The 278,129-nt window shown below is 51.5% G+C and overlaps 10 protein-coding genes and 1 long non-coding RNA gene across 23 annotated transcripts; 5 read left to right on the forward strand and 6 right to left on the reverse strand.

Moving 5' to 3' along the window:
* The first annotated feature begins 7,843 nt into the window (after window positions 1–7,843).
* On the forward strand, window positions 7,844–24,431 carry SDHB (succinate dehydrogenase complex iron sulfur subunit B). Of its 2 annotated transcripts, XM_087820206.1 has the most exons (9): window positions 7,844–8,084; window positions 9,873–9,998; window positions 13,939–14,066; window positions 16,216–16,301; window positions 18,694–18,830; window positions 19,382–19,498; window positions 22,184–22,285; window positions 23,551–23,673; window positions 24,239–24,431. In XM_087820206.1, the coding sequence occupies exons 1-9, from the start codon at window positions 8,013–8,015 to the stop codon at window positions 24,314–24,316; spliced, it is 969 nt and encodes a 322-aa protein (XP_087676332.1). In that variant the 5' UTR covers window positions 7,844–8,012; the 3' UTR covers window positions 24,317–24,431. The 2 variants fall into 2 exon arrangements, with proteins under 2 accessions (XP_087676332.1, XP_016071594.2); XM_016216108.2 differs by lacking the exon at window positions 9,873–9,998 and having other exon boundaries at window positions 7,847–8,084.
* Window positions 24,432–30,163: 5,732 nt separating this feature from the next.
* ATP13A2 (ATPase cation transporting 13A2) lies at window positions 30,164–48,750 on the forward strand. The gene is made up of 29 exons (XM_087820207.1): window positions 30,164–30,245; window positions 36,011–36,105; window positions 36,202–36,384; window positions 36,695–36,753; window positions 36,895–37,021; window positions 37,259–37,335; window positions 38,352–38,429; window positions 38,621–38,690; window positions 39,543–39,677; window positions 39,765–39,831; window positions 39,915–40,046; window positions 40,648–40,803; window positions 41,698–41,808; window positions 41,891–41,937; window positions 42,024–42,212; window positions 43,313–43,519; window positions 44,005–44,100; window positions 44,180–44,339; window positions 44,460–44,580; window positions 44,688–44,812; window positions 45,513–45,673; window positions 45,782–45,898; window positions 46,025–46,104; window positions 46,422–46,574; window positions 46,656–46,752; window positions 47,518–47,741; window positions 47,827–47,978; window positions 48,104–48,273; window positions 48,363–48,750. Exons 1-29 carry the CDS (start codon window positions 30,236–30,238, stop codon window positions 48,495–48,497), a joined length of 3,534 nt encoding a protein of 1,177 aa, XP_087676333.1. The 5' UTR covers window positions 30,164–30,235; the 3' UTR covers window positions 48,498–48,750.
* Window positions 48,751–52,008: 3,258 nt separating this feature from the next.
* On the forward strand, window positions 52,009–57,528 carry MFAP2 (microfibril associated protein 2). 3 transcript variants are annotated; one of them, XM_087820208.1, is made up of 9 exons: window positions 52,009–52,027; window positions 54,117–54,187; window positions 55,196–55,285; window positions 55,475–55,501; window positions 55,573–55,659; window positions 55,782–55,826; window positions 56,510–56,597; window positions 56,779–56,852; window positions 57,025–57,528. In XM_087820208.1, the coding sequence occupies exons 2-9, from the start codon at window positions 54,151–54,153 to the stop codon at window positions 57,126–57,128; spliced, it is 552 nt and encodes a 183-aa protein (XP_087676334.1). In that variant the 5' UTR covers window positions 52,009–52,027; window positions 54,117–54,150; the 3' UTR covers window positions 57,129–57,528. The 3 variants fall into 3 exon arrangements, with proteins under 3 accessions (XP_087676334.1, XP_016071616.1, XP_016071607.1); XM_016216130.2 differs by lacking the exon at window positions 52,009–52,027 and having other exon boundaries at window positions 53,857–54,187; window positions 55,199–55,285; XM_016216121.2 differs by lacking the exon at window positions 52,009–52,027 and having other exon boundaries at window positions 53,864–54,187.
* A 1,128-nt stretch (window positions 57,529–58,656) lies between these two features.
* CROCC (ciliary rootlet coiled-coil, rootletin) lies at window positions 58,657–93,583 on the reverse strand. Its single transcript, XM_016216138.2, has 37 exons — window positions 93,312–93,583; window positions 92,637–92,778; window positions 91,316–91,470; window positions 86,620–86,805; window positions 86,440–86,523; window positions 86,305–86,366; window positions 86,057–86,222; window positions 85,409–85,515; window positions 82,126–82,362; window positions 81,609–81,705; window positions 80,859–80,942; window positions 80,218–80,451; window positions 79,383–79,582; window positions 77,864–78,046; window positions 76,936–77,080; window positions 76,341–76,487; window positions 75,687–75,917; window positions 74,862–75,055; window positions 74,460–74,587; window positions 73,203–73,372; window positions 71,548–71,727; window positions 70,751–70,885; window positions 70,330–70,473; window positions 69,706–69,944; window positions 69,056–69,215; window positions 67,193–67,360; window positions 65,657–66,029; window positions 65,064–65,233; window positions 64,839–64,959; window positions 64,370–64,533; window positions 63,084–63,299; window positions 62,189–62,413; window positions 61,618–61,767; window positions 61,069–61,269; window positions 60,724–60,855; window positions 59,973–60,149; window positions 58,657–59,289 (listed from the first exon to the last, which is right to left on the reverse strand). The coding sequence occupies exons 1-37, from the start codon at window positions 93,369–93,371 to the stop codon at window positions 59,203–59,205; spliced, it is 6,054 nt and encodes a 2,017-aa protein (XP_016071624.2). The 5' UTR covers window positions 93,372–93,583; the 3' UTR covers window positions 58,657–59,202.
* Window positions 93,584–102,951: 9,368 nt separating this feature from the next.
* On the reverse strand, window positions 102,952–114,611 carry NECAP2 (NECAP endocytosis associated 2). Of its 2 annotated transcripts, none has more exons than XM_016216155.2 (8): window positions 114,508–114,611; window positions 111,861–111,961; window positions 109,500–109,604; window positions 109,336–109,417; window positions 108,327–108,435; window positions 105,758–105,935; window positions 103,830–103,914; window positions 102,952–103,103 (listed from the first exon to the last, which is right to left on the reverse strand). In XM_016216155.2, the coding sequence occupies exons 1-8, from the start codon at window positions 114,597–114,599 to the stop codon at window positions 103,055–103,057; spliced, it is 801 nt and encodes a 266-aa protein (XP_016071641.1). In that variant the 5' UTR covers window positions 114,600–114,611; the 3' UTR covers window positions 102,952–103,054. The 2 variants fall into 2 exon arrangements, with proteins under 2 accessions (XP_016071641.1, XP_016071632.1); XM_016216146.2 differs by having other exon boundaries at window positions 103,830–103,917.
* Window positions 114,612–120,469: 5,858 nt separating this feature from the next.
* SPATA21 (spermatogenesis associated 21) lies at window positions 120,470–148,609 on the forward strand. Its single transcript, XM_016219011.2, has 13 exons — window positions 120,470–120,598; window positions 122,536–122,687; window positions 124,086–124,305; window positions 126,963–127,261; window positions 127,628–127,676; window positions 130,942–131,414; window positions 131,851–131,939; window positions 132,773–132,910; window positions 135,234–135,305; window positions 135,420–135,537; window positions 146,795–146,970; window positions 147,844–148,021; window positions 148,552–148,609. The coding sequence occupies exons 1-13, from the start codon at window positions 120,470–120,472 to the stop codon at window positions 148,607–148,609; spliced, it is 2,151 nt and encodes a 716-aa protein (XP_016074497.2).
* Window positions 148,610–149,366: 757 nt separating this feature from the next.
* SZRD1 (SUZ RNA binding domain containing 1) lies at window positions 149,367–173,556 on the reverse strand. Of its 6 annotated transcripts, none has more exons than XM_016216185.2 (4): window positions 172,812–173,022; window positions 155,669–155,718; window positions 153,690–153,944; window positions 149,367–152,453 (listed from the first exon to the last, which is right to left on the reverse strand). In XM_016216185.2, exons 1-4 carry the CDS (start codon window positions 172,857–172,859, stop codon window positions 152,351–152,353), a joined length of 456 nt encoding a protein of 151 aa, XP_016071671.1. In that variant the 5' UTR covers window positions 172,860–173,022; the 3' UTR covers window positions 149,367–152,350. The 6 variants fall into 6 exon arrangements, 3 of the variants coding, with proteins under 3 accessions (XP_016071671.1, XP_016071652.2, XP_087676335.1); XM_016216166.2 differs by lacking the exon at window positions 172,812–173,022 and adding an exon at window positions 159,970–160,821 and having other exon boundaries at window positions 153,690–153,941; XM_087820209.1 differs by lacking the exon at window positions 172,812–173,022 and adding an exon at window positions 159,970–160,820.
* A 2,632-nt stretch (window positions 173,557–176,188) lies between these two features.
* MYOM3 (myomesin 3) lies at window positions 176,189–221,418 on the reverse strand. The gene is made up of 37 exons (XM_087820210.1): window positions 221,346–221,418; window positions 218,103–218,281; window positions 217,784–217,864; window positions 216,911–217,070; window positions 216,017–216,174; window positions 211,996–212,091; window positions 210,275–210,363; window positions 208,391–208,435; window positions 207,786–207,926; window positions 206,145–206,306; window positions 205,364–205,505; window positions 203,991–204,190; window positions 203,195–203,248; window positions 202,736–202,863; window positions 202,057–202,240; window positions 199,043–199,217; window positions 196,390–196,511; window positions 195,841–196,028; window positions 195,468–195,594; window positions 194,278–194,456; window positions 192,370–192,484; window positions 191,291–191,447; window positions 190,435–190,544; window positions 188,976–189,020; window positions 188,206–188,342; window positions 186,563–186,707; window positions 186,367–186,426; window positions 185,966–186,033; window positions 184,789–184,899; window positions 183,086–183,173; window positions 182,498–182,536; window positions 182,137–182,245; window positions 180,854–181,017; window positions 180,613–180,649; window positions 180,404–180,426; window positions 178,654–178,709; window positions 176,189–177,756 (listed from the first exon to the last, which is right to left on the reverse strand). Exons 2-37 carry the CDS (start codon window positions 218,261–218,263, stop codon window positions 177,493–177,495), a joined length of 4,320 nt encoding a protein of 1,439 aa, XP_087676336.1. The 5' UTR covers window positions 218,264–218,281; window positions 221,346–221,418; the 3' UTR covers window positions 176,189–177,492.
* A 5,496-nt stretch (window positions 221,419–226,914) lies between these two features.
* Window positions 226,915–240,740, reverse strand: IL22RA1 (interleukin 22 receptor subunit alpha 1). Its single transcript, XM_016219471.2, has 7 exons — window positions 240,698–240,740; window positions 237,908–238,040; window positions 236,862–237,040; window positions 234,728–234,903; window positions 232,108–232,246; window positions 228,368–228,489; window positions 226,915–227,971 (listed from the first exon to the last, which is right to left on the reverse strand). The coding sequence occupies exons 1-7, from the start codon at window positions 240,738–240,740 to the stop codon at window positions 227,036–227,038; spliced, it is 1,728 nt and encodes a 575-aa protein (XP_016074957.2). The 3' UTR covers window positions 226,915–227,035.
* A 5,895-nt stretch (window positions 240,741–246,635) lies between these two features.
* On the reverse strand, window positions 246,636–265,718 carry IFNLR1 (interferon lambda receptor 1). Of its 2 annotated transcripts, XR_015715011.1 has the most exons (8): window positions 265,655–265,718; window positions 262,031–262,154; window positions 255,774–255,961; window positions 254,299–254,441; window positions 252,466–252,625; window positions 252,022–252,155; window positions 249,851–250,818; window positions 246,636–246,718 (listed from the first exon to the last, which is right to left on the reverse strand). XR_015715011.1 is itself a non-coding variant. In XM_087820211.1 (7 exons), exons 1-7 carry the CDS (start codon window positions 265,710–265,712, stop codon window positions 250,129–250,131), a joined length of 1,497 nt encoding a protein of 498 aa, XP_087676337.1. In that variant the 5' UTR covers window positions 265,713–265,718; the 3' UTR covers window positions 248,102–250,128. The 2 variants fall into 2 exon arrangements, 1 of the variants encoding a protein (XP_087676337.1); XM_087820211.1 differs by lacking the exon at window positions 246,636–246,718 and having other exon boundaries at window positions 248,102–250,818.
* Window positions 265,719–266,708: 990 nt separating this feature from the next.
* On the forward strand, window positions 266,709–270,208 carry LOC107542220 (uncharacterized). Of its 3 annotated transcripts, XR_001603694.2 has the most exons (4): window positions 266,709–266,861; window positions 268,197–268,293; window positions 268,932–269,014; window positions 269,905–270,208. It is a non-coding gene; the product is annotated as an uncharacterized LOC107542220 (long non-coding RNA). The 3 variants fall into 3 exon arrangements; XR_001603693.2 differs by lacking the exon at window positions 268,932–269,014; XR_015715063.1 differs by lacking the exon at window positions 269,905–270,208 and having other exon boundaries at window positions 268,932–269,370.
* The last annotated feature ends 7,921 nt before the right edge of the window (window positions 270,209–278,129 follow it).

The following is a 278,129-nucleotide window of genomic DNA, read 5'->3' on the forward strand; positions in this document are numbered from 1 at the left end:
ATAGCCAAAAGCCTGTGGAAGTGGGGTTCTCCCCCCGCCAACAAAAGAGCAACCAGAGATGAATTCTGCCTGCCCAGTGGGACTTACCCAGGATCCTCACCCAAGTGGCATTCAGTCCAGGGGGCTAATGGCAATGTTATTTGTAACTAGATACAGGGAGTGACACCAAATGGCAGCTTGTGGAATCTCTTCTCCAGCTGGACAACCAGAGAAAGGACATGTTCAGGCAGAAAACAGCTCTGCAGCCTTGTCCCCGGCCTGGCTGATGGAAGAAGTCACCCCCCGACCAGGGGGGCTCCTTTTCAGCCCTCATCTCTGAGAAAGCATAGGGCTGGTCTACTCTAGCTGGTCACGAAGCAAACTAACTGGTTCAAGTCAAGCCTGCTTTGCCTCAGCCCCTCACACTCTGCAAGCTGAGGCCCACTTTCTCACAGTCATGGCATACCCGAAGCTGCCTCTCTAAGAACAGTGCCTGACCAGCATTCCAGGGCCCTGGCCACAGGCTACTGATGTGTTGAAGAGATACGTTTAACTCTGATGGCAATTCCTGGCTCATCGGCGGTGCTCGGCAAATATGTTTTAGATGAAAGAATGAAACATCTGTTCACCCAGACAACAGAAGCAGAAACATCAGCCCAACCAGATGTGAAGTAATAGTAGCCACTATTTTTTAAACACTGACTACATGCCAGGCACTTGCCAGGTTAAAATATATGAAATGTCATTTTTGAAGGTCAAAATGGTCAAATAGAGTGGATTTCACATAGTTCAACCTAATATTTTACATTCATCATCTCATCTAATTCTCACAACAAAGCTGTGAGGTTATTATCCCCACTTCACAGATGATGAAACTGAGGCTCAGAAAAGAAGTGACTTGCTCAAGATTACATACATAGCAGGAAGTACAGAATTCACACCCAGGTGGTCTGGCTCCAGAACCCACCTGCTAACCCCCTGCTCCTGCTGACCTCAACTTGGAAATAACTTCCTAACCAAAGTTCAATGTCATCACTCTTTTATTTATAAATGTTGCCTTTGCACCAGTCATTTTTTAACATACTAGATAGATGTCCTATTAGAGCCATACAGTAAGAAAACCCCACTACCTGTAAGCAAGATGTCTGGAGATTATAGGGTTCCTATAAACCCTCAAAGGCAAGAGAGCCCAGATAGCAGTGACCCCTACATAGCACAGGATGTGCTCTCGAGGCTTTAGCTCAGAGTAAGATGGCAGCTCTAAATCCTGAAAACGAAATAATATTCATTCATTTACCCATTCATTTTTTTTTCCATTAACATTTACTATAAGCATCTATTGTAGGCAAAACTAGAGCGATCACATAATTTTTTACCTAAACCACAGTAAAAGGGGGCACTATAAGTAATTCCACCAGGATAGCAGGTGAAAACCAGAACCTTGCTGGGCAAACCAGGATGTCTGTTCTCCCTGGAATGAGACACGATCTCTGCCCCCCAAGAAAATGACAGTTGCATCAGGGAGACAGGCAGGAGAGAGCGGAGAGGTAGACTGATGGAGTAGGCACTTGATAAATATTTGCTGAATGGAGAAATTAATAAGGCACAAAAAGCTGTGGGTACACACACCACACACACACACACACACATATTATTTCCAGCTGGGAGAGAGTGTCCTTTTGGGCTAGGGTGAGTGACTGTTGAATGAATGTAGGGACGAATGACTGGGGAGCGGAGGGAGGAAGGGCTGCCAAGCTGAGTACAGATATAAAGGGGGGTGTGTGTGACGTGTTTGGGAAATTACGGTCACAGAGTGGCTAAGATACAAACTGAAGTCATGCTGGAAACACTAGGGTTTGAGCAATGAGAACCCCCTAAAGCAGGAACCTTTATTCTGCCAAGGGAATGATGATATTTATAACATCACTTGAGGGCCATACAAAATTATCAACTTGAAAATTAGCTATGGAAAAAACTCTCCTAGATTTATTAAATTTTGAGTCCCGCCTGCGGTTTGCCTTGGCAGGGCCAGAGTAAGTGATTTCGGGCCTGTAAACGTCCTGAGGGCCAGATGTTCCCTCGCCCCTGCCCTAAAGATTTGGAGCAGCTGCAGCCACTTGACCAATCCTGTACTTTAGAAAGAGGACAGTAATATATATTTCTGTGTTGCTAGTAAGCCAATAGGACAAACATTTTTCAAAAACTCCCTGAGGAGTGATCAAACTGTGGTACATCCCTACGTTTAAATATTTTGCAGCACATAAAATGAACTAGATCTGCATGTACTGACAAGGGAAGAGCCCCAAGACAGAACACTTGATGTTGGTATTAAAAAAAGAAAGAAATCAAGCAAAGCCATGGATTTCTGTAGAAACATACACATGTATATGTAAATACACGCAGAGAAAAAGATATGGAAGCAAGCCCTTGAAACTGACAATAATAATCACTCCTGAGACAAGAAGTGTGACTGAAGGGATTTAAAACTTTATCTATGTTGCTTGAAATTTTTACATAGCAGGAATTTAATTACATATGTACTTTTAAATAATTGCTTAAAGCTGCCTAAAACCCTTGGCATCTTATTTTTTGCTGAAGTCGCCCCATCCTGATTAGGATCATCTCTTCCCCCTAATAATTCACACTTCTTTTAACCTTTCTACCTCCAGCTGGGCTTCCTACCACCAGTTTAAGATTGATAGCTCCTCACAGCTACTAATTCATTTACTCCTCCCTGTGAGGTGACTATGATTTTTGCTTTTAATCATCACCCGAGGATATTTTTTCCATTGCTTTTCAGAGAGAGTGGAAGGGGAAGAGAGAGAGAGAGAAACATCGATGGGAGAGAGACACATGGATTGGTTGCCTCCCGCACAAACCTGCAGCCGAGGTACATGCCCTTGACCAGAATCAAACCCAGGACCCTTCAGTCCGTGGGCCGGCGCTCTAACCACTGAGCCAGACCAGCTAGGGCGACTATGATTCTTTCTCTGTACTTTAGCCAACAGGAAACTAATGCACAGAGAGGTTAAGTAATTTGCTCAAGGTCACACAGTAAATGACTGGTAAAATAGGACTTGAACTCCCAAAGGCCCGCACACTCAACCACTCCACCCCCCTGCCCCACTAGAAGGTTGACTTGCTTTTTAACGTTCTGCATCCCTCTGACTTGTTTTTTGCCTGTGAGCGGAGATTACACTGCTACAGATGAATATTTAGCACTATTCCTTTTCTGGGTGGTTCTGTCTCTGATAGAAAGGGGTGCTCAAAATTCAGGTTCAGCCCTAAAGGGAGTTTTATGACGGACTGTGTTTCCAAAGCGCACTCACACACACCCAGAGGACCAAATTCACAGCTGCTTTGACAGCATGCTGCTGGTGTGGCAAGCAGATGGGAGTGACACAGAGGTCAGCAGGGTGGGTGAGCTCTAGTGTGTGAGCGTGTGAGCGTGTGTGTGTGCGTGTGTGTGTGTTGCTATAGGGGCCAGCAACGTGACAGTCCCCAGAAGGCCTTGGGCCGCTTGCTAAGTCCCAGCAGCTGAGCTGACCTCAGCTGCGTGAAACGCAGCCCCATCTGGAGTGGGGGTGGCTCGTGACTTTTGCTCCGGGAGTTCCACAGAGTCTGCTCGTGAAATTGGAGAAGCCTGGAGCGTATGATTGTCCCTGTCCCACCCAGAGAGAATATTTTGAGAAGTCTAATTATATGGAGGGGTTTAGAGGGAAGAGGGTTCTAAGGGCAGGTTGGAAAGGGATCTTAGGGAGCCCTGGCAGTTCCGTGGGGCGCAGGCACCCTCTGCAGGTGGAGCCGAGTGACTGCAACCACTGTGTTCCCATTAACTTGGGCACGTGCCACAGCGCAGCGGTGTCCCTAACTGAAGATGCTGACCTCCTAGCTATGTGACTTGCTTAGGGGGAGTTGTGACCCTCCTGAGTCTCAGTTGCCTCAAATATAAATCCCTACGTTGTGGGGGTTGTAATAATTAAAGAGGGAAGATGTACCCAAAGTCTCTTTGGAGGGCCCGGTAGGCACTAAGTCCTCCGAAGGTGGCAGCTGTGAGCAGCAACAGCAGCAGCCCCGTCATCACTGTCACCAGCATCTTGAACAATAATAGCAAAGATGACCCCCAAGTGCCTTTACCAGGGCAAAACGGAACCAGGTGATTGCTCCAAGTTCCCGTGACTGACTGTTCTCTGGTTTTTCTTGGAGAACAGTCTTTACTTAAAATTTTGGCATTTTTATTCATCATGAATTTTTGTATTTTTACTTCTTTTTTAAAAATATGTTTTTATTGATTTTAGAGGGAGAGGGAGAAAGAGAAATAAACATTGATGAGAGAGAAAAGCATGGGTCGGCTCCCTCCTGCACGCCCCCTACTGGGGATGGAGCCCGAAACCCGGGCATGTGCCCTGACCGGGAACTGACCCGTCAACCTCTCAGTGCATGGGACGAAGCTCAACCAACTAAGCCATACTGGCCAAAGCCATTTTTACTTTTTTTTAAATATTGCATTAAAATATTACTTATCTTAATGACCAAGTTTTTAGACACTCTTAAATTTTGTGCACTCTCCTTGCACTAGTCCTGACCCATATATTAAAGTTGCACGAATCTCCACTGGGCTCCCTGCTCCCCTAACCAAACACTCCCAAGTCTCTCCTTTCACCTTTTACAAGGAACAGGGACAGCGCATCCTCTGTTGTTATTTATTCCTTCATTCAACCAACAAACATCAATGCATAGCTACTATGTACTAAGTCCCAAGCCACCTTTGGAAACGAACATGAGTTTGTTCATTCATTGAGCATTTATTGGTCACCTGCTGTGTGTCAGGCTCTGGGAACACAACAGTAAACAAGACAGACATAGTTCTTGACCTCGGGTGTGGGAGATTCAGACAAAAGAATATATTCATAAGGAACTAAAAGTAAACTTGCAGATAGCAATAAGTTCTATGAAGAAAATAAAGTGAATGGGCCATGCCCTTAAAATGCCACAGTCTGGGAAGACTGACATATAAATGGATAATTGTTAAACCAGGGGTATGCACATTGATGGCAGATGCAGAGGATGTATGGGTGAGGGGGGCAAAGGGGTGATTTCTTAGGGAAGAGAAAACTGGAGCTGAATTCCAAATGATGAGGAATTGGCCCTGTGGAAAGGGAGGAAAGGGCACGCCCGATCCTACACGTGGGAATGAGCCAAGACATGGAGGTGAGGGACAAGGGGGAAAACAGAACAGGTTTCATCACAAGAAAAGATGAGACTGGAAGGGCCAGTGGGTGGGCCAGTCCTGGAAACCTTGGAGGCTATGCTGGTAATTGGTGGTTGATTGGATGTGGCAGGGGACAAGTCAAGGACCACACTGGGTTTCTGGTTCAACACCAGATAGATGGCGGTGCCAACAAGAGGCAAGCTAAGAAGTCCCTAGGTGATAAGTACAGTAGGAGGCAGGTTGAGTTTCCGAGGCCGTTGGGACACCCAGGTGGAGCTGCTCAGAAGACAGCTAGACCAAGGAAAAGGTCAGCCAGAGAGATGGAACAGAAAGCAACAGTGAGTTCATTGGTCAAAGGCAAATGAAATCCTGAATTTTGGATGGAAAGACCCCTGAGTCCCACCAGCAGGGTTAATTGGAGTGAGGTGGATTTTTCTCAGAGGCAAATAAATCACCCAGGCAATAAAATCATCTGATATTTCCCCCCTAAACCCAGCCCTCCTTAGCCCTCTGGCTGCAGGGAATCCAGCTGTGTTGCCCTAAATCACAAGACACTAGAAATATAGTTGATTGTATAAACGGCAATGCTTTTTGGTTTTAATTTTTAATTCTGGACTTGATTCCCAGGCCTGTTAGGGAAGAAAAAGCTCCTAAAGCAAAATTCCTGCCCAAGATTGCTCAGCTTTCTCATTATCAAAGACTAAGAAAGTCTGTAAAATGAAAACAGTTTTTCCAACCCAAAAGGGTTGTTACAAGGACTAAAGTAGACAGTTTATATAAACACATTTGCAAATGATGAGGTTCAGCATAAACTTAAAGCATCTAGCAGACTGGTGAAAAGCAATACTTCATTTGCTAGACAAGTGGAAACAAACAAACAAAAAACTTTGGGTCTTATCACGAGGACACTTTGGGAAGATATGTCAGGAGCAGGCCGTGAAAACCTCTAAGTCCTTCTGCAGCTGTGCCTTCCTGGAATCCCAAAGTTCAGGGCGGAGGTACAGCCGCCCAGGAATTTATTCCTCCAGAACTTTGAGCTTCCCAAATCCCCATGAAGCCCAGGAATGATGTGACTGGAGGGTGTGTGGGCCCATTGGCACCAAGAGCCCATCATAAATCAAGGTCTCAATTCTGCTGGCCTCAGACTGTTTTTTTCCAAGGTGACCTAGGCAAAGATAAAGGGTAGTCACTTATCCAGGAGTGGCATCTGACTTTGGGATGAAAGAACCCTGAAAATGCCAAGAGGACCAATTCTCCAGAAGCATGTCCCTTGGAGAAAGAAGACAGTCTTCGTTCATCTCAGAAGACAATTCAGCCAGGAGAAGGTAGAGGGAAAGTGACAGTGTTCCCATGATTTCCGCCAATTTGGGTGTCCAAGAGGCCCCTTGGCGAAGACTCAGAGGAGCCCCATTCCAATGCTGGGTCAGCCCCAGTGAAAAGTCAAGATGACCTCAGCCCTGTGACCAGTCCACACCCCCAAGGCAGCCATGTGAATCACAGAATCTTAAATCAGCTGATACAGACAAGGTAACTACAGGGGGAGGGACTTGTCCAAGAGGGACCAGCTTTGAGGGGAAGATTCAAGGTTAGACCCAGGGCACCAGGCTATTTCTCATGGCCTCCTACACACCTCCTTCATGAGGCCCCATGGCAATGTAGCCAGATTCCAGCCCAAGACCTCAGAAACTTAAACCCCATCCAACCAATTTGTCTGGCTATTTTAATTTCTCCAGTAGCATCTAAATGAGCAGTGAGTGTGGAAACCAAAGAATGTAACATAGGACATGTAACATATGTCAGTGGACAGAGAAGGAAAAACATCATTCTTGGGAAACACAGGTACCTGTAAAGTTAACTACCTACATAAATGCCCGAGGACACCGAAGAGACCAAGGGACTTGGGGGACTGAGGCCACACCCTGCCCAAGGGAATCAAGCGGAAGAGTGAGGCAAGCTCCACCAAAACCCATAGACGGGCTTGAAAAAAGCCGCAGAGATGGAGACTCTCACCAGACTGTTGTGGGATTGAGTAAGATGATGGATCGTAATGTTTTACATACAGTAAGCGTTCAAGAAACGGTTTCTGACGCTAAAGGGCTAACTAAGCCACCAGGGGCTGGGTTCCCTTCCTACCCCTGCCTCACAGAGCGGAGCTTAGCGCAGTGTGATTGGTAACTTGCCTATCAGTAAATCCAGTGAGGGCGGTCACTGTAGCATCCCAGCACCCCGCACATAGCAATGTCCCATACCTATTGTTGAATGAATGAATGACACCTTTGTCTGTCATCTTTGAAATCCCCTGGGTTCGTTCCCCAGCCCTCCTAGCTCATCTGGGAATGAGGGGTATCTCGGGACTCTCGGTGCTGAAACCTGGACAGTCTCGGGCAAACCGTGCTGTGTCTGACAGTGTCTGACTAAAGCCACTAAGCGACAGAGATGAGCGACAAGGCCGACGAATTTTCAGAAAGAGAGGGCTTAAAATCGGGGCAGGGCTCGGACCGGACGGCCCCGCCCCTTAGGATCTTAGCCCCACCCCTCTGCCGCCCTCTCCCCTGGCCCCGCCCCCTTCTGGGAAGGTCACCTTAGAAACGCGGGAGGCCAAGTGGGCATGCGCCGGGCCCTCCGCCACTGCGCACGCTCGCGTGGGCTTTCTCCGCCTTTCCTCCTCCCACCCGGGAAACCGGAAGCCGCCTCCGTCTCCGTCGCTCCTAGAGGCTAGCGGATCGCGGGTGGACTTTGGCTCGGCGCCGCGGTGCTCAGCGGGACGCCGGCGGAGGGCGACCTCGGGGCTGAGGGGTGGCGCTCGCCGTCAGAAGCTAAGATGGCGGCGGTGGCCAGAGTGTCCTTGAGGCGCCGGTTCCCGGCCACAGCCCTCGGCGGAGCCTGCCTGCAGGTGAGCTCCGGGGTCGCGGGGAGAGGGCGGGCGCGAAGGGCACGGAGGCGGCCTGCGGGCGAGGGGGCCGCGGAGGCGGATGAGGGAGCACGGGGCTCGGCCTCAGGGAGCCGGCGGGACCGCTCCTGCACCTTGTCGCAGCCCGTGAGGCGTCGCGGGCGAAGACGAAGTTTAGGAAAATAAGGAAAACAGAAAAATTCAGAGAGAGAGACTTGAATTGCCCAAGGTCCGTGGCAAGTGAGGGGCTGGTGGGAGCAGACCTCGATTCCAAACGTTTGGTCTCCAAGCCCTTTTTCTGTCACCGAACTGTCGCGTCTGCGGGCGTGTGAGGCGGGGTCGGAAGCAGACGCGAGGGCACGTCTTCAGGATGCGAGGTTCAGGGCTCGGGAACGAGGGACTGGACCGGGGTCGGTCGGGAAAGGGCAAGTGACTCCTCGGGGACCGAGCAGGGCAAGGGAGAAACAAGAGGGAAGGCCAGCCCCGTGAAGGATCCGAACCCCTTGCTGCTGGGGCCTGCGGGAAAGAGTCGGGTCCTTCCAGCAGCGTCATCCTCTCAGTGTCCCCGTCTGTAAAGGGCGTGTGACACTACCAGCCTCACGAGGTTTGGGCATGGGTCTCACACAGGCACAGAGCTTGGCACTGCTCTCACGTATTTTGTTCAGTGTGCAGCCATAGGTTGCATCCTTCTTTCTGGTCTGCATTCTAAATGGGGGTATTTAGAAGGGGAGGGGGGACTGCCATTGCATGCATAAGGGACTAAGAGTTTGCTAGTCCTTTTCAAGTCTGCTCCCTCCTCTGGGCTCCTCAACCACCTCAGCAAGGTGGGCGAGCAGGAATTCTCACCCCCCTTAGAGTGATGTGAAAACGGAGGGCTTCACAGAGAAAATTTTTTTTACTTGCTCGAAATATCATGGCCCAGAACTGTGGTAGAGCCCAGATCTAAACCCAGTTGTTGTTGTTTTTTAACGTAATATGTGAGAAACTCCTAGCACAAATCTGGGCACGTGGTAGGTGTAGGGAAAGTATTAGTTCCTCTGCCTTTCTTGCACTTTAATGAGAAGAGCTCTCATTTTTAAGTACCTGCTCTGGCCGCATAATACAGTGTATATGGCCTTGTCTTCATAATGCCGGCTCTTTTCAATAAGCTGTATGTGAACTTGGATGAGTTCATTTTATAGTCTTTCCAACAAGGGGAAATAGGGGAAGAGGACTGCCTACCAGAGCCTCAAGCTGGTGTCTTCAGAGCATTAAAGTGATTATAGGTAATGACCTTGTTTACCAGTTCCTTTTATGGTTGTTGTGCAAGCAGTTAAGTTGTGAGAGCCCCACCAATGAGAGTGAGTTCTAAAGCTCAGGTCCCTCTTCCAAGAACGAATTGTAGAGAAGGCTAGTTTCACAGGTCAGTGTTGTAATTCCGGGTGAGGCCATTGTAGGGCCTCCTGAGGGCAGAAAAATAGAAGAGTCCCTACCCCCACCCCCATGTAGGAATGTGCATTCATATCCACAAAAGCCACTGCAAAAGAATTCAGTAATGAGCTTGGTGTGTTACCTGTGGGTAGTATTCAGGTTCCTAGGACTCCAGGACATAATAGGATTTCTCATCTGAATTCCTTTTATGAATTAGTCTTCACCACTGAACCCCACAGTTCTCCCAGTTGTCCCTCTCCTCCTTGCACCTACCTCAGCACAATGACCACCCACTCTGGAAACAGTTTGGCAGTTTCTTAAAAAACTAAACATGCAACTACCATATAGCCCTACAATTACATTCCTGGGCATTTGTTCCAGAGAAATAGAGACTTATGTTCACACAGAAACCTATTCAAAAGTGTTCATTACAGCTTTATTCATGACAGACAAAAACTAGAGACAGTCAAGATGTCCTTCAGTGGATGGGTGACTAAACAAACTGTGGTTCGTCATACTGTGGAACACTACTCAGTAATAAAATGAAACAACTATTGAGGCACACAACAGATTGGCTGAATTTCCAGAGGATTAAGCTGAATGAAAAACTAATCCCAAAAAGTTGCATACTAGATGATTGCTAGGGTTCAAGAGTAAGGGTAGGAGGCATGAGGGGCGTGGGTGTAGCTGTAAAAGCAACACTAGGGATCTTTGTGGTGATGGAAATGTTCTGTGTCTTGACTGTATCAGTGTCAATATTCTGGTTGTGATATTGTACTATAGCTTTGTACAATGTTACCATCGGGGGAAACTGAGTAAAGGGTATGTGGGATCTCAGCATTATTTCTTATAAATTCATGTGATTCTACAATTATTTCAAAATGAAAATTTTACTTTCATTAAAGCAACAGACTGGATATACCCAACAACGTGAATGAACCTCAGAAGCATTATGTTAAGTGAAAGAAGCTAGACGCAGATGTACTCTCTGATCACATTTATATGAAAATTTTGTATAAATCTATAGCGATAAAAAGCAGATGACTTGCAAGGGGAAAGGAAAGGCACTGATTGTAAAGGAACCTAGAGGACTTTCTGGGTGGAAATGTTCTGTCACAACTGTGGTAGTAGTTATTCCACTTTACCAAAACTCATCAAATTAGTCATGTGCTCACATAACATTTCAGTCAGTGACAGAGAGCATATATGACAGTGGTCCCATGAGATTATAATGGAGCTGAATTTCTTGTAAGAAATGAAGGATGTGTGGTTCATGGAGGATTTTTTTCTCTGACAGGAGTAGTATGTTTGGGGCTTGGCAAAAATTCCCTCCCACTCACAGCACCACAATCCTGAGTGCACAGATTACTCCCCAGTCCATCAGCCACTGACCTGTTTCAGCACAGAGGAGCAGCACCCCCCCTCCCCCCCCCAGCGCTACATAGTCAGAGGGCTCTACAGCCTCCCAGGCCTGGCTGATGGGCTTCAGAGAACACTGCTGTAAATTCTTGATTGAGGACCTAAGGTCCTGTACAAGGAGACAGGTCCCCAGGAGCTACCCTAACAAGTATTCAGTGCCACTGCCACTTTAGTAAAAGTTTTCTGTGGTCATGTGGTACCAGCGTGTCCCTGGACTTTGGAAACATTGTCAGGTTGTAATGGTGTAAAGCATAGATAAGTTTTATTTCTTCTATCAGCCCAATACCAGAGAGAGCCTTTTATGCCAGATAGGGCCAATGGAACTAGAAACAAATTTCCCAAGTCAAAATAGTGAGCCCCCAGTTCTACACTCTCCATGTTAAACACCCTCTTTTTTTCTGAACATACCTTAATCTGACCACGGCTCCCACAGGCAATAGCCAAACCCTCAGCCATGGCAGTCCCTATGTTCCTTATCCTTCTGTCTTGATTTCTCATTCCTGCTGATCCTCAGGCCACCTTTCACTCCCTCCCGACAGTCACTGTTACGGTGATCTATGTCTCACCCAGCCAGTTTCTCCTCAATATTTCCAGTCAGTCCAGCCCACATCCCTGTTCATGGAGCAGCGTTGACAGCTCTGTGTTCTATCTCTGACCCTGTCAAAAGGAAGCTGGGAGAAGGCTTGTGGGACAGTGTTTTTAAAGTCTATAGTAGTGTTCTAGGCCTTCAAACTCACTCACTTCCCAGGGCAACTTCCAGTCCTGTAGGCTCCATTCATAGTCAGTGCCCTATACAGGTATACCATTTTTTATCTTTTATACCATTTTTTACTGTACCTTTTCCTGTTTAGAGATGTTTAGGTACACAAATACCATTGTTATATTGCCTGCAGTATTCAGCACAGTAACATGCTGTACAGGTCTGTAGCCTAGGAGCAATAAGCTGTAACATACACCCCAGGTGTGTAGTGGACTGTACCATTTAGGTTTGCATAAGTGCCTCTGATGTTCACACAAAGATGCATTTTTGCCTAACAATGCATTTCTCAGAATGTACTCCATCATAAAGTGGCGCAGGACTGTATGTAATGAATTATGCTTCATTAAATCTCACCAAAACAAAAAGGGGGCGCTAAGCAAGCAAAAGGCTGCTGGAGCTAGCTTCAGGAATCTTTTCTTTTCACTTCCTCTTAAATACCACAAGGTGGCACTAGCCAAATGCTCCTGTCAGGCTACAAAATGGAGTCCCTCATGGAAATGTTCATTTGTAAAAACGACTTTCCTTTTATTAATGATCTTAGCCAGCTTGGTAATAAGGTAAAATAGAGGTTTCATCTTCACTTTCATTTCCTTCATTCATTTTCTTTCATACTGAGAGCTGATGTTTATATTTTCAGCTTCACTTAAAAAAAGTGGGGCACTTTTCACCAGCAAGTAACAAACACATTACTTTCTTGTAATTACTCAGTTAACATTCAGAGTTTTTACTTTTCTTAACAGTTTATAAGAGAATTAGCCTGGAATATAGTCTGAATTTTTCTATATAAAAATTGAGGGTTCGACTTATAATTGCTATTTGGACTGATAGGATCCCCCTCCTCCATCACCATAGGAGAAGCTTAGAGGACTTGATGTGGTCTCTGCCTAAATGGAAAAGTGCCACAAGAACTATGGGATGGGGGCGGCTTAGCAGTTGACTTAGGGGTGTTCTTGTTTTATTTTTAATGGCTTGATATAGGTTGCACTATTCAGCCTTTTAAGGTCCATTTAAAATAAACCACATTTTTACATTAGTATAACGGTCAATTTTTGCTCTTCAATTTTTCCTAACCATGGATTGAGCTGCTATATGGAAAGGCCTGGACCACGCACGCTGGGAGATATAAAACATAACCTGTCCCATGCTGTGACAGTTCATTTTATGTGTCAACTTGACTGAGCCAATGATGTGTACATATATATATATATATATACACACACATATACATATACATGTGTGCATATATATAGTTATAAAAAATAGGGGTGCCCAGTTAGTTGGTCGAAATTATTCTGGGTGTTCCTGTGAGAGTGTTTCTAGATGAGTTTAACATTTACATCGAAAAACAGTAATTCAGATTGCCTGCCCTAATGTGGGTGACCCTTATCCAATCACTTGAAGGGCTAACTAGAACAAATTCCCTCTTATTTCTTCAAATAAGAGGGAATTCCTCCTGTCTGACTGCTGTCAAACTGTGACATCGGGGTTTTTCCTGTTTTTGGACTCAAACTGAAACTTCAACTCTTCTTGGGCCTTAAGCCTGCTGGCCTTTGGACTAGAACTGTATCATCCACTCTCCTGGTTCACAGGCCTGTAGGCTTGGACTGGATTTACATCATTGGCTCTCCTAGGTCTCCAACTTGCCAACTAAAGATCTTAGGACTTGTTGCCTCCATAATTATGTGAACCAATTCCTTGTTATAAACCTATTTTTTATATCTGTATGTGTGCATCCATGTATATGTATATGTGTGTGTGTATATATATGTACACACCATTGGTTCTGTTTCTCTGGAGAACACTAATACACATGCCCTTGAGGAGTTTAGGACATAAAGAGAAGACAGCACCAGAAGAGACGGAAATACAGTGTTTGGGAACATGGGTTCTGGAGTCAAACAGACCTGGATTTCAGTTCTGGCTCTACTCCTCAGCTCTGTAATCTTGGGCCCATAACTTGATCTCTGAGCCTTGTTTTTCTCATCTTTAAAATGCAGATTCAGTGGAACACTTCATATAAAACATTTAATACAGTACCTGGCAATAATAAATAGTGGTTTTAAAAATGAGTATGAATTGGCATGTCTGGCATATGAGATAGATGCTTAGTATTCGTTGAATATTGAATGGCTGCCTTTCCCAAGAAGACTGTGTCAACAATGCATGGGTTTGTATCCAGTATTGCAGTTTATAGTGCAGCTAAGTAGAAGGATTTATCTTGCATTTTAAATAATTTTTTTTCCTTCTTGTGAACTTTTTAAACTTTAGGTCTGCCGAGGGGCCCAAACAGCTGCAGCTACAGCTCCCCGAATCAAGAAATTTGCAATCTACCGATGGGATCCAGACAAAACTGGAGATAAACCTCATATGCAGACTTATGAAGTTGATTTGAATAAGTGAGTATCTCTGTGAAAGCTGGGTATTTGATAAATGCAGGTGAGCCCGTCATCTGATTCAGGGACATGCTTTTCACACTAAGGTTTAAACTAAGATCATCCAGTGGCTTTGGAATTTATCATCTCTTTTTAAAACAAGAATGGGAAGGGAAAAAAAGAATCAAAAAGACAAAACATAGAAAAACAAAAACAAAAAAAAGAACTAAATAAATAAATAAAACAAAAATGAGGTAGGCGCCTAATTCAAAAAGACAATACCAAGAAGAAAACCTTTTGTAAAATTCTTTTTCTTCCCCCAAATCAAAGTATGACTAGTTTCTAGGGATCATGGTAGAGTTGGCTTTATGCATAGTATTTGAAGCCATTTAACACATTATCAATTTTAGGATACTGAATATTCTCATGTTAATTTTATGTACCTGGACCTATATATTATATAATAATGATAAACACCATAAACCTGGCTGGAATGGTGATATTGAGTGACATGGTGGGACACCCAGCTGGTATTGCAGAATTGCTTAATATGGGAAAAACACCCATTTGTTTGGTGACCAGAAGTGAAGAGTGAGTAATAATAGAGAGAAGTGGAAGAGTTTTTCCTTTATAAGATGATAAGCTCAGATCTTTAAAAAAAAAAATTTCCAGAACCTCAGTAGACAGAGTCAAAGAACATGCACAGTCTGAGTCCACTAGAGTTAGTCCACTAGAATGAACCCTCCATGGGGCAGGAATTTTCATCTGTTTTGTTCTCTGGTGTATCTCTAGCACCTAGAACGGAACCTGGCACAGAGAAGACTTGCAATGAATAATTGGTGAGTGAAGAAAAATTAATGTATTTATGACAAATACTCCAACCATTGTAGTTAGTATTCAGAGCTCTCCAAACACCGATCATAATAATACCTTCATGCAGAGAATAGCAGAGGTTTTTAAAGGTTCCATTTCCAAGTGTTGGCAAAGGTACAGTGGAAAGAGTGTGTGCATGTTGCTGATGAAAATGTGTTAACTAACCTTATTGCACTGATCATTTCACAGTACATGCATATATCAAACTATCACGGTGGACACCTTAAATTGACATAGCATTATTTGTCAATTTTATCTCTATAAAACTGTGGAAAAAGAAATACAGACAATGCTAAAGGATATTTAGGGAGGGGGCATATTTTTTAAATCCCATGCATAGAAAAATACTGAGAGGAATTGGGTGGCAACCAGGAAATAAGATTTGTTGAGCACTTCTGTGTACTCAACACAAAAATTACATGTTTTTATTTCATCTTCATTATAATCTTGTGATACAGTATTAACTCCGTTTTACAGATTTAAAAAACTGAGGCTCAGAGATAGGAAGCCATTTTCATAGAATCGCAGTCTCTACATGAGGATTCATTGTTAAACTAAATGCATGTGGCAGTCAATGCTCTCATTGTTTCGTTTCCTCGTGTGTTCATTCACCGGCAACAGTCCTGTGAGATATAGGTGTTGCTCGCTGTGCTTTATAGTTGGGAAGCTGATTAAGTGATTTGCCGGTAACCTAGTAAGTGTCCAAGGCAGGATTCAGACCAGGCTGTCGGATGCCAGGCCTGCCCTCTGGGTTCCAAGGCCATGGCTGCTGCCCTCACACCTTATCACTTCCCCCTATGCAGGCAGCACTCGCGGCTTTGGATTAGGGGACTGTGGGTGATTTCTCTTCTTTTATTCTCTGTACCATGTTTCTGTTATGGTTGTGCATTATTATTAACAAACCACTTAAAGCTACTTATTGTTTGGATTCTAAAGTTTTAATGTGAAGTAAACTGGGGAAGCTTTGCAGGGAGCTTTAGAAGAAAAAACAAAAACTGCCAGTATGTGGAAGTTGTTTTCTAATCTAAATACTTTTCTACTTCTTTAGCTTTCCATTTCCTAGAAATGTATATTCAGTGTGATCACCAAAATAGAACTCTGCAGTACTCAAAATGTGTAAGAATGCACAAAAATAAACCTCGGGGGTGGGGGAGATTCAGAATGTGCCCTGAGAGGGCCAAATGGATAATAAAAGCAGCTAATATAGGCAGATGTCTCGTCATATTATGATAAAAGTGTAGAGACTCAACTTCACATAAATACAACTGGGTTCTTTTGTTCTTGTTTTGATTTTGGTCAGATGTGGCCCTATGGTGCTGGATGCTTTAATCAAGATTAAGAATGAAATGGATTCTACCTTGACCTTCCGAAGATCTTGCAGAGAAGGTAAGCACTTTCTTCCCTGTGAGGTTCCAGACACTTATGTTGGTTCCCAAAAGAGGCCTGGGCTCGCCAGAACTGACAGAAATACCTAGAGAACAGCTGCAGGGCTCTGCCAGCTGACCTTGCTGTATATTGCACTTCCTTTTCTTGGGTAAATGTGTCAAAAATTTTAACTGTGGTACAAGTTCTGGTTTCTGAGTTTGCTTCCCTTCAGGAGCTTTCTGTCATGTGTAGCTGCATCTGGTGGTCCTGAGAGCTGCTGGCCGCCTCTGCTCTGCTGAGCTCACGTATTAGTGGGATAGTGGAGAGTGTGTAGCTGGTGCTTATGCACACTTAACATTTGTCCAACAGGGAGGCATGAGTGCCCCTCCAGCTCCCAGCATTACATGTGCAGAATAGGTGCTTGGTAGAAATGTTCTGGGTGGGAACAGCCTGTCCCACCTCATGCAGGCTAATAGCTTTGTATTTATTTACATATTAGAAAAATGTAATTACTGTTGACGGTATAGCAGTGATATAAGTGGTTGCTTAATATGAATTTAAGTAAAAATTATTTGATTTAAAGGAAACACCTAAGTAATCATTCAAGTGGTACTCAGATGTGGCAAAAATCACACGGACGTGCTGTGAAGGCTGGCTGGTCCTGATGGCCTTGGAGCACAGTGTGTGCCAGGCTCCATTCTATGCATTTCACGTGAGATAGACAGGTGCTGTTATTATTTACACTCAGTGTACATATGAAGAAGCTGAGGCCCAGGGAGGTTAGGGACTCCCAAAAAGACTCATAGCTAGTGAGTTGGGAAGCCAGGAGTCTGCCAGAGTTGTCAGATTCCAGAACTGCAGTTTCAGGCAGTACAGAAGTCTGGGCTTGGAGAACCCAGGATAGAACCAAAACAGTGTAGCCTGGGCCAAGACCAAGGGCTGGGATTGAACTTTCTTCCTAAAATAACCTTCCAAAAAGGAAAAGTCACTATAAATATTGGCCCATCACTTTTTGTTTGTTCGGTTGTGCATTTCAAGCATTTAAAGTCCTATTTCTAAGACATCTGTTTTGATTCAGCTAATCTTGCAGGATTGGATTTAATGTAGCAAATGCTGACAGATATTATGATAGTTTGGCTGAGTCCTGCTGTTCAGGGAACATTCTGCTGTAATTAAACACCAACCTTCCCCATAAATCCTTAAAACACAGGAAATAGAGATGCTTTTCAGTAACCTTTCCCCGTAAGACTTTCAGAGCCAAGAATATAAGGTGTAGCCCATTTGGACTAAAATATATGGGGCAGAATAATATCAATTGCCACTTCTTTTTACTCCCTTATTGTTTGTTAAGAGAATTTCCAGGATAGCCTTTTTGAGAGAAGATTCATTGGATTTATTTTTTAAATTATATACCATTTTTATAAAAACATACTGCTCCAGTTGAATGGCAGGCATACAAAAATATATTGATAATATTCAATCTCTTGAGGAGTATTTGCTTAAGATTTTAGGAGTCAAAAAGATCTGTGTGTTCTCTTATGCTCTTACTAAGGTTTACAGAGAGGGAGAGTAGTCATATGAAAGTGATAACCCAGTGCAAGTTTCATGAGTAATCCCGTTTCTCTGGCCTGATGATCAAAATACAGCTCCAGAGAAGTGGTGCCAGGGGTTTAAATTTCATGGTCTTTTTAAAACTCTGAAATACCTAGTAAATTTCCATATATGGGAAGTGAGTCTAGACTGAGAAAATTCTCATTTCAGGGCCCCTTGGTTAGCACTTTATTTTTGCTTGGTTTGCTTTGCTTTGGTTTCACATTAGTTCTTCTTGGAAAGTCAGTGCTCAGGCAGCTTTTGTGAGTTTCATATCCCCGGGGCAACCACTGATGCTTGTCTTGTGGAGACAATTGAATTAGAGCTTCCTCTGGAAAATCTGTATCCAGGCCTCAGCCTTAAGATGACCAAGACAACATTGATTTGTTTTGGGGTACTGCATCTGTTAGAGTTTGAGTTCAACTAACAGTGGCTTTGGAGATCAGAGGAGATCAGGCATATGGCCAGAGATGGTGCCTTCAAAAAAACACAATGCTTTTTCTTTCAAAATACGTGAAGCTTGGAGCTAGGACTGCTGTCGGGAACTTGTGGTGCCAGCTGGATCCCAGACTCGTTCTCTCCTTCTCCAGTGCCAACCAACCTCAAGGTTGCCTCATGGTCACAAAATGTTTTTGGAAACACAGCCATTAGATCTACATACTAGATAAGGGGAGGAAAAGGGGAAAAGGCAACAGGCACCTCTGCCGGAGGTCTGTTGCCTGTCAGTACTGCTCCCAGTGGTGGAATAACTGGTGACAGTGCAGAGGAGAGAATTGGAAGCTGAATCTGGGTAAGGAAGCATTAAACGTATTTTGTCTCACAGGTATCTGTGGCTCTTGTGCAATGAACATCAATGGAGGCAACACTCTAGCTTGCACCCGAAGGATTGACACCAACCTCAACAAAGTCTCAAAAATCTACCCTCTTCCACATATGTATGTGATAAAGGATCTTGTTCCTGTGAGTTTCTGCATTCCCCCCTTTTTTTTGCAGGGAGAGGGGGAGAGGTGTGTTTGGGTTATGCTGTTAGTTCCTTCGGGCAGCTTTTTTCCTGTCTGAGTTTAATTAAGCAGTTCGAATGCTGGAAGATAAACCTGCTTGGAAGATCTTCCAGCAGCTCATTTGGTGAAGATTTTTTGGGAATAAAGGCCATAAAATTGGAACAGTCCCAGAAATGAAGAATTTGGCCATAACTACAAAGAATTCATGTAGAAAATACCAACTGAGAAGCAACAGCTGATACACATTTTACTTTCATTCCTACCTCCCTGTACTTGACCACCTTCACTGATGGTGTTTTCAAGGGCACGTGGGATTAGAAGGTTTCCCAGGGCATGAAGCAGAGATTTGCTAACCACACTTAACACTGTGACCACTTCTCCCTTCTGAATCTTTGCCCATGGCCCTGCGAGAGGAAGAGAGTCTGACTTACAAGTAGGCGGGGAAATGGGGTCAAGAGAAAGCTAAGCGGTGATGGCGGAGCCTTACCTTTTTCTTCCCCTTCGCCTCAGGACCTAAGCAACTTCTATGCTCAGTACAAGTCCATTGAGCCTTATCTGAAGAAGAAGGATGAGTCCCAGGAAGGCAAACAGCAGTATCTGCAGTCCATAGAAGATCGAGAGAAACTGGTATTGTCTTGATTTGAGGAATTTCGTTGCAAAGATGTTTTCCGGGAAGTGTATCTTGAAGGAGTGGGGGTGGGGCAGCAGCATGAGGTGATGCAGAGCATTTACTGTATTCTGGAAGGAACTTCAAAGCACCTGTCCAAGGGTTGGATACCTATCCTCTCAGGGTCAGGTGGGTAATGTGAACCTACAAAGGGCCAAGAGCAGGCCAAGGAGCTGGAGTGCCTGTGCCCTGCCCAACCCACGAGGAGCAGATTGTTACCATGTGGCAGATGTTTGTATTTTTCTAAAGAAACTAGTAAAAGTTGACAGCTAAGTCAGAGTAGCACTTTAACTTGTGGGCAAACAAAACACATGACGCTGTTTGCAATCTGCCACCACCCTGTATAGGTGGGAATGGAATAGTTAATGAGTAAGCTGGAACTAGAACCTCGGTGTTCTTTCCTAACACCACAGGTCTGGTGAATATCTTCTCCCTCTCTTGGAGTTGCTGTTCTTGTGTACAGGCTAGGAAGTCTTTAAAAGTGAAGGAGTTATTATCAAGTTTTTAGTCTCCTTTTCTTGTACTACTTTTACCTTCTCTAAGAAGCGTCTGATTTGCACACTCACCCCTTGCCCACTTGGTGTCCTTGTGGAGAGGAAGAGGTGGGAAGGGGACCGAATGAAGATGGTTCCCAACAGTGTGCCTGCATGGGGCCAAGGACCTGTGCTGTCTGACGGTCACTACTTTGTATGCCCCTCCCATGCAGCACTTAGCCTAAGGAAGTTATTCCTAAGGAAGTTATTTACATTTCGGTCTGTTAGGAGACTGAGCACATCGTAGGGACTGTCCTACTTCTGGACCCCAAGGCCTTGGCACATGTTATTTTATCAATAAATATTGCTTGTGTGAATGAATAAGTGAATTCTACCTTTTAGGTCTAGGGGACTATTTAGCCCTTCTCTTCCCCATAAAAATATTTAAAAAGGAGAGTCCTACTAAGACTGCCCAGCTCTGACATGAAGACGATGAGGGTCAGCACGGTGATGTTAGTCAAAGCAGTCCCCCATTTTTAACTCCCGAGGAGTCTGACACATCCCAGGGCCCAGGTTGGAACTGGCCACTGTGGCTCAACTAGTCATCTCTCATACTCGGGTGGCGTGTAGCTGGTAAACATCTCCTTGATGTGGTGTTACTAGGGAATGAAGGGTTCCCCTGAGCGCCTTTTCTGGATAATCAAAATTTACTCATTTAAATGCCAAACATTTGTTTACTTAGCATTTTTCGCTCCCTTAAATTAATACGCTGAACATAACTTTTTTCGTGATTTTTAAAAGCCATCATGCTCATTGTAGATAATGAAAGTGGAGACATACAGAGAAATAATTTTTAAATAGTCTATGACTCCACCACCCAAAAATAACTTCTGCTGACAGCTACCTTTGTTCTTTTTATATTATGTTTCATTTCGCTGTAGCTGGGGTCAAAACATAAATATTCTTCTGTGTCTGCTTTATGTTATTTCTCCTTTATGTTATTGTGAGCATCTTCCCGTGTTCTTAAAAGATTTCATAAGCATCGGTTTACACTTGACTTTCTATTACTTCAGGTGTGCGCATCATGTGTTCTTTAGCTGTTCCTACTGCTGTTGAACAATGAGAGTATTTCTAATTTTTTTATTACAAATAAGGCTAGATAAACATCTTTATCCTTCAAGTTCTAAGAAATTCTAATTTCTTGTTAGATTTTTCTACAAGTAGATTAAAGAATATGACTATAATTAAGGCTCTTAATCCTGTTAACTTATGCTCTCTAGACCAGTGGGGCCAGTTTACACTCTTACCAGCTGCCTGAACAGAAAGTAGATTTTGTTGAAGACTCATAAGTTTACAGTTAGGACCTACGACTCTGTGTCATCAGTCATCTGCTGTCACTTCACATGGCAGCGTGTCCTTCTGTTTTGCTGCTTTTAATCAGTTTCTGTTCCCCAAATCTGCAAGTCGAATGTGGTGGAACTGGTTGAGCAGATGGAGTCAGTGTGGCAGGTGTTAAGGAGCAGGGCTTCCAGAGTCAGGCCTGAGGTCCTGTCCCAGCTCTGCTGCTTACAGCTGTGTGAGCCTGGGCAAACGACCTAACCTCTCTGAGCCTCAGTTCCTTACCTATAAAATGGGACTGTAATAGGATTATTGTGATCATCAAAGGAGGTAAAATCAATCAAGCACAGGATGTGCGGTGCAGGTTGGCTATTATTTAGAATGATGTTGGTTCCCATTGAAACTTGACACCTCCTGTGCTGAGCCTGGCAGAGGCTGGTGTAGACCACCAGAGGCCTCCACACCCAGGGCCTCTTAGTTTCTCCTAGACTGCATTCTAGGTGATACGTTTTGGTTTTAGGTTTTTTGTTTTGTTTTGTTTTTCATGGGTTTGGTTTTTTGCATGTTTTTTCTTTAGATAAGAGAAGGGTTATTAGTGTACTTGAACTTAACTCTGGGCTGAAATCCAGCAAATGTTTACATTTCAGTTACAAGCTCTTTTTTATGACTCTGGTAAATCTCTGCAAACCACTCCTAGGGTTTTTCCAAGAAAACTCACATGCAAGTGGGTGCTTTGTTCATGCTCTGACCCCAGACGCCACATTTAGTCAACTAAGGACGTGACAGGCTCTTCAGTCACTGCTCCTGACTGTGCTGCCTTCCCTCCCTGCACAGGACGGGCTGTACGAGTGCATCCTCTGTGCCTGCTGCAGCACCAGCTGCCCCAGCTACTGGTGGAATGGAGACAAATATTTGGGGCCTGCAGTTCTTATGCAGGTAAGGTTCTCCAATATTGCTTTAAGAAAAACTGAAACTCAAGCATTCAGAAATCCAAGCCCATAATATGTTGTTGGAAACCAGACATTCTGAGGAGCGAGGGCTTCCTTCATTTGCATCCATTCCAAATAGGTCATAGATTGCATTGTCTTCACTTGGCTTTCAGTAAATACAGGGCTTTGACTGCAAAATGCCTTTGTTTCAGTGTGGCCAGGGTCTGACCCTGGGTGGTAGCATGCTGGTTGGCAAACCATGCCTTGCAGATATTTAAAATGTGCTTCCTGTGCCACTGGCTCTTACCTGCCCACTTGCTCGCTTTCCCCAGACCACATCTGTCATGGCTCCCTCTCACAGGGATTTTTCACATGCGAGCAGTGGAGAGCAAAGTGTTGTTGAGAAGCCACTGCCCAGCTCTTGGGTTGGAAATTGTTTCCATGCTAATGGAAGCCTGAGTACTGGGTTTAGGGGTTACTCAGAAGAGAAAGTAGTATTGCTTTTCATTGCCTTTCACTGTATGAATAGTTCACTGCAAAGAAAGTCAGTGTCTTTGTTTCTAGACAGTTTAGACTTTAGATTTGTGGTCAGTGCTTTCCACAGACTCTTAACTCACAAAAACTTCTCGTTTCTCATTTTCCCATAAAAAGAGAAGCTATGTGGTTGTGTGACCATGTGGCAGTATTGATTCTCAGCCATGGAAGAGATTGATAATGAGGTACATTCATAGTTGGCCCTTGAGCCAGTGACCCAAGTTGTCAGAAATGTAGAAGTCCTCCCAGTAACACTGCCAGAGCAGGCCCGGTGATGGGGAGGTTAGTCAGCTGGCTGGTCTCAGGCTTCCTGGATGGATACACTAATTAAAAGAAGCAAAAATTATCTCTAGACAGGGCAGTTACTCAAAGACAGTGAGTAGGTGCTGTGAAGACAGATGAAAAGTCATATGACACAGTCCCTGCCTTCACTGATTCATAATCTGGGTAGGAAGCTAATGAGCAACTTAATAATTAGAAGACGATGCCTGATTGCATATACTTAAGCACCAGGGTACCGGGTGCACTGTGGTTCAAAGGTTTGTGGGGGGTCATTATCAAGAGGAGTTCCAAAAGAGTTGGGAGCCTTGAAAGATGGCAAGAATCAAAGAATGTAGAGGTAGGGTGTCAAAGCTGAGAGAATTCCCTTTCTTTTGCGATCTTGAAACTTTGAGGTGAACCAGAGGGCTGCTAGGCCCGTTAAGTTGATGGCTCAGCTAATCAGTCCCTGGTTCCCAGGCCTATCGCTGGATGATCGACTCCAGAGATGATTTCACAGAGGAGCGCCTGGCCAAGCTGCAGGACCCCTTCTCTCTGTATCGCTGCCACACCATCATGAACTGCACAAGGACCTGTCCTAAGGTATGCAGGGCTGGTGACCCTGAGCTCTGCCTCAAAACTGTGATGACAGGAGTGGCGTCTGCTCATGAAGAGGCAGTTGGCAGAGGGCAAACTTGGTCATTCAAGCAGGAGAGGGACCAGGGCTGCTTCCACGCACCTTTGAGAGCTTGAATGTGCTGGTTTCTGATGATGAGTTAAAGATTGTGGTAATGTGTAAAACCTTTAGAGATGTCTGGCTAATTTTGACACCAGCTACAGTCATAGAAAAGACCTTCTTTCTTAGGTATCTTTGAGCATTCAGAGAAAATGGCTCTGCCCTGGGCTCGTTTGCCTTCTACAGTGAGCCACACCTGTCTTCCTACAGTGAGTGGGAATAAAATAAGACAGGGCCCTTGCCAGAGAGCAAGAACTGTCTGAAAGCAGAGCCCAAGAGAGCTCTTAGCCCAAGCCCCTGGGTTGTAAAAGGCCTGATTTGCGTTCACTTTGCTTGGACACTTACCAGCCAGGGGAGGAGTTCCTCTCAGGGTCATGGACTTCCGTTCCATTTCACTGTCATTTGGTATTGATTCTCTTCTCTTTTTTCAAGGGGCTGAATCCAGGGAAAGCTATTGCTGAAATCAAGAAACTGATGGCCACCTACAAAGAAAAGAAAGCATCAGCTTGACTGTTCTCAGCTGATCATAATTATATCTAATCGGAGTTCCTTCGAGGTCTTGATTTTCCATGAGCACAGCATGTATAATATAAAATGTTAAGAAAGAAATAAATGTTATTCTACTTTATTAACAAAAAAAGCAAGCCTGTTCCTTTTCCTCACTGCAGAGGAATGTGAAGGTACCAGGAGGAGGAGCCCTTGTCCTGGAAGAGGGGGCCATGGCTCCAGAATGGAGCCACTGGGGATGGGCTGTGGCGGGGTGCAGTGGCTCCAAGCATGAAGCTGATGTCATGCAGAACCTGGGGCTTGTTCCCAGCTTTGCCGTTCACCAGCTGGACAACCTAGGGCAAGTTCCTTCTTTTTGCTACTCCGTGTACCCATCTGTAAAATGGGAGTCATAACTGCCTACCTCACCCTCCTGGGACTTACTCTGAGTGCTCAGTAAATGTCAGCTTATTATTATACAGCATCCCAGATTCTACTTTCAGTATTAGAATTATTTAAACCCAAATCTTGAGTCTCTTTTGAGGCAAAGTTTGAGATTTCCTTCAGGAGCAGTGACCAAGGTCAGTTATGAACTGAAGTTAGTCCCATAAATGGCCTCAAGAGACCTCTCACTGCAGCACGAATTCCCACCATTGCTGCCTGGGCTCTGACACTACAAAAGTAGTAGCGCTCACTGGAAAAACAGTGCAGAAGTATGTCAAGGAAAAAGTAGAAACCCCCCCCAAGCTCCCCGAGTCCCACATCCGCTGCTGACAGTTTATAATTTCCTTCCAGACCTCTGTGTCATTACACTTGCGGCATACATAAAACTCTTCAAAAACAGTGCGATACAATCTGTTAGCAGCTTTCTATTTTTCCATTTTTTATTGTAAAACATAAAATTTACCATCTTAACCATTTTAAGTGCACAGTTCAGTGGCATTAAATACATTGAAACTGTTGTGCAACCATCACCACCACACATTCCCAGAACTCTTCATCTTGCAAAACTGAAACTGTCCCAATAAACACTAACTCCCCATTCCCCTCCCCCAGCCCCTGGCAACCACCATTCTACTTTCTGTTTCTGTGACTGACTACCTCACATAACTAGAATCATATAGTATTTGACTCTTTGTGACAAGTTATTTTCAGTTAGCATAAAATTCTCAAGGTTCATTCATGTAGCATGTGTCAGAATTCCCTTTGTGGACGAAAAGGCGCTCTATGGAAAGTAACCACACAGGGTGATCTGATCACTAGTTCCTAACTGGGCAGATCGTGGTGGGTAGTCACGCCCCGGGCATGTAACTTTCTTTGCCTTAAACAAGCCCTGACCATAGTTTCTGTGCATCTAGGCTAACACACCTTTGAAATGCCCCCTTTCAGACCCCTCTTTCTAGAGCATGACCACCCTCTGGAGGGCACATAACCTGAACTACCCTGTCATTTGATACCCATCTTGTTCTCTCCCACCTTCAACTTATCTTCCTTACCTTCCTCCTGTTAGTCTCTGAAGCATTTATCTGTTGAGAGCTTGCTTCCAGGCATATCTTCGCTTTGACTCAAAATTTTTAAAAAATTCTCTACAGGTTTGGACACGCTTACATGGACACCTTCCTTTTTAAGGCTAAATAATATCCCATTGTATGTATCTATCACATTTTGTTGTTTTTATCACATTGATGGGGGGGTGTGTGTATAAAATGCATTTTCTGCCTTAGCCTTTTTAACCACCTGTTAAGTGCTCTGTGGCGTAGATGCACCATAACTTATTTAACCATTTCCCCTGCAATTTAACATCGGACAGCCCCTATTTTCATTCTTAGGAACGTCCCAAATCCACTTTTAAATTGTAGCAGTGAGGTCATCCAAGCAGGAGGCTAAGAATAATGTCTGACTTACTGAGAATGACCCTTAGTGAGCATTTCTGGCTTTTAGCTTTGCGCATCAGGCGCCTTCAGGGTGGTATGGCCTAACGGGCTGGTGTTGGCTGCATTGCTGGCTTTTTAAAGGGACGGTTCAAAAGCGCTACTCTCCAGCCTCCCCAGAGGTGAAATGCTCGTGTAAAGATGAACAAGATTTGTTCCATGCCACCTAGGAGCCAAGGTCACTGAGAAAAGGAACAAGCATTGAATTAGAATTTTAGAGGACAGGGTCTCTGCCCTTATGTATAGCATCTCAGAATTCCTGGCCACCTCAGTAAGGCCACACAGTACACAATCCTCCCATGTTTAAGCTCAAGTTTCAGAGGAGAACTGAAAAAACCTCAGGCAGACCGCGTGCCATGTGCATGGAGGGCAGTAGGGCTAAAGGTGCACCTTACTGATTTCTGTCCACCTTGGAAGGTCCCATTCCTTGGATTCAGGGAAAATGTGGCTTTGCTTCTAACCTGCTGATCTGTAGGGAAGGATGGGTTTTTCTCATGAATAACTCAATGGCCTGTAAAGAGTTCTGCAACCCCAGCTCCTGGCAAGAGGCAGGGTGTAGTGGGGAGTTGCCACTCAAATCAGCTACATCGGACATCAAGTTTGCAACTGTAATTCACTCTCACCCTACTTAAGCTCCAGCTAAACTGAACTATGTTATCAACTGAGAGTTTCATTTACTGCTTATTTAATCTTTCACTGGATGGCAGGCAGATGTTCTATTTCAGCAGTCAGACTCCTAATAAAACTTCGGACCTGACCAGGGAAGGAGAGTATCTTATCCTTGATGCTACTTCTGTATCCTGACAATCTACCTTTTCTCAAAAATAATAATGTGGGATGCTTTGAGCTTCCCTCAGACTAAAGTCAGACATCTCTTCTTAACTGGCCTTTGGGCAAGTTATTGAACCTCGGTGCCTCTTTTCCCATAAAATAGGGATTAACAGCATTCACCGCTCAGAATTGTGGCTGTAGTCTAAGAATAAATGTGGCCCTGGCCGGGTAGCTCAGTTGGTTAGAGCGTCCTCCTCATACACCAAGGTTGTAGGTTCAATCCCCAAGTCAGGGCTCATACAAGAATCAACCAATGTATGCATAAATAAGTGGAACAGCAAATCAATGTTTCTCTCCCTCTCTTCCTTTCTCTCTCGCAAATTAATTTTTTTTTTAATCGTTAAAGAATAAATGCAAATTCCCATAAACCAAACCAAAAGTAATTATGTGAGGTGTTGGACATGTTAACTTGATGGGGGGAGTTCTTTCAAGTGTGTAGGTATATCAAATAATCATGCCATACACTTTAAATAGCTTACAATTTTGTCAGTTGTACCTCAGTAAAGCTGAACATTTGTTTAAATAAATATATACTTAACATATATTAATTTTCAAAAAAATGTGAGCAGCGTCTAACTTGCAGTAGAGCAAATGCCCCAAAAACTCAATTGAACCAATTTGTCTCTAATACCTACTGTGTGAAAGACCTTCTGCTGGAGGCTGCAGGGACTAGAAAGGTGATTCATTCTCATCCCTCTGGACTTGACAGTTTGTTATGTTTCTGCCATGACTGGCCAGAGTTTGAGAATGTCCTGTTCAGAGGATGGTTCTGCTGTGCAAGGATAACGATGCTCGCTTTTCAGCTCTCACGTTGCATGGACTTCCCAGTGCAGGGAGGAAGTGCCACCAACTGACCCCCAGATTCTCTTCTGGCCCCTTCTCCTTGCCCAGGAAACTCTTAGACAAACTGCTGAAACTCCACTTTGTGTGTCTAGACAGCCAGAATCTTGTGATGGGGTTTGTCACTAGGTAAGAAAATCCCTTTTGTTGCAAAAACCCAGTGAAATCTCAAAAAATAGAGAAGTGAGGCCATGCTCTAGAATAAACCAGTCCGAACTAGTGACTTCTCAAGTCTTTTGCCAGGCATATTATGCTTCCTGTGGACCCCCAAGAGAGGAGCAGCCCCAGAAGGAAAGCTGCTCCATCGGTCCTGGCCCACAGGTGACAGGAGCCCAGCCCGCAGACCACCCAATGACAGCACAGTGAGAGCCACTTCCCCAAAGGTAAACTTGGATAGACAGCAGGGCCTCCCACATCCTCTGTGGTTTGGAAGGAAGCTTCCTCTGGCTTCTTGCCCCATCAAGGTATTGGGCCAAGGGGCAGATCCTTCCCAGATGGCTCAGAGGATGGAACCTCTTCAGTGCCAAGCTGGGTTAACAATACAAAGAATGGGGGGCCTGTCTTTCAATAGGTCCCATGCCCCCTCTTTATGACGCTTCTGGCCCGCTGCCAGGATCTAGGGAAAGGATCTAGGGGAGGAAATGGGGACTCTGAGAAGGTAAGTAGTCTGCCCCAACTGGACATGCCATCTGCAGGTCTTCTCACCTGAACTGAGGACAGTTTAGACCATTCCCCTGGTGGTCAACCTGCTCCATGAGCAGCCTGACCCAGCTCAGTAAATGGCTCCACTGTTCCCAGGCTACTCAGGCCCAACCCCTGGGGGCACCTTTGACTCCACACATTCCTGTACCTCCACACCCCATCCATCAGCAAGTCCTGCCAACATTTACTCCTTTACCAAATGTATTTACTGAGTCCTTGATATGTATCAGGTACGGTCAAGGATTTCCCTGCTTCCCTTTCTGCAGTCTGTCCCCCACCATAACTCTCTGTCACAGCTCTGTCTCCTTCCAGCTCTTTCCACAATAGGTTATTGGGAAGTTTTCTTCTGCTTGCCTTTGGCTGCTCCCACGTGTTTTGTTCACCCTCATGTTCCCAGTTCCTAGAACAGTGCCCAGCACTCCAGAAGTTCATACTGGATGAATGACGATGGATCTGTCCCAGTCCTATCCTTGGCCCTAACCTGATCCTTCCCTGGTTTGCCCCAGAGCCTGGGGACTCTGATCCACCCTCCACCTTTGGAGGTCCTTAGTCCAGAGGCCACTGACCCCAGGGTTAGGACACCGTTTGTATATGTGCCTGTCACCGTGGGACAAGAAGATGAATGCTGTGAGGCTTCTAGGGTCTGGCTTATGCCTTTACTATTTCTCTGGCATTTTAGAGGCCTCCTGTGCATCACTGCAGTCTCCCTGTATCCACATGTATCTCTGTGAGGCATATCTGACCATGTTGCTCTGGGCAGGTGTATCTTTCTTTGACATATACTGAACAGTGCCACCCACTGTCCCAAGTGTTCTACATGCTTTCTCTCATGTGATCCTCGTGACTCTATATAAAATCGGCATTGCTAATGTCATCCACACCCCATAGGTTAAGAAATGAGCCCCCCCACCTTAAAAAAAAAAAAGAGGCCCAGAGAGGTTAAATGACTTGCCCAAGGTCACACAGCCTAGAAGAGATTGACGCCACCTTGAACCACATGCATAGTCCATAACCACTACGATGCAGTGGGGCTGATTCCAAGTGTGCAGTGCATGGTGGGTGGGTGGGGGTTGCTGTATCTGTTTCTTCGTGTCACACATGTGTATGTCAGTGTCACCTGTGTGAATCTGTGCGTCGTGTCTGTGTCTTGGGAGTCTGTGTGTGTGTCTGAGGGTTATGTCAATATCTCCTAAGTGCCACACCTCTTGTTTGTGAATTTGTATGGGCTGGGAGGGGTGTTATGTACTCGTGTTTGTTTGCCTGAGGTTTTCTCTGAGTGTGTCCGTGTGTTCACCTACCTGAGGGTTGACCTCTCTGATTCCCTGAGAGCCCCTGCTCCGGAGTGTGTGTCCGAGGGCTGTCGCGTCTCTGCCTCTGCGCGTGGGTCGGAGACGGCTCGGACTACAAGTCCCGGCAGCCCCTGCGGCGCGGCGGGCGGATGTGCGGCCGCGGTGGGTGGGGCGGGGCTTGGCGGCCCTCAGAACCCGACTGCGGCACGGTCCCGAGCGCCGACAGCTGCGAGCGCCCAGGCGTCGCGCGGCGCTCCCGGGTCACCTCGCGCCCCCCGCGGGCATCGCGACGCCCAGGCCCAGGCCGCGGGCCGCAGCGCCGGGGCCGGCGATGAGCGCTAGGAACCAGCATGAGCGCAGGTGAGTGCGCTGCAGGGGCCAACCGGGCGCGGTGCCCGGGCCGCCCGGCGTCAGTTGTCAGGAGGCGACTACTCCCCCGCGGCGTCCCCAGCCAGCGGAGCGAGCCCGGGGGCGTCCCCGCGCCGGTCCCCTCCCCGTCACGGGCACTCAGCCCGGAGAGGCCAGGAGCCCGGGGATGGCGCCGCGCAGATCGTCCCCTCCCCGCCGCCCTGCAGCCCTGGGGCGGGAAGCTCCAGGTGCCGGTGCTGAGGTAATGGGGGCCCGCGGTGGCCCGCGCAGGGAAACGCCCCGCTCCCACTGGACTCGCCCCCGCGAGGGTGACGGCCGTCCAGGTGGGGCAGCAGGCGTGGAAGCCGCAGCATCCGGGGCCTCTGAGCAGTTTTTCCTCTTGGCTGAAGTAGTGAATGGGTTTGGCGAAGTCAGGGCACCCGAATCCCCGGGTCCGAGTGCCCTGCGGCACCAAACAGCCTCCCTCCCCCCCCTCAGGCCCCCAGCCGAAGCCTATGGACATCCTGTCCAAGGACCACACCTTCCATGTTACCCATCAGGAGCATCCCAGGCCCATTTTTTTTGGAATCTAATTTAAATCCCACCTGCTGAGAATGAGGCCAATAGACCTTTTATATCTAGGGGAGTCTCATCTCCATGTGAGTCTCTCAGATCCCAGACCTTCAAAGCTTTGTTCCTCAGCAAAGGGCCCACCAGGGCTGGAGCATCCTCTCTGCAGCTGCAGAACCCTCCATTCAGGTCTCCTTCCCCATCTGTCCCCTCAGTCCCCACCCCCGAAGTCTAGAGTGCAGCCAGGGTGAGGAAGGGGAAAGGCTAGGGAAAGATGGGCCCTGGACTCCAGATCCAGGGATTTGGGTGCTACTGGCAGATTGTCCCTCACCCCGTAGCCTGGCAGAGGAGAGGAGTCCCTGGCCACAGCGCAGCCACAGCGAGGTAGGAGGCAGCACTGCCTCCCTGGGCAGCTGCCAGGTCACCAGCAGGAAGCAGGGGCTTCCGCAGGAAACCAGAGTTTCCCAGATGGCTTTGACTCCAGCCCCTCTGTTCTGCAGTGCCCCTAGCATTGCCTCGGGGCTGCGCAGTCAGGCTGGCTTTAATCTTAGCCACACTGAGCTGTGTGGCTTTGGAAGTGTTAATCAGCCTGTTTGTGCCACATTTTAAATGGGGATCGTAATCCACGCTTTTCATGATGGGTGTGACTGTGAGGAATGTGTTCATTCAGCCCATTCATTTCTGCTTCTCCCCTTTCAAGTGGGACCCTGGACAAGGGACTTCAAAGCTTTGTTCCTCAGTTTCCTCAGCTGTAAAATGAGGATAATAGTCCCTCCCTCAGAGGGTTATGCATGAAGATCAGTTATTTTTATTCAGAAGAGCAATACAACCATCGTGAAAGTACTGTTGTTGCACACAGCCTGCATGTGCCTGCTCTAGGCTGGCCTGAGCTGGTGGTACAGAGATCAGACACTTCCCTGCCCTTCCTATGACATCCCTGGGGAGACTGAGATGTGATAGAGATAAATAAGCACATCAGAGTGTTTGTGTCCTCTAGGAGAGAGTGCCCTGGGCTTGACCTTGCCAGGAGTTTTTCACAGATGTGACTTCCTCCTACAAGCTCCTCTCTCTCTCTTTCTTCCGAAGGTTGACATAAAAAGACAATGACTGCTGTGTGCTAGATCCTGGGGGAAGTGAGCAGGGCCCTTCAAGAGGGGGCTCGCACCTCTGTACCTCACAGCTAACTGACCCAGAGACAGGAGATGGACATAGTGACGCCTAGCACCATCACCTCCATGCTGTTATGTCAGCTGAGATGTGCAGGCATTTATTCATTCATCCAATAAGTGGTTCCTGAGTCCCAGCCATATGTCAGGCACTGTGAGCAGGATGGTTGATGACACCGGTGCAAGCCTGATGTCATGATGGGTGTTGGTGGGTAGGGTGAAATGGGCAGAGAGGACTTTGGAGTAAGATAGGCCCTTTCCAGCTGTGAGACAAGTCCATGGGCAAACTGTGCTCCGAGGCTTAGTTTTCTCAGTTGTAAAAGGAGAGTAGGTGCAGGATTGATGCAGGATTAATTAGATCAGATCAGCACCAGCAAAGTGACGGCTGGGGTTGGCCGAGCATTAAGCAGGCTTCTTTCCCATTCCCAGCAAGCTGTCTGCCTGAGGGCTTTAAGGCACCAGGAGAAGCTGTTGGGTGCACATGGGAACAGTGGCACAGCTGTGAGTTTTCAGGCCGTGTGACAGGAAAAGTGGAGGGGAGCCTGAGAAATGGGTCAGAGCAGAGCCACGCCTCCCTGGCAGGGGAGCCAGAGGCCACTGGCGTGTGCAAGCCCAGGCTTCCGAACCTCAGACACCCTGGGTGGTGGGTGGCTCATGCTTCCTCCTGTGCCAGCTGCTTCGGGGTTATGATCCTACATTTAGGAAGTGGAAACCCAGAGAGGCTAAGGCACGTGCCTTGTAAAAAAAAATTTTGCTTGCTTGTAAGAGGGCCAGGAACACAATTTTATTATTTTTTTTTAAATTTTAATTGATTTCAGAGAGAGGAAGGGAGGAGAGAGAGATAGAAACATCAGTGAGAGAGAAACATCAATGGGCTGCCTCCTGCACACCCCCTACTGGGGATCGAGCCTGCAACTCAGGCATGTGCCCTGACTGGGAATCAAACTATGACCGTCTGGTTCATGGGTTGATGAGCCACGCTGACTGGGCAAGAATACAATTGTTATGGAGATGACGACAGTGCTGGAGGGGCCCTATTTTGTGTGTGTATGTGTGTTTTGTTTGTTTGTTTTTAATCCTTGCACCAAGAATGTTTTTCCCATTGCTTTTTCAGAGAGAGTGGAAGGGAGAGAAGTGGGGGGCCAGGAGGTTATGGAACATCGATGTGAGAGAGAAACGATTGGTTGCCTCCTGCACCCACCCTGACCAGGGCTGGGGATCCAGCCTGCAACCCTTGTACGTACCCTTGGCCGGAATTAAACCCAGGACCCTTCAGCCTGCGGGCCGACACTCTAACCACTGAGCCAAACTGGCTAGGGCAAGAGGCCCTGGTTTTAAGAGCATGAACCTAGAGTCACACTGCCTAGGTCCAAATCCCACCACTCTCTGGCTGTGTGGCCTTTGGGCCACTTAATGCACCTCTCTGGGCCTTAGTTCCCTAATTTGTAAAATAGGGATAAAATTAGTACCTGTTTCATGGGAATAAAAGAATTAACGGATATAAAACCCTTTGAGCAGGGCCTGGGCTGTGTCAGCCCCTTATATCTGGAGGTACTCTTTCCCTTTATACTACAGGAATATCCAGAGAGCAGCTGTAAGGCACGAGAAACTACCCATCCTACCCCATTCAGAGAGCTGGTCTCCAGGGCTGGTGGGGGGCTCTGGCACAAAACGCAGAAAGGGCTCCAGGCGCAACTGGGACTGTGGCCTTTTGACGTGGAGTGAGAAAAGGGCTATGGCTTGTTGGTGGCCAGTTACCTGAGAACCTAGCATTGCCGGACAGAATGTGTCAGTTGTCCTGAAGGTCCACTCCTTCTGCCCCCCAGGCCAGGAGCCTGCCCCAGTTTCCCCAGGGTTACACAAGAGCCGAGGGGCCTCAGCTGTTTGTTCCTCAGGAAAGGAAAGAAATAAAGCCTCTACAAACCTCACTCACAAGCTGGATGTGGCCAGGCCTACAGATTGAAGGGACCCGGGCTGGGGTCCCTGTGAGCTCCAGGAAAGAAGAGCTCCTGGCCTTCTGCCCCCCTGGCCTTGAGTAGACTCCTGGCCAGAGCCCCCAGTGGTTGAGGGCTACAGGCCTCGTGTGTGTGTGTGTGTGTGTGTGTGTGTGTGTGTGTGTTCATGTGTGTGTCTGGCTTCCTGGAGGGCTACAGGCCTCGTGTGTGTGTGTGTGTGTGTGTGTGTGTGTGTTCATGTGTGTGTCTGGCTTCCTGGAGGGCTACAGGCCTCGTGTGTGTGTGTGTGTGTGTGTGTGTGTGTGTTCATGTGTGTGTCTGGCTTCCTGGAGCTGGTGGCTCCATTTGATTTCAGAGTCTCCTAAGTGTATAGAGGAGCGATTGGCTGTAGGTGGGGGGCTTGTGCTAATTTGGTTTTTGAGTCATCAGGGTGAGAGGCTTCAGGAGGTGAAGGGCATGTGCCCTGTTCTCTGAAAGCGCCCACATGGGTCTCAAAAGCACAGGACCTGGGCTCTGAGTTCCTGGTTCCACCGTTTACTGGGGCTATGTTGCTGGAGAGTTAAATGAGTTAATTTGTTTAGAGGCTTAGAGCAGCTCTCGTCACCTGGAAAGTGCTTAATGGACGCCGGCTGCTCTTATTATGGTTATTACCATAGTAATTATTATCCTCCTCACCAGGCAAGGAGATGGGGGGCTGGGATAGGAGACAGACTGCCTGGTCTGGGGGGACACATGGCCTCAATCCTCAGGGTATCCCAGGTGGTAAAGCAGGGGTATTAAAACCCACCCTGGACTCTGCCTACCTGGGCTTGCATCCCTGCACCACCGTGTACTTGTGTGACCTTGGGCAAGTGACTCAACCTCTCTGAGCCTCATTTTCTTCTGTAAAAGAGGCATAATCATTGTGCTTACAGGGCAGGGTTATTGTGTTAACTCTGGAAAAAGAGCCAGGAACAGAGCTTGCACACAGTGAGCCCTCAGGAAAGGTTGACTATTATAGGTTGCCGTGGGCTCAGGGAAGCTGCAGAAACCCAAGTGTTTGGGGACAGAGCAGCTGAGGGGCTGGGATGTTGTGACAGTGGCAGGTGCCTGGGACACCCTGGGCTGGGTGAGTGGAAACTTTTAAGTCAGGCCTCTGCAGGGCTCTGTTTGGGGAGGGGGAGGAAGGGAACCCAGAAAATCAGCAGGCTGCCCCCTACCCAGTCCCCCCCCCCTTAGTGGACTTTTCCAGAGGCTCTCATGAGACATGCAGCACCTCAGCCATTGCTCCAGCTCATCTGGGGAGGGGCCCGGGAACCCTTATGTGTAGCAGGTGCTCAAATGGTCCAGGGATCACAATTAGAGGAACCCCAACAAAAGCTGCCCAAGGGTTGGAGCAGTCAGCCCCATTCTCTTCAGGACCCCAGTACACCCACTGCTAGGACCACAGCTCCACAAGAGGGGAGGCAGGAGAAAAAGAATTTCTGCAACAGCCTGGTGCTGTTCCCCGACCCTCAGTTTACCTGTCTGTAAAGTGGGGGTGATAGTAGGGCCCTCCTCACAGAAGGAACCCTGGTAACTGTTCAGCTGGACCCTGGCACGCAGCAGCTTCTCTCCACAGTCCTGGGGCTCACCCTGCTCTCCCGCCTACCCCCAGTGGCTGGGTCCCTCTCGCCCCCTCCCCTTCCACCTTTGGAGTGAGGCTGCCCTGAAAGGCAGGCCTGACATTTTATCAGTCCAGATGGGACTTCTCAGCATCTCCTCACTGCCAGGCCTGTGCTGGGCTCAAACAAGGATAAGCCACCGATCCTGCCCTCAGGGTGGGGACCAGAGGGAAAGGTGGGACACAGCTCACAGGAGGTTAACAGCAGGATGTGTGAGTGCTGTGGAAGCTCAGGGCGCTCTCCAGGCTCCCCCCAGTGATGGGCCCACAGCCAGTGAGAAGTCACCAAACACACTGGAAATGACAGGGCAGCCAGATAACAGGCCCAGGAAGACTTGAGCTATTGGCTCTGTCACACCAGCTGATAAAATGACGATGCTTATTATGTTTAAAGAAGTAGAAAAAGCCTTCTGCCCTCAAATGACTTTTTTTTTCTGTCCACAGACAGCAGCCCTCTGGTGGGCAGCACGGCCACCAATTATGGGACCCTGACGATAGAGCCGTCTCTAGATCCCCTCAGCTCCTCAGTTTCATCCGTGGTATGTGGGCAAGAGAGGGGCAGGTGGGACTGACCCCGGGCTTCCTCCCCCAGCCCCCACCCCGCCCCCACCAGACCTTCTCTCCTGTGTCCACAGAGGCTCAGCGGCTACTGTGGGAGTCCATGGAGGGTTATAGGCTATCACGTCGTGGTCTGGATGATGGCAGGGATCCCTTTGCTGCTCTTCCGGTGGAAGCCGGCATGGGGGGTGCGGCTGCGATTCCAGCCATGCCACCTGGCCCGCGCCGAAACACTCGTTATCGAAATAAGAGACAAAGAGGTGAGAGGCCGAGCAGGGACAGCCTAGAGCTGGAGAAAGGTGGCATTGGGTCAGGGTGGAGCATGCTCAGGTTCTCAGCCCAACCTGGCCACTAATTTTCCGTGTACCTTGGGCAGCTTGTTCTCTCTGGACTGCAGCTTTCCCATCTGAGCAGTGGGCAGAAGGGGCAGGTTGGATGCTTCCTGAGGAGGTCATCTATATTCTTGATCCCTGCTTCCTCCAGCAGGAGCCACTTGGCTGGGGGGAAGGGTGATCAGGGAGGGGAGGGCGTCTCTTCCTCCAGTACTGAGTCCACACCTCCATGTTCCAGGATAGTTCGTGGCAGCTCTACACTGTCCGGGTGCAGACTGAGGCCATTGGTGAGGGCAGGTAAGGCAGCCCCTGTTCCCTGGCCCCCCACCCGCAAAGGCTCTGACCCTGGTGCCTCTTATCCCAGGGAAGGAGGGTGGCTCTGGGGGGATGGCAAGGTGCTGGGGCAGCTCCCAGAGTAAGCCCCACACCCCTCCCCAGCCTGGAGCTGCCCCCACGGGCCCAGGCAGAGGACGGCCGGAGCCAGGCTGCTGTGGGGGCAGAACCAGAGGGTACATGGAAGGACACAGCCCAGCTCCACGGGAGTGAAGAGGCAGTGAGTGGACTGGTGGGTTCTGGACAAGTCCTTGCCCCTCTCTGGGCCTTACTTTCACATTCTGTGCAGGGGGCGGAGGGGTGGACTCCATGTTCTCCAGGCACCTTTGGTTCTGTTGTCCCAAACATCCGGGATGCTGACTGACCACCTTTACACTCCTCTCCTGCCGCTCTCCTGTGACACTGGTCCCTGCCCCACCCCACACACAAGCCTCCTGGAGCCCAGCCTCTCCTCTCTCCCACCCAGCAGCAGGTGCTGAGGTACTACCTCTTCCGGGGCCAGCGCTACGTCTGGATAGAGACCCAGCAGGCCTTCTGCCAAGCCAGGTAGGCGCCGTGACTCACACCGGTGGTGCTGCTTTGTGCTGAGGAGGTGGCAGGAAGTGGCCCGGCCTGGGCTCCCTTCCAGCTCTGTGCCTTGGCCTCAGCAATCATGGGCATGTCACTGAGCCTCCCTGGGCCTCAAGGGTCTCTGTAAACAGGGCATGAAGCGAATCCCTGCCTCTTGGGCTTATTTCGAGGGTGAAGTCTGGCCAAGGTGGGGACACTGCTATGAGGCAGACCCAGAGACAGGGATTCAAGTGCAGAGTTTGCCTGGAAGGTGTTCCCAGGAAGCACCTGGAAGTGAGGTGGGACGAGCAGGGTGCCAGGGGAGTGGTTATCATGGGCACCTGGAGCTCAGTCCACTTGGGGATCTCTTTGGGCCCATGTAGAGCAACACCTGGGGGTGCCCTCACCCACAGAGTAAGGGGGCTGGGGTACCTGTCCATCACCTCCCTACCATTGTGGGTTGTGGGCTGCTCCCGGGGATGTGAGCTCTTCTGCACTCTGCCTGGAGAAACCATCAGGTAGAGACAGGTGTCTGCACTAAGGTTCTGCATCGTGCAGGGTGAGTGCCAAGGGCATGTTGGGTTGGCACCAACAGCCTCTGCTACATAAGAAGAGCAGCAAAAATCGCTGACAGGTTTGTCACTCAGTAAGTGCCAGGCGCTGTCCAAGCACTTGGCATGGTTTACCTCATTTAATCCACCCGTAGCCCTATGAGGCAGGTGCTATCACTGTTCCCATGTTGCAGATGAGAAAACTGAGGCACAGAGAGGTTGAGTGACTTACCTAAGGCGTCATTGCTCTTGTTGCTATTGAATATGATCATCTCTCATTGCTTTCTTTCCTTACTGAGATGGTTTGGGCCCAACCAGAGGAACCGGAGAAAGTTAAGCCCAGAGTTAGTGAGGGTCTTGCTTCTTCCGGGAGCTCAGTGTGGCAGAAGCGGGCCAAAAGGGGTGGGGGGTGCAGAGCTCAGGCCCCATCACCTGCATCCCCACCCTGTCCACCCTTCCCAGCCTGCTGGACCACGGCCGCACGTGTGACGACATCCACCACTCCCGCTCGGGCCTCAGCCTCCAAGACCAAACTGTGAGGTGTGTGCTGCCCTGGAGCAGAGAGCTGGGGACACCTATCCTGCCCCCCACCCTGGGTGTTGCCTTCTTCCAGTCACCTGCCTTCTCTGGGCCTTGGTTTCCCCAGCTGTAAAATGGGGAGCTCTGTCACCTTCAGAGGGTCCAGCTGCCACAGCCCTCTTCATCTGATGGCTTTGCCCCTCCTCTTACAGGAAGGCCATCTACGGCCCCAACGTGATCAGTGTACCGGTCAAGTCTTATCCGCAGCTGCTGGTGGACGAGGTAGGGCTGTCCCTGGGTTGTATCCCAGCTCTGGCCTGGACTGGCTCTGTCACCTTGGCCAGGGGCTTTCCTCTCTGGGCCACTTTACAGTGGCAGACTAGACTTGCTGTCCCCTTCGCCACAGTAGAATCATTTCAGATCCAGTCCTAGTCAGCTCAGGGCGAGGGATTGGAGGTTCTGGTCCAGACTGGGGACAAGAGGCCGAGGAGAACCCATTCGAGTTGGGCTCCTGCTCTGTGCCCTGCTGGGCTCCTGAGTCCGGGTCCTGTCTGCGCTGTCTTCTCTGCTCTCCTACAGCCCCATGAGTAGGGACTAGGATTGGGTGGGACACTGTTCACATGTAAGGAACTGGAGCTTAAGAGGGGGTATGTGGCAGGCCAAGGTCACACAAGAACAAAGGGAAGCCAGTGACCCTGACACAGCGGAGTACACTGTTACCATCCCACCCTCAGAGCCAGGGACAGACGCCCATGACAGGCAGAGGGGTCTTGGAGTCTGGTCTGATGTGCACCCTGGTCAGCCACTTGGGAACTCTGTGGTTTTAGGGAAAATGATTTAACCCTCCTATGCCTCAGTTTCCTCATCTGTAAAATGGAGCTGATGGTAGCATCCACCTGGTGGAATTGTCATCACCATTGTGTCACACTTAGATGAAGTGCTTCGCAGGGGCCTGGCATGTAGCGCCCGTGTCCTCTTTGGAATGAAGAAGCTGGGGCTCGAGGGGCGCCTGGATGGGACTGACCAGGAGAAGGGTTTGGCTGTAGTCTGGTGGCCACAGCAGGGCACTCTGCTCCCTGTGGCTGGGCTGCCCTGGGGACCAAGGGCCTGACTCTGCCCCCCGCCACTCCCCAGGCACTGAACCCCTACTACGGGTTCCAGGCCTTCAGCATCGGGCTGTGGCTGGCCGACCACTACTACTGGTACGCCCTGTGCATCTTTCTCATCTCCTCCATCTCCATCTGCCTGGCGCTGTACAAGACCCGAAAGGTGAGTGGGGTGAGGGGGGTGCGTGGGGCTGGTGGGTCCCCAAGGGGCCTCCACCCATCCACTCCCTGCTTGTCCCCCTGTTCACAGCAAAGCCAGACCCTGAGGGACATGGTCAAACTGTCTGTGCGGGTGTGCGTGTACCGGCCTGGGGGAGGTGAGAGCTAGGGAAGGGAGGGAGGCTAGGGGAGGTGGCTGCCCCCCACCCCGGGCCGGGCTGAGGCTTCCACTTGCCCACAGAGGAGGAATGGGTGGACTCCAGCGAGCTGGTGCCCGGAGACTGCCTGGTGCTGCCCGAGGAGGGCGGGCTGATGCCCTGCGATGCTGCCCTGGTGGCCGGCGAGTGCATGGTCAACGAGAGCTCTCTGACAGGTCCGCCAAGCCCCTGGCCCACAGCCTCCTGCATTTCCTTCCCTGCGCCAGCCCCTCAGCCTTGCATCAGGACTCCTGGTTTGCGCTTCTTTCCTCTTGCTCTCAGCTGACAGTCCTGGCTTTGGCACTCACTGATTCTGCACCCCTCGGGCCCTCAGTAAGGCATCGCTACTCTGCTAGGCAGTGGGCTTGGGATTTTACAGTGCTTAAGTCCCCTCGTGTCAATATCTGTATTGGTTTGAATTATAAAAATGACACAGCCTGTTATAAGAGTTCCAGCAGAAGGAGGAAGCCTCCCCCTAGCCTCTGTCCCCTACTATGCACATGTGCACACGCACACTCCTGACCCCCCAAGAGACGGTTCCTGGTAACTGGCTGGCACACACCCTTCCAGGACTGTCTCGCTGCGTCTTTATGCCTTTGCCCTCCCTGAGCCTCAGTGTCCCTCTCTGTAAATTGTGGGCAATGGTTTTCACACATGGTTATAAGAGTTACATGAGACCTAGGGCTAATGAAACAATTCTGTGTATAACTCTTGGTCTTGTTGGCGGGACGGAGGGTCATTGAGGCCATCATGGGCCTCACACCACATCCCTGCCAGGGGAGAGTGTTCCAGTGCTGAAGACGGCCCTACCCAAGGGGCCGGTGCCCTACAGCCCAGAGACCCACCGGCGGCACACACTCTTCTGTGGGACGCTCGTCTTGCAGGCCCGGGCCTTCGGAGGACCCCATGTCCTGGCCGTGGTGACCCGAACAGGTAGGAGTCAGGGAAGCAGGGAGGGATGCTGGGCCCAGCACCTAGAAGAAAGGTGACATGGGACAGGGCAGGACACTGCCCTGCTTAAGGGTAACTGGAGAGGGCAGGGATGTAGCAAGCAAGTAAGAGCCCACCTTCTGGGAACGGAGCAGTGCTATGCAGGAGTCCCCCCTCACCCATGGTTTCAGTTACCTGCAGTCAGCCACCATCTGAAAATATTAAAAGGAAAATTCCAGAAATAACTCATTAGTTTTAAATTGCATGCTGTTCTGAGTGGCATGATAAAATCTCGTGCCATCCCACTCTGTCCCACTGGAGACGGGATCATCTCTTTGCCCAGCATGTTCATGCCCTGCATTCTACCTGCCCAGCAGTCACTTAGTAGCGGACTCCGTTATCAGATGGACTGTCGAGGTAGCAGTGCTTTATTTTACTTAATATTGACCCCAAAGTGCGAGAGTACTGATGGCAATTCAGATATGCCAAAGTGAAGCCACAAAGTGCTTCCTTTAGTGAAAAGGTATTTACCTATATGAAAAAGACAGTGTCTGTAAAGTTCATTAAGATCCACAGTTTCAGGCACCCACTGGGGGTCTTTGAACATGTCTCCCTCAAATGAGGGGGGACTACTGTACAATTTCAGCAGCTCCCTGCCATGTGGGAATGGGACCTGTGTCACTGGATCAGACTTATTAATTGAGTGTTTACTAAACTCTTTGAGGGCTGGACAAGGCCTGTGGGATGTCATGTGGGACCCCACACTGGGCGATTTCTAATCCTGGAGCCTTATGTCTTACAACCCCAGAGGTTCAGGTGGGGTGGGTAGGGGTTGGGGAAACCCATCTTGACCTTCAGCATCGCGTCCCCTGCCTCAGTTTCCCCATCTCCTCACAGGGTTCTGCACAGCTAAAGGGGGCCTGGTGAGCTCCATCTTGCATCCCCGGCCCGTCAACTTCAAGTTCTACAAGCACAGCATGAAGTTTGTGGCTGCTCTGTCTGTCCTGGGTGAGTACACCCTGCACCCCACTCTGCCGTGGTTCCCAAGGTGCTACCCTCAGTCCCTCTGAGCCCCTCACTGTCTCCCCAGCTCTCCTCGGCACCATCTACAGCATCTTCATTCTCCACCGACACCAGGTAAGCCCAGGGCCAGGCGGGGGCTCCCGGTGGGAGTTCAGGGCCCGTCCAGCCTGGCCTCTGGCACTCACAGTGCCCCCTGCCAGGTGCCCACGAACGAGATTGTGATCCGGGCCCTGGACCTGGTGACAGTGGTGGTGCCGCCTGCCCTGCCAGCCGCCATGACTGTGTGCACGCTCTACGCCCAGAGCCGCCTGCGGAGCCAGGGTATCTTCTGCATCCACCCGCTGCGCATCAACCTGGGGGGCAAGCTCCGGCTGGTGTGCTTCGACAAGGTGGGGGCCGCAGGCAGGGCTGGCATGGGGCAGGGGCCAGGCCTCCACCCCTGCATTCTTCACTGAGCAGTGTTGACTGAGGGCCTGCTGGACACCAGACCCTGTTCTGAGGTGGAAACACTCAGAGGAACTGCCCCTCCCCCAGCTACCACCCACATCAGGCTCATGGTCTGGCAGATAAAATGTTTGAAACTATTAATTCATTTGTTTGAGAGCCACTGAAGGCCTGCCATGTGCCCAGTACTACTGGGGACCCATCAGAGATGGACATGGATGTGTGTGTGCCCGCCCCAACCACAGCAAGTGAACCAGGGAGCACAGAGAGCCACAGGTGGTGATGGGTTTTAGGAAGGAAGCAAATGGGATACATGATGGGTGGTACATGGGGGTCACTCGTCACTCCCTTACGGGTCAGTCAAGGAGGGCTCCTGAGCAGTTCCCTGGGTGATCTCAGTGAGGGGTCAGAGATTGTGTGGCAGGATTAGGGCGCAGGGTCAGACAGGGAAAGAACTAGTGTGGCTCCTTGGAGGAATAGACCATGTGCTTAGAGCCGGAGGAGTAGTGGGGAGGAGCTAGATGCTATTCTGAGAGCAGAGGGGGCCATGGAGAGTTTTGAATGGAAAGGGTGGTGTATGATCAGATTCACAGTGTCCCCAGGCTAGCAAAGGACCCAGACAGGTAACAGATGGCAGTGTGGGAAATGCAGGCATTCTTTCATTCATTTGTTCACTCATTCATTCATTCATTCAGCAATTACTTTGAGCACAGTGTGTGACCAGACCTTCTCCCTAGTACTGCAGTGAACAAATGATAGGTTAGCAAAGAGGCCGTGGGTGGGAGCCCAAAGCCAGGACCACCTGACCCAACCATTGGGTTAAGGAAGACTTCCTGGAGGAAATGATGCCAAAGAAACAGCAAGGGTTGGGGAGGGCCGATTGGCAGAGAGACCTGAATGTGCAAAGGCCTAGAGACAGAGGAGGACCTCTTCTGGCTCCTGAGGCTCCGATGGAACCCACCTGGCCTGGGGTGTGGGCACCCAACCCAGCAGGGCCCAACTCATCCCAGGCCTCATCACCGGCCTGCCCCCTTCCCCCCTGCAGACAGGCACCCTCACTGAGGATGGCTTGGATGTGATGGGTGTGGTGCCGCTGCAGGGGCAGGCCTTCCTGCCACTGGTCCCAGAGCCCTGCCGCCTGCCCATGGGGCCCCTGCTCCGAGCACTGGCCACCTGCCACACCCTCAGCCGGCTCCAGGACACCCCAGTGGGCGACCCCATGGACCTCAAGATGGTGGAATCTACTGGCTGGGTGAGAAGGCCACACAGGTCAGCCCCTGCCTCTGGGCGGCTGGGCCCCAAGAGCCCACCTGGTCTTCCTTCTAGAGCTTCCAGGGTGGTCTCTGTGTGCCCACCATCAGTAGTAGCAATGGCCAAGGCCGCATTCTCAGCACCCTGTGCCAGCGCCCTGTGGTACATCTCTCAAGTGCTCCTCCCCGTGGCCCTAGGACGAAAGCTTACAGCCTGCTTCACGAGGAGGAATCAGGCTGAGGGGGATGTGAATAACTTGTCTAAGGTCACCCCAGCTTTTTAAGTGGCAAAGCCAGGGTTTAAACTTGGGTCCATGTGACCCCAAAGCCCATATTCTTCTGTTCTATCCAGTCTCGCATTAAGGAAGTCTTTCATGAGTCTAACTTGAATCTCTCCTGCTGCTTCTCCATGGGCCAAGGATTGGCTACCCCAGGCCAAGCCAGCACCCAAACCATCTGATGCCAACCTTCTCTGCCTGCCTCCCAGGTCCTGGAGGAGGGGCCGGCTGTAGACTCGGCATTTGGGACCCAGGTCTTAGCAGTAATGAGACCTCCAGTTCAGGAACCCCAACTTCAGGGCATGGTAAGTCGAGGGTATGCCTGTGGGGTGGAAGGGGAGGGCCCCACAGCCCAGCTCCTCAGCTGCCTCTCCAACCCTGCAGGAGGAGCCCCTAGAGCCAGTCAGCATCCTTGGCCGCTTCCCCTTCTCGTCAGCCCTGCAGCGCATGAACGTGGTGGTGGCATGGCCAGGGGCCGCTCAGCCCGAGGCTTATGTCAAGGGCTCCCCTGAGCTGGTGGCAGGCCTCTGCAACCCCAAGACAGGTGAAGGGGGCAGGCCCCAGAGTCCTCTGGTCAGTCTTGGCACAGAATGGGGTGGGTGCTTGGCCTCTGTCCCTGTGTGCCTACCTTCTTGTCCCAGTGACATCTGCCTCTGCCTGGCAGTGCCCACCAACTTTGCCCAGATGCTGCAGAGCTACACAGCCACTGGCTACCGCGTTGTGGCCCTCGCCGGCAAGCCACTGCCCATCCCACCCAGCCCGGAGGCAGCTCAGCAACTGACCAGGTGGGCCCTGGAAACCAAGCCTCAGGCATGGGCAAAGGGAGGCCTGTGTGCAGGCGGAGCCCAGAACTGGGGGAGGGGCCTTGTTCACTGGGTGACCCACCCTGCAGGGACACCGTGGAGCAGGAGCTGAGCCTCCTGGGGCTGTTGGTCATGAGGAATCTGCTGAAGCCAGAGACGACACCAGTCATCCAGGCTCTGCGGAGGACCTGCATCCGCACGGTCATGGTGACAGGTACTGTCAGGGCCGGTTAGGTCAGGGGGCCCCCTCCTGGGCAGACAGAAGGGACCTAGCTGCACATGCCAGGGCATCTCTTCTGGCCCTGCTTCAGGCCAGGTCCTTGTCAGACATGTCATGGATCTTTCCAGTATCCCTCCCAAGTGGTCATTATCACCCCATCTGACAGATGAGAGAGGAGAGGCGCAGAGGAATAGAGTGGCCTCCAAAGAGCCCAAGGGTGGTGGTGTGGGACAGCCTGGGCTCCAACCCGACTGCTCACATGCTGGGTGACCTCTCCAAGGTCTAGTTTCCACCCCTGAGAAATGGGGGAAATTGCATCAGCCTCGAAGGTTGTGACAGTTTCATGGAGCAAGAAAAAAAAGTCTGGCCAGGGTGACGTGAGGAGCTCAGTAGGCCTGTGTCCTCCTTGTCCTCCCCCCCCCCACACACATATACTTTCCAGCAGCGGCCCACAGCACGAAGTAGCATATGTGGAACTCACACCCAGGTCCCCGGTTTCTAAGACCTTTGATGCCTAATTTTATAGATAAGAAAATTGGGGCTCAGGACCATTGATAACCTACCTGAGCTCTTTCAGCCGGTCATAGCAGACGGATTCTGTCCAGCCTCAGTTTTCCCATCTATAAGTGTCGGGGTGAGTGAGGATGGCCCCCTGGGTGGCAGCTGGACCCTGACCTTGCCCCATGCCCTCCAGGGGACAACTTGCAGACTGCAGTCACTGTGGCCCAGAGCTGCGGCATGGTGGGCCCCCAGGAGCGTCTGGTAATCATCCACGCCACTCCCCCTGAGCAGGACCAGCCTGCCTCCCTTGAGCTTCTACCAGTGGAGTCCTCTGTGGCTGTGAATGAGGCTAAGGTGAGGTTGACCCAGAGTTCCTGCCACAGGCCCCACCCATGTCACCTGACCCAGGCCCCAGCAATCGGGTGGGCAGGGGCAGCTGAGCTGAGCTTCCTGGGCCCCTAGGATCCTGACCAGTTCACAAGCTACACCATGGAGCCAGACCCCCGGTCCAGCCATCTGGCCCTCAGCGGGTCCACCTTTGGTGTCCTTAAGAAGCACTTCCCCCGGCTACTGCCCAAGGTAGGGCTGCCCCCCACCCCAAAGCCTCCCCAGCCACCCCACACCTCCCCTTCTCTGCTCCCTCCTCTTGGCTCCACCCCATCCTGTGGCTGCCTCAGCCCCTCCCCCCTCTCCCTGTGCTCCCAGGTCCTGGTCCAGGGCACCATCTTTGCCCGCATGGCTCCTGAGCAGAAAACGGAGCTGGTGTGTGAGCTGCAGAAGCTTCAGTAAGTGCATGGGGGCGAGGGGCCTAGAGGGACATGTTGGCCCATGAGTCCCTGCCTCTGACCTCAAGAATTAGAGAGCCATGGCCCTCAGAGAACCCATACAGGCTGACCTGGAGCTATCATGCCAAAGTAGTAATTGCATCCATTTACTGAGCACCTACTATGCACCAGGCTCCATGCCGGCCTTAAGGATCCAGCCATCCCCATGTTCTGCCAGCAAGCCCGTGAGGTGGGTGGGGTTCCTTCACAGATGAGGCACCTCACAGGCTCAGAGCCAGCTCGTGAATTCAGGCACACCTGCCCACCCTCTGTGTCAGGTACTGTGTGGGCATGTGCGGGGATGGCGCCAATGACTGCGGGGCCCTGAAGGCGGCAGATGTGGGCATCTCACTCTCCCAGGCCGAGGCCTCGGTGGTCTCACCCTTCACCTCGAGCATGGCCAGCATTGAGTGTGTGCCCATGGTCATCAGGTGAGGCGGGCAGGGGGCCTGTGGGTGAGGGCTGGCCCATCAGCCAGCCTGGGACCCTAATGTCCATACCCTGCTCCCCAGGGAAGGCCGCTGTTCCCTCGACACGTCCTTCAGCGTGTTCAAGTTCATGGCCCTGTACAGCCTGACCCAGTTCATCTCCGTCCTGATCCTGTACACGGTGAGTATCTGCAGAGCTCCCCGTACAGAGCCACACCTGAGGGCAGGCCCTGCGCAGGGCCCAGGGGGAGGACACTCAGCCGTGTGGTTAGGAGCCCGGCAGGTTCTGGAGTAGATGGTGTGGCCTCAAATCCCGCTCTACCACTTTCTAGCTGTGTGGCTTGGATGACTCCTGAGCCTCAGTGGCCATGCTGGTGTGAGAGGGTGAAAGCACAGAGCCTGTAGGTCCTCAGAAACTGGAGAAGTTCTGTGCTAACATTCTGTCCCTGTCCTCCGGGAGCTCCCCGTCTGCAAGGGACACAGGCAGAGCCCAGGCCGAAGGGGTCGGGGGGTGAGGTGAGAGTGGGACAGAGCCAAGGCCCCTGCCCTTTCTCATGGATGCACCTGTTTCCCCTTCTGGGGGCATCTCGTCCCCTCTCTCTGAGATCGCCTCTGTGGAAAGCAGGGGACACCGTGCAGCAGTGCAGGGCTTTAGTGTACTGAAGGCTGTCCCTGTGTCCACCTGAAGCCCAGGGCTTCCTGTGGGCAGGAGCTGTGCCCTCTGTTAACCCAGGTGCTCCACAAGGCAGAGCCTACGTCTCCCCTCAGGCTGGGACTTCCCTGCGGTTAGGGGAAACCCGCCCCTGCCCCATCAGATTCAGGCCTCCCAGGGTCAGCAGGGAAGCCTCCCTCAGACTGGAAGAGGGGGTCCCTAAGGGCGGGGCTTGTGCCTCCCCTGTCAGCCTCAGGGCTACCTTTCCTTCTGCCCTTCCTCCCCTGCTGGCAGATCAACACCAACCTGGGCGACGTGCAGTTCTTGGCCATTGACCTGGGCATCACCACCACTGTGGCTGTGCTCATGAGCCGCACGGGGCCAGCGCTGGTGCTGGGGCAGGCGCGGCCTCCAGGGGCGCTGCTCAGCGTGCCCGTGCTGAGCAGCCTGCTGCTGCAGGTGGCCCTGGTGGCCGGAGTGCAGCTAGGGGGCTACTTCCTGACTGTGGCCCAGCCCTGGTAAGTAGGGAGCCCATCCCCAAATCCCACCCCTGCCCTGTCCTCTGCATGTTCATTCCCTGACCCATGGTCCCCATACCTCCAGGTTTGTGCCTCTGAACAAGACAGTGCCTGCACCAGACAACCTGCCCAACTATGAGAACACAGTGGTCTTCTCTCTGTCCAGCTTCCAGTACCTCATCCTGGCTGCTGCCGTGTCCAAGGGGGCGCCCTTTCGCCAGCCGCTGTACACCAATGGTGCTGCTGTGGGGTGGGGTGGGGTGGGTGCAGGGAGGTGGGGGCTGGTGCCTACGGGGGTTCCCACCGGGCTTATGTGTGAGTGTGCGGGGGTTCCCTGGCCTGACAGACTCCCTCACCCCCAGTGCCCTTCCTGGTGGCCCTGGCACTCTTGGGCTCCATCCTGGTGGGCCTCCTCCTGGTCCCCGGCCTTCTACAGGGGCCACTGGCACTGAGGAACATCACTGACACCTGTTTCAAGCTGCTGCTGCTGGGCCTGGTCGCCTTCAACTTCGTGGGGGCCTTCATGCTGGAGGTGGGGCCCACCCCAGGCCGGGGTTTGAGGGGCTCTCGGGGTGGGCTCTGCCACAGCTGCCCCCTCTGCACTGTTGCTGTTCTCTGCAGAGTGTGCTGGACCAGTGCCTCCCACACTGCCTGCGGTGGCTGCGGCCCAAACGGGCCTCCAAGAAGCGATTCAAGCAGCTGGAGCAGGAGCTGGCTGAGCAGCCCTGGCCGCCGCCCACTGGGCCCAGGGGGTAGTGCGTCCTGTCCAGCGACTGGGCACTGGATCTCCCTGCCTCTGAGCCACCGACTGGGCCCCATCTACAGACACTCCACCACTACTGCAGCCCTGAGGTGGCAGTTGTCATACTCCTGCCCCAAGTCTGCCCAGCCCAGCCTTCCTGCCCCCACCTGGGTAAATGCTAACTATTGTTCTCTTCAGACATCCCACGTAGAGACAGCAGCCACCAACCCCACTCAGCCCCTGTCTGTGTAGCAAATAAAGTCACTATTTTACTGGCTTGACTATGCCTGTTTCCTGCCTGAGCCAGGTGCCCAGCTGGTAGCCCCTGCCATGTGTCTGCTCCTGGTGCCCCTGATTTTTTCGATCAGTGCCTAGGAGGCATTTAACTGGGGAAGTTCCCTTTTCTCCCCCCACCCCCACATCCTGGGACATGTTTGTGGTCCAGTTCCTCCCTCAGATGAAAATCCAGACTCTGAGCCCACATCTCCCAACCAAAACCACATGCACCGCCCTTCAGAGAAGGGTATGTGCTCCTGACCTCATCCCACCAGCTGGACAGTGGCCAAGCCCTACTTTGGGGTTGCAACTCAGTCGTCTGCCCTGAACTGGGGAGAACAGGAAACAAAGGCTGATTCCTGCCCTGCAAAAGCTCTGCCAACCTCATTACTGGAAGCCCTGGCATCATCCCCAGTCCTGCCCTGTGGGAGGTCAGTAAATGTTGAATCAAAGTGAGGAGAAGGGATGGCGGGTGTGCAAAGGGAACCAGTAATGTCGGGCACATCCATAGACTAGCACTGGGTACCACATCAGCAGCCAGCAACAGCTCAGGGCGGTGGGTGCTTTTCAATGGGAGGTCAGAGGACACGCTGGGAGGCCTGGGTTTGAATCCCTCCCCTACCCTTAGCCGATTGTTCGTGCATTTATTGGGCAGTCTCGTGCCAGGCACAAGGGCTACAGTGGTGAACAAAAAACAGCCTTTGCTGGGGTGCAGCTTGTAACCTGGTGTGAAAGACGATTTGGAAAGGAGCAAATCTCCAGTGAGCTCCCACACCCCTTCCCCCTCCCCCCTCCCCCCTCCCCCCTCCTCCCTCCCCCCTCCCCGAATAGCCGCCACCTCTGCTTAGGTCCTTAGGGCCAGAGGAGTGGGTAGAAGCAGCAGAGAGGATCTGGAAGCCAGGATACTAGAGTAGGCAGCTTTGGGGCCTGTTTCCCCCTTTGTCAAGAGTAGGGGGCAGGGTTTCTGCCAGGTCATTTCCTCTTCTACCCTAGTAGGATTGCACCGGATAGCAGTGAAGAGCTAAGGGAGGGCATGGAGGGCTGGGCTGGCCCCCAGGGCCCCTAGCACTCCAGGTGACAAAAGTCCCTGCTCTTCTGTGATAGACACTGGAGAGGGAGGTGGCAGATATCCATTCATTCAACAAACCAGCACCGGGGAACAAATGATGTATGGGACATACAGCAGTCCTCCTTAGCCACAGGGGATACGTTCCAAGACCCCCAGCGGATGCCTGAAACCACGGATAGTACCGAACCCTATATACAGTGTTTTTTCCAATACATACCTATTATAAAGTTTCATTCATAAATTAGGCACAGTGAGAGATTAACAACTAATAAACTAGGACAATTATAAAATGTACTATAATAAAGTTACGTGAATGTGGCATTAGTAATGAAAATAAGGGTCACTTGAACACAAGTACTGTGATACTGCGACAGTGGATCTGATAACGGAGACAGCTACTAAGTGACTAACGGGCGGAGAGCACATGCAGCGTGGATGCCGTGCACAAAGTGATGATTCACGTCCGGCTGGACGGAGTGAGATGATTTGAGATTTCAGAGCAGTGTGCAATTTAAAACTTAAGAATTGTTTATTTCTGGAATTTTCTATTTAATATTTTTAGACTGTAGTGTTCCATGGATAACTGAAACTGCAGAAAGCAAAACCACAGATAAGGGGGGACTGCTGTGTTTATCCCTATCTAGTAAGATTCAGAGTCTAAGGGACAGGCAGTTATGGGGAGCATGGCGGGGCCAGGAGAGCTGATGGTGAGGGCCTGAATCCAGGGGCATCCCCATCTCCTCTCAGCTGGAGCCCCTGCCTCAGGCCTAGGCAAGACTGAGGACTGCCCCAGAGGCAGGGGACCTGCACCCCCCACCCAGCCAGTCTCTCCCAGGAGAACTAAGTGTACATTCATTCCACAAATGTTCACTGAAGAGCGGCTGAGCCCGGCACCGTGCCTAATGAACAAAAACCGGGGATGAGCAAAAACAGACCTTGTCCCTGTCGTCATGTGGTTGACAGACTCATCAAACGGTCCCACAGACACAGGGCAACATGACAGCTGGGAGCAGTAAAGCAGAGGTGCTTTGGAGCATGACAGGCAGACAGGGAAGGCCCCTCTGAGGAAGGGAGGGTTTGACCTATAACTGGGAGGTAGACCCCACCAGTGTTCCAAAAGGAAGTAAAGCTTGAGCAAAGGCCCTGTGGCGGCAGAGAAAGGAGTTCAGTGAGAGACTACCAAAGGGTTATGTGGCTGGAGGGAGACCAAGCAGGGAATGAAGAGGCAGAACCCAACCAGGTATAAAGGGTTTGCCCCTCGGGGGCCACAGGGAAGCTTAGCCTGATCCTAGGTACCATGGAAAAGGCGGAAAGGCTTTAAGTAGAAGGGAGCAGGATCTGAGGTGGGCAGGGGTGGGCAGGGTGCGCTTGGGAAGGCCCGGATTAGAGTCCAGGCTAGAGATGGTGGTGGCTTATACCACCGTAGGGGCAGGGGACAGACTCAGAAGGTATTCTGGAGGCAGAATTAGTGTCTGGGAGCTGCACTGGATGCAGGGGCAGGTGTCAGGAGAAGCCAGAGTAATGGAAGGATGGTGGGACCAACACCCCAAATGGGAACACCTTCCAGGGCCAGGGCTGGGGGAGGGAGGGGTCCTAAATTTGGACTCAGATCCTTGTGGAATCTGATATGCCTTGGGGGACATTCGTGGGGCCAGGCCTAGTAGGCTGGGGCAGGTGGGCGGAAAGAAATGCTGATATCACAGCCCAGGGGCGATGAAGAACATCCAGAAGGCACAGCCCGAGAGGCAAAGGAAAATCAGGCCTGAGAGGGTGTCCTCGAAGCTGGGAGAAGCCAGAGGGGAGCAGAAGGCTTGCTTCCAGCCGAGTGGCTCGGGGTGACTCACTTTTAGGAGCCTTGGTTTCCTCCTCTGTAAAATGGGCTACCACGCTCAGCTTGCCCCCTGACTGCGGCCCCGGCGCGGGGGAGATTCGGAGGAAGCGTCCTGCCCGGCGCAGTGTGGAACGGACGTGAGGATGGCGCCGCGGGCGCCTCCCCCTCCCCAGGCCCCCCCGAGAAGCGGGCTGAGGACCCGAGGGCGCGGCGGCCCGGGCGGCGGCTCTCGCGTTAGGACCCAGCGGATCCGGGGCTGGAAGGCGGACGCCGGCCCGTCGGGGGCCCGGAGGGGGGCTCGCAGCGGGCAGAGGGGCGGTTCCGGCGGGCGGGCGGACTCGGAGCGGGCGGCGCAGCGACCCGGCCAGGTAGGCGCGGGCCGGCCGCGGGACTCTGCGGGGAGCGCTCGCGGCACCCGGGCGGGGGTGGGGGCTGCGCGGGGCTCTGCGCGTCCCCGACCCGGGGGGGCCGCCGGCGTCCCGGGGTCCGGGCCGTCTGAGCTGATGCTGAGAGGCCAGCTGGAAAGTTTGGGATCGCTTGGAGCGGGGGGCGCGAGCTGGGAAGGGAGGGGAGCCCGAGTTTGGGGGGAGCCCGCGGTGGGGGCGTCAGGGATGGGGGCGGCTTTTGCCGTCCCCGGGAGGTTGGAATGCGGCGGACGGGGTGGGGGGCGCGGCGGGAGCCCCGGGACGCGGGAGACAAAGGGAGATCAGAGGCCGGAGCGCGCCGCCGCTGATTGTTCCCAGCTGCGCGGCCGCCGCATCTGGTTTCCTCCAGCCGCCCGGCCCGGCCTCCGCGCCGACGGCGCCTCCCGGGGGAGCCCGCTGTCCCCCTCCTGCCGGGACCGCGGGGGGGGGGGGCCTGGGCAGGCTCTGGGCTCCCGCACACCCGCAAAACCCATAGTCTGGAGGTGCTTGGAGATGTCGCCTGGGACCATTCATTACCCCCGCAGGACTCTTTACAACCACACCCCTTGCCCTGGGGGCCCCTGTCCCCAAGAGCCCCAGGCCTGGGTGCCAGACCCTCTGGGGAGGAGAGGACTCCATGCGGGGCCCTGAAGGCCGAGGAGGGCTTTCGGGACAGACAGAGGCTGCCCCACACATACACCTCTTAAGGCGCCTTAAGGCCCTAACCCAGGGCCTCCTCCTGAGTGGTGACAGCTCCAGTGAGCCCGGCTGCCACCAGCCTGGAGGGGCAAGGAGGGGATAGTGCAGCCCTGTAGGGAGTTGCATGAAGGAGGTCCAGGTCCTCACCAAGAGGAGGCTAAGGGCTTTGCAGAATGGGGATGTGGGGAGCCAGATGTCCCCAGCCTCTCGGGCAACTTGACTCATGAGTCACATCCCCCCCCCCCCCCGCCCCCGACCTCAATGTCCTCACCTGCCTCTTCCGACTGCAGTGACGGTTAAGGAAGGGACAGAGATGAATGCATGGGCACAGAAGTCTCAGGATTGGGAAGGAGGGCGAGACGCCCGTTTCTGCCTTTTCTTCCCTCTCCCTAGATTCCCCCAGGGGAGACATAGCAAAGTTAGGTTTCTGGTTAGCTGTCTGGGAGAACTTCCTTTGTTGTGGCAGAGAGGGGGCCCTCCCGGATAAATAAGCTGCGGGGACCTGTAGACTCTGCCAAGTCCACGGTGGGGCCAAAGACTGGAGGCTGTACTCCACCAGGAATTCTTAAACCTTAAGAGCCTGGTGAAAGTTATGGATTACTGCTCTGTCCCCCCCAAATTACATACACAACACTTGTCATACAGTGTCAGGGGGTTTCAGCACCGCTAGCCTGGGTGACATCATGGTCCTCTCCAGGGCTGCCCTTCGAGGAGCCAGAGAAGCCCTCCTCAGACTCCACCCTAAGTGTTTCCTGCCGCTGCAGACAAACAGACCACAGTCTCATGAGTCTGATGCACAGCCAGGTCTTGGGAGGCCTGGCAGGAGAGGAATCTTCTAGGGGTGGGAGCCCTGCCCAGGCCTGACTGCCTTAGGGGCCCCTGGGGTCAGTGCATGCATGTGGTTTCCTGCTGAGCAAGATGCTCAGGGCCCAGGGGCTAATTGGGAGCAGGTGGTGGGCTGTGGTGTTGGTGGACAGGGCTGGGGTCCCAAGGATGGGCCTCAGGGTCAGGAAGGTGCTGGGGAGGTGCTGACCCAGAGGGTGGGCCTGGAAGTGGGCCAGGAGAGCAGGGTCAGGGCTGGTGGGGGGTTACAAATGTCCTCTTACCAAGCAGGGCAGGGTAGGTTGCGTGCATTTGTCAAGATCAGCCCTGGAGCCAAATTGGAGGTCTTGTCCCTTGGGACTTGAGCACTCAGTGTCCCTCCAAAGTAGGTCTCCCTCCAGACTCTGGGCCCTCCACATGCCTGGCGTCCACTCTGATCCCTCCTTCTCCAGGCTGGCCTGGGGGAGTGGAGGTGGGTCCAGCAGTCCTGGGTTAGCGGGCCTGGGGTGCAGTTTGCCGCCTCTTCTTCCAGCTGACACCAGCCCAGCCCGCCTCACTGAGGAGCCATGAGAGCTGCCTACCTCTTCCTGCTATTCCTGCCTGGTAAGTGGCTCCTGGAGATGGGGGGCTCCCCTTATGTGGGTGAGAGTGAGGTTTGTGGGGGGAGGGAGATGGCAGGGTGTCTTTGTTCTGCCCTGTGACCAGAACTCAACTCCCCGGGTCCCAGGGCCTCCTGCCTCCTGGATCACAGACCGGACTGGCCAACCCCTCCCAAAGTCGGAGGCATTTCCTGGGCCCTTACCCCAACTGTCCACTGTAGCCGGCGGGCAGGATTCGGGAGTGTGGGCACACGCTCGGGCACCAGGAGTCCATGCTTTTCCTCTTACCTACTGACCCTCCCAGAGGAGTCGGAGGTACCCAAGGAAGGGAGCCTAGACCCATTTGGGACTCAGCCACCCTGTACAATCTTGACCTTAGAGGGGTCCCTATTGGTCAAGTGAGAAGTTATCAATGGGGATCAAAAGGCCCTGACAGGTTTATCATGCATTCATTTAACAGATACTTGTTGAGCTCCTACTGTGTGCCAGGCACTGGGCTAGGCCCTGGGGATATTGATGAACAAGGCAGACATCCCTGCCCTCGTGGTGCTGCCAGTCTAGGGGAGGGAGGGCTGTATTATTACACAGATAAATGTCAGATTGCACTGAGTGCTGTGACAGAAATAAGCCAGAGGATGAGCTGGGGGCGGGGGGGGCAGCGAGAGTGCCTCCTAGCCCAGCTGGATTTTATTGGTGACCTGAAGGAGAGAGTGACAGGATCGCAGGCCTAGGGAGAGTCAAGTGCAAAGGCCTTGGGGCGGGCTGGAGGGTGCTGAGTGCCAGGCTACCAGCATGGGGGAGATGGGCAGGATGAGGTCAGTGAGGTGACACAGGACCAGGGAGTGTCAGGGCCATAATGACTGAGGAAGGAGTTTGGATCATGTAGGTCTAGGAGTCTGGTTGTAGGATCTTAAGGTCTTACGTCTGCCTGACCTCCACCTACCCTCCCCAGAAGTGCCTCGGGGCCCCTGCTGTCCCCGTGGGGCACCCCCTCATGCTTTGCTCCCCACAGCAGGCCTGCTGGCTCAGGGGCAATATGACCTGGACCCACTGCCACCATTCCCAGACCACGTCCAGTACACCCATTACGGTGACCAGATCGGTAAGGCCCTGCCCCCCTCTAGGTCCCCCCAGCCCTGCCATGTCATCAAGGCTCAGCCAGCGACCTGGTGAGGTTAAGTGATGGCAATCTGGGTGGGGGGTTGGTCCCTGGCTCAGTTGTAACCTCCTTTGCCCCTGGGCTGGGAGCGAGCCCGACCCCACCCAATTCCACATTCATCTCTCTTTTCAGACAACCCGGACTACTACGATTATCAAGGTAAAGGGTAGGGGGCTGGGTAGGACGGGGGCATCTGGGGGGAGAGCAGACCCCCTCATGTCCTGTTGCAGAGGCCACTCCTCGGCCCTCAGAGGAGCAGTTCCAGTTCCAGTCTCAGCAGCAAGTCCAACAGGAAGTCATCCCGGCGCCCACCTTCGGTAGGCCGCAAGCCCGTCAACCCTGGGAGTGGGGGTCCGTGCCAGGGGTGGGAGAGGCGACCTCACACTGCCCTGAATAGACCTCTCTCAATGATCTCTGCCTGTCCCTCCCCCAACAACAGAGCCAGGAAACGGAGAGACGGAGCCCACAGAGCCTGGGCCTCTTGGTAAGAGCTGTCTTGACAGCTGGAGCAACAAGCATGGCCCCGGGGCCGGGGTGAAGTGGGGTGGGAGCTAGTAGAACAGAGACCGCCATGCCTTGTGCCCTTGTGGTGGGGTGGGGGGCCCTGCAAGCCAACTCCAGGCCTCCCCGAGGCAGCTCTGGGAAACCCCCCTGCCCCCTGGGCCTGGCTGGAGGCTGAGTTGGCAGCAGCCTTGGGAGGGGACCTCTGCTCACAGACGCTGGGGTGGGGCAGGGAGCGCGCTGGGCCGCCCCGCCAGCGGTAGTGCTCTGGCGGGCAGGAAGCCCAGGCTGGCTGAGCAGGCCCCATGCTGCCCCAGCCAAGAGCCCGAGCGCCAGACTCTGAGGGATCCCCTCTGGCCCTCGTGAGCTCAGGGTGGTAGTGTGTTCCTTTGAGGTGGGTGTGGATTAGTGTGTGTCTGAATATATGCTTCTAAGTGTGGTTGTGAATTTTTATATGTATAAATACATTGTATAAAAGTGGGCAGCCTCAGGTCCAACAACGCTGCCTGTGTATGTGCTGGGTGTGTGCGTGTCTGCGCCGGAGGGTGCAGGGCATACCTAGACCCTGGATGAGAGCCAGTCTCTGGTGGGCAAGGTTGGGGCTGCCCCACCCCAGTTCTGGGCCCTAAGCGGGAGCCCCCGAGTCTGATGCCGCCTGTCACCCAGATTGCCGGGAGGAGCAGTACCCTTGCACCCGCCTCTACTCCATACACAAGCCTTGCAAACAGTGTCTCAACGAGGTCTGCTTCTACAGGTGAGCACAGGCAGGGCACGGGGCAGGGGGCAAAGGGACAGCTCCAGCCAGCCCAGGAGGAAGGTGGGGAAAGATAATGAATCCTGAAGTTGAGCCTTGGCCTGGGGGCCGGACGCCCAGGCTCTCCCAGCGGGGCTGGGTAAGCGTGGGGCTGACACCTCCCCCGGCCTCATCCCCGCAGCCTCCGCCGCATGTATGTCATCAATAAGGAGATCTGTGTCCGCACAGTCTGTGCCCATGAAGAGCTCCTCCGAGGTAGGAAGCCTCCACCCCCAGACCTCTACCTGCCCTGCCCACCCGCCTGGTGTTTATTGAACATTATATGCGGGTGCCACTTCGGGGGGATCCTGAAATCAGAGTGGGGAGCAGCGCTCATCACCCAGCCCCACCCTGACCCCAACTCCTTTCTGCCGCTCCCACCCAACAGCTGACCTGTGTCGGGACAAGTTCTCCAAATGTGGTGTGATGGCCAGCAGTGGCCTCTGCCAATCTGTGGCGGCCTCCTGCGCTAGGAGCTGTGGGGGCTGCTAAGGTGCAGCTGGCACCCCGAGCCCTGGCCCCTCCTCAGATTCCGGGCCCTCGGGCCCTGCCTGACCTGGTGCTTTCCTTACCGGCCTGACATTCCCTTTATTCCATAAAAAGTTAGTGGACTGTGGCCCACGGGGGTGTCTCAGGCCCCTCCCCAGCCTGTGGCCACCTGAGGCACATGAGGGCTCCCCACTGCTCAGTCTTTGCCCCCAGGTGGGGGCATCCCAGGCCTCTCAGTGGACCTGGGTCTCCGAAGTGCCTTCTTAGCCCCTCTGAGGACAGTCCCCCAGCCCCCTGAGGTAGGCTGTGCCCCTCACCCCAGCTGGTCTGCTTGGATTTCCTACAGCCCCTGGGCGTAGGCCACCTCTGTTTTATACAAAATTAAAAAGAAGTTTTTACAAAAGATTCAGTCATTTTTCAGAGAACACAATGGGGGTGGCCAGGTGCCTCCAACATGGCCTGTCCTCACTAAGAAGCTACCTAGCCTCTTGAGAAGGGACTGTCCAGGCGACCTGTGGCAGCCTGGCCTCCAGGCAACGTGTCCCAGCCCGGCCTCCCCATCTGCCAACTTCAGTTCTGACCTGCCAGAAAGATGGGCCATGACAGCTGCTCCCCAGGGTTACATCATAAATAGAAGGTTCAGGAATATAGCTTTCTCGCTGTCAAGGCCCGAGTCCCCCATCATCAGGGGGGTACGAGCCAAGGCAGGAGGTCAAGGTAGGTGGACTCTGAGATAAGGGCTTTGGATGGGGGTGGGCGGCTGGTGCAGTCCAGAGGGCAGAAGCAGGGCGAGCCAATATGCCTCCCTGAGACCAGACTGAACCAGCGCTCAGCAAGTCCTGTCTAACCCTGCAAATAGGCCTCTGTGGTGGGTACAATTAATATCCCCGTCATACAGAAAGAGAAACTAAGCCCAGGGGCATTAAGTATAACCCACCCAAGGGTCCGCATCTAGAAGTGGCAGAACTGAGCAGAACCTGATTCCACTGGATTCCACAGCTGAGGGTGGCTTTTCCCTGGAGACACTAATCGGACACCTTCCATATGGACTTCCCCATAACCAGTGGGGCAGGTTCTCATTTACAGATGAGCGAGCGAGGCTCTGACAGGTTAAGCACCTTTGCCCAAGCTCACTCAGTGGGGCCAGGGCCCCACGCCCACTCTCGGGCCTGCCTGTGTTCACCACGCTGCCTGGAAGGTCTGTCACTATCCAGAGGGTGGCCCTGGGGAAGGGCCAGAGAAAGGGAAGAGAAAACATCAGCTGGAAAGAGTCACGCCCCACAGGTTGGGTCACAGCTCCAAGCCTGAGCAGCCCCATCTGTTAAATGGAGTGGGTGGCACTGGACCCTGGAGGCCTCCCACCCTACATCCTGAGGTTGGTAAGTCCCACAGGCGCCTTTCTAAAGCTTCCCACTCCCTGAGCCTCTCATGGGGGCACCCATCCCTCTTGCCCCAGGCCCTACCTGTCTTCCCCCCCATCTACCAGGCGGATAAAGCACATTGACAGTAAAGGGACACATCTATACAAAACTGTTTTTAGAAAAATGGGGTTTTCTTGTTATAAAAAACACAAACAGTTCTGAACAGTTAACATTATAAAAAGGTATAAAAATACAGGGACTCTGAACTCTAAGGAATTTCCTGACGAACATTCTGAACTGAGGCAGCGAGACCTCTGGGAAACCAGGGCAGGGCCTGGGTCTCTGACCCCTGCCCTAGGCCTGGGCACCCCTCCTTCCTATGAGTGCACGCTCCAGGGCCAGCCAGAGACAAGAGGGTCTCCCTGACCCCTGGCTTTGGCTCCGCCACTCAGCGAGGATCTTGTGCAGTTTGGAGTGGCTCATCTGGGGATGGGGATGGACTGAGGTGGGGCCCACGGACGGCCAGTGGCTCTGATGATGCTGGGAAGCCACTGCTGGGTCTGGCCTGGCACTGGAGTCCCCACCTCTCAGAACTGCCACCGTGGCTCTACCCACCTCCATTTGAGCTCTGGTGGCCCTGATAGGCCCATGCTCTTGAGTGGACTGTGCTAGAGAGGAGGTCCCTCTCCTGCCCCGGCCACCAGCCAGGAAGGGGCTCATTTCTCTGGGGGCCCAGAGGCGGGGGAGAAAGATGCTGAGCTCCTTCGAAGCTCCTGCTGCAACTGTCCCTTCAGCATGGACACCTGGAGAAGAAAAAGCAGGTAGAGCCAGCCCAGGTTTCAGAGAAAAGGGGGGGTGACTGCAGCTAGTACCCCAGATGGACCCAATGCTGCCCATTTCAGGAAAAAAGCAGGTCTCATTAGAACCAGGGTGTTTTCTCCCCTTTTCATTCAGTTCCGTGGTATAGTCAGGTGTCCTCTGACTGCTCAGCATCTCTTTGGGGGCCACCCCATCCCCACTCTCATCATTCAGATGGGCCTGGCACTAGCCTGACTCCAGGGGTGGACCTGTGACCCAGGCCTAGGATTGAAGTTGGTCAATGACAAGCATCCCTGGGACTTTTGCTGTTACTCTCAGAAAAAAAGACACCCCCTTCCCCCCGGCCCCGGGATCAGGGTGGTTGGGATAACTTGAGGCTGGAGCCGCTGAGGCCACTTGTGCGACTCAGGGAGAGTCCTGCCCAGGGCCAGCGAGCAGAGCCATGGCAAGGGGACTGAGCTCCAATGACAGCACTTAAGCTAGTGTTCAGCCATGGTTGACCCCACTGGCCATTTTCGTTTTGGATGCCGGACTGCTTACACCCCAGAGGTCACACCCAGCCCTCCCCCCTCCCCTTCCCCCTCGAGCTTCACACTTCCTCGCTGGCCCAGCTCCCCAAGGGGGTGTCCTGCTGGGGAGGGGCCAGAGCCCAGTCAGGCCCGAGTACCTGCTCCTCCAGCCCATGCACCTTCTGCCGGCGGGCCCGTTCCCGCGCCTCCAGGGTGCGTTCTGCCTGCACCCGGGCACTGCGCAGGTGCTCCATCTCCTGCTGCAGCTCCAGCGGCTGCTGCTCCTCCGCCTCCAGCTGGGCTGGGCTATGGTCCTCCAGCACCACCACCTGGGCCTGCAGGAGAGAGGGCTACTCAGGGGTGCAGGAGAAATCCTTGTTCCCGACCCCCCGGCCCTCCTGGTCTGCGATTAGGGTACCTAGTGACCCCCATTTAGACATACACACACACAGATGTATTCAAACACAGGCCCATACACATACCGGCACAAAAGCAAACATGTAAACATGGGTGTATATGCCTAAAACTCCTACATACACGAAGACATCTGTACAGACATGCACACAGATACAACGTTGTTAATACTCAGACTTGCCACATCTGTGGCAAGCACCAGAACACACCCATGTACACTCATGCCTCTACATGTCCACAACAGACATGAACACATAGGCTCAAGTGCTAACTGGCCATTAGCATCTCTCTTCTCTGAGCTTTGGGGAGGACCTCTCCCTCTGGGACCTCACTCTGAGCCCCCCATACCTCCCTCAGGGTCTGGGCTCATGGGCTGTGGGCCCTGGGCTGGCTGAGCTTTCAGCAACTCCTGGGACAGCCTGACACACAGGCTGGAGTGGGGTGGGGTCATGGGTTAGGGAGAGGGTGTCCAGAGCTGGGAGGGAAGGGGCAGACCTCCAGCAGCTGGATCTGCCTCTGGGCCTCAGCCAGCTCCAGCTCTGCCCCCGTGAGCGTGCGGTCCAGGCGGCCCTTCTCTGCACTAAGGCGCACTGTGTCCTCGTGGCTGCGAAGCTTCTCCCGCTCTACCTAGGCGATGAGAGCAGGAGGGGAGCAGGGTGCCCGGGACAGAGGGAGGCCTGGGAACCAGGGGTGGGGCTCCGGAAGGGGTGTTAGTTTAGAGGCAGCAGGACCAGGAACCAGAAGGAACCGAGGGCCCCCAGACCCTAGTGACATGCAGCTGGGACCAACCACGGCTAGGACCTAACAGAAGTGAGGGGAGGGCCCTGGGGAGCAGCCTACCTTGTCCAGCGTCCTCTTGAGGGCCACCTGGTCCTTCTCCAGCCGCAGGGCTGACCGCTCCACCTCCCGCTTCTCAGCCTCCAGCTGAGCCAGAGCACGCTGCAGGCTGCCCACGCGCTCCTGCAGCAGCCGCCGCTCGTCCTGCAGTTTCTGGACCGTGCGCAGGGCCACAGCCTCGGCCTCTTGACGCTGCTGCACCACCTGCAGCAGAAGCCAGCAAGTCCCTAATTCCTCTGGGCCTGTGTGTGCATCTGTAGCTCGGGGAGGACAATGCCAGCATGCTATGCCCACTAACTCTGTAGGACGACTGTGAGGCCCACACCAGGGAACTGTCACCTGAGGCCAGACAGCTCTCCTCTCTGAGCCTCAGTTTCTCCATCTCTATAATGGGGGTACCATGCTTCATTCCTGGGCTCGTGGGTTGTGGGGTTCCTCCTCCCAGGAAGCTGGGCCTGGGTCTGGAATGAGGTTGAGATAGGTGGGAAGGTCCTGACTCCATCCTGAGGCCTCAGCATCCTGGGGACAGAAGGGGTCCACCCTGGCCCTCACCTCCTGCAGCTGTTGCAGCTGGGCCTCAGCCTCCACACGCTGCAGCTCCAGATCCGCCATCTCGCCCCGCATTGTCTGCACCTGCTCGCCCAGGGAGCTGCTCTGCTTCCGGGCCTCGGACAGCGCCTGCCGAGCAGCCTCCAGCCGTTCCTGGGGGGCAGAGGCGGATGGTGCCAGGCTGGGGCACACCCTCTACTCTTTATCTCCGGCCAGTTTCACAGCCCGGAAAATAGGTAGTCATTTCACCTGGGGGGTGAGCCAGACAGCAGGACTGGCCCACAGCCTATCCACTGACCTATATAAGATGGGGACCCCTCAGACCCCAACTTTCCCCCATTAACCCTGCATCTAGGTCCCTCCAAGCCTGTTCTCTTATTGCCTCTTCCAGAGCCTCCTCTCACTGACTGTTGCTCTTATTAGGCCCACTCCTCCTTCTCATTGATTGGCTCCTTACGGTTTCCGACTGCCTGCCCCATTGGCTGGCTCTCTACCGGACCCCGCCAAGCCTGCCCTATTGGCAACTAACTAGCTTACTGGGTCCATCCCCAGCCAGACCCTGGAACCCCCGTACCTGGAGTACTCGGCGGTCATGTTCACAGGCCGTCAGGGCCTTTTGCAGTTGCAGGTTCTTGTCCTGGGTGCTGGTGAGGCTGGCACTGTTCTGGGCCAGGGCCTCCGTCAGGCCCTGTACCTTGTCACGCAGGGCCCCCTCGCTCTTCTCCACCTTGGCCAGGGCCCCATTCAGCCGCTCCACTGTCAGCTGCAGAGTCCCCGCCTTCACCTCACTGTCTGCCAACTGGAAGGAGAGACAGGGTGGTAAAGTGGCTCTGTTCTCACTGTGGCCTCCAGAAGAAAGGTCCAAGCCAAGCCCTTCCTACCTCTCTCTAGGCCTTCATCACTGATACTCATTGTTCCCATGTGCTCCTACTGGCTCAGCCTGCCACCTGGGCCCCGTCCCACTGCTGGTTAACTACCCTTGCCCAGAGCACCATCAACCTGGTTGTCTCAAACCCCGCCGTCTCCTCCCTGTTCTCATTGCCCTCTCCTCCTTGCTACGGAGCAGAGAGAGTATCTATTACAACCCTGGAATTTTCTGTGTTCTTGACTTTGGTGGTGCCTGTGCAGGGCTAGCAGAATTACTGAGCAGTCCAGGTAGAGATGAGCTTCCTGGCAGCCAAGGCAAAATAGGAGACGAGTGAAATCTACTTCTCTAACTTGTCCAGCAGGCTTCCCCTGAGTGCAGATTCTGTCATCAACCAGTCCTAAATTCTAATTTTGGCTCTGCCTCTTATTAGCTGTGTGCTCTTGGGCAATGACATCACCTCCCTGAACCTCTGTTCATCCATCCATGAAATAAGGGTGATGATAATACCTCACAGAGCTGCTGGGAGGATTACACAGCCCCCGTAAAGCACTTGGCACTGGGCCTGCAGATGAGGAGCCTGCACGTGGGGGAGGGGACCCACCTGTCTCTGCAGAGAGTCTACCCGATCCTGGAGGACCTGGGCCTGGGCCTGATGGTCGCTCAGGCCCAGGCGGCTGCGCTGCAGCTCCCCCTCAAGCGAGCGCCGCTGCAGCTCAAGCTTGATGGTACGGCTCTCCGAGGCGTCCAGCACCTCCTTCAGGCGCCGCTTGTCGCTCTCCAGCTTCACCTCATTGGCTTTCATCTTGCTGATCTTCTCCTGTGGGTGGGGAGGGCTCAGGCCCCAGATGTCCAGCCCACCCCACACCTGCCGCATCCCTCAGGACCCTTTGGAGAAAGTGGGGAGCAGCCCAGAAGCTGCATGCGTGACCTGAGTTGAGTTTGGCAGGGGTCCTGGGCCCCACTGGGTTTTAGGGGATGATCCTCCTCCCCCCAAATGAGTTCAGACGGTAAAGGAAGCTTGGGGAGTAGGGATAGGACAGGAAGACAGACTGGGGTCATTCCATCCCTGTCACCATCCTGGACACAGGGCACAGCAAGGGGGTGTTCTTACAATCGCCCCCCCAGGCCTGGCCCCTCTCCCACCCTGCTCAGAGCCCCAACCCTGCCAGGTCTACACCCGCCAGCCCCACGCTGGCTCCTGCCCAGCTTTGTTCCTGGCCCCCTCCCGCGGCCCCTGCGGCTGGGCCCAAGGCCAGAGCTGGAGCCGCAGACACAACAACCCAGCTCAAGCTCGGCCTAGAGCCAGAGGCAGGGGCTGGGCTGTGGGGACAGTAATGGAGGGCCTGGGAAGGAAAGGGGGAGGGAGGGAGGGAGAGAGGGGATCCGAGGCTATGAGAGGGGCTCAAGTCTTCGGGAGCTTGGACTGTCACCCCCGGGGCCTGTGCATCCTGCCCAGATACACACATACACACACACACACACACACAGATGTCCAATAAACACACACAAAAACCCCAGAACACCACTCGTAGCTCTAGAGAGACTCAGGAAACAGAGGTCCCAAGTACCACCTATGTGTCAAGAGTCGTGGGCATCGTCTCTGTGGGACAATTACTGGTGTCCCCCTTTTACAGAGGAGGAAATGAGACTTGGGCAGACTAATAATTAGCAGAGCCAGCTTGAACCTGTCTCAGTCAAGTTCAAATGCCAAGCTCTTTCTTCTATAGCCTAGTGATCTCAACATAGAACAAGATAACAGGCTGTGAATGTGCTTCTGGAGAGTCAGGCAGACAGAAACACAGATACGTGAACACAGTAGGACTTACAAACATCTATTCAGACACACAGATCCTCCCCTCGCCCTGCTGGCCCTCAGCTCCTGCCTACCTGGCTGGCCCGGAGCTCACTCTCGGTGGCCTGCAGGCTCCTCTCCAGGGCGGCCACTTGGTCGAGGGCAGCCCGGCGCTCCCGCTCACTGCGTCGCACACTCTCCTCCTGCAGCGCCAGCTCTGCCTGGGCCCCACTCAGCCGCCCATCCACGCTGCGCCGAGCTGAGGCCCCCACCCCAGGAGTGAGGCCTGGCCAGGCACAGCCCGGATGCCTGAACCAGGCCGTAAAATGCCTGGCCTGCCCTCCACCCACCACGGGACCTGCGTCTCTGAGTCCTGAAGGGTCTGTAAGTCTGGATATGAGGTGGGGCAGACTAGGGAGGGTCCCTCAGAGGAGAGAGCCCCCAACTCAGGTCACAGTGGCCAGGACAGGGATGCAGGAGAAGCTCAGAGCAATCCCACAGCCTCCCACCTCGGCTGCTAGGAGCATGAAAGAGCAAAGCAAGAACCTGGAAGGTCAGACTCACCTTCCTCACTCTGGGCCATAGCCTTCTGCAGCTGCCTTGCCCGCAAGGTTGCACTGTCCCTCTCAGCCTCCATCTCCACCAGCTGGCGACTTAGGGCACTTGTCTGGGCCCGAAGCTCATCCTGCAGTTCCAAGGTCAGGGGAAAGGGAAGACCCCTGCTCTGACAACCTGCAGCCCCTCACAAGGCCCTCAGCCACCCTATCCAGCCACTCACACCAGCCTCACCCGTTCTCTCTGGGCACTCCGAAGCTCCTGCAGGAAATCCCGGAGGGCCGCCCGCACAGCCTCTGGGTCCAGGTCTGGAGATGTCGGGGAGGTAGCAGGTCCTGGGGATGGTGGCTCAGATCCAGGGCTGCGTTCCAAGGGGCTGGGACTACCGGGCCCTTCCCCACTTCCTAAAGGAGGAGACATGCTCACAGATGCAGGAGTCACTGGCCTCTCCTGCCAGGATGGTGCCTGCAGGCTCCTTAGGCATCTCCCCCATCCCTGCCTTGCCCAGCAGCCCACATGAGCTTCCCACAGCACACATCGGGTCCCCTCACCCTCCTGCTTCACCCACACCAGCCCCACAGCCCTCAGTTAAGCCCAACTTCCGTGCCTTCACTTAGAGGCCCTGTTGCTCACCCCAGCATGAGCCTCTCACCCTTTACAAGCTGGCCACTCCCCATCACCCTCAGCTACATGTTCTAGAATATTCCCCTTTAGAGTACCAGGGCCTTGGGGCCTTTGTACATGCCGTCCCTTCTCTCCCCACTACTTCTCTTTGCTTGCTCCCACCCCTACTCTCCCCTTCCACAGGGCTCTGTTGCTTAGCTCACCTCCGGTGGGTGGGCTGCGGGCTGGGGAGCCCAGAGCTAGCCGTGGGGCTGGGCTGGGTGAGCGGCCTAGACCCAGACCCCGGCGCAGGGCTGATCGCAGGCCGCCCAATTGGGCCTCGGCCGCACGCCGCTGTACCTCCACGCGGGCAAGCTCAGCCTCCAGGCCTTGTGCCCGGCCCTCAGCTGCGCTCAGCCGCAGCCCCAGCTCCGCAACCTCAGCCCGCATGGCCTCCAGCTTCAGCTCCAGGCTGCGGGCGTGGTCCAGCTGCTGCTTCTCCGTTCTGCGCACCTCCTCCAGGTTGCCTAGCAGGCCTCGTTCGCGGGCCCGGAATTCGCCCTCTTGCTCCTGCAGCTTCCGCTGGGCTCCCTGGAGCTGGGACAGGGGTGAGGCCTGGAGGTGAGGGTCAGCAAGGCTGCCACCCAACCTGACGCCTCATCTCCCAGGCCTAGCCTAGAGCCCACCTGACAAGGAGTGGCATGCACTCTTGTTCCTTTAGTGGTCTCCATCCAAGCAGGAGAGGTCCATCCACGGGTGTGGGATAGAACTATTAGAATTTATCTCTTCCTTCTAATGCACACGGTTTATTAGTAATAAACTAACAGCTAACACTTACATAGAGAGGACTTATCAATGCCATGCACTAAGTACTTTCCAAAAGACATCAACTCTGCCACTGTGAATCATCTCTATTCTACAGATGAGGAAACTGAGGCATACAGCAGTTATGTAACTTACCCAAGGAAAACAACTAGTAAGCTGAGAGCTAGGATTCAAATCCAGGCACTCTGGCTCCAAGGGCTGTTCCCTTAACCACTAGACTACACTGCCTCTCAGTGCACATAATTTATCAATAAATCACACCGTGGGGGAATGTACTAAATTATTTACTGATGGAGTTCATGCTCTCTGTCTCTGTCTCTCTCACACACACAGAGCTCTCTGGTATAGGGAATGAGTCAACTTCTCCCAGTCATCAGTTTCATTGCTACTGAGCACCACCTGGATGCCAGGATCTGTGTGGAGGCCCTGTATACCCCCACCCCCCCACCCCATGAGTGCTCTGAAGCACAGAGAGGTTAAGTGACTCAGTCAAGGTCACACAGTAGATTTAATTAGTGAAACAGCCAGAAAAGACAGAGTAGAAACTTTGGATTTAGACAGACCTACATGTGTGTGACCCTGGATAGATCCCTTATCTCTCTGAGCCTCAGTGTCTGGTTCTCTTGGTAAAATGGGGCTAACTGTACCTACTTCATGAGGCTGCTGGGAGAATCAAACAAGGTTATATCTACAGAGCTCCCCCAACCCTGCTACACAGTTCTTGCAGTTGTTGTTATTATTACTATTATACCGAGGGGAAATGCTCAAGGAATAGGGGACAGGAATAGTTGCTAGGTACTGGTCTCTCAGAATGAGTCCAGCATTAGAGTCCCTGCCTGCTTCTCCCAGAAGGGAGGGAGAAGAGAAGCACAGAACAGCGTGAGTGCCTCCTAGGACCCTCCCCCACCAGGCAGCCTGCCCACCCACTTAGTTACCTCCTGTCGCAAGGCCTCCAGGCTGGCCTCACCCTTCAGCAGCTTCTGTCGGAGGCCCAGGGCCTCCCTTCGGCCCTCCTTTTCTGCCCGCTCGCCTAGTGCCAGGCGGCCCTGCAGCTCCACCAGCTCCCGGCCCAGCCTGGCGTTCTCACTGTCCAGCATCTTCATCTGTGGGAGAGAGTGGACACAGGTAGGACCTAGGACCCATTCTTAGCACCCACAGCCCCATCTAGCCCAGGGTGTTGGTGAGTGCTCGAAGGTTCCAATAGCATCTTATTCAGCTCTGACCCTGTACCCTGACTAGTCCAGGCCTGGCACAGGGGGCACTTAGGACCCACTGCTCCAGGGACATGTACATCAAATACCAGCCCAAACCCACTGGGAGCTTGCCCCAGACACCTCCACCGAGCTTGAGCCATGCCAGGCACATGGGTGGGCACCAATGACCTCAGTTTACCACCTAATCGTAACTATCTATCATGGGGAGTGGGGGAGGGAGTGCTGAGCCCCTAGGTGTTCTGCAGGCAGGAACCGTGCTCCCTGGGTCACCTCTCACCTGTACAATGCCTAACTATTATGGAGTGCTCACCATGTGTCCAGCCCTGTTCTAAGCACTTCACCCACATTAACTCATTTAATCTTTAAACAACTCTATATAGGGTAGGTATTGACATTATCCCTATTTAAAAGATGAGAAAACTGAAGCTCAGAGAGGTGAAGTGACTTGCTTAAAGTCACACAGCCCCCAAGCAGCAGACTGGGGTTTTATCTTAGACAAGTAGAATGCTGAGGTGTGTTCTAAGCCCATATTTCCTCACAGGAGTAGGGGTAAGGCCTATCTACCCACAGTGCTAAAGTGAGGGGACGTGAGATCACGCTGTGGCATGCACAGCACCCAGCAAGAGCCTGGTACACACACTTCAGGGACTCCTGTGGTTTCCAGGACTTCAGCCCAACAGGAAGGGCCTGGGTAGAGGGGGCTGTGGTGGGAGGTGGGAAGGATTTGTATTCAAGCTGTGTATCTTTGAGGAAGGTAGAGCCTAGGGACCAAATGGGTCTGTTTCCTGTTTTGAGAGTCTTCCAGAGTATGAAAGCCTGAGCCCACAGTGCCCAGGGCAGTGCCCAGTATATAGAAGGCACTTATTAAATGCTTGCTCTTGCTGATGAGTTTAAAGATCATCTAGTTCACAGGTTAGCAAAGTACAGGCCAAATTCCACTGGCTGCCTGCTTCTGAAAGGCCTTGAGCTAAGGATGGGTTCTACATTTTTAAATAGTTGGGCAGTCCACTTTTAAGTGGTTGAAAGAAAAACAACAACAACAGTATTTTGACACATGAAAATTATATAAAATTCAAATTTCAGTGTCCACACAAAGTTTTAACGGGACACACTCCCAAGCATTTATGTAGTGTCTAGGACAGCGTTCTCAGTGTGACCACAGAGCGAAGTAGCTGCAACAGAGACCATATGACACTGAAAATATTTACTACTGAGCTCTTTACAAAAAAAAGTTTGCCAGCTCCCAATCTAGTTCACAGGACCTGCACCTCTTGTTCACAGATTTCTCTGAGAACTGGACAAGAGCTCCATACCCTCTCCTTGGAGAGATGTGAATGAGTTTGTACACAAATGTAAACACACATGCATGCACGCACGCACACACACATACACACACTTTTGCAGTTTCAGGGGTTCGAGGATTCTCAAAGCCCATCCCTTAATACCAAGGTTAGTTAAGAAGCCTTGTTATAGTTCAAGGCCCTGGTTTTATATATGTAGGGCCCTCTGCTGCAGAAAGGGGGTGCTACTGGCCCAGGGGCATAGAGCAAGTGCCCAGGGAGGGCGCAGAGCTGTGGAGGGTACCTGCCGCCGGAGCTCCTGCAGCTCCCTCCGAGCCTCCAGCCGTGAGCGCTCCACCTCCTGTAGCCCAGCCCGCAGGTCCCCGGCCTCCTTGCCCTTGGCCACCCGAGCCTCTTCAAGGAGTGCCAGCTTCTGCTCTTTGTCCTCATTGGCAAGCTTCAGGCTGAAAGGGGCAGGGGGCAGAGGTCAGAGGCAGCCCCAGGTCTTAGGAAGAGTAGAGTGTGTGGCTCTACACAAAAGTCCCTGTAATTCCTGGAATGGGTGCAACTGGCTCTTGGCCTGAAGGCGCCCCAAGTGCTGTTTGTCCATGTGGCCCCGTCCTGAGCTGACCCCTCCAAGGCCGGGCCCAGGCCCTCAGCTGGGAGACGTGAACCAGTGACTGGGGTGTGGGGCATGCACTAGTCTCCAGGGAGATGCCAACAGGTGGGGTCAGAGTCTGGACCCAACTCTGCCCGCTGCCACCTTTCCCTGTCCGTCAGGTAGGAACATCACCTAAACCAATCCAAGTACCAGGCTTGGTTCAAGGACAGAGACTTCCCCATCTGTGTCATTTCCCCTGAACCTTGGGGGTGAAGCTAGCTTCCAGGGACAAAATTCAGTGCAAAGACAGGGCTCGGTGAAGGACTCCGGGCTGGTCCCTCCTGTCACCCCACCTGATCCGCTCGCTCTCGGCCTTCTTCACGGCCGCCCGCAGCTCCTCGTTGGACCGACGCAGCGCCTCGCGCTCCTTGGCACCCTCGCTCAGGCTGCGCCGCAGCTCGCCCGCCTCCTGCCGCTGGGCCTCGCGGCCATCCTGGCTCTCTCGTACCTTGCGCTGGGCCTCCAGCAGCTCCCGCCGCAATCCATCACGGGCATCCTCCAGCAGGCGCAGCTGAGTCCGAAGCTCTTCTGCCTGTGAGGACAGCGGGTTGTCATTGCCCAGGGTCGGGCCCCACTCAAGCTGGGCCTTGGTGGAAACCAGCCCATATCTGTATCCCTGGCCACGAGGCATCACCCTGCAGAGACTCAGTTATGATTCAGGCAAAGCTGGAGTCAGCAGTGTTTTGGTAATAATCAGAATTGTCCTACGGATGACACCAAGAGGGCAGGGACCACCAGCCCCTCCTTGAGTGCCCCAAGTCCCACATGTACGTAACAAGTACTTAATAAACGCTTGCTGCCTCCTTTCTCAGTTGGCAGTTCATTTATCCTTGAATGCGGGAATGAGCCTTACATTTTTCTGGGCCCCCAACAAACCAGGCACCCAGCAGCATTTAGGGGTGGGGTGGACGGCTCACCTCGCGCACACAGGATTCCCGCTGCCTGCCTAGGTCTCGGGCCTGCTCTTGCAGCCTTGTCACCTCCTGAGCATGGGCCGCGGTGGTCTCCTCATGCTGGGCCTGCAGGTCCCGCAGCTCGGACATCAGGGTGTTCACGGTGCTCTAGGACAGATGTGGTCCTCAGATGGCACTGTGCCCCCTTCGCCAGCCTCAGTGCTCCCAACTGAGTCACCTGAACTGTCTATCTTCAGCTCCAAACACGCCCCTCCTGCTGGCCTACCAGACCCTCTGTGATCCCTTGATGCCTAGAGTGCTGTCCACGTAGCTCGTCTATCCCTCAGACTAGGGGGTTCCCCAGGGCAGAGCCATGCCTCCCCCTCAGACAGGGGGCTCCTCTAGGCAGGGCTGTGTTTCCCGGCTCAGATGGAGGCCCACCTACCCGGTCCTGTTCCTGCCGGCTCTGAGCATCTCTCTTCTGTCTCTCCATCTCCAGGGAGATGGCGGTGAGGCTGTGCTGTGTTCCCATCAATTTCTCTGACAGCGCTGTCTTCTCAGATTCCTTTAGCGACAGGGCCTGGCAGAGGCAGGGAGCAAAGGGCCTGGGGGGTTACTTGGTCTTGGGGCATGCTCAGGCCTCTCCCCCACCCTGCCCTGGGAAATGTGCACACAGGTGGATCCAGGGCAGAGGTACAGGCCCACTCCTCCTGAAGCCCCAGGAAAGGGCTCAAGAGTACCAGTAACTCTGGACACGGACACAACTCATCTCTCACTAACTTGCCACAACAACTCTGGAGCAGGGCCCTTCATTATTCCTACTTTACAGATGAGGAAACTGAGGCTCAAAGAGATACAGTGACTCACCCAGGGTGACACAGCTAGTGAAGAGAAGAGAAAGTCACAGTCTGCCCTGTCCCCGTGAGATTATGGGAAAGTCAGAATTACTTCTTTTTGAGGAGGGGCAGCTGATAAATGTGGGCATTGTGGGGACTGCTTAGAAGGCAGCCATGGGGATGCAGTGCCCAGCCTGGGGTGGGAGGAGAGAAGGGAGAATGTGGGTCAGCTTTTCTGGAACCAGTGCTCACGGTGTCACGACTGTGGCTGCCACTCAGCAAGCTCCCACTGTGTACCAGGCATGGCTTACGGACTCCTAGCTGCTGGGTGGCTGGCTGAGCGGAACCAGCCCCAGAACCCAGGCCCCTCAGGAAGCAGTGGGGGCCACACCAGGGCTGAACGAACCTGCTGCTTCTCGCTCTCAGCCAGGAGGAGGCCCTCGTCACGTTCCTGCTGCAGGGCAGCGATCTCCTCGCTCAGCTCTTCCTTCTCCGCTTCCAGCCGGGCCAGCAGCTCCTCCCGCTCCCGCTGTAGCTGACTCTGCAGCTGGGCCCGTTCTGCCTCCAGCTCCCGCCATGCCGCCTCCTAGGGGCCAGGCCCAAGCACATGTGACCCACGAGGCTGGGACAACCTCAGGGCAGCAAGGACCACCTGTACCCCAGAGCCTTAGAGAGGTGACCAGAAAATTACAAGGTGGAGTAGATGATAGGCACCATGGCAGGGACACACCAGGGTTGTGCGAGCCCCTAGGGGCAGCAGCCCTGGTCTTGGGGTCAGAGATTGTTTCTTGGAGGAGAGACGAGCAGCAGTCAGCCAAGAAAAGGGGGGGGGGGAAGAACCTCAGCCCAGAGTACAGCCCCAGAGATGGCTGGGAGGGAGGAGAAAACAGGTAATACAGGGAAATCATAATATTTAAGGGTCACTGGAACTTGGACTGCGAGGGGGATGTGGTGAGCAATGGGCCCAGAGCCCCCGGCAGCAACCAGGCCAGACCAGGCCTTACCAGGCCTTGTGGGTTGTAGAGAGGGGTGGGTCTGACTCTGAGGAAAGTTGGGGCAACAGAGAATCTCCTAAAATCTAAATTTTAGACTAGGGGCTGTTCAGGAACTGAGAAAGAGGGACCAGGATTGCGGGTAGGGGTCTAGGGGACTTGGGTTGGCTGTGAGGAATGGAGTTTGCGGTCAGGGTGAGTAGCAGGAAAGGGTACAGATCTGGTGACATTAAGAGGCCAAGTCAGGCGGAGCAGGGAGAGTAAAGACGGCACAGGAGTTTGCTCCCTGGGGACTGGGTGGGTAGAACCCACAGGCAAAGAATGCCCCACCTAGGGTCTGAGGGCAGTGCCTGGCACCTCTGTGAAACTTCAAATGCTCCACTGCCACCTGCTGGAGAAGTGTGATACTATCTACCCAAGTCCAAGGCTACGGGGTGAATAGCGCCCCCTGGAGTCCTGCAGCGACAGCCTGAGCCTGTCTGTGCTGAGGCCTCTCCTAGTACCACAACAATAGCAACTGTATTTATAGAGCATTTACAAAGTGCCAGTCACTAAGCCCTTTACATAGATGATCTCACCTCATCCTCATAATACCTTATACTTTCCTTATTCCCACTGTTACAGATGGGGAAATGAAGGCACAGAGACCATAGGTAACATAACCAATATGTGGCCTAGATCAGATACAAACCCAGGCAATATAACTCTAGAGCCAGTGTTCTTAGACAGCTCTGTTCTGTCTTCTAGTGAACTGGCCCCTTACCTTTCTTACTATTAGTTTAGGTCCTAGAGTGATCCTTCATATGCAAACAGCAGTTTTGCAAATGAAAGTGCTTTCCTGAATCAGGATCATCAGGGCTGGACCCAGATTCGGGGCCTGGAAATCTGCATGTTTGATAAGGAATCCCCGGTGTTTCCTCCCAGCTACCCTCAGGACCCCCAGAATAGAGATAAAGTTCCATTTCACAGAGGTGGAGATCGAGGCAGAGTGAGATGAATGACTCCCATGAGATCAAAGAGGAGACAGTGGCTCAACCCCCCCTCCCCCCCTCGACCCAGCTGCCCGAACCTTCTCTCGCTGGAGTCGCTGTAAGTCCTCCTCATGGGCTGCCCGCTGCTCTCGCAGAGAGGCCTGGGCCTCCCGTTCAGCCTGCACAAGCTTCTGGGCCATCAGCTCCTTGTCCAGAGCCGCCTTCTCCTCGGCCGTTGTCATCTGCTGCCGTAGGCCTGCCAGTTCCCCTGCACAGGAGGGATGGTGGGGAGGCGACAGGCTTGGGTTGCAACCTCCCTGTGGGCCAGCAGACTCAGGCCAGGTGAGCCACGTAGGCAAAATCCCAGAAGAGAGAGGGCCCACCTGGTACCTAGGCTGGGTTCCCTTGGAGAAGCTTCTCGCCCTCTGGGCCTGTTTTCCCATCTGCTGCCTGAGCTCACTGGCCCTGTCCTCCGCCCGCCTCCCTCCCTGGAATGGCATCAAAGGGATGAAATGACTGATGATGAGGCTCCCACAAATGGGGAGGGTAGCCACCCCCATTACTGATTGCTTACTATGGGTCAGGCACCTGGCTAAACACTTGAAAGATCTAATCTCATCACGTTAAGGTAGCTTATCTCATCCCTAATTTACGGATGATGATATGGAGGCTCAGAGGAGATAGGCAATTTCCCAAAGCTGCACAGCTTTCCATGAGGCATCTCCTTTATGATTAACTGCTGTACACATACTTGGTGGGCTACTAGCTGTCAGCACTAATGGAGGTGACCATGGGGAGGGTACACTCCACTGTGGACAATCTAAAAACCACCTCCTGGGTAGGAAACCCACTAGAGACTCAGCATTCCCTTCCTGGTTCTGTCTGGCTCGGGTGGACGTGGACAGGAAAATTAATTTTCACAGTTCAAGAAACCAGGTGCGGCATGTGGAGAGAACCAGGGCTGGGACTGTGGGGCCAAGAGAATCATTCGAAAAAGCAGCAATGGCTCCACAGAGAACTCAGAACTCTCTAAGTGCCCTGATGACAATAGGCAGCAGGCATCACTGGCTGAGCCTAGCACTGTGCCAAGGCTCCAAATGCTTGCCTCACCCCATCCTGGCAACAGCCTTAGAAGGCGGGCAATGTCACCTCTAATTGTTAGAGAGGAACCTATGGCCCAGAGAGGGAAGGGGCTTGCTCAAGAAAGCTCAGATCTAAGTGGCAGTGGTGGGATTGGAGCCCAGGTCAGCAGACCCCAAAGCCAGTACTCCCAACTTCTGTGAGACCCCAGAACTTGACAGGTTAGTCTGGGCTGGAGTCTAGTATTCCTCACCCACCCTCTGGTCCCCCCATACCAGTCAGGGTCTCCTTGGCGAGCAGCAGGGCCTGCCCATCAGCTTCCAGTTGCTCCCGACGGGCCTCAAGCTGGGCCAGCTGCCGTTGCACCTCAAACAGGCTGCTCTCCAGGGCTTCCTTCTCTAAGCTGCAGTACACACAATCCCTCAGGCCTTAGGGCGCAGCCTCCCAGGCCCCAGGAAACTGTGGATCCCAGGGCGTGGCCAGCTGTGGGCCAGGTGCCAGCCTACCTGCCCAGCCAGGCCCATGCTCCCTGGGGAAGCCTGAGCCACAGCTAGGACGTATTTGCAAGTCCGACTTCTCAGTAACTATATCTGTGGGCCAATTTCAGGGTGTGGCTGGTGACGGAGTGGCCCCAGGCAGACCCCCCAGGGTGGGCTGGGCAGAGCCCAAAGCCTTACCGAAGGCGTGTGGCTTCCTCCAACAGGGTCCGGCCTTCACGCTCAGCTGCCGCCAGCTGCACCGCCAGGCCAGCCCGCTCCTTGGCCAGCGCCTCCTTCTCCCGGGTCGCTCGCTCCAGCGCCTCCACCTGCCGCTGTGTCTCCCGCCGTGCTTGCTCCAACTCATGCTCGCGCCCGCTAAGCTGCCGGGAGAGCTGGCACCCACCCAGGCACTGTGAGCACCACCCCAGAACCCCCCAGTCTGCTCATCATGCAGCACCCCGACCCTGGACCTGACCCAGTCCTGGCCCAACAGGAGACCTGGGTTCAAGCCCAGACTCCACCCTGATGTGCTGTGTGTACTTGGACAAATCACAGACTTCTCTGAACCTGCAATACACACACACGAGGGTCCTCACTCAGTTTGGGTCATAACAGAACCCTTTCTGCACCCCCAAACTTCCAGAGAAGCTGAATATATAAAACAGACCAAAAGAGAGCTGCTTTGCAGGCTTCAGAATGGGAACATGGAGCCCTGCTTCCTGTACCGATGGCCCATACCCTAGAGGCTGCTCCCAGGAACTGGGGCCTTCAGGAAAGACACCATATAAAGGTCCCTGGGTCCTAAAACCCTGAGGTCCCTTCCAGCGATGGTGATCCAACAAGTCTCAGATTCCAATTCTAAAATTCTCTTAGCTTGCCCAAGGGCCCAGCTGGCGGAGGTAGGGCTAAACTTAAAACTCAGATTCAGGCTCCTGAGCCCACAAGCTACCCCAAGACAGGGTGCAGGAGGCTGGGAGCCTAGAACCCCTGCTCCACCTGCTCCCCATCCTCCGTATCACCCACCTGGGCCAGCTGCTCTTGCAGCTGGCAGCGCTCCTGGCGCAGTGTAGGGACCTGCTGCTCCAGGGTGTCCCGGGCCTGCTCTGCCACCCGCAAGGAGCCCTCCAGGCCCTGTCGATCCACCTCCTGCTCCAGCCGCAGCTGTTCCAGCCGCTCCTGCTCTTCCCTCGCCAAGGTGGCCTCCTGTTCCACCCGCCGCTGCTGGCCCAGCAAGGATGCCCTTTCCTCCTCCAGCTGTCAGGCCGGTGGGGGTAGAGGTGAGTGAGCAGATGAGCCCCACCCTCCACCTGGGGAAGGGGATCCCACCAAGGGCCACCCACCCACCTATCACACGGCACAGGGGAGGCTCCCAGCAGGGGAAGGGGTGGTGCCCTTGGGCATATGGACATTGAGGAGAGGGGAGAAGCGAGAAGGACCCACAGAACTTTTCTCTCAGACCATGAAATAGAGGACAGGCAGACAGACAGAGTCAGAGACAAAAGGCCAGAGACAGAAAGAGGCAGGGAGAAAGACAGATAGGTACAGAGACAGAGGTGTGCAGGGAGATGTACAGCGAGGCAGGATGTGGGCCAAGGCTGGGCCTGAGATGCCTAGTGGGGTCTCTGAGTGGGGAGCACAGGTGGGCGAGGCAGGTGGGCCCGCTGGCACACGGCATACCTGGGCAACGAGGTGGTTCAGACCCAGCTTGTCCTGGGCGAGGCTCTCGTTGAGGGCGCTCAGCTTGGACAAAGAGTCCCGCAGAGAGGCCTCCTCTGCCTTCAGCTTGGTAATTGAGAGCTCGAGGTCCATGCGGCCAGCCTCAGCCTGCAGGGTCAAGAACAGGGTAGCCAGAGGCGCTCAGGCGGGGAGAGATGGTGAGAGAGGGAAGAGAGATGGGGAGAGATGGGAAAAGATGCTCAGGGCCCAGACTACAGGGAGTGGGGCAGGTTCTCACCAAGGACTGTGCCCAACTCTCACAGACCCCAGGCCTGTGTCAGAAATGGGACTGGATGACCTGAACTACAGGCACTGCCCCAAAGCATCTGGAAAAGTGGGGATATGGCCACTGATAGAAGTGAGTTCACCTATGTCTGGGATCAGAGGTCAATTTGTGGCCTGGGTCAAACATTAGCCTGAGTCCAGAAGGAAGGGATCTGTCTGTGACCAGTGTCAGAGGTCAGCCTGAAATAGGGGTCAGTCTATGGCCAGAGTAAGAAGGTCTGTGGCCCAGGGGAGAGGTAGGTTTGTGGTTGTGTGGCAAACAGGGACACACCTTGGTCAGCGCCTCGGCCACCTCGGCCTTCTCAGCCTGCAGCATGTCCCGCTGCAGCGTGGCACAGCTCAGCGCCTCCCTCACTTCCATCAGCTCCTTCGCCAGCCCTGAGCGCTTCACTTCCAGCTGCTCTAGTTGTCTAATGCTGTGGGACAGAGGGGAGGGGGTTGCCCCGTGTCACTTCCCTGCCCTGAGTCTCCCAAAGCCAGGCAAACCAGAGCAGACTGGGGGTCAGGCCCAAGGCCGCGGGGGCCACAGCCTCACCAGGACAGCCAGGGCCACCGCCTTTAGGCTCTGTGACTCTGGGACTCAGTTTTCACATCTGCAAAACGGGTAACACCCGCCCCACGAAGTTGTTATAAGGATACACGACTTACTTAAGGATACATGAAGTATTTAAAATAATGCCGGACATAGCTCCCCAAGGGCGTTTTGAAACAAGAATAATACCTACTACCACAATGTACTGGATAGCATTGTGATTAGGTGTCAGAGAAGTAAACTGCAGTTTCACCATCCATAAAATGGGCTTAATAATAGCCAATCATAGAGTTATCATGAGGGTTAAATAAGATGACCTAATTCCTTAAAATGATGTCTGGCCCTTGGCAATATTAGTATTAATATTATTCCTGTAACTTTAATTTTTAAAAATAATGCTAATATTACTACTGCATTTTAATATTGCACTACCGTCCACACTACTCTGCCAGTTCTCAGATCCCAGGTAAGTGACTATACCTCCCTGAGCCCGTTTAACCAAACAGGACTGATGAGAAGGCCCTACATCGGAAAGGAGCCATGAGGAGACTTCTCAAGATGGTAGGAGGCCCAGGACACAGCAGGTGCTTTCTAGCCCCCAGGGACACTGTCAGGAACCCCAAGGCCCATTCAAGTGGACCTGGCAGGGAGGCCAGAAGCTACTCACCTACGCTCGAGCTCCCTGCGTGTCCGTGCACTGTCCTGCACTGTGTCTTCCCGCTCCTCCTCCAGATGGTCCCGCTGGCGCCGCAGCTCCTCCTGCGTCACCTGTAGTTTCTCCCGCTCTTGCTGCAGCTCCTCAGTCTGCTGCTGGGCTGCCTGCAGGCTGTGGGCCAGGCTGTCCTTCTCCCTGCAGGACCGGGGGGAGGGAGCTAAAGGGGATGCTGGGGCTGCTCCCAACGGGGAAGATGGCCATGCTAGATGTGAGCCACATCCTCCGTCTTCTAAGGTACCTGCCTCCAGGAAGCCTTCCCTGACCATGCCCATGGCCAAGTCATTTCATCTACATCTCCCTGAAGCTAACTCTTCCTAGCAGAGGGAACCCTACTTTCCTTTTCCCCCAAACTGCCCACTTGGGGCCCAGGGGAGTGGACAGTAGCAGTGGCATTATCTCCTAGTATGCCACCAGGTTGAAGAGGTTAGGCTCCTGGGACACGTGGGCAATTTTTCTGCCAGCCTGCTAGTCCATATGACCAGTAAATGCCTTTACGGCCCCTCACCCCATCCCTCAATTCTGGGAGGCCCAGTGGAGCTGGGTCTGTCCAGATCTCACAGCTTCCTGCTGCACAGGCCAGCACACGGTAGCCAGGGCAGGAGAGCAGGGCGGCAGCAAATGGGAGCTCTGACAATTTGCAGAGCGCTGCCATTTCCCCAGCAGTCACAAGCAATGGAAGGGGTGACTCCTTCTGAGCCAGCTGGGGTTTCCAGCTCAGCCTTAGGGCTGACGGCTGTCAGATCCTTCACTGTCCCACCTGGTCGCTTGAAGTAGCAACCCTTAAGCATACTAGATATGAAGGCTGGCAGGTGGGAAAAACATACAACGTGATATCAAGTAAAAACAGAATACAAAATGAGGTATTCACGTGAATGCAACAATATAAAAAGCCCTTCTCTGCCTGGCTGCTGTGGCTCAGGTGGTGGGGAATCGTCCTGTGCACTAGGAGGTCGCTGGTTCGATTCCCAGTGGGGGCACATGCCCAGGGTGGCCGGCTTGGTCCCCGTTAGGGGGTGTGCAGGAGGCAACCGATTAAAGTTTTTTATCAGTGTTTCTCTTTCTCTCCCCCATTCCCTTCTTCTCTATGAAATCAATAAAAACATATATTTTTTAAAAGTTCTTCTCCTTCTAAGGGATGAGAAGCACTGGTTTTGCTATCAGTTCCAATTCCTATCCCCGGCCACATCACTGTATGAGCTTCAACAAGCCTCTCAACCTCAGCACAGTAAGGGTCCTGAACTGCATGTTTCGCAGGAAGACTAATTGGAGATGATACATGTAAAATGCTTGGCAATGAGCCTGGCACACAGTAAGTGTACAGGAGACATTTATGACCTCACTGCCAGAAAACACACACACGTGGCTAGTTATGACCATATTGGTGCAAATCCACACGCTTACAGGCTTGGGCTGGCGTTGGGCCCAAACACTGATTTACTCTCTGGGACCTCCACTCTGACCTCCCAGGCACCTGCTCAGGAGGTCGATGGCACTCCGTAGACGCTGGGCCTCGCGCTGGGCATCCTCCTGGGCCTGGGTGGCCTCATCAGTCTTGTCCCGCAGACGCTGCAGCTGTTCCTCCAGGGCACGGCGCTCACCCTCGCTGTCACTAAGCTGCTTCCGCAGTGTACTCAGGAGATCCTGGCTGGCCTCGTAGCGCCCACGCATGTCCTGTAGCATGGGAACCACTGAGTCTGGGGGAGCCCTATGAAGCCCTCAGAGCCCCCTGCTGCTCTCTGCTGGTTCCTACTCTGAGGCCTAGGCCTGAGGCAGAAGAGTGGGGCCAAACCCCCAGGCTAGGTTTCCACTCCCTTTCACTGTGCCCTCACCACCTCTTTGAGCCCTCCACCAGGGCTCTGAGCCCCCATCTCCCTGAGGTCCCCAGCAAACCCAACCTAAGCCCCCAGGATGCCAGACAAAACACAAGCACATTCCCTCTCCCCGGTTCTGAATACCCCAGGGCTCCTCCCCTTTGCATCACGGTTCTGACTACCCCCAAGATCCTCTCAGTTCCTAGTTCCCAGGCTCCTCTCATCCTAGCAGACTCCTCCTCCCAGGCTTTTTCCCAGGGTCCTAGCTCAGTCAGTCCTGTTAGGAAACCGCATCTCCTTTTTTATGTACCAGGCTCCTCCCACAGCTGCTCAAGCCCCTCCCACTCTGGGTTCAGATTCTCTCCCTGAGCTCTCAGCCACCTCCAGGGATCCAGACTCCATTACCCTTTCTCAGGCCTCTGACTCCACCCCTGGGATGCTCAGGCCCTACCCCAGGCTGCCCAAACCCCCCTGGATGCTCAGGCCCCTTCTTACCTGGACCTGTAGCTGGCGCTTGTGCAGAGCAGAGTGGATAAGGGCAAGCATGGAGGAGTCGGAGCAGGCTGGGGACGGGCCTCGGCGCGGGGAGCGGCCACGGCCTGGCGAGGAGCGCCGCGGTGGGGATGGGGTTCGAGGGGCCGAGAGCCCCCGCAGACTGCCATCCGATGCATCAGCGGTGTGCTCAGAGCCACTTAGCTGGACACCACTCTCCATGTCCGACAGAACGGCCTGAGGGGTGTGGTAAGGAGGCAGGAGGAGGGCAGCAGCGAGGTTAGCCGGGCAAAGAAGCCCAGGTGGGGCAGAGGGGCCGCAGCGGACGTGTGTCCAGCTTCATTCCCAAATCTGCAGCACATCCTACGCTCCCTTCCAACAAGTCTTCCTGATTCCACTCCCACTAGCTCAGCCCTCAGCCCGCCAGGTAAGGCCTCCCATGTATTGTGAAGACATCATTTAGCCATTCTCTCAGATGGGCCTGAACCTCTTGCTGGCAGGTTCCCCAGGTTCCCCAACCACTTGCAGTTCTGCTGAAGGCCACCAGAGGACACCAAAGGACGTGGTGGCCCTGGACTGCCTGGCCTTGGCTTGCGCAGGGCTCCCACCCCTCTGGCCTCTCCCAGATTGCTCCCACATCACACCTGTGCCAGGTCCCTCAAGGTCTGTTGCAGCCCCTCTCCCTCCTCTGCCTCCAGGCCCGCCTGCTCCTGGAGCTGCAGGGATTCCTGGAGTGGTGTTGAAGAGAAAAGGAAAGGGTGGTCAGGGTCTCTGCCCTAATCTGGAACCCAATCATCTCTCCCTGGTCCCCCACCAATCAGGTAGCCTCTAAGGCCATGACCATAGTCCAGCTGCTTGGTAACCTCACAGCGGCCCCAACTGCCCTGAACAGACTAGGCCCAGAGAAGTGCAGTGTTCCACCTCAGGTCACACAGCCTGTTGGGGAAGAGCTAGACATAGAACCAGGCCTGGCCCCACACAGAAGGGTAACCAACCCAGGCAGTACCCTTGAAGGGTATCCCTCTGGTGGGGACACAGCTGAGCTCCAAGAGAAAGAGCCCTGGGCTAGCAGGTTACAGGCATGAGCTCAAGTCCTGACTCCCCAACTCACTGGCTCTGAGTCTCTGGACAAGTATTTCCCCTTGGGCCTCAGGTTTCTCATCTGTATAATGGGGATCATGCTACAGAGCTGCTGAGAGGATGAAATGGGATAAAGGAGATAAATGTGCTCACACTAAGCCTGGCACACACTAGGTGTTCAATTAATGAGGGGGTAAAACAGTCTGAGTGGGATGCTCCAGGGTGGCCCAAGCAGCCTGGCCCTCCACCTGTGTCCATGGATCTGGTCAGTGCCCCATCCCGCCCTGCCACACCTCTAGGGCGCTGCATCTCACCAGGGCCTCAAGCTTCTCACTGAGGGCCTTGTTGACCTGATCCTTCTCGAGATTCTGGTTCTGAAGGCGCTCCACTGTCAGGGCCAGCTCTGTCACTCTGGAGGTGGGGGAGCAACAGAGGTAAATGGAAGACCCACCCCAGCTTGTCCTCAAACCCCCCAGCTCTGTGTCCTGCACGCTTCCCCAAACCTGCAGCAGGGACCCTAGGATTTGCCTCCCTAGTTGTACAACCTTCAGCAAGCCACTTCTCTCTGGGCCTCAGACTTCTCAGTAAATGGGAATGAGGTTGCCACCCCTTTATCTCCTGGGAAAGCACTCTGGGACTTGTCTAGGCTGCAGGTACTGGGAGCAAATTTGGCATCAGAGGTTGAACTGCTTGTAATGTGCCCTGGGCAAGAGCCTTCTGGACCTCAGTCTCCCACTCTGCCAAACGGGGTACCTGGGAAGACTGGCTGAGCTCGAGCAGAAGGGCCCATCTCCAGTGAACAGACCCCCTCCTCCCCTACCAGGCACCCACCTGGCATTGAGGTCGGCCTTGTCCAGGTTGTTTTGCATCTGCAGCTGGGCCATGCACTCCTCCTGGAGCACCTTGTCCCGCAGCTGCTCCTCCAGCTGGGCCTGCAGCAGTGCCTGCTTCTCCAGGGCTGCCTCGGCCCGGCTCTCGGCCAGCCGCAGGCCCGCGCTCAGCCCCAGGCCCGCTTCCTGGACAGCTCGTGAAGTCCGGGCCAGCTCCCCTCCCAGCTGCAGCAGGTCTCTGGTGGAGAGAACACAGGATAGGGATGGGATGGGGTGGGCTCCCAAATGGCACTGGGATGCTATCTGTCACTATCACACTGGGGAAAAAAGTCATATAACGCACAGTGTGGGTGAGGCTGTGGTTAAACAGACCCTCCGCAACACTGCTGGCTGGAGGACAACCACAGCTGAGGGCAGTCAGGAAGAGCTCTGAAAATTACTAACGGATCGGCTCTTTGACCCACCAACTCCAATTCTAAGAATTTATCCTACAGAGATGCCCCAACACATGGAAAGTGACGTGTGTATAAGGTGACCCACTGCAGCATTGCTCAGGTCAGAAATACTGGTGGCAACCTAAATGGCCATCAAAAGGGACTGCTCTTAAATAAGCCCTGATACATCCATTCTGTGGAACACTCTGTAGCTGAGAAGAACGAATGGGGAAGCTCTTCAGAGCCTGAAGTGGAACCACTCCCACTTGTAACTCAGTTATGACTATGAGGTGAAGGAAGCATCTTCTAGCCCTGGCCGGGTAGCTCAGGTGGCTGGAGCATCATCTCAATAAGCCACGGTTGCAGGTGGGATCCCCAGTCAGGGCACATACAAGAATCAACAATGCCCGGCCGGGCGTGGCTCAGCAGTTGAGCGTCGACCTGGGATCCAGGCGATCGGGGTTCGATTCCCAGTCAGGGCACATGCCTGGGTTGCGGGCTCGATCAATGACTCTCTCATCATTGATGTTTCTATATCTCTCTCTCCCTCTCCTTTCCTCTCTCTGAAATCAATGAAGATATATTTAAAACAAACAGAAAAACAAACAATGAGTGCCTGAATTGATGGAACAGCAGATCTCTCCCAAATCAATTAGAAAGAAAGCAAGCATCATCAAGAACAGCAAAGATGAAATTCTACCAAGAGTATATAAAAGGGTGTGTGTGCGTGTGTGAGATCTGCTGCACTTGCTTGTATAAAATAAGCCTGGAAGGTCATTTAGGAAAGTGATGGGTCATACTGCTTTCCTCCAGGAGGGGGAGGAGTGTCTGAGGCCAGAGGTGGGAGGGAGCCTTTTCACCTTATACCCTTTTGAAATTTGAATCTTGTGAATATATGAGTTATTTAAAAAGTAAAATACTAGGCCCTGGCCGATGTGGCTGGGCTGGTTGGAGTGTCATCTAGTACACCCAAAGGTGGTGGGTTCGATTTCTGGTCTGGGCACTTGCCCAGGTTTCGGGTTTGATCCCCCATCAGGAAGACAACTGATCGCTGTCTCTCTCTCCCTTCCTCTCTCTAAAATAAATTTTTTAAAAACATAAAATATTAACTTTTTAAATGCTAATTAAAAATAGGGCATTTTTAAAGTACATCAAATAGGTTAAATTCTCTCCTATCCTGAATGAACTGTACCATTGTGTATCTAATATAAAGAGAGGAAGTGCCTCATTAAGGAAGAATTCCAATTAATACATTTAGGAGTGACAGAACGAGACAATCAGAATCTTGCAACCTCTGATGAATGTCTGGGCCTTGGTATTGAGCATCTAAGGCAGTGCCCAAAAAGAGACACCCAGGCAATCAGGCCTCCTGATGAAAGAGCACACAGCACTTATGAAGAAGTCTTATAAAAAAAAAACAAACACCAAAAGGAACAACAACAAAAAACCTGAACCTGAATCTGATCAACATCCAACTTACAAGAAATACAAAGGTGTTAAATGACACCACAGAATGCAGACTGTGGGAATCTTAGGACAACTGCCCCAGTCTCCTGAACAAATAAAAGAGACTTAAAGGGCAAATCAACCCACCACATTTTGTGAACATCTATCCTGATTCAAACAAATTGTTAAGACGAAAATTGAAGCAAACCGTCTATAACATTGATGAGTTCACCAAAAATTGGGAAACACTGAATATTTGATGATTTTAACAAAAGATCGTTAATTAAACAAATTTTTAATGTAAAAAAGGAAACAAATTGGTCTCCCTGCCCCTGGGCTCTGCCCCACAGCCTCACCTGCTCAAAGACCTTGCAGGACCAAGCCCGCGTGCTAGAGCGTGGCTTTGAGGCTCTCCTTTCCAACCTGACCTCCGTTCACCTGACTTTCTCTCCAAGCCCACCATTTTCTCCCACCTCCAAGCTTTTGCTCTGGCTGTACTCTCTGCCTAGTGTGCCCTAGCTCTGCTAGTTAAAATACTACTCATCCCTGAGCTCAGTGCAAATTCCACATTCCACCTTCTCTATGAAGTGTCTTTCTGACCTCCCCAACCCTCCCATCCTTCTAAGCATCCAGGACATTCTCTCTGTTCCACTTTCATGTTACTGACCACTCACTTTCTAGGTTTAGAATTCTGGGAGCCTATTTCTTTTTTTAGAAAATCCTGACCTGAGGATATGGGTTTTTTTTATTGATCTTAGAGAGAGAGGAAGAGGTGGGGAAGGGAGAGAAGTTGATGTGAGAGGGAAACATGGATTGGCTGTCTCCCGTACACACCTTGACTGGGGATCAAACCTGCAACCTAGGTATGTGCCCTGACCAGGACCTTTCAGTGTATAGGACAATGCTCCAACCAACTGAACCACCTGGCCAGGGTTGGGGGTCTATTTCTTTTCATCGCTAGAGGTGGTAAGGACCTGGGTAGCATAAGCTGAATATTCTAGTGGATTAAAAGCAGGAGCTGTAAATCCTGACTCATCTGCTCACTGCTGTGTGACTTTAGGAAAGTCACACTACCTATATAAGCCTCAGTGTTCTCATCTGTAAATTGGAACTATTACAGTTCCTACTTGACAGAGATGCTGTGGATACGAGATGAAATTAAATGTACAAAGAGCCTAGCTCAGAGGAAACACCTAGTAAATGTTGATCACCACAATCGTGGTAAGAGTACACTATTACTAGTTGCTTCTGCATGTATCTCTAAGGGCCTGGCACACAGTAGGTGTGTTGGGTTAGACTGAAGTTCAACTGAGTTCAGCCGAATTCAACTTAAAAAGCAGGGTTGCCTTCCAGCTGCTGCTACAGCGTCTCCCCAAGCCACCCCCTTGGCCAGCCAGGCCTCACCTCTCGGTGGACATCTTCACCTCGCTGACCAGCCGCCGGACCCCCATAACCTGCTTCCAGAGGAGGAGCAGGCGGCTGTGCTCGTTGCTGAAGTAGGCATTGAAGGACTGGAGGGAAGACAGGCTGAGTGAGGGGCTGGCAGGAGGACCACCCGCTTCCTTCCCAGCTCTGACCATCCTGGAAGGCACTTTCGCCCAGGGAGGGGGTCTTTCTGTGGGCCAGGTCTGGGCCTGCACACAGGGCTGTGTTGAAACTGTCACCCTCACACTCCCAAGCCTCCCTCTGGCACCAGGAAATGGGTTTCAATGCCTCTACCAGCTGCAAGAGACAGCGAGAAAGGGCAGAAAGGGCTGGCACCTAGGTTTGCATCCCAGCCGAGTGACTGGGCAGGTTACTTAACCTCTTTAAAGTGAGGACGACAGCACCTACCACATTCAGTTATGATGCGAAGCAGTGAGGAAAATGAGCACCTGGCACATGGTACATGCTAATCAAGGCCAACTATCACTATGACAGTCATTTACCTCTCCCAAAGGGCTCACCTGGCCAGCAGGGCCCTCCCGCTCCTTCTCCCGAAGTCTAAGTTCTCACCACTGTACAAAGGCCCTTCCCCTCGGGTCAGGCTGGACCCAGCACCCCTGCGCCCACCTCCTCCTCGCGCCTCCACGCCGCCTCCCGCTGCTCCAGCTCCTTGCGACTGCGTGTCCAGTCGCTGGTCACCTTGCGTAGGTCCTCACTCAGAGCCTGGTTGGCTGAGCTGGCCTGGTCCAGCTGCTCACGGAGCATAGCGTTCACCTGGGCCAGGCTGCTGCTCCTGGTTGGGGCAAGAGGGATCAGTGAGCTTGTGGCTGGAGAAGACCACCCTCCCAGCCATGTCCTCTCCCTGCTGTGCCCACCTCTGCTGCTCCTCCTCCAGGCGGATGAGGGCACTCTCCAGGTCTCCACTGTGCTCTGTGTCCTGGGTGGAAGAAGTGGGCATCAGGTTGGGCACATGGAGGGAAGGGCTTGCCCTGCCCTGCCCTGGCACCCACCCTCAGCCGCTGCTGCTCCAGCTCTGTGGATCTCTCCAACAGCTGCTGCTCCAGCTCCGAGCACTTCTTCTTGTACTGGAGGATCTGGGGATGAGTGGCAGGCAATGGTCAGCCCCAGGGGGTGGGAGCAGGGCAAAATGAGCACATGGGTAGGCAGGAGCAGGAGTGGGCGGCCCTGACCTTGGCCTGCAGCCGTTGCACAAGCTGGGCCTGCCGCTGCTGGCCCTCCTGGTAGGACTGCAGCTTTCGCCGGTAGGAGGCCTGCTCCTCCTGCAGCTGCCTCCGCAGCTCCACGCTCTGCCGTACCAGCCCCCTGGGCTCCTGTGTTTCCAGCTCCCCAGATTCCAGCTGCACAACCTGCTCCAGCTGCAGGGAAGGGACCTGGATGAGAGTCCTGGGCCTCCAGGGAAAGTAGACACAGGTCTCTGCAGGGGGCGTCAGGCTGGGCCCAGGCCCACAATGCCTTGTAGGCACATTTGGGCAAGCCCAGGATGCAACGCACGTATGCACAGGTTAATGCAGCTGTGCATGGACACACAGATGGGGTATGCATGGACACATTCCGGTGGGCCCACAAACATGTGCATGCAAAACACAAAGATGCACCTGGGGGTAAACCTTAGAGGCCCTGGGTGCACCGTGAGCCTGTCTTCCAAAATGACTAACTGCACTGTGGTTGATGATTCCTATATCCGTGCCCATGTCTCCCTACCCCGTACCCAAGTGAGCTTAGGAAAGCATGCTGTTCCCCACTGCATCTTAGACCTAGAAGAGTGTTAGTGGCACATTCGCTGAGATCATGAATTAATGGCATAAGCACATGGGAATACATTCAAACAGAGGCATCGACACATGGATGCGTATTGAGCTTAGAGACATGCACACATATAAGGCACACAGGAGGTGTCAAACATCCCCAGGGTGACACAGATGAACTCCCCGGCCTGCCCCCACTCCTATATACGCAGCGCTCAGATTTGTAAGAGGTGCACACAAATGTTCTAATAGACAGAATGGCTTAAAATGCCCTGAGCCCCAGCCCAGCCTCAGGCTGCCACCTCTCCCTGACCTCATGGGAAGCCTCTGCTGTCAGCACCCTTTCTTCACCCCCAGGCGGCTTGCAGCCCCTTCATCATCAGGCCCTGTGGGCACAGGAAGGATGCCTGCCTGGCTCTGGCTGCTCCTATAGCCTTGGAACTCGCTAACTTCCTTAGGCACCTGCTGGTCTCAGCCTCCTCCACCTGTTGGGGAAGCAACTGAGGATGAGTGGGGCTAACAGACGAGTGAAGGTACCCAGGGTGAGCCAACGGGATGACAGCCCAGCCCAGCAGACACTGACTCCAGCTCACACTCGCCATCTACAGCTGGGGCAGGGCATTCACACTTCCACCCACACTAATGACAGGGCCAGGCCAGGTTAGTGGCAGGTGCAGGTTCCCTCCAGTTGTTCCCTGCATTGACCCAGTATGCCCACGAGATGTTCAATGAGCCATTGAGAAAGCTGAAAACAACCTCATTTCTACCTCCCACTCCACCCGCCAGGGGCAGCGCTGGGGCAGGGTGACTGTGGCCACTATAGCCACCCATAGGGAGGGGCTGGTGGGGGCTGCTTGGGGGCTTCACCTCAAGTTGGGGGGAACAATGCAATCTGAAGGTGTGGGAGGAGGTAACATGCAGGAGGTCTCTGCCTGGAAGAATGGGCTGTAGGCCTGTGACCAGTGTCTGCAAGAAGTCCACCTCAGTCAGGAGACGGGCAGTGTCCACATCTGAGCATGCCAGTGGTGGCACCGAAATGCTGTGTGTGTTGTGCATCGATGCAGGTGTAGCTCATGGGAGTGAGTGGGGAGTGTTTTGTCATTTGTCTCCACCAGGGACTGTGTGTCTCTGTGTCTAGGCCTTCATGGGGACCTGAGAGAGGTGGTGTCTGCGGTCACAGGTCTACATTGTGGTGCAGGTGTGGGTACATCTGTGTGTACCCATGTGGTCATGAGTTTGCAGGTCTGAGAGCACAGCTCTAAATGGGTGAGTTGGAGTGTGTGTCTGAGCTCTGCGTGTGTCTGTGGTGTGTGTGTCGGCGACTCTATGCTTTATGCACCTTTGTGTGTCCACGGGATGTGAGACAATGTGCTGTGTTGTCGCAGAATGTGTGTATCACGGTGCTGTGACTGTGCATCTGGGTGGCAGGCTGCACACCTAGGTGGGATGTGTGGTGTCTGGCTGCAGGTGCAGCTCCTGCTATGGTGAGCTTGTGTTTCCGTGTGGTGCGTTTTGCACATCTGTGTATGTCTGTGTGGGGTGTGATTGTGACCTGTGCTGAGTGTGTTTTACACAGGTGTCTAGACCTGGTGCTGTTTGCATTTGTGATTTAGAGGGGTTCAGGCAGTCGTCGGGTGCTCCGCCTGCTTCCCCAGTGCTAGCAGCCAGGCCCTGGTTACTCCCAGCCATATCGCACCCCTTTCCACCGACTTCACCCCCTGAAAACGGCCTTTCAACTTCACTTGTTATTCAAGGAGAAAGGAGGGTGTCACCAAGCCAGGGATGAAAGAAGTTTACCATCTCCCCTAGCAACCACTGCCCTGGTACCTTATTATTCCAGTCACTCGGTCCAGGTTGCCATGGACACAGGCAGCCCAGGGGGCGTGGCCACTCCCTTCTTCCCATCCCAGCTGCCTCACCCAACACTTGCTCCTCAGGAACAGGAAGAATGGGGGGGTTCCACAGGAACCCTGAGGGTCTCCCTCTGATCTTGGAGGTGGCCACTGGGAGCCTGTGCCTCAGTTTCCCTACATGCAATCTAGAGGGCACAAATCCTGACCTCGCTTCCAATTTCTTTTCCCAGGGATGCTGTGGGGTTTAAAAAGTCAGAACGACCTTGCTGACTGCCCCCGAGCCTAGCCCACATGCAACACTTATGGCCACAGAGGCAGGCCCTGCCACTTGCGGCACGGGGACAAGTGGACAGCAGGGAGACATAGTGCCAAAGGACCTGAGCCCAGACCAGGGGTCTCATCCCAGCTCCACTGCTGACCGTGGGCCTATCACACTCATCTCTGGACTTGTTTCCCCATCTACAATAAGGTGATCTCCAGGCTCTGATGTTCTCTATGGAGACCTCCACCTGTACCCCAGGAAAGCCCTGGAGGTCACTCTCAGCCAATCCCTGCCTCCAGGAAGTGCTGCACTGACGCTATCTCAGACAGAGGACAGTCAAACACCAGGCTCACTCTACAACATACTCAGAGCCTCCCTGACCACAGGATGGAATTTTCTAGACTTAATGCAGACCCCTACTCCCGTGCTGAGGCCCCAGCCCAGCAGCTGTGTCCTAGAAGAAAAAGGACCTGCCACCTGCCACCTCTTCTTCCCTTCTCCTGCCAGCCAGGGGGGTGTGCTGGCTTCATTGTCAGTCAGAAGCTGGCATTTAAGAGGCAGCTCCCGCCCTCGGAGGCCTGGCACTGTGCCAGGGGCCAAAAGATTTGAGGCCTAAACTAGGAGGGGGTTGGCTCAGGGCCCCATCACCACTGACAATGTGGAACTCCATCCAGTTAGCCCTCCACACCCCCTGCAAACCCTGGGAAAATTAGTTCTGAGCTGTCCCCAGTGCTGGGGGCCACTGCAGCCTCCCCGTCCTCTGCAAGTCCGAACAAGTCAGGGGCTTATACAGGCGGCCAGATACCAGGACACAGACACAGCCTACAACCACACTCAGAAATGCATATCCCTCTTCCCAACAGGAGTATGCAAGCCCGTGCATGAACAGGTTGGCTCAGGGGGTCTAGTACCACACAGGGGACCCTGGGCCAGCTTTAGTCTCCCACTTGCAACATCAGAGTGTCGTATCTGAGGTCTTTCCAGCTTCCCAGAGGCCAGCTGCCCCCCTGGAACTCCCAGCCCAATTGTTTCTTCCCATACTTGAGAAACAAAACTAATGCAGGGCTGGAAGTCGAGAGACTAGCCTTAATTGGCTGTGTGACCCCAAGCACAGTGCTTTCCCTCTCTGAGCCTCTGTTATCTCCTCTGTTAAATGAGCATCACAATGGTCCCAACCTCGGTGCATTAAAGGGAAAGCACCCAGCACCTGTCTGGCAAGTAGTAGGCACTCAGTAAGCAGCAGCTACTATTATGACTGTTTTTAATATGCACACATCCATTTGCACACATTCTCCCTCCCTCATGCAACTCTCCCACCAAGTTTCAGCCATCATCAATTCCCCAGGGTCACCTCCTACAAGCCTGGAGGTCCAAAGAAGACAGTACAGAGAACAACTTGCACCCCTGGCCCTGGCTACACTGACCTCCTGGCCCAGGCGCTGGGACCCCTGCAAGCCTGCAGCACAGGTTCCCAGGGGATGTGAATCCCGTCTGGACTCGTAAGCAGGCCCAGCTTCTCCTTCCATGGCTGGGCCTCACCCCCATGGGGAGCAGCGGCAGGCCTATGGCTGCCTGTTCCTACCCCAGCCTGCCTCAGAGCCCAGCCACTGTTGGGTGAACCCCGAGGCCCATGTAAATGGGAGCACAGGGAGATGCCCAGAGACTCAGGGGTGGCAGGGACCTCTAGGGGTCTTAGTTTCTATGTCTTCTCACCCCCAAGCAGGTCTGGAACAGACAGGAATGAAATGCTCCTGGTGTCAGGCACTTTATTCCATTAGCTCACTGATTCCTCAAAACTCCACTTCATAGTACCATCCCCACTACAGAACACAGACTCTGAGAGCGGGGTGATTTGCTCAAGGGCCATTCAAGTTGGCAGAGCCACAGTTCAAACCCAGGCCGGCCTGAGTCCAGGCCCACCTTTTGCCCGGTATGCAGGCCTGCCCTGGCCACCTCCCTGACCTCACAGCAAGGGAGCCCCTGGCTCAGCCCGGGCAGCACCCACCCTCTCGCTGACCGCATTGTACTTGATGGCCAGCTCATCGCGCTCGGCACGACTCTGGGCCAGCAGGTCCTCCACGCGGGACAGTTCCTGCTGCAACAGCTGGTTCTCTTCCTGTAGCGACAGCATTGATGCCATCTCTGTGGCCGACAGCGGGGCTGGAGAAGGACAGCAGGCACATGATTAGCTTCCACTGGGTCCAGGGGGACATCCTCCCGCTACAGGTGTCCCACCCATCCATGGGGGCAGGAAGATGGACCAGGACCCAGAAGGAACCTGGGTAGGAGTGCATGTAGCACCAGGCTGCACGAACAGAACAGGAAGGTGGGCAAAGCAATGGGCTTCAGGGTAGACTTAGAGTGGACACAACTACAGCTGCAGTGTGGCCCCAGCAGGCCTGGGAGGTACAGGAGGGAAGCTCCGTAGTAGTCAGGAGATAAGGCCCCAAGTTCTAGCTCCTTCCTTCTCCAGTTACTACTGTTCTCTGGACTCAGTTTTGCTGATCTGTAAAATGGATAGAACAGTAACCAGACCCTACCAGGAGAGCAGGAAAGCCTGATTTAAGGGAAACACTTCATGTAACTTCTAAGATCAGGCTTTAAAATAGTATAAGTCAGGTTGTAAGGAAGCAGAGGAAAAAAAGAAAGACCAGAGGGAAAAGGAACCCCATCCTGTGGGCTCCCCTTCCACCCGGTAAACTGGACACATACCACCTGGGTGAGAACTCTCTAAGTCCCTGTCTGTGGATCCCAGGGGCCCCAACATCCCTGGTCTCCCAAGGAGGCTGAGGTTAGACAAAGACTATGGCAGGAACACCAGAAAGACCATCAAAGAGAGCTGGAAACACTCCAGCTGTGACTGAGTGTGCCCCTCCCAGACTCTCAATCCAAATATTCAGTGAGTTCCACCTACCAGAAGGAGCAGGGGCCCATCAGCTTTCTTGAGGGGGGAAGGGGGGGGAATGGACTTCCACAAAGCCCTGAGCTAAACTGAACTGTCCTCCCCCTATAATCTCAGATTCAGCCGGCTCACACCTTCCCTGGGAGAGAACATCATGTTTGGGGTTTAAGTCTTTGCAGCAAGGAGGGGATTCTCAGCCCTGCGTTCTACTTCTAGCAGCAATACATGTGGTGTAATTTGCCCAGAACACATCTGGGCAAATTACACCACTAAGTCTCTATTTCCTTATCTGTAAAATGGCAGGATTGTACCTGCCTCCCGGTGGAAGCGGCAATCATTGTTATCATCATGACTACTGAGAACGGGCTGTGAGAAGAGGTAAGATGTGGGCAGTGTCTGTGCAGAGGAGAGGAAAGACTGGTACCTGGGCTCTCAGGCTGGGAGAAGTTTTGGGTGACAATCTCCCTGATGAGGGCAGGCAGGTGGGCAGGCTGACAGTCCTGGGTCGGGTCCTGCACACTCAGGCTGGTCTCCTGACCCGGCCCCAGGACGCTGCTCTCTAGTGTCTGTGGGGAAAGAAAGAGGGTCTGAGGGGAACCTGGGATCCTGGGAATCCCTGGCCTGGGTGGGAAAGAGCAAAATCCAGTCACCCAAGATGTGGGTGCCCAGGAGACCGCCAGGAAATCCACCAAATGGAGGGAAGTCTGGGAGTTAGAATTGCAGACACCGCCCCATGGAAGGACACTCTTGTATGCCTCCTGCCAGGGAAGGAGGCCCCCTCGAGGGCCAGAGAACCAAACCCTACAGCGGCAGCACAGAGTATTGGGGGCTCCAATCCAGCTCCGAAATAGATGGGTGAGGATCCCATTATGCCAGCAGAAGTCACCCCAACCCTAAAATCTGGGAGGAAGGACCCCCACCCTCCCCAGGGCACTGGGATAAGGGAGCCACAGCACACCCTTCTACCCTGAGATGAGTCTAGCTGGGAGCTGCAAACTGGGGCCCCTGTGCACCTCACCACCACACCTCTCCCATCCCCAAGATGCACCCACACCTTCCAGAGTGACTGGATGGAGTACGCACAGTGGTCAGGACCCACCTGGATAACCGTCTCCAGTTCTGGCTGGGTCTCCAACGACCCCTCCAGCCCCACACTCATGGAGGGAGGCTGTGGGCAACCCTCTCCAGGCCCTTCTCCCAGGCACCAGACCAGCTCAATCCTTCCAGCCCACCCCACAGCCAGACTGCTGTGCTGAGCACTGGGCAGCTTAGGCTTAATCCGGTGTCCCCATGTGACCACAGGGGTGGGAGGAGCTGAGGGAGGGGGAGGGGAGGGGAAAGCAGAGGAGGGGCAGAGGGAAACAGAGAGAAGACCTAGGATATGGGGGGAGGGGGTAGAGAGGGGAAGAGGTGGGGAGAGAAAAGGAAGGGAAATAATGGAGAGGGGGAAGGGGAGGGAAGGAAGGGAGGGACCAGAAGCAAAGGACTCCCAATACACTCACTCTCTCTCTCTCTCTCTCCCCCTCCCCCCCCCACCCCTCTCATACATACTGCCCACCCTCCCCAACTGCTGGGTCCTAGAGTCCTAAAAGCTCAGGGGATGGGGTCAGCAACCAAAAGACAGGACTGGCCAGAGTCTTCCAGCTTGTTAAGAATGTAGAGGGATGGGTGGAAGTAGGTTTACAGTTGTGAGTACAAGAAACACAGAGTTGCCTGTCTGGGTGGCTCAGCTGGTTGGAGCATCATCCTGGGCACCAAAAGGTGGCGGGTTTGATTCCGGTCAGGGCACATACCCAGGTTTTGGGTTCAATCCCCAGTTGGGTCACGGGCAGGAAGCAACCAATCAATGTTTCTCTCTCACAACAATATTTTTCTCTCTCTCTCTCTCCCTCCCTCTCTCTGCAATCAATAAAAACATATGTTTTTTTTAAAAAAAAACACCAAAACCTCTTATGAGACATTGTTTATCTCCCTGCCTGTCCAACTGGAAGGAAATCATGCTGAGGTCCTGGGGCCAGAGCCACAAGCTGGAAGCGGTCTGGGTCATCATGTAGAAAGCCACCTGCCAAACACCCAACAGGGCTTTTCATGAACAAGAAATAAACTTCAGTTGTATTGAGCCTCGGAGATTTCTGGGTTTCACTATCGGCTACTAATTTCTTAATCACTACACACTGTTAAATAGTGGATAAGTGTTGGCTATGATTCATGTTATCTTACTATCACTAGTACTATTGTCTTCCCAGTACCCAAACTAGAACCCTGTGCCTGGTACACAGGAGACCCTCAGGCGCTGTTTGTAGGTCTAGCGGCAGGAGCCAGCCAAAAAATTCCTCAAAGATTACTCGTCAGTTTCAAGCATACCAGTTGCTCCTGCCCACCCATCCCTTCTTTATTCTCCAGTTGCTGACTAGAAATTATAACAACAAAAATACTGAACCAACCACGAGCCAGGCCTGTGCCCAAAACTTTGCATCTCTACCTTCTTGGCAGCCCTGTGAAGCGATACTATTCTAACCACTTTACAGATGACAACACTAAGGCTCAGTGAAGTTAAATAACTTGCTCAAAGTCACCCATCCATGAAGGGCTGAAGCCACAGGTAAGACCCACGTATGCTTGGTTCCAAAGTTTAAAACAAAAACAGCAATGGCTACCATATGGAGTGCCTACTGTGTGCCAGGTACCACCCTAGGTCTCTGGTGTGTATTATATAAGCCATCTCTTACTTGGACTGCTGAGATGGCTCCTCATAGGCTCCTTGCTTGCCCTCTTGTCCCCTTTCCCAGTCTATTCTCACATAGTCAGGATCACTTCCCTCTTCTGTTCAACCCCTACCCCACTGGCTCCCCATCCAACTGCCTCCTATCACATTCAAAATAAAATTCAAAGTCCTGCCATAGCAAACAAGGCCTGCCTGATCTGGCCCAGGCCCACCTCTCCCGTATCATCTCCTTCCTTCTCCCCCTTGTGCATCCCATTCCAGCCCTGCTGGCCTTCTTGATTCTTAAACACACCAGACAGGTTCCCACCTCAGGGCCTTTGCACCTGCTATTTCCACTGCCTAGAATGCTCTTCCCTCTTCCTTTTATGGCTGACTCCTGTTCGTCAACCAAATCTTGGCTCAAAAATGTCACCTCTGAGAGAACAAACCCTGACCTCCCAGCTAAAGCAGTCCCTGCCAGTGGTCATTCACTGTTTTCGCCAACACATATGTTGTCTGCTTCCTCCATGGGCAGGGACCAAGTCAGCTTTGTTCACTACAGTTTCCGCAGTGCCTAAAGTCCAAAGCTCCATGAACAGCTGCTGAGCGAATGAATGAATGCTAAGAGACAAATAATAATATAGGAAAGGAAGTTAAATGGAAAAAAAAAGAAAAGAAAAGAAACAATTCCCCTGGGCTTTGGCAGGATCACACTGGGCAAGTCTTGGCCACAGATAATGTTGCCCACAGCCTGGGATCCAGGAAGGACTTCCAATGAACACATCCAGCACCGGCTGCATCCCAGGAGTTCAGGGTAAAACTGGGCAGCCCCCCTCCCCCACGGGACTTCTGGATGGGAGGGGTGCCTAGTGTCCAGGGGGGATGCCCATCCCCAGGGCTTGAGAGAGACCAGAGAGGAGGAGCTGAGTCAGAGAAACCCCCAAGATCTAGGGGTTCTGACTCCTGACTGTTAGACAGACATAAGCAGAGCAAGGATGATGGGCCAGGTATAGAAACTCACCAGGGCAGAAAGCCCCGGATGCCTAGCAAGGGGCAAGAAAGCCCTGGATGCCTAGCAAGGGGCAAAACTGGGAAAACAAGAACTTTGTCCCCAGGGTAACCTATCCTCCCTCCCCGCTACCACCCACATATTAGACCCCCTAAGCATTTCCACCCTAGAGATAACATCTAGGCCTCAGTTGTATTTCAGCTCCAGGCCCAGAAAAGCAGCAAAACCAGACAAGTGAGTCCCTGGCTGCCTCAGGACCAGCAACATTGACTAATGATCCCCCCTGGCACCCACCAATCATTGGAGACCACGACCCTGAAAGAGCACACCTGGAGAGCTGATGAATATTCTATTAAGACCCTCCCCTAAGATTTCCACCTGCAAGAGAAGGATAAATATGCTCAGGACAAAGGACCCAGTGCTTGTTGCCCCACCCCCAACCTACCCTCCTGAGGGTAGATGCCGGGGCCATCTACACTCTTCTTCCTCCAAGGCTACCCCATGAGACTTGCAACCAGGGGAGCAATGGGCAGCAGCAGCTCGTCCTTGGCTTACCCCCAACCCTGTCTCCAGGGCCCCCTTTTCACTGACTTCTCAGTGAGCCAGAGCTGCCCAGCCTAGGCTCTCCTGTTGTTTCTTCTATGCTCTTCCTTGTTTCACTGTCCTAAGTGTATTTTTGCTGCCATCATGGACCCAATACCCTTTGACTCAGAGCTGTGTAGCCCTTCCCTTTGGATACCCCCATCCTCCATCCCTTTTTCCTTAAATAAATTCAATTTTTCTTTGTTCACATCAGAGATGGCTGTTTAGCCTGCCCGCACACCACCCACCTTAACCTTTCACTGAGGTCTTTCCTGAACTCTGCTCCTGACTGAGGAGCCCAGTCTATCCTTAACCTCTGGTCTGCTCCTGGTTTACTTATTAAACAACTGCTGTGAGCTCAGCTAAGGAAAATAGGAAATCTCAGACAAAAACTGACAGAAGGTACTCTCATGGAACCCTCCCGGAGTGTCCCATTGGTCCAGACAAGACCTAGCTTCAGAGGGAGCTGGGAAGACTGGCTACCACAGGGTCAGAAATCCGCCCAGAGCACTGTCCTCTTGGGTTTGCACAAAAATCACGAAGGAGCCCATTCAAAATGCCAACCAGAGACTGGGGCGGGGGCCTCAGAGCCCATTCTGAGAAACCCAAGGAGTGGAGGGCCCAAATCCCTGCACAGGCTGTGCCATCTCGGACAACTCAATTGACCGCTCTGGGCCTCAGTTTCCTCATCCCTAAAATGGAGCCACGTTCGCCTCCGAAGATTGCACTGAAGGTGAAATGACATCCCACACGGCGCCCGGCCCACAGGAAGCCGCAGGAAGGGGGCTGCTGTTTGTGTTGACCTTTGGGAAGGGTCTCCTACCGCAGCTCTGCCCCGTGGAGCGAGGAGAAGCCCGGAGCGGTGGGGCGCCCGTGGGGCGCCTGCAGGCCGCTGCGCCCAAGCAGGCCCCTGCCTCTTCCCGCCCACCCCGGCCCCGAGGCCCGGGCAGGACTGGAACCGGACGCGGCAGGATGTCCGCAGAGCCCGAGGGCGCGCTCCGCCGGCGGGCTGGCAGCGGCGGGGACAGCGGGCGCGACCCGAGCGCCGCCCGCGCGGGGCACGCGGCTCCAGCCCGCCTGTGCGCGCGCTCGCCTTCCCGCCCGGCGCGCGCCGCAACCTCAGCCCCGCGGCCCCGCCCGAGCGCCCCGCGCCCCCGCTCGCGGGAGCACACGCCGCGTGCCCGCGACTCCGGCCCGCGGGAGCGCGCGCCGCCGGCCTCCTACCTTCGCGCGTCGCCGCCGCCGCCGCGGTGTCCGAGCGGGTCGGGCCGGGCGGGGGCAGGGGGCGGAGCCTGCTCCCGACCCGCCCGCCTCCCCGCCTCCCCGGGGCAGAGGGCGCGCCCCGGGGCGGGGCGGGACCCGGCAGGTCCTTGTGGCGCTTACTTTGCACGGGCACTGGTTGAGGGCTTCTCCTCGATCGCAGTTACTGCTTCCCACAACCCAGCAAACAGGGACTATTAGCCTCGTTTTGCATAAGCGGGAAACTGAAGATGAAGCAATCGTGCCAGGTCTCGCAGCTGCAGATGCAGAGCAGAATCGGAACCCAGAACGGCTGCAGTTCCACTGGGGCTCGGCGTGCTTCCTGGCCTTAAAGGCCTTCAACTCCTAAATTCTGGCCTCGGCCCGACGCCCAGCTAGCCTGGGGGAGCACTCGCCCGCCCCCCCTTGGAGCCAGTGTAGCAATACCGAGGCTTCAGTATTGACCTGTAGGTGAGGTCTTCCGGCCTCAGTTTATCTATCTGTGAAATGGTGGAACACCGCCTGCTGTCCAGTCCTTCTCACAGGCTCATGCGCCTCCCCCGGCTGGGATGGGATAAACCCAAAGCGGAAACCCTGCGTTAGAGACATAACGGGGATGTCGTTTCTATTGTAAGGTACCTTAGGCTCCACCGGCCTCCCTCTGTTCTTGAAGGCAAATCATCCATGTCAAAGGGGTAAGCTGGTCTGAGTCTCCAGCGCTGAGGGAGGGTTGTGCTTTGTTTGAAAAAGCATGTTGTTTTATGATTTTTATATTTGGAAAACAGTTAATATCTATAAAGAACAGCAGCAGGCCATGCTTTCCTATACACCATGCTGCGTCACTTGAGATTTTGGAATGGCAGCAGATACGGCTCCTCTCTCCTTGTCCCTTACCTCCAGAGCCCAAGAAGCCCCCTGCAGGGAAGAAGATACTTTCACCTCCTCTGGAGGCCTCTGGCTCCCTACTCTGTGAGGAAGCTGGGTCCCCTGCTGTGCTGACTCAGTGGCTCAGCTCAGCCCAGCCTGCCCTATGGTCATTCAAATCCCCAGGACTGCAGTCATCCTGCCCCATAACTAAGTGGTGTCCAGTCCAGAGACCCCAAGTCCAACTACCAGAAGGGAGTTGTGCTAGGTGCTCATCTGCTCACTGAAGAGGGTTCTAAATCTGCAATTTGAGTAACTGGGAAACAAGTGACAGAGTTACCTCCCCCAAGTTGCTAGGGCCAAGAGCCTGCCTAATCCCGGTGCTAGGCTGGGATTGGACTCTGCCCACCATCAGCAAATCACATTAACCAGGAGGCTTAGATTTGGGTGTTCCGGTTAACTGGATTTGATGGATATCTTTTTTATTTTGTGGTTTTTAAGAGAGACAGAGACACAGACATCTATTTGTTGCTCTACTTATTTATGCATTTATTGATTTTTTATGTGCTCTTACCAGAGATCAAACCTGCAACCCTGGCTTATAGGGACAATGCTCTAACCAACTGAGCTACCAGGCCAGGGCGGTGTGCCGCAGAATTTTAGTAATTAGTTTATGTGTGCTGTGAAGTGAAAAAGGTTGAGAATCACTGACTTATGGAATAAAGCCCCCTCCTTGGCCTGTCATTCAGCACCTGCCATCCTATGGCTTTTTTAAAAAAAACATATCTTTATTGATTTGAGAAAAAGGGAGAGGGAGTTGAAACATCAATGATGAGTCACTGATCAGCTGCCTCCTGCACGCCCCCAACTGGGGTTCGAGCCCGAAACCTGGGCATATGCCCTGACCAGGAATCGAACCATGACCTCCTGGATCCTAGGTGGATGCTCAACCACTGAGCCACGCCTGGCAGGGCCATACTATGGCTTCCTTAATCCATGTGAAGGGAATGGGAACTTTCATGTGTCAAGCATGGTCTTATGTGCCAGCCCTGTGGGCAGCACTGCTCAAGCAGATCAACTTGATTAGGAGCATCAATGCTGGAGCCAGACTGTTTGGGTTCCAATCCCACCTTTGTCACTCAGCAACTATGCGACTTTGGGCAAATTACATAATCTTACCGTCCCTTAGTCTCATCATTTGTAAAACTGGGATGATGAAATGAGTTTTATGTTGAGTGCACAGAACAGAGCCTAGCACAGAGTAAGCATTATATAATAGCTACTATCAACATAAAGGGGAAAGTAAGGCCCAAGTGAGCATGTTAAGTGACCTCCCAAGGCCATACAGCCATTAAATCTGTCCAGATTCCTTTCTCACACTGACTTCTACCTCAAATACCCTTCACTCACCTCTCCTATCGGTTATCCACTGCTGCAGAACAATACTACCACAAACTTAGCAGCTTAAGTCAACTCACTCAGCCCAGCTGGCGTGGCTCAGAGGTTGCGCACCGACCTATGAACCAGGAGATCTCCATTTAATTTCCAGTCAGGGCACACGCCCAGGTCTTGTGCTCAATCCCCGGTATCCCCAGTAGGGGGTGTGCAGGAGGCAGCCCATCAGTGACTTTCATCACTGATGTTTCTCTCTCTCCCTCTCCCTTCCTCTCTCTGAAAAAAGAAAAACAAAACAAAATCCAACTCACTTACTGTTTCTATGGCTTAGGATGCTGGGCTCAGCTTAGCTGGAGTCACTGCACAGCTGCAATCAAGGTGTTGGGGCTCATCTGAAGGATCAGCAGGGGAAGGATCAGTTTCAAGCTAACATGCTTTGGCAGTGTTTGCTTCCTTGCTGACCGCTGGACTAAGAGCTTCAGCTTCTGGTTGTCTGTCTGCCTGCTCTTGTCACTGACCTTCCAACTAGAGCAGCTCACACAACATAGCAGCTTGCTTCTTTAAAGACAGATGTTATAATCTCGTGTAATCTAATCATGGAAGCAACATCTAGTCCTCTTTGCCTTGTTCTATTGGTTAGAAGTCACAGGTCTAGCCTACACTCAAAGCTTACACAAGGGTGTGACCACCAGGAGGTGGGGATGGTGAGGGCCACCGAGAGTCTGCCTGCCACACCTCTGTGTATCCAAACCTTCCCACTGTATAGAGAACAGCTCAGGCCTCACAACCCTCAAACCAGTGCTCACCTCCTACCACCATTTTAGCCACTCCCCCCACCAATTTGGAAACCGCCATCAGGGGTATCATTGAAGAGATGCTGGATTCGGTATGGGGGTGTTTCCTGGGGATCTTGGTCCAGTAACAGTTTTTTGCACTTGGTGATGGAGAGCCCCAAACTGTGCCTTGCCCCCCACATACTCAAGGTGCTTCTCAGGTTTGATTCTTAATAACTGTTTCTTCTCAACTGACTCACCATTACCATAATGAGTAATGATACTGGGGATATTACCTGATTAAGGTCCAACTACAGGTTGTGCACCTGCTAGCACTTTATATGCCTCATCTGAGTGACACTTAGGTCAAGGAAGGAGCCTGTGGTCACACATCTAACCAGAAGACAGCCTAGCCCCAAAGCCCAGGTCTGTCTCCAGAACCAAGTGCTTACCTTCCATGGCATGTGCTTCTAATGAAGGGACTCCTCTAGGTCTAAACTTCCTTATTCTCAGCCTCCAAGCACTCCGAAGGATGGGACGTAATGGGAAAGAGACATAAAAGCTTTCCCTCCTGAGAATCCTCTGATGCAATTTCCTTACCTTTACTCAAAGGGCACAAGGACCCTCAATTCTAATTTTCTTGGCCCTCTCTCTCCTGAGTGGCTATTTCCATAATTGAAAATAAAAACTACACTTTTCTTACAGAATCCTCAGGCGAAGTGCTGTGGACTTTTTAAATTATATTTTTTGGCCTCCATGTGCCTGTATGCCCTTAGTATTTAGGGAGATGCTTCCACGGGGAGGGATTGGTGCAGCAGGGGTCCTCTCCCACATTAGAAGGCAAGACGACCAGAATGTTCCAGAATGGCAAAGACTGTACTCCTCTAGGTGCATAGGAGAGAAGTGACTGGTTGCCCTAGGGCAACAGGGTCAATTTCTCTCATTTTGGCCAACCTGACACCCTGGCCCAGACTTTAAATCTGTACATGTGATCGATGGTGAGAGGTGGCTATGAGCTAGCTGTAGCATCCTGGATGGTTTATGGGCCATGCCACCAAAAACAGGTTTGTCTTTGACATACACTGACAGAAGTAAAAATATTTATTTTTTTATCTTAGAAATCTGGTCCCACAAAACGGCCAATACTTTTTTCAGTTCATAATCTTGACCCTTCAAAAAAGAAATCTTTCAATTAAGAGGTAAAGTATGTTGATAAAAGCAATTTTAGAGGTTGCTCAGATAAAATTATTTCTTATAAACCAGCAATACAGGCAACCCTAGAGTTCAGGCAGAGCTCTCTGTCAGTCATGTACAGTCCATGAAGGAAAAAAGAGGCTGTCTGCAAACAAGGCCCTTCAGAAACCAAGGAAACTCCAGTCCACCAGGAACTGTACCATGAGCCTGTGAACCCACAGAGCAGCCAGTGGACAGGAAGGCCGAACTCCCCACCTCCAAGAGAGCACCTTCCACTTTCCTGCCCAAACGCTGTTCCACCCGGCTTCCAGCGCCTGCCGTGGCCCTGCATGGCCTACCTTGCCTGGAAGACATGGAAACCAGGCCATGTAGCTGGATGAAAGCCACTGCCCGCAGCTCAGAGCAGTGCCTGCGGCCAGAAGTGAGGACAGCTTTCAGAGGCCCTGCTGGGACATATTGCAGGAACAGTCTCTTTTGCAAAGATAACAAGTTAGTGCAGATCAGCACATGAGCAAAGCATATTAAAAATTTTAGAAAGCTGGTTAACACTCTCAATTTCCCTTCTGATTGTCTGTTCAAGCTGCAGCCTATAAACCTGCTAGAAGTCGGGAAGGAAGCCCTCCTCGAAGGTGCCTTGCCGGAGTAGCTGTAGCCAGTGGGAGTGCAGAAAGCTCCCCTTGCACACAGCGATCCCATGACGCCTGTAATCCCTGAGAAGGGCTGATGTGAATCCAGGCAGCACACTCAACCCCTTCTTTTGCTTTTGGGGGCCTGTGTTTATTATGGGTCACTGTGATGGAAGAAGTAGTCTCAGAGTCTCTCTCACGTCAAGAGGATAGACAGGGACAGGGATCCTGGAGCTTTTCCTCTCCTGTGTTTGGTTGCACACTTGAGTCCCAGGAAACACTGTGACATGCCCCTTGACTGCCTAGCATGCCCCATCCGTGGAATCAGGCAAGGAGAGGAGCAAGTCATGCCCGGAACAGGCACAGGCTGGCCAGGGGCACTCCGACCTCCTTCCTTCGGCCCAGGAGAGGCCGCTCCTTTCCAGAAGTTGTATGAGAATAAGAGTTGTGCTCAGGTCAGAACTGGACCCAGTCTGTGCCTGGCTGAGTCTGGCTGGAAGTTGCCCTGTAAGGGGAAGACAGGGAGGGGTGGGAGGGTTTAGATGTTTGAAGATACAGAGCAGATGAAAGGTGGTTTCTCTGTGGACAAAAAGAACTCTAAGAAGTCAGCCCCTGAATATTCTAGAGCAGAGGCCAGCAAACTATAGCGCAGGGACCAAATCTAACCCCCTTTAATTACAAAGTTTTATTGGTATACAGCCATGTCCATTCATTTACACATTGTCTGTGGCTGCTTTTGAGCTGCAAGACCTGAACTGAGTAGTTGGAGCAGAGTCCATATGGCCTGCAAAGGCTAAACTATTTGCTATCTGGTCCTTCATAGAAATGTGTGCTGACTCCTGTCCTACAGCCTGTCCACATAAACAATGACGCAGTAGGATTTGAGCATCCTGGCCCCAGGTAAAGGCTTAAAATTTTATGAGTCAGAGAAGGCAAGAGACCTTGCCTCAGGTCCCATAAGGATGGGCCAAGGTTAGAACCCAGGTTAACTCTCAGTCCAGTGTTCTGGAGTAGCTGGGGGCAGGGGGGGAGAAGGAGGTACTGGGGATAAGCCACAGCACTTGGTGAGGTGGTTTAAAGGCCAGAAAGAGTTGCACAAAGTGGCTCCAGCCCACCTAGCAGTGGAGAGCAACCAAAAGCCTTCATGGAGAGAAATGCACAACCCAAGCAGGTGTTCTGGGGCTCTGTCCCCTGGCCCAAGCCCCACCACAGAGAATGTGACTGTCCTCACCCTGTGGATTTTGCGAAGTCTCCCCAGATGTCGGTGCTGGCAGCAGTGGCAGGTGTGGGCTGTGGCCAGGACACAGTGGCACCTCCTACTGATGTCCCCAAGTCCGATGGGTAGGAAGAAAAGAGGAGACAGGAGTCAGAGATCTTTTTGGTTGTCTCAATGACCCTGATATCAGTCTTATAATCCCAGGTGGCTGAGAAAGACACACGCAGAGACGTGCTTTTGGGCAACATAACACCACAAGTTGCCACATTTCTACCATTTTCTCCCGAGCCCTTGAGGGCTCCTGGAGAAAAAGCAGAAAGCTACCACCTACAAGGTGGAGGGGAGGGGGCTAGTGAAGGGTGGGCCACAAACCATCTGTCATGCATGTCTGAAGCTGACCCTGCTATTAACGGTTTTTGTTGAAAATCTGTTTAAAATTTACGATCTCCTGCCCTGGCTTCTTGAATGGAAAATGCCCACTCAAACTGCAAGGTCATCTTCATATGAAGCCCTCAGTCCAGTGTCCACATCAACCAGCTAAGAACACTGTGTGTCAGACACGCGCGAAGTCCCGGGAGCCAAGCTAGCTAGGGGCGCAGTCCAGGAGAGGCACCGCAGAAGCCGCTGTCTGAACCTCTTCACCGAGGCAGGTGGCATAATGGGGCCTCAGTGCCTGCTTCTGTGCTGTCCGGGCACCTCCCCAGACAGTGCTGCCAACAGTCCCTTCTGAAGTCCCAACTGTCCCTGTGCCTGCCACCCTCCTCTGCCTTCCTACCAATTTGTTATTTCTAATCTGCTCTGGGCTGGGAGACCAGATAAAACTCAGGCCCTTGTCAGTTTAGTTTTACAGTTCACATGCTTAACAGCCATTATCTCAATGGAACCTCACCACAGTGCCTGGGGGAGGACATGCCAGCACCTGCTGTGTGACTTTCTGCAGGTCACTAACTCTCAGTTTCCTTATGTCTAAAATGGAGACAAGAACAGTGACTACTTCAGAGGACTGTTTGAAGATTAAATAAATTAATTTAAATGGAATGCTTCGAACAGGCCCAGCACACAGTGACGATAATGATGACAATGTTAATAAAATGAGGGCTAACAAATGTGAGAACTTACAATGTTCATAAGGGCTATACACGGACTATCACATTTGATCCCTACAAAAGACCTATACTGTAGGCATCATTACTACCCTATCCTACAGAGGAGAAAGCTGAGGCACAGAGAAGTGGCAATTTTTTGAATATCACACTCCTGGTAAGCTAGAATGTGAACTCAGCCAGTCTGTTTTTGGAGCATATGGTAAATAAATGTCAGCTAATCATGACTCTTATTACCCAACACCATTTACTTTGTAGACATGCTAACTGCCTTTCCTTCACATTAGCACATAAGTCCTTGAGAGCAGGGACTTGGTGTTATACTGACAGTATCCCCAAGGCCTAAAATGCTACTTGGCACACAGCAGGTCCTTCATATTATCTGTTAAAAATGCACCAGCAACCAAGGGAAAGCCTAAGACAGTGGCTCTCAGACCTTAGTGCACGTACAAATAATGTTTAGAACACAGACTCCTGGCCCCATCCCAAGCAATGTCCAGGTAGATGTCCTGTGACCTCACTGAGAGCCAATGTTTAAAGAATAATTCCTGGGTAGGGTGGGGTGGGGTAGGGGGCTCGCTGCCTGCTGCTCCCGCCACTCCTCTAGGCTGGGTGTTCCCCACAGGGCTGAAGTTTGAAGCCTGACCTCTAGAGAGAGGAACCCTTTACCCAGTGTGGGCAGGATCAGCTCTGCTGGGCTCATCTTCCAGTTGGTCACATACAGCTACTAAATGACAGATAAATGAGTGAAGGAGGGAAAGCCATGGGCCCTAGCTGCCGGTAGGAAGAGGAGCTCACAGGTACAGACCTGGCAGCAGGTTGTCACCCCCAAGCACTGACCTGAACTGGGAGCAACTGTTGGCTGGGCAAGGGATCCCCCTACAGACAACTGCTCCCCAGGGGGAGGGATGAGGGTGGAGGTTTTCGGCCCTGGGGGTGGGGGGAGCAGGCTCAGTCCTCCTGTGCTGGCGGGCCGGGCTCGCGGAGTCCCAGCTGCTCCTTCCTTCTTCTTCATGTTCTAGAGAGAGGAGAGGAATGTGAACCAGTCAGCACTGCTATCGGAAAACCCCACAGGAGGGCCAAGGTGACCCCCAGGACAGAGGGTCAAGACCTGTCCAACACCTTCCTTGTTACAAGATATATTCAATGTGTCACAATTCTGAAGCTATCACAAACACATTTAATTTTAAAACCCAGCACCCAAATCTAATAATCATCAGGGAAAGGCAAATCAAACCTACCATGGTACACCATTACGTACCCACCAGAATGGCTAAAACAGAGAACAGCAAGTGCTGACAAGGGTATGGAGCAACCAGAACACTCATACACTGCTGGTGGAAGTGTCAGGTGGGTACACACCTCTGAAAAACTGGACATCTGACCTGATGGCCCTGCAATTCCCCTCCCAGGTACAGACCCAACAGAAATGCACACATCTGGCTCTGGCTGGGTAGCTGAGTTGGTTAGAGCGTTGTCCTGATACGCCAAGGTTGTGGGTTTGATCCTCAGTCAGGGCACATATAAGAATCAACCAGTGAATGCATAAATAAGTGGAACAACAAATCAGTGTTTCTCTCTCTCTCTCCCCCTTCCTCTCTTTCTCTAAAATCAACAAATACAAAAAAAGAAAAACAAGAAAGAGATGCACACATCTACGCACTGAAAGACATGCACTCGAAGATTCTCAGCAGTACTACTTGTAACAGCCCCATACTGGAAACTACCAGAATGTTCACCATCAGTTAAATGGGTAAATCACTGGATACATTCTCACAATGGGATATGCCACCACAATGAGAATGAGTCATGCGAGTGTCGAGGCTCTCACAATACCACATCAGTAAAAGAAAGAAGTCACACACAAAGGAGTACAAAGTGTATGATTCAATGAATAAAAGTTGAAAACAAAATCTAGGGCATTCAGTCAGGATAGTGGTTACTTGAGGTAGGTAGTTACTAGGAGGGAGCAGCAGAGGGGCCTTCCAGGGTGCTGATAACCTGCTTCTTGATCTGGGGGCTGGTCTGTGTGGGTAAATTCAGTTTTTAAAAATTCAGTAAGTTCTGCATTTACAATCTGTGCACTTTTCTGTATGCATATACTTCAATAAAACATTTTTTAAAAAAATACAGAAAAAACAAAAACCTGAGCACCAAGCATGAGCCAGAAACCAGTATGAGTTACAAAGATGAAGATGACCTGGATCCCTACTTGTAAGGAAAGCAGCGGCTTAATCAAATGCTAAAGCCACAGCCCCAACTCAAAAGCCCTCAAAGAGCTCAGTGTAAGTCCAACTATGCCAGTTTTCTCGTTCTATGACCCTGGGCAAGTCCTGTAACCTCTCCAAGCCTCAATTTCCTTGCCTGTAAAAGGGGAGAATGTTTAATTCATGTGAGAAAGTGCCGGAAAACACTACCTGGCACACAGCTGCTCAGTAAATGTTAGTTTCCTCCCAGCAAGAGAAAGAATCACATCCCAACCAGTCCACTGGATTTGACCTGCATTTTCTCTTAAGGGCCAGATGGCCAACTTCAAGGTCCCAAATCATCACTAGCACGAAGCAGAAAAGAGGAGAAAGAGATAGTAAGTAAAGAGGAAGAGTATTATTTTAGGGTTAAAAAGTTTCTTCAAAATCAAATCCATTTGGTCCTTGGTTCCCCCAAATCATTCCAACGCCACCCCTGTAGCAGATCAAGGCCAAGTCTTGGCAACCTAGTCAGTCCAGCCTGTTCCTCTTCTTGGCAGCAGCTAAGGGGGAAAAGCCAGATGCAGGGCAGCTTAGGACAAAGACACAGGGAGCCAGACCACCACCAGCAGAAGGTGCTCATGACTCCTCGTGCCCATCTTGATGCCTCCCTGCCCACAGCACCCCCAAAGCTTCCTTACTCAAGGTGCAAGGCCAAGCTGCAGCTTGGAACAGGCACACTGACACACACTCTAACAGCCAGGACAAAATTGCCAGCTCTGGTAACAAGTGACTGAAGTTCCTCTTCAATTCAAAGGCTTTGCACATGCTGTGCCCTCTGCTTCAACCCCCCTTTGACCCTTCCTCCCTCTTTACAGGCCGCTTCTTCCAGGAAGCCTTCCTTGAATCACCTAACTCTGGGCTATATGCCTTTTCTCTAGGAACTCACGGCACTAAGGACATCCCTACGTCATAGAACCTCTCCTGCCATGTTGTAATCACATCGTGACTTGCCCATCTTGGCTCCACTCTGAGAGGACAGCAGTGCCCTTTCATTTATGCCCCCATGTAGTTCCTGGAACAAGGTAGCTGGTCAATAAACATCTGCTGAGCTGAGAGAACTGAATTGTGAGAAAGAACGATGGGCTCTGGGCTGGGCTTGGTGTGGTGGCCACAAGTATCATCTGATCATGACAATACAGTCAAGCAAGGGCGGGACTCACCGCAATGTTGAGCTTGATGGTCTGACCCTCCTTGAAGCCTAGGTCCAATTTGGGGCCTTGGTCTGGGTTCTGGGCTTGTTTTGCAAATTCGCACTGCTGTTTCACCCACCTGGGGAGAGGGAGACCAAGGTGAAGAAGAGACCAGTTGCCCTGCAGTCACACACTCACTTCACTACCTGTCATCAGTCCAGGACGAGGCTTTTATTTCAGCAGGTGGTAGAGAAGCGCAGACTTGGGAGTTAGGCCTGAATTCAAATCCTGTCTGTGACACTTAAGAAGCTGCATGCATATCAGTTTCCACATCAGCAAAATGGGTTGACCAGTCTATAAGTCTTAAAGCGAGCTATGGAAATTCAATAGGCTCACCTATGTGGAGGGTCCTAATGCTGGTCTTCACTAAATCTGAGAACTTGGCCTTCTACTCCCAGCACTTGGCATGAGAACTAAGGTAAGAATTCCATCCCTAACCCCTACCCCAGGGTGCATGAAGTAGATGGTAGGACAAGACAGATGCTAGGAAGGAGAGAACAACACAAAGGTCCCCCACCTTCCATAAAACACCCATCCAGTAGCCACCCGGTGCAAGGGCACCAGCACAGGCAAGAGCCAGAGAGGCCTCCATGTGAATGGCCACGTCTTCCCCACTTGCCGGAAGCCAGAGGTGGAGGCTTGCAGATGGCAGGGAGCAGTCTTTCCTACCCTGCCTTTTAGCTCAGAAAGGACCACCAGGGCATCTCCTGGGTGGCCTGGGAAACCAAGCACCACTTACTACATCACAGAGGAACAGGCCCAGAAAAGCCACAGAAGCCTGACAAGGACTCTGGCTGCTCAGGGGCTGGTAAGGGAAGAAAGGTGACCCTTCAAAGTCTGGGCTAGCTGAATGGGGTAGCAGAGATGGGCTTCAAGAAAAGGACATGACTTCAAAGCAGAGACGAGGCTTGGCAGAATGCAGAGAAGCCAGCCTGTCCTAAAAGAGGGGGCATGAGCACATGTGTCTGGAACCACTCACTTGAAATGGTCCTGCAATGCAACATTGAAGTCAAAGGCATCACCTCGGTCCCCAAAGCCAAGTCCAATAAACGCCCGTCGTCCTAGAGGATAACACATGATCAGTCCCACTTAGAGGCAGAGGAAACTTTCTCACAAGGAGGAAGCACCAAAGCCCCCGCATACCATTTTCATCTTCGATGCGGATAACGAAGTACCTGCTGGAATCCGTCACGCTCTCCACGGCTGTGCCAGGAAACTGATCCACTGGGGCCTGAGCAAAGAGCTCCCCTGAAAACACAAGACAGGGTGAGCCCTGAGCCCACTCTAGCCTGATGTTTCTACCATCTTACTGGGGCCTTTTACCCATGAGGCAGATGGGCAAACCCTACTCTGGGATTCAAATCAAATCCATTCTGGCTGAAGGGAAGACACAGGAATATAACCAACGCAACGTTTCAGTCAGAGGTGGCTTAGTTTTAGTATTTTTCATTTAACTGCCAAACACTTGAAAATCAAATTACACATAAAATAATCCAATTTCTGGCTTCTCTTAAAATCAAAGCTGTACAATGCTGGGCCTCCATTCCTACAGAATGATGGGCTGGAGCTGCTGGCCACCCATTCCATCTGCCTCACCCATTTACATTACTTGCCTACACCGAGGGCCCTGGAGCAGGCGGGCCTGGTCCAGGTATATCACAGCTTCAGAAAAGACTTGGTACCTGAGGCAGGACTGTAGAGCAGCCAGTGAACCCAGTGGAAAGCAGGGAGAAAGTTTTTGCACCCACAGAAGAATCTGAAGCAGGCTGATTTAATCTCAGAGAAGAGCAAGAGTGATTGGTTTTAAAAGGAGTCTTTGTGAAATGCAGCCTCTTGTCAACTATGCTCTCCAGGGTGCAGTGCGACACATAGCTTTTGTGAGGATTTGTGACTGGCATCACTTCCTCATGTGCTGATCTTTGTTGGTGCTTTAAGTATCTAACCAAATATTTTCTACTGAAACCTGTGGTTTAGCGGTGACTGAGCTGAATCAGAATCCGTGGGCCTACAGTCTGTAGCTTCTTGTTAATTTCTCTGCCCCTCCCCTAGTTTGGTACCTGGGGATCCGGGACTCACCTGGATGTCTTCAACCTGCAACAGTGGTTCTCGATCAGGTATGATTTTACTACCCCCTCCCGCAAGGGACATCTGGCAATGTCTGAAGATATTTTTGGTTGTCACAACTTGGAGGATGGGGGGCTACTGGCATCTAGTAGGTAGAGGCCAAGGATGTTGCTAAATATCTTAAATTTGACTTGACAGCCCACAACATTCACCTGGCCCCAAATATCACTAGTGCTGAGGCTGAGAATCCTTGGCCTAGAGTGATTGGAAAGTGAGAGTCATACATGACCCAGTGGGCATGACCCCAAACTAAGAGCATCCTGGGCGAGGCTCAGCCCTGAGCAGTGGCTGGCTGCTACAGTAGGTGGTTACCGTAAAGTCAGTTCCCAAGGCCGCCAGAAAACAGGTGTTGCCGTTCCCTTGTGACACTACCTGGGACATCCCAGCAAACCTCACAGAGTTCTCTGGCCTCACCATGGCAGCTATCTCTTCTAACTCCTCTGCAGACAATACTCACCCTGCCAACCCCATGCTCCAGAACAAATCAATGCTTTGGGTCACCTTGTAGTTCACAAAGCAATTCTGGATGAGTTTCCAACAACCTGGTGAAGTAGGAACTAATGTGATCCCTATTTCAACAAAAAGGAGGCCAAGGCGCCAGAGGTTATGTAACTCACTCAAGGTCCCACAGCTCAGACACAAATGACACAGTGCTGAGAATTCATTTGCCTATGAATCTTTGCTCTTTGTTCTACTCCATGAAGGAAAATTTCTACATATTAGAAAAATAGATGACCAAATGCCAAGGCACCTGACCAAGCAGGCACTGTGCCTGATCCCTGCTCTGGGGGCTGGGCTATTCCAGGCCATGCTGCCCTCCACAGCCTACCCAGAGGGACTGGTGGCACAGGACTTCCAGAGAGATTTCCCCAAAAGTGCCCTTTGCCAGCTTACCCCACCACCACCCAGCCTGGCTTCTCCTCTCACCACAGAAAGAGCTAAGGAGACAGTTTCCAGCTCTTTCAGTTAATGGACGTGGTCAGTCTGGGGAGTTACCACTTAGTTGATCAACAGAATCCCTAAGAACCTGAGCTAGGCGGCAGAGGGCTGTGCGTCTTCACTCAGCTTATCTCAAGGCAACCTCTGGGGCTTCTCACTTGGGACCAACCTGTAGGTCTCCTCTCCTTGGCCTCCAAAATTAGCTTCTTCTTAAGTACCCCCCCCAAACAGATGCTTGGCAAGAAATATTCCCTTAATGCTTATGGACATTGGTTACTAAAATTAAAGGTGGGGAAATGGAGGTTTAAAGGTACACGAAGGTCTCTGATTTCCAGGACAGGTTCCCATGACCCCAGAGTGGCCCAATCAGGCCTGGGCTGCCTTTCCCTTCAGAGTGGGAGGCCGGCACCTCAGCCCCAAGCAGGCCTCCCTTGTCTTTACCTGAGGTCCTGTCCTCCAGCTTGATGTAGGCCACCTGCCCTTTTGCAGTGATCCGCAGCCGGCCACTCCATGATGGCTGGTCCAGCTGCCACTCCGCAGCCCTAAGGGGACAAAAACCACTGAGCCTCTCACTCCATTACTCCAATGCTGGGGGTGGGGACAGGAAGGGCACGTAGGCTGCTTGCTCTAGACCAGGGGGGTTGGCAAACTTTCTGTAAAAAGTGTCACATGACCTCTGTCATGACTACTGACTCTGTGATTTACCAGTGAGGGCAGTCCTACCCGTACATGAGTGTATTGGTGCTTTAAGGGTTGTAACCAAATGGTCTGAGTGTGGCTGTATTTCAGTGAACTTTGTTAACATCGAAATCTGAATTTCATATAATTTTCACATCATGAAATAGTCTTCTTTAAAAAATTCCACAACTATTTAAAAATGTAAAAACCATTCTTAGCTTGTGAGCCATACAAAAACGCAGTGGTTCACAGTTGGCCAACCTCAGTTCTAGGTTATAGAGACCTTCTCTGAAGTAGGACTCCCAGTTTTCTTTCTGTAGAGGAAGTAGCTCCTGGGACCTGTTTGTTTAGGACATTGCTAGGCAGCGGTGGCCAGAGTGACCATTTGGGACCACTGAGATCAACTTGGAGGAAAACCAGAGAGGGGAGCAATCCTTAGTCGAGAGCAAGAGCACACATGAGGAAAGTGAATGGGTGCTGGAGAAACATATGCTCAAAGGCATCCTAGGCAGAAAGAAACCCAGGAAACCATGGACCTATCACAAACTTTTAAGCATTAAGTTCACATTTTAGTTCTAAGAAGCTCAGTAAAACCCCCAAATAGCAAGAACCTTGGGTGTTTCCACAATACTTTCCTTGGAAATCCCTAAGCATATGCCAGGACTCTGAGAGGCACCATAACTGTGGAACAGGTTCTTTGGAAGGCCATACATATGCAGACTCTCAATTCACAAGTCAGCAGACTTAGTTTCAGTTCCTCTTACTAGGGCAGCAGGCCTTAGATTCAGGCTAAGCAGGCTCTGAAGTTGAAGGGCAAAGGCCGGCACTTTCCTCTATGCCAAATCAGCCAGCCCTGACACTTGGTATCCTCACTTTCTAGGGGTCCAAGGAGGACCAAACCTAGCCTACTGAAGGGGATGGGGTTGACGACCATCCCTGGTTTGGTGGCCCATCTCCAGTCTGATGAGAGAAAGCAAATGTGTTTTTGTTACTGGAACTATTGGTGCTTCCTTTTTAATCTTTTCTGTTAATCCTTACCCAAGGATATTTTTTCCGTTGATTTTTTAGAGTGGAAGGGGGGGAGGAAGGGAAGGAAGGGGGAAGGGAGGGAGAAAAGGGGGCAGAGAGGGGGGTGGGAAAGAGAGACAGAACATGGATGAGAGAGAGACACATCAACTGGCTGCCTTCCGAATGTGCCCCAACTGGGGCTGGGGATCAACCTCCAACCCAGGTACGTGCCCTTGACTGGGAACTGAACCTGGGACCCTTCCGTGTGCAGGTGGATGCTCTAACCACTGAGCAACACTGGCCAGGGCCCTATTGTTGTTTTCATACTACTTTAAAGTTATGCCACGGGTGTAGCAGGTGTTCAATAAAATATCTGTTCACTACAAAATCGGCTATGAGCCAGTGTTAACACAACAGGAAATTAACAAGAAGCCGAATCTGTCAACATTCCATCATTCTTGTGGCCGGGGGCCAATCCTGAATTCCGTATTTCTAAATAACTTGGACAAACACTGCCTTCAAGAGCCACCCCTCCCAGCCCCCCCCCCCGACCCCCCCCACCCCACCCCCGACCCCACCCCACCCCCTCAAGTGGCACAAAATAGCCATAGGCCGGGTTGTCTGTTATCACGTACATCTTTTTTTTTCTTTTAATATTTTTCGTCTTCTTTTGATAGGTAATACATACACATGGCAACAATGCAAACAGTACAAAAAGGTATACAGTAAAAGGAAGTCCCTTTCAACGGCCCACCCCCACACCCAGTGCCCGTCCCGTGCCCCTGTCGCGGGCCAGCTCCCTTCCAGATACTCTACAAATGTGTGTTCATTCGTCTCAAGAACATTTCACCAGAGAAGCGCGGCCGGGTCCTGCCAACTGCCACAGGCAGTGAGAAGAGCGAAGCCCCCGCACGGGGAGCGGGGCAGGGAGGGGTCCCTGGGCTTCCGCCACCAGCTTAAGGCGACCCGGGACCGGTCCTACTCGCCGGTTCTGGGCTCCCTTCCTTCCTCGCCAGGATTTCCGCCTGGGAAAGGTCCCCTCCCCCTTAAGGCTTTTCAAGGACCCCTTCCAAGGCCATCTTTTGAAAGAAAAAAGTCTGTGACACCACGACTCCCGACCACTTTTAGGGGACCTGGAAGCCTACCGGGTCCCCAAGCGCGAGACAAGGCTTATAACGCCTTCCTCGCCACTGGGGGCCGGCGCGTCGGACCGAGGCGGCCGAAAGCCTGGGCGTCGCTCCCGGCTCTGGCCTCCAACCGGGGGACCCCGCAGCATCACCTTAACGTGCCCCCGCCCCCGCCCCTCAACTGGCCGGGGCCGTCCTCCGCTCCCCCAGTGGGCGTGTCGGGCGGCGGGAAGGGGTTTAGTCGGGGTTAGCTTGGCCCGGCGGCGGGCGGTCACCTGTAGCCACGGTTGGTGGCCCTCGGCGGGATGCGGTAGACGTGGACCTCCGGCTTGACACACAGCACCGACTCGTACTCGCCCTCCTCCATCTCGATGCCCGCGGCCCGCCAGACTTCCTGCTCCTTTCCAGCCGGGGGCGGGGGGACCGGAAGCGGCGCGACTCTATGACCCCGCCCCCAGTCAGGCTAGAGCGGCGGCTCGCGGGCCTCAGCGCCCGCGCGCCCCCTGCTGGAAGCCCTGGCTCAAGCCATGCGGCGGGCGGACCTGGGGAGAACCAGGGCGCTCTGGGGACTTCACCCTCCCACCAGGCATACAGACTCCACCTTACCTGGCTGTGGGTCATCCCTGTGGCCTCAGCACTTACATCTGCGGCCCAGTTGGCTGAGATTCAAAGCTGTAGCGACTTACACAGCTCGCCCTGAAGACTCTTTCAGCCTTTGCCTCCTCCTTCTGACTCTGACTCTACTGAGGCTTCTCCTGCAGAAATCCTTACCTGACCCACCATCTCAGTGGGGTCCCCCTCCCCAGCCACCCTTATCCTAGCCCACCATGTGCCCAGGGCCTCCTGTGGCTTAGACTCAACAGAGGGCTGTATTCAAAGCAGCAAAGTTTAGAAATACAAGTGTGATCCTGAGTAAAGAAGCCCCACTTAAAGTGGAGCCAGGAGGTGATGGCAAATGGGAAGATGGACCCTTCCGACGCTCCAGCTCCCCATCCCACCCAGTGGGAATAGAGTGAAGGCCATCTGTGAGAGCTTGGGAGCCTGGCCAGCTCCTCCATCTAAGTGAGGCTGACCAGAAACTGCTTCTAGCTGTGAGCCTGGATTGTGGGAGCAACAGGGATCAGCTGCCTCCCCCATACCCCCTACCAGGGATGGAGCTCACACTGGGGCATGTGCCCTGACTGAGAATCGAACCAGCAAACCCCAGGTGCATGGGGAGACCCCCAACCAGCTAAGCCGCGCTGGCAGGGCTCCGCCAATGGACTTTCCTTCAGAGCACCCCTTCCCAACTGCCTCCTTTTTCTCTGGAAAGTAAGGTTCTTCTCCTTTGTTTGCTAGACTTGCCTATAGTTTTTTGCTTTAGCATGCTTGTCCTGAATAAACCCTTTTTTTTTTTTTGCTGGTAAGGATAACTGGCTGTTTTATTTTTAGGTCACCATAAGTAATTTAAAAAGAACCCTGGTCTTAACTTGAATTTCTCACAGAATGTTATAGGGGGTATAAGATCTAACCATAGTTAGGTTCTCAAAATCCTTTCCCCTCCTCTGCTACACTCTCATTCATTCCACAAATATTTATTGAGTGCTTACAGTGTGCCAGGTCCAATGTGGGGCACAGATGATCCCAAATCTCCGATTCACTTAATATTCCCAAACTTTCTCCACCCCCTTCTCCCCTCTGCTCTCTCTCTCCTTTTGCTCACTCTGTAAAAGCTCTTTGTTCTAGGAATGATCTAACCTCTTGAAATAAAAAAAAATTTTTTACTATGTTTTTATTGAGAGAGGAAGGGAGAGGGAGAGAGAAACATCAATGATGAGACAGTCATTGATCAGCTGCTTCCTGCACGCCCCCGAATGAAGATCAAGCCTGCAACCCGGGCATGTGCCCTGACCGGGAATAGTACCTCGAGCTCCTGGATCCTAGGTCGATGCTCAACCACTGAGCCACGCCTGGCCAGGCCGAGTCCTTGTTGCCAATTCTCTTGAGTATATATCTAGAAGTAGACTTGCTGGGCTATATGATATTTCTACGTTTAGCTTTTTGAGAAACCATTTTACATTCCCACCAGCAGAGAACACTGGTTTGATGTGCCTCACCAAGGGCGCTTCGCCAGGAAATGCTATTTTTCATTTCCTTTCTAACAGCCATCCAGGAGGGTGTGAAGTTAACCTCTCTTTATGTGAACTGACTTAACTTCTAATTTCAACTCTGCTTACTACCCTAATTCTCTACAGCAAAGAAGTTGAGAAATGACCCAGAAAAATGAGGTTTCTCCCTCCTAGTTCTTTGGTCCTGTCATTTTCTCAGCGTCATGGAGTGGCAAAGACAGAACTCCCCTTAGAAGGTGGAGAGGGAGAGCTATTGAGGGGAGGGGAGGGGAGGGAAGAGCACACTCCCACATGGACAATCTTATCCCCTCCCATTCTCATCATTGCGCTTGTGCCTGCCTTTCCACTACACTGTGAGCTTCTTGGATGTAGGGCCCTGTCCCTGCCACCTGTGGACCCCTGTATTCAGCAGCACAGGGCCTGGCACAGGGCGAGCGCTCAATGAATGAATGAGAAAGTGTGTGCTTGTGCGTGTGCCTGTGTGTGTGCGTGTGCATGTGCGTGTGTGTATACAATTGGCTGCATCCCAAAGCCAAGCAGCAATTTGGGGCTAGGCCACCGTGTGTTCTCTTTCACACTCCGACTCCTTGCATCAGTATGTGCCCAGCACACAGGGAAAAATAGGGTATCCCAGGAGTAAGGCACCTGGGCCCATTGAGTCAGAGAAACTTCCAGCTGTGAGAGTACCTAGATGTAGCTCTTAAGAGCTGAGCTTTGGGATAATGTCTACCATCAGCACCAAGTTCCCTCGCTTCCACTCGGAAGCCAAGCAGTGTGAAGGTGGCCCACGGTGACTGCTTTGGGCCTTGCCACGAGCTGCCACAGGTATGGAAACCTGCCTCTCGTGAACCACGAAGAGAATTACCACTCTGCGCCGCAGCAGCTAAGTCTTACAGTGTGTTCAGAGCATTTTCAGTTCAGTTCACTCTAACAAAAACAGGCATTGAGCACCTACCAGATGCCAGGTGCTGGGTGCCGAGGCCACAGAGGTGAGGCCCACCCTGCTTTTGCCTTCACGAAGCTCAAGGACCGGAGGAGACGCAGAGGAAAATTCATCTGCAATGCAGAGTGAAAAGTACTGGGAGGGAGCAGAGAGAGACCCCATTCAGCCTGGGGGCAGTCGGGGAAGGCTCTCAGGAAGAGGTCATCTTGACACAATAATCCCTGTGAGGTAGGCAGTGTGAGGATTGTTATCCTCGCTGTGTCGGAGGCAGTGACGAGCCCAGGGACACTACACCGCCCTCTAGTCGGAGGAGGTCAGACAGTCCCCCGCCTTATTCTCAAACCCCAACCAAAGGCTGGACATTCCTGAAATAGGTTCCTGAACCCCTAGCTGAGGATACTCAGGCCTACCGCCCACTCACAGTTTAAGGACAGTATTTACCAAACAAACGCAATTCATCCCAGCAGGCAGAGCATAGGCCCAGACGGAGCCGTCCCATGCGTGCGGAGCGGGGCTGAGCGGGCTGTACAGTCTCCCTGAGATTCCTCCGGCTGCTTGCCGGCAGGTACAGGGCCACGGTGGGGTTTGATGTGAGCAGCTTTCCTTGGTGGCCTCCAGAAGTGTATATTATAGTCCACTTAGCATCTTCCTCCGTTGTATTTTCCTAGCGTCATAGACATTTCTAAGAGAAATCCCCCCATTTCTCAGGTGGGGGAAGCACTTATCAAGGGTACCCAAACGATCTTGAAAAAGAACAGTTGATGTGTGGAATCTAAAACACAAAACAGACAAACAAGTAAAACAGAAACAGATTCATAGATACAGAGAATCTGTATCTATGGGTGACAGGGGTGAAGGGGAAGAAGACGTACTAAGCTGCAGGTATTTTTTTCAAGGCATATGGATGTAATGTACAGCACAGGAAAATAGTCAATGGTATTGTAATAATTTCTTATGGTGACAGACGGCTACTAGAATTATTGTGGTGGGGGTGGGGGGTGAGGGTCGGCTGAGGTGTTGGCTAAAGGGTGTAGGCTTTCTTTTTAGGGTGATACAAATGTTCTCAGGGTGAGGACTGCACAGTTCTGTGGATACACTAAAAGCCATTAAACTGCACGCGTTACATGAGTGAGTTGTATGTGAATTAAATCTCAGTGTAGCTGTGAGAGAAAGGGCGCCAGGTTCTCCGAATGGAGCACAGTCTATATTTGCCCCCCCCCCCAAACTCTGCCCTCAGGTTCCATGTCTTTCTGCTATCCCTGGGGCTTCTCCTTGCCCACAGTCTCAGTTTGTGAGCTCCCGATGGGGACATCGGGGGGCTGGGCGCCCTCTGGAGCCTCTGCCCACTTAAAACTTCAGCTGGTGGAATATTGGGGCCTGAGGATTCCGAGAGTGAGGCTGTGCTTTCTGAGGTGGAGAGAATGAACAATGGGGGGCGTGTTTGAGGGGTCTGGGCAGGGAGGTTCCCCCCAGATGGGTCATCCACCCCCCTGGGGCGGGAGGGCTTAGGGAACCCTAATGGGAGAGAGGCAGGGAGAACAGAGGAGCTCCAAGGAAAGAGACAGGGACTTGGTCACAGTGCTGGCTTCTTCATGCCAAGTGAGCAGCTCGGGCCTTTGGGACCCCGGAGCTGCCACCTGGGGTGCGGGGTAACCTGGGAGCAGAGGTTGTGCTTGCATTGTGGGGGTGCAAGCCTAATTGCAGGGAGGACTGGAGGGCAGACAAGGTTGGGAGGAAAGGAGGAGGGAGGGGGGGATTTTAGACAGCAGCTGTTAGGGGCTCTTTCTCTGAGCCCCTGGTAAAATGTGTGAGCCACCAGATCACCTAGTGTGTCCCCAAGGCCTGACACTGTGCCCGGCGTGGGCTCGTGTCCGTTAAACAACTGTTGACTGCATGCTCATAAGCTGCTTTTGAGACAAGATAACATGGTGGATAAAGTCTTGGGAGTGTCAGGGGCCTGCGTTTGAACCCAGTTCCTCTGCAGGCCGGCATGTGGCATTGGACAAGACACCGGGCTACTCTGAGCCTGGGTTTCCTTGTCTTTAACACAGGGCCAAACCCACTGACCTCACAGGGTGCTTAGGAGAATCCCATTTGCAAACGTGCCCAGCAACTAGAAGGCGGCTCTGGAAGAATCCCAGCAAGAGCTTCAAGGTCACACGGTCTCACTGAGGGGTAGGACTTATCCCGAGAAACTAGTTAGCCATGAAAGGGGGCCTGTGATGTACCCATAGAAATGGTGGTGATGTGGCCTCGAAGGAATTCAGAGGCTGGAGAGAGGGTTGGAGGCCGAGGTGGCTGGAAGCTTGGAAAGGAGGTGGGAGCTTGAAGGATGGGTGGGCGGCGTTGGAGAGACCCAGGAGGGGGAGGCGGCCCAGAGGCGGGGCGTCTGCGGCGTTAGGATTGCGGGAGGCCGCCCAGATGAAAGCAGAATGTCTGTGTGGGGGATGGCGGTAGGAAAGAAAATGAAGGTAGATGAGAGAGGCAGGAGAGACACTCAGGAAGGCTTTAGAAAGGGATGTGTCCAGGGCAGAGTGGGGGTGCTTTGATGAACTACATATTGTCATTGGAAACCTTAGGGTCCTCCATAGACAGATGTCCCCGACTTCTGTTCCTTAGCCCCAAGAACTACTTGAGTTTTCAACCTATAGCAGCAGCAACTGTGATGCTCTTGGGCTCTCCTGAAAATGCATGCCGGTATATTAAAGGCTCTGAGAACTCCTGCAGGACAGAGCTCACTCAATTTTAACTCAGCACGTTCCAAACACATTTGGCCTACAAGAACCTTTTTCCTGTAATTCACCTCGTGCAACTCGTATTTCAAAGAGCACCATTAGGAAATGCTGCTGTAGGGGAAAGTGCATGATTTGGGGGATCCAACAGGCCATGGTTCCAATCACCGCTCTGTGACCTAGTCAGCGTTGGACCTTGGGCAAGTCACTTGGCTTCCTAGAACTCCTTTTCCTTAGAGTCATTGTGAGAATTAGGAAACATGTGGGTAAATTGCGTGTGGTTGGCTCTCTGGTCTTGCTGTGCGCCCCTCCTGTGCCAGGCCCTGCCTCTTCCCCTGAGCCAGGGCCCCTACATTACAGGCTCCACGTGGACGGCTGGAGAGGTGGTTAGGTAATGGGCTTGTTAGAACTTTGACTGGATTTCCCCTGTGGTACCCTCGTTGGCCTTGGCACAATGGACAGCAGAAACACCCAGGTATACTCGGAGGATAGGATCAAGTCTTCAGGGGCCCAGCCAAGTCCTGGCCTGAGGACTGCCAGAAAGAGTGTTGGTGTTGAGCCTGCCATATCAGAAGTCAACCAGGTAAGGACCTGCACCTGATGTTCTAACCTCTCTACTCCCAAGGACACTTTCCCCTCCCCTGCCCAGGCTGCCTCCCCAACTGGTTTAATTAAGACTCAGCTGTAAGTGAGATAAAACCCAATTCAGACTGGAGTAGGCAGGAAGGAGAACACATCAGCTTGGGTGGCAGACTCATCTACCAGTAGACTTCAGGTATGGCTGGATCAAGGTGCTAAATGAGTGTCTTTGGCCCTGCCTTCCTCGGTGCCATTCCCAGGCAGGCTGTCCCTGTAAGGTGGCAAGGATTGCCCTGGCCACTCCAGGCTATTCTCCTCCTAGCTCACATCTTCTGACTTAGCATCCCCAGCAGGAAGAGAGCCTCTTTGCAATAGTTGAAGAAAGTCTGGTATCACTGTCATTGGCCCAGATTATGTCCACATGCTTATCTGTGAATCAGTCACCATGGCAAGGCAGAGTGGCCTGGATCTCTTGGTATAATGAAGCCAGAGGTGGTACTCAGTTGGCACCCCTGAGCCCCATTGGCAGAACAGAGAAGGCAAGGTTCCCGTAAAAAGAATGCTGGCTTCTGTTACCAGAGAGATGGCGCAGGAGCAAAACAAGAATTGCCTAGTTATTGTACTAGGTGCCTTCCATGACCTTCAGCTCCCCTTATAACCTTTATTCCCAACAGCTGCTCGAGGCTTCCATCCATGCCCCTCCCCAGCCCCCAGCCTGCCCTAAGCTTTCAATGCACTTCACGGCCTCTTTCCATCAATTTCTTTAAAGTGTCAAACAGCATGAACTGAGAGCATGGAGAAGACTGTCCCCCCTATCTAGTTTCCCCAGAGCCCAAAATGTCACCATAAAAAAGGTCAACATTGCCTTGGGTTAAGTATCGCCCTCTCTCTGTAGCCTCTGATAGACATCACGGGGGCAGGGAGAGAGCCTGAAGGGAGGCCTTGACGGGAGACGGGCAAACATTCAGGGAATCCTTCACCCACCCATTCCTTTTTTCTTTTTAAAATATATCTTTATTGACTTCAGAGAGAGGAGGGGTGGGGAAGAGAGAGGGATAGAAACATCAGTGATGAGAGAGAGTCATTGATCGGCTGCCTCCTGCACACCCCCTGCTGGGGATCGAGCTCGCAACCCGGGCATGTGCCCTGACCGGGAATTGAACCGCGATCCCCTGGATCCTAGGTCGACGCTCAACCGCTGAGCCGCGCCCGGCCGGGCCCATTCCTTTTTTCAACAGCATAGTCATGGGGTCCAGTCCCGCAGCTCAGCCAGCCGTAGCCTTGGGCATGTCACTGCGCCCCTTTGAGCCTCACTGTTTATGTATGTCGTGGTCAGGACCAACTGGGTGAAATCCCTGGGGTACCCGGCACAGGCCCTGCCTCCGGGTAGGTGCCATTAGCGTTGGCGCACATCAGAATCTTCCATCATATCAGTTATCATCAAATGATTGAGCCAGGCTGTCTGGACTTGGCTGATTCAGGTGAGGCGTGGAGCCGGCTCTAAGTCACTGGCTCAAGGTCACCCAGCTGGGAGCGATAGACCAAGATGGGCATCTCAACCCAGTTTCAGAGCCTGAGCTTGAAACAGTGGAAATCGGGGAGGCCTCTCTTGGACCTCGTGAGGGTCTTCAAGTCCCCCAGGGTGCTCTGTCAAGCTGTCTTCAGCAGGAGACCCTGGTTCAGGTACTACTCTGGACCCCAGGTTTATGCCAGAGCTGTGAGTGCTGACCGACAAGCTCTCAGCTGGGCTGGCTCTGCACCCCGGCCTCTCTCTCCTCGCCCCTTGCCTCCTCCCTGCCTCTCTCCAGCACACTCCCTAGGTAGGCACAGAATCTCCCTGTCCCTGAGGCCAGGGTGATGCCCAGGGAGCGGGGGGGTATCCCTCCAGATGGGTACTCACGGCCAGCCCTTGAGCTGGCACCAAGGGCATCTTTGTTCCAGGTCATGTTTCCAGATGCTACAGGGATAAGCAGTGGGAAGGAGCCCTCATCAGCCCCAGAAGGGCCAGAGAAGAGGCCTGGACACGGAGAAGCATCTGAGGAGGGGCCTCCGGATCTCAGGACCCAGGAGCAGAGTCATCTGGAAGATGCAGGGTGAGCTGGGGGCTTCCCAGAGAGCAGGTCCAAGAGAGAATCCCTTGTGATCTACCTGGAACAAGGAGAGAGAGGAGGGAGGACTCGCGGACCAAGGCGGACCCTCCCAGTCACAGCCCCTGAACTTCTCATTCCTCGCACAAATCACACTAAATAATTATTTGTGTTTGCCTTTGTCTGAGCTCCCCCACTGGACCACAAGCTTCTGTTATGTGTCAAATTCCTCATACCTGAGGCTGTGCTTGGTGCATAGTAGATGCTCGATAAATATGTATTCACTGAATTAATAGAAGAAAGAACAAAAGAGAGGCAGAGAGACACGGAAACACCTGTTTACATGGAATTATTGTTATTATTTTCTAAACATTGCATATCTATTTTAAACTTGTCTGCAGTAAGAACGCATTCCTTTTAAAAAGAGAAAGTCAAGAGGGAGCCAGAGAAAGGTAAAGCGAAAGACTTGGGAAGCAGGAACAGTGAAGCCTGGTTAGCTGCTTAAATTCAATTGTAACCAAAACCTCTAAACAATCTCTTTTCCATGAAAAGTTGGGGGACTTCATCAAAGCCAAGTTTGAGTCCCCCAGGACACGTGCTGCATACCAGGCTGGCGGAAATATGAACCATTTCAACACATCTGCTTATATAACTTGGCAATCTGTTTAAACTGACTTAGAACCGCCTTTACGTTCATCCATTTCCAGAAATATGCCCTAAGGAAACCATTGAAGATTCAGGCAAAGCTTTATGCAGAAAAATTTTTACTATCATATCATTTTAAACACATATAGATTAGAAATGTCCATGCGCCCTAAATGTCCAAATAGAGGAAGAGTTAAGTAAATTATGATTATCTATAAAACACTGAATTCTATGCTTTCCTTAAAAAGCATGTTTATGAAATATTTTTGTCATGGGAAAAATTTAGGCTGTAACGTTCAATGAAAAAAGACTGAAAACTGTAGATGCCATATAATTTTAACTATGTATAATTATGCAGTAACTTGAAGAGGGTAATTAAATAAATCCTCATTACAAATATGCATGTATATCCATAGGAAGAAGCCTGGAGGACATCCATAGACAGACTCAAATCCTGAGCTGTCAACTTGAGCTCTGTGACTCTAGGCTCAAGTTTCTCAACCTCTCTGAATTCCAATTCTATCTGATTTTTCTTAAAAATAACAAGAAGAATATTAAGTCCCAACTCCCCTAAACATTGACATCAAAGTGTTTATGATTTAGGGAGTTCATGTCAGCCCTTCAAACATTCTCCCAGGCATTAAGTATGCACCTACGGTGTGCCTGGTCCTGTTCCTGTGCTCTGGGAACTACGAAGAAGTATAAGTATATAAAACTACGGCCCAGTCCAGGAGCTGAGGTGTCCCTTTAATTTCCCAGGAAGAAGCTGTCATCTTGCGCCCCCCAGGAAGGGCCCGAGGAGCTGCAAATAGGCCAGGATCAGACCAAGCCAGGGAGTGAGCTGGGGGTGCTGCCTTCCAGGGTCCCTGCAGCCCCCGAAGGGCTGCAGCAGGAGGGGGCAGGGAAGGAGACCAAGGACCTGCAGGGGACACAGCAGAACCCAGAGACGGTGGAGGACCAGGCCCCCGAGAGGTCCCAGGTAATGTCTGCAGAGAACCGGGCAGGAAGGCATGGAATGACTGACCCACAGGGGGATGAAGGGCCCCCTCCCTCACCCCCATTCTGGTGCACTGTGTCTGCTCCTCTGTGCCCTGGAGATGTCAAGCATGCAGTCTGTGTGGGTCGCTGGGATGTTCTGGAGAGTCTTGATTGTCCACAGCAAGCCTTTAGGACTTGTTTCCAGGGTGGCCCTGTGGTATGTCAGTGGGTGCTGGGGGCAGGGAGAAGGTAGGTGGGGTTCTGCATACACTTACGATTGGGCCATGCTGGGTTTAACGAAGCTCAAACAGGCTTCTTTACACGAGGATATCCTAGGAGCCGTGTCTCAGCCTTGAGGGACCTTGCGAGAGATGGCTAGATTACGGCGCCTTTTCCAAACTTATTTGACTTCAAAATACCTTTCTGTTTTGTGTTTAAGGTTTTGTGTTTTTAAACAGCTTCAGTAAGGTGTAATTGACATGCACACGCACATACTTTAAGTGGACAATTTGATGTTCCGGACATATGTATGTACACCCGCGAAACCATCACCACAACCAGGAAAATAACCATATCCATCACCCCCCAAATTTCCTTGTGCCACTCTGTCACCCGCCTCCGTCTCACATTCCCAGGCAACCACTGATCTGCGTCCTGTTGCTATAGACTTGTTTGTATTTCCTAACATTTTACATAAATGGAAGCATTCAGTATTTATTCTCTTTGTCCGGCTGCTTTCACTCAGCGTGATCATTTGGAGACTCGCCTGTGTTATTGTGCGGACCAATACTTTATTCTTTTTGTTGTGGAACAACATTCCATTGTATGGATATATCACAATTTCTTTTTTAAAAAATATGTCTTTATTGATTTCAGAGAGAAGAAGGGAGAGGGAGAGAGAGAGAGATAGAAACATCAATGATGAGAGAGTCATGGATCTGCTGCCTTCTGCACGTCCCCCTCTGGGGATCGAGCCCGCAACCGGGGCATGTGCCCTGACTGGGAATCGAACCCCGATCGCCTGGATCCTAGGTCGATGCTCAACCGGGGAGCCATGCCTGGCCGGGCTATATAACAATTTCTTCATCCCTGCACCTATTGATGGTCATTTGGTTTGTTTCCACTTTTTGGTTGTTACAAACAAAACATTCATGTCTATATGACCACATGCTTTTATTTCTCTTAGGCAAATAAATAGAATGGATCATATGGTATGTGTATGTTTAACTTATTAAGAAACTGCCAAACTTTTCTCCAAAGTGGCCGTGCCATTCCATATCCCCATTAGCAATGTCTGAGAATCCCAGTTGCTCCACATTTCCCCCCAATATTGGTATGGCCCATCTCTCTAATTCTAAGCAGTCTAACAGGTGTGTTGGAGAATCTCATTGTGGTTTTAATTTGCATTTCCCTAATGACTGATGATGGTGAGCATCTTTCCATGTGCCTATAGGCCATTTGTACATTTTGTTGGAGAAATGTTTATTGAGATACTTTGCCCATCGCTTTAATTGGATTGGTCATTTTGTTGTTGAATTGTGAGAGTTCTTTATATATTCTGGATACTACACTCTTATGAGCTATATGATTTATGAATTTTTCCTCCCACTCTATGGATTGTCTTTTGACTTTCTGCCTTTTAAAAAAATAACTGGGTTACTTATATTCTTATTATGGAGCTTTGAGAATTCTTATATATTCTGAATACAAGTGCTTTATCATATATGTAATTTGCAAATGTTTTCTCCCAATCTGTGAGCTGTCTTTTCCATTCTCTTAACAGTGACTTTTGAAAAACAGAACTTCTTAATTTTGGTGAAGTCTAATTTATCCATTTTTTCTTTATGGCTTGGTGTTTTTGGTGTTATTTCTTAGAAATCTTTGTTTAACCCAAGGTCACATAGGATTTTCTCCTGTGTTTTCTTCAGTAAGTTTTATAGTTTTAGGTTTAACATTTAGGATTCTGATCCATATTGAGTTGGTTTCTGTAAGTGGCATGAGTCTGCAGCATCATTTGCTGAAGACTATCCTTTCTCTGCTGAATTTTCACCTTTGTCGAAAATCAGTGGACCACATAGTATGAGTCTATTTCTGGGCTCTCTATTGGGTTCCATTCACATATCTATCCACCCTTATTCCAACACCATACTGTCTTTTTTTAAAATATAAAACGCGTTTATTTGAGCAAAAGGAGCTGCAGCCCGGGAGACACAGATTCAGGTAGCAACCTAAACTGTGTTCCCAACACCACACTGTCTTGATCACAATAGCTTTATAGTAAGTCTTGAAATCAGTGTAGAAGGAATCTCCTTTTTAGGGTGTGCCATGAAGGATTCTTATTCTTGGAAACATCCCTTGGGAAATCCCGTTTACAGAGGATCATCTCATTTTCTCTGGGTTCCCCTTCTACCTCCACCGGGAAGCGGGAATTAGGGCCTTGGGTGGGCCACGCGTGCCTCCTTTGGGCCTCAGTTTCCTCACCCCTTGGCACAGGGCAGCCAACTTGTGATACCTTTTGGGGTGCTGGGAGAGCTCAGTAAGAAGATGCTCGCAGTGCCTGGACAGACTAAGCATGTGATAACTGGGGTCTCCAGGTGGGTGCTGAGGTTCACCTGGGAGCCAGGATGGGACTCCCCATTTTGGTCTCCTTGTTCTCAGCAGCACCCGGAGTGTCAGCCCACCCCAGGTCCCCAGGCAGCAGATGAGTCAGATATAATGCTGGCCACAGAGCCTTCTTGCACCTTGGACAGCGGTGGACAGCGCCTGGAAGACAAGCCCCCCAAGGAGGCAGGCAGCCCACACATTAGGCCACAGGGGGCCCTGCCAGAGCCTGGCCCAGGGGGAGACAAAGGCAGCTCCCAGGAAGCACTGCCCCTAATACCCACAACAACTCCGGAGGAAAAGACTGACAGCTCCTTCCCGCCGCCCACGCCAGGACCTCACACACCCAAAGAAGGGTAAGCCACCCGCTGATGCCACCCCCGCCCCACTCCCTGACCCCGGCGAGACTGCTCTGCCTCTGAGTTCCAGGGGAGGTGAATTCTAGTCCTGCCTGCTCCTGAGCCGGTAGAGGGCCTGGGGCAGGTCCTGGCTCCCTGGGGCTCTCTTTCCCATCTGTATGATAGCTCTAACACGGGAATTCTTTGTTCTGTGGGCCTGCACGTGGGCCATGCCCCACATGGGGATGTGAGGGAACGAGGAGCCCCTCTGAGACGAAAAGGCCAGGGGGGTGAGGCTGGGGTGGTGGACCTTTGTCCTGGGGGCTGAGAGAAGGGCAAGCCTTGAGCTGAGCCCCTCCCCCACGGGGGGTCTCCCTTGTTTAGGGTCAAGGCTGTGGAGACCAAGCCAGCACCAGGGCCTGTTCCTCTACCAGTAAGTAGAGCCAGAGTGGGGATGGGGAGGAGTGGGGGGAGGTGGGATCCCGAGGAGGAAGGGGCAGAGGCAGAAATGGGACAGTGTTGTGAGTGAAGCTGGGGAAGGTGTGAGCGTGTTTGTGTGAGTCTGCGTATGTGTATGTGTGTGTGTGCATCTGGGTGGGGCCAAGGATGCTCTTACACCTGGAGCCCTTGGGTTCACCCCAGGTTGTGTGGTGGCTTCTTCCACATCGGCATAGATTTTTTCCCACCTATTTGCTCTCCATCACAGCACACAACCCAAAGCTTCCCCGGACATCTGGGAGGCTTCCAACCCCCTCCCAGTGCCCCCACCTCTGCCTCTTTCTGCTCTGGTCATTGGCCAAACCCCGGCCCTGGCTAAACCCAGCCACCCACTCACCCCCCACCTGCATGTGAGTTCAACACGGTTGGAGAAAGACTCCGTCTTGCGGATGAGTTTCACTCTCAAGCAATACCGCCAATGTCAGAAGCTCCTGGCAACCCTCTGCTGTTCCCCGGCCATGCTGCCTCCCCTTCTGCTCCAGGATGTCATTTCACGGCAATACTCTCCTTGCCACGCCTCTGGGCTGGTGATGTGGCCTCATGTGTCATTGACATGAGAGAAGTATCAGACGACAAGAAACACCGCATCTCCCCACCCCCATCTCCACCACCCCTGCATGCATTTGGTTACAATGGAAGCCATGAAGATGGTCCCTGACCCCATCAACTGTTGGTCCCCCACTTATTCAGCAGATCCCATCCTTTATTCCCTCTCCCCCTTATGATCAATTTCTCCATGTCTACAGGATCAGTCCCATCAGCATACAAAGATGGGTTAGTATCTACAATATTAGACACCAAAACGTCAAGGAAAGATGTTGGGGCCTTGGCATCAACCTTCTCTTGAGCCGAGCACCTGCCGGGAGCCAAGCTCAGTGCTGGGTCCTGGAACAACCGAGGAAGTTCTGAGACAGACCCCTACCCTCCTGGGGCTCAGAATCAGGATCTGAGCTGGGGCCTTGGACTTTGGCAGCCCTGAGAGTCATGGGAGAGGTGATGTCAGACTGGGCTCATGGCTGCCACCTGGGATCCCTACCTGGGAGCTCCCCCATCACAATGGAGTAGAAATTCCAGAACTGCTTTTGATGTTTGTTTGTTTGAAGCCTGACAGAAATCCAGCATTTGTCCTTAATTCAGGAAAACAAGAGTCTGGGAAGTAGGGTCTCCCTCCTGAGCTGCAGAATCCTCAACAAGAATTACTTTGTGCTAAGTGCTTTATTTGCATTAGCTCACTCCTCAGATGTCACTGAGAAAAGGGACATGACCAGAGTCGTGGGTTAACACAGATTTATTGAGGATGATGCACCAGTCATGACACTGGGGACTTAATGTTGAATGGAGCTTACGATCTAGTTGGGGAAGAGACTATTAACATGTGGACCAATGACTAGTTTCTCTGTAGACAGCTATAACCAAGTCAGGCTGGACAAGGGGAGGGACTTGGAGGGGGATGGTAGATTCTCTGACGGAGTGCTCAGCGGCCCAGAAGGTAACATTTGAGTCAAGGCCCAAACGACAGAAAGGACCAAGCCATGCACAGATCTAGGAGAACATTCTGGGCAGAGCCAGCAGTGGTGGCAAGGCCTTGATGGATCCAAGTTTGTCAAGATCAAGTCCAGAAGAAGGCCAAAGTGGGGGGGGGGGGGGGGGGGAGGAAGCTAAGGTGGGAGGGGATGGGAGATGAAGTCACAGGCATGGTGGGGGCAGATCACCCAGGGCCTTGACGTCCCAGGTGGGGGTTTGGAATGAACTCTAATTCTACACTAAGTCATTGAAGAGTTTTAGGCAAGAGAATGTAAGTTTTACATTCAGCAAGAGCTGAGCTGATGAAAGCTGGAAACACTGATGTAGTAGCTGGGTGGATAATGAACTTGATATGGGGGGAGGGCAAGGGCGAAGACAACAATTACACACTGGACAAGAGGTGGTGGATGGCCTGACCAGGGTGTTAGCAGCAGAGATGGGGGATGTGTACCAGCAGGACTTGCTGATGGGCTGCAGAGTGGAAAAGTTAAAGAATCAAAAAGGCCTCCAGGTCTGGGGCCTGAGCAGCAGGCGGTGTCCTTGACCGAGGTGGTGATGCTGAGGAAGGAGCAGCCGGGAGGAACCGACAGTTCTGCTTTGGTCGTGCTCCAGACGCCCAAGAAGGAATGTCAAGGAGGACAGCTGGAGTTAGGAAGGATAAGAGGAGCCAGGATTAGAGACGTGACTGTCAGAAAAATGGAGATAACCTCTAGGAGAGAGGGAACACAGCCCAGGAAGGAGCGTGAGGATAAACCCCTGGGTCTCCACCCGCAGCAGGTAGAATGGGAGAGAGAGGTAGAGCCAGAGGAAGCCAGAGAGGAGTAGCCAGTCTAGAGGAGGAAGTGTTTCCAGAAGGATGGGTGGTCGTCCGTGGACTCCGAGGAGGGCAGAGATCTGCCCATGGCCTTGCTGGAGCAGCTGTGGGGCGTGGTGGGCGGAAACCTGATTGGAGATAGCAGGACAGTGAAGATGGAGGACAGCTGCATCTTAGGGAATTTTGGTCCAGAAAAGAGCAGAGAACTGGGATAGCAGCTGGAGGGGTTTGTGGTGTCAGGAGAGTACGTTTTCTTTTAAAGAAGAAAGAACATGGCTGGTGGGAGCAACCTGGTGGGGAAGTAGAGCTGATACTTTGGGAAGAGAGGGTGTGTGGCAAGAGCTGCATCTTTGAGAGAAAAGGCTGGGCTGGAGCCTGCAGGACACGGCCTGGCTGGAGATGGGCTGGGGACAGCCACCCCTGTAATGGGAGGGACAGATGCAGGAGGTGGCTGGACGGCTGAATGAGTGAGTGGGAATTTATCGAGTGCCTACCATCTGCCGGGTGCTGGGTAGATGTGGATAATAGAGGTGGACAGGGCCCCTGCCCTCGGGGAGCTTACCCCTGGGCAGGCCCCCGCAGGCTGCGCCGATCGCAGTGAAGGACACAAGTGGCGGGACCCAGAGTAGCTCGAGACCACAGCTCCTGTGAGAGCCGGGAGGCGGCAGAGCCCAAGTCAAGTGCAGGGGACACATGGGTTGGGAGCCTAGTGGGGTGCACGGGAGATTTGGGGGACATCCTCCTGGGGCCCAGAGAGGAAGGGGCCGTGTGAGGATGCCCTGGAGAGTGGGTGGGATGAAGAAACTTTGTGGGACAGTCTGGCTGGCTGGAGGCTGCAATCCCCTCCCCGTCCTGCCCCCAGGAGGTGAGGGACTTTGGAGAGAGAAGGGAGCTGGACTGTGCCCTGAAGCAACCTCAGGAGCCCACAGCGACCACCGGTGCCCAGAACCTTGGGCGCACCTGCCAGGGCTTCATGAGGTGCTTGCTGGAGGTAGAAGAGGAGGAGGCCACCCATCGGAGGGCCACCAAGGTTCGGGCCCTGCAAAGCCGCAAGTCCCCCAGGACCCTGACCCCTATGACCATTGCAGGCCCGCTGGGCAACGCAGCCTCAGGCCTGCATCTGACACTGCCTCAGGCCCCTGCCTCGGCCTCCGCCATGGCCCCATCCTGGGCCCGGACGCCGGCCCCTGGGCCAATCCCTGGCCCTGCAGGAGCCCCGGTCCTGGCCTCTGTACCTGTTGCGGTCCTGCCCACGCCCACCCCGGACCTGGGCTGGAGAAGGATGATACTCTTGCACCAGGGCGGCGAGAGGAGCCTGAGCCACGCCAAGGCCCGGTAGGAGCCGCCCCAGGAAGGTGTCCAGGGTCTGGGCCTCTGTCCCCTCCTCTCTGGCATCTCTCTCCTGGACGATTCTTGTCCCTGTCACTGCCCCGTTTCCTCGTGTGTCCTGCTCTCCATTTCTCATCTCTGTGTCCTCTCTCCCAGCTCCGTGTCCCCATATCTAGGTCTCCTTTCCCATGTCTGACCTCGGTTTTCTTCCCAACGCCCGGGGACGATGGGTGCGTCTTTTCTCGTGTCCCTCACCTCTGCCTAGATCTTCCTCCGGGTCACTCCGCCTCTTCTGGCTTCTCTCCAAGCCTCCCCCCTGGGGTCCTGCCCATGACCTCCTCTGCCCCAGCTTCCCCCGCCCCCAGCTCTGGGGCAGCCTTGGGCAGGGGCAGGGACAGGGCAGGTGGCTGGATGTGCACCCAGGGCAGTTCGTCCTCTGCAGGCAGGAGCTGGAAGAACGCTGCCTCCTAAACTTGTACCAGAACTGGGAGGAGCGGGCGGAGGAGCACCTCACCCTGAAGCAGGAGGAAGGTGAGGCCCCGCCAGGGAAGCCCCTCGCAGGGCCAGGCGGAGCCCTCGGGCCTTTGGGGTTCATAGACCTGGGGTGGGGTGGTTCGCAGATCAGACCGCTGCCCTGTGCCCACCCCAGTCCTGTGTGGTGGGCCCAGTGGGGTATCTGGCTGGGGGACAGTGCAGGGTGGGAGGCTGACCCGAGCGCTTACCGTGAACCTGGAGCCGCCTTCTCACTTGGGTCTGTTGATTCTACCCCGCATTTTTCTGTGGGCTGAGACACCAGACATCACACCCGTTAGGACAGGACAGGGCCTTTGTACCAGTTGGCACTGCCCCGGGGCTTTCTCGGCATCCTTCCTGGCCCTCTGCTCGCGTCCAGACAACTGAAGCTCTCCTAGGAGCCATGGCCATGCAGCTAGGGGACCACAGCGCACCGAAGTCAAGGTGCAGACTGAGAGTCAGAAAGACCTTTCTGGCCGCCTAATCTCTGAGCCTGTTTCCCCGACTTTACAAAAGGAACAAGCCTCCTGCTCTTGCGAGGCTGTCGTGAGGATTAAATGAGAACGTGGCCATAAAGGGCCCAGCGCAGTGCCCGGCACATAGGGGGTGCTCCTGGCGCAAGGCGAAGGCTGCTAATTACTTAGCCTGCCGCATGGGCTGAGCCCGCACCTGACCTTGCGCAGAGCGCGGAGCAAGTCCTGGGGCCACCACCCCCACTTTCACTCCTGTGGTTCCTGTCCCTCCACCTGGCCAGGCTAGTAGAGGGCACTGGGCAAGACGGTGGCTGGAGGGGACAGGGTGAGTGTTGGAAACAAGGTCCCCACCCCACGGGACCCCACTGCCCGCCCCAGCCTTCCACAGCTACTTTGAGGTCTTCAATGGCCATGGCGAGGTGGACGCGCGCAGCCTGGAGAACGTCCTGCTCCTCGTGGGCATGTCCCTGACGCCGGCCCAGGTGAAGGACGCCCTGCTGAGTGCCGACATCGACGGTGAGTGAGGGAGGCTTCGCTCTGAGTCCCGGGGTGACAGCCCGTCCCGGGGTGACAGCCCCACGGGCAGCCTGAGTCCTATGCAGGACTGCGTTTAAAGGGCCCGGCCCTTGGTTTAATGCTCTGCTGTCCCAGTCTAAAATTTTCTTAAAAAATATGTTTTTATTGATTTCAGAGGGAGGAAAGGGGAGAAGGGGAGAGAGAGAGAGAAATATCAATGATGACAGAGTCATTGATCGGCTGCTTCCTGAAAGCCCTGTACTGGGGATTAAGCCCGCAACCCGGGCGTGTTCCCTGACCGGGAATCAAACCCTGACCTCCTGGTTCATAGGTGGACACTCAACCACTGAGCCACGCCAGCCAGGCTAGAATTAAAAAAAATAATTATTGATTTGCGAGAAGAAGGGAGAGAGAGAAAGAAACAGATATCTATTTGTTGTTCCACCTATTCATGCATTCATTGGTTGATTCTTGCATGTGCCCTGACCAGGGATCAAACCCACAGCCTTGCACATTGGGACAACTCTCTAACCAACTGAGCTACCTGGCCAGGGCCAGTCTAGAAATTCTTAATAATGTTTCCTGCCATTTTCATTTTGCGTGGGACCCCACAAATTATATAGCTTGTCCTGGCCCTGAAAGTTAATACTCCCTGAGCACCTACTCAGTGCCAGGTTCTGGTGACTTGGAGGTGATGACCAACACCTACCTCCTGACCCCAAGATGTACATGATCTCTGAGATCTCTTACTTTTAGGCCCTTGTATGTGCTTCGTTGGACAGTCCCCTGTGACTTGGTGACTCATTTTACCTACTGTATGACCTTGGATGAGTCATTGAAGTTCACCAAGCCTCAGTTTCCCTATCTGTACAATGGAGCTGATGGCAATAACCCATCTCACTGTGCTGCTGAAAAAATTTAATGAGATAGTACAGGCAAAGCACTGAGCAAAACACCTGGTGTACAAAATGCATCCAGAAGACATTAGCTGCTAGTATTACACATGGTTTGGTTGGCTAGATGCAGGACATGGGAGCTGTGGAGGGCCTGGGCTCTTGACCATTGCTTCCTCCATCACTGTACAAATGCGAATCTTCACACACAAGACAAGAATTGACACCAGCTCCATCCCTACGTGACCCTCGGCAACAGGCCCATCTGTCACAGGGGGATAAGTGTACTGAGCACCCCCAGAGGGTGGTTTTAAGGATTAGAGATTATTCATTCATTCGTCAGGCACTTCAGAGAACATTTGCTAACACCTACCTGTCTTAAGCCCGGAGAACACAGTGCAGAACAAAACAGGCCCAGTTCCTGTCTCCCAGGACCTCCTTTAAATTCCAGATCTTCTAAGTGTGTGGTTGAAGTATGGGTTTTCATTTTTTTTTAAATATGTCTTTATTGATTTCAGAGAGAGGAAGGGAGAGGGAGGGAGAGAGAGAGAAACATCAATGATGAGAGTCATTGATCTGCCTCTTGCACACCCCCTACTGGGGATTGAGCTTGCAGCTGGGGCACGTGCCCTGACTGGAAATCCAACCGTGGTCTCCTGGATCCTAAGTTGATGCTCAACAGCTAAGCCATGTGGGCCGGGCTGAAGTACAGGGGTTTTTATGAGAGTGTTTGATGGGGGATCTGACCTGGGCTGGGCTGACTTCTCTGAGGGATGGTCAAGGGGAAGTATTAAGTGAAGGAGTTGGAGGGTGGTAGAGAAAATTCTAGGAAGAGGAAGCAGCATGCTCAAAGGCCCTGAGCAGGGAAGCACGTGGCCCCTGGTGGGAGAGCAGGTTAGTGCTGGAGGAGCCTGGCACTGGGTGAGGCTGGAGACAGGTAACAACCAGGTCTATCGGGGCCCTGAAGGCCAAAGTGGGACTCAGTTTGAACACACGTATTCTCATGCCGTGACTAGCACATGGTAATAATACTAATTGCTGACAGTGAGCATGTATTATGTGCATGGCCCTGTTCGAAGTCCTTTGCCTCATTTTATCTCCCATGAGATAGGTATTATGGTTATCCTCATGCTATAGACGGGACAACTAAGGCCTAGTGGCACTAAAAGACTTTGTCAAGGTCACACGAATAGTAAGTGGCAGACCCAGACTGCTGTCTCCGGGACTCAAGTTCTGGGAGCTTCTAACCCAGGGGATTTTAATATTTGCCTTCTACTCACTCTCCTGTGTGCACCACACTTTCTGCATTGACTATATGTTACTTTTATCATCAAACCCAATGAATAAATACTAATAATCATGCTGGGGTTGCAATGCCTGAAGCCGCTGTGGAGGGCCCCTCCCATCCCCTATTCTTCTGGCCTCTGCAGGAGATGGTCACGTGGGCTTCAAAGATTTCTTGGCCGTAATGACAGACACCAAGCGCTTCTTCTGCTCCGTGGGTGAGCAGGGGTGAACCCAGGGCAGTCAGAGCTCGGAAAGGGAACAGGTGGATGGGGGTGGGGAGTACCCAGAGCTAGCAAATGGTAATGGCAGCCACCATCCCATGTCCCCAGAACAGAACGCCCTGACGGACATGGTTTCCCGGGATCCCCACACTCTGTTCTTTGAGATCCTGTCCCTGCTGGTGGAGATGCTGGCCTTACCCGAGACAGCCTTAGAGGAGATCACCAAGTGAGTAGGGCTGGTTGTGGGGAGGTGGAGGGTTGGGGACATAGAAAGAGCACCTAGTCTTTTGGCAGCTGAGGGCTTTTGATAGTTAGAGGACTCTTAGTGGGACGTGAAAGAAACCCAAATAAAACTGGCTTAAGCAAAAGGGGAATGTATTGGCTCACATAGCTGTTCAGGGCCTCGGGAATGGATGGCTCCAGGAGACCAGATACCATCAAGGCGTTTTTCTCTCTCCTGCTCATCTCTGCATTGGCTTCAGGCTCAGCGAGGCTCTTCCCAGAGTGGGGATGGCAAGTGGCAGCCCCATACTCACACTGTCTTAGTTTAGCAACCACGGCAGCAAGAGACATTTTTCCTTACAGTACTTTAGAGCAATCTCAGAAAAGGGGTGTGATGGAGCCCGCCTGGGGCCAGAGAACACAGAGAGGGAAGCCTCTCCATGTTTCCAGGGTGGGCCAGTGGTTTATCTAGGGAAGAGATGGCTACATACAAAAACATCATGGACACTCGAGGGCTAGAAGCAAAGGGTGAGGGCAGAATGCCCCAGAAGGCCTGTCTGTCACACAGACGCTTGTCCCTGTCGCTCAGTAAGTTGGATCATTTTTTCCTACCGAGGACCAGACCTTTCCACATGGGGTGGGGGAGGGGGGATGACTGCAGTTGGCTCCAGAAACACCGCTTAGCAACCCCGAAGACAAGAGATCTACTTTCCTTCCAATACATATGACGCTGAAGAACATTGTTTTTTAAAGCAATAAAACATGTCCCTAGTTTAAAAATAGATTATTTCCAGTAACCTTGAAGCCACCATGTGCTCCACCCCCAAACACAAAACACTCTCCCCCCCCAAAACGAACTCACCATCACGCCCTTGCTTTTTGTTTTAAAAAGGCACTCCTTATTTTTTCCGTCATTGTTTACTGAAAATTTCAAACATACAGCAAAGTTAAAAGAATTTTACAGTGAACAACACAGACACCCTCCCTCTCAGGAGTGGGGAACCTTTTTTCTGCCAAGGGCCATTTGGACATTTGTAACATCATTCGCGGGCCATACAAAACTATCAACTTAAAAAAACTGGTTATGACAAAAGCTCCCAGATTTATTGAATTTTGAGTCCCACTTGCAGTTGCCTTGGCACAGCCAGACCAAATGATTTCGAGGTCCGTATACGGCCCACAGGCCCAACGTTCCCCACCCCTGCTCTAGGTTCTACCACTGCAATGTTGCCATACTTGTTTTACCTTCTATCTACCCACCCTCTATCTAATTATCAATCCATACTGTGGTTTTTTTATTTGTTTCAAAATAAATCATAGTCGTTTCCCTCTAAATGCTTCGGGTATACGTGACATTAACTAAGGGTCAATATTTGCTTAGAGCCTTTTGTTTCTGAGGCGTAATTTCCATTCAGTGAAACGCACAAATCATCCTGTAAGTCTCCACAAATGCCCACACCCGACAACCCGAACCCCTCTCAAGACTTACAGAACTTTATCACGGCTGCAGAAAATGCCCTCATGACTCCGAGCCCATCCCTCCAGAGGCAAGCCCTCCTCTCAATTTTTTCCTTCACAGATTGTTTTTGCCTGTTTTATGACTTCATATAAACGGAAACATACAGTACGTAGTCTTTTCTATCTAGCTTCTCTCACTCAGCACAGTTGTTCTGAGGTTTGCCCACGCTGCTGTGGGCATCAAGTCCTCCCCTTTTTACTGCTGAGTAGTACTCCACTGTATGCATGGACCAGTTCGTTGATCCCTTCTTTTACTGACAGACTTCTGGGCTGTTGCCAGTTTGGGGCTATAATAAAGCTGCTCTTAACATTTTTGTACAAGTCTTTTTGTGGACATACCTTTTTATTTTCTGGGATAAATATCCAGAAGTGGAACTGTTAGGTTATAGGGTAGCTGTATTTTTACTTATAAGCAGCTGCCAGGCCTTTTCCCAGGTGGCCGGGCCAATTCACACTCCTCCCGCCGGCAGGGGGGTTCTGGTTGCGCCGCGTCTTGTGCAAATCCAGTAGTCACTCTTCAATTTATTCATTCGGGTGGGTATGTAGTAGAGCGCTTTTTAAAAACTCACATTTGTCTCTATTCCTGAATACTTTATTTTTGAACTTTATATGAGTGAACTCATACTAAAAGTCTCCCATTACTTGCGTTTTTCCTCAATGTTCTTCTTTTGGGGGGGAGAAACATCGATTTGTTGTTCCATTTTTTTATACATCACTGGTTGATTCTTGCATGTGCCCTGACTGGGGATCAAACCCGCAACCTTGACATATCAGGATGCCGCTGTAACCAACTGATCCACCCTGCCCGGCTCTCCTCGATGTCAGGCTTTTCGGATTCATTCATGTTCTTGTGCATAGCTGTAGCTCATTCATCATTTTCACTGCTACCTACTAGGAGGTAGTATGACTATATGACAATATTTTTATTCATTCTGCAGAAAGAGATTAGGGCTATGTTCGGTTTCCAGCTATGGCAGAAACGGTTTGGATATTCTTGTATGTCTCCTGGAACACATGGGCAAGAGTTTCTTCAGAGCAGCAGTTTCCAAGCTTTTTGGTCTCACAATCCTTTAAACTCTTGAAAATTATTGAGGACACCAAGGAACTCCTGTCAATATTTTCTATATTTCAACTTAAACTGAGAAATTTAAAAAATACCTGTTCATTTATTTAATGTTAATAACCCCATTACATGTTAACATAAAAAACATTTTAAATGAAAAATAACTTTCCCAAAACAAAACAAAATAGGTCAGTGAGAATGACATTGTTTTACAATATTGCAAATCTCTTATCGCCTGTCATAAAAGAAGAGAGCTGGATTCTCATCTCTGCTTCTGCATTCAACCCATTGCAATACGTTGTTTTGCTTGAAGTATATGAATAAATCTGGCCTCACACATATATGTAATTGGAGAGGGAGTCTTTTAATAGTCTTTTCATTAAATAGCCACATGTCATGTGCATATTTTTCTTTGATACTATACCAAATTTGACAGGTGGTAGTGTCTTAAAGGTTGCTTGCAATATGGAATCTGAAACCATAGCAATGAAGTTTTCAGACTCTTTTAAATAAAAAATCTATTGGTCTGCCTTGTAGTTTGAATGGATCTTTTCCCATGAATGATTTTGTAACATGCATTGATCATTTGGAAAATACTGCGTTATCTTCCAAATGTTGACATATTTCATTATAATTAGATGTACATTATACATGTAATTATGTCACCACTAATATCACAAAAGTGTTAAAGCCCTAGAAGTGTTGTGGGTGGTTGTAGTTCGCCCATTTTTGCTGCTATAAGCTATGCTGTGTATGAACATTGTAGATGCTTGTGATGATCGGTCCAAGTTTTCCAAAATTCTAACTTTTACTTGAAAGCTTTGATTTTATCACAGACAACAAAAATGCCGTGTCAGTTTTTATGGAAGTGATGGGCTCACTTCATATATTTTGGGGAAAATATCAGCCAAAACCCAAAGAAGAATAGCCTTAGTTTGTCTTCTCTTCATTCAATGTGGAGGGAGGTCCAACCTTCCTTTCCCCCTCAGAGCTGCCCACTGGGACTGGCTGAGACGGATTAACAGGAGAAAAGCATACGGATCTTATTTACATGCACACGGGCACCCTCACAAGGAAGGTGAAGACTCGAGGTGACTGGGCCCAAGTGCTTGTACAATCAGTTGAACAAAGGACAACTGTGGAAAAGTTACTAACACGTGCGGGCATTTTAGTTACTTTTAACAAGCTCTGTTTGTACAGAGTTCTCTTAGCCAAGGCTCCCTGTCTCTTGTGACAAGAATGTTTCCCCTCCTGGCACCGGGTGGGCACCTTTCTCATGGAAATTTTTCCTCTGGCTTTCAGAAAGAGAAAGGAACGTCAGAGTGCCCTTTTTTAATCCACTGTTTTTCAAGTGCCTTTAACTCAAAATAATCAATACAAGGTAGTCCATTTTGGGGTGGCATGTCCTGAATGCCTTTGTCACCTCTGCCACCTGAAACTTCTCAAGAAGTTTCACATATTAAAAGCTTTTTAAGAAAAAATTCTGTGGAGAGAAATTCGAGTTAAGAGCTCTGTAAGAGGGGGAGGAAAACACAGATTGGAACAAGCAGAGGACAAACCTGAGCACGGCGTCCCATGTTTCAGGGGTCAGTCCTCAGTCCTGAGGACAGGTCAGTTCAGTTAGACTTTGCGGCTCACCTGCGGGGGCGCTGGCGTGGGTGGGAGTGGGCACCACCCAATGAGGCCTGTGTGTGCTGTGATAAGGCATTTAATGAGGGCCATTTCTTTGAGAGGAAAGAGAAACAGAGGTTAATGGTTAGTACGAATTGTAAGCTCAGTGTTTGAGTCTAGCGGGCAGTGGATCAAGATTTTTACTCCTTGGGCTTAAAGCATCTTTAGATGGTAGAGTGAGGACAGGCGGTGGCAACTGGTCAGTTTCCTGGCTTGCAGTTTGAATGTCTTTGGCGATGGCACTGGGTGATCGGATATTCCAGCGAACTTGAGAGTGGCCCATACAGCTGCAGGCGCAAAGGTTATTTATACATGATCTGTTGTGATTTGGGGGGAAAGTTTACATTAAGTCATTCAGCTTTAGCTTGTAGGGTTTTGAGAAAAGGGCAGTCCTAGTTTTTAGCGCGATGCCAAGTCTGGAGGGTGGGAGATAAATTGGAAATGTTGATTTACTGACAAAATGCATAAAATGGCAGAAGCCAGTTTATAAAGGGGACAAGAAGCTCAAAGTCAGTGAACACGGCACTGTTCAACAACCCACAAAGGCTGTAATGGTTTTTATTGTGTGACAGATTTTATTGCAACATAGAATTTTTTTCTCTACAATCACCTCCATCTTTATCAAAGCTAATCAGAGACTAATTGGTTTATAAAAATAAGTCTTGTCTCAATAACTTGGCTTGACTATGTAAGTGCAGCAAAGACAGCTCTTTTAAAGTCTGTTTTGCTGGGACTTTTCAGGAAGAACCTCAGATCGGACTTCTAAAAGGCTAAGGAGTCAAGTCAGGAACTAGCCATGAGGGTTGTCAGTGGGGAGGTGGGGAGGGAGGTGGGTGAAAAGATTGAAGGGGAATAGGAGGTAGAAACCTCCAGTTATTAAAAAAAAGAAAAATCACAGGATGTAATGTACAGCATAGGGAAAATAGCCAATATTATCGTAATAACTTTGTATTCTTTTTTTTAATATCTTTATTGATTTCAGAGAAAGGAAAGGAGAGGGAGAGAGAGAAACATCAATGATGAGAGAGTCATTGGGGAGAGAGAGACAGAAGCATCAATGGGTCATTGGTCGAGCCCGCCGCCCGGGCATGTGCCCTGACTGGGAATCGAACCCCGATCGCCTGGATCCCAGGTCGATGCTCAACCGCTGAGCCACGCCCGGCCGGGCTGTAATAACTTTGTAGCGTGACAGATAGTTACTAGACTTGTTGTGGTGATCAGGAATATAAATGCTGAACCACTATGTTGTACACCTGAAACTAATATGTCAACTGTACTTTAATTTAAAAAACCTTGCCATCAGACTTAGCCTGCAGGACATATAGACTTGTGTGAATTCCTTTTCTCAAGGTCCCCAAAATGTCCTAAGGTTCCTAGGCCTGCCAGGAAGTGACCTTTACTGACCTGTAACACCCAGAACTCTGAAACTCAGGTACCAGGACAGTATTTTAAGAGGGCTTTCTAAGCAGTGCCTCCATAAAGTCAACTTTAGTTCTTTAAATCTGCCTGATAATATCTATGTTCATTATTTTGAAAGAGGACATTAGTGTCAAAGCTTCGGTAACGTAATATTTTTAAGTATGTCCTGTAACAAAAATAGATTCTTAAATAAATTTATGTAAGTGTGTTTATATGAAAATAAAAATACTTACAAAAATAAATATATTCCATAGTGTTTTGAATTTTAGAAGGATCAGGTAGGGAGAAAAAGTTGTTTTCATTTGTTTACAAAGATATAATTTTACCAAATTGTTCTAAGCTATAGATAGCTTAAAAGAAAAGAGAAAAAAGATTTCTTAAATCTGAAAAACAAAGCATTAAGGAACCGGCAATGATTCAAACAAAAAGAAAGTCAAAATTCTCCTCCTCCTCAGTTCAGTCTCGTGTAACTGATTTTTGTCCTGCTTATCTTGGGTTAGCAGTTTTATGAATTCGTCACCTTTTTCATCAGCGTTCTGGAGATTCTTACCCAGTTCAGTGGTATGACCTTAAAGTATTCACAGACCCATAATCCAGAGTACTTGTCAGAGTCTTTTGCACAAATTTCCTTGAAGATGAAGTCTTTTTACCTTTAGTTGATTGCAAAGGCTTTCAGAGAGGAATCAGAACAGAACAGTAACTATGAATTAGAAAAGACTTAAAATAGCCATGGTTAAAGAAAGATCTGATGAGAATTCACATAAATGCAATGAACAGGGATATTTGATTTTTTGTGTGATATGCAGCATTTTAAGATAGCTGAATTACAACTGGTAACATTATACCAAGACGTATCAGATTTCTAGGAATTTTATACAATGTCTAGTATACTTCTGTTGACATAAGAACATCCAAACCTAGAGAATTAAGAGTTTATTTGAGCCAAACTGATGACATATGCCGGGGAGCAAGACCTCAAATGCTCCTCAGAAAGGCAGTTTTGCAGTTTCTTTTACGCATTTGAAATTGAGGGGACAGAAGGAAGATTACATGAAGGTGGGAGAAAGCAAGGCAGGGACTGGCCCTCTCGAGGGTAGTTACGCCTTAGGAGGCGTCTGAAAGGGCGGTTCACACAGAGTATCCCATGCATATTTTGCAACTCTCTCTGCACAGCTCCCATCTCTGGTGTTCTAATACACTAATTAATCCCAGTGGCATCTTCCTAAACTCCAATGTCTGTCTCCTTTCCTCAGTGGTCTACTGTGTTCTGCTTGGGATACTGCTTCCTGCACTGCAGTCCAGAAAGGACCCCCAGAAAAACTCTAGGGAGACCATAAGGCTCACCTCGTTGGTTTCTCCCCTTTCAGACTGCAGTCTTGTGCTGTCTGTAGTCCAGTATCTGACAAGTTTCATGTATTTTGTTCGTGCGTCTAATTATTTATGGCAGCAGGGCAAGTTCAGTACCAGTTGTTCCATCATGGCCAGAAACAGAATTGTTATCTTTTTTTTTCTTTTCTGTTTTTCAAATTGGATGATTTCTATTGATCTGTCTTCAAGTTTACGAATTCCTTTTTCTGCTGTCTCCAACCTGCTGACTTTTTTGTTTTACTTTAATTTATTATACTTTTCTGTTCTTGAATTCCCGTTTCATGTTTATCGCTTCTCTGTTTATTCATTAAGATAAAATTTTCCTTCAATTATCTGAACATATTTTTAATAGCTCCTTTAATGCTGTTGTTTACTAAACCCAACATCTAGGGCATCTCAGGGTTGCTTTTTAGAAGTGTCCCCCCCCCCCCCTTTACTATGAGTGACATTTTCTTTACAGGTCTGATAAGTTTTTTATTATTATATCCTAGACATTTTGGATGATATAGTTTAAAAACAAGATTCTGTTACCTTCCTTTGATAGGTGTTAATTTTTGTTCTTGTAAGCAGCTCAATTACGAGCTGATCATCAATGAATTTGTGTAGGCTTGGTTTTTTACTTTTATTGTGAAAAGTCCAGGTTTTTCCTAAGCCCCTAACTTGGTAAGACTTAACTTCAAATGCTGTTTCTCCTGTGGATTTTAGTCTCAGGGAAGGTCTATAGAAGGCAGGGGTTGGCAAATTATGGACTGCAGGCCCCATACAGCCTGCTCTGTTTTCATAAACTTTCATGAGAACACAGCCATACCCATTCATTTACATATCACCTATGGATTCTTTGAGGCTACAATGACTACAATGACAGAGTGGAATAGTTTTTAATAACATTACTGTGATGGTGGAATTATTTCTCCTTGCAGTTATATCTGGTTGTGCTTTACATTTCATGTCTAGAATTTTGTATTCCCTGATGAATTATACATTTTATCATTATACAGTAATCATTTAGTCTCTAGTAGTGCTTTTTGTCTTAAGGCCTAGTTTTAAAATATTAATATGGTTATACCAATTTCCTTTTGCTTAGTATTCAAGCGATACACCACACTCCACACTCCTTGACGTTTTTCTTCCAAAGTGGGGAAAAAGCACTTCCAAAGGCAAGCACTTTTGACTCCCTCCTTACTTCTAAGTAATACGCATATACTGCAATATTTTGGTTAGTGATTTTTAGACTTGTATCTATTGACTTCCTATGATGGTTGGGATTTAGCTAATACAACTATCCCCTCAACCTCCCCCTCCCCATTCCAATTATCATCATTTTTGACTAAATATTTAGGGTTTTTATTATGACTGTGCAATTGTTCATAGCTGAGCATTTTTGTATACTATGATTTTATTTTTTAAAAATTCCTAAAATGGGCTATTGCCTTGATTTGTTGGTATTTATTGATAATTCCTGCACCTTCCTAATGTTTCTTTTTCTTGAATGGAGGCATGTTCATCTTGTTTAGGATTAGTATCTTTTTAGGCCTGCTGCAGGACTACCACTTTAGGAGTCTGCCATCCTAGGAATTCTTTCTTCCTTTCCTCTAATTAGGATTCTGTTCTCTGGAAGTCTTACTCTTCCTTGTTATTTTTTTTTCCCTAAAGGGGACGTGTTTCCCCACTAGCTTTTTAGGGCTAGAAAGGCAGTAGTAATTAAACAACAGGTATAGTAATGCCAGCCCTAGCAATTTCTGTTGTTTAGCTCTAGAGATCCAATCTAAATTGGCTGTCCTATACAGCAACTGCACTGCCACTCTGGGATCTCCCTTTACCTTCCTTTACCTTTACCTCTCTCCTGTATTAGATCCTGTTTTCTGTACATAGGTCTTCCTTTTTTCTGGTTTATGTACTCATTATGAAAGAATGCGTTCTTCAGTAACTTTTTTAAAATTTTATTTTTGTTTAAAATATTACAGATGTCCCTTTTTCTCCCCAATGACCCATTCTACCCTGTCCTATCTCCCTCCCCAGTCCCTTTCCCCACCATTGTCCGTGTCCTTGGGTTGTGCATATATGCATATTTCAGTAGCTTCTAGAGAAAGGATGTGTGGGAGGTGACATTTTTGAGATTTTCTAAGTCTGCAGAAGTGTTTTTTCTACCTTCAAACTTGAATAGGTTAGCTGGGTATAGAATTCTAGGTGTCTTAGTTAAGGAATATACCCAATGTACTACAGTTCAAACAAGATAGTTTATTCCTCTCTTATATTGACAATCTGGAGGAAGCAGGCAGGAAGACAAGGTCCCTCCAAGCACCCAGTTTCTTTGCAACTTATCGTTCCACCATTCCCTACATCAATCCTAAGCTGTTACCAGCAACACACATGAATTCAAGCCCACAGGGAGAGGAAAAAGGGGTGGGAAGTAAGCAATTTCCTTTGAAATTGTGACCGAGAAAGTAGTGCATACACTGCTCATGTTCCACTAGCCCCTGTGGGGTGAAGTTATTTTCTAGTCCATCTTTTTATTTGGTACATTGTCTTTTTAGGTCCAGTTTTACACAGGGGTCTAGATCCAATCTCCATGTGAGGGCTCTGGTATTCATTTTCTATTTTGTGTGTGTGAAGCCCAGTAAATGCCAAAATTCCAGGCCTCAGGGATAGGCAGGGGCCCTAGCAGAATCACCAGCTTAAGCTCTGAGAGTTTTGCAGCACCACTGCCTACAAAGCCCCAGGTCATCTGGCTCTGTCATCTTGCTGCCCACACCTCCCCTCTCCCTGACACAGCAGGCTCTAGCTCCTCTGGCCTCCCTGCTATCCCTAGAGCTCACCAAGCTCTTTGCAACCTCCTGGCCTTTTCCCATGCCACTCCCTCTAGATATCCATTTGGCTGACTCCCCCCCCCCGCCCCATTCTGCTCAAATGCCACCCACCTCCAAGACTTTTGCTGACCACTGTGAACAAAATAGCACCTCATCATTACCACCCCCTACCTAGCTCTGACTTTCCCTTACAGCACCCATCATTACTAACATAGTATTGTGTTTTATTTATTTGTTTATGGTCTAACTCCTCTCCCACTAGATATGTGCCTAGGTAGTTGATTTAGAAAGTAATTCCAGGAAACGGGAGTGGGGAAGGGACGTGAACAGAAGAGGAGGAGCCAATACAAGGATGTGCTACTGAGTCAACCACCTCCAGGATCATCTTAGGAAGGAGACTATGAATGGTGGCTCAGAACTCAGGCAGGGGAAGAAAGAGAAGCCTGTATACTTCAGCTGCTGGCTCCTTTGGTCAGAGGTGGCCCCCTATAGGTGTTTAATTCCCCTGCACTTCTGGGTTGCACATGGACCAGAGAAGCTCTGGGGCAGAAAGCAAGGGGCTCAAGCCAGAGGCGAGACCATGTCAGGTTGAGCCTGAGCAAACCTGGTGGAAGCCCTTGGGGAAGTGGTTGCTGTGGCAGTGGCTAGAACATGAGGTGGGGACGAGGGACCGTGGTAAGGGACCTATATGAATATACCCTGCACCATTCTTTCCCAAGTACTTAGATGAGTGGTCAGTACATAGTAAATAATCCGTGAATATTTGTTGAATGAATGAATGATGCAGCAGTCTAGTGGAGAAAAGGCAAGTAGTAATGCGTTAAAGTGGGCTGTGGGTTACGATGGAGTAAGTACAGGTTATCGGGGCCTGCAGTAGGAGCCCAGCTAGTCTGCAGGGGGAGAGAGAACTTTCTGGAGGAGATAGCCCTTAAGCTGAACTCTGGAAGACAAGCAGGAGTTAATTGCACAGCTGACTTACAAAACTTGCACATCTAAGTAAAAATATCAGTGATGGAAATCAAAAGTAACATTTACCAAGCTCTTCCCATGGGCCACACACTTTGCTGAGTGCTTGATGGGCATTGTTATTTAACCCTGTAACATGGACTTTTGGATCCCAGGGGACACCTGAAGCTCACAAAAGTCAAGTGACTTGCAGTGACAGGGATGAGATAACCATTTCCCCCATTTTACACAGGGGTGACTGTGACTGAGGTTCAAAGCAGAGCAATGACTTGCCCATGGTCATAGGAAGTTAATGGCAGGGCTGGGACTAAAACCCAGGTCTTCCAACCCTTGGGCCTGTGTCCCTGCTCCAGAGCTGGCCAAACAGAACGAGCCCCCAGGAAAAGTGAGGGAAGAGGAGGGTAAATTAAACATGGCCAGGCTGAGCCGGGTGGGCACTGCCTCCCCAGCTATTACCAGAAGAAGCTGAAGGAAGGTACCTGTAAGGCCCACGAGATGGAATCGGCCATAGGCCGGCTGCAGTCCCGGAAGAAGCTTCCCTACAACCTGCAGCAGGCAGACACCTTGGAAGTCCCAGAACGAAGGGTCCTTAGGATCCTGAGCCGGCTGAAGCAGCAGAACTATGGTGAGGGCCCTGGGCATGGTGGGGGCTCTGCTCTCCCGCATCTGGCTTCTTTCCCTGGGCCCCTACAAAGCCAGAACCAAGCTGAGAGACATGGTTTCCCCCTTTAGGGTTAACTGTATGCGTCAGTCAATGGGCTGATAATTACTACCTCATCTCCAAACCTTTGACAAAGGCCTTTTGCATGGACTCTTCCCAGTGCCTTAGCTCTGACCACAGGTTGGTCCCAAGAGCCAGGGCTGAGAATGGAGGGTGATCAGCATTCCCAGCTCATCACTGATTGAGCACCCACTGGAGTCACTCACTGTGCCAGGTTCTTTGCAGATGCGCTAGAATTTAGTCCCCATAATCACACATTTACCCCGTTTTACAGATACCTGAAACTGGGTAAGTTTAAGGAACTTGCCCAAGGGTCCACAGCCAGCATGTCAGAAAGGGGAGTTTATACCCAGGTCTGACTCCAAAACCTGTGCTCTTTTCACTGGGCAAGACAGCTTCCCCATAAAATAGTAGGTACCATTTATTAGACTCCTACTGTGTGCCAACTGATGGGCTAGGAACTTTCCAGAGTCTACTGTGCCTGCCAGACTTTGCCAGGACCCATCACAAAAGACACCTGCTCTTTTAAGTTGTTGTTAGCCTTTACGCAGTGCTCTTAGCTGAGCACTTTGCACATACTATCCCTTCAAGCCTCATCATCCACTGTGAGGTGGGCACCACTATCATCTCCAGCTCATATAGAGGCTGGGAGAAGTAATTTGCCCAAACCCGCCCAGCTCATTATGTGGCAAAGCCAGGATTTCACCTGGGTCTGCCTGCCTCCTAAGGCTGCGCATATGACCAAACATTCCCCTCTCCTGCCTCCTCCCTCGCCAGCTGCCAACCTGCAGAGCCCCTATGCCCAGGTCCCCTGCATCCCACTCTGCCCAAGACTGGACAAGAAGACGATCAGCCGGAAGCAGGGCAGCCAGTATGTGCTGGACCAGTGCACCCCCACCAGCCCGAGCCCTGACTTCCACAGCCTGTTCTTCCAGTCAGGATCTCAAGGAAGCAGGTGGGTGCCCAAAAGGCAGGGGTCCCAGCCCAGGCCCATCCACCTCCTTCCACACTAGGCCCTTGGCCTAACCTGCAAATCCATCCTTCTTTAAGCAACGAAGCCTGGGAAACTCGCTCCAGGGAGGAAAAAGAAAGGGGGAAACCTTTGTTGAAGGCTGTGCACCAAGTACATTGTTCGTCAGTCAGGGCACTTCCTTATGCCTCCCTGTGCCCAGGGCTCAGTGATACATACCATCTTTCTCTTAGGATGGCACTACCTTTCTCATCAGGGGGTTTAACACTCAAATCCTTTGCCCAAGTCTGGTTCCACATTAGTAGCAGGGAACAGACTTAGCATCTGGCTAGGGGGAAGCTTCCCTTTCAGCATTCCCCTTCCAGCAATCTGGGGATAAAAGAACACTGGACTTGGAATCAGGCCCCTGAGCCTGACTGCTGTTTTCATCACTTCCCAGGGGAGGCCTCCTCTCCCCTTGGGCACATGGGGATGGCTCAGCTCCTCCCACCCTTCTCTTCCACCTCTCCCTCTAGGGAACATGGGTCTGACAGCCGAAAGTGGCTCAACTCTGTGCCGGCTCGGACCCACTGACCCTGCAGAGTCCTAATTCTGGACAGCTGTTCAAGACCTGCAGACAGACAGGTCATCAGGCAGAGACTGCTGCTGGATTTTGCTTTTGTGGCCTGGTAAGCCAATAAACACCAAGAACCTCAGCCTTTGTGCCTGGTGCTGGGGCCCCTGCCCTCCGAGTATTCATCTGCTTCCTTGAGATCCAGGTGGAGGGAAGACCACCCCCCAACCCAGTTTTCATCCCTCCACTGGGCTCTCAGGGCACAGGGCCCCAGCCTCCCTTAGGCTTGGGAACCCCCGAAGCAAGACGTACCTCAAAACTCTGCCCAGGGTTGGGGCTCTGGCCAGAGGTGGCCCTGTGTGCAAAGTTCTTGATCTTCTGTGCACTCTGGACAGAGCTAGTATTCTCTTCAAATGAGCTTTTCCTTTTGGACCAGGAGCCCCACAAGGGCAGGAATTTTCTACCTGCCTGAAGGGAGTGGTGAACACAGGGAAGTACCCGGGAAAGACCCTGACCCCTGAAAGGGGCAAACCCCATGGAAAAGCAGGAAGTACCCCACCCATGCTCTCACCAGTAGAGCCCCAGGACCTATGGGTCCCCTTCCCTTGGAGCCTAAGGGTGTGGGTCCTTGCCCCCCAACACACACCACCTCAGGCCGAATTCTCTAACAGAGAGAGACCCTCCCTAGGACTGAGCAGAGGTAGCTCCCAGTGGTTAAATAAACAGCCATAGCAAGAAGTTACGAGGCCAGGGACTGAAATGAGGACAAGGCTCTGACAAGTTTAAAACATGTATTTAAAATACAATTTATAAAATGCTTAGTCTGCCGACTCAGGGGCCCGCAGTGCGGGGTGGGGTGGGCAGCTGCCCACTAGACCAGCAGAGCAGGACTGCAGGGGTGCAGCCCTCCCTCCCATGCCCTTCTGTTCAGACACCCAAGGGGCCCATGTGCACCCTTGGAATTACATGGCTAGAAAATAGGACCCCAGAGGTTTCCAGAGTCTCTGCTTAGCAGGGAGGCTGGGGAAGCCCTACCGGCCCATCCCTGAGCAGAGCATCCCCAGATGGGGCAGAGCAGGGTATGGCTGGGCTGGACAGGGCAGGGCGGGGCAGTGGGCTCTAGAAGGGGCTGATGGTAGCAGATAGGGTGTTGCCTCCTGCCTGCAGGTGGGGAGCACCCTGATTGAGTGGGCTGAGAAGGGTTGGTCACCAGGCCCAGACCCCCAGCTCCTTTGGTTATAGGCTGACAACAGAGTAGTGGCTCATGGGAAGCAGTTAGCTGGAAGGTCTGAGGCCTGGCTCATGGGGTCAAGGAGGAGCTGGGGGAAGAGGACAGTACCATGAAGGCAGATAAAAGGGCAGCAGCCTCAGGTTTCTGCCCCCTACCCCCTGGGGTTTTCTAAGCCAAAGCCTGCAGCTTACTTAAAAAAGTTAAAAAAAAAAAAGCACTTAAGGAAAGTTACAGACAACTACAAAAACAAAAACAAAAACCAAACACACACACACAAAATCCAAACCGTTCTCCCATCTCTCCCCTCCCACCTCCCCCAACACAATAGTTTCCTGTTTTCCTTTCTTTTTTTAAAAATTTGCTACCTCTCCATCTGGGAAGCCAAGGATATGACTGCTAGTGGGTGGTGACAGGCACACAGCGGGCAAAGCCCCATCTTTGGCCAGAGGGAGGTGGGAGCACCAGTCCCTACTATATCCTCAATCCATAGACACCCATCAGCCAGTCTTCCCTCTGGCTCCATTAGGGGAGGGGGGCAAGAACTGGTTATCCCAGTGGCTGGGCAATCAGCACTTCTGGCCTTTCCACCTGGCCTACCTCTGTACCCTTCTCCAACCGAAAGGACAGTCTTACTTTGGGCCAGGAACCACTATTACATGAGGGATGGACACTATACACTTAGAATGAGGAAACTTGGTCAGGGCAGTGGAACTATAAAGACAGCAGCCAACCTTCTCCCTTGCCCATTCCTGGAGGTAATTCCCCATGAGAATAGTCTATGGGCACAACTCAACACCCTGTAGGTTCTTATGGACTGAAGCTCTATTCCAGCTCCGCTCATAGACAATTTCCTGGCTTCACACAGTCACCAGAGACTGTGCTATGGACTAGTTGCTGATTCAACTGGCAGCTGGCCCTTCCCTCTAAGGGGAAGATGTAGTGGGACATAGCTTGCTGAGCCTGGCCTACATTCCCACAGGGCAAGGCCGAGAGCCAGCTGAACCAAAGGTGGAGTGAGCCTCCAAAACCTAGCTTGCCACCTTGGCTACCACAAGCTGCCCAAATCACAATAACGTCACACACGCCACTCCAAAACTCATCCACTGAGTGGGGAGGCTGTCTGCTGGCTGGTTGAGGGGTAAGGCGCAGTGCAACAGAAGAGACCAGAGAAAGCCTGAGAGGAATCAGACTGTACACACACAGAGCTGCTGTAGGCAGCTGCCCTCTTAGTCTCTTCCACCTCAAGGAGCCAAAGCAAATCTCTAGGCTCCAGGGACAGAGGGGAAACTGCCTTCATTCCAGGTCCTTGCTCTGGAAAAAGGGTGGAGGGTAGCCTAGGTCTATGGGGAACCAGTCTGTCATCACCAATCTTTGCAATGCACAGCTTGTCTTTTCCCATATGTATTCAGAATGGTCTGCTCCCAATGTAGTGATTTTACAAAGGAAACATACCAGCTATAGTTACCGAGCTGATGCCATCAAGAGAGATGGCACTCCACAGACACCTTCTGACCACACTAGGTAGGAGGCTCAGCCCTGGAGCCGGACTCTCTCCTGGCTTTCCTTGTGCTGACAGCGAAATACTGAGCAAGCGTCGCATCATTTACTTCTAAGCTCAGGAGTGCAGTCTCACTCCCTGCTCTCTTCTAGAAGTAGCAAGCCTGGCTGGTAGGGAACCACCCTGAGGGGAATGGGAAGGGAAAGTCTGTTCACTTTCCCTATCTCCCAAAATACTAGAGGTGGGGTTGGCACCCTCCCCAGGCTCTCTGAGCCTATAGAACTAGCCCAGTCTCCAGGTAGGGCCATGATGCCCTGGGACTTAGCTGGGGGGGGAGGGAGGTATAGGCATGGGGTGCTCATCTGTCCTGGGGGCTACAGAGCCCTGCCCCTTTTCTGGGCGGCAGTAGGAATACAGAAGCTAAGCTCACCAAAAACCTATTGGTTAATGTTTCTAGTGAATTTCCCAGAAACATTTTTAAGTAGACTACCAAACTACCCTTTCTTAATTAAAAATTCATTAAAATGCTAAAACCCCTCCCATGCACTTTTTCTTGCAAATCAGATATTTGTATAAACAAACAAAAATAGGAAGGAAAAAAAAAGAAAGGATATTTTTCAAATGGAACTTGCTTTTAAGTGATGAAGACATGCACTTGGGGGTGGGTTGATGGGAGTTCTCATTTGTTTTGAAATTAATGAGCATGATAAACTGTTATTGCTGGCACTGGCTTTACCCCAAGTGGCACTGTCTGACTCTCTACTCTTAAGTCCCCTAAGCCCCACCCTTTCCCTTTCCATTGACTTGGGACAGCCCTTGCAGACATGCCAATCACAGTGGGAAGGGGGGAGGGGGAGGTCACAGTGCATGGGGTTCAAGGTCACAGTGGGCAGAGCAAAGGGGATCACAGTGCAAGTAAATCAGGTCCTTCCCTCTGCTCAAGTCCAGCTGTCTGCCACGGCAGTGCGACCCGTGGCGGACGACCCAGGAGGTGGTGACGGTGGCAGCGGTGGCATTCTTTCTTGCCCGCATTTATCTGCGCTGTTTGAAGCCTTGTGACCCATCAGGACCTAAAGGCTGTCTGATCACATTATTGGGCTGCCTGCTGTCTTCAGGTTGGGAGATCCTGGTTGGCCTGAAGGGAAGAAGATCAGAGGGAGGCCTGAAAAAGGATTTAAAAGAGGTTCCCAAATCTTAAAACCAACCACCCCTGCAGGTGGGGCAGAAGTCACAGTGGCTATCAGCCAACTCTGGCTCCCCGAGTCTGCTTCTTTGGCAAGCAAACTCAGAGCACCTCCAGATCGGAAAGCTCCTATATGGGTTGGGTGGCCCATGTCCACCTCTAGTACCTGCAGCACTGTTCCCCCAAGTCAGGCCCACCATCATTCATCTGGAGGAAGGCAGAGTGCTCAAGAGCCCAAGCTGTCCAGAGGCAGTGACCATGGACAGCACATCCTCTGCAGAACCATGAGCACAGAATTCCCAGAGTGTTGGGCCAAGGTAAAAACTCCTAACCCAGAGCTCAGTAGAGTGACCCAGCACCCACCATTGCTTCCCTCCTGCTTCTCTCCAAATCATGTGGTTAATGGTTGACCCATATTACTATGGAAGACTAATGGAAATGGACTTTTTCTTCTCTGCCAAGTGAACGGTTACAGAAGAGATAATGGAAGCCTCACAAAATAATAAAGGGATAGAAAGAAGGTACACAAATTAGTTCAAGTGCCAGAATATCAAGCCCACGGAGGTCTCTCACAGAAAGAGGTTATTTAAACAAATACTGCTTTATCAAGAGGTGACAATCTTAAATACAATTTCTAGGACTGCAGAGAAAAAAATACCAGGAATAAAAAAGAATTTAGAAAATTCACAAAAACATCAGTGGGCTATTATGAGAACCAGAAGATAACATTATGCACTGAACTGGGCACTCTGTGCCAGGCGGGATTCCCAGAACCCTATACTCATTTAATTGCACAACTACTTGATGAGACAGGTACTATCATTGTTCCATTTTTCAGATTAGTCTATGAAGAAGACACAGAGAGGTTAAGCAGCTCTAAATTAAGAAGTGGCAGAGGCGGGCTCCAACTCTATCTAGCAGATTTTTGACTCCAAGTCCATGCTTTTAACCTCCATGCTACACTGCCCCTGGTGTCTGCCAGAGAACCATGACCTCAAATCTTGTAGAGCAGTGTGGTAGCCAGTGCAGCACAATGAACTGGCCCAGTAGGCCAGGTTGACAGCTGGAGCTGCGATTGTTCCAGCCCAGATTCTGCCTGCTTCACTATTCTACTTGTATCCCCCCTCCTCCTCCTCCTCCAGGTGGCCGGGTGGGGTGGTCCACAGTCAGCCTGCCAGCTACACTCACCTGTCGAGGATGGGTTTCTCTTGTTCCTCCTCGGGGCTGGCGCTGCCCAGGATCCGCTTCCGGGCTTCTGCGTACTCTGCCTCCCGCTGTGCTAGGGACTTGACAGGAAGGGCTGGCCTGCTGGTGGAGTTGGGGCTGCTGACCACACCGTTGCTGGTGGGCCTCTTGAGGATGCGGATCTGTGGGGGGGGGCCGGTGGGAAGGCTATCGTCCTGAATCACAATGGGCACTTTGGGAGGAGATTTGGATTTCCTGCTGACAAAGAGCAAACACAGCTTCACTACTCCTACCCTTGATTAAAGAGGCCCCATCCCTGTCCCACACCCATTCCTGACAACTTTCCTCCACCTACACCTCCTATTTCTATTCATTACTCTCTGGTCTCTGACCAGACATCAGAATGCTCACTCCTCAAGAAGGGTTTCTCAAAAGAGCAACCTTGCCATAAGCTCACCCAGTCCACAGGCCTGCTCCTCAGACCTAACCCCAGGCAAAGGGGGCTGGAACACCATCTCATTTTCTGTTCCCACATTCATCACAATTACATCAACCACTACTTGGCCCCTGTGGCAAAATATTTCATGTCCAGAATCCAATGACTTCTGTTAAAATCCCAACTTCCCTACATAGATCAGAGTGTTAACAGGCTGGTATGGTGGGAGCCCCTTAGCTTGGGGGTCAGCAAAGTGTTTACTCCCAGCAAGGTTTTCCACCACGTGTGCTCAAACCAAACTCTACCAAGGAGCCTGCTCCACCATCCCTGCCTGGCACCAAGACAGGATTTACCAAACTGCCTCAGCCTTCTGGTGAGTGACTTGTGCCTCCCAGAGACAAGCTACACCAAACAACTGAATCACCTCTTCAGAAGAGCTTCTGAGCAGACACACCTCCCTCACCAGGGCTCTTTGGTATGCTGGATGCGGCGGGATTGGGGTGAAGGACGATCCTAGAAACAGTGCTTGGCAGTGCTCAAGGAGAAGCATTGTCCAAGGCTGGTGGATGTGCACATCAGGCGATGTGTCCACAAGGTGGAAAACAACATAGGAAGGAAAAGAAACAAAAGCCACAGGAGAAAAGGGATCTAAGCAGGAATGACCACCCTTTAACAGCCACAAAGACCCTCCCCAGAGTGGTCAACTAGCTTCTCTTCAGAACCAAACAGCCCACAGGGGGCTGTTTTCAGACCCTTGGTTGTCAGGAGGGGTAGGCACTGGAGGAACTCTGCTGCTGTCAGGGGACTGTAACCAGGTGTTAGTGTAGTCTGAGATGAGCAGACAGACAAGGAGCTAGCAATCTGATCAAAGAGGAAGGGAGCCAGGAAAGCTATTGGGCAGGCAGGACACCCCACAGTTCCCTGGGGAATGTCTGTGTAGCCCATTAGGCAAGTCCAGTGAGGCCCTCTCCGCCTCCTTCCTGTTACTTGTCCCTGTGGGAAGCTGACAGGTTACCTAAGCCCAAAGACAGACTGCTGAAGTCAACTTTCACCTGCTTTGGAAACCCACTTCCTCTGCTCTGTAGGTGGGGAATGACACTATCCTTCAAGGTCTAAGAATTTCCGAGAATCTTTTCTTCCAGCATACCCCCATAATGCCCTAAGCCACCAAGTCACAGAAGGTCCAGAGAAATCATCTGTCCAACCTCCTTATGTTACAGAGAAACTGATGTCCAGATGGGGGAAACAACTTCCCCCAAACATCAGAGCAACCGGGAGCAGAGCCAGGCCTAAAACCCAAATCTTCCGACTTGTCACCACCCCACTTTCATCAAATCACCTCACACAGGGTGCCCACTGAAGTAGGAGGCAAAGTGCAACACTCCAGTCTCACTCCCCAAACTTCAAGCCACTGTGTCCTTGAGAGGAGTATTCACTGCCCAGGAACCTGACCTGCTAACCCTAACAGCCAGCTGGAGAACACCACTGACTGCCCAGCTCTCAAACAGCAGAGAGCATGAGCCCTCAGACCAGACAGCAGCCTTACCTCTCCTTTTGTGTGATCTTCAGTTTTTTTTCCAACCGTCTGTCTATTTCCTAGAGGAAAAAAATGTATATAAAAAGTGGAAAAAAATCTCTCTCAAATAAAAACTTACGTCTTTATTTTCAGAGCTAAGGGCAGTGTCCTCTCTGGCCAGGGACATGACTGTGTCCTTTGAGGTAATGGATGTGGACCTCCCTTTACTAAACTCTGGGGCTTGGGGACCTAACTCCCTGTGGGTTTATCTCCCTCCATCCCCAAAGCCGCGGTGATAGTTCTGACCTCATCATTCAGCTGGGTTCTTTCATTGGCATCCAAATAGTTTCCTGACCTCCCAGCTGTCCTTCACAGAGCCACTCAACCAACTTTCTAAACACAAATCTGATTGTGTCACTTCCCCACTTAAAATGCTTCAATTATTTGTCCTATCACATCCAAGCTCCTAAGTACACCTCACCCTTACCTTCATCTTTTGTTCTGTTTTATACCACAGCAAAAGTGAGCTCTTACTACCCCCAGTACTTAGGGTGCTGGTCCACCTGCCTGCAATGTCCTCTCCCTTGCAAACTCCCATTTATCCTACAAAACCCAGCTTGGCTATCCACCTCTCCTCTGCGAAGTCTCTGATCCCATATAGTTAATCGCCTGCTCCTCAGAGGTAAGTTGTCCCTTTTTCTTTCCTTCATGATAACATATATCACATTGGATTTGAACTCTCTGTAATTAGCACCTAGCAAAAGGCTTAGAACAAAAGAGAAGCCTAAAGTTTAGAACTGAATGGCAGTCTCAGTCCTTAGGCCCTCAGCACCAGGAACTCCATGAAGCTTCCACACACTCATACACAAGTCCATACACTAGACAAGGAGAAGCTGTGGGAAGAGCACAAACCCTACATCCAGGCTCTCCCACTGCTTTTTCTTACAAAACGTCCCAACTCAACTGTCCTCAGTGAGGGCAAGACCATCTAGATACTGGAAAGGGGAGAAACTGTATGCAAAATTATGTATTTCTCTGGAGAGAAGATCTGTAATAGTGGTTCTCCACCAGGGTTGATTATGCCTACCAGGGGACATCTGACAATGTCTGGAGACATTTTTGGTTGTCACTACTGAAAGGGAGTTACTACTGGCATCTAGTGGGTAGAGACCAGGGATGCTGTTAAAATTCTATAATACAGAGAACAGTCCCCACAGCCAAGAATGATCTGATCCCAAATGTCAGTAGTGTTGAGGTTGAGAAACCCTGACTTAAAAGATACATGGGATTTTCAAAGGAGTCTATTACTTGCAAAATATTAAGAATCATTGCCTTAGTACAAAGTCTTTGAAATTTGCTGAGTCACTGTAGGTCCCAGTGAGTAGCCAATTTTCACAAATGCTCTAAATGTCCTGAGAATGACTGTATTCTGCAGGTATAGGTGCAGTTCAAACTGGTTAACTATGTTCAAAGCTTCTAAATTCTTACTAATCTGTTTGAACTGCTGACTATGGGAAGAATCAATTATTCTTTCTAGTAAATTAAACAGCTTATCATTCTGAAGTGATCTTTTTTACCTTAAACTCTATTGTTTAGGCCCTGGCTGGGTGGCTCAGTTGGTTAGAGCACTGACTCGATACACCAAGGTGGCAGGTTCAATCCCTGGTCAGGGAACATACAAGAATCAACCAATGATGCATAAACAACTGGAACAGCAAATCGATGTTTCCCTCTCTCTCTAAAGAAAAATCAATTTAAAAAAATCTACTGTTTAGTATTAATAAAGCTGTGCCAGTGTTCTTTGACTAGTACTCCCTGGTACTTATGCTTCTCTTTTAGTTTCATCTTTCCAATGTCCGTATTTTTGTCTCTTATGAACATGAACTCAAAATTAAACCCAGTCTGACAATGATACTCATTCTGATTGGTGCTGAGTTATGTTTAAAATATTTTGTTTTATGAAAGACCCAAAATATATTTAGGCAAGCACAACAGACTGTATTCTGAGGGCACCATTACTCTCTGGCTAGGAAACCTCTGGAATGAAAACCTCTCAAACTTGTAACATAAGTTGGCACCCAAATGACTGTTTACTGACAGGATGGAAAAGGGCACCCAGAGTCAGGGAATGACCTGGATATTTTCTGTGAATTGAGTAGACACTCAAAGAAAATCTATGCCCATAGCATAGTTTGTCAGAACTGTGATTCTGTGTGTTTTTTAAAATTTTATTTTTATTAATACCAGTATCACTGCCTGAGTAAATAGTTTGTCTCACATTAGTCTAATGTCCATTACCTTTTAGGGGCTTTTCAAGGCTTTCCACAAATAACTTATGGTTTTGAAGTTCCACAAGGTATCATTTTGCTCCAATCTAAAAATGATAGTGCCTATTCAAGTTCCTCCACCATAAATGCAAAGTTTACCACCTGTGGGATTTAGATACCCTCAAATAGGATCAACACCAAATGCCTCCACAGGCCAGGCGGGTAACCAAACTCCACATTCAGGGAGCACAGTGGGGAAGTGAAGGGGCTACAAAGGCACCAAAGAGCATTTGTCCTGCTATTTTAGGAGAAAACTAACTCAAGGTTTTTATGGGAAAGCTCTAAGTTTTTAAACTTTATTACATGAACTCTTGCTTTCATATCACTGTGAGGGCCAAATAAGATATATAGGCAAATGGGCCTAATGCATTAGCTAATTTTTAAAAATTGTGGTAAAATTTATATACATTGGCTGAATTTGAGGGGTCTCATCTAGGTTTCCTCTCAGGAGAGCAAATTGCTTTCTTTCTCCAGGGCCTTAGGCAAGATAGGGAATCTGCCCAGGCACAGGAAATGGAGCCTGAGTGGAGAAAAGCCCTGCAAGAGGGCATAAGGGCAGGTCTTGTCTGAGTAAATGTGTCTCTATCCCCAAACTAGGACATGACTAGCATACTTGGCATGTAATATAAAACTACGGGCTTTAAAAATAATGCCAGTATATGTCAATATAATGCTTTATGGCTATCATACACTTTCCTAAACACATTTTCTGCTCACATCAACCCTGTTTGATAGACAAAGTAGCTTTTATCTTTGTCAGATGCAGGTAATGTAGCTCAGGGAGGTTAAGGAACTTACCTAAGGTCACAGATGAGTACATCATAGAGGCAGCCCTAGAACTAAAGCCTCTGGAGGCCCTACCCATGCTGCTGCATACTCACAATTGCTCAACCCCCTGAAAATGCTGGTCAAGCCACTGATCCTCTCCCTCCTCTCCCCTGAATTCCACACTGGCCCCTGGCACTCCAGTAACTAACACTTCCATCAAACTCCATCCCATCAGGCAGGATGGCTTATCAGAGCTGAGGAGGAATTCTTCCATCAGATTAGAGAGTGGGATATAAACCCAACAACTTCGGTGGAAAGCTGATCCTGGCCATCTCCAGATGGCCACTGGACACCAGTGAGCTCAGAGCCGTCCAAGGAGGAGAGGGAGTGCTCTGCCAGCAGTTGGAGAGGGCACTGCATCTCACTCTGGAGTCTATCCAGGTATCATGAGTCAGTCCATTCCCTACTTGGACAAGGACTTGCAATCAATCTGCTCTCAGTCTGGTTCTCTGAAGAGCTGGACCGAGGTGAAACTTTCCTACAGGGCACACTACATGGAGAATATCCGTCTCCCAGAGATGCAACAGTCCAATGGAATTAAATAGTCCTCAATATTTTGTGAGGAAGCATCTAGATGTGGGTCCCAACAAGGAATCTTATCACAAAAGGGCATCTTCTCTTTTTACAAGGATGCAGAGAGCCCTGGCCCAAGGTCAAGGCTCCTCCAAGATTGAGCCCAACCTCCATGGCTAGTGAAAGAAACCCATAAGCTCATCAGACTTAAACTCTGCTCGGAGGGTCATAGGGCACAAGGCAAGTGTTACGGCATAAGCACATCAGAGCCGAGGTACTAAAATAGTTTGATTTCCTATGGCTTCTCCTGGGAAGGTTCTTTATTTTTTTGCCAGGTAGCACTGAGCAGACTCGATACTGCCCTGTGCTCTGATAAATGGGGTGGCCTCCTTTCTTTGGGTCAAAACCCTAAACAAAAGATCTGTTGTTACCAAACACAGTTATCACTTGCCCTGTGGGGCTATACCGCTACAAAATGAGGTACACGCTTGATCTGAGAGAATAAGTGAAATCAGAAGGAAAGCGTGGAGGCAGGACATCATCAAGTACCACAGTGGGGAGCGAGTGGTTCTGGACAGGGCTGATCCCTTGTGGGAGGTAAAGGAAAGGCCATAGCCACAAGGTAAATGAGATCATATGTCAACATCTGCAAATTCAACTCACCCGAGGAAGAAGCACAGTTTCACTGGCTGCTGATGATATGAACCTTGCGGTGATGATGCTTGTGTGAGTCTCTGGCAGAAAGTTAGGGAATGGAAGCATATGAGGGGAAGAGCAGGGGAGGGGACACCTCAAACAGCCTACTTTGTAACACAGCCACGATCTTCAAAAGGAACAAAGGAGACGGGATAGGAATGTATCTGCAAGGGCAGAAAGATTCTATGACAGGTCACTCCTGTAATAGCAAGAGATGGATGAGGAAGGAAAAAAGGTAAGAAGAGGAGAGGCCAAGAAAGGGAAAGGAGAGAAAGAAACAAGCCTTGGTACAGAGCACAGCACGCACAGCACCATCACAGCTGTTCTGTCCAGGCCTGAATGTTCAGGAAACAGATTCTATCAGTTTACCCAGGGGTGATGAGGCCCTGGGGGACTGACTCAAACTAGCCAAACTCACAAAAGACAGAGTGAACAAACTCAAATATGCACCTGTTACACTATGGTGGTGGGAGTGGGTGCCTGACCTGCTCTTGCTTGAGCCCCAGGGCCTCCCCCGTGGTGCCCAAGGAGCGAAATGTCCTGCTCCACCATCACATCCCTCTCTGATAACCAGAATCTTCAGGTCATCATTACCAATAACAGACTCCTAAGAATCCAAGTCATCTTGTAGTGAACTGAAGTCTAAGAGGCACTGGCTGAGTTAGAAAATAACCTCTTTTCATCAGCAACAGTTACTATGTAACTTTTCTCAGATAGTTTGCCCCTCTTTGTCAGTTTGCATTTTAGAAAAGGGCATTTTCTTTCTTTCTTTTAATCCTCACCAGAGGATATTTTTTCCATTGCTTTTCAGAGAGGGGGAGGGGGAGAAGGGGGAGGGAGAGAGAAACATCATTGTGAGTCACACTGAGTGGTTGCCTCCTGCACGCGCCCCGGCTGGGGATGGAGCCTGCAACTGAGGTACGTGCCCTTGGCTGGAATCGAACCCAGGACCTCCTGTCTGCGGGCTGATGCTCTTAACCAGAGCCAAACTAGGGCAGAAGATGACATTTTCTGATTTGCCTCTTAAACTCAAGGAATAGTGAATGGTCTTGTGTTCTCTGTGAACCACTACGTCCCACAGGCTCATCTGGCCTGGTCCAGCTCTCCCAAATTGGGAAGCACACAACTACAAGTAGACACTGGGAAGGGGGGTTTTGAAGAAGAGACAGGAACCCTAAGAGTAGAACAAGATGCCTCTCGGAGCCACAGCCTTACAGGTCCTGATGAACACAATGCCACCATTTTAGAAAAATGCAAAGAGAAGACCCTGTGAAGCAGTAGAAGGTGGAAATAACTTCCAACACAGTCTGGCCCTGAACTCCACCATAGCAGTTAATGCCCACTCCCCTGGCTACAGTGTTGCCCGTGTCAGGGTCTCCTGGGAGAGCAGTCTCCCCAGCAAGGCGCCCATGTCTCCCATACCACGCATCTGGATGGGATTCAGGCTCCTCCCATGAGGGCCCCAATTTCACTTAGAAATAAAGCAAAAGAATTTATAGAACCAGCAAAATTTGGTCTGAAACTATAAGGAAGGTCTCTGTACCTTTAAAGTGCATCACTGCTTTTTTCAAGTCTAGATGTACAATCCATAGACTTTTTTGAACAACTTTCATATTGATTAGCCTTTATCAGACGAAAGGGAACTTTAGTTCCCGGCAAAATGTAATTTAAATTGTAAATGTAATTTTTTAACATCAGTAACATATATTAAAAGATAACTTTAATAATAAACAATACATTTTCTTTATAAATGTTTTTACTTTTCATAAATAACTCAAAAAATAGATAAGATAGAGGCAAAAAAGTAAATGCCTGCAGAGCTGAATTTAAATGCCGTCTTTTAAAGGTTAATTATATGCTTTGCCCCGCCTTGTTTTGGTGTGGCAGTGTCCTGCCTGGTAGGGCTGGCCATCGCCAGTGCTCCTGCTTATTCTACCTCCCCTGGGTTACTCCAGAGAGGAAAGCACCCAGTCACATCACCCCAGGTTTAATTCCACAGTGATGCCTCAAGGTCACTGTCAGGTTCAAAGAATTAACTACTGAGCAAACATAATTGGCTAAGTCAAAAGAAGTAGAATTCATAAGCTGAGAGACAAGAAGATCTATGGGGGCACATGTAGGTCATAAATTCATCAGTTGCCTTTTTAATATAGACTCAGGTTAGTTTGTCTGAAGGTGCCATTTCCTACAAAACATTCCTCCTTCCTCTGTTATTCCCACAGTAAGGGAAAACATTCCTCTTTAATTAAGTGGGGTACTGTAGGGCCAGGATATAGTTCTAAAATTGCCTCTCTAAGGAAGTCTATACTTCATGTATCTCAAAGGCTATTTTTCTTTGCTTCACTGCGACAGAAAGAGCTGGAGACAGCATTTATGGAAAACCTACTATAAAGTGGAATTGCGAGACGCTAGAGACCCAGAGGCAAATAAGGCACTCCTTGGTGATGAGAGAGAAAAGGAATCCCAGTTGCTGTATTAGTTGCATGAACAGTGTTTGGACCAAAAAAAATGGAGGGAGCAATCCTGCTATGACAAGTCAGGGAAAGCTGCAGGGACTTGGAGGACAAGAATTTCAAGAACAGAAGAAAGGGGCATAAAAACAAGTTGGGAGAAAGACAGTGAAAACATGAATAGAAGGAGAAGAAGAAACAAAAGGAACACAAAGTAAGAGACTTCCTAAACTAAGAAATTCTAATCCAGGAAGGTGTCCTGCCGTGAACCCCTCCTCTTTTAATCTAGATCTGGAAAACAACTTGAGATTACTTCAGCTGCTGTCAGCAATGACCTTTACGAGGTGGTATCAATACTATTAAAAAGCTGCTGCAGGAAATCAGTTGTAATTCCAATGGCCAGCAAGATATGAATTTGATGACATCAGGGCACTAGAAAACCATGAAGGGCTTTGGGGTAACATGCTGTAAAGACAAAACAATTCTTGTTTGTGAGGGAAAACCACGCCCTGCTTTCTTTCCGAAGTTCACTACAGCTTTCAGGACCTCTCTGCGCCTGCCCAGGAAGAGGACATCCTTTGGGCACACTCTCCAGCTAGGTGGCGAGCACGTGACATGTGGCCAGTCCAAACTGAGACGCCAAATACACAGATTTCTCAGACTTAGTACAAAAGACGGTAAAATAGTTCATTAACTTATTTTCAACACTGATTACATGTTGACATACTACTTTGGATATACTGGGTTAAATTAAAATTAGGGAGGTTGGGGGCTGGGTGAAAAAGGTGAAGGGATTTAGAAGTACGTATCGGTTAATTACAAAATAGTCATGAGGATGTAAAGTAGAGCATAGGGAATTAGTCAATAACATTCTAATAACTATGTATGGTGCCAGGTGGGTATCAGACTTACTGGAGAATCACATCAGAAATTATATAAATGTCTAACCACTACGCTGTACACCTGAAACTAATATAAAGTCATACTGAATGTCAACTGTAACTGAAAGGAAAAAAATTAAAATTAATTTCACCTATTTCTTTATAATTTTTAAATGTGGCTTCCAGAAAATTTTAAATTGGATATATGGCTCACATGGTACTTCTATTGGACAACACTGCTTTAAATCTAACCGTAGACTAAAATGTACAGAGATACACCTGCTATACATGTAATCATTCAGCAACTAGCAACTGAGCACCTTAATGACCCAAGGGCATGCTTTTTTATTTTTAAAAGATTCTTAAAAATTAATGTTTACAGAGAGGGAGAGGGAGAGAAAGAGAGAAACATCGATGTGAGAGCAAAACATCCATCGACTGCCTCCTGCAAGCTACTTGTTGCGGATCGAGACTGCAACCTAGGCATGTGCCCTGACTGGGAACTGAACCTGCCCCCCCCCCCCATGACTGATGCCCAACCAACTGAGCCACACCAGCCAGGGGGCAGGGGCATGTTGTCTATTGATGTGAAAAACCTACTCTGATAAGTCTTATTTGTCATGTTGGCATAACAGCAACTAGTCAACCAACAAAAGCAACAGCCGAGTGCCCGGCTCAAGCCCCATCTTCACCACCTCACTTCATTCCAGCCCTCTGAGCCCCACCACCAATAACACTGTTCTTTTCAAAGTCACCAATGACCTCCACTGCTGCCAAATTCAACGGTAAATTCCAAATCTTCATTTCACTTGATCTCAGCAGCATTCAGCACTGCTCAATGCTTCTCCCTTAAAGCATTTCTTTACTTGGCCTTCCAAACACCACTCTCCTGGTCTCCTTCCACCTCCCTGCTAGTTCCTTCTCACACTGTATTTGCTTTCTTCTATAACAGGATAGGTTCCTTTCCTCTCCTGAACCCTTGAGGTTGGAGAGTTTGCACCTCTCCTCTTCTACAGCTATGCTGACTTACTAAGTGATCTCATCCACTTCCACAGCTTTATAAATATTGATATACAACTGCCAATTTGACATTCCCAAATGGATTTCAAAATGCACCTCAACCCATCAATTCTAAAACCAAACTCTTGATTTTACCCACTCACACAAGCCTGCTCCTCCTACATTCCCCCTACCCACCCCATCTCAGTGCTTCTAGTCTTCTAGCAGCTCAGCCCAAAGTCTTTGGAGTCCATCATCTCTGATGCCTCTTTCACACCCCATATCAGCAGAATACATCCTGAATACATCCTGCTGCTGAATACATCCTGAATTCTCTCAACACATTCTGCTGCTGTGACCACCCTGCTCCAAATTACCAACAGCCCTTGAATGGGCAGTTACAATAGCATCCTATTGAGTCTCTGTGCTTCCATTCTTGCCCCTACAGTTTATTTTACACATAGCACACAGAATGATCCTTTTAAAAACCAGTGAGCCTCTGCTCAACACTCTCGCTAGGCTTCCTATTTCAAGGTGATACCCACCATAGCCTACTAGTCTCTATTGGATCTGGCTCCCTGTTACCTCTGACCTAATCTACTTTCCCTTCACTCACTCCCATCACATTGGCCCCCTATTGTACCTCAGATAAAACAAGCATGCTCCAGCCCCAGGGCCTTTGCACTGGCGGTTCCCTCTACCTGAATACACTTACATCAACTTCTGCACAGCTTGCTCTCTCACTTCTTTCAGGTTTCTTTGCCAATCTTGATTTGAGAGGCATTCTCAGACCATTTTTTTATAATATGGCACCCCTGCCAGTCACTTTCTATGCCTAATCTGTTTTATTTTTCTTCTCTGTGTGTGTAAAACATTATTGTTTACTGTCCACCTTTCTTCACTAGAAAGTAATCTTTGTGAAGCCAGGATTTGAACGGGTCTATCTGGATCTGAAATCAGAGGCACTATCTATATTCAAGATAAGAGCTAAGGCTGCCTTAGGCATTTCTGAGCAGTGGTGGCAGCAGCAGCATTCTCCAAGTACTTGCCAGAAGTATGTGTGAGGAAGGCACTGTACCCTCCCTTCACTGCCTCTAGACCTCACCACAACCCAAGGGATATACAGCAGGCTTGCAGCATGCTCTGAGGTGAAGCCACTTGCCTAAAGCCACTCAACTATTAAGCAACAGAACTGAACCCTAACCTCAAAAGGAGAAGGCAAAAACACTCAGGAGAGTAGCTGGTGGGTGGCCGCAGGAACTGATAAGGTAGGATAAAGGCTGACAATTAACACCAATCTGCCCGCACCCCTGGCCAATCTTCCTAAGGACTATATAGCAGTAGCAGACCACGACTGACCTGAAATCTAAAGTCCGGATCTTAAACCTATGAAGTGCCCACAAGGAAATAATTCTTCAGCAGAGAAGAGGCCTAGCAATTTAGATGTATCTTGGGCTGGAGGGCCTCAAACTCTGTAACTGCCACTTTGAGACGTCCTGTTTTGAATGACTCTTCGAAGGGTCTCCATGGGGAGGGAATCCATACAGCCAGCTTTACCTTAAAGCAGCATGCATGGGCCTGTGTGCATCAATAGTCAGAGCACTGGACTGAGCACCAAAAAAGGGCACGTGCCTGAGTTGCAGGTTTGGGGCATGTGCAGGAGGCACTCAATTGACGTGTCTCTCATAATGATGTTTCTTTTTCTCCTCCTCCTTTCCACTCTCTCTAAAAATCAACAGAAAAATATCCTAGGGTGACGATTAACACACAACAAACAAAAAAGAAGCGTAGCAGGCGAGGGTGGGCGTTATGGTGGTGAGCCCTACCCTTGGAATAAAACAGGGGGTAAAGTTTAATGGGGCTCCCCTTTCTTCGGGGTTAGTACTGTTTTTCCCTTTCGGTTGTCATACAACACTAACACAACTCTCAGAGGGAACTGTGTATTAGCCCTCAGCCCATCTTAGGAAGTTCGCACCCTAACTGGCGAGAGGCCACACCGTCAGTGCTAGGGAGCACGGGAACAATGTCCCTCACACTCAGGGCAACAGCGCTCTCTGCCTCAACATCTGCCTTTGAACGAAGCTTTATTAAACTCTCAAAACCAGGCAAGGCAGATTAATCTAATTTCATAAATGACAAAACGAAGCTGAGAGAAAGGTAGGCAGTGATGTGTCCAAAAATCGGACCTGGCACTTGAACCCTGAGCCTGGTCTTCTGATTTCTATTGCTGCGGATGGAGAAAGTGGGTTATTAACTGGCAGAGGTGACATATCCTTTCTTGCTACCGTTTATATAATGAAGACAGCAAGGCTCCTCTCCCAAAGAAAATAGACATACAGACTTTGGGGGATGGAACAAAGTCACCATACCTTCTCCCTACCACCAGGTTTTATTCAAACACTCAAGGGTGCAGTCACCAATGGTGCACGCAGCAGGGGCTGCAAACAATGCCTCCAGAGCCAAGCCAATAAAATAAATGGCTAAAGCCAGTAGAATAGAACACAATAGGTAACAGGAGCATGGGGACACTGCAGAGGAGAGCAACTGAGATCCAGGTAAAGGTATTCAATATTTAAAAAACAATGTGCAGCCCCAAAATCTTTAGGCCGAATACCCAGAGGCTGCCAGTCTGCAACTATAGAGACCCTAAGATAGCAGAGTTGTTAAACCTTCTCAAGAGTGGAGCAAAAATTATTTATGTTGTCTCTCTCCACTGGCCAGATATTAAAGTTATTTCCCATCTATGATCAAGATTTCACCAGCATCTATCTCACTTGAAGTCACTGCTCTTAGTAGTACATCTAACAGCAGCATTGTCCTTTTGGCTCTTGAGTTCAAGTTCCTCAAGAGATACAAAATTTATCAGCTCATCATCCAGGCTACAGAAGCAGGGGGTCAATTCCAAGAGAAACAAATAACAAAACTTCAGCTAAGCATACTAAAGCACTTAACTAGTTAATTATCTGCTGGGAAGCAAAGGTAAACAAACTGTCCAAAAAGGTCCCTAACAGTGAAGCCAACAGCCAAGGCTGGAATACATCACATGATTTCCTCTCCTAAACACTAGGAAAAATAGTACCTACACCCCATTAGGCCACTGGCACTGAATGGGATGATGGATGTAAAAATGCACTCTACCTGGCCTATCATGGGCCGTCATGATGCTATCTAAAAAAGGGCCTGTGTCAATTGGGAGCTTCCAGGCTTATGGGCAGTATCCATTCACCAGTGAGATGTGCAACTAGGTAGCAAAAGCAACTGACAGCTGGAGGGTCACAAATGCTTTTATAAGCCAAGAAGGCCAGAGCATGAGGGAGGGGAATTTGGTTCTCTAGGTCAATGAAGTGTGGTGGCAGTCCAGACCTATCTGGGCTCAAGTCAACTGCCCTATACAAGTTCATCTAAGGGTAATGCCCCTGAAGAATGTAATTTTAACAGTACATATTTATTATTCCTTTTAGAAAAGAATTACTTATTTCCTGTGTTCATTTTATAAAGGAAAGAGTTTTGGGTGTGGGATGACCTACTGTGAGGGACTTTTTGAAATGTTCTACCCTCAGGAATAAGATTCTTTATCTACACACTGGACCACTACTGGGACTTGTTGCTAATTATGGCAATTAGTGGCATTTGTGGTGGTTGGTTTTGACCTTTATCTTCCCATCAACATCCTGCATAGAACTCATATTAAAGGGAAGCATGCTTGGCAGAGCTTAGCAGAGTTAAAAACACTTGGGAAGAGAAATCTCTGAGTTACTACTTGTAAAAAAATAATTTCATTCTGTATTTTGGCCATAGATACAAGTAGCTAAACTCAATCTTCTCCTAGGAAACCAACAAGTCAGTAGTTGTCCTGACAGGAAAAATTTTCTATTCCTGTGGGGAAAGTGTGCGGGAAAGAACACACTATATCTTGTGAAGACTAGCTACCTGATACAGCCAGAAACTGACGTTTATCTGTGTGTGTGTGTGTGTGTGTGTGTGTGTGCGCGCGCGTGCACACCACAGTGTAGAGGTGGAAACTGGAAAGGGCTGGCCCAAGAGTATATTGGAGCCATCAGACCTAAAAACAGCACCTTTTCTCTTGCAGAATTTTAGCAAAAGTTTTAGAACAATACACTAACTTCTCTCCTGTTATAGAAGGAAAAGCAAGAAGGCCTGCGATTGCCCAAATTTCCAACCCACAGCAACCATGGCAGCTCTCCTGAACAGTTGAGCATGCTGGGAACAGGCCTCCCACACTGCCTCAACGAAAAGAGCTGAGAAGTTACTAGTGAAAAGCTCATTATCCTCCTTTCTTTGAAACCACAGGAAAGCAGATCTTTTTCCAGAGTTCCAGGGACAGGCTGCTTAGTACAATCATGTCTAAACTGGCCAACTGCTTTACAGAAAGCCCCGAGAACTTCACAGTCGCTAGCACTCAATCTTCCCCAAAGGACCAGGAATAGCTTAGAAATGGCTCCTTCAGGACTTATGCTTTCTGATACCACAAATCTTAAACGCCCTCTTCACTATAAAGACAGACATAAAGAAATCAGCACCAGGTAGCCCTGAAACAACTGTTAACTGCCCACCACCCACAGCCACTGTACACATTCCATAATGACAGCAGTTACAGGCAGTGTTGGAGACTAAGTGAGGCTGCAGCCATGCTTCAGGAAGAATGGCCTCTTCCCTAAAGAAAGAGAAGGAAATCAAAGTTCTTATCTTTTAAATTAAAATCTAACTATATCACTACTCCGCTTTTAAAAAAACGCCTTCCACCCAGCTGGCATGGCTCAGTGGTTGAGCATCAATCTATGATCCAGGAGATCATGGTTCTACTCCCGGTCAGGGCATATGCTCCAGTTGCGGGCTTGATCTCCATCCAGCGTGGGGGGCGTGCAGGAGGCAGCCCATCAATGACTCTCATCATGTTTCTATCTCTCTCTCCCTCTCTCTGAAATCAATAAAGATATATTAAAAAAAAAAAAAAGGCCTTCAAAGCTCTCCTTTGCTTTCAGGAAAAAGCCCACGCTCCCCAGAACCAAGTACAAGGAGGCCCTTCCTGATCTGGCCCCTGCGTACCTCTCTCGCCTCATCTCTTTCCATTCAGCCCTGCCAACCCCCTACCTTCAGCCAGAAGGAAATACTGTAGCTCTCCCAATGCTGGACTCTCTTCTCTCACTGCCTCCTTGCCTATGTAGGCATTGGCCCTACACTCTACCTGTCCCACCCAAACTTAATACTGCTTAACTCAACTAGTCCTTTGAATCTTAATTTAGGCATCACCTTCTCTACTAGACTGTCTCTGATCCCAGTCATGGTACCCCATCTATGCCTCTTCCAAGAAAGTGCTGCCTTACCTGTCGGACTCCTCCACTGGACTGTGCCCAAATGCCTGGTACACAGTAGGTATTCAATGTTTACTGACACCTTTCTATAGGCTTATACACTGCCCATCATCATTGATGGGGTAATGTTCAGATGACTGGCTCAATGAAGGCAGAAAAGAAATTTAAATTCTTAGTCCAAAGGACTGGTCATCCTTTAATTTACTTAAGATGCATTATCTTCCAATTGTTACACGACTTGCCCTTGTGAAAAAGAATAAAAGGCAATTTTTGAGACGCAAGGAAATTAGAGAGGTTGCCAATGCTTTATAATAACTACCAGTCCAATTTCATTTATGCGCCATCTGCCTTCCCCTAGGACTGGGTTAGCTCATTACCAACAAGATGGACTAGGAAACGAGAGTATAAAGCTTGAAACCAACAAGAACTGAGCAAACTGATACGATTTTGGGGGGGAGCACAAAGATGTCTTTCAATGACAAAATGCTCTATTTGTCCCCTGAGATGTGCTTAAGACGAAGGACATAATTTAGAATCAACATTAACTCAATTTTATATTTTCATTTCTCCCAAAGGCAGTATATTTTTTAGAAAGCATTTCTTTGGTGAAATGTAAGTTATATTTTTTGAATTGTCCTCTGATTGGGATGTAACTCCTTGGGAGGAAACAGGTAAAGGGACAATTTTACATCAGATAAGCATTCACCATACTAACCAAAAGCAAAAAGCTGCCTATTTATAGAATATTTGAGGTGTTTCTCAAAGTTAGTCTTCTCAGAATGACACAATAGGACTGTACTGAGTAATCTGAAGATATGCAGGAAACAATGACCTCAGATGTACTGAAATATAAGAGAAATCCTAGCATGATGTCAAAATTTTTTTTGTGAAGGACAAGGATTACCAAGGGTTAGAACTGCCTCTGGATTTCACAAAGTTTGAATGTTGACTGGCCCGGTGGCTCAACTGGTTGGAACGTCATCCTGCACACCAAAAGGTTGCTGGTTTGACTCCTCATCGGGCGCACAGCTAGGCTGTGGGTTTGATCAGGGCGCACATGGGAGGCAACCAACTGACCGATGTTTCTCTCTTCTCCTCCCTTCCTTACTCCCTCTCTCTCTCAAATCAATAAACACAGATCCTTGGTGAGGATTAAAAAAAAAGAATTAGTCAACAGCCCCCATTTGCTAGTCCTCTTGCCACTCAGGTTTGTTTTAAATATTTTTACTGATTTTTAGAGAGAGAAGAAGGGAGAGGGAGCAAGAGAAACATCAAAGTGAGATCAAAACATGGATTGGCTGCCTCCTGCATATCCCCTATTAGGGACTGGGCCAGAAAGCGGGCATGTGCCCTGACTAGGAATAGAACAGGCAACCTTATGGTGCACCGGCTGGCACCCAACCAACTGAGCCACATGGGCTGGGGCTCGGGTCTGCTTTTTTTTTTTTTGCAAGGGAGGGATAACTTAATGCTCATTACCATATGTCAGTAGGGAAGTAGGGTAACCTGAAGCTAAGATTCAAACATGCAACTGGCTGTATCTGAAAGACATGTACAATCCATTGGTTTCCTAGTGATGGGGACACAGTGCTTCACCCAGTCTCCCTGGCTCCTCTCCTTCAAAAGTGCACATTTACAAGACCCTCTGTGAATTTTGAAAGGGAATCAAATTCAAGAGAGACTTCAAATATAAGCCTGAGGTAAACATATTAAAAATGAAAGTTAATGCCCAACTCCCAAGTTTTCCCCAGGCTCCCAGGTAAAGGGGGGCAGCAAAATGCTAGAAAACAAAAACAGCTTTGGAGTCAGACAGGCTTGGGGTCAAGTCCCAGTTTCCCCACTCACCATCTGTGTGACCTTGAGGACAGGTCACTCCCTAAACTCACTGTACTTGTTTATAAAAGGAGAATAATGGGCCCTGGCCCCGTAGTTCAGTTGGTTTGAGCGTCGTCCCCAAACGCCAAGGTTGCAGGTTTGATCCCTTATCAGGGAACATGGAAGAATCAACTAACGAGTGCATAAGCAAGTGGAGCAATGAATGGATGTTTTCTCTCTCTCTCTCCTGCTCTCTCTTTCAAATCAGTAAGTTAAAAAAAGAAAAAAGAAAAAGGAGGGGAGCACCTCTACAGATTATTTCAATGGCTCAATTAAATAAAAGGTAATATAAGGGATCTTGCATTTTGGTAGTTACTGCTCAATGATGCAAGGTTTGGGTTCCACCTCTGTACCTAAGAACTTTTAAAGGGTTCTACAAAGTAAAGGATAGTAGAAAGAACACTGAACAAGCATTGGAAGCTTCTAAGTGAAACCTTACATCTCTGGCATTTATTTAGCTGTAAAACGCAGTCCTGGGTGCCCTGATCTCTAAGCAACTTACCCCTTGTGAAAAACAAAAAGTAATCCCCAATTTCCGAATCCTTCACTCCTTTTTGTTTTTCATTTTCTTACTTCTTTAAGGTGAGAAATTCATGTGCCTTTGAAATAGGTGAGGAAAAACAAAAAAAGGCCAAGATGTTCAAGAAATTTATCATTTGAGTCACATTTAAAATGTAGGCCCAGCTTTTCTGCAGAGAGCTGGCATGAGGGGTGCCAGAATGATTCACTCACATTAGTGGTAGGCAATAGGCGCCTCTTCCGGAAATTCTGCATTCCCTGGCACAGAGTCACTGCTCAGCGCACACACACGGCCCAGCACATAGCAGACACTCAAAGATGTTTGTTGACTGAATAAATGCCCAGGTGGCACCTGTCGCTCCCTATAAAAAATCTTTCAACTGCTCTTCTTACTCAAGACAAAATCCAAGGAAGATGGTCGGACCGTAAGAACTGTACTAAATACCTTTTGAACAAATTAATTCTTCAAATTCTCAATCAGGCTAAATGGCAAAACAAACACACTGAGGGAGAAATGCTGAACCTCCAGAAAAAAACTTGAAAGCCACGTTTCAACATTCCCGCAGAGATACACCCACTGCTGCGAGGGTCAGTTGCTCGGCCTCTCCCAGAGCCGACAAGCACCGTGAACGGCGTCTGGAGAAGGAAACCGAGCCTCTGCTCTACCCTGGGACCCTCGGCTCTCCACGACCGACTCCCGATGAAACCTTTAAGGGAGATGTCACTCGAGGCAGCACTGAACAGACACAAACCTGAGGGAGGCCAGAAGGACATCTCCCCATCTTCACAAGGGCCACCATCCATCGAAACCACAAAACTCTGAAAAGACCAAATTAATCACGAACCTAACAGAATTGGCTGTTCCGGCTTGGGATCGAAACTATTTTCCTACAGCTTCGGGAGGCAAAGAAAAACTCCCGAAAGCAACACAGCCCATTTCCCCCTCCTCTCCCTGGAATGCGGCTCCTTTATACTGTACGGATCGCTCCCCTCCCCTCGGGACGCCGGCGAGCACGTTCCGAGACCCTCCCTCCGGGCTCCGATCGCTGGGTGGGTCCCCGGGGAAAAGGTCTGCCCGCTGGGCTGACGGTCTTTCCGGCGGGGTCCCTGGGAGACCCACTAGCAATAGGCTTTCAGAGTAAAACTGAAAGAAAGAAAAAAACTCCCCACATTCGCCTACCGTGGCGGATAGAGCAAGGCGGTGGGGGATTTTAGTAGAGAGTGGGAAGGGGCCCGCACAAGGCTGCTTCCCTTCCTGCCCTTCCCCGGAGCCCCGCACGCCGCCCGGGTCCGCGCACCCACCCCTCCCTCCGCCCCGTACGACACCCAGTGTTTCGTTCCTCTTTACGGCACAGGAACTTTAAAATGGTGCCTCGGGCGAGAGGGTCGGACGGGGAAGGAAGGGTCAAAGGGGCCCGAGCGAGCTAGCGAGCGAGAGAGCGCGGAGGCCAAGAAAAGAGGCCTTGGGTGGCGGGTGGGGCGCCTCGGGTGACGCGCACGTCGGGGGACGGAAGGAGGCGCACCGGGCAGAGGTGGAGGGAGAAATGGAATGCGGCCCCTTTAAGAGGCCTTCACAGAGCTCCGAGACCGGGGGCCTCTCCACCACTGCCCGCCCGGCGTGTGGGGCCCTTCCTTGGGGAGAACCATCCTCAGACCCACTCTCTGGAGGCTTCCCTCACGCCGGGTCCCGCCCGGCCCTGCCCCGGGGCGGCGGCTCCTCCTTACCCCGCTGTCTGCCGCCTCCTCCCAGCTCTCAGCGACCTCCTCATCTTCCATCTTACTCGCCGCTTTCCCTCCTCCCAACCCCCTCCCCGCGCCTGCGTCCTGATACGCGCCTCCGTCGCGGGCGCCGGCACGCAAGTTACTCAATGGACCCCGCCCCCTGCCTAGCCCGGAAGAGGCGCCTGGCCGGGGCCCAAGGTTGTGGAGGAAGCCATCTTGGAAGAGGGCGGAGAAATCAGGATGTTGCCATGTTTTTGAAGGGCAGCCGTGTAGACGGAATGCGAGTCCGTGTGCAGCGTCGTCCTGAGAACGGGAAGTGTGAGCGTTGGAACCATCTTTTCTAAGGGCAGTCAATTACTGAAAAAAAAAATTCTTTTTTTAAGGGAGTCGTAGTTTGCATAAAATGCAGGTGGTTGTTTTTCAAAAGTCTGAAAAATACTTTTATGGACAAAGGATGAAAAATATTTACTGATGCGTAAAACATTTTATTCTATAAATGTTTTGCACTGATGGGGTGAAAATGATCGCAGTATTTTCTTCTCAAACAAGCCTCCGTTTACAGTTACATCTCCTGTGAGGTGCAAACACCGCTGTCAGTTGGTAGCATCGCACCTGGGCTAGACCACCAGACCTGCTCGAGCTCTTCCGAGCTCTTGAGGGACAGAGACATTATCAGCATTACTTTAAAAACGTATTTTGCATCTTCCTAAACGGTGTTCTGTTCTACTTTCCTACACTATACAAGTGGAGACCTTGGGCTTTAAAGTTCAGCTTCGAACACTTCCAACTTTGACAGCTGTTTGACTGTGTACAAGTTGCTTCAAGTTTCTGTGCCTTAGTTTTTCCACGTGTAAAAAAAAAAAGAAAAGAAAAAGGGAGATAATAGTAGCCGTAGCTTCTTCCAAAGTAGATTGTGAGGGTTACACGAAGGTGAAGGAACAGCTTCCTGTAGGGAAAGCTGCAATTTGTATTCCGAACGATGATGATGATGATAAATTGCAGTCATGTGTTAAATGTTTACCAGTCTTTATTTAGAAGCTAACACGGCCTGCTCGCTAATTCTCTGGTTTAACGATTTCCTGCCTCTGAAATGTCGTTGGTCTTGGGCCTGTCTTCAGCCCACTGTTCTAGGTGCCCACGGTGCAAGCCACCCACTGTCCCCTAAAGAATCCCGAATGTGACTCCCAGCCCTGACCTGACCTGACCTGACGTGACATTTCTCGTTCATACAGATATACTTCTTATGGGCATCTCCACATGCATATCCCACGAGCCGCTCAACTTCTCTGTTGTCTAAAATACAACCAATACTGTTAACATCCTGACCAGTTTACCCGAAGCTAAAGGACTTTGTTTTGTTCACTCTCTGGAACGATATTGACTTTGAATACATTCTCCCGTGAACCACTCTTTTAAGTGAATTATCCTGGTCGAGCCTTGGCGAAGGCAAGGGGGTGGAAACTATCAGACATCATCACTTAAAGCTCACTCTTGAGGAGGTTCCATTAGTTTTTTTATAAAGGCAAGGAACTTGCCCGGTTAGGTTTTGTCACTCTAGCGTGTTACCAGCAGAGGGCGATAGTTTTATCACAATTTTGTTCTATTTGGCAGTGAGACTTTGCAGAGGAATTAGTTGGGCATTCCTAGGACTGAATTTTCCAGGAGACCAGAAAGATAAGAGACCTTGGAGATCACCTGAGGATGCCCCAAAGGAAATAGCCTTTGTTTCACCAAATGGGCAACTGGAGGCCAGCCCTAGTTAATCATAGAAGGCCCCCTGTGACCTTGGGCAAGTCCCTTCCTCATCCGTAGAATGAGGGGAAAGACTAAATAATCTTTGAAATTGAGGAAGTGGTGGAGGTTTCTTTCTCAGGGGGAAAGCCCCTCAAATTGAGGCTGTGGCAGAGACTCTAAAGCATGAGTTCCTTTTTCTTGTGAAATATGTTTGACACATGATTCATGTTAGAGACTTGCACTCAGAACAGCAGGCACTCAGAACAGATACACCACATAAAACACTCTGATATCTGATGGAAATATAAGAGCAAAGCCCCTAGTGAGAAAAGTTTCCATCTGATGACACTAAGACCTTAGTGTCAGCTAAAAGGGCCCTCAAAAATGATTTCAACCTTTCTTTTTTTATAGGTGGAAACAGAGGCCCAGAGAAAGGAAAAGAATTGCCCGAAGTGTGTTTGCCTCCCAGACCTGCACAATTCCCCATACTCATCCCCAGCCAGGTTCCCCTGCCTACCCGCCCCCAAACGCCTGGTCTGCCTGCACCATGAGCCCAGAACATGAGCTGGGGGATATGTTACCCACCATGACTGATGCATGTGGCAGGATGTAGGAGTGATTCATTTTATTCTCAAGTTCAGAAGTAATTTCAGAAACCAGAGGTGAGTTATATTCTGCTGTTGGAACTATAGATAATTTTTATTTTCTCCTTTATAATTTTCATGGTTTTGAAAAAAAAAATTTTTAATATGTTTTTATTGATTTTTAGAGAGAAAGTAAGGGTAGAGGGGTAATTTTTTTTTTTTTTTACAACATACATCTATAACTTAATAAACCCTACCCAATCCAAATTTTACTTTAAAAAAGAAGGCAATTGGAGAGTGGTGAAATGCCCAGTACTGAATTGAGGTCCATCAAGCAAGGCCAACTGGTATCTGTCACAGCAGGCAGAGACCCTGAGCTGGAAGGAGTCCTGAAGGTCATCCAGCTCACAAGCCTGGCATCCAACACTGCCAAGGCAGCGTCACCCACCTCCTCGCCTCTGCTCTCGCCATGCTCCACTCCTTAAATGTCTTCTTCCCACCACCATCGCCAAGTTGGACTCATTTTTCAGGGTCCAACTCAATTCTGCTGGTTCCGTGAAGGTGTTTGAAAACCTTCCTTCTTTCTCTTTCTTGGAACGAGCATCTGTCTCTCTCCTTCGACCATGAGTGGCACTTTATTTGCACCTGTTTATACACCTTATCATCTGCCTTGTCCTGGAGTCATTTGTACCCAGGTCTGACTCTCCCAATGGGCTGAAGCCTCCTCAACAGCAGGGACTGAATATTATTTACCTTTGTGTTCCCAATGCCATCCTCAGCCTGGCACATGCTAGACTTCAAATGAGTGTTTGTCAAACTTACATGAGTGGAAAATACAGAATCCTAAAAGAGGGATATTGTGATATATCACTTTATGGCAGGGCAAACCAACCTTGGCACTATTGACATCTGGGGTTGGATAATTCCATGTGGTGGGGAGCTGACCTCTACCAATAGATGCTTCTGCCAATAGACACCCCCAGTTGTGACAACCAAAAATTTGGAGATTGCTTTTTGTCCCCCAGGTGGAGAGCCACTGGTATACGGTCTATAAAGAGTTTTCATAAACAATCCCTAGGAGTAGGAATTCCCATTTGATAGATGAGAAAGGCGAGGCTCATGGAGAGTGGAGAGTTGAAATTGGGTCTTGCATGTAGTGTCTTATTCCAAGTCCAGGGCTGATCCCACTATCCTGGAGGCCTCGTGGGACCCCAGCAAGGTCTTTGCTGTTCCACTGTGGTGTATCCACTCCACCCCACCCCCGTGTCCCGCATTCCACCCTATCCCTTTTCCCTCTGTCTCCCTCCCACCCCCCCGCTGGGGCCTGTGCTAGGCTGTGACCCACTGGTTGACCCTACTGATCCATGTAGACTAGACCTCTGGCTGTGCCTGATCACATCTTCTCCAGCACCTTGAACTCCTCCCCATGCTTGAACACGCTGATGGTGACCTGGCCCGTCTCGGAGCCATACTTGTTCTTGACAAAGACGCCGTAGCGCCCGCTGTCCTCACTGCTGACCCTTTCGATGGTGATGGTGACCTCTGTCCCCCTCACCTCCATGTGGTAGCGGTCAAGGAAGGTGACAGGCTGGTCATTCTTCAGCCAAGAAATTTCAGGGGCGGGGTCTCCTGAGATGACGCAGGTCAGGCACAGGGTCTGGGAAGAGAGGAAGGAAACGCTCAGTCATCTCCTTGTCGTAACCCCTGGCGTTCACCTCACTGCCCCAGAAGGCTCCCAGCACAAGATGCTCCTTGTGGTAAGTTCACCCAGTGTGTCTTATTGTATCACATAAAGGGGTAGCATCGAAGGGAGAGACATTTTACTTTAACCCCACACCCTCTGTCCTCAATTTTTCTTTCTTTCTTTTTTTATTGATTTGTTTTTAGAGAGAGAGGACGGAGGGAGAGAGAAGAGAGAAACATCAATTGGTTGCCTCCCATATGCGCCCTGACAGGGGATCGAACCTGCAACCTGGGCATGTGCCCTGATCAGGAATCGAACCTGTGACCTTTGGGTGCACAGGATGATGCTCAGCCAACTGAGCCACACAGACCAGGGCCCATTCTCAATTTTTCTATAAGAATACTTGCTAGTTAGGATTTTAGATCATTATCCTGGCAATTATCTGCCCCAGAAGGGCCTGAACTCTGCTTTATTGCATATATGTCATTATGACATATGCAAATAAGGCTATTGCTTTAATACAAAGATTTATCAATTGAGTTTGAAAATTCTTTTTTTTTTTCTTTTAATCCCGACCCGAGGGTATTTTTCCCATTGCTTTTCAGAGAGAATGGAAGGGAGAGAGAGAGAAACATCAATGTGAGAGAGACACGTCGATTGGCTGCCTCCTGCAGGTACCCAGACCAGGGCCGGGAATCAAGCCCGCAACCCAGGTATGTGCCCTTGCCTGGGAATCGAACCTGCGACCCTTTGGTGTGAGAGTTAACGCTCTAACCACTGAGCCATGGGCCAGGGCTGTGCCATGATTTTTGATGGCTACGTGCGGGAACAGCATGGGACTGCTGCCTGTGGGCTGGGGCCAGTCCGTACCTTATCCTCCATGATTGTGGCCACGTCTGGCAGGCCCCTCACCACCTTGGCACGATCTGGAAGGGAAAATGAGAGCCCCGTGAGGAAGGCTTTCCTGCAGCTCGCGTCCCAGAAGCAAGTTTCCATCGAGTCAGGCTTGTTTTTAAGTGATGCTCCTTTTTCCTATTTTCATCATTTTGGGTGGAAATCTTTAAATTTGTATTCCACGTTCCCTTGCCTTCGTAAACAGAAGATAGGGGGCATAATGTGTTTCTGTCATGGACTTGAAGTCATCATCGTGATTGGTGGTACCTGGAGGTGACACCCATCCCTTCAAGAACTGGGAAAGTCAGTATATAAGGTTGCTTTGAGCCTTAGCCTGGCCAAATGCACATAATAGGTGGTTGACGAACCTGAGACTCAAGAGAGGGGCCAGGAAAAGTGGGATGGAAGCTTTTGGGACACACTCTGGTCAGGGAGGGGACCTGTGGCTGTTGTGGGTGAGCTGTACATCACTAAACAGGAAGTCAAAATATTTCTTATGCTGCAACTGAGGCTGTGGGAGCAGAAGGGGTGGGCAGCAGGGACCCTAGGGCGCGGATCAGGGAAGTGCAAAGAGCCTGATTGTCACTGGGCTGGTGGCAGTCCAATGGATGTAAGGGAAGCAGGATGCTGAAGGGGGGGAGGAGAGAAGGCCCCAGAGATGGACGCTGCCGAATGTTCACCAAGCCCTTCACAGCTGGGTGACAGGATCCACTGCCCTTGACCCTTGATCCCACAAGCCCCCGCAACCATATATGGAGAATTCGGCTTCCCTCTAGTAGAGTCCTGGACAGGTGTCCTGCCCAGGGACACGCATTCCAGGAGGGGAGGAGATGTTCTTGCTGGGTGAGCGATTAGGCTGGCGGAGTGACGGGCCTGAGAGTCTCCATGACCCTGTCAGGGCTCCTCCTGGCAAGGCGCAGGCTGCGGGGGGTCTCCGGGCTGCACTCTGCCCACCAAGGAGGCTGCCCCCTGCAAGGACTGCCCCCTGCAAGGCCACTTAGACCCCGCACGGCCCCTTCCAGGTTATATTTATGAACGCCAAGGCCTGCACTCTCTCCCACAAACGACCCCAAGCCAGCAGAGTTTGAGTCCTCGCTTCTGTTCCTCAAAGTCATTCGGTTTCCTTCCTTGTTGCGTTGTCAGGGCTGCTCTGCCACTGGAAGTCTTTCCCTCATTGAAAGTCCTACTTCTGACCTGCTGGGACCAGTCAGTGGGACCAGACAGTCAGGCCCCCGGAACTGGTGGTTTAGGTCTGGCCGGGCAGACCTGGCGAAGCTCGAGTGCATGGACCTGGCGGTGGCACCCGGGCAGCTCAGACACCGCGCCACGTCCCTCTGGGTTTGGGGCTGGGCCCTCAATTAGATGAGGCCCTGGTGTCCCAACAGCCAGAACCAGCTTCAGCTCTGGAGTCATCCCCTCCCTGCACCTGGCTCGGAGAGGCCCGCCCAGCCTGGTTCTTGTCTGTCCCCTGCCTGTCGGGTCCCACCTCACGTGGCACCTGACGTTGCCCACAGGCCCACACCGAGCGCTTCCACACCCACAGTCTCAGATACCCTCCACTCCTTATCATCTGTCTTCCTGCTGCCACCGCCCAGGTCTCCCTGGCAGCTCCGTGACAGCTCAGAGCCACAGAGGCCCACGGGGACTTCGCAGCCTCCCAGGAGACATACGCTCCCCGGAAGCCGCCTCGGTGAAATGAAAACAGCAGGAGTGCGGGTGGACTTACTCTTCTCGATGATCGCCAGGGCCCTGAAAAACAGGAACGAAAAGGCTTGAGGTTCCATTTGCCAAAGGACAGAGCTGCCCGGGCGGGGGCGAGGGGGTGACGAGGGAAAGGAGGAGCTGGCCGGGGCTGCCAGAAAGGGGTCCTGTGCACGGTTCACATCAGGCCCAAGGGGCCTGTGAATTACGCTGAGAAACACAGAGGACACTTACTTCAGTCTCTGGTGCTCGGCCAAAGCGTCGTCAAAGGCTGTGAGAAGGAAATGGAGGAAGGGAAAGGGGAGTGTCAGGGCGTCTGCCCGTGACCCTCAGGTACAGGGCTGGGCACCAGATCCTCCACTCTCTTCCCTCCCAGTCCGGTATTCTCTTGAGCCAATGCCAGGTTGGGTGGGAGGTGGGAATCCCCCCAAAAGACCACGGGGTTTTCACTGAGGACAGGCAGGTGGACAGTCACCTTGCCCTGAGAGATCGGTTGAGAGCTGGCGGACCTCCTTCCCGGCAGCGATCTCCAGGGTGTATCTGCCCTTATCTGAGTCTTTGGGATCCAGGATGTGGAGCCAGATCTCATCCAGCGTGGTGCCAGCCCTCGCCCGGTCACCACTCTCCAGGCGCTTCTCTCTGAATGTGAGGGCAAACAAATGGTTAACCCGGCTCAGCCCATCAGCGCTAGCTGCTCAGGACAGGCTGTCTGTGCGCAGGTCCACAGGCCCCCCCAAGCTCCTCTCCTGGGGTTCTGTTCCAGATTTGTGGGCTGAAGGTGGTGACCATCCATGAGACATTCCACAACTATTCATGCACTCCTCCATTCATCACTCATCCGTCCATCCAGTCATCAAATCCTGTGGCAGGTCGACTGTGTGCCTCTGCTGAGTCTGTACTCGCGACATGTCCTGCAGGCTGGGAATCGGAGGAAATGGTGCTGTGCTCCAGGGTCCGTGAGCACTGGTCACCTCCTCATCTTAAACCCTTCCTGGGTTTCTTCCGCAAGCACTCTCCCCTAGCCCTTAGAAAGAAACCATATAAACTTTTTCTCTTTTTTTTTTTTTTAACTTAAAGTTCATTCCTGGAGCCACCTGGCCCATGCCCCCAGTGTTGTGTTGCAGAAGTGACACCTCTAGGGCTTAGTCACAGGGCTCAGACACCCTACAGTAGGAGCTTCATTGTCCTGGAATTCAACTTGGCCTTAACTCTCACTCATTTGAGAGACTTGACCAAGCCAGTCTAGCCTTCTCCACAGAATGAGCGCAGCAACGTCTGCTCCACAAGGCTGAGGAGTGCAAATGACCAGAAGCACCAGGAAAATCCTGCTCTCAAACTATCTGGAGTCACTTAGTTCACGGCCAAGTCTTCATGGATACCTTATCTATCCTGCCTGCAAGCCCTGGCCCTCAGTTAGCTGTCAGTCTCTCTGCATGAGCCTGAGTTTGCTAAGGCCCCAAAGACCCACAAGGGCACCATGACCCCCACCTGACTGTCTGGTTCTCCCTTGTTCTTACACCCTTTCCTCCCCCAGTTCCAGACGCTGCTCTAAGACAATGATCCTTCTGTGGTCGTGGATATTCTCAAAAAAACGGTCCTACCACCAGGCTATCCACCTTCCCTGGGGGATCTCCCTTCTGCTCCCCATTCCTGACTCCCTCTGTGGGCAACAGGACCAGTGGGAGACCCTGTCTGCTGACCCCTTGGGACTGGGCTGGGGCAGGTGCTGGGCTCCCCTACAAGGTAAAGCCGACCTACTTGTGGAACCAGGTGGTCTTCATGTACTCCACGTTGTAGTACTTGACCTTGCTGAAGATCCGGATCCCCTCCTCAGTGCCCTGGATTGTCAGTGGGGTTGCAGAGAGGACTGGGGAGGCAGAGGAGAAGCGTGAGTCTCCCCCAAGCTTTTTTGGGCAGCACATTTTGGGGCCCGCCAGCTTGTCCCTGCTCTCGGGTGTGGTGGGAGGATTCAGTGTTGTGAGGAGGCAGGAGCTTCTCCTTCCCCCACCCCCTGCCTAAGGATTTGGAGACTAAACCCACCCCCAGGAGCCAGGCCGGTTGGCGGTGCCCTGGAGGTGGTTTGGCTTCAGGGCAGGGCTGGGCAGAGAGAGAGGCTTACCACCAATCCTGCCCAGCTCAGTGAAGACGGCGTCCAGGGCTGGAAGGAGACAGAGAGAATGGCCAGCGGATGTCAGAACCCCCTATGGACCCACCAGGATGGGGACAGCCTTGGAAAGGCTGGTGGAGCTCACGAGCACCTCTTGGGGCACAAGGAGCTCTGCAGGATGACTCCCATGGTGGGGGGGTGGGGGGGCCTGGGCACTCAGTGATTGATGGAGCAGGGGGCACCACGGATGGAGGGCACATGGGCCGACCTCACAATATTTTCGCCAGCTGAGCCAACAAGCTGAGTGAGGAGCCAGGGCCCACTGTGGGGCAGAGGAGGGAACTTGGGCTCTGAGTCTTGAACCTGAGCTCACTGTGGTATGTTTCAGTGAACACAGGCATCAGTGTCACACAGATCAGGCCTCTGCCATTGACTAGCTGTGCAGCCTTGGGCCAGTCGCTTAAACTCTCTGGGCTTCAGTTGCTCCAAGTAACATGAGGATCCCATACATCTTACCCCACAGGGCATATCACTGTCTCTTGGTTCATTATAATCTCCCCACAGCCTCTCTGGCCTATCTCCAACATCGCCAGCTCCTACCTTCCCCGGTGAGGTCCAGTATGGTATTGTCCTCGCCTCGGTCATCAGAAACCATCGCTCTATAAGTTCCCATGTCCTCCTTGGACAACTGGAAAGAAGGATGAGTGAAGGCAGGGTCAGCCTGGGCTCCAGGCCGGCCTTAGTTCTCTGTGTGATCTCAGGCAAGACCCTTCTCCTCCTCGGGTCTCAGTTTACCCAGCTGGAAGGGGTGAGCTCTAAGGCTCCCTCCAGCTCCAGAGCCCCCTGATTCCAACTCAGGGCTGGTCTGGGTCTGAGGATGTGGGGGATGGAGAGCTGAGAGCAGCTGCTCCAAGCAGGGCACAGTGTCCCCTCCTCGTGGGGATTGTCTGAGCCTGGCTCCCCCTCTCCCTGGGCCGCCCTGGGGGCCCTGGGAAGAGGGGCTCCTCTGTACTTCTCCAGAAGGCAGTGTGTTCTTTTGCCCAGGACAAGGGGGTCCTCTCTGGCACATGCTTGTTAACCCCCAAACGAAGCCTGAATCAGCACTCAGTAAACCAATAACTTGGGTGGCACTTTTAAAACAGGGTCCGTCTCATCACACAGTGTCTCCCTCAGGGCCTGGGGAGTGATATTTGTCTCCCTGTCCCTTCAAAGGGCCCCCCACCCTGACCATTTCTACATAGTGGGCTGTGAGGCAGCCTCCAAGGCAGAGGCAGCTCCTAACCTGGGGATCAGAGGTCTGAACCCCGATAGTCCTCCCCTAGGTCCTTCCCTTCCTCCCCCAGGGAAGCCTCCAAAGTCCCCGACACACCCCGGGGAAGGCCACTGGAGTGACTGCTGACCCCACTCTCTGTTGGTACTTAAACCCCCTGAGCCTCAGTTTACTCATCTAAGGTGGTGGCATGATCCTCGGCCTGGCTACGTGCTGCTGTTGCTGTGGGGACCAGGGGAGGTGCCTCTTGGGAAGCCAGGAAGTTCTGCACGAACGAAGGGGCCGGATGAGTGTAGGACTCAGTCGCCAGTAAGCACCCACTCAGTGCTAGGCCCTGTGTGAGGAGCTAGCACCACGATGACGAAGGCCAGGTTGGCATCGTCCTGGCACGGATTTGGGAGAAGACCCTGAAACGGTCATTTCCTTCCTAGTCAGCAAACCTGCCCTTGCTCCGGTCCTCCTGGGCACGCAGTGGGGCCACAGAAACCAGCAGCGGGGCGGAAAAGCATGGGACGTTTGAGAACAAGAATCGCATTTCTGTCTTAACCAGGCCGCACTCCTCGGAGGCCACGGGGCACGGGGGTGGGTGGACTGAGTTCCAGGCCTGGTGCCCACCTCTCGTCCTAAAATCCTAGACTGTCGGGCAGGAGGAACCTTAGAGAGAGCACCCCTTCCAGTCCTCTCATGTCACAGGTGAAATCAGGTCAGAGAGGAACCGTGACCAGCCCAAGGCCACACAGTGGCAGGGCCAGGGCTGGAGTCCAAACAGAAGGAAAAATCAGTATGACTGATCCTGCCTTTATTTAAAATTTTGGTATTGTCTACCCCATAGTGTTTTTTTTTTTTTTTTTGCATTAATTTTGATTTTTAAAAAAATATTGCATGAAATGTTATTTATCTTGATTACTGAGTCTCTAGTGCCCCCTGAGTGCCTCACCTGCCTCACCCCCTCCTGGCCCTGCTTCTGGCTCCCCACCCAGTGCTCCGGGCACAGCCTAGAGGGTGTGAGCCGTGAAGTGGGAGCTGCACTGACCTCCTCGATGCAGAGAAGCCCTGCTCCAGTCTCCGGGTCATACTGACCGTCCGGCGCCTCTCTCTTCTGGAAGAACCACTGGAAGCGGGTTTCCTTCTTGGTGTTGGTCACCTGAGGCAAGCAGAGAATGAGACTCTGCCCGGCTTCCTCTTTTAAAGTAAAAGCTCAGCTCATCAGAATTTTTTTTTTTTAAACAAATGTGACACCTCCTCCCTTCCCCTGCCCCCCCCCCCCCCCACGGCACATACCCACCCTCACCCTAAGTCTCATGCATCTTCTTCCTCACACCTATGTCTCTGCTTGCTTTGGAAGTCTGGACTTTTGCTAATGGTGTTCCCTCTGCCTCTTGATCCCTTCCCTACTTGATTTTTCCTTGTAATCGCCTATGTATCTTAGACTTATTAGATGTCACCTCCTTCAGGAAGCCTTCCTTGAAGCACCCCCTCATGATTAATCAATTTCCTGCACGTCTCGGTCACAGCAGGAGGCACGCTGTTTCCCAGGGATCCTGATTTGGACTCTAAGGAGACCAATTCTTTCTCCCTGTATGCCAGTGCCTTGCAGAGTGTCTGGTGCATAGTAGGTGCTTCGAGTTTGCCGAATGGATATGCTCCTGGGAGAGTGCCCTCTCCCACTCTCCCCTCCCTCAGTTCCCCAGAGAGGCTGCAGGGTGCCGAGAAGGAGCACCACGTGGGAGTCAGACAGAGTCCAGGCTCCACCTCTTGATCTTGGCCTATTTCCCCATTTGTTTTCTCACCAGTAAACTGGGGATAACAATGCCTAACTCACAGATGCTCGTGAAGCAGATGAAATAAAACAATGCTCTGAGGCACCGAGCAGAGTGTCTGGCAAGGCTGCCAACAGCCACCAGGGAACCCCTTCAACACACAGACCCCTCACCTGTTCTCAGACCCTGGGCCCCAAAGAACCCCCGCCCGGTGCAGCTTGGAGATCTAGTTGAAGGCTGACCCAGCTCACACGAATTCTGCTCCCTGGGCTCTGTGAAGGTAGCTTTGCTTTCTGGTTAAATGCAGTCCCCCTGAGGTTCTTTCCCGGTGTGGGATCAGCCAAGCACAGGGGGGAGCGGGGCAAGTACAGCCACCGGGCTTGGGGAGAAACTGCTATGGGCCTGGGGGAAGGCCTGGGGGCAGGGCTGGAGGCAGGTATAGGGATTTGCCTTGCAGGTCAGCAGCACTTGGCAGTCCTCCGTGACCTTCCACTGTAAGAACTCCTCAAAATAGGGACCTGCAAGTGCAAAACAAACACGCCCACCAGTCAGAGCTCCAGGCTCAGCCAGGGCGCCGCCTGGTGGCAAGACCAGGGAAGACAGCTGGGGTGGGGCCTGGGGTGAGGCTGGGGTGGGGCCTGGGGTGCAGAGTGTAGGGAGGCACTCACTCTCCTGGTTGGGCAGGTGCTCTTTCGTTCTGGCATGGGGACAGCGCTGGATTGAATGGCAGTGGCTCTCCCCTGAGGGCCCAGCAGGGCTGGGGGATCTATTCCCCCACCAGTCCAGAGTTCCCCAGCACTGACCCCCGGCCTGGTGGCCGAGCCTCTGAACTTCACTCCAGCAAATCTTACCCTGTTTTCTCTTCCAGTCTCTTTTCTTAGCATCTGCCTTCCTCAGAAGTTTGTCAAAATCTGTGAACACACAGGGAGGGGCTGGCATGAGCCAAGAGGAACACAGGTCCAGAGAGGGGCGTCAGGGTGGGCAGAAGAGCCCAGAGCTGAGAGCTGAGGCCTGGCGCGTGGGTGGGGTGGGCAGGGCGCCACTCACCGTCATCCACCAGGGCCAGGGTGACCTGGTTTTTGGCTTTCCCGTCTTGGAGCTGAGCTGTGTATGACCCTTTGTCATCCTCAGACAAGTTCTCGATGATCACTTCCACCAGGCCCTTCTCTCGCTCAAAGTTGATTTTGCGGTTCTGGGGAGAACAAAGCCCAAGAATCACTTTGGCCCTTTTCCAATCCCAGGGAATTTGCACTGTGGGACACAGGTTGGGGTGCGGGTGGACTTGGGGGGGTGATATGTGCAGAGTCAGAAGTCTTAGGGATGGGGAGGGAGCCCTGGATAACCCTCTGCCGCTTATAGCGTGGGGCTCTCCTCACACTAGGCAGGGAAGAACCCATGGGGGCCCGCAGGCACAGGAATGAGCCTTGGGCGCCTGGATTAATTGCAAATAATAATAAACCCCATTCCCCTATTGCATCACTTTTTTTGTTTGTTATTTCCTGTCTTCATAAAAGCATAAAGGATAATATTTAAAAAGCCTGTGCCCTTGCTACCCAGAATTAACACTCGTTTATATTTTGTCACATCCTAACAGTTTTTAAAAGTTTTCTTTTCCACATTTAGAACCTTACTCCCCCAGCCTTATTTGTATGTGTGGTTTGAGAGAGCCATTTAGTTTTATTTTATATTTCTCTCAGGGCCACTGCTGTGTACTAAGAGTCTGGACTTTGTGACACTTTCTCTTCATGTTTAATCATGAAGCGGAACATTCAAATCTATTTGCTCATTTGCTTGTCCTGAGTCTGGGCCAACCAGCCCCATTGTACAGATGCAGAAACAGAGGCACAGAGAGGGGAAGGGCTCTGCCCGAGGGCACACAACCGATAGGGGATGATATGGGTCCTGTGACATCAGCCCCGAGCTCTCTCTCCTCTGTCAGAACCAGCGCCCTGTCTATAAGACATAGTTTCTGAGGGCGATAAAATTCACAAACAGTATGATCTCATGATTGAATCTGTCATGAGATTGAAATTGTCATATTTCTAAGTAGTAAAAACAGTTGACTATGGGCAACTCATGTGAGTCAACTAATAAAAAGCAATGGAATGCCACAGCTATAATAGGAAGATGAAATAGAAGTAACATGATTTTCAATACACAGGTGCTCAGATACGCTCTCAGGCTGCACTGGTTTATAATGATTTGGTTTGAATTGAAGAGAGGTGAGAAAAGCAAAAGGATAAAGACGATTCGGCACGAGAACAGGAAAATGAATGAAAGAGCATAGGCGAAGTGTCTACTTGAATAAAAACTCTATTTAGTGTATAGTAAAACTGCAAAAATTCTCTATATCTCAGAGTTAGGGTCTAGGCTTGGATAGTTGTAAGCATAAATGTAGGTTTTTCATCTGAAGAATGTCTGGCGGGACATTCGAAGTTGTAGAGGGCGTGGGAAGTTCTTTGTGGGGTTGCCCCTCACATGGGCAGGCATCTACCGTCCCTACCATCTGCTACCCAGGTGCTGAAAACCGGGTGTCATCCATCCCCACCTCACTGTGCCAGCCAAAGCCTGTGGCCGGTTCTGAAATGCCCGCTAGGGGGTGCTGCCGCCTCGTGAGGAACCACTGCCTGGGGAAGCCACGTGCTGGGGTGCTGGGGGGAACCTCTCTTAGGAGCCTGAGTTCCAGTTACCGGGGAGCTGAAGATCTCCTTCTCGTTGAAGATTAGATGCAGCTCAGCGGCCGGAGATAACTTTTCCACTTCCAGCCAAAGCCGCACCTCTCCCCGCTCCAGGATGTCAATGTTCCAGCCCGAGATCAGCTTGATCACTGGGAGGCAGCAGGCAGAGCTCAGGAAGGGGGGGGGGGGAGCCTTCCCCCCTCCCTCCTCTCACCAGCCCCGCCCTGAGCATTTCTGCACAGTGCTTGAATGTCTAAGGAGAAATGACTGGGGTGGGGTGGGGGGTCTGAGGAGGGCTTTACGCACGCTCACTCTAGAGTGAATTCATTTCAAGGAGATGTTTCCTCTTCCCACGCCTCAGAGGCTGGACACTGTATCCCTGAGGCCTTTCAAAACCACCAATGTCTAGGCTCAGGCCCCGAGGTTCTGACTTGTCTGGGGTGCGGCCTGGGCATCGGGTTTTGAAAAGCTCCTGGGGTGATTCCAGTGTGCACCCAAGTTATGACCCCTGCGCACTGCTGGCCAGTGGAGGGAAGCAGAAGTTTCAATGATCCAAAATCCAACTAAGTAGAAACATCCAGTCTGCCCTCCCTTCACCCCCTTTCCACCCTGCTGGCTTCCTTTTTCCATCTCACAGACCACTGAAACCCCAGGTCTCTGGCCCTCCAGCCCTAAGATGCCCTCACCCTCTGCTCCCCTCCTCTCCCCTCCCAGCTAGTTTTTGGCTCTTGCTGACTCAGCTCTGCTCCAAACAGCCCAGGAGGTGCCTGAGGATTGCTTACCTGGGTTTCTGATCTCGTGGCTCAACTTCTTCAGCTTGTCTAGCTCTGGGACAGGGAGGAGCAAGGAAGAAACCAAAGAAAATGAAATACTGGAGCCAGTGGGGTCCATGGGAGCCACCTTAGGGTCCATGCTGGGTGAAAGTTCCCAGAGACACCCCCTCAATTTGGGGTCACTTGCAACACAGGAGTTGATGATGAACACTGTGGGCCTTAGCCCTGGGGCACGAGGAAGATGCAGAGGGCTGCTGCAGGTCACCTTGAGATCAAGTGCCACCTGCCCAGAGAAGCACCTACTATGTGCCAGGCGCTGCATTATCTCACTAGTCCTCACATAATGCTGTGGGGTGAGCATTATTGTCCACCTCTGCCCACTCCAGGCCCACTGGGTTCTGAACCCTATTTTAACACCCTGTAATATACTGTCCCAGTCTCTGAGGCCTGGCCCCAACACTGAGACTTCAGTCTAGAAGTCTCTAGGGCAGTTCTGCAGAGTGCTGCCTCATTTGCTAACTGCTACTTTATGTTAGGTTTGTTTGTCTCTCCTTTTAGGCTGAGCTCTGGATCTACATGAGTGTCTGGCACACAGTACGTGCCCAATAAATGTGTGTTGTGTGGATGAATTGGCAGGGGCAGAGCCCACACTCTTTTTCCGTGTAAGCCCCAGAGTCTTTAGCATGATGATTCTAGATGCATAGCAAGAATCCATTCAAAACAAAACAAAACAAAACAAAACAAAAACCCCACCCCTTTCGTTGATGGCTTTAGTTTGCATAGAATCATCTAAATGTATCTGCATAACGTTGTTTTAGTTGAGGCCCAGAGAGGTGACAGGACTTGCTCCAGGTCAAACAGCCAGAAAATTGTGGAATTGCAATTGGGCCTGTCTGGCTTCTACTTCTTAACAAAATCAAAGGACCTCCTGGGAAGTCGGCAGAGAAGACAATGGGCTGTCCCTTGGCTGCTATGGAGACAGCAGAGAGTGAGTCTGTCAGTCATTAGCACTGATTTCAGTTCTGTTTAAATCATCAAACATGGATAACCCTTTAGACATGGCATCTACTCTATGGTTTGTCATAATCCCCACTGCTCCCTATTGCCATCCTCATTCCTCTGACCAAATCCTTTTTGGGGTTTTGAGGTCGTTATTTTTAGGCTACAGAAGGAAGTGAAATAATTCTGGTACCTTTGCTTTTATCAGAAGTAGGAAAAGGAGAGACAAGAATGTCTCAGGCAGGGATTTTTGTCCATTGAATTCACAATGTAATCCTAGGACAGTATCTGGCATATGGAAGGTGCTCACTAGATAGTTATTAATTGACTGGCTGACTGAATGGGTGGGTGAGGACCCACTTCTCTGGAAGTCGCTGCTTTTCTAATTTTTGTTGCTTTTTGCCCACCTCTGGGGGACTCTCGATCTGGGCCTGTCTCTGGGCAGGTGGCAGTGGAGCAGGGACATTACCTTCTTCCGTCAGCGTGTGGCTCGCTGAGATGTCTTCATCAGCATCAGTGACCACCACTGAGTAGGTCCCCAAATCCTTGAGGCCAGGATCTTTCAGGATGACCTTGGACCTGGCAGAGAGAGGAGAGCAGATGCTCTGAGCGGGGCCTTATGCACTAGAGGCCTGGGAGCTGGAGAGTCTCCGTCAGCTTTGGAGCCCTGCAGCCCAGCTCCAGACCCTGGCCAAGCTGGGAAGCAGGAGTGGCTGCCTCTCACACCTTCTCAGGGGTCCCTTGCCCAGGGCAGCTCTGGCCCAGTGCCTTCAGTGGCCCCATTAGCAGGCTGTCTGGCTCAGGGTCTTACTGGCTGCCCTGCCCTGTCTCTCTCCGTCTCTCCCCCCAAGAGCTCAAGTCATCGGCTTTATCTCCTGCTGGACAGGGTCCAGGCCATGAGCTGCTGGGGGTGGAGAGTGAGACCTGGGGGCATTTGACAGGGACCTTTGTAATCATCTGTTCCCAACTCCTCTTTTTACAAATGAGATGATGCTGAGCCCAGAGATGTTCCAAGAACAAGTCACTTACTCCCAGGCTAGAAAGCAAGTCTTACATGTCTCCTTGGAAGCACAGGCATTTGCTTACAGAAAAAGACCCCAAATGAATGCTATCATTTCAGCTCCTTAAATTCCCTGTTCCTTCATTTCACCCTAAGGTGGCAGCCAGCATCCTTAGTGAGACACAGGCAGCCCCTCTAAGGCCCCTTCATTCATCATCTGTGGGTCCTGCCCAGTGGTCTCACCCATGAGATTCTGCACCCATGTGACTCATCTGACAGCGTGTAGGACCCATGGACTAGCTGTGCCACCCCTCCCCTCACTCACTTGTTATCTCCCTCCTCGATCTTGACCCTCTGGGGGTCCAGTGGGCCCTTGTAGTCCTTGGACCACTGAAACTCTGAGGAGTCGGGGGCCTCGGGAGCTTCGAAAGCCAAGTAAATAAAGCCTTCTTCATCCACGCCAACCTTGATCTCCGGGGCATCTGAGGGCAGGATTGAACAGAGGGCACCGGATGTTCAGAAATAATAAACCAGGTGATGCCCCTCCCCTGCTTAAACCCTCCAACGTCTGCCTGCTGCACTTGAATAAAATAACAACCCCAGACTCCTTGCTGTGGTCTCTGAGGCCTTGCATGATCTGGCTCCTTCTCAGCTCAAATGCCACCTCCTCAGAGAAGCCCTCCCTGACCGCCCACCCGGGTTAAAGTAACCCTCAGCCCAGCATATCTCCCTGTTTCCTTTCCCTTATGGCATTTATCGCTGTCTCCTTCACATAACTGGTTACTTGTTTGCATTCTCGTCACTGCTGAGTCCCCAGTGCAATGTGGGCGCCGCCCAATATTTGTTGAATGAATGATTAAAAGGCTGGGAAGAGATATGCTTTATATATAGGGGAGCTGAGTGGCTCCGTCATGCCCTAGCTCTGTGACCTGATCATGCAGCCTCTCTGAGCCACAATAATACCCGCCCCCGAGTGGCTCCTTGATGAAGCTCCCTCAGTGGCTTGTTGGGAGGGAAGGACCTAGCACAGCGTCTGGCGTGTGTGGTAGGGGGGGACCTCAGGGTTTGTGACTGCAGAGCGGGCAAAGCCTCGGGTGGTATCTGAAATGATACTTGGGACTTGGAGTTGGGTATTGTTTTAAATGTCCATGAAGAGCTGGAGGGGTTTATGAATGCGGAGTTTGGAAGAACGGAAGGCCCTTTCAAATGGGGGGGGGACCTGTGTCGTATCCTGGGATCCCATAGAAATAAACGGAGAGGGAATGGGGGGGGACAGGCGGGAAGGAAAGAAACGCTGGAGGGAGCTTGGAGTGGCGGGGTGGGGGTGGGGGACAGCAGGTCCAGGCCTCCTGCAAGCCCACATGCCCCTCCCCACCCCCTCCGAGCCCCTCCACCTGCCCCTACCTGGCTTGTCCTCCAGGAGTATGGGGTCGGTGGGCACGGACGGCTGCCCAGGACCAGCCGAATTCACAGCCTGCACCTGGAACAAGTAACTCTTCCCCGGCTGCAAGTCAGAAATCTGGGGGTGGGAGTGGGGAGGGAGGCGAGAGTGAGCTCTGAGGGCAGCAAAGACCGCCCTTCCCCAAGCCCTGGCCTCGGGGTGCTGGGAACCGCGCATTTGTGGAACCCCAGGAAGGCACAGGCGGCCCTGGTGGGGACGGGCCAAGAGCACATTGCTCCCCCGACTCCCAGTTGTCAGGAGGTCTCCCCACTGGCATTATCTCCGGCCTGTGGCACCTGGAACTCCGTGGGCTCGGCTCGGAGCTTCACTGATCACCCTGAGAAACCCTCCCCCTTCCCGCGCCCCAGCTCTCCTCCATTTATTGCCCCTGGGGACCACCTTCGACATCTTTTTCTGGAGGCCTACACATGCCACCACCAAGATCCCATTTTATTTTCCTAACGTCTCTTGAGTGCAGCTGCTCCTGCTCACGTTGCGGCCAGGGCCTCCGCTGAAGCTCTAATCGCCCCACCTGGGTGAGTCCGACAGCTCCCCAAACCCTCAAACTGCAGCTCCCCAAACTGCATCTTTGCCCCAAACCCTCTTCCCGGCCTGCCTTTCCCTCTGCCAACCTTTCTAAGATGCCAGTCTGACTACGCTTAAATCTTTCAGCGGCCCTCAGGGTCAATCGAGTTCAGATTTCAGGGTTTAGTACCTACGCTCCTCCTAGCGACCTTCGTGGCTGTCCACTTCCTCCTCCCTGTGCCCCGTTTACTCCATGAACCCCTCAGGGCCCCCACACTTGTCACATCGTTTTATGCCCCCTGTCTTTGCCTCTGCTGAGCCCTCTGCAGAGCCCCCCGCCCCTTCCCCCAGCTCACTCTTGACCTCCCAGCTGGGGCAGATGCAAGGACCCAGGAAGGTCTCTGACCTTCCTCCTTGGAGCTTCCAGAATCCTTCAGTCGCCCCTCCGTTGTACAATACACGGTATTATAAAGGCCTGTCGCCCAAGGATGGCTACATGCAGGACCTGGTTCCTGGTTCCAGACCTGGCACTAAGTAGGCGGCAGGAAGTATTCAGTGAGCGACCGAGTGAGTGAATGCCAGCCAACCATCCACACACAGAGACGGTGCCAAGTCACCAAGGCCCGTCCCGCCCTGGCCTGGGCCAACCTATGTTAAGAAACATATATCTGCATATATGTTTGTTAATATGTCACATGTGTACTATGATACGCATGTGTCATGTGTTATCTAACATATATATGTCCTACTCTGTATTATGCTTTTTCTCTTAGCCACACAGGATGGATATAGTTTCATGTCCATACCCACATGTATGTTGGCCTTGATCTTGATCCTATTGCCACTCCTTAAATCACCTAGTCTTTAGCTCCCGGGCACAGGGTTCCACTTTAAGGATACATTATGACTTATTTAAGCAAACCCCTTGATGGACATTTAAGTGGTTTCCAACTTTTGCCTTTTTAAACTATGCAACAATGAGCAGCAGCATCCTCAGATCTTTGCGCACTTGCTTAATTATTTCTTTGCAATTCAACTCTTGAAGCAGAATTCCTGGTTCCAGGGATGAGCATATCCCAATGCTGATATGCCTTACCAACTGTAAGTGTGTCTTTGGGGAGGAGTCTGCTCAGAGTGGAGCAGGTTAAGTCTACCAGCCAGCCAAACCTACTACCAATTCGCTGTGTGACCTTGGGTAAGCCACTCCCCCTCTCTGGTCCACTGCTGCCATTAAGCGAGGGCAGTAATCCCTGAGGGTCCTTCCAGCTCTGATGTTCTGTAGTCCTGCCATGTCCAGCAGCAGGAAGGCTCAGGGTGGGTCAGAGGATGAAGGAACAGGGACTCACCCTCAGATGGGTGCCAGAGATGGGGTCTGAGGTGACTGGCTTCCACTGCTCAGAGCCTTCCTCTTGGAAACTGATGTAGTAGCCTGTGACCGGCCCGGCCCCTATGTACAGTGGGGGCTCCCACTTCAGCATCAGGGAGGTGGCCCGCACCTCGAACGCCCGAACGTCATACGGGGGACCTGTGGGAGAGGGGGTAGGGGAGTTGGGCAGCCAGGCAACCAGCCAGACAGCCAGTAACGAGCTGGGCAGTCGGTCAGCAAGCTTGTCAATCTGTCAGTCACGCCAAGCCTGGAAGCACCTGTTCTGGCCACACTGGGGACCTGGCTGGCCTTGGCTTCATGACAAAGCTTGGTCTGGGCCTGAAATAGGGTTAGATCCTCCCATCCCCATGCCAGACAGCAGGATCCTTCCAATGTCTTTGCCATTTCAGTTTTTAGTGGAGGGGCTAAGGGTGTGACGTCCAGAGTCAGATCACCAGGGCTCATGTCCCAGCTCAGCCCTTTCAGGCTATGGAGACTCTAGCAAGTTACTGAGTCTCAGTGTTCCTGTTTTCTCATCAGTAAAATGGGGATACTATTAGTTCTTATAATATAGTGCTGTTGTGAGCATTAATAACAATGTATAGAATGTTTAAGTTCATAGTGAATGCCCAGTGAATATTAGCTGTTTATAATTGTTGTTGGCTAAAGCATCACACACACTGATTACCTTCCATTCAGGTAAAGGTTTGTGTAGAAAACAGAACCAAGCTGCAGAGAATGATGGAGGGGTGGGGTTCATCTGTGAGAAGCGAACAGGACTGTGGGTGACCAGCCCTCCTTGTTTGTCCAGGACTTTCAGCGGTAAAACCAAACTGGGCAAACTAGGGCAAGCTGGTCACCCTAGCAGTGTGCCTTTGGGGTTTGAGATTAGTCTGTGGCCAGAATCAGGGGTCAGATGATGAGTTGAGCTAGAAGATAGTGTGTGCTGGGGTGCAGGGCCAGTAGATGGTCAAGGTCAAGGGTCCTCTAAGGCAGGGTTAAGACTGCCTGTGTCAGAGATTACAGGGTCTGTTGGTGGAAGGGGCCAGGGGGCTGATGTCAGGAACCAACAGAGCAAACATGAACATACGGAGCTCGGCAGCGGTCATCGAATTGGTTGGATTTGGGGAGGGAGGGGGCGCAGGGGTCCAGCACTTCCAGGCCCCTCACCTGGCTGGGGCATCGTCCACTCTTTGCACTCAAACAGGCTGCTGGGCGCCGACAGCTCACCGACACCTGCCCAGTTTGTCGCCCGGGCACGGAACTCATAGAAGTGGCCTTCACGAAGTTTGCTGACCTTGAAGAACAGAAACACAGACTGAAAACCGAGGCTGGGGAGGGGGGAGCAGAGGTACTGCAGTTGGGGTGGGGAGAGGTTCAGAGCAGGAAGTCCCTGGGGGCCTTAGACAAGATTGGCCAAGTGGGTCTGCACTTGGATTCCCGAGGCCAGGAGACCCGAGGCCCCTCTCAGCCTCAGAACCTCCAACAGTGACTCACCAGCACGAGTCAGGACACCAGCTGGGTGGCCACATTCCAGCCTTACCTGGCAGACCTGGGTAGGGACAGGCTGCTGGTTGACTGGGTGCCAGTCCAGCTCCTCTGAGTCGTGCTGGTCCAAGAAGTAGCCCAGGATCTTGCCACCTCCACGGCGCTTGGGGGGTTTCCACCCAATGACCATGTCATTTTTCCCACAGTTCAGGAGGGTGAAGTCATATGGGGCAGATGGTGTAGCTGTGGGGAGGCAAGGAGGTGAGGCCAGGGGCAGTGGGGACTGAGGGAGCCATCAGGCCTTCCCAGTAGGCACCCACCCTGTTCCAGGGGCACTAACTTAGCCAGAGGTGCCTGTTGGCAACCTTGACTTTGTCCCTGGGAGGGCACCTGCGAGGGCTTCACTGCATGGACTCAGGCTGCTGTTGCTTCCTTCCCAAAGGAAACACTGGTCAGGGAGGGGACGCTCCAGCTCCCTTCAGGGTACTTATCCCCATTGGCCTCTGGGATTGCACCCTCCAAGATGTGGTCTCTAAGTCCCTGGTCTCTGCCTAGCCCAGAGCTGCCCCAGACTCTTGCAGGCTGCACCTCCCCTTGGACTTACCTAGAGCCTGCTTGACCCTGATGGGTTCGGTGGCCTCCGAGCTCTCACCTACCCCAGCCTCGCTGACCGATCTGACACAAAATTCATACTCCTTCCCAGTCTTTAGGCCGGGAACCGTAAACCTGGGGGAGAAATGTGCAGCATTCAGAGATGGCCATCAAACTCACAGGCATCCCCAAACTTTCTAGAACAACCTTGTGGGGTAAGCGGTAACCAGCGTGGTAGGATTTGAGGGTTCTGGGCCAGCTCTTGCCTAGAGATACTGCCCTTGACCCAAAGTGATGTACACACTTGGAGGGAGAATTCCTTAAGATTTTAAAGGTGATCAAAAGGTACAAACTTTCAGTTATTCTTGTCTTATTACTGTATCTATATGAGATAATGGATCTTAACTAAACCTCTTATGGTAATCATTTCACACTATATGTAATTCAAGCCATCATGTTGTACACATTATACAATGATGCATGTCAATCATTTCTCAATAAAACTAGAGAAAACAAATGGGACTCTCCTAGAGCCCACCATTAAAATGCAAATATGCCGGGAAACATACCAGTTGGAGGCCCAGGTAGCCAACCCCTGAACTGTGCTCTCCTAGTACATCTCCGGGGCTTTGGCCTTGTCCTTGAAACACAAGTGGCTCTTATTATCTGCACAAATGCTCTGATTCTAAAACACAGTGTCCCTTTAAAGACACCCCCTCCCCCCCCCCCAAGAGAACTGTCATCTAGAGACAAACAGGTCCACTCTGGTTTAAAGAGAAATGTCCTTCTTGGGCTGCCCCTTCTTGATAAAGCCCAAATTGTGGAACTTTCTCCTTTCCATTTATTGACATTTTCCTGTGGCAAATCTTGTTCTATGTGGAGTTTGACCTTGAGGACCCCCAAGGATTTCAATCAAGTGTTGATGGGCGACACAGCATCAAGTTCCCTGCTCAGGGACACGCGCATCTAACGGGCAACAGGCCTTTACGAGAGGGACCCGCAGGCAGCACCTGAACGGGCGAGGCTGGGGGCTCACGGGCCAGCCCCTGCTGACAGCGCCTGAGGACACTGACCACAGTGCACACCTGCCTGGCACTCAGTTTCCACGGAATCTGTGTAAACTCACGACGCTTGTCCTAACTCCCCCTGGGGAAGGTACGGTAACTTGTCCCTGTTTTGAAGGTGAAGATGAAGTTGAAAGTTGGAGGGGGCCTTATGGATCCAGCTGTCCAGTTTCTTCACTTTACAGGTCAGAAAAGTGCCCCCCAAAGAAAGAGGCCTGCCAAGAGCACACAGCCAATTGGGAACACAGCTGGACCGAAGCCCAGGTCTCCTGAGTCCCAGCTCAGTGCCATTATATCCATCCGTCCATCCATCCATCCATCCATCCATCCATCCATCCATCCATCCATCCATCCATCCATCCATCCAGACACACTCTGAGCATCTCCTATGAGCCCAGTTCTGTGGGGCCCAGCAACATGGCACCAAACTGACCACCACAGACCAGCTGAGCTACTTTTGTGCTTTGCCCCAGGCGGGCGGCAGTGTTTAGCCTCTTTCAAGCCATGACACATGTTACCAGCAACATGCACATGTGTGATGAGCTCTCTGGACATATCAGAGGAGCATGCCACTCCCCCATGTGTGACGCATTCCCCAGGCATGTCACATCCTTCATGTGACTCTCCAACCCCTGCCCCTCCTCAGGGAAGCACACTCAATGCAAGTGGGGGGAGAGATACTATTCTAGGAATAATTTGGACTCTGAGCTAATTTGCCAAACACCCACTTTTTCTTCAGTTTGGAAACTTTAGCAGAAATAAATTATGAGCGACACCCCCCCCACAACTGACTGTCAGGTACTGAAGACCAGAGGGACACAAGTTCATGTCTTTTTTCTGGATAAGATGATCTCAGGGCTTGTGGCCCAGGGCAAGGGGAGCCCAGCCAGGGTGCTCAGGGTCTGTCCAGTCCTCCAATGGAAAGGGAAGGGAGGGGTGTCACCGCCTGAGCCCCTTACCTCATAGAGCCTCAAAACTGAGAGAAGGCATGAGCCCAGAAGCCTCTCGGCTCACCGCGCCTGAAAGGACCAGCGCCTCTGAGCGAGGAGGGGGCCTTGGAGGGGAGTGGGAGTTGGAAAGGCCAGAGGACTGAAGTCTGAGCTGAGGCTCAGTGAGGGAAAGTCTCTGTGCAAGGGCACCAGGCATGTGAGGGGTGGGTACAGAGTCTGAACCTGGGCCTCCCTGGTCCTGAAGCCACTGGCTGCTCTGTCCCCTCTGCCTCCCTGTATCTCTAAGTTCCTAAAAGGTTGAGACCTAATTAGTCACCTCTATCTGCCAACAGGATGCCTTCAGCAAGTGTCTGCTGAGAGAGAAAACACCTGGGTCAAGTCCCAGTTCCTTCACTTACTAGCTATGGGAGTTTTGGCAAGTTACTCAACCATTCTGTGCCTCAGTTTCTTCACCTGTACAATGGTAATAAAAATATTAGTCCTAAAATCACAGGATTGCAGTTAGAACTAAATGACCTAATATATGAGCAGAGCTTAGAATAGTGCCCAGTGCCCAGTGCCCAGTACCATATTGTGAAATGGTGGGCTTCGTGATTATTATGGCCCCTCCTTGGAGGATGCCCTGGTGCAGGAAGAGGTGGGGCAAACTTACTTGCTGCCCTGGATGGGTTTGTTGTTAACTGTTTGCCACTCAGATGATCCTGCCTGCCGGGAGTAGATGTAGTAACCCAGGAGCTCTGGGCCTTCTTTCACGGGATCCCAGGTCAGGGAGATGGAGGTCTGTGTGTCTCGGAAAGCTTGAACTTTAGCTGGAGGAGGGAGAGTAGCTAAAAAACAGAAACGTGGGCTGAGTAAGGATGCTGAGTTACAGGATGGGGAAGGGTGGGGTGTGGGGAGAGGTAGGGAGGAGCCTCCACAGCAGTCAAGGGTAGAACTGTGTATTCCAGATGTGCCCTGGGGCTTTGGGCAGCTCTTTTCTTGTCTCAGAGGTGTGCCCCAGACTCTTGTTTTTCAAAGGTCCTCTCCCCTCTTACCTCCAAACATCTCCACTTCCTCACTAAAGTTCCATTCATTAATCCTTACAATCCCTCTCACTTAGAAGTTACCAAATCTGCAATCTCTAGAAAAGTGTTTATATTCAGTCTCTAGAAAACTTGATTTTCTTTCCTTGAAATGTCTCTGCTGACTTTCATGGCTTCCTGAGACTAAGCTCCTTGAGGTAGGGACTGCCATGATTTGTTAAATGGGCAGATGGATGGATTGATGAATGAATGAGTGAATGGGTAGATAAATGAATAGACAAATGAATGGAAGGGTGGATGGGTGGAAAGGTGGATGAACAGATGAATGGATGGATGAATAAATGGATGGATGGAGGGATGGATGGGTGGATGGATGAATAGATGGGTGGATGGATGGATGGATGGATGGATGGATGGATGGATGGATGGATGGATGAATGGATGGATGGATGGATGGATGGATGGATGGATGGATGGATGGATGGATGGATAGATGAATGAATGGATGGATGAATAGATGGGTGGACGGACGGACGGATGGATGGATGGATGGATGGATGGATGGATGGATGGATGGATGGATGGATGGATAGATGAATGGATGGATGGATGGATGGATGGATGGATGGATGGATGAATAGATGGGTGGATGGATGGATGGATGGATGGATGGGTGGATGGATGGATGGATGGATGGGTGGGTGGATGGATGGATGGATGGATGGATGGATGGATGGTGAATAGATGAATAGATGGGTAGATGAATGAATAGATGAATGGATGAATGAATGTATGGCAGGTACAGGAGCTTCCTTCTCTTTCTATTTTTTAAACTCCTTATATATCTTTTGGTGGCTCCCCATATTTTTTGTCCCCAAATGTGAGACTCCTGCAACTTCTGCTCCTCGACTTGCTATATTTTTCTCCTCTCATCTTAAGGGCCCATCTACTCCCATGTCTTCAACCCTCACCTTTCTGCAGGTGACTCCCAGGCTTTAACTCCAGCCCTGTCCTCTCCCAAGTTCTAGAACTCATCTTCCATTTCCCCCAGACACTTTTCCTCGTGTTCTGATGGTGCCTCAAAGCCAACAGGAAAAGGCTGAACTCAGCATCCATCCAGCATAAATCCAGTGTTTATTGAGTGCCTCCTCTGAGCCAGGCTCTACACTCGGCACAGGGGATGCACTGAGAGAAAGACTTGAAGTCCTGGGCACAGGAAAGTTCAGGCTGGAAGGAGAGAGTCAGAGACTCTATGTGCCTGAGACCTGATTCTACCCAAGGGCAAGAACTTGAGCTGAGGGTTCCATGGTAGGAAGTAGTCCTCAGACATTAAAATCATGTTGTCAAAAAGGATTTCATGACCTAAAGAAATATTTGTGATGTAATGTTAATTTTTAAAAGTAGAATGCAAAGCTCCACTTATGGTTTGATCGTATTTGCAAAAGATGCATTGATATGTATGTGGTCAAAAGGCCGGAAACCCAGGAACCTGGATGCTCACAGTGGTTACCCCTGAGTAGTGGAATCATGATCGGGGGCATTCTTTCCTCTCTCAACTTCTCAGTTTATCTCTCCCTCCCTTCTTTCCTCCTTCCTCTCTCACTCTTTTGATTTTTAAAAAAATATGTCTTTACTGATTTCAGAGAGAGGAAGGGAGAGGGAGAGAGAGAAAGGGAGAGGGAGAGAGAGAGACAGAAACATCAATGATGAGAGAATCATTGATCAGCTGCCTCCTACACCCCCCAGTGGGGATTGAGCTGCACCCTGTGCATGTGCCCTGACCAGGAATCGAACCGCGATCTCCTGGATCATGGGTCTATGCTCAACCACTGAGCCGCACCAGCTGGCCCACTCTTTTGCCCTTTTTGGTACTTTCCCATTTTAACATAATTTTACTTTTAGAATACAAGTAAATATCTTTTCTTTTTCCTCCCCTCTCCCTGCCTTCCTTCCTCTCCCACCGTTTTCTCTCCCTTCCTTTTTTTGAACTGTGCTAGAATCTTGCCCTAAGGCTGGCTTGTGGTCCAGAGACAGCCCACATCCAATCAACAGCCACTCACTGGCCAGCCCAAATCAAGCCTAGATGTTCTCTGGACCAGAATTAAAGAAAAACCCCATATGCCTACCAACCCACTGATACTTGTTATGAATATACATATGCATTTGGCAGGTGAGGACACCAAGGTTTGCGGCTCTGAGATGACTTGCCCAGGCCCATGCTGTGCTGAAGAAGAGAGGTGTCCTACCAGGTGAGCCAGGGCTCGGGTGAGACAGCTTAGCCCCCACCAGGGAGGGCGCAGGAAGCCTGCTTGGGAGGCAGCAGTGGGTGCCGGTTGGAGACCTTTAGAACTAAGGGACCACTTGGTCACAATCAGCAGCTATGCTGGACCCAGCTGTGAACTGTTATGGAAAAAAAATGTCTGTACTTCCATGAGCCTCCTGTCTAGAGAAATGTGATTTCTGATGTCCTAACACTTTATAGGCCTGAGATCATGCTGCTTTTCAGCTTCATGGTAGGGAGAAGGGGTCATGAACAGGGAAGTGAGCACGGCTCTGTCCCTGTGACCTGGGATCTGACAGCCCTGAATGCTGACAGCCCACCGGCCGGGCCTGCCCTGCCCCCATCCTTTGCACACACAGGTACCTGGCTTTCCCCTCAAGGTAATGGGTTCGCTGGGCTCCGAGGGGTCGCTCATGCCATACTGGTTCATCGCCCGCACTCTGAAGACATACGACTTCCCTTTCTCCAGGTCTAAAAGTGCAAATCTTGGGGACTTCACAGGAGCTTCCGTGCTGATGGCCTCCCAGGTACCACTACCTATGACCGACTGTGACAAAGGAGAGAAGCTTGAGTTGGATAAGCAACTGCCTGAGCCTGGTTCTGTGGGGCCACTTCCCACACAGGCTCATTAACTTTTATCAGGGCCAAGGCTGCCCCTGAACACTGAGCTTATTTTTGCAAGGCTGTAGAGTGTAAGGGTGAGATCGTGGGGGTGGGGAGGGACCCACGGAATAGGGGATCTTACTGTTGTTATTGTCTGCGTTTCTTAGTTTTGTGTATTTCCAGGAATAGCCTCAAGAACCGCCATCAGAAACTGGCCTCTCAGGGCTGGAGGAAACCTCAAAAGGCCATTTAATTCCTCCCCCTGCTCCTGTGCGGGGCCAGCAGCTCAGGAAACTCACTGCTATGCTCTGAAGGCTCCCCAGGGGCACTGCCTTGCCCAGGGCCTCTCAGCGCTTCCCTGAGCTCCCCGCAACCACGGTCCCACAGCACGTCTATTTCTCAGGCTGGCCTGGGGCTGGGGGCCGCAGGGTCTCTGTACCTTCTCCAGGGAGTAAGTCAGCGGAGCTCTGCCCCGGGGTCTGGGCTCGTCCCAGGCCAGAACCGCATAGGCCTCACGGATCTCGCTGGCATGGACATTGGTCGGGGGTGAGGGGATGGTCACGAAGTCTAGAATCAGAGTCATCCAGGGCAGAGATGAGTGGGCCCTCAGAGACCCCGAATCTCAGCCCCCCACTTCATAGAGGAGGAAACGGGGGCCCAGCGAGGGCAGGAACTTGCTCCAGGTCATACAGCAAGGCTGGGCAGAGCTGGGGCCAGAAAGCAAGACGGGCCACAGTCACCTGAGAACTCTAGCTCCTCCCACTAGACCCCTCCCCTCCCCTTCCCCCACCCTGTACATGGACAGCTTCTGTCTCTTTGCCAGTCTGTGGACCAGAGTTTCCAGAACGGTAAACGGGGCTGGAGTCTTGAGGCAAAGTGTCAGGAGGTTCACACGTACCTTCCAAGTCATCTGTGCTGACCATGATCTTGTTCCCCAGATCGAAGGGGATCTCTAGGATGGAGAATGGAGCAAGTTGGGGACAAGTAGGGGTGCAGGATATGTGGGGCTGGGTCAGGAGAGTAGGGCAGGACCTGCCCTGCTCAGGGTGCTAATTCCTCCCCCCATTCCTGGCCTTGGCCTTTCGGCCCCTTATGGTGCAACCTCAGGCAGGTCCCCGCTGGCCCCAATATTCTCAGGGATCCGAAGTGGAGCAGGCTGCTCTAGACCTTGAGTGATGCTCTGTCCTCTTGGGACAGACACATGAGGACAGAGAGGAGAAGTGATGAACCTGGGGTCGGGCACCTAGGGCCCGGTGGAGCTGGGAGGCAAACCTAAGCCGGGTTGGCTCCTCAGGGCCGGGAGGGCTGTCCCCTTCCTTCCCCCAGCTGGGGGCTCCCGAGGCAGGGCTGTTTTCCCCCTTCAGATTAAGAGCAGCTGTAGAGGTGCTGTGCTGTGGTCCCCCCTCAGCTTAGCATCTCCTGTGGATGGGTTTGTGTTTCTTCCATCAGACTGGCCGTGCCATCCCCTCAGGCCCGGGCTTCCTAAGAAAGGCACTGTGTCTCCTCCAACAGACTAGAGGTTCCTGAGGCTGTGTCCCCTCCATCACATTAGGGCTTCCTGAGGGCTGGGCTGTGTCTCCTGCCTTGGAATAAGGCTTGGCATGGGGGCTGCGCCACCTGTCTCCTGTGCGAGTCGGTCCTGAGTGTGCCCTGACTGATGCTCTAGGATGTCCCTTCAGGGCCTTTGCACCCACCTGTCATCCTCCGGGCTTCATCATGGTCAACCATGACCACCGGTTCTGAGGCCTTGGAGGGGAGGCTGCTGCCCGCCTTGCTGATGGCTCTCACCCGGAATCGATAGCTCTGGCCTTTGATGAGGCCTTGGATTGGGCACCGACAGGTCCCTCCGGGGGCTTCATGGCAGGGCACCCATTGCCCAGACTTGCCCTGGCACCTGTGGGAAGAGATGCCCCAGCTTTAGCCCCTGCCCATGACTCACACCTTCTCAGTTTGAGCCTCCACCAGGGTCATTTCCCTGTCCTGGGCAGCCTGCCCAGCTTGTCTCAGCTAATTAAAGTTCCACTCTCCATTTAAAAGCCTGGCTCCAACCTCTGGCCCCCAGGAGATTGGGGGTCACCGGCTACCTCCTGTGATGGAAGCTTCCATGCCTTTCATGGAGCTTCCCATGTGCCTGGAGCTGTGCTGTGCCCTCCCCATCTATTATTTCATTTAATCCCAACAGTCCCTGGGGTCAGGTGTGATAACCTTCACTCTAGAAACTCAGACCCACAACTCAGAGAGGGAGATGACTTGCCCAAGGTCACACAGTGAGTGAATGATGGAGTTATGATTTCACCCGGGGGCTCTCCACTCCCTGTCGGTGCACATTCCAGGTTGACCCTCAGAGTGTGAGCTCTGAGCCCTCTGGGTACCACTGTCCTCAGGTCACATCATAGCACACATTACAGGCAGGATGGGGCAGTGGTCACGTGTGGGTCCAGATCCCAACTCTACCACTAAGGAGCAATGTGTCTTTGGGCAAAGTCATCATCCCATGTATCTCAGTTTCCTCAGTTTCCTCATCTATAGGATGGGGCACTGAAGAGTCCCCTGCCCCTTAGATGGGGGCTGTTGGAAGGATTCAATGATAAGGCAGGAAGCTCCAGGTACATAGTCTTCTGGCCCCATCAAGTGGCAGGATTACGTGTTGCCTCAGGCTTGGGCCTCAGCTGGCAGCACTGGAGGAGGCCTGTGTCCCGGGCCCTCCCCTCCTCGGTGGGCCCCTCCCTCTGGGGGCCACAGCTACTCCATCTCTGTCTGTCACCCAGGGCAGAAAGTATTCAACAAGAGCACATGTGCTCGAGTTTCAGGCACTTGGAGTTTGCCCCTCCCAGGGTCCCTCCTGCTAGCTGGTCCAGAGGGCAGCGCTGACTCCAGGGTGGAATTCCAGGTATTGGTGAACACCCTTTTATTGCCCCTAAAATGTACAACACAGATGGCCTCTTGCCCTGTTCTGAGACTAGGCATGGGGGCTCCCTCTTTCCTGTGGCCCCCATTCTTGTCCTGACAACCATGCAGAGGGCTACCCTCCCCCCATGGGACTCTGCCATTCAAGAGGCCGACTCACTGCTCAATGGAGTAGCCGATGATGGGACTGCCCCGAGTGTCACTGGGTGGGGTCCAGGTCAGGATGAGGCAGTCTCTGTTCACATCCAGGCATAGGACATTCAGTGGGGAGCCTGGGGCCCCCAGATTCTCTGCTGCAGCATCTGAAACCCAGGGTGGAGGTGGGAGAGAGGGGGGATGTGGAGGTTCTTCCAGCCCATGTCCACTGGGTAGCGGCTCCCTCCTACTCCCGCCCAGCATCCTCTTTTCACTAGCCACCCAGGGGCTCAGTTTTGATCTTGAAGACCAGGCCTGAATAACAGCATCCTCCTCTTGAACAGCAGCATCTGGGGTGGTGGGGGTACCATTTATTAGGGCCCATTCTACACCATGCGCCTGGACAACTGGCATAATTAACCTCTGAGCCTCAGAGCAACTCTCCACTTTGTAGATGGGAAAACCAAGACCCATAGAGGAAAAGTGACTTGCCTAAGGTCACCCTGTCAACGAGGTGGCAGAGCCCTGAGGCAGAAATGAACCAGGCGCTAGACTCATACCAGCCCATGTGCAGTTGCACCCTCGCCAGCTTCCACCAAGTCTGAGACTGTGAGGTTGTGTTCTCTGGAGGGTCATCGAAGGCCACAGAGAGTCCTAGAGACTTTAACCCAACACCCCCATTTATAGCAGGGAAACTGAAGCCCCAAGGAGCAGGGGACTTGCCCAAGGTCCCACAGCAGATCAGTCAAGGGCAGAGCCCTGGTCTCTGGGCTTCAGCTGTCCCTTCTGCCCCGCCCCCAGCTTGCCTCTCACAAACACGTAGGTGCTCTGCTCCAGGGGCCCAGAGGGCGAAGGCACCCGGACCGTGTAGAACCCCTCGTCTTCTTTATAGGCGCAGGACACCTTCAGGGATGCCTGGCGGTCTGCATAGAGGATCTGCCGGCGTCCGGAAGGCCTCATGAGCTTGCCTGATGAGGAGAGGGGTCCGCTGTGAGTGGGAGCCGTGGGGGATCCTGGCCTCACCTGGGAGTCTATAGATGCTCTGGGGGTCTAGGCAGAGGCAGGGCCATTGTGGCTATAGCCTGAGGCTCAGCTGGAGAGTCAGGGAGGGCGTGGTGACCTCCAGAGCCCTGCCAAGGTGGCCACTGAACTCTCCAGAAGGCTTGGGGGTGAGGCAGGGCTCAGGGAAGGGGTTGGGACCTCAACCAGGGGAGTGGGGATTTAGGAAACAGTTGGGGTGGTGGCTCAGTGAGCAGTTGGAGGTTCTATGAAAAAGTGAAAACGAGAGATGGGGCCCCGTGCGAGGGTCAGGGGCTCTGTGAGGAGGCTAGGGACTCATCGAAGGGGCTGGGGGCTCTAGGAAGGGTGTGGGAGCTCCGTGAGGGGGATAGTGAACTGAATGAAGGGAACGAGGGCTTGTTGAGGGGGGCTTAGAAAAGCAGTGGGGCTCATTGGGAGAGCTGAGGTGTCAGTGAGGAGGGTAGAGGGCTCATTGGGGGGGGTAGGGGTCAGCGAGGAGATTGGGAACTCAGTGGGTGGGACCTGAGGGAGAGGAATGGGGGCCCCCTGAAGGGGCTCTGGGCTCAGGGAAGTGGGCCCTGCCCTGAGGCCACACTGCTGGGCCGTCCTGCTCTCTGTCCCACCCCAAGGCCCCTCCCTCCTGTTAGCATCGCTATCCTGGATGACCTGCAGCTTGGGAAAACATCTCAGACTTGTTATTGCAGCTGTTCCCCAAGGCTCCTCAAGGCTTCTCTCCTCCCCCCTCGGGGCAGGCGCAGCCTCCCTCAGCTCAGAGCTGCGGGGCTGGGCAGCTGCTGTACAGCTTGTCCTGTGGCTGCAGGCCGCGCAGATAGGGCAGGAGGTCAGCCGTGCTTTCCCCCCTGGCTGGGCCACCTCTCCTGCCTTATCTGACCAGCCTTCTCCAGCCTTGCCTGTGACACCCCCAGGGGTCTTCAGCTCATGGGTGGTAATTATGTACCGGCACCCGCACCCTGACTCTGAAAAGCCTGCCCTGAACCCCCTGGTGCCTCCTGTCCCCTGGCCTTGGCATCTGTTCCCGTTGTTTTGGATGCCACCGCTCACGCTTAGGGCTGAGCCAAGGCCTGACCATGGCAGGCTCTCAACGGGCAGTGGCTACAATTGTGCTTTAGCTTCCTCCCTCCTCCCAGACCCAGAGCCCCTTGAGCTCATGCACATCTGTGCCTCCCCTGCCCTGGCACCCAGCACAGGGCACGGTGGTGCTCGGTGACCATCTGATCTGGACGCATCTGGCTGCCCCTGCTTCCCTCTCCCTCTTCACACCACAGCTCAGCTTGTACTAATCGGGGGAGCGGCAGAGCTCAGTTTCTCTCTCCCCTGGGGTCCCAGGGTTGGCAATGAGCCGGGGCTCTAGTTTCTCTCTTCCACCTCTGCCTCTGGAGGCTGGGGACCAGGACTGGGGTCCTCACCGTCTTGGAACCACTGAATGTTCTGCTCCGCATCTAATATATCTTCTGAAAACAGGCAGTTCAGGGAGAAGGGCTCCTTCTCACGGGCAAAGACTGGTTTCAGCACTGATGTGAATTCCACGCTGGGGCCAAATGTGAATCCTGGGTGGGGACGGAAATTCAGGACAGAAGCCTTCAGAGGCCGCCAGCCTAGCTTGGGGCTTAGGTGGGAGCGAGGACCCTTCTGGGGGGCCCTCATCTCTGGGTCAGGAGCCACAGTTCCTGAGGAGGTCTTAACAAGGAGAGGGGCCTGGTCCTGCGGGTGGGGAGGAGACTTATCTAGATGGGACCAGATGAGCTGAAAGAGCAACTACCCAAAGGTCATGTCCATTTGTCTTTTTGGCTTTGCCTTTTCCCCTCAGTTTTGGCCACTAGGCAATTCAGCAGCTGCCTTGGGAGCCCCAGAAACCAGTCTGCACATGTTAACAGCTCGTAGGCAAACCCAACATGGACATTCCCTAGTGGGCAATGGACGGTTATATTCTAAACGGGGGCTGTGGGGAGGTCTGACCAGAAGTCCCAGAACCCCTCCTCCCAAAAGCTCGTCCCTCCCCCAGCCTCCTTACTTTTAAAGATCTCTGAGTCGAAGCCGGCATCCTTCCCCAGGTAAGCTGAAAACCAAAGCACATGGAGTTTGAGAAGGTTCAGAGCCGTGTCCCCGCTCGAAGGTGGCAGCATGGCCCTTGGGTGTGGGTTTGAATCCTGCTGTGCTAGTGGCTCCCTCTTTGGCTTTGAGAAAGTTCCTTCACCCCTCTGTGCCTCAGTTTCTACCTCGGTAAAATGGGGACTGTGATTCCTACCTGATGGTGGTGGGGTTGGGGTTCTGAACAAGTGAATTTGCACGAACAAAGCCCTCAGCCCGAGCCCGAGAGCCTGGCTCAGTAAATGGTGGTTTCCTTCCCTGCCCAACTCACCGCCAGGATCACAGTCTTCATAGAGTCTTCACAGAGGTAGAGCCTGGCCAGACTGGGGTTTCTGGTGGGGTCAGGGGAAGGGGCAGTGCTAAGGGAGCCATCTGGGGGCTTCAGAGTGAAATCCAAAGAGATGTTGGCACAGAACACGGGAGAAGAGTAAGAACGCTGCTGTTCACATAGTAAGTACCGCGTGCTGCCTGCCTGCTGGTGCCATGAAAACATTCTCCTGCAGGTGGGCAAACTGAGGTATAATCACCCAACCAGCCTGGAGCTATCGTGCAACATTGGTCCTGGGCAAGAGGTCCAAGAGGCTGCCCAAGGTCACACAGAGTCAGTGGAAGACTCAGGATTAGAACCAGAGCTCCTGCCTCCCAGTCTAAAGCCTTCCCCTAGGACCATCGCAGATGCTTTGGAGATGGGGGGGGGGGGTAGTGGCAGGGACTGGATGGTCTTAGCAAGAACCTGGCTGGAGTCTGGGGACCAAGAAGAAGCCTGGTGGATCCAAACTTGCTGGCCTTGACCCAAAGAGGGGCAGGGATCTGGAGGACGTGAGGGGAAGGATGGGCAGACAGAGGGGGCAGCAGGGCCATGATGCCTGACCTTGGGCTTGACTCCCAAGAGCTACTTGGGGAAGAGGGGAAAGGGTGGAGAAGACTGTGAAGGGTGGTTTAACCAGGTCTGATAAGAGGTGGGGGGAGGAGCTGAACTCCAGCCAATCTGCTGGAGTATGTGTGTGCGTATGTGTCCATTTGCCTGTGTGTGTGTGTGTGCATGCCTGTGTGCACTTTTGTGTACGCACACAAGCACACATGCTGTTTCTCTCGCAGGGCTGCTGAGGTCAAGGGGCAGCATTGTCCTAGGCCCAGAGGTATGGCCTTCTGGGCTGTGCTCTGTCGTGGTCATGGGGTGGGGGAGGGACAGCTTTGCCTACACTATTTAAATTAATCCACATGAGTGTCTGAGGGAGGTAGGAAGAGTCCCCTTTGTAGAGGAAGAGGCTGAGACTGAAGTGGCTTGCCCAGCCAGTCAGTGGCAGAGCCAGCATGTGAACTGGGGTCTGGCTAACTCCTGAGCTCCTCTCCTGCTTTGTGCTGTCATTTCAGATGCCCTTGGGGTAACGTTCAGATGCACAACTGAGAAATAGCACCAGAACCCAAATGGGGCAGCAGGGATCAGGAGGGGAGTTGGTAGGGCTCGGCCTTCGCCCCTGAAGACCCCTCAGCAGGTCTGGCAGGGCCCGACCATCCTCCCAGAGGCCCTGAGCTAAAGCTGGAGCTGGACCCAAGCCCAACCCAACAGGACAAGCACTAGTTGGAGACAGCTCTATAGGCTGTGCAGCCTGAGGGCGAGACTCTCACTTGCTCCAAAGGCCACAGGGAAGTGAGTGTCTCCATGGCTACCCTGGTCACCAGGTCCCAGGCCAAATACTCCTGTGCTGGGGCCCTTCCTGGACTCTGACCACAGAGTCACACCCTCATCTGCTCATCCTGGGTCTGCTGTGGGCCAGCCTGGCCTGCTGGGGATGGAAGGACTCACTGCGGACAAGGACTTTGGCGAAGGAGGAGGCCTGGCCGTAGGTGTTCTTCACCTTCACCGTGTAGGTGGCTGTGTCATCCACGGTGCATCTGAAAAGGAGAGAGAGAGAAGTGCCCCCAAGACTGCTGGGCTGCATGGGAAACTTGAGTGGACCTCAGGGGGGAGACTTTAGGCTCTGGCTCAGGCTCCATCTCTGAGAAGCTGTGTGCCTTTGGGCTGGCTCCTCCTCTCTGTGCCTCAGTGTCTACCTCTGAGAAACTGGAGACATGACGCCCGCCTAACGCACCTCAGGTGAAAGTACTCTGAAAGTACGATTGTTATTACTGACTCTGCAGGATTAGAGAGGTTAGGTGCTTTGCCCAGAGTCACACAGCAACTGGAACTCAACCCAGCTTTCAGGCAAAAAGCCCTCCCCCAGGCATGGCCTCCCGCCCTATCAACACCTCCAGATCAGAAGCCTGGGGCAGGCGCAGGGCACAGGCTTGCCGGAGACACGCTGCCAGCCCGTGCCAGAACTGGGCCAGATGCCCAGGTGCTCTCAATCTCAGGCCCAGGCCTCCCCACCATCCAGGCCAACACTGTCATCTTCCCAGGGGAGGGTTGGGCCAGCTCCATCCCAGAGGCACATTAGTGACCAAGAGAGTAGTTGGCAGGATGTGGCACACCGGCAAGCAGAGAGGTCCTTTGGTGCCCCCTCGCTTCCCCTGGCTGCTCAGGGCAGGGATCCCTTTTATTTTAAGGGCCAGTCCCACCTGCCTCTACAAGCACCCCCCGGGACTGCATGCCTTCCCTGACTGCACAGCCCACAGAACACCTCCCTTTGTAGCATTGTGTGGCCAGGTGTTGATGTCCACGTCCCTACACTGCTTCTGGCTGGTAGGATCAATGTCCTGTTCATATTTGCGTCTCTGAAGCCCAAGTTGGTTGAAGTGAAGGGTTTGTTGTATTGGGGAGAACCCAGGTGGAGAGAACTGGCTCAAACCCAGGCCCTGCCCTGTCAAAGCTGTGCAAGACCCTTGACTTCTCGCAGCCCCTGTTTCCTCGCCTGCAACAAGGCTTCCCTGCAGGAACAGTGGTGGGCGGTGTCGACCGAATGTGTACAGCGCCCAGCACAGGGCTTGGAGCTGGGAGAAATGTAACATGTGGCAGCTCGTAACATATAGTTTGGGGACTGCGCTTTCCTGCCTCCCTCCACACACATGGCCTCTTCCTGCAAAACCATGCTTAAGACTCAGCATCTCCTGAAAGCCTTACTCTCCCTTCCAACTGCTTCCCTGTGCACTTGTGTGTGTGTGCATGCCAGTGCATGCACGTGTGTGTGTGTGTGTGTGTGTGTGTGTGTGTTTGTGTGTGTGTGAGGATTTGTGTTTTCTCTTCCCCAGCAAGGAACTCTCCCAACTTGCCTAGCTCAGCATTCAGTCCTAGCTGCTAGCCTCTGGGTCCACTTTTCTCACTGAGTATTCCAAGGGAATACCACGTGAACCCCATGGGAGTGTATGTTACAACTGATTTCTGGGACCCAATCCAGACCTATTTAATCTGAATCTCTGGGAGCAAAGGAAGGGTCCTCCCGCGAATTGATATTTGAACAAGCAGCCCAGACACTTCTGAAGAGGCAGCCCACTTGGAAACAGCTTCGAGGAAGGGTTGGGAATCCTGCTCTGGCTTCAGGGGTATTGGGGCCTAGGGACTGTGGGTTTCTCCAGGGCTCACAGTCTCACCTCCTAATCTCCAGGGTCAGCAGCCCGTAGTTGTTGGTGATTCGGTACTTTCCGGGAGGGAAGAGGCGCGGATCGATTTGCATGTCATTTTTGTACCTGTGGAGACACAGTACAGTGGTCTGTGGCAGGCAGTGTCATTCTGGCAGGAAGGATTCGGAGCCTCTTGGATCTGGGTTCCAACCTCAGCTTTGTGCTACTTACTCACTTATGTGACCCAGGGCAGCACTTTCACTGCTCTGAACCTCAGTTGTTCTCATCTGTGAAATGGGTGTGAGAATGGAACCAACCTTGTAGGGTTGTTGTACTGATTAAATGGGATAAGCTATGGAAAGCGATGCTCACAAGTTCATTCCCCTCCAGGGAGGCAGAGAAGAGGGAGCCTGTAACTAGGAATAGCTGCTCCTCCCCAGATTTTCCCTCCTCTGAGGTGGGTGGCCAAGGAAGGCACCCCCATCCCTACCTCCCTGTTGACCCCTCAGGACAGCAGTTCTTTCTCTTGGCTCTTGTTAGAATCACCAGAGGAAGCTTTAAAAATCTCCATGCCCAGATTTTAAACATAAGCCTTTGGGAATCTGCATCTGAAACTGCTAATTACACCTCTAGGGATTCTCCTCTTATGCTAAAGGAATAGAACTCATCACGGAGCCACTAAATACTAACTTTTCTAGCCTCTCTTTCTGCCAGGTGTAGCCATGTGGATAAGTATTGCCAACAGAAAGCAAGATGAGTCTCACGTGGTTGCTCCCGCCCCTTTTCACGTCCTTTCCTGCCACCCGAGGCAGGACATGGCCATGATGCCGCCATCTCGCATAGGGAAGACCAGGCCTGATCCCCGAGTGACCCGTGAGCAGAACTGCCACAGCAGCCCACCCTGTCTACATCAGACGCTTACATGAAGGAAAAATAAACTATCTTGTTTAAACCATTAAAAAACCTCCATGCCCAGGCTGCAACCCAGAATTAAAATCAGAACTCCTGGAGGTGGGACCTGGGCATCAATATTTTTTCAGCTCTCAGGAGATTCCCAAGGGTGGGCCAGCCGATTATCCTCTGCTCCTGGATACCACTGCTATTTCCTGTGAACACTGGGGTCCTGTTCTCCCTGCTGGGGCTCTGGACAGTGAGATGGCCTTGCCTCTGTCCATGGTCCATTGAGGGAGGTCTGGAGCCTGAGGAGTCAAGGCTGGCAAATGAAAGTCTGTGAAAATTATGAGGCTTTGACACATATTGCTGTGTGACCTTGGGCAAGTCAGTCTCCTCTCTGGGCCTCTGAGTCGAAGCTATTGCATGAACAGACTGTCCCAGGAGTGATTGCAGTTGAAGAGCAGGCCTCAGCCGATAGAGGGCACCTTGGCCTTCCTTGGACTTGGCTCCCATACCCCATGCCCTGTTTGTCTCCGTGGCAACCAAACAGTGCCAGGCCCACATTCCACCACAAAAACCCCAGGCTACACCCTCTTCTGAAACGAGCCCAACTAGGTCTTCTGTGGGGAGGGCAGTGCCTAATCTGGATGCCTAATCTCTGCACTTCTCCCAGGCTTGGGGGCCAAGGTCAGGCCCCCTCACCACCACCACTTATCAGGAACATTCCAGACACCTCAGCCTGGCCAGCTTTGGGAATGACCTGGACCTCCAGGGACCTCAGTGCTCATCTCGTTCTCTCTCTGGGCTTCTCCTACCTGTACAGTGGGCTCTCGTTGGCATGGGCTGTGCTGATGATCCTAAGTGGCAGCCAATCATAAAATCGCCTTAAATGAGAGTGAGGCCAGGCACCCAGCCCAGAGTCTGGCTTGGAGATGGCCACATAAAAGGGTGAGATTTTTATTATTTATCTAAATTAATTTTTTCCTTATATACTTTGGTGTTAGATTTTCATTTTTTAGGCTGCCTGGCCTAGGAGATTGATTCTGACATCAGGTAAAATCACATCCAGGGCCTACTTCTGCAGCATCAACATGGCCAGACTAGAGCCTTGCCCCACCTGCCCTGTTGTTGCTCCTGCATTCAGCAAGTGCTCAATAATTGCTGAATGAAGGACTTGTCTCACAGCCTGGTGGGCCAGGATCTTCCTCCTGACCTGGGGGCTGGGTCTACTCTGGGGCCTGGACAGAGCTCTGGAAGCCAGTACCAGGATGACACGTGGTCCTCCTGAAGGTGATTGATGATGGAAAACCAGCCCTCAAAGCCAGGAGCCACAGAGGCCACCAGAGTCCCTCCAGCTGGAGGTGGGCCTGGCCTGGGCTCCCACCTCTTACAGGGAATGCTCTATTGTGGCAACCTTGCCCTGTTGTGGCGACATTACTGGCACGGGTGGAAATGAGTCCCTTGTCAAGAGGCTCCCACAGAATGTCTCAGATGTGGGCCTCGGTGCCAGGGCAGGGCAGGGCTGCTTGCCAGGCCAGCTGAGGTACTGACCCCCACTTAGCCCAGCCAGCTGTCGGGAGCAGTCCTCCCACTGAACCAGAAACTTGTAGGCAGGGACTACTTTGGACCCCACAACATTTCAGTGCCCTGCCTGGCACACTTGTTGGAATGAATGCCATCTGGCAATGGCCAGCCCCAGTGTCAACACCCTGGAGATGCCTTTCTTGATTGCTCCTGGCTTAAGTGTGTTCTAATTCTCTGACTTCTGAAGCATTATGTATGCTTTAAGGTAAAAAAACTACACAAAACAAAACTAGAATTATGACTTTCCCACTCTCTAGGCCAGTGGGAAGAGCTATGGGCTGGGAGGCAAAAGCCCCGAGTTTGAATCCTAGGTCACACTGCCTCTCTGAGCCTTGATATCACCACCTGTGAAATGGAGATAATATTCCCTACCTCATGGGTGGCCCTGAGGCTCAAATGAGAGAAAAGCGCTGGGTCTGTTTAAGCGGGTTCAGGTATTAGATCTTGCCTTTTCCTTTGCGACCTCGGTTTCTGTGTGCTTATCTTCTCTCTCCTACTAGACCATGGGCTAGTCACTTTCTCTGAGAAGCCTTCCTGGATCCTCCAGGTGGAGGCAGCCACTTCCTCCTCTTCACCTCCGCTCTTTTACCTCAAATGTCACCCATGACTATATTTCTCTGCGTGTTGACTTTTCTCTTCTGGGTTGACAGTTTCTCAAGTTGAGGCCGTGTCTGAGTCATTTCTACACCACAGTGTCTGAGTCAGGGCCTGGGACAGATTATATTTCTTGTAAATAATGGTTGAAATCCCTTCCTCGTCTCCCAGCGTGGCTGATAATGGGCCTTACACTCAGGGGAACTCAAGAAGCAGTGGGCTCAGCTGTGTGAACGACACGCCTCCCTCCAGGGTAGAACTGAGACCCGGACATGGCCCCGCCCACCCCCACCTCCACCAAGCTTGTTAGGAGACACCTGCCACCTCCCCAGGAATGCTATCTCCTGCTTTTCAAGCACCTTTCAAGTTCCGAGAGCTTTCCCATTATTGTGGCATTAAGTCCTCACCACATGCAAGGGGGGCAGGAGGTCTTCAACCCATTTTACAGAATAGGAAACTAAGGCAGGCCTGGAGAGGTTAAGAGATGTAGCTGAGATCACACAGTGAGTTAGTAAAGAGAGAGAGAGAGAGAGAGCTCGAGGCCTGGAGCGTAGGGCTCCCACTCCAGGCCTGAGCTCTTTCTCACTGTAGGGCCCCTGCCCTCCCCACCTCCTCTCCTGCCCCCCTGCCCCCTGCCCTGCCTCCCACCATCATCCTCCAACCCTGGAGATACCCAGCTGGGAGCAGCTGCCTTCCCATGCCACCAGCATCAGATTTTTACGAGGGCTGGCTCCCCGGTGGCCCTGTCTTCTAGCCCCAGGCTGGCGGGGAGGCAGCTAAAAATAACCGCTCCTGAGCCTCCCCAGCAGCTGCTGCTCTGTTTGGGTGGTGGGCAGAGCCCCGGGTCTGTGGGGCTGCAGCTTTTCTAAGGCAGCAGGAGCTTCCGGGGCAGGGACTGGCCCCTTGGGCTGGAAGGAACTCACGCCCAGTACCCACAGAGGCAAGGCGAGCACCCTTCTCTCCTGCCCCAGTGGCTTACCAGGTGACGTGGGGTGGAGGCGAGGCCTGGATGGTGCAGGTCAGCAGGACCGTGGTGCGCTCCCAGACAGCGTGGGAACGCAGTGGGATCCAGAACCAGGGCGCCCGGCCGGAACACAGCTCCCGCAGCTCTTTGGCCTCCCGAACCTTCTCCTCCGTCTGGAGGCAGGAGAAGGTCTGTGACTCCTACGAGCCAGGGCACCAACTCTCCCCATCTTCAGGGACACCTTTCCCCGTGACACCCAGGCTCTGGAGTCAGACCCACGTGATCGGGAGCCCCTTCAGCAGCATCTGAGAGGCAGTGTGGCCCAGAGGGCAGACCATGGGTTTTGGAATCAGCTGGCCTGGGGTCAAGGCCTAACTGCCACTTAGATCTGTGAGACCATAGGCAAGTCCTTAGGCTTCTCTTCTGTAAAATGGAAATGATAATAATACACCCCCCCCACCTGTGGGGCCGTAATGAGGATTCAATGAGCTAATATGTGAAAAGCATGGGTGTTGTTCTCCTGCCCAGGGAGGGGGTAAGGAGCGTGGCTTCAGATCCCTGACATTCGTCAGGATTAGCATTTCCTGAGGGTCTGCTGAGTTCTGGGCTCCGGGAGAATGACTTTAGAAGCCCAAGCTCATTTAATTCACATCTCCACATTGAGAGCTGGTACAACCACATGCATCTATTTTGCAGGTAAGGAAACCGAGCCTCAGGAGGAATCAGTTGCTTGCCTAAGGTCACAGGGCTGGGGGTGGGGGCACCGGGATTCAAACCCGGGTCAACATCAGGGTCTGGGTTCTTTCCTGGTGTCCAACTGCTTCTTGAGAAGGGGGTAGAGTGAGGTGCGTGGCCTGGGATGGGTCCCAGGTCTCTGGTCCCTGGGGCTCCCCAGCCCACCCCCCTCACCCTCCGCCTCAGCGCCTTCCAATCGCGGCTCTGACGCAGCAGCCATTGGGTCCGTAGGTAGGCGATGTCCGTCCTCTCCAAGTCATTGCCGAAGCCCACCCGCTTCTGCCCTCGCTCCTCCAGCTCCACGGTGGAGGTCTGGCGCCTCAGCTGGGCCTCCCTGTGGCGACAGAGGACATCAGTGGCTGAGAACCTAGGGTTGGCTGGGGTGGCAATGCCATCCCCGCACCCAGCATTGCCACCTGTATTTTAAGCTTCTTGAGGACAAGAGTAACTCAGTCCTCTCTTGCCTCCAAAATACCCTGAGTGGGTCCTGCTTAACACAGTAGGTACATAATAACTACTCTCAGTATGGTTTGCAAGGCTCCTTCACAGATCATTAATTTTTCCTCCGGTTTTCACTGCACCCAAGTGGACAGGCATTAGTCCTGCCATTTTACAGGAGTGATACCCCGAGGCTCAGTGACTTGCTTCAGGCCAGCCAGGACCAGGACCTAGGCCTCCCAGCCCAGGACGAGGCCACCTGATGTTCTCACGCTCAGGCCCCTTTCCAGTCTTGGGACTCGTGTCCGAAACTTGGGGCTGATTTACTAGCTTCTCCTCTCCCCAGCCCCTCCCATACCATGTGCAGCCGGCTGGGGAAGGGTGGGGGGTCCCTCTCTCAGGGATGGCCCCTCACTACTGCCTGTGGATTCAGGGCCCCAAGGTGGGCCTTGTGGTCAGAGAGCCCTGGGCTTTGACTTCGGTCTAGCCCCTTAGTCTAGATGTGTCACTTCAGGCAGCTTCTTTAAGCTCACTGTGGGAGCCCAGCAGGGAGGCAGGGGACTGGGAGGATGGCCCAGCCCAGGGCTCTCAGGAGGTCACTTGACTTACCACGACATCTCGGAGGAGGCCGTCAGAGCCAAGGCGGCTGCGAGGGCGCGGTCTGCGGCGCTGAACTGGTATTCCTCCTCGCTGCGCAGAGAAGAGAGGCCATGGCTCCTGCAGGTGTGGCTGGGGCTCTGGCTGGGGCTCCCTGGGCTTAGGGCTGCATCGACCCACCTCAGCCTCCCTCCTCAAACTGGGGTCTCAGGAAGCAGGGCCATGCCTTCCCCCTCAGACTGGAGCCTCCAGAGGACAGAGCTGTGCCTCCCCCTCAGACTGGGGACCGGGGGTAGGGCAGTGGCCGGGGTGGGGTCCCCAGTGCTCCCACCTGCTGCGGAAGGTCCGCCTCTGCACCGAGGATCCCATGTGCAGGCTGTGCTGCCGCCGCTCCTTCTGTTCCTCCTTGTGGCGGCGTTCCAGCCTGTGCACCTCCACGGCCTGGGGGGGCTGGGGCTCCCCCACATTTCCAGGGCTGTGGGGCAGAGTCATGGCTGCGAGAACCACCACCTGCCAAGCCAAGGTTGCACAGTCACTCCACCAGGCGTGGGCCCATCCCTTCCCCGTGCGGTCCCAGCATCTCTGGGAGGTTTGTGGGGTGGCAGGGTGGGGGCTCTCTCTCCAGCGGGCAGACAGGGGAATGGAGGCCTGAGAGGGAGAGGAACTCGCCCAAGGTGACGGAGGCCGACTTCGTGCTCTGAGCCTGGCTTATCCACCACCCCACGTGTTCCCCAGCTGAGGGAGCAGAGCCCCACTTTGGAGATCTGGCTTCCAGCTGCCCCCCTGTCCTTGCCTCACGGTGTGACCTGGGGTAAGGCCTTGCCTTCCCTGGGCCCCAGCTTCCCAGATGACTGATCACTGTGATGTCAAGGGCTGTTCTATACTCAAGATGGGCAGCTGTCCTTACTCTTCCTGCGTATGCCACAGGCAGTCCTGCCTCTGAGCCTTTGCCTGGACTGGTCTCCTCACTCGGAGAACCTTCTCCCCCTGGCTTGCTTTTCTACTCATGCTTCAAAGCCCAACCTGAGCATGCTCATGAGCACACAGGTGCAGCATGGGGACTCCAGGGCCAACCTCCTAACTGTGATCCCAGCTTCTCATTCCAGTTTACAAGTGTGTGACCTTGGGCAAGACTCCGTGACTTGGTTTCCTCATCTATAAAATGGGTCTATCAACCTCTCAGGGGGGTTGTAAAGGGTTGATGTGTACCTGGCGCATAGTAGGTACTATATAAGCGATAGACTTTAACGTTATTTTTCTAAGTGCTGTCGAAAAACTACAGGCCATCTAAAATTTTCCCTCCTCTGATTCATTTTGTACTTTGTATCTGGACTTCACAATTTAGCTCTGATTCAAAAAATGCCTCCTTTTGCGATTTAATTATTTCATATCTGTGCACCTCGACCTTCGACAAGGTTGTAAATGAATTAAAAGTCACAACAGCATGTGCTCACTGTGAGCTGTATATTAGTTTTCAGATGCATTATCCCCTGTCCCTGCAATAACTCAAATGACACAGCACTGCTATCCTCCCACTTTACCTATGAGGAGGGGAAGTACTTGCTCAAGGCCACACAGAGGGCTGGTGGTGGGGCCATGGCTGGCACCAGGTCTCCCCAAGTCTGAGCTCTCCTGACCTCTACACCACACATCTACTCAGGGCCAGGCCTTGGCTGAGGCTGGGGCCACATAGCTTTCTTCTCATAAGGGGGTCACAACGGAGGGGGTCCTCCCTTGTATTCCTGAGGAGCAGGTCTGGGCCCCCAGGTGGTGCCCAGTAGGGTTGGATCAGATTGGTCTGGAAGAGGCTCAGGGATCAGGGAGTGAATCTTGGAGATGGAGGTGAGGGGAGTGGAGGCCCCAGAGCTAGGAGTTTTGGGTTCTTGCAGTAAGTCCTCTCCCAGATGCTGAAGCTCTAGGATGTTTGGTGGAGTCCACAGAATGGCTTTGACACCTCCTCCAGGTAGGAATTCTGGGGGCAGACCTCTGACCTGGGAGGGTCCTTGTGCGCTTGGACCTGATACAGACCCTGGACATGAAGAAGGAAGCAGAAGAGACTGGCATTCAGCCCTGACCTGCGTGTGTATTGTGTTCACACCTGGGTATGTGGGTGACCATTTCTCTAAGTTCATGGCATGGCAGGTGGGCCCGCTAGCCTCATCAGAGATCCTTGGCCTGGAGGGCCTGTTGTGGGGTGTCAGGGGGCTCAGGCTGCCAAATGTCAATCTTGTTGGGCACTTATTGACTCCTTCCAGTGTCTGAAAGTTTCCTCTGTTTGCATGTCCACAAAGAACGCCCAAGAGAGACTGGTCACTGAGGGGAGTTGGTCAGGACCAAGGGCTGCCCTCGAAGCTTCCTTGGCCTCGTGCCATGTCCTCATTTGAACATAACAGGACAGCCACCCCTTGGGTTCCCATGTGGTCACTCCCGAGGAAGAGCATCTGCCTGTACCCAAAGAATGGCCCTGCTCACAGCCCAAGAGGAGAGCTGCTGGGTGCCACCCTAGGCAGGGGAGGCCCCCAGCTTTCCTGGGACGCCGTGTGCCCTGGCCCCAACAGCTGAGGGTTAACGTTCCCTGGCGTCAGGGGCTGGCTGCCTTCCCCATGCTCTGTCCCAATTAGCACAGTGAGTGGGCCTGGCGCTCATCCCTGACCTCCTGGGCCTCCCCGAAACCAGACCCCCGTCTTTAGCGGATGAGCCATCGGTTCTTTTTAAAGCGCTGACTGAGGCTCGGGATTAAGCACCAAGAGCGCAGCCTCCTCTGCCCTCTTCCCAGACGCTGTGTGTGCCCGGTGGAGGGGTCAGCAGGGCGAGGGCCAGGTGAGAAAACCGCCCCTTGCCCTCTCCTGGGGGTGCAAAGCCCTGGGCTAGAGGTCCTGCCATGTGGCCACTTTCCTCCCAAGTCTCAGCCTGTTTTTGCACCAGGCACAGGAGTATGAAGGGTCAAGACAGCCTCTCCCCCCCACCCCAGGAGGGAAGGAGGTGCGTGGAGGCTTCTAGCAGGATCCTGTGGGCGGAGCAGAGACAGCCTCTCCAGTCTTTCTGCTGTGGCTCCGCCAGCTTCCGAGAGGCAGGAATTCTGACCCTGCCACGGAGGAACTGAGACCATTTCTGCCCTGTCGGGGCCTCAGTTTCCTGCCAGTGATCCCAGGCTGGATGAGGGCTTGCTCTCTTTCCCTGTCACTCGGGTCTGTCAAGCAGGACCTGGACAGCACTGCTTAGGTTTGCTGGACCTGCCAGCTCACCCTGTCCCTGCCGATCTGGCTCCACTGCAGGAAAGCCTCCACTTCCCAGGTACCCCCAGGTGTCTTTTTTTTATTTTTCAGCTTTCTCATCATAGAGGGCTTAGCTTGGAAGACCCAGGATCACACAACAGTGGGATGAAAAGAGATTTCTAGGCTCCCATTTTCATTTGGGTGCCTAGGCATATGCCTACCTTCTCTTTCCAAACCTCCCAGGCAACTCCTTTTCCAGCACACACACACACGCACACAGGCACCACTTCCCAATGGGAAGCGAGGGTCTCACTCCCTGGAGGTATCCCTCTCCACCCTGATCCCTGGAGGTGACTCACAGAAGCAGCCGTGTCCACTTGGGCGTCTCTGGTGAGAAGATTCCAGAGGACGAGAGGATCCTTGGTCCCTTCGTGCCCTGGGCTCAGCGGGGAAGGGGGAAGAATGCGGTCCTGGAGCCTGTGTGGGCCTTAAATATAGCAGCACTGAGACAGTGATGACAATGGATGCGGGCTATGGGGGGGTGAGGGAGGGGCTGTTCGCTCCGTCCAGCATTGCTCAGCGGCAGCAACAGGTGGAGCTGTCCCCACCCCGCTCGTCCTCCCTGGAGCAACAGGTGGAGCTGTCCCCACCCCACTGCTCCTCCCCTCAGCTGGGCCCCTTTCCCCACCTCCAGCCCCCATGAAAGAGGAAAGAAGGCAGGAGGTCAGGCTTGGTTGTACGGGACGCGGAGAAGGGTGGTTTCCCAGCTGCCGAGACTTCTGGCCTGAATTCTGCCCCCACTGACCGGTGCCTTGGGGAAGACCCAGCTCCTCTGATCTGATTCAAATGGAGATAGTGAGACTGGGCACCCAGGCTTCATGAAGACAGTGGAAGGCATGTGACTTAAGATGCGTCTTTAGCGCTCAGAAGTTGTAACTGGTTAAAGCGGAAGTATGTGGCCACTGCCCCAGCCCCTGTGCGGCCACGGTCCTGTGTGGGGACATGCACAGGCAGGAGGGGAGTGGGGATGCCATCTTTCCTTCACTGTCTAAATCCCTCGGGCTTCCGGAGTGGCCGCCGGGGGACCCTTCTTCCAAAGCTTTGCCGCACCCCTCCCCCATCTCAGTTCTTTTTCCCTCGCGTTGGTCATACCCGCCCTTTGCCAGGCCTGGGGGGCATTGAGGATGCGGAATTGAGTAAGGTAAGACCCACGATGTGGAGGCATATAGACCTGGAGACGGTTCCAACGGGGGGAGATCAGGAAGGTACCCCTGAGCCAGGTCTCAAGGGATGACCAGGTTTGGGGAAGGCTATGCCAGCTCCAGTCCAGACAGCACAGCTTCCCTCCCTGGCCCTCTCCTGGGGCCTCAGGGGGCCAGAAACACAGCGCCTGTCACTCTTCCTAGTGCCTCGGGACCTCTCACTGGAGAGAGAGAGAGAGAACACACAAGTGATCTCGCAGCCAAAATCTCAGTCTTCTGCCCTCTTTGAGAGCTCCTTTCTAAGCATTCTCCCTTCTCCCTGGTGCAGTGTTAAGAGCATGTTTTGGGGGAAACACTTGGCAGCTCTCTCCCATCTTGCATTGCTAAGGGATTTCCAAGATCCACATTTATACACTGATGGTGAGGGTGGATGTGAATGTGTACCTACAGCAAAGAGGGGTGTGGGCTTCCACTCCAGCAGCAGACACACGTTTAGACTGGTCCTGCAACCCCCTTTCCCCCCAAGGCAGCCTGGTAGATGTGCCACCACTTGCTAACTGTATGACCTTGGCCAAGTCACTTGACCATTCTGGTTTTATTATCTGTACAGTGGGGTCAATGAATCCTGCCTTGCAGCCTGATTGGAAAGATTCATCCAGGAAATGTGGAGCCTGCAGCACAGTGGCCGGCAGCCAACAGACGTTTGCTAAATGAGAGCCCCACTGATAACTGCATGACTCTAGGGATGCCGAGAGCCTTCTCCTACCTGCCCTTTTGGACGTGGGATTCTCATGTACCCCTTTGCTGACCAAACCCCAGTGATGCCCTCACTCCTCACAGAGAGGTCCCAATGTGTCTTATTGTGAACACAGACAATCTTTAGGTCAGGAGGCTGAGCGGAGGTTAGACTGGGAGTCATGTGAATCTTGGTCTAAATCCCAATCTCTGGTACCTGTACTTTCCAGTGGAGGGACCTGGGCCTTGTTTCTGGGCCTCGGTTTTTTTAATTGGTAAATTGGAGACAAGATCTAAGACAACAGGGAACTTGCCTGCCTGTCGAATTCACTGTATCCCTAACCCCAAAAACAGTGCCTGGCATATAGCCCTTGGTGTCTGCTTGTTTAAAAACGAATGAATAAATGAGTGAACAAATATTTACCTTGCAGAATGGTTATGAGGTCACAATGTGTGCAATGTCTGGTATAGTACCTGTCTCACGGTTAATACTCCTCAAAATATGTCCTTCTTTCTCCCCCTTCCTTGTCTTTTCCCTCTTATTGCCTTCCCTGGACTTATGAACATTTCGGACAGTCCTTTGAACCCCATTTCACCTACCAACCACCATGAACCTCCACACCATTTTTCAGACAGCAACCCAACTGTCTTTGGCTCATGGCTCTCCTGGTGGCCAAGTAGAGAACTGCCGGGCCCAATGCTTTCTCCCGCTACCTCCTTCATCCTGTACTCGTCTCCTTTCCCTCCCTGTCTCTCCTGCACTGCAGTTAATTCCGGTTACTGTTCTCCTCAAGCTTCCAGGTTAAAATGGATCTTCCTAATGCCTCTCCATCCATAGAGTGGGAACGGAAAGTGGGTTCAAGGGGGTTAAGCAGGGGGCTGGGGTCTCAGAGCTGTGTCCCACCAGCATCGCCACCAGCAGGTGAGACGGGGTTGTCTGTACCTCTCCCTCTGTTCCTGCCTCAGCTTATTGTTTTTGTCTATCCCACTTTCTGGAAGGGAGGATAGGGACAGCAAAAGGGACAAGCCTTGATGTTGACATCTGGCTACAGCTTCCTTGTCTAGGTTGATACTCAGACCTGGGAGGGGCAAGAGGGACCTGGTCTCCTGGGACCCTGGAGGAGCTCAAGTCCCATCGGCCCCTATTCTGTGGCTGAAAACTCAGGCAACCCCTTTATGTTTTGGGGGCTGGGGGTCTGCAGGCAGCACAGATTGAAATATCCTCCAATAGCCCTACCCCCACCCAGGGGTATAATGGGGGTGACTCTAGGGAGATGATTTGAGGCCATGGATAGGGAAACTGTTGATGTAAGGGCTCCATTCCATCAACACATCTGAAGTGAAGCCCTAAAAGTGCTTGTTAAAAAGCCAGATTCCCAGGAGCCATAGATTTAGCAGAAAGGGGCAGGGGAGGCTGGGGAAGTTGTACTTTTATTAAACTCCCAGGGGAGTCTCAGGATGAGACAAGTTTAGGAAACCAACCTGGGCAAGTCACTTCCCTGAGCAACATTCCTCCTTTGCAAATATCAGTAATATAACCTATCTGGAAGGTTAGTGGGCGAAGGTGAGTCATCACCCGCTGAAACTGTGGGGCCACATGGTTGAGTTCTTCTCTGACGACTGCTACTGTTCCTTACTCCTGGGCTTGGCTCCGCCAGGCCTTGGAGGCAGTCACGGCTCAGAGGTTGCAGGTAATGGGTTCAGGGCCTGGGTCACTCAGGAATGCCAAGGTCCCCGCCAGTTCCCTGGGCTTGGGACACTGGCCTCTAGCGGTTCCGGCTGTAACTGCAGGCCTGGGCTGCCGCCTAGGAGACAGGAGACCGGGGACCCGCCCTGCCCTGCAGCCTGCTGTCCCTCAGTGGGGACCGGGTCAGCCTGAAGAGGGTCACAGTGCTCAGAGTCATTCACCTCTCTCCCCAGGCACTCCAGCTCCACCCTGTCTGTCGCCCTGAGGAGCTTAGAGAGTTTTGTGGCCCTGTGGATTGCCAGCGATGTTTATGGCTTTTAATAGAAACCCTCTGTCTTGCCCTGTCTCACCTGGTGAGAGCAGTCCAGCTGTGGGGCCTGTTTTCATTACTTACCAAGGCGAAGACAGTCAACCTTTGGCCAGGTTCGCTCCAAGGGAGAGGAAGTGGACTTGTTTGCAGTGTGGGGAGAGGGGAAGCATTTGTTAACATCGATTTAGTGGCTGCTAAGAGGAGAATGGGCCTGGGGTGCTTGGGAGGGCGGCCCACCCCTCTCTTATGGAGATGCTGGGTCTAAACCAGCAACCCTGAGATGTTAAATATTAATTACAAACTGATAAGAGCAACACCACCTGGTGCTGTGTCACAGAGAGGGGAGGGAGCGGAGGCGAGACGTATCTGGGTTCAGGGGAAGGAGAACACTACATCCCAAAAAGGTCCCACTGAGGCAGCCGGACTTTGGTCCTGTTTCTCAGAAATGTCCAGATCAGGCTTTGGGACAGGCAGGTGATGGGGGTGCTTGCCCCTCAGGAACCCCACTGGGGCCCTCCCCTCCTTATGTCTCATCTTCCAAGAATCCAAACCAGCATGGAAAGTTCTTTCTCTTGAGGCCAAAAAGCACTAGGTTTGAGCTCTGACCATCATAGGCTCACTGGGGGCCCTTGGGTGGGTCCCTTCTCTCTAGGCCTGCTTTCTCATCACAGGGGTCATCTGAGATGCAAATGACACAAAGGCAGTGCCGGTCCTGGAAGCACAGAGCAAGGGCCCTTTTCCTACAGGGGAGCAGATGTGGGGCAGGAGGGAGTGGAGGCAGGCCTGGGGGCTCCATGCAAAGGGGTCCCCTGAGAATGTCAACACCCCCAAAACAGCTTCTACTTACAACCTTGGGGAGAAGGTCCCACTTGTCTCTGCACCCTGTTTCCAGAAAGCCCTGTAACCTCATTCTCGCTTCCTCCACCTGACAGTCTAGGTCCTCTGACTGGGCCTGGAGCATCCTGAGGAAATCAGGATAATTTGAGAAAATTCCCGGTCTTCAGCTAACCTGAATTGGGGCAGTAAGTTCAGTTTAAAAAAAAATCACAACAGGAAATAGCTGCCATTTATTGGCACTGCCCATGAGCCAGGTGCTATTAAGCACTTTCCAGACGTTGTTTCATTTCACCCTCACCACCACCCTGTGAAGTAGGTGTATCCCCATTTACAAATGAGGGAACTGAGGTTTTGAGCACTGAGTCATTCGCTTTCAGAGGCCTGGCCCTGCCTGTGAAGTCACACAGCTGGTAAATGGTGAGGCTGAAATTTGAACCCAGATGGGCTGAACCCGAGGCTGAGTTTCCAAAGTTGTGAAGTCAGTACTGTTCGTTGGTTGTGTCTCCTTCCGGGGCCCCATGGCCCCATGGCCCCATGTTCCTTTCAAACCCTGCTCTCAGGATGGGGCCTGAAACTCCTTTTCAAGCCGACAGAAAAGGCTTATGTGATCTCCCTCCCTGGTAGACCTGCATTTTGCTTGGGCTACAGCATTTAGTAGAGGAATGAAGTTGAAATGGAGCAACTCCAGGCAGCCGCCTTGGTTGGGAATGAGCCCCAGGCCGCACCCCTCCGTGGAGCCTTGCCATCGCGCTGCCTCTGGCCTTGGCAGAAGTGCAGGTTGTTCTGGTTCTGCCCGGCCTGCTACGAGGCATTCTTTTCCAGGCTCCTTTTCTCACCTGGGGAATCACAGGGGAGGCAGGACCTCGCTCTCCATCGACCTAGATTATGAAACTGGCCTGGAATGGGGCGAGGAGAGTTAGGCTCCTGGAGAAGCTTGTGTCCAGCTTGAGCCCTGGATCTCCGGGAGGTCCCCCTGCATTAACTCCCGCACCCTGACTGTCCCGCCCTGCCCTGCAGAGCTCTGCGTACACACACTCACTGGCACACACGCTCTTGCACATGATGTACTCCAGCATCTCCCGGTCCGGAGTTCTCATCGCATCTCTTGCTCCAGCCATGGCAGGGGCCCAGTGCCCCTGCTTCCTTCCTCTGGTTCTCTCAGCAGCGCCCACCTGAGGCTGGGCTGTGTTCGCAGCACCGTTGGGTTGGGATTGGCCGCAGAGAATAAGAGGTTGGGTTGGGGGTGAAGAGAAAGCCCCAGGCCTGTCCTGCTGCCACTCAGGGCTCCCACTGCACAGTCAGGGCCAGGCCTCTGAAAAGAGAGTCCAGCTCTGTGGGCTGCTCCAGGTCTGAGGCCCGAGGGCCTGTGCTCTTGGCCTCAGTCTCGGACACTGGACCCTCGTCCTTGGAACACATGAGGGACTCCAGCAGGCCCCAGGGACTGGAAACCTGGTCCATGGGAGAACACGAGGGGGAAGGAGTCTCCAAAGGGAGGGACACCGGGTGGCCCTCAATCTGGACAGAGGAGAGGAGGGGCAGCTGGCCCTTCAGGTACCCCTGTGTCCCTGGCTCCCCCTTGTGCAGCACATTAGTGTCAGGTGCTCTGTCCATGTGGACACACAGGTGCTGGTGGAAGGATTTTGCTTCTTGGGGCTCCTCCATAGTCGTGGAGGCCATCCCCTGCAGAGAAAGGTCACCTGTGATGCAGCTGTCAGCTGGTGGCTCTTTCTGGAGCTGGCCCTTAGTCCTGAGGTGTTTGGAACTAGAGAGTGTCCCAGGAGGAGAGTCTTTGCCAGAGCCTTCCATGCACACTCCATAGGAAGGAGGCCAGCTGTCCGGACTGGCCTGAGGGGTGTAGGAAGAGATGGCCTGTGGGGTGTAGGATGGGGCTTTAGCTTTGGGGGTGACTTGAGGTGTGTAGGATGGGGGCCTGACCTCAGGGGCAGCCTGGGGGGCATAGGACAGCGGGGACGGTGTCTGCTGAGGTGGCATCCTGGAGGGTTGGAACACGATGTCCGACTGCTCAAGGTAGGTGATCTTAGATATGTTGTGCAGCGGTGGGGCTCCTGGGGGCTCCCTGGGCCCAGAGACCATGACTTGGGAGTACTGGCCAGGTTGGGCCAGGCTGCCGGGGCCGCTGAGGTCAAGGACAGGAATCAGGACGTGCTCCTGGATGAACCGCAGAGGCTGGAAGGTCAGTACACGCTGGATGTTCTGCACAGGGACAATGACAGCCACCATCAGGGCCCATTCTCAGCTCGCCGGGGGCGCCCAGGGTGAGTGAGGTCCTCCGGGGGGAGGCAGAGGTGTGGGGGAGGCCATCAAGGGCTTTTCATGATGCATATCCCACATGTCCCCTTTGCCTCCCAGAGATCCCTCTAAATGCCGGGGCTCTTGTGAGGGACAGGGCTACCAGCCCTGCAGTTGGGGGCCACTCCCAAGGTCTGGGTTATCCCAGGAAGAGGGATTTCGGCTGCAGTTTCTCCAGGAGGTATATGACTTAGGTTTGGGGTGGCCTTGGGCTATGCTCTAGAGGTGGGGACCCACATTACTGCTTTGGGGCCCCCCCAGACCTCTCCCCCACCCCCCGGCCCAGGCGGGGCTACTCACCAGGGAGTTGGGAGGCGGAGGAGGCTTGGTGACGTATCTGTAGCTCAGGTAGCAGAGCCCCGCGACCAGAAAGCCCATGGCGAACAGGAAGGCCCCTGAGAAGGAGTAGGTCCACGTCGGGTCTGCGTGAGCAAAGGGGCCAGAGCATGGGGGTGAGGCTGGTGCAGGGCTGGGCCCATCCCGAGTGTGGATGCGACACTCTCAGGGCTCCTCCCGCCCCAGGCCAGGCCAGGCCAGGCCAGGGAGCCTCTCCTACTCGAATGTTCGCCGGTCCAGCGAGAGCACAGGGAGAGGGCCCCTCACCATGACTAAATATTCAGAATTTGTCAGTCGCATTTTCACGCTGTAATGCAAATATGCTCTATGCTCCCACCTTGACAAACGCACTTTTCATAACAGCCTGGAAGGCCTGGTTCGAAGCCTGAGGTCTTGGACGCCTTGGGGAGCTGTGCTGACAAGTGGAGGTGCGGGAGAGCCTGCCATAGGCCCCTAGCCCACCTGGCTCCATCTCACAGTGCCAGGGGCCTGGAGCACAGATAAGGACCCCCCAGCCCACGTGGCCAAGCTCATCCATGCCCCCAACAGATAGCCAACTATGGGCCACCCTTTGTGCCGAGGGTCTGCACGGCAACAGAGTGTCTCCCTTCAGGAGAAAGGACTCAAGGGAGGGACCTGCCCAGAGTGGACACAGGCTTGGGGCACCTCTAGAGGGAACTTTGGGGTCTGAGGTACTCAGAGTGTGGTCTAGAAGGGGGATAGGTCACAGGCTCCAGGAGGACTTGTCCACTTGGACCTAAGGACTCTTCATCTTGTTGGGAGGGCCACAAGGCTCTTGTCTGGCACAGAGGACAGCCCTGCCTCCCTGGCAGGGGTGGGAACTGACAATGGGAAGGGCCTGTCCTCCCCACCCCCCTACCAAGGTAAAGGGCTGGGTATCGGGGAAGACCTTGCTCAGAAGGCAGCTGGGAGACACTGCTTTTTCTAAAAGGGACAGGAATGGATACTGAAGCCTTTAGCCGAGCCTTCTCCAGATGGTCCCCTGTCTCTGGGATGGGCACAGCCAGTTCTTGGCATGTCACACTTCCTGTCACCAACCCAAGTGGGACTGGTGAGGGGCTTGGTAAAGAAGAATTAAGTGGATTTTGTTGTTGTTGTTGTTAAAACTGGCAATTTGTATTACCCAGGGGTCTTGACTCTCCAAGTCACCCTCCTATTCCCAGCCCCCGTGTGGCTTCAGCTGGAGGCACTGCTCACCAGCTGCCAATGACCTTGGCAGTTGCTGTGAACGCTGTGGGCCGGGACCTCTGCTTCTAGCCCCCTCCTTGCCCTTCCCCCAGCCCCGTGGCCTCTCTGGGTCAGCTTCCCACCTCAGTGATACCCTGTCCCCTGTCACTCGATACCCCCAGCACGGCTCCAGGGAGAAGACATGACCTGAATGTCTCTACGTGACATAGCTAATGGAAAACCACTGCTCCTTGTACCAAGACAGGACAGGGACATGGAACATTCCCACATGCCATTTCACCCACGAGGAGGCAGGAAGAAATAATAGAAATTACACTAGAGTGTGGGGTATTAGATGTCTGGCTCAGCTCTGATATGCTGAGTGTCCTTCTCTCTGCTGTACAACCCTCTCTGGTCTACCATTTATTAATAACAGTAACGAGCAATTATTGAATTCTTAAAATGTGCCATGCACTGTGTGAGGTGCTCTACTTATGTTATCTTATCAAACACAAAGAGCCAGGGATGCTCCCTTCATATAAATAATGAAGCTGAGTCTCAGGGAGGTTAAGTGACTTGACCAAGGTCACACAGCAATTCGGTGGAAAATCCAGGATTGACATATATAACTCAAAAGCGCATCCTCATAGACCTGACATAAGGATGGCTTGGTTTCCTCATCTGTAAAAATTGGATGTGGGGTGAGATGACCCCTAGAGTACTGTCCAACATCAAGATCCTGGGATGTTGCTCTGTGACCCTCCCAGATATTCTGAGAGGTGGATAAAGTGGAGATTCTGGGCTCTGGGGATAGGACAGACCCCAGGATACTGGGTCAAGGGCAGGACATATCACTCTGAAGTGGCAGTAAGAGGAATAAATGTGCAGTAGAGGCAATTAGCTGTAAACAGAATTGCAAAAGGGTGGTTAGAGCTCAGCCTTCAGGATCAGATGAACCTAACTAGGTTTACTGACCAGCTGTGTGGTCACCTTCAAGTTGCTTACCCTCTCTGAGCCAGAGTTCCTCCTCTGTAAAATGGGGGTGAGACCACTCATCTTGCAGGATTGTTATAAAGATTAAATGGGATAATATAGGTAAAGCATTTAACACAGTGCTTGGCAACAGAGTAGGTATTTAATAAATGGTAAGAATTATCGTTAATACACTTTCTTTTCAAGGATAAGGTGCCTTCTCTATACCAGCAGGAAATAGCCAACAAGAAAGGTGATTTATATAAAAGCAGCTTCAGTCTTAGAAAAAAATGGTATCACATCATGAGCCAGATCATGAAAGAACAAGCCAACAAGCATGTTGTATAAAAGCAGGGTGGGGGAGGGGGGCCAGGAGTGGATGAGATTTGTCTAGTTTGGTACAGGGGAGGGGTCATGAGCCACCTATACGTGCCCAGCTTAGTGCCTGTAACACTGATTTCCTTCCTCTAGCTTTCCTCTTGCCAAGGTCTATTCTGGTCTCCTAGGTGGCCCTGTCCCCAGCAAGGGCATGTCCTGTGCACATGGCCAGCGCCGGCTGTTTCACCAGGCAATCTTCCCCTGAACATCAATGCACTGTGGTGGAGAAATCAGTCTCTTGTGGGCTCCTGGAGCAATGGATGAGCTGAGTTTCTGAACAAAACTGAGGCCTAGAACCTACCTGGTGATGATTCTCCAAGCCACAGTTTTACCCAGGGCCCACCCTTGCAGTCACCCCACCTCGGTTCATCAGAACAGAAATCACCTACTGACACCATTCATCTAAACGAGATGACTACGGGGGAGACTGGCTTTCCAAATCCATCCAGCCCACCATACTGCTTTCATTCTCTGAACATCTGTCTATGAAAATAAACGCTAATAAAAATATCACAGTGCTTATGATGAGAGTTGAGTTTCAGAGTGCCAGAGGACGGGAGTGTGGGACACCGTCTCGCTGAGCCAAGGACTCAAAGCTATTTCTATAGTAGCCCAAGGGTGTGACTGTGGTCTCCAGAATTAGACCCTGTTCTCTTTCTCACCACCTGTGTGACCTCAGGTAAGTTACTCAGCCACTCTGAACTGTCTCCTCATCTGTAAAATGAGGATGGTAATAGGATTGCGTTCAGTAGCGCCTGGTCCCTGGTTGGCGGAAATGCTAGTTGTCATTGCTGTTGTTATTATCTGACTCTGCAAGATACGGAGGGATTTTTTATCTTCTCTGCTCGCCCCCCTGCAGATTATCTCCCAGGATATCTCACCTGGGTTAATATTAAGGTGCAGTTGCTTTGCGGGGGTACACACTAAGCTTGCTAGAGAGAGGAAATCCGGACACAGGCTGGAGCGAGGAGATTAAACATGTGCTGTGATAACTCATAAGCGAACAGGTTTATGGACAAACAAAGATCGACTTTAATAATACGTTAATAACCCCTTCGTTGTTTTTCAGGGCACTGCCCAGCCTCACCTTGGTTACAGGGAGGAAAGCACACAGTCAAGGCTTCGATTCAGGAGTCCCCCCTCCCTCTGGCTTCAGCCAAACTTACCTGGCAGTGTCCTCACACGGCACACATAGGGGGCACTCTCTTTGGACCAGGTTGGAACAAAAATTGTGATGGTCCCAAGGAACTCCGTGTCGGGGGTCAGGCCAAAGAACTCGTATTCTCTCTGCTTTCCTCCAAGGTGCTGGATTTGACAGAGAACCCAGGGTGACTCCTCTTACACACCCTCCACGCGGAGCTCAAGCAAGCCTGCTCACACCCCTGCTGGGTTACGGCGCTTAGTGCAAGGACTCCACCAGCCCCCGAACCAAAACTGGGGGGTCAGTCTGCAGTGCTCCATTCCCGGTCCCCTGCCTTCTGCTTTACCCCCAGTCCAGGCAGTCACCAAGCTCCACGCACCCTCGCTTAGAACAGTGCCTGGTACATAGCAAGCGCTCAATAAACACTAGCTTCCGTCATTGCCACTGCCCCATCAACACCATCATATGCACCACGGCCACCATCACCATCACCACCACCCCCTCAGCCCCACCACCATCACCACTATCACCATCACCACTACCATGACCGCCACCACCACCACGAATTTATTGGAGGCTAGAGTAATCATGAATGTGTATGTGCTTGATAATAGAGTTGCGAATTCAAGGAGAAGTAGACAGTTCCACAGTCACAGCTGGAGGCTGTCACACTCCGAGCAGTTAAAAGGACAAGCAACTCCTCCCGAGTGGGGAAGGGCAGAGGAGGCCTGGCTAACACCCCTCGCCTCCTCCATCTAATTGTTATGTGTGGCTCACTCCACCGAACGACTGCCAGGTACACGTTCCCTTCAAGTGCACATGGAACATTCGCCGGGATAGGCCATGTGCTGAGCCATAGGACAAGTCTCCATGAATTTATAAGGACTGAAATTGCACAGAGTTTTTTCTGACCACAAACTGAATTAAATTATGAATTAATAACATTAAAATATTCAGTAAAACCTCAAATATTTACCCAAAAATAGTTGTGATAAGAACTCTCCCTGCTCAATAATCTCAAATTGCTCCCCCTGACTACTGAGATGATTCCTCCACCCGCCGTCCCGGACCTATGCAGCATGGCCCCAGCCTGTCTTCCTGGGCGTATCTCCCATGGTTCCTCTCCATCTATCAGTGGTTCTCAAACTTCAGTGTGGGCAAGAAGCACTTGGGTGCTCACTAAGATTCAGATCCTAGGGAGCAACTAGAGAATTCGATTAAATAGATTGGAAGGGGGAGCATTTTTTATTTTATTTTATTTTTTGGTTAATCTTCACCCGAGGATATTTTTTGCTTTGATGTTTAGAGAGAGTGAAAGGGAGGGAAAGGGGGGGGGCAGAGAGAGAGAGAGAAAAACATCGATGTGAGAGAGACACATTGATTGGTTGCCTCCTGCACATGCCCCAACTGAGGCCAGGGATCGAACCCGCAATCCTTCGGTACACAGGCTGACACTCTAACCATTGAGCAGCACTGGCCAGGGTGGAAGGGGGAGCATTTTAACAAATGCTGTAGGAGATTCGGATGCCCCTGGCTTGGGACCCTGTTTTGAGAAATTGTTCTGCATGGCCTCTTGCTCCAGGCAAACCGGGCAGTTTTGTGCTTTCCAATAACATCCTAAGTTTTTCTGCTCCTCTCTCTGATCACAGCGGGGCAGTGTAGGCCAGTGGGGACAATGTGGGCTTTGAACAGGGCTGGGTTTGAATCTTGACTAGGCTATTATTTGCTGAACAATCTTGAGCAAGTGACTTAACCTCTCTGAGCCCCTGTTTTCTCATTCAGAAAATAGAGGAGGTAATAGCACCTTCCACACAGGGCTTGGGTGAAGATTAAGTGATATCATAAACATACATTATCTGGGGCACCTCAGAAATCGGCATTGGCACCAGAAAGTTTTCTGTTTCAGAAATCTTTCCCAATTTCTCTGCACTGCCGTCTCCCCTCTCTCTTACTGGCCTCTGCTCTGCCTCACACAATACCCTTATTTCCTTCTACCTATACCTGTTCGAATTAATGTTTAAATTCCCTTCCTACCCACTACATAATAAACTCCTCGAGTGCAGAAACAGTCATTCAATGGAATTATTGATTAATTGCACATGCTGGGGGGAAGGAAATACCACATATTTTCTGAATACAAAAAGAAAGAACTTGTATATTGTTTGACAGTTCATGCCCTTGCTGTTCATCTTTTTCATTATTACTGATATTAAGACCCTGCTTGTATCCAGTTCCTACAAATAGTAGAGACCCAGCAAAAAGAACAGAGGTGGTAGCAATTGATTCCAGCATTTTCTGAAGTAGATATTAATAGAGGTTGTGCACCAGGATGTTGGAAGGCACTAGGCAAAAAATTATGAGAAACAATAAATATTGTGCAAAATAAAAGGTCAAATGCATTTGAGAGAAGTTTGCATTAAACAAATTGGAACTGGAGTCTTGGCTTTGCAGGACTTGTCAGGGACTTTAGCATGCTATTGTGTGTGTGACTCCACTAGGGAGAGGCTGTGGACATGCTTCGGGAAATGCTAACTTATATAACATATCTCCTTCCTACTTAAAGCAACGCAGATCTAGTTGAGAGGGGAATGGATTTCCCAGGCAGGGAAGGACCAGGGCGGCACGTACACTTGCCATTTATTTACCATTTGGTAGGTTTTGTTGACCTGGAGGTCTAAGCGGTAGAACAGGTCATGGAAGATGTCCTCCAGGGTTAGCCGGTGGCCATTCCCTGCGTGGAGGGGCGTGGAGGTGGGATGGACAGTCATCTGGATGGATCTCACCTTGGGGACACAGGTCACATCAGGTGGTTTGATGGTAGCTGGAACAAGGGAGAGAGAAAGGAAAAGAAAAAGATCAGAATTAGCCAGCAGCGGGAAGTGGCTGCTTCCCTACTCCTCCCACTCCAGGCCCAGCTCTGCTTCTCAACGCCTCAGTGAAACAAATAGATGAGAGGAGTTCTGCCAGCGACTGGTGTTTGGGTTTCAGGCTGGCAAAGGGGTGACCAAAAGTGAGTAGGAAGATCTCAGGGAGAGGGACACTGCCCCCCTAGGGGGTCGATTGTGCCCTTGGCCCAGCCCCCACATATCCTGGGCCCTTCACCTCACCTTGAGTCTGCCTGGATCACTTTTCCCCCTAGCCTATTGGCAATGACAGCTTTGGGGACTGATGACAGTTCAGTGACATATCCTAAGTAATGTTTGGGGTGCCCAATATTATTGATTCAGCCTTAATAGCTCAGGCCTAAGAGTTTAGTCTTTCTCCAGATGGAACTTTCTATTTTTATTGTTGTTATTGTTAATCCTCACACAAGGATATTTTTTCCATTAATTTTTAGAGAGAGTAGAAGGGAGGGAGGAGAGAGAAGCATCGATGTGAGAGACACATTGGTTGGTTGCCTCCTGCACGTGCCCCCACCAGGACCTGGGAAGGAACCTGTAACCCGGCTACGTGCCCTTGACGGGGAATCGAACCCGTGACCCTTCAGTGCTCTGGGCGATGCTCTAACCGTTGAACCACGCTGGCCAGGGCCAGATGGAACTTTCTAAATAACCAAATGACTTTGACTGGTTTACAGGCCCCTTTGGGAATTGGATGGATCCTACGGCTCTTCTCTCCTCCAAAATGTACACATACAAAAATCTTGCCCTCAGTTTCAGGGATTCATGAACCTCACTCCCCCTGAAGCTAATTAATAAAAAATGCTCAAGGATCCATTAACTTCCAAGATTAAAAACATCTGCGCCACAAGAACGGTCACTTCAGTGTTGTTTATAAAATTGAGAAACTGAGTTAAATGTCTTCAAAAGTGAGTTAGGGGCGTAAATCAGAGTACCTCTATAGCATGGATCATTTTTAGCAGTGAAGTAGCATGTTACGGAAAAATATTTAATGAGCGTGAGCAAATAAATGTGCAGGACACCACTGTATGAAAAACAAACAGCCGGGTTACAAAGAGTAGATACAGTTGCTAGCAATGGCAGCTACGCTGAAGTGTTCAGATTACGTGGGGCTACTTTTATTTTTCTCTGTGCATTTCTATATTTTCCTGAATTTCTACAATAAACATGTATTCATCGAATGAGACAAGAAAAAATCAAATAGCTTGTTTACTTTAATTTTTAATTTTCTTAAAAAAGACACACATGTGGTTGTCGAGTCAGTTAGTGAACGTCATCATCGGCTTCACTTGTGTGGGGAGTTTGGCAACAAATATTCCTTCCTTTCCCTCCGTTCCTTCCTCCCTCCCTCCCTTCCTTCCCTCCTCAGTGACGTATCGAGCATCTCCCATGTGCCAAGCACCACGCTAAGGGCTGGGGTACAGTGGATTCCACACCACCCACGCCCTCACGGAGCTCAGGTGTCAGCCGGGGAGGCGGAGGACAGCCAGGTAAGCAGACACTAGAACTGCAGGCTGGGATACGAGCTATGGAGACAACGCACAGCTGATGTGACAAAGAATACCAGGCGGTGACCTGGTAACATCAGGTTGGGGCCTGGGAGTGGGGACCCTCACTTAGGAGGTGATGTTGAAGCTGAGACCAGACTCAGGATTGGGAAAGAGCCCAAGTTCGGAGGCCTTGGTCGTAGTGGAGGGAAGATGAAGGGGGTCTGAACTGGGGAGTTTGGGGTGGAGGTGAGGGCGAACCACCACACTGGGGACCCTCTCCATCAGGACGCCTTCCCTAGGAGCCACATCCTGAACAGCACCCCCAGGCCGAAGGCAGAGCCCTCCTGGGCCGTCCTGGCCGCCCCTGTAATGAGGAGGCTCCTACTCACTGTGCTGCAGCGAGCTGAACCGGTCTGTCATCTTGGTGGCGGAGCGGCCTCCCGCGCTGGTGGCCGTGACCCGCGCGTAGTAGAGCTCGGAGACGCTGGCCGTCTCCAGGGTCAGGTTGCAGAATTTCTGGGTGATCCGCTGGCAGCCCTGCTTCGCCAGCCACTCGATCTCTCCGTACCTGCAGGCAAGGGAGGGGCCGGAGCACACCTTCAATGAGCAGGCCTGGTGTCAGGCCTGTGGTTTATTAATAATGATAACGATAGCTAATATTTATTCAGCAGGCCCTGTGTTCCAGGCCTTTTATGTGGATGATTTGTTAGTTCTCGCATTGATCCCCTGAGGCTCAGGCATTATCCTCTCTCCTTTTCAAATAAGGAAGCTGAGGCTTACAAGTAAATTATGCCCAGGTGCTTGAAGCATGCCTTCAGGGAGCCAGGGCTTGAACCCAGCCGGTCCGAAGCCACATTCTGGCCTCATCGTCACCATAACCCTTTGAGGCGGGCACTATTATCCCCACTTTACAGATGAAGGAACCGAGGCTCAGAGATGGGGAGTGACTTGCCGCAGGGTAAAGTGGCAGGACCAGATTTGCAGATTCCTGAGCGCATGCCAACCCTCCTTCTCTGCATGGGAACAGGGACACAGGCTGGATGGCGTGGGCACAACTTTGTGTTGATCTAATCTCACCAGTAATAATAACGATTTGCCAGGCACCGGTGCCAATGACTATCTTATTGACTCCACCTAACGACCTTATGATGAAGGCACGATCTCTATCCTTACTTTATGGACGGGGAAACTGAGGCTTGGTGTGGTTGCCCAATTGCCCCAGGTTATATAGTTGAGAGCTGGCGTTCAAGCCAGAGCCCATACTTCTAACAATTATTTCATGCTCCCTCTGCAAAAGAACCAAAGGAGCAGAGCTATATTGGGGGTATAACAGTAGTCGGGGTGGGGGTCCTGGGGCACCTGGAAGGGGGCATTTTCTTGGAAGGGTTGGTTTCAGAGCAGAGTCAGAAGAGGTCATGTTGGGAGGGAAGCCTACGTCTTATACTCGACACTGTAGACTGTGTCTGGGGCGCTGTCCAGCCCGCTGTCCCAAGTCAGGATGTTTTCGAAGTTGCTGGACTGGAATTTCACGTGCTGAAGGAGATCCGAGGCGTCCTCAGCAATGTGAGCTGCAGGGAGTGGGAGCAGGGTGAGCGGATGGGCTGGTGGACCCCGCCCCCAGCACAGACCGCCCAAGGAGGGGGTGAGACGGCGCACCCACCCGCTCAGCAGGGGCTGTGCTCACTGACCGTCGCTGCTCTCCTTCACTTAGCTTCCTTTTTATCAAGCTAAAATTCACATTCCATGAAAGTACCATTTAAAGCATATATTTCAGTGGGTTTTTAGTATATTCAAAAAATTGTGCAGCTATCACCACTCCTATCTAATGCCAGATCATTTCCCCCCCCCGAAAAGAAACCCTGTGCCCATTAGCCTCCCCTCCCCCGGCCTTAGACGGCCACTCATCTGCTTTCTGTCTCTGTGGATTTGCTTATTGGACTTTTCATGTCAAGAGAGTCATACAGTGTGTGGCCTTTGTGTCTGGCTCCTTTCACTTAGCAGAATGTCTTCAAGGTTCATCCACGTTGTAGCACGAATCAGTGCTTATTTCCTTTTTATGGCTGAATGATATGCCCTTGAATGGATATACCACATTTTGTTTATCCAGCCATCGGTTGATGGACGTGTGTGTTGTTTCCACTCCTTGGTTATTGTGAATGTGCCTGCTGCGAGCATTTATACACACGATCAAGGGGACATATGTCTTCAGTCCTCTTGCGTGTATAGCTAGAAGTGGAATAGCTGGGTCATATGGTAACTTTATATTTAAGTTTTTGAAGAACTGCCAAACTGTCTTCCAAAGTGGCTGCACCACCTTACATTCCCACCAGCAATGCCTGAGTGGTCCAATTAGCCCACATCCTTGCCAACACTGGTTGTCACCTCTCACTCACTTCTGAACACCATTGGAAGCCGGCGTCCTCCCATATAGTTTAGAGAAAGTCAACTAAGATGTCTAAGTAGCTTGCCCAAAGTCAGTAACCTCAATCATGGATGGAGCAGATGTTTGTAAGTCCCTGCCTCTCTGCCGGCCAGACCAGTCCCTGTGCACCCACTATGTGCCTTCTTAGGAAGGCAAAGGCTCTCCTTGAAGTCAGAACTGAACGGTGGCTTCTGGTGGGGTGGTAAGGTCAAGGGCTGGAGAGAGAGAGGTTGGGATTTGAGAGAAGGCCAGGGCCTGTCTGGGGTGGGCCTAGCCTCCCTTAGTGCAGGGTTAGGGTCTGCAGTGGGAAGATTGCTCATTGGGATCGGTATCCTGGGCTATCTGGGTTGAGGGGAGGCAGGGGGCTGAGGCTGGGACATGCTCGGGAGGCAATGGCCCCGGCTGGGCGGAGTCTGGCACCACTGCTCAGGAGGGAGCTGCAGCTGGCTCCCTGAAATGGAGCGGGTGGACCTGGTTGGGCCCCCTCTTTTAGGAGGTATCAGGGCTAGCAAGTTCTCCCCTCTCCTCCCACCCACTCGTTTCTTTTGCTCCTCAAATCCATCCTCCGTTCCTCGGCCCGTGTCCCTTCCACACTTCCCGGATGAAAGTCTGCATTGTGAAATCTGGGAAAACATGTGTTGCGGAGACTGACTGACTATATAGATCTTATAAAAGGAAGTTTGCACATTTTTATGAAAAAACGATTTTATGTCAACCAGATGGGAAGCTGAGGAAAACAAACGAACAAAAACAATTCACCGTGCTCTGGAATCAGCCTAAGAAAGCTGGGGTGAGGGAACCCGGGCTCCCTGAGTGACCTCACCGACTCTTAATCTCCTAGGGTCGGCTTCCCCGGTTCCCCTGTCTCAAAGGGCCAGGGGCCTCCGTGACTCCCAGCCAGAACGCCTGGGGGTCTGAAGGAACATGTCTTGGTGTCTCTTGAGGATGCATCTTCCTAGCTCATCTAAGGCCCAGTGTGTTGGGCCCGGTGTGGTGGCAGGTGGAGAAGAGACCAGAGGGGCCTGGGAAACACCGTGCGTCTAGTCAGCACCAGCCGGTGAAGCTCTGGCCCTTCGTGGGCTCATCCTGTACTTGAACCACAGGGCCCTGCACAGCCATCTCCCCTCTTCAGCAAAAGCTACGCTTTTACTTCCTGAGAAAGCTCTCTGGATTTCATTAAACTTCTCAGGGAGCAGATACAATCTAGTATCTCACTCATCTGCCTGAAATTTCTCCGTCATGATGAATCAAAACATCCCCCAGCCCCGGCGGGTGGCTCAGTTGGTTGGAGCATTGTCCTGTGCACCATGAAAGGTTGAGGGTTCCAGTCCGGGGCAGGGCATGTACCTAGGTTGCGGGTTTGATCCCTGGACGAGGCGCGTGTGGGAGGCAACCGATCAATGTTTCTCTCTCACATTAATCTTTCTCTCTTTCTCTCTCTCTCTCAAATTAATAAAAGCATATCCTTGGGTGAGAATTTTAAAAAAAAATCCACTGAATTGGATTTGAAAACTATGCACTTGGCCCTGTTTTAAAAGGGCCCGGGTGCTTTAGGACGTATTAATGAGGCAAACCTGGCCACGGTGGGAGGAAATACCTTCCAGATCTGTCAAGAAGGGTTAGAAGAGGCCCCCTTGGAGTGTGGAGAGAGGCAGGGGTTTGTCCACCACGTCCCAGCACGCAGCTCAGCCCCAGCAGAGGAGAAACTGAAACTGGTTGTCCTGGGCCAGGCAAGGTGCAGGGAGATGGGCCCGATCACTGGCTCCCAGGGGAGGTGGGGGCCACAGGGCCCTGGGCACTCACCAGCCAGGGATCCCGCAGCCAGGATGGTCAGTAGTGTCCTCATCGGGCCGCCGGGCGCAGAGCCCTCTTCTGGCCTCCACTCCGGGCCGACACTGAGCGAGCGCCGGGAAGGTTTGCCGCCTTGGCAGCTGACTCCACCCGGGCTCAGGGCGGGGAAAGCAGGAGAGGGTGGGACCCGAGCAGTGGGGAGCGGGTACAAAGGTGCCTGGTGTGGGTGCCTGGGAATTCCAGGTCCTGGGTGGGATCCAAGGGAGTTCCTTCTCTAGATGCAGAAAATAGCAATAGTGACATGACAGGCCAGCTTGTTTATCTGGTCCTGTGGCTGATTCATCCCAAGGCTCTTCGGTGGTTATCAGTGAACCGAGAGGCAGAAAAGGCAAAAAGAATCCATAGCACACGGCCTTATCAGAGAGCAATTTGGCACAGGGTATCGAAAGCCTGTAACAGGTGCCCTGGCTGGTTTTGCTCAGTGGTTAGAGCATCGGCCCTCCGACTGAAGGGAACCGGGTTCGATTCCAGCCAAGGGCATGTACCTCGGTTGCAGGCTCGATCCCCGGCCCCAGCCAGGGCACATGAGGGAAGCCACCAACTGATGTGTCTGTCTCACATCAATGTTCCTCTCTCTCTCTCCATTCCATTCTGAAAAAGCAATAGAAAAAAATATCCTCAGGTGAGGATTGAAAAAAAAAAAAAAGAAGAAGAAGCCTATAACACATACATGTTGCTCCAGAAATTCCATTCTCAGGGATTTACCTTGAGGAAAATCACTGGACCAGGGAGCAGAAAATGTATTCCAGAATGTTCCTTGTGCCAAGGGAAAAGCAATGATTCCTTGGCTTTGTTCTGGCAGGAGGAGGCATAGGGTGTCTGCTGTCCCTCCTGTGCCCCATATCAAAGCAGGTCCCCATGCTGGATGATGGGATGCGAATAGTCTCCCTCCTAGAGAGATTGCTGGGGTGAGAAGCCAGGGCACTCTCACCTTGAGCCTTTGGGGTCTGGAATCTGCTAAAGGTTGGGGGGGGGGGCAGATCTCAAACTTCAGTGACTCTATTGTGCTAAAGATGGGGGCAGAATTCATGAATGGGCCTTTAGTTTGGGACAATGAAGGTTCACCCGAGCTATCGTTCTACCAAGTGCTGTCTCCATAGGGATTAACGTGAAGTTCACTGGAATGGGGATTTAGGAAAGAATTTCCTCAATAGCTTAGGAAATATTTTCTCTTTCTCACTGGGAAAACTGAAGGGGCTTGGACTCTGGTTAGGGTAGACATGACCATAGCTCTCTGTCCCTGGGGAGAGTTTGGCTGACACAGCAGGCTGAGGCCAATAGCAGGAGAGCTGGCTCCTAAGCGAGGCTGTGATAACCAGGGACCTGTATTTAAGCTGTTCTTTCCTGTGTTGTAATTGTTTTCTATCAGCCCTCAGTCTTTGGTAAAGTTCGTTTGACAAAACAGCCAAATTTGAGCTGTGCTTTGGGAGAATTTAAGACTGGCCCGTGCCAGTCCTGTAATTACAGGACACTACATTTCCCAGACTCCTTTGTCAGCTGCCTTCTGAGAGGTTTGGCCAATGGGGGGCACTGGAGAAAGAAGGGAGAGGTGAAGGAGGGAAGGCAGGGTATTTCTTCCCCTCTTTCTTTGCTTTGAGTGGCATCCCCAGCAACGGCTGTGTGTCGTCTGGAGCTCTAGCTCCCTGCGGCCAGGCAGCCAGCCACCAACATCTTTCTGTCCGGTGGCCAGCTCCTGGTAACAACATCTCTCTATCTCCTCTCCCCTAGTTTTCCCCTTTAGCTCAAAGGGTGGAGCAGCTTCCTGCTTGGATTATTAGCTCTTCCATCATCTGGGTCGCCAACCACCTGTATTAAAGGCCCTTGCATTGAAAGACTTGAGAGGTTTCTGTGTTCCTGAATGGACCGTGATGGATGCAGGGCCTTTGATGACTTCAGTGACAAGGTGGTGTAGGGAGACCATGGCCAGAGAAACAGGTTACAAAGGGAGAGGAGCAGTTGCCGGAGCCACGTTGGCTGCCTTGCAAGGAGGACTGATCTGTGGGACACGAAACCGTCCTTGGGGACTCTCAGAAGCCCCTGGAGGGAGATACTTGATGGAAGAGCTAGATTTCCCATCGTTCTGAGGGACTGTGGTTATATAGGAATTATGGGAAGGAAGATACCTGAATTGTTAAAGAACTTGGGAACATGCAGATTTCATTTCTAATAGTAAAAAAACAAAAACAGTCTCCACCTCCAACCATAGGGGTTTGGTTAAATGAGTATGGTACGTCCACCCATCGCAAGATGAAAGCAGCCTTCACACTAATGCTGGAGACAATTGTCCTGCGGCCAGCACTTGTTCTGATGGCTTCTTTCCATCAAGTGGAAAGAAGCGCATCATACGCCTTGTAGAGCACAAGCCTGGGTGAAACACATACGCACCCACGTAGAGAAAAACTCTCGAAAGATCTAATATGAAAATATTAATGCAGTTATCTTTGGGTGGTAGTAGAACTGCAGGCGGTTTTTATTTCCTTTCCTTTGCTCATCTGCATTTTCTAGTTTTTCTAGGAAATGCTTTGTATTAAGAAAAGGCAAGGTCAATGAACAAAACAAACAGGCGTGAAAGGAGTGACTTTGCGAAGTGTATGATTGCCTGATCACTGTGCTGTGTGCCTGAGATTAAAACAAAATAATATTGACTGTGAACTGTAATAAAAAAAAGCCGTGCCTTTGTCTGGACTGCACCCTGCTCCTGGAATGCCATGTCCTCTCCCTCAGGCAAACTCCCACTTATTCGAAATCCCCAGAGATGGTTTCTCCTGCTGCGTGATGTTGTGGCAACTCCAGCCCACCACACTTTCACTTTTTAAATCCTTCTAGAGCTCTAGTCTGTGTGCCTTTGGCATTTCCCAGTATTATTCTTCAGTTATGCTCTTGTTTAAGACTGGAAAGGAGAGGCTCAGGTTGGGGCAAGGTGAGACAAGAGGACCAACTTCAAATACCAAAGGGGCTGCCACGTGGAGAAGGGTCTAGTCCCCCTTTGAGTAACTGCCTCTAAACAGGAGAACCAGGAGGCCTGTGAGGGGAGAGGCGAAGAAGGCACATTTCTTTGGATGGAAGGAAATAGCACTTGTTCTGATGGCGTGGCCGAAGATGGGCTGCTCTTGGTTGCTGGGGGTCAATTCCATACGTCAGTGAGAGGCTGTGACCACTGTACATGGTCCCTAGGTCACTTTATTCTCTGGCCTCTAAAAGTCCATGCTTCTTGTCTCCCCAGCAAGAGACAAGATGTTCTGAGTGCAAAGAGCACACCTTGTATTTCTCCGCACCCTCCACGTGATGAACACAGAGAACTGTACAGTGTTGACGTGTGGAATTGACCTTTACAGCAGCAGATCCACCTGCTGGTTCTCTCTGGCCGGGACTACCAGGAAAAGCACCTGTTTTCTCTCTGATAAATGTCTCCAACGCACATTGCATTGTCTTGCCTCTGAGCCTTTGTACAAGCTGTACCAGTTGCCCAGAACACCCTTCCCACCCGCCTTTCCCTGTCTGATTTCTGTTCCTTCTTCAGATCTCTTCTCAAATTCATTTCCTCCAGGAAGCCTTGCTTATGTGAGCCACTGATCTGGGCGGGTTAGGAGCCCCGACTCTGTGCTCCTCCCTCATCTTAGTGTGCATTGCACCATATTATTTTTTCCTTCTGTCATCAGTTATGGGGACCAAGTATGTAACTTGCTTTCTTTGACATCTCAGCATCCACCACGAGCTGGCACAGAGCAGGTACCTGGTAATGTCTGTTGACTGAATGAGTGAGCTGGGTGAACTGGCCAGGGTTTCGATATTGGCCGTGGGACATCCCTAAGCTGTAGAAAAAACATATCCTAGAATGACAAATACTCAGGAATGTGACCTGCTCCTGTCCCTTCTTTCAACACACAGGGACCCCAGGGCCTGTTCTGCAGAAGCAAGAACATTGACAGTGGGGTGTGCTTGGGGGGAAGGGGAGTGCTATGCCGTCTCTGTGGTTGGTGGCACAGCAGTGAGAGAGCCTGATGGGGGTCCCTGATCACTCACGGATGGGGAGGGCAAGGAATGAAGCTTTGGCAACCAGCCCCGGAGCCTCTTCTTAGAGAAAAGCCTGAGAGCCAGACTCACTTTGGAGTCTCCAAGCCTAGGCTGTGTCAGCCAGGGACACGGACTTAGCTGTTCCACGTTGGGATCCTGGCTCTTGCCCTTACCTTGCACCTGACTCCAAATGACCTTGGCTTGGTCTCATCTCCTCTCTGGGCCTCAGTTTTTCTGTCTGTAATGGAGGCTTGGTCTAGAAGTCCCCTAATGGCCCTTGGAACTTGAATGGCTTCTGTTTTTATGTCACTTTGGGGTTGGAAACCTCTCCTGACATTGCAGAATTCCCTTCATGGCTATTGTTGGTGACACAAACACAAATTCAGCTCAGCAGTTATTATTTTTAAATATGCCTTATTGATTTTAGAGAGAGGCAGGGAGAGGGAGAGAGACTGAAACGTCAATGATGAGAGAGTCATTGATCGGCTGCCTCCTGCACGCTCCCCACTGGGGATCGAGCCCACAACCCGGGCATGTGCCCTGACCTGGAAATGGAACCGCGATCTCCAGGTGAGCTCAGCAGTTATTGACTCTGCTTATCATTTCAGCTCTCTCAGAGTAAGGAGTTCTTGAAGCTTATTACACGCTTATAAGACTACGCTTCTTCATAAAATCATTAAGAAGACCCCACGTCTCATGCCAGGATTGGGGGAGCAGTTTCACAGGGGCCCTGGGAGGCAGGCAGTGAACAGGATTGGGCTTTGGGCAGCAGGCCCAGCTTTGAGTCCTGGCTCTGCCACTTGCCCAGGGTGCAGGTTGCTTCACCTCCCCCTCAGCTTTCTCAGCCACAAAAGGGAAGTAATCGTCTCCGCTCCTGGGGTTGCTGGAGGGTTAAAAGCAGCTGATGTCTCCCCAGTTTCTGAGGAGGAGGCTTCCTGCTGCACGTCTCCTCTGTCACAAGACAAGGAACCAAGTCCAAGAGAGGTCCCTTGAAAACTCTGGGGAAACCCCACACTCCTGGGTGTGTCGGGGTGGGGATGGTGGGAGGGGCAATGAGGACAGCGATAAGTGTCCCCTTAGAAGTCTGAGCTGACGTTAGTGCCTGAGGCCAAATCCCAGGGACCAAGGAGTGCGGCCATGGCACCCCGGAGTTTAGGCATTGAGCTTGAATGAGGATTATTTAGAAGAGGGGTGTCCATGAAGGCTCAGACATGGGAGTGGGGGCGGGATGCTGAGCCCCTGCTGAGACCTGGCTTCCCAGACGGTCCATTTAGTGCCCAGAGAAGCTGAGGCTTAGAGTTGGGTGGGGGGAGGCATGCAGTGCAAGACCCAGTGAGACTCACCCTGAAGGCGTCAGCCCCTGGAGGGGCCTCCCACCACCTGCTGAAGGTTGTTCCCACCAGGAGAATATACGCGGGGGCATTCCCACCTCGGGATGCCCAGCTTCTCCTCCTCGCCTACCTAGAGAGGCAGCAAGGGGGAAAAAAGAGTCTTGACAAGCAATAGAAGCTGTCACCTCTGTATCCTGTATCATCACATGCCAAGAGGTGGGGCTCCCTGGGCTGCAGTGGGTCCCGGCGGCAACCAGTAGCTCTTGAGTAACTGACTCATGAATCTGACTCACTCATTAGATAGAGATGTCACTTCTGCCCTGTGTTTTTTTTCTTTTTTTTCTCCCCCTTTTATCACATTGTACACACAGGAATGAGCTCAAGGGAGATGTAAGCAAGCAGCCATCCACCAAGTGCTAAGATGTACGAAAAACAGTTACCGTCAGGGGATCAGGTGCTGTTCTGCTCCCACTTGGGCCCCTCCCTTGCCATTTTCCTCTCTGAGCAGCACTGATGGCCTCACCTCGGGCCAGATGCTGGGCTGAGGAAGAGCAGTCATCCACGTGTGACAAGAATTTGGGATCTGAGATGGTATCCTCTAACGCAAGACCTCTGGCCCTCATAATTCCTGTTAGTCATATAAAAATATAAGTCGGCCACAGCCAGCTCCTTACTGACTCCAATTCGTACATCAATTCATACATCATTCCTTCATTCGCTGATTCAATACCAAGCTTCCACCGTGGGCCAGGTGCTGGTGCCAGGAGCAAAACAGTCCCTTCCCTAAAGGAGTTCTAAGGATGTGACATCCATTACCCCAAACCTCCCCTCTCCCAGCCCCCTGAGCACTGTTCTTGTAAGAACCTGTGTGACCCAGCAGCCCTGCCAACCCACCACTATCTAGAAGCTGCCACCAACAGGCCAAGAGCAGCTCAAAGGTGACCTGGCATCGGAGGGCAGGGTGGGAGGCAGCTGGGGGTCACCTGCAGAGGAAGTTCTGCCCTGTGTTCTGGAAAGGACCTACTGCACACCCATCCAAGGGGGCAGATGCCCAACCTGACCACAAGCTGCCATATGCACATAATGTGGATTGGCAAGGACATTTGGTTGTATGTAATAGGTCCTGGGAGATGGCTTAAAACTGGGCTGCAGGGAAGCTGACAATGACAGGGCTGCCACTGGGCTGCAAGAATGGATCAGAAGCAGGGTTGATCATTTCTCATCTCAGCAGCTTCGTGGCGGCCTCATTCTCGTCTCTTCCGCACACTTGATTTTCCCATTTCTCAGAGTGGAAAGTTGGGCAGTAGTAGGTTGGAACCTGGTCCAGGCTCAGCCAGCCAGGAAGACTTCTGAATTCCAGGGAAAGGGACTTGGGTCAGCTCAGCTTGGGTCTAGTGCCTGCGATGGCATCAGTAAATGGTGACAATCTGGGTGGTTACCAGGTGGCCTGACAGAATCCGTTAGAGATCTACTGGAATGAGTTTGGGTTTGCAAGGCCAGAAGCTGAATATGCTGTATCCTTCCATGAGTTGCAGTAGGGTGAGCTGCCAGGGTGGTGGGCACAGCTCTGGCCTCATTGTAGCAGGTGATGTGGGTGTCCTGCCCCCACCCCCTGGCGCTCACCTTGATGGATTCCAACTGTTAAGTACCTGCAACTCTCTGGGAGGGAGCAGCCCTCTGCACAGGACTGACAAGAGCTGGAAGATCGATTCCCCAGCTCCTGCCCCTGGCAGACAAACCTGGGGGTGTCCAACACTGAACTCCCAATGCTCCTCAGGGGGACAGGGCCCCAGTTGCCCGGGGCAGTGACCTGTTTGATTTTGCACCTAGACTGGCTGTCCTTCCTCTTGTGTGGCTTCCCCTACTGGAACGACTGCGGGGCTTTGTACTCTGAAATCTTGGTCTCTGGGTCAGTGGCTGGGGACCCAACCCCTTGTGGTCTAAACAGCTAGCGGAGTGGTGGGGAGCCTTTGAGAAATAAAAGCACACACTTTTCCATTCAGTTCTGCCTTTTTCTCTAAAAATAGAGCTCTTTATTTGAGACAGGATACCAATGAACATTAAGAAATTATTTAAATATGATATAAACATAGAAAGTTAGAAATAAATACAAAAACCTAATATATAATCTCAGTACAGTTGACCCCTGAACAACATGGGTTTGAACAGCTCGGGTCCATTTATATGCAGATTTTTTTCAATAAATACAGTTGTATGTGAGTTAATTCTTGTATTTTTATTTATTGTATTTGTATTGCCACTGTAAACCTACTTTTGCCCACCCCTGTATACAATCGGCCATTCGCATCCCTGGGTTTTGTATCCACAGATTCAACCAAACGCTGATGGAAAAATGGTATTTTTGATCCCTGGCTTGGAATTCACGGATGCGGAGGGCCGAACTGTATGCACTGGTCTATTCCATTTATTATTAGGGGCTTGAACATGCATGGATTTTGGTATCCGCAGGGGGGACTGGTCCTGGAACTAATCCCCCCGCGGATTCTGAGGTATGATTGAAGTTTTCGGTGGATTTGAAAGTTGTCTGTGAATTTTCCACTGTGTGTGGGGGTCAGCGCCCCTCACCTCTTCCGAGTCAACTGTGCTCAGAATTATGAGGCTGCTTTAACCTGAGGCGTCAGGCATCTTTACCTGCTGTCCCTTGGGTGTGGCCCTGGACTGTGTATATGACAGGGCTTTGCAAACAGTTAATGCTGAGCACACCCGACAGGTTATTATATTGGTTATCATGCTCTTTCCTAATGTTTCCTACAGTTTTTAAATGATTTAATGACTATAAAGGAGCTGGAATTCAGAATTACTAAAAAGCTCAGATTGTCTCTGAAATTAAACTTTGGGGGGGGGAGCTTAAAAAAAATCCCAAGGTTTAATCATAGAGATAAAGTGATAAGACTTTTAGTTTAAAAAAAAACAAACACACACATGAAGTTTACCTTCAGAAAGTAGCCCGGCTGGGTCCCAGAAAGAACTTCAGCCTTAGTCTGGGCATTTGCCTGGGAACTGGCCCGGAGCCCAGGAGGCCAATTCCCTGCCAGTTGCTGCCTCACCCCCAACAAGTCAGACCCCCTGGAAGATGGGTCATTTGTTTTTTTACTGGAAAAAGGAAGTGGGACCAAGGTCCCCCTTGGCTGAGTTCTGGCTTCTGAGAACCCCGTTTTCTGACCAGGAGGTGGAGACAGCAAAGGTAGAAGACATGAGGTAGATGAGGGGACACAAGCTAAGAGGTGAATGCTTCCAGGTGCTCTGAGTTCAAGGGTCACAGGTGTGAGATGCCCAGAGGTCTCCACAGAGCCTGGGCAGACGGAGGGTCCTACCAGCCACCACGTCACATGCCTCTTTCTCCCAGGACTCGCCCCACACCCCAGCTGGGAGCTGCAGATGAGGAAACCCAGGTACAGAGAAGGAAAGCGGTTTACCCAAGGTCACAAGGCCTGGATACGGCAGAGCTGGGACCTGGACCCAGGCCTGCCTGAGAGTAACCCTGTGCAATTCACGACTGGAGGCTGGGGTTTGAATGACGGCCGCCCCTCCCCTTCTCCTCCAACACCCTCTGCCAACTAGATATTTCCTCACTGGGCCCACCCCAGGGACTCGTGAATCAGGATGCCAAGGCCTGGGGAGGAGCATGTTGGAGAAAGGCAGGAGGCTCTAATACAGCTCTGCCCCCAAATGTCCTCCCCCCAACCCAGATGGCCCCTTGTGGTGTCAGCCCTTGATGTCCACTGTGACCCGGCCTCACCTGTTCCATGTTGTCCAGGGACAGTGGGGTGGTCGGACCTCAGCCCATCCTATTCTCTAGTCCTCTTGGAGCTCAGCCCATAGCTGGTGGGTCAGAGGACGGGGTGACGTCTCACTGCTCACCCCGGCCAACAAACAGCCTCCAGCCGGGGCTCTGGGAGCGCTGCGAGAACACTCGGCCGCCCCAGCACGATGCTCCCAGGCCTTCGAGTCTCGGCATCATCTTGGGCCCTCAGGAAGCTCAGTAGCACCAGACTCGGCAGGAAGCTGGGGGACAGCTCACCTGGCCATGTAATGCCCCAGTGTCCTACTCCAGGCTTCGGTCCCCCAGCTGCCGGCACCACCGTCCTCAGTGTCTGATTCCCTCCCACTCTCCTCCCCCTCCTCCTCCCCGTCCTCCCCCTCCCCCTCCCCCTCTGTGTTGCTGTCCCAGAACTTCAGTGTCCGAAGAGAAACTGGAGGCTCCCCAGGGACCAGATCCAGCCTTGGTGAAGAGGAGCCCCAGTTGGCCCAGGAGATGTCCTCTCTCTGGAGCTCCTCCAGGGAACCCAAGTCCTTGGAGAAGTCTAGGAGTGGGAGAGGCTCCTGACACCTGCTCCAACCCTTGTTGGCCAAACAGCCAGAGGACCCAGCCTCATCCAGGAGGGAGGAGCCGACGGTGCTGGCCCAGCTTCCGTCTGAGGCACCCCAAGCAGGACAGCCTTCGCCGGCCTGGAGCCCTGCCTCGGGGTGCCCCGGGCTCTGCTGCTCCTGCTCCAGGAAACAGGAGGCCGTCAGGTAGGGCTGGAGACTGATGTTGTCGTCTGTGTCCTCCCCTGGTCCTGCCAGGATGGTGGCTGGGGCCCTGCCTCTAGGGCTCAGTCTGACCCTTCTGGTCCATTTCTTTTGGGGACAGAGGGTCAAGTCATCCAGGGACTCTGGAACACTCGGCTGAAAGGTTGCCACGGGGTGTCTGTGTCCAGAAAAGTCCTGATTGGGGGAGGGGAGACAAGAACAGAAAGTTCAGGCTTCCCCCCAGGCATGACTGTTCTCTAATTGGGGTTCCCCTGAGACAGTGATGCAAATATAAATGGTTTCTTTGGGAAGTGGTCCCAGGAAAGGCCAAGAAGGGAGTGAGCAAATGAGACCGGGGGGGTGGGTGGGGGGGTGGCCACTAAGATGGGTGTTATCAGGCAAGTTACTTCTAAGGCAGCTCCAGCTTAACCCTGCTGGAGACTCAGGGAGCCACTGCAGTGCCCATATCTCAGAGCACCATCAGGCGAGGGGAGGGAGGAGTGGAAGCAGTGCCACCTCCCTGGCACTTGTAGCCTGCCACGTGCACAGGCCGAGTGGACGCCAGAGGCCAGAGACAGCCCCCAGGATGCAGGTGCCGGCTGCTGGAAGGAACTTTAAAAATAAAGTTTTAAAAATAAAGGTTAAGCATCGACCTAGGATCTAGGAGATCATGGTTTGATTCCCGGTCAGGGCACATGCCCGGGTTGTGGGCTCGATCTCCAGCAGGGGTGTGCAGGGAGCAGCAGATCAATCATGACTCTCTCATCATTCATGTTTTCTCTCTCTCTCCCTCCCTCTCTCTGAAATCAATAAAGATATATATATATATTTTTATATTTTTTAAATACTCCTTCCCACGTACAGAGACACTCAGAATCTATCCTCAAAGCCCCCACCCAGCCCAAGAGCCCACTGAGCCTCACTATGGCCCAGCCTCCCTCACCAGGCCCTCATCTGAACAAGTCTGACCCACCCGACCTCCCCAGGCTTCCCTGCCCCAGCTGGCCTCCGCATTCTAAGGGAGTGAGCCAGCAGACAAGTGAGGAAATTCCAGGGTCAGCTGAGGCAAGATTCACCCTGGGGTAGACTGTGAACTAAGTGTTGGGACCCTTCTAAGACTTCCCCTTTTGACATCTCTCCCTTCCCCTTTTGAGCATCTCTCCTGAGTCCCAAGGGTGGGGGCTCTGCTCTTGGCGCCTGACAAATCCTTAGCAGAGATGTACTTAACTAACAGGGACTTAAGGCACTTCTCCCTCCCAGGTATTTGAATTTGATGCCAAAGGAATGAATTACTAATAGTGGAAATTTAGACACAAAGAAAGGAGAAGTCTTGCAGTTTGGGCCATCTCAACCCCCCCCCCCCCCCCCCCCCAATGCACATCCCCAGATTTGCCATACTAGAGCCTGTGGCATCTTTGTCCGCTGCAGCCAGGGGTTCCTTGCAAAGCTCTTCCAGATCACATGCCCTGTGGCAATAACCAACAGCAGGGGCAGCAGAAGTGGGAGCAGCACCAGGAATGCCCAGTTGACTCCTAGGCAAAAATAATAATAATTACTGAAACAACAACAATGGCTCCTATCTAGCAACTGCATATGTCCCGAGGACCTCACATGTGTACATCATCCTATTTAATCCTCATAAGAATAAACCCATGCTACAGATTGTGGAAACTAAGAATCAGAAGGGTTATGTAAGCTGCCCAAAGGTGCACAGTGAGTGTGGTAGAGCCAGGATTTTAATCGAGGTGAGCCTGTCTCCAGACTCATGCTCTTAACTACCACATTATGAAGATCCTGACGCTCAGGGAAAAAGTCCTCGATTCTGTACCACTTTACACCCACCTGGGGTCTCCAGGGAGAAGCAGGTGGGCTTGGAGAACTCGCTGTATTTAGGGTCACCGAAGGTGTAGATGGTTCTGGCGCTGATGCAGTGGTGTCCACCGGTATCCAGCTGGAGGGGGATCTGGACTGGCTGGCCATGCAGGGTGGCTGGAAATCGGGTCTGTTGGAGTAAGAAGCAGAGGTGAGCAGGCTGCTGTGGGAACCGGCTCTGTACAGCCAGGACGGGGTGGGGCTGGCAGGCAGGATCCAGCATCTTCTTTTCCTACAGTCAAGTTCAAATGTTAAGGCAGCTTTTCACAGCACCATCTGGTTTCCTTTCTGCTGAATTTTGAGGTAGAGATGGTCAGGGTTCAAAAGCACCCCTGCCATTCTGGGTCACTCCCTGCCCCATGCCCAGGGCCTGCTGGTCTTCCCTTTGAGAGACATATTCCTCAGGCTTCCTACGCTAAGGGCCTCCCAATGTACTTGGGGGAGAGGGGGACATCACTCAGCCATCGCTGCCAGAAAACTCTAGGGCTGCCTGTCCAATACAGTGACAACTGGCCACACGTGGCTCCTGAGCACTAGTCCAAACTAGGATGGACTCTGAGTATAAAATACATGCCGGCTTTCAAAGACTAAGTAAAAAAGAATGTCAAATATCTCAATAATTTTTATATTAATTATATGTTAAAATGATAACATTATGTTGGATGAAATAAATTACAAAAATTAAATTCACCTGTTTCTCTTTACTTAATTTACAAGGAAACTTAAAATTACATATGTGGTTTGCATTTCTTTTTTTTAAAAATATTTTTATGGATTTTTCAGAGAGAAAGGGAGAGAGAGAGAAACATCAATGCAAGAGTGGAACACAGATTGGCTGCCTCCTGCATGCCCCCTTCCGGGCATGTGCCTGACTGGAAATTGAACTGGCAGCCTTTACGTGCATGGGATGACGCCCAGCCAACTGAGCCACACCAGCCAGGGCTGCATTACATTTCGATTGGACAGCGCCGGTCTAGAATATTTGTAAGGTTCCAGAAGGCATGGACCACATCAGGTGAAGGTCCTAGGATCCAGAGGATGCAGGGGGTCAGGAGTGTAAATGTTGGTTCAATGAAAGAAAAAATAAAATAGGATGGGATCAGTCAACCATACAGCCTGTGGGCAAATCTGGCTGCCAGCTTTTTTGGCAACAGTTTCGTTGGAAAACACCTAAGCCTGTGCATTTACATAGTGTCTCTGGTTCCTTTTGTGTTGCAGATGCAGAGTTGAGTAGCTGTGACAGACCATATGATCTGCAAAGCCACAAATACTTACTATCTGGTCCTTTACAGAAAAAGTTTGCCAATCCTACCATAAATACATACAGACATACACACATGCGCCCATAGAAAACAAGTCTAGATAGACACCAAAGACTTATTTGTGGTCATCTCTGATACTTTTGGTTTTCCCCATAGAGTTTATGTGTATTTTCTGATTTTTCTATAATGAATCTGGTGGCTTGGTAAGCAGACCTCCTATAGCTTGCCATACTTCAATCAGATTTTATTTTTTTTAAAAAGGTTTCATAATTTTAAAAAATATCAGGTAGAAGACTGCTGTGCTGTTACCACCTGTAACAGGGACAAAATGCCCTGTCCTTGGCCTCTTAGGAGAAGAAGGGCGGCGGGGGGAGCCCACAGGCCATTCACACTATGCAGAGTCAGAGGTATGCTAAGAGTGAGGGGTATATAGGGAAGGCTTCCTGGAGGAGGTGTGCAGGTAGTAGGCTGGGAGGGTGAGGAGCACTGGGGTTGGTGGGGGAAGGGGGAACAGCAAGGGAGCAGAAAAGGGGCTTCCCACCTTGTTCCCAGTCCCCTCCTTCCAGAAATCCACCTCATACTTCAGATTCGATGAGGGCATGCAGGGGGGCAGCTGGTATGTAGCATTGACCTTCAGGATCTCCTCTGCCCGAGTAACTACCAGGATGGGCGGGGCCGGCTCCACTGGCAGAAACAGAACAGGACTTGTCAGTACCCTCTGGGGCCACAGTGCACCCACGCCCCTGCCTCCAGGTGAGCCTGCTCCTCACCTAGCCCAGGGAGCTCTCCTGGGAAGGGGAACATGGCACCACTGTTTGTCTAGCACCTACTATGCATCAGGAGCCTCCCAGCCATTTTATTTAAGCCCTGCAGTGTCCATGGGAGATAGTCCCATTTTAAAGAAGGGGAAACTGAGGCTTAAAGAGGTCAAGGTCACAGTTAACCTACCTTTATTCACGTTGTCCCTTCTACCTGAGTACCCTTCGCATACCACTGGTCTGCCAGAATCCTGCCCTTGTGTATCAGTTTTCTACAGCTGCTCTAACACAAACTTAGTGGCTTAAAACAACACAAGTTTATTATCTCACAGGGCTACAGGTCAGAGTCCAGGGGATACTGACTATGTATTAAGCTCTGAGCAAGGAGCTGAGGGTAATGGGGAGATGAGGCCTCTATGGATCCTGACCTGCAGGAACTGAAAGAAATTAGGGGGAAATGAAATATGCAAACTGCCAAAACTCAAGAGAGAAAGTGACCAGGGCCACAGTGGAGGGCAGAAAAAGGCAGGAAGGCTCATTCAGGCTTAGGGTGTGCTGTGGGAGAATCAGGAGAGCTTCAGGGAGGAGGCGGCAAAAAATTTAATTTACAAAGGTCATCTCCTCTCTGCATCTTTCCCTCCATTTCTATCTTGTTCCTACCTATCCAACCATTCCAGAGGTTCATCCATCCTTCTTCTGGCCGGCAGCCCGTCTTCCTGCCTTCCCACCCTTCCTTTCCAACCAATATTCCTTCCTCCTATCCATCCTTTCTAGCCAATCAGCCTACTTTTCTACTCACCCATCTATTCTTCTTTCCTTTCCATATATCTTTCCTCCTTGCCTTTCCTTCCTCCGTTTGTTCTTGCCTCTTTTGCCTCCGCCCGCCCTTCCCAGGCCGCCAGCCTTGCTTCTCTGCTCTCTAACCACTGATCCGCCCAGCTGCCTTGCCTTCCTATCCATCTCTCCATCCATACTTGCTTCCTTCCTAGTATAAGTGCCTTTTGAGCTCATGACACCAAAGTTGTGCTCAATAGAAGATCATAAATATCACAGCAGGACGGGTAAGCTGAGCTGCTGGCAGTGTGGCACTCCCCTAACTCCCTGCCACGAAGGCAGGCTGTGGCCCATGGTGGCTGCCCCACAGGGCTGGTCTCCGCTTTGGGGAAGTGGGAGACAGATGGTTGCACAGCAGTGCCTGCCTCTGAACCAAGTTCTTGCACAGAAAGCCTCCCACTCGGTCCCTTACCTGTACACCTACCTTCAAAAAGGTACTCCAGGTACTTGGACTCCACCCAGGGGGACTTGGTGCTGGCTGAAACCACGCGCACGCGCCCCTTGAACTTGTTGTATAGGTCCTGATTCTTCAGGCACATCAGAGAACATGTCAGCTCTTTGGTTCCTGCACACCTGTCCACTTTCCGCCACCGTTTGGAGGTTGTTGCAGAGCTGAGGGAGGAAAGAGAAGAGCCTGGGCCGTGGACTCAGCCTCCTGGGGCAAAGGAACTTAGAGAACACGGGATCACTCGTCCCTCCATTCCGCCTGGTCCATTCACTCATCTACCCATCTGTCCTCCATCCGTCCATCTGTCCAAGAAGCCAGCCTTTGGTTGCGACAGAACGAGAACAGTCCAGTGAGGAGCTCAGGCTCCAAGGACACACACGTGGCGGGAATTGTGGCTCCGGTCCTGACCAGCGCGGGGACCCTCTGCAGGTAACCAGCCCTGGGCCCAGGCTCCTCACCTGCCATGGGTCACGGTGGCTGCTACTGCCAGTGCTAGTGACAATTCTCCACATGTTTATTCATTCAGGCATTTATGCAATGACCACCTGCTGTGTGCCGGCCACCCTGCTGGGGGCTGTGTGGATGTCACAGGGGGACACACTAGCAAGGAGACTAGTGTGGCCGAAACCCAGTGGACAAGGGAGGGAGGAGTTGTGCACAGATGGGGTGAAGATGGGTAGAGCGGGTGGGCTTCACCATCTTGGTAAGGAATTTGGATTTTATTCCAAGTGTGACAGGAAGCCACGGGAAGGTTCTGAATAGGGGACTGATCTAATTTATGTTTTTAAAAGATCACTGATGAGCCAGCTAGGAGGCTGCAGCAATGATCCCAGAGAGAATGGCAGTAGACTTGGGAGAAGGGGTTGAATTCAGGATATATTTTGGAGCAAAAGTAGACAAACTACAGGAAGAAACAGAAAACCCATAATTATAACGAGAAAAATTTTAATACAACTGACTCAATAATTGACAACTGAACAAAGAAAAAGAATAAAAAATATGTAAAAAATGAACAACATAATTATCGAAGTTGGTCTAATGAACACATATAGAACAAACTGAACAAACTGGTTAAGCCACACATGAACATTAATAACATATTAAAAATATTAACAAGTATTAACAAAAATAAAACAACTCTCAAGAAATTTCAAAGAATAGTTATCTCATAAACGGTTTCCTCTGTTTGCAAATAATACAGCTAAAAGTCACTAAAGCAAAGAAAACTAAAGAAAGGTTGAAAATTTTTAAATGTTTTTAAATAACTCATGGATCAAAGAAAGAATTATAATGGAAATTAGTAAATATCTAAAACTAAACGATTACAAATATAATATAAATAAGAATCTGAGATATAGCTAAATAATACTTAGAGGGTAAATACAGCTCTAAATATGCATAAAATAAGAAAGGATAGAAATTAATAAGCTAATGAGCAATCAGCTGAAGAAGTCAGGAAATACATGCAAAAAACCCCCAAAACCACAACACCCATACATGAACAGATCAAAGCTGTAACCTACTCCTTCAAAATGGTCCGAAAGACACTAAAAAATGATACAACACATGAAAGAACAACATAAAAGAGAGGCTTAGAAAAAAATGACATTTTTAAAAAAACCTCATTTCAGAAATGAATAAACTAGAATAAAAGAGCAAGTTAATACAACAGATACTGTCTTAAAAGAAACAGAAAGTAAAAAGAAGAAAAGCTTTTTTAAAAAAGAACAGAAATGTAAATGCTAAAAATATAAAACTATCTTCATGACCATGAGTCGGGCAAGTATTTCTATGGACACTGAAAGCCTTTACCCTGAAAAAAAGAAACCTGATGAATTAGTCAGTTTCGGCTGCCGTGATAATACCAGACTAGGTAGCTAAAGAACAGAAAGTTATTTCTCACGGTTCTGAATCTAGAAGCCCAAGATCAAGGTGTCTGCAAGTTTGCTTCCTCCTGAGGCCTCTCTCCTTGGCTTGCAGGTGGCTTTCTTTCTCTCTGTGTCCTTACAGGGCCTTTTCTCTGTGTGTGAGCATCCCTGTTTTCCCTTTGTCTTCTTATAAAGACACTAATCCTATTGGGTTAGGGCCCCACCCTTATGACCAAATTTAATCTTAATTATCTCTTTAAAAGCCCTATTCCAAATACAGTCACATAGAGCTTTAACATATAATTATAATTATATATATATGGGGATGAAGGGAAATAATTCAGTCCATAAGAGGGCTATTGTGAATTCAGCAGCTATGAACATTCATGTGTAAGTCTCTACATGGACATTTTTATTTCTCTTGGGTAAAGATCTGGGAGTAGAAACTGGGAGATTTGATAAACTGAATGTGTAACTATAAGAAACTGTCAAGCTGTTTTCCAAATGACTGTACCTTTGTACATTCCCATCAACAATGTCTGAGAGTTCCAGTTACTCCACATGCTTGACAGCACTTAGTATTGTCAGTCCTTTTAATTTCACCATTCTAGTGGGTGCGTAGCAGTGTCTCATTGTAGCTTTAATTTACATTTTCCTAAAGACTAATGATACTGAACATTTTTTTATGTGCTTACTGGCCATTCATATATCTTCTTTTGTGAAGTGACTTTTCAAATCTTTTTCGGTGATTTGTCTTCTTATGGAGATGTGGGGGTTCTTTATTTTGGATACAAGTCCTTTGTCAGTGTGTATATTGTGAGTATTTTTCCTCAGTTGCTGGTTTTTTCATTTTCCTCAGGCTTTTTTTGAAGAGCAAAAGTTTTAAATTTAATGAAATCCAGTTTATTAGGTACTAAATTGTGTTCCCTCCATATTTGTATACTGAAGCCCTAACCCCTAATGTGACTGTATAGCAGTCCCCTGTTATTTGAGGGGGACATGTTCCAAGACCCCCCTGAAACTGCTAATAGTATCAAACCCTATATATATGTTTTTTCCTATACATGCATATCTATGATAACGTTTAATTTATAAATGAGGCACAGTGAGAGTAACAATAATAATAAAACAGAACTATAACAATATACTGTAATAAAAGTTAGTGAATGTGGTCTTTCTGTCTCTGATAACCAAACTAATAATCATGATGGCTACTAACTGACTGACAGGTGGATAGCGCATACAGCATGGACATGCTAGACCAAGGGATGATTCACGTCCCAGAATGGAGCTGGACAGTGCCACGTTTCATCACGCTACTCAGAATGGCATGCAATTTAACACTTATGAATTATTTATTCCTGGAATTTTCCATTTAATATTTTTCAAACACGATTGGCCTCAGGTAACTGAAACCACCAGAAAGCCAAACCATGGATAAGGTTTGACTACTGTATTTGGAGACAGGGCCTTTAAAAATGTAATTAATATTAAATTCGGTCGTAAGGGTGGGGCCCTAAACCAGTAAGACTGGTATTCTTATAAGAGGAGGAAGGGCCACCAGGGATGCTTACACACAGAGAAAAGGCCAGGTGAGGAGGTGGTCATCTGCAAGCCAAGGAGAGAGGCCTCAGGAGAAAGCAAACGTGCCAACACCTTGATCTTGGACGGCCAGCCTCCAGAACTGTGAGAAATGAATTTCTGTCATGTAAGCCTCAGTCTACAATGTTTCGTTATGGCAGCCCTAGCAAACTAGATTAAAAGGACTCAGCTTTTTGTACCACAGTGGGGAGCTAATGTAACAAACAGCTAAAAATGTGGAAGTGGTTTTGCAACCAGGTCATGGGTAGAGGCTGGAAGAGTTTTGAGGCGCATGCTGGAAAAAGTCTAGACTGCCTCGAAGAGACTGTTGGCAGGAACATGGAAGTTCAAGGTGATTCTGGGGAGATCTCAGGTGGAAAGGAGGAATGTCTTACTGGAAACTGAAGGAAAGGTGATCATTGGTACAAAGAGGCAAAGAACATGGGTGAATCTTTTTCTAGTGTTTTGCGGAAAGTAGAAGCTAAAAGTGACGACCTTGGGCATTTAGCTGAGGAGATTTCTCAGCAAAGTGTTAAAGATGTAACCTGGTTTCTCCTTACTGCCTATATAGTAAAATGAGAGAGGACCGCAATAAGTTGAAGAAACTACTGCTAAGCAAAAATTGAGTATTTGAAAAATTCTCAGCTTATGTATATTGCAAAAGATGAGAAAGCACATTCTGGAAACAATGCCAAGGGCGTGGCTCAAAAATTTTTTGATAAAGAGAGCTTGGTTGTGACTTGTAGATTTAATCAGCCATCTCCAGGAAAAGCCAGGAAAAGATCTAAAAGCAACAGCTAAGTAGTGATCAGTATAACAAGCACACAGACTGCTCTTTTTAAAAAAAAAAAAAATTTATTTGTTGAATTCAGAGAGAGGAAGGGAGAGGGAGAGAGAGAGATAGAAACATCAATAATGAGAGTCACTGATTAACTGCCTCCTGCACGCCCCCTACTGGGGGTCAAGCCCATAACCCGGGCATGTGCCCTGACCGGGAATCAAACCCCGATCTCCTGGATCCTAGGTCGATGCTCAACCGCTGAGCCACGCCGTCCGGGCAGACTGTGCTCTGTAAAACTATTCCCTACTAAGTGGAGAAATGGCTGATTCTAGGTTTTAGGTTAGGAATTGTGCGAAAGAGCCTGGAACATCTTGTTATGAAAATAAAGATATCAAAGACTACCAGGGTCAAGTGGGAAGGACTCAGGAGCCAATCTGAAGAGCCTTTCGCTGGCCAAAGATGGGACAACTCAAGCTTCATTGAGTAGAGTAAGTTGCAACAGATTGAAACCATCAGATGCGTTTAAATGCTTGAGTTCATAATGATAATAAAAAGAAACATGAATCCACCACCATTGGGAGATGATAGGGGACCAATTCATTATCTAGAAAACTGGTAAATAAGAGGAAAAAAATTAAGCATTTATTCTGTCTGGCCTATTTGAAAAGAACCTCTGAAGATCAGATACTACATAGGGAAAGCATCCCTTTATAAAATAATTCCAACTACAAAATGAAAACTAACAACTAGAATGTTACCATTTGGCGATTGTCACAGGTGTTTAAGGAGTGTAAGAGAGACGGAGAACATTGCAAGGGGCCTTTGAGCTCTTTAATCAATTTACCCCAGCCCCACTCTTCCCGGCAGTGCGGCTCTGAGCAAAACACACTCCTGGTGCTTCAATTTCCCCAACTGCAGAGTGCAGCTACTGCATCCTTCCTCAGAGGACTGTGTGAGATTAAATACGATTAATGTATTGCCTCAGTGTTGACCTAACAGCAAACGCACACTCCATAGGACGTGTGTTCTGCCTCCTGATACAGTTTTATACAGTTCTTTCTTTGGGAAGCTCTCTTGCAGTCTGTCCTCCAAGCCAGGCCCCCATCACTCGCATCTGGGTGCTTTGGGTAGAGGGACAATGATGGAACGGGAGGAGCACAAGCTTTGGGGTCAGACAGACTTGAGATTTTTTTCTGGCTCCATCACCGGTGTCCTCGGGCAAACCCTGGCACCTCTCTGAGCCCAGTTTCCTCACCTCTAATATGGGGGAGGTGCAGTGCCTGCCTGCCTACCTGCCTGCCTGGCGATGCTGGGAGGGAGTGAAATATTCATGCAACGCCCTTAGCACTCAGTTGGCACATGGTAGGTCCTGAGGACATGGCATTGTCCTCCCCTTCCAGCTTCCCCCTCCCTCCTCACCAGTTCTAGATCAATCTTCCTGAGTATCTGCTTTTCTCATCTTATTCTCCTACTAGAGAACCTCACATGATTCCCACCTATGTGCAAGGATGGTGAAGCTGTTCACATTCTGAGATACCTCTGGGTGAGTAGTGGCTGTCTGGCCTGCCAAGTTGGGAGGGACCCCAAGTCTCTGTGTGGGTTCTCTGGGGAAAAGGGTGACACCTAGTGATGCCCAACACAGGCTCTGCAGGAGACCCATTCGCCCTCCCTTATCTGCTGAAACAACTTCAAGCGCTGAATCCAGGCCGCCACAAATCCCCTCACGGGGCCTTCATAGCTTGACCCAAACCCTGCTTTGAATTTTCTCAAAGATCCACCCTCACCCCTGGAAGGTCTGTCACCTGTGCACTGTTCTTCATTCAACCTCAATCCCACCTCCAGACCTTTATCAAGCGCCCTCTCCAAGTACCTGCCACATGCCATATCCCGAGGTACCTAGAAATCCAGCAAATGCCGCCCACACTGAAACACCAGAGACACCCCTCCTACCCCCGCCTACCTCCTCAGTCTTCCCACCCACCAGCCTGGAGGCTCCTCGTTACCTATGATAGGCCACAAGATAGGTCACATTCTGGGGGTTGCCAGGCCCTGGGAGCCACGTCAGGTATACACTGAAGTTCCGGGAGAGCAGCGTCACGTTCTGGGGAGGGGCCAGATGGGGTCTCCCTAGGGGGGAAAAAAGAGGTCATGAAGCCTGGAGCTCCTGCTGGTCTTGACTTCAGTCATTCTGAGCTGAAGAGTCGCATGTCAGGCAGTCACGCACTCAATGGGTTTGAGGAACCAGGAGCCATCTGGGGTGGCTGAAGCGTGGGGGACGGGGGAGGCGGGGAACCTGAGGGTCAGGATCCCCATGACAGCCACGCCATGACCGGCTGTACTGCAGCCCCACACCCCCCCCAGGCCTCAGCAGCCCACGTGTGCCTTAAGAGGAAGCTCCTGCTCACTCTGACACCTGAGGGTCCCAGCAGACCACAGAGCAGGACCCATCTAACAGACTCCTGGGTCTCCTGGACTACAGGAGGGAACAGCCCCAAGGGTCTCAATGAGCAGGTGCTCTGTCTGGTTCTCAGCCATGTCCCCAGAGCCTGCCTGCAATGGTCCCTGCACATAGTAGATGCACAGTCAATACCTGTTGCGTGAATGAACAAATACTGTGATAACTTGGATTATTCCAAAGGCCTTCTACCTGGTCTTCCTGTTTCCAACCTTGTCTCCTCAGTCCGTTTTCCAAACAATAGCACAAGTTAAGATGCAAGTCAGATCATGCCACTCTTTCTGCTTTACCCCCTCTAAGGGCTCCCATTTCACTCAAGGTAAAATCTAGTCTTTACAATCACCCACACAACTCTATTCGAGCCGACCCACTAACTTCCCCCTTGCTCCCTCGTCTCCGGCCACACTGGCTTTTTTCCCTTCCTCAAGAATGCCAGGCATGCTTTGGGAACTGCAAGTGAACAGCAGGTATCACTGTGTCGGCGACACTTTTCCTGACCACCTTTATTTCCCCTCCCTGGCTCCTCCTCTCTGCTAACTCTTCTGAAATATGCATCTGATTACACAACTGCCCAGTTTCACGCCCTTCCCTTGCCTTCGGAATAAAGTCCACAGTCCTTATCCAGGTCCACGAGGCCCTGCCTAGCTTGGCCTGGTCAGGCCACCTGGCCAACCTCTCCCCACAGGTTCATTAGGCTTCGCCAATCTACTTTCTTGACCTTCTCCAACCACCGCATTCTTTTGGGAGCCTTTGCACCCAGGTGGCTTTGACTATCTGGTGTTCATCATCTAACCTTTTAATGACTCGATTTGGATGTCACTTCCTCCATCTCTGACATCTCTAAGAAGTGACAATGATGACGATGATGATAGCAGCTAACGTGTATTGTGTCCCAACTACTACGTGCCAGGCACCATGTTAAGTACATTGCCTGCATTTTCTCTTTAACCCTCCCCACTCCCTAGGAGGTAGGTACTAATTCTGATCATCACATTATAGATGAGGAAACGGAGGCCCTCACGGCTAATAAGTTGTAGAATCAGCCCTGGCCAGTGTTGATCAGTGGTTAGAGTGTCAGCCCACACACCAAAGGGTCATGGGTCTGATTCCCCGTCAAGGGCACTTACCTGGGTTGCAGGTTCGATCCTCGGTCCTGGTCAGGGTGCATGAGGGAGGCAATCAATTGATGTGTCTCTCTCATATCAATGTTTCTCTTTCTCCCTCTCTCTCTCCTTCCCTCCTTCCCTCCTTCCCTCTCTCCTTCCCTCTCATTGTCTCTAAAAATCAATATCCCTGGGTGAGGATTATCAATAAATAAGTAAATAAATAAATAAATAAATAAATAAATAAGATGTAGAATTAGAATTCAGATCGAGGCCTAGCCAACTCCAAAGTCTGAGCTCCTGACTACACAGCCTCCTCGAGGTTCTCATGAGGCCTGTCCAGCTTTATTCTTCCAACATCAGTGGACTTATTGGTCAACAACTTCTATTACCAGAGGTTTCAAAGAAGAATACAGCTCCATTCCTGCCCTCTATGAGCTCATGGTGTCATGGAGAATTCAGTCCCACCCGGACCATGACAGAAATCCATACAGGTTACAGAACGGCATTAGGGAGAGAGGGGTCAGTTCTACTGATGGCTCTCAGCTGGGCTCCCTACCCCTGGCCTTTAAAGAAAAAAAATAAAATAAAAAAATATATATAGCTTTATTGATTTGAGAGAGAGGAAGAAAGAGAGAAAGATAGAAACATCAATGATGAGAGTCATTGATCAGCTGCCTCCTGCACGCCCCCTACTGGGGATGGAGCCCACAACCCAGGCATGTGCCCTGACAGGGAATCAAACCGCAATCTCCTGGATCCTAGGTTGACGCTCAACAGCTGAGCCACACTGGTTGGGGTACCCTTGGCCTTTTAGGCGCAAATGCGGGTGTCTGTTTTCATCGTATCCTTGTGCTTAAGCTGGAAATGGATCACTGGGATGCTGGTGCTGTCACTGCTCCCAGCTTCTGGGTTTTCTCCCAGTTTGTGTTGCACAAATTAAAAATCCCTCAGGCAAAGTACAGTTAGGTCTAGACAAGAAAGGTACCGAGTTTGTCAGTGAAACTGGGGGTCAGAGGACCCCTCCTCCCCTCCCTCATACTGTCCCTCATCAGCTGCAAAAACACTCACTGCTGGGTGGAACCAGGGGCTGGGGCATCCCTGAGCTGACCTAGGTGGGGACAGCCCTGTGCCAGCTACCCACCCCACAGTCTAAGCTGGCCATGCTTGCTCCAGCTTGTCTTCTCTATGGTGTCTCGCCTCTGCCTTCCTTGTTAGGCAATTCCCTGAAGTGCTCTGAGCCTTAGTTTCTAAGGAGAAGAAGAAGATAAGGAGAAGATAATATCTACGTGATGGGATGGCTGGGCTGTGAAGCTTAAATAGAGTAATGTGGCGCCTGGCACAAAGGAGTTGCTCAGTGAAAGTTGCCTTTAAATATAATTATTAGATTATGTCCAAGGGCCCTTCTAAGCTCTTAAATTGTAAGTCTAAAACTAGGAAGGTATCCTGGGGAAAATTTCAGGGTCGTCTCCCTGGATTGGTTGGGACTTGGTGATCTGATCCTATCCCAAGGTATTTTGTACCCCGCTACCTTATTTATGGGGGGGCGGGGGGGGGGCGGGGGGGGCTCAGCAAACAGGTGGCTGGACAGAATCACAGCAGGGCACAGGCTGAGGCAGATCCTCTCCCCCAGGCCAGGTGGCCCACCTGACACCCCAGCTGCAGGAAGGGGAAGGGACTGCGGGGCGGGGGGCACTTCTGTCTGACACCCCAACTAGCGAGGGTCTTAATGCAGAAGCCAGAGCTTTCTGGGGACCTTCCAATGCACTTTCCACATGCAGCTACTTTACAAGCTGCGTCTTGTTTCCTGCTCCCCTGGGGCTGAACGGGCTGGCATTCGGAAACTGGCACCGTTTTCTCCCGCAAAAGGGATTTCAAAGCCTCGAATCCGTTTGATTCTCCGAAGAAACCTGGGTCAGCGAGTGGGCGGGGTGGCTACGCTCCGCGGCCGTGGCAGCCGGAAGGCTCGGTCCGCGCCCCTCCCTCCTCCGGGCTCCGGGTCCCAGGGTGGGCGCCCCGCGGCCCCCCACCCTCCCCGCACCCTCCCCGCACCCTCCCCGCGCCCTTACCTCCAGCGGACAGCGGCAGGCTCAGGAGCAGGAGGGCCCAGAGCCCCGCCCGGGTCATGTCAGCGGCTCTCCCGCCGGCCCGGAGGGGCCAGTCCCGCCTCCTCGCTCGCCGGGCTCATGTGACGCGACCGGCAGCCAATGGGAGGCCGAGGCTCGGGCCCGCCCCTCGTGGGCGGGGACTCGGAGGGGGCTTCTCGCGGAGGCGCCGCGCTGCCCCCGGAGACCCGCTCCCCGCTCCCCGCTCCCCGCTCCCCGCTCCCCGCTCCCCGCTCCCCGCTCCCCGCTGCCCGCTCCCCGCTCCCAGCTCCCGCGTCCCACCTCCCCGCTGCCCGCTCCCCGCTCCCAGCTCCCAGCTCCCAGGTCCCAGGTCCCACCTCCCACGTCCCACCTCCCACGTCCCACCTCCCAGGTCCCACCTCCCACGTCCCACCTCCCACGTCCCACCTCTCACCTCCCACCTCCCCGCTGCCCGCTCTCCGCTCCCCGCTCCCAGGTCCCAGGTCCCACCTCCCACGTCCCACCTCCCACGTCCCACCTCTCACCTCCCACCTCCCCGCTGCCCGCTCCCCGCTCCCAGCTCCCAGGTCCCAGGTCCCACCTCCCACGTCCCACCTCCCACGTCCCACCTCCCAGGTCCCACCTCTTACCTCTCACCTCCCCGCTCCCCGCTCCCAGCTCCCAGCTCCCAGCTCCCAGCTCCCCGCTCCCAGCTCCCACCTCCCACGTCCCACCTCCCAGGTCCCACCTCTCACCTCCCCGCTGCCCGCTCCCCGCTCCCCGCTCCCAGGTCCCACCTCCCACCTCCCCGCTCCCCGCTCCCAGCCTCCAGCTCCCCGCGCCCCGCGCCCCGCTCCCAGTGCCCGCCCTGCTCCGAGCTCCCCAGCAGCCTGCGCTCGGTTCGTTTTGCCCAATCCCGGGGTGGGGGTGGAGGTGGGAGTGGGGGAACAATAAACCCGTGTAGGGGGGAAGAAATGGCAGGAAAACTGTTTATTATTAATAACCACAGTTGGGGATTCCGAGACGGGACTTTTTGCAGGACCAAGAAGAGTTCAAGGCCAGTTCAAAAACAAAGCCCTGATCAGGCGCAGCTGCGGGATCTGAGCTGTTTTATGCGCCAGATACGGAGCCAAGCACTTTAACACGCCATCTACTTTAATCTCCCCCCGCCCCCCATCCACCTGCCCGGAGAATCCAGGGGTTTGGTCCTGTTAGTTTCTGTATTTTTCACACGGGAGCGGGGGGGGGGGGGGGGGGGGGGGGGGGGAGGGGGGCACCTCCAGGGCTTAATGGGCTTTTCCTGGGAAAGCTGGTCCCCCGACGCCAAAGCCTGTGGTGTGTTACCCCTCACTTCAGTAACTGCTTCCAAATCATGGAGCCAGCCTCACTGCAGAATGGTCTGCAGTTGTTTAAAAGGCTGCTGCCCCAGTGTGTGCAGAGTGGTCTCAGGGGCGTGCACAATACATTCACTCAGGAGCAGGAAAGAAGCACCAAAACATGGGCCCGTTAAAAAAATGTGTGTCTGGAGGCATGGGTAACAGATTTGAGAGGCTATACATGTATATGTTAGTGGCTGTTATCTCTGGGTGGTGAGGTGTTTGGGTTTTTTGGTTTGTGTGTGTTTTTTTAAATATATCTTTTTTGATTTCAGAGAGAGGAAAGGAGAGGGAGAGAGAGAGATGGAAACATCAATGGAGAGAGTCATTGATTGAGCCCTCAACCGGGGCATGTGCCCTGACGGGGAATCGAACCCCGATGGCCTGGATCCTAGGTCCACGCTCAACCGCTGAGCCACGCCCAGCCAGGCTGTTGTTTTTTTTAAATTTCTTCTTTCTGTTCATGTTTACTTTCTAAGTTTTTCAATAATCTGTGTTGCTTTTCCAACAAGAAAGGTCACTTTTATTCTAAAAATGATCATCACTCTCCTTTATTAAATATGTTCTGTTCTGTCCTTTCCACAACCCTTAAAAGGAGGTAATTGCCTCTTCTTTACAGGCGAGGAAACTGCCATTCTGAGAACCCAGAGAGCCTGTGCAGGTGCTGGATTCTGGATTCAGCCCCAGGCCTGTCGCATTCCTCACTGCCTCTGATACAGGCCTGGTGACCGCTGTGCAGCTGTGACCAAGCCCATGAACTGGGACCAGACATGCGGGTAGCAGAGAGAAATATCTGTCGCAGATGCTGGCTCTAGCTTGGATCCCAGCAGTTCTTGGGAGAGAGAATGCATTTTCAAAGAACTTAGTGGATCCCAAAGTTGCCCTGAGTTTGGCCCTGGGTGCAGACATTCAGAAATTTCAGGATAGTTCTGGGATTGGCCACATGCCTTCAGCTCAATCAGGCCTTCTCACGGGGGCTCACAGTGGCCATGCTTGGACCTCACACACAAGGAAGATGGAAGTGTGGGAGGCACACTTAAGTATCTTGGAATTTCCTGACACTGTGACTTTGTAATAGAATAAAATTATCCGACTTTCTGACTCTATGTTGCTTGAGCTTGCCCAGTTCCCTTAACATGTCAGTTGGTAACTTCTGCTTAATCCTGCAGGTAGGTATGCTAATCACTGAAGGATTCTAACCTGCAGCCTAGGAATTCCTGAAACAACTTCCCTGCTTGAAACTATGTCCCAAAGGAGATAAGGAAGGTATGTAGAAAAACAGATTGTTTATTTAAAGATTTATAGGAACCTTGTGACGTGGCAGCCAGAGTTTGTTGACCAATACAAAGAAGTTTCACAATCCTCTTGGACCTTACCTAAGGTCCAGATGTCTGTGGTCACCAATGACCTCCTGACCTCAAGCCCCTCCCATTTTCCCCCTTCCCCTGATGGAAAAGAAGCTTAAATTCTGTACTTTCTCAGGATGGTTCTTTAGGACTCTAGCGTGCCGTCTTCTTGGCTTGCCGGCTTTTTAAATGAAGTCGCTTTCCTTGCCCTAACTCCATGCCACTCTGCTTATGACTGTCAAGCAGCCATAAGAATCCCTCTGAACTGGGAGCAGTTCTTCAGTGGGGACAGGTTTGCCTTCATGTGCCACCTGCTGCACCTGCCCTGCTGGTGTGACGTTAGTCCGAATGTGGCACCCACTCTTTTTGCTTGTTTTCCCCTGCGTCCTATCCCTCCACCCCATCATTTCAAGTTAGGAAATTGAGTGTCTGGGTGCCTTGGTACATCAATACAGGGTGGGGCAAAAGTAGGTTTACACAAAAGTTGTGAGTATGCAAAACACAGTGTATTCTTGTATTATTATTTATTAATTATTGTATTATTTTCTATATGAACAGTTATGAACCTGCTTTTGCCCCATCCACAAACTTGGGCAAGTTGCATCTCTCAAAACCTTGAAAAAAAGCCACCTTGGATGCAGGTCAGAAAATCTCAGCCAGTTACCAGGACATAGGCGCTACATATGTCCTCAGTGTGCTGCTTCAGTTTCTCAAATACTGATAAAAAGTCCATTCTTCAATAAGATGGGCACGTCTCTCTTGAAATCTCTTTATCTAAAACAGCATTCAATAGCATTAATATTTATTGAGTCTTTGTAGTGCAGCAGGCACTCCAGTTTACCTGTAGGACAGCATTTAATACTCCCAACAATCCCTTGAGGTGGGTATTAAAAGCCCCTTTTAACAAGTGAAACTCTGGGAAGTAGCATTGTTTGCCTAAGGTCCCACAGTTGATGAGTGACGGGGCTGGGTTTCAGACCTCAATCTAGCTGTCCTCAAAACCTGTGGGTTTAAAACAACTGCTACTCAGCCTCCAGATGGTTATGGTCAGACAAAAATAAAATCCCCGCAGCCCCTTTCACTTCTTGATTTGCAAAGATCACAGCATGAAGCTCTCATGAGTGGCGAGGTGTGTGCCCGAGTGCCAGCTTCCTCTTTGGACGAGATTATTAGGTGGAAACGGTGGTGTTGGTAAATGTTTCTCAGGGAGCCTTCCTTAACTCCAACTTTGTTTCCAATCCCCATATAAGACTCCTTGGTAGTACTTAATCACTATTTCCTAGAAATCATTTTTGTGCCTTAATATCTCTCTTTCCTGGATACACCCTCAGGGCCTGGCACATAGCAGGTACTCAGTGAAGAGTAACAGACCTTCAGTGTCTGGGGCTCAGTCAAACACAAATCCAGATGCCCCCAAACAACTCAGCCACTCACTAAATGTGTACCAAGCTGAACTTGGCATGTGACTTGTGGTTGAAAGACCTCAGTATCTTCTGAAAGTATGATTTCACAGTCATGCCTCTCTCCACAGATGGGATTTTACAGTCATGCCTCTTCCATTGACCCTGAAAATAACATCTATAAAACCACATTACTGTATGAGGATTCACAGCCTCCTCCTGTCCTGCCTGGGCGGGCGAAGGGCCCAGCAAGGTTGTGTCGATGGACACTGGAAAAAGCTAAGAGCTAACTGGGGTTTGGGTGTTTGAAAGGAGCAAGCTGAGGGGCCAGCTGCTGTGAATCTGAGCTGCATGGAGAGGTGGAGATAATGGATTTTAAAACTTTTTTGCTTGGTATTAGGACTGGAATCCCTTCTGGCATTTTTTTCAAGAGTCTCAAGTAAAGATTAAGTGGTTTGAAACTATTGTAGCTTTGCCTGTTGTTTTCCTTGCTGTTGTTTAAATGCAATGCTGGAGGGAGGCAGGCCCTCATACAAGAACAAGGAGACCTACTTTGATAGAGTGATGGTATTTAGGATTTCATTATTAGCAAGGACAGGAACCCCCAAACTAGCTTAAGCAAAAAAAAGAATTCTTCAGTCTTATCAAGTTGGAAAATTTAAGGGTGGGTGTGGATATGAACCGGCTCCAGCAGAAACAGATTCTGATTGGCCTGCTTTGGATCACATGCCATTCCTTGAACCAATCAGTGTGGTCGGGAGATTGGGATACTCTAATTAGCCTGGATTGTATGCCCTCCCCTGGGGTAGGAGGGGCGAATGGAGCACTCTGATTGACAGCCCTTCCAAACACTGGAGCAGAAAAAGGGTGGCTCCTCAAAGAATGGATGCTGTTGAGACAATAGCCCACATCCACTACGGAAGGTTACATATGAGGAGCCCCCTGAGATCACCCACACCAATTCCTCCCCTGAAAGTCTCCCCTCTCCAACATCCTGGAAAGGTGGGCCTCCAGATGCTGCTTGGAATCTTCTCGTGATGAGCTCTCACTACACTTTGGGGCTGCCAATTCTGTTTCTGAACAATTCCAGTTAGAAATACCTTCCTTAAATTAACCTACCTTCCTGTAACTTCCCTCAATCATTTAGCTCTTCCTTTGGGGCCTCACAAAGTAAAACAAGGCCCTCCACTCCATGTGAGCCTTTCAAATGTTAAGGTTTCTGGAGCCTTCTTATCAGCCATTCTATAAGGTATCAATACTAATGCTTTGCCAATGGGAAACAGGTTCAGAGAGGTTAAGAAATGGAGTTCCTATGGTGCAGCTGCTCTAGAAAACTGTTGGCAGTTCCTCAAAAAGTTAAATACCAAGTTACCATATGACCCAGCAATTCCGCTCCTAGGTATGTACCCAAGAGAACTGAAAACATGTCCACTCAAAAACTGTACCTGAATGTTTCTTACAGCATTATTCATAGCAGTTAAAAAGTGGAAACAACTCAGCTTTCCATCAACTGATAAAGGTGGTACATCCACACAGTGGAATACTCTTCAGCAGTAAAAGGAATGACATCCTGATACATGTTACTGGAAAGAAGCCAGTCACAAAAGACCGTATATTCTATTATTCCATTTATAGGAAATGTCCAGAATACTCAGGTCTATAGACATTAAGTGCATGGTCGTTGCCAGGAGCTTGGGGAAGGAAAGAAAACGGAGGCCTGACTGCTGGTGGGTATGGGGTTTCTTTTCCTAGGTGATGAAGTTGCTCTGGAGTTAGGCAGTGATGATGATTGCATGACTTTGTCTATTCGATATATTTTTTAAACACTGTACACGTCAAAAGAGTGGATTTTATGGTAAGTAGATTATATCTCAACTAAGGAGGGTTGCGAGGAAATTCCTAAGGGCACAAAGAGAGAGAGGGAGCTGGGATTTCAACCCAGGGGCAGAGCCTCCTGGAAAGAGCCCACCGTGATGACCTATCTTCCCTTCTGGCTTCAGCTTCCCCTGCTGCTCCTATGAAGTGGGGATGCTGCCCTTAGGGTGGGGGGCTCCTAGAGGAGGGGTGGGGCCTCTGTTATCTGAGAACCAAGTCTCTGTCTCTAGTAAGAACAGCCTGGCTCTTTCCAAACCTGCCTTTAACGGCTCCTTTCAGGCCTGGAAGGCCCCCAGGCACTTGACAGTGGTTCCCAGGTGTGCTGGCCGCTGGGCAGGGGTGCAGGGACAGAGTCCCCGTGCCAAGACCCTGAGACCTGGCTCGGGGCCAGGAGGCTGGCTGGCTACTTCTGGGAAAGCAGAGGGGGTGGTGCTCGAACCTGAGACTGGCAACCTTGTCCCTGCAGCGGAGCCACTGCTCCCTGCTTCCCTGCTGGCTTTTTCCATCTCAGTGGGGTCACCGTTCCTGTCTGCCTGTCCTTGTGGGCCTGTGTGCTACATCTTCCTGGGGGGCTCCTCCTTCCCTCCCTCCCTCTCCCTTCTGGCTTTTTATTCTTTCTTTTTCGTTTTAATAATTAGCACAGATCCCCCTCCCCCCTCCCCGGTAACTGTTATTGTTAGGTTTGGACAAAAGCTTAATGTTCCTGAGGGCTCAGCCCTCCCCTGCATGAGAGAGTAACTTTCAGAGGAACTCAGACAGCAACCTGTTCAGTTATGCTTGGCCCCGTTCCCTGCCTGCCTGAGAGCCTGTTCCTAACGCTCAGTAACTGTCTATCGGCCCAGAAAAACCGCCCGAGTGCCAGAAAGTTCCCTGCCTGTGAAGTCTAGCACGTAGGGCGCTCCCATCTTCTACCCTGACAATCGCCACTTTGAAGATAAGCGGGAGCAGCAAAATGCTTTAGAAACAATGACCCCTTCCCCTCCCCGGCCCTTTGTAAACTTCGTCAAAGGTTTCCGCCTGTGAAACTTCCAGGGAATAGTTAACCAAGAAGGTTGATTAGCACTTATCTTAGCTTCTGTCTGCCGCTTCCCTCGTCCTCCCCCCTCCCGCCCCCCTTAGCCAAATAGAATGTGGGTTTTGCCTTTATAGTCCCCCTGCGAAGACTGTTGGGGGTTGCGAGTTTTGTTTTGGGCAGGAGCCTGCTCACAGTCCCGGGCTAATAAATCTCCAAACGGTCAATTTGGTCTCTGCGTGAGTTCATCTTGCGTGAGGCGGTTCCGACACCTACACCCTACAGAGCCTGCCTCCCAGCCTCTGGGCGCTCCTGCCGTGTGGAGCTCAGCACATCCGAATCCAGGTGCTTTAGCCACCCGGATGCAGGTGTCCTCATAAAATTGCCTTTACCCTTCTCATCGGGCCTTGTGTTGCTCCGTTTGGTGGTGATTTTTTGCCATGTCTTTTTTTTTTTTTTTTTTTAATATATCTTTATTGATTTCAGAGAGAGAAAGGGAGAGGGGGAGAGAGAGAAACATCAATGATGAGAGAGTCATTGATTGGCTGCTTCCTGCACACCCCAGACTGGGGATTGAGCCCCCAACCCGGGCATGTGCCCTGACCAGGAATCGAACCTTGATCTCCTGGATCCTAGGTCAGTGCTCTGCCTTTGAGCCACACCTGGCTGGGCAGCCAAATCTTTTTTTTTGTAGACCCATAGGAAATCTATGATACTGTGTGTCTCTCTGTGTGGTTCTTACATAAATTGTTTCACGTGCTATCATTCTGCAACCTGCTTCTGGCATTTTCCAGTAGGTGGAGACTTTTTTCTCTCACTGCTCCAAGTAGTCCACAGTTCAGATGTACCAGGTTTTATTTAACCGCTCTCCAGTGCATAGATATTTAGATTGTTTTAAATTTTTCATGATGAGAGAATGTTGCCGTGATCACCTCTGTACACCATGTACACTGGGCCGGAGGTTTCTGGGGCAGACAACGCAGAGACGTGAGTGCTTTCAGAAAAGCTGCACTGATTTGGTCTCCCTCAAGAAGACATGGCTGGGTGCAAGCTTTGAAAGGAGCAGCAGGGCCCTCACCTACCTGGACACACTTGGTCTCTGAGGGATGGAAGGCCTAGGCTGGGAGGGAGCTCCTCTGAGAGGGTGATCGGAGTCTCCAGGCACCTCCTTCACCCTTAAAGCCCAACCCCTCCCCCAAAAGCTTTCTTAGACCATCGGCTGCATTTCATAAGAGTGAACACCAGAGGGCACCACGCACCAAAGGAAAGTGACCGTGACTGTGAGAAGCTGCCTTGGAGGAAGCCCTTTCCCAGCTACTCCAAGGCGGAGAGAAGAGATCTCTCTTGGCTTCCTTGATGTCTTCCTTCCCTGACCTCCTGCAGCCTGTGGGGGTCAGGGGGTGGAGGGGAGAGCGTCAGATGGGCCCACAGGAAGCTCTGGGGATCGGAGGGGCATGTCTGGAGGGGCCAAGGCAGTGCACAGCATCGTGGTTAGAGCCCTGGACTGCAGCTTCCCTGTTTGGACCAATTACATCACTGTGCTGAGCCACGATTTTTCTCATCTGTCAAATGGGGGTGACAATTCCTTGCCCTTCTTTACCGTGTGTGTGTGTGTGTGTGTGTGTGTGTTACATGCAAAAGGACTTTGAAAACCAGGCACATCTACGGACCCTGCTTGCAGCATGGAGCCTAGACGTGGAGGGAAGGGCATCTATAGCCAGGCTGGTTAGGTGGTTGCTGCGTCAGTCCGGGGAAGCTGACGGTGGTGGCAGCGGTGGAGGTGATGAGCAGTAGCTGGATTCTGGATATATTTCAAAGGTAGGACCAATGAGATTTGTTGAAATATTGCACGTGGGGGGTGAGAGGAAGAGGGGCTGAAGGGTGATACCAAGGCTTTAGGCTTGAGCGAACAGAGGCCAGTGATGCCTTGTGCTTAGCTGGGGAAGACAGCCGGAGCACAGCTTGGGAAGCGTTCATATTTGGACATGAGAAGTTGGAGGTGCCTTTTAGGTCACTGAGTGAGTGAAGATAGGGGTCAGGGGATCGACCTCGATTCCTTTCTCCGGGTGCCGTCAAGCACACACTAGACGGTAGGTTGGACTAGGTCACACATGAAAACATACCTGACGTACACACTGCCGTAGCCCAGCACCCCGATGGATGGCATCGTTAATTCATCATGGCGTTCAGAATCCTCAATCCGAACTTCTAGGCAGCCACCGCCAGCCAAGTGGAGACGGCACAAAGATAAAAACTTTCCCTCATCCCCAGACTTGACAGAGGCCCAAGAATGTAGTTAAAATCATGGGCTTTTGAGTCAGAGAGACCTGCGCTGGAAAGCTAATCTTGCTACAAACTAATTTGAGACCTCAAAAAAACGAATGGATCTTCGTCTCAGTTTTCTCACCTGAAAAATGAGTTTAATAATAGTTCCTATCTCACAGGGTTGTTATGAAGATTAAATGAGACAATCCAAGGAAAGCACTTAGCACGGAGCCTGGGACGCAGTACATTCTTAACCAATAAAAGCAGCAGCAGCAGCAGTAATAATGTTACTCCAGCTGGAGCATTCTGGAACATATCCCCCTTCCTTGCTGTTTCTGACCTCTAGGACAGACATAGCACAATGTTAGGACTGTCCAGCAGGAGGCACTGTTGCCATTACTACATCTTTATTGCCCACAGAGATTTGGGAAGTGGGGAGCAGTTTTCCCTGGAGTAGTGTCCTCCAGTGACTGTCCTGGCAGCCACCTAGACCCCTTTTTTCATAGGTACAATAAACCTAGCTCTTGGCTTCTCCCAAACAACAGTGTCTCAGCTTTCTTCACTGGATCTGGTCCTGTCTTCTCAGATAGGGCTCCCGGCCTCCTGCTTACAGACTCAAGCCAAGCCGCTGAACCTGGCATCCCAGGCCCCCGGCCAACCTCTCCTGACTGTCCAGCCTCCCAGCTACTGCCAGGTTCCCCAAAGAGAGCAGGCGCGTGCCTGCGACCTTCCCTTGCATGTTGTGCCCATTTGGAATATGTGTCCCACGTGGCACGGTCTCTCTTCTTCGTCACCTCTGTAGAAGCCCTTTTTCCTAGTCAGCTCTTCAGAGCAGGAAGGAGCTGGAGGTGGGTTCTACCCACCCCACTGTGCAGACGGAACACGTTCCACACGGTTCCTAGGCCCGGGGCCCGGGCAAGCTCGGGGAAACCAGACGGGGGTCTCCGAGCCTCAGGCCTGGGTGAGTCACCCGCCACGCAGACCTCCTGCATCTTCAGACCTGGGCGTTCATTCGGCGTTTGCTGGCCACCTGTGATTTGCCAGGCACTGTGCCCAGCGCTGGGCTAGACGGACATGGCCTCAAGGGGCACCCCCTCCCCGGAGGGTGACACGGCACTCAGATGGGTGATGACAGTGTAGAGCTAATGGGGAAGGATGGGTAACCGCGGTGCTGGTCGGGAGGCTGACTTCTGGGTGCCTGTGGGAACCCTCAAAACCACAGCTTCCCTGAAGCCCTTGCCTTTTCTAAAAGGTCCATCTCGAGTCTATCTTTCCCCACAACCAACGTCCAATGTGGACGACTCCTCAGCCTCCATTTCCCTTTGTTGGCCAAATATCACCTCTTCCCTGCCTCCCCCAGAACCCCCCCCCCCCTACACACACACTGCTGCTTAAAATACGATGGCCTCGTGGGAAGACCCGGGCAGAGGGCCCTCAGCTGGGAGGTGGGCTCTGAGCCGCTCCCTTTCTTCCCCACTCCTCCTGCTCCACTGCCCACCACCCCCTCCCACGGACCCCTCCCTTCATGCCCCCTCTCGGTTTGGCATCCAAGGCCTAGAGAATATCTGTCCCCAACCTTTATCACTCTCCAGTCACAACCCTGGTCTTGTGCACAGGAGCTGCCAGGACTTACCGCCTGATAAACTACAGCGTGCCTTTTCCGCCCACCCTCCCTCCCTCCTGTGTATGAAATCTGCCATCTTTGGCATGTGTTTGTTTTACACAGAATGCCACCAGGAGGTCATCAGCTGTCACTGTGAACGAACAAGAAAAACAAAACAAAAAGCAGGCTGCTTCTCGGGGCTCTGGTGCCCCAAACTTCGATGACATGTTTTCGGTGGAAGGTGCCATGGGGTCAGGCCACGCACTGGCTCAGGAATGTCACATGAGTCAGTGGAGGTGGGTTGTAGTTATTATTTAAGTTGATAAAAATCATCTCTTTTTTTTTTTCTTCTTCACAGAAAAAGCAATGTACATTAGCTGGAGAAAAATTAGGAACTAGAAATGTTTAGACATAACAAACGAAAAGCAAAGGCGTACCTGTTCCCCACCACCGCCACCCAGAAACGGTCACCGGGAATGCCGTGGGAGGGCGCACCAGGCCACACGCCTTCCTTTCTTCTCTTACACAATGAGCTCATACTGTGCATATGGCTCAGAACCTGCCTTTTTATTTATTTACTTTTAACCCTCACCAGACTCGGGTCACGGGCAAGCTAAGGGAGACCAGAGCCTGGGTCTCCCCAGCCTCAGGCCTGGGTGAGTCACCTGCCACACAGGTGATTCTAGAAAGAGAGGAAAGGAGAGAGGGAGAGGGAAGCATCGATCAGCTGCCTGACGCATGCACCTAACCTGGGATGGAACCAGTGACCCTTAGATGCACAGGACGATGCTCTAACCACTGAACCACACCGGCCAGGGCATCCTTTTTATTGGACAATATACTGTGAGCCAAAATATCTAATGCTTATTGAGACTTCCTCTGTGCCGGGCGAGCACTTTGCATGCAGGATCTCATGTAGGCAACCCTGTGAGATTGATTATCCACTGTCCCCATTTTACAGATGAGGAAGCCGAAGGTCGAGTGTCCTCTTGACCCTAAGAGGTGGTAGGAGACAGGCAGAGTCCTGGCCTGGGAGGCGGGAGGCTGGGCTCCAGCTCATCTTCTCCCCCATTCAGGGGCTCAGTCTTCCCTCACCTGTGAAATGGGGGAGGGGGCCGGGCCAGAATGACCTTCTCCACAGAAGGGGGCTGCAGACCCCTTCCCCACTTACAGAGGCTGTGCCCGCTGAGGCCTCACTTCGCCCCCATTCTCAGGCTGACAATAATCACTAATGATCACTGAGCAGCGAGCCAGGCTGTTCATTTAATCTTCCCCAAACCCTAACGAGGTAGGGTGATTTCTATCCCTCTTTACAGGTAAGGAAACTGAAGCAGAGAGAGCTAAAGTAACTTGCCCAACGTCACTCCATTAGTAAGGGACAGAGTCAAGATTCAAGCCCAGGTCCATCCAGTCCCACGGCCTGTGCTGTTACCAGCGGCTTTCCCACGCTTCCCTCCCCGCGGTAGGGAACACTCTCACATCCTGACTCTAAGCACACATGCATCAATAATTAATTGGAATAAAAATGTCATGAGCTGAAAACACCCCTGTGCTACACAGAGGACAGGTCCCACTGGGTCACCCAGAGAGCACTGGGACTA

The sequence above is a fragment of the Miniopterus natalensis genome, chromosome 9 (assembly GCF_054644295.1).
Source record: "Miniopterus natalensis isolate mMinNat1 chromosome 9, mMinNat1.hap1, whole genome shotgun sequence".
NCBI classification, from domain to species: Eukaryota; Metazoa; Chordata; class Mammalia; order Chiroptera; family Miniopteridae; genus Miniopterus; species Miniopterus natalensis.

Excerpts from the sequence above, each read along its gene's own strand:
- CROCC (XM_016216138.2), bottom strand. The coding sequence starts at position 93,371 with ATGAGTGTGGGGCTGGAGGGGTCGTTGGAGACCCAGCCAGAACTGGAG. Across the intron at positions 61,270-61,617 it reads AGCTGCAACAGCTGCAGGAG|GTGGTGCAGCAGCGTCAAGA; the intron begins GTGAGGGCCAGG and ends CTTCTGCTGCAG. Across the intron at positions 60,150-60,723 it reads GGCAGATCCAGCTGCTGGAG|GCCCAGGTGGTGGTGCTGGA; the intron begins GTCTGCCCCTTC and ends TCTCTCCTGCAG.
- IL22RA1 (XM_016219471.2), bottom strand. The coding sequence starts at position 240,740 with ATGAGGACACTACTGACCATCCTGGCTGCGGGATCCCTGGCTG. Across the intron at positions 232,247-234,727 it reads TCAACAAAACCTACCAAATG|CACCTTGGAGGAAAGCAGAG; the intron begins GTAAATAAATGG and ends TGTCAAATCCAG. Across the intron at positions 227,972-228,367 it reads CTCCGCCTCCCAACTCCCTG|AACATCCAGCGTGTACTGAC; the intron begins GTGAGTAGCCCC and ends GTCCCTGTGCAG.
- SPATA21 (XM_016219011.2), top strand. The coding sequence starts at position 120,470 with ATGGACAGCAGAAACACCCAGGTATACTCGGAGGATAGGATCAAGTCT. Across the intron at positions 122,688-124,085 it reads AGTCATCTGGAAGATGCAGG|GAAGAAGCTGTCATCTTGCG; the intron begins GTGAGCTGGGGG and ends TTAATTTCCCAG. Across the intron at positions 127,262-127,627 it reads CCTCACACACCCAAAGAAGG|GGTCAAGGCTGTGGAGACCA; the intron begins GTAAGCCACCCG and ends TCCCTTGTTTAG.
- MYOM3 (XM_087820210.1), bottom strand. The coding sequence starts at position 218,263 with ATGACTCTGCCCCACAGCCCTGGAAATGTGGGGGAGCCCCAGCCCCCC. Across the intron at positions 217,865-218,102 it reads AGGCGGACCTTCCGCAGCAG|CGAGGAGGAATACCAGTTCA; the intron begins GTGGGAGCACTG and ends TTCTCTGCGCAG. Across the intron at positions 186,427-186,562 it reads CCTGGCCCTGGTGGATGACG|ATTTTGACAAACTTCTGAGG; the intron begins GTGAGTGGCGCC and ends GTGTGTTCACAG.
- IFNLR1 (XM_087820211.1), bottom strand. The coding sequence starts at position 265,712 with ATGACCCGGGCGGGGCTCTGGGCCCTCCTGCTCCTGAGCCTGCCGCTG. Across the intron at positions 252,156-252,465 it reads CTTCTCCCTGGAGACCCCAG|GAGTCAACTGGGCATTCCTG; the intron begins GTGGGTGTAAAG and ends ATTTTTGCCTAG. Across the intron at positions 250,819-252,021 it reads CAAAGATGCCACAGGCTCTA|GACTTTTCTGGACACAGACA; the intron begins GTATGGCAAATC and ends TCCCCCAATCAG.
- NECAP2 (XM_016216146.2), bottom strand. The coding sequence starts at position 114,599 with ATGGAGGAGGGCGAGTACGAGTCGGTGCTGTGTGTCAAGCCGGAGGTC. Across the intron at positions 111,962-114,507 it reads GCCACCAACCGTGGCTACAG|GGCTGCGGAGTGGCAGCTGG; the intron begins GTGACCGCCCGC and ends TTGTCCCCTTAG. Across the intron at positions 109,418-109,499 it reads CCGCATCGAAGATGAAAATG|GACGACGGGCGTTTATTGGA; the intron begins GTATGCGGGGGC and ends GTTATCCTCTAG.
- ATP13A2 (XM_087820207.1), top strand. Across the intron at positions 37,336-38,351 it reads CAGGCCTTCTGCCAAGCCAG|CCTGCTGGACCACGGCCGCA; the intron begins GTAGGCGCCGTG and ends CACCCTTCCCAG. Across the intron at positions 38,691-39,542 it reads CGCAGCTGCTGGTGGACGAG|GCACTGAACCCCTACTACGG; the intron begins GTAGGGCTGTCC and ends GCCACTCCCCAG.
- SDHB (XM_087820206.1), top strand. The coding sequence starts at position 8,013 with ATGGCGGCGGTGGCCAGAGTGTCCTTGAGGCGCCGGTTCCCGGCCACA. Across the intron at positions 8,085-9,872 it reads TCGGCGGAGCCTGCCTGCAG|AGAAATAGAGACTTATGTTC; the intron begins GTGAGCTCCGGG and ends CATTTGTTCCAG. Across the intron at positions 16,302-18,693 it reads CCGAAGATCTTGCAGAGAAG|GTATCTGTGGCTCTTGTGCA; the intron begins GTAAGCACTTTC and ends TTTGTCTCACAG.
- SZRD1 (XM_087820209.1), bottom strand. The coding sequence starts at position 160,068 with ATGCTTCCATTCCCTAACTTTCTGCCAGAGACTCACACAAGCATCATC. Across the intron at positions 153,945-155,668 it reads AAGATCACACAAAAGGAGAG|CAGGAAATCCAAATCTCCTC; the intron begins GTAAGGCTGCTG and ends GCTCTTTGTCAG. Across the intron at positions 152,454-153,689 it reads GAGAAACCCATCCTCGACAG|GCCAACCAGGATCTCCCAAC; the intron begins GTGAGTGTAGCT and ends TCTTCCCTTCAG.
- MFAP2 (XM_087820208.1), top strand. The coding sequence starts at position 54,151 with ATGAGAGCTGCCTACCTCTTCCTGCTATTCCTGCCTG. Across the intron at positions 55,286-55,474 it reads CCATTACGGTGACCAGATCG|ACAACCCGGACTACTACGAT; the intron begins GTAAGGCCCTGC and ends CTCTCTTTTCAG. Across the intron at positions 56,598-56,778 it reads AACGAGGTCTGCTTCTACAG|CCTCCGCCGCATGTATGTCA; the intron begins GTGAGCACAGGC and ends TCATCCCCGCAG.